The sequence below is a fragment of the Harpia harpyja genome, chromosome 2, assembly GCF_026419915.1.
Source record: "Harpia harpyja isolate bHarHar1 chromosome 2, bHarHar1 primary haplotype, whole genome shotgun sequence".
NCBI classification, from domain to species: Eukaryota; Metazoa; Chordata; class Aves; order Accipitriformes; family Accipitridae; genus Harpia; species Harpia harpyja.
In genome coordinates this window covers 64,775,699-65,064,056 of record NC_068941.1, presented here as the reverse complement: position 1 = coordinate 65,064,056, position 288,358 = coordinate 64,775,699, and the positions used below count along the sequence as shown (strand labels likewise).

Sequence of the window (288,358 nt, the reverse complement as noted above, 5' to 3'; positions counted from 1 at the left end):
CCAAGGTCACTTCCAGTGGTCTCCTGGCCTACAGCACAGCTTTTTGACCAGGATGTTTCTCAGGCTATTAGCCCAGCTCATTAGCCCAACCGCCATGAGGGTAATGGCAAAACACCGCCAGATGCAGAGCTGGCCCACAGGGGCTGGCTCCAGCTTGGCAGGTCTGTAAGCCGGGTACGCAGCACGCACTGTGCACGGGTCTGCGCACAGCATCACGCTCCATGGTGCAGAGGTAGCCCCTAGCTGTTTGCATCTCCCGCCTTCCTCACCTCCTCTACAACTTGGGGTTATGTTAGCCTGACAATTCTTTACTCACTGACCAGAAAGCCTTTGGGAGAGTTTAGTGAAGGTTTTGTAAGAAGACATTCCCTGGCTCTCGAAGTCAGCTAACACTAAAAGCTTGCAGGAGAAAAAAAATTTAAATCTCCCAAAGAGCCGTTGCAGAGCTTTGCGGTTTGCTAGCTCACAGACTGTAAATGGTATTTGGCCTTTACATTATGACATAGCTCTCTGCTTAAAATAAGCATATCCAAAGCAGCTTTTATTAATTTTTGCTGGCATCCGATGCTTCAGCCTCGAGTACGCGGCTGCGCAGAGGGCGGCTGGGGCCAGGTGGCGCAGCTGAGTCCCCGCTCCCCGGCATGGGGACCGGTCTGCTCTCAGCCCACTGCTGAAATGAGTTTGACAGTCTCATCTTTAGCTCACTGCAGCGCATACGAGGGGAAGCACAACAGGGCAAACCCAGCCAGCTGCTGAAGTGGGATTTTAGGAGGATACTTTGCATGAGAAAGGCAAGCAGGACTCCAGCATGGTCTTTCCCCAGGGAAGGCAAGGATGCAGCCCGCATCAGGCAGGGAGGCAACCCTAAATCCACATTATTTAGGGTGAGAACAGCACACCTACTTGTGCAGCAGCTGAACCTCATGTAAGTGCTTCCATGAGGCTTAACACCACAAACAAACAAACACACACAGGATTTAGTAAAATGCTTTGTTAGCGCTGCTTTGGACCCCCCAGCTGTGACACATGCAGTTAGATGATGCAATGTTAGTGCCAGTTCTTTCCAGGAGGTTTGGTTTTTTTTACAGTTTCCAGGCACATCGATATATGTTAAACATTACAGCTGGGAAACACCTGACCCAGCTGCTTGCAGATACTGCTTAAGTTAAATCTCTCCTCCTGCACAGGGAACACTCTCCTAACTGGATTATGGGAGCAGAACATCTTTCATATCACTTTTGGAAACACCATACTCAAACCAAAATGATTCCAGGAAAGTCAGCAAGTTTCACAGGTAAATGTGATGCTATGCCTGCAAATATACCTTAGAGCAGAGTTCCTCCATAGAGCATCACCCAAAACAGTGGGGATTAAATGTCACTGCTAGGCAAAACTACCTGATGTAACAGAGGAACTTTCTGCCAAATCCCTCCAGCGCTGTTTGTGACATGGGGAGATTTAATTTTACAAATATGAAAATGACATCATTCATACACTCACAGGCTCAGACTTTGTTGTGGTTGTTGTAAGCAACTGTCCCGGAGGAAAAGGAATTATTTGGCACATGTTCTTCCTCTTCTCCTTTTTCTTATCCTGACCAGAAAACAGTGAGCTCTATCAGGTTTTTATCCAGCTTGCAGGTAAAGGGTTACAGATTCTAGGAAGTATTAAATGCAAACTTTAAAGGATTTTATTTTCATCTACAGTCACATGACGCCTTAATACCCAATGACACCAACTACAGTGTCTCATTAAGAGGTCATGCAAACTCCCAAGCTAAACAAGGCATTCTTACATATTTAACATTCAAATGCAGAAGCCAAGCTAAGCCATGGAAGATTGTAATCAGAAAAAAGCTACACTTCCTGATCCGCACAAAAGCTACAGGTAGGAAAAGTTCTTCTTCCTTTAAACTTCAATGCTGCGCTTTCAAGAGAAACTGTTTACAGGGCATATTTTGCACTCTCTTTCTTTTTTAGCTGTCAGAATAGTCTAATAGTTTTATCCTGAAAATATCTGATCTCACTTGTTCCACCTGTTGTTGAGTCAGTATTGTTTTTATACTCAGAAACACAGTTAGCTCAGCAGAAATCCAAACAAAACAGTTTTTTAAGCCAAATCTATTTAAAAAGTAATAGTTTTAAAGATTTCTTAGTTATTGAAATGGTTGTGTTAGAGTATGTGGGGCGAAGGGGGAGTTAATATGTCTTCAACGTCTGAAACGAAAGGATTTAGAACTCTTCTGACTTTACTTATACCATGAATTGCACATTGTTTCAGTCACTTCAATCCAAGTGTATTTTAATGGATGTGGCTTCCTCACTGAACTTACATGATTTCTGATTTCCCCTCCCAGAATTTGGTGCATTTAAACAAAAAATCTTACAAAAGCAAATGAAAGGCAGATGGGAAGTATTACAGAGCTCCATAAAAGGAGGAAAAATTTACAAAATAGGGAGTAAGAAAAAAGTCAGTCATAACCCAGTTAATCAAGAATTTAAATTACATTAAAGCATATCCATTTTCACATGGAGTGATAAAGTTTCACTAACAATTGCTGGCAATATTGCAGGAGTTCACTTTTTTTACTTATGCTGAAGGATTTTTCCACAGTACAGCATTAGCATTTTCATCACAAAGATCTTTTTCTCATCACAATTTTTCTTTAAACTGTAATTGTTTTCAGACAGTGTTCTAAATACTCAGCATTTTAATCCCGTTATAGGAATTTAGTTAGAGACTACATTCTACAGAGCTACAGAACCTATATTTACTAAAAGATCTCTCGTACACTGTAAGATTTCCACCCCTGAGGATTCCCACTGCACAAAAGCAGCAAGCAGTGTTTATTGTTTTACTCCTACAGTGGTTGGGTGGTGATTACAAGCAATGTTTTTTTTCCTCAGTTTATTCTATAAAACCTATCTCTTTTTCTTCTTCCCACGTAATGCTAGGGCATACTAAAAAGGCGGGGAGAATAATAATACTTACAGCACCTTGCTTCAGATAAGCTCTCAACTTTCTTTGGGAAAAAAAAAAGAAGTGTTTTATCATTACCAGTACTTAAAATAAATTTGAGAAAATTTGAACCCCAACAAGTTTACCAGTAGTACTTAAAAAAAATTAATACTGTCATTCACTTTCAAGGTGCCCATCTCAAAACATAGTAGGTCTAATGTTGAGAAGGGCCAAGACCCTAGTATGGCCTAGTATGTTCAGCCTGAGACATCAAAACATTTTATATCAAACTAATTGTACACCTAACCTCCCAGCAGGGGAGCTCACAACTGCACTGGTGGGAATATAGCAAGAAGCCACTACACTTTAAAAGAACTGTTCCAAATTTGCTATAACTGACCTCTGAACTTAAATTATTTACAAAAATCTATTTAGAAACTCTTGTAGATAAGGAGTTTATTTGCTAAGCTAAATTTAAATCTTAAGGGAGTGAGGGGAATGCACCAGCTCCCAAATAAACAGCCATCCTATTACACAGGCTTTCACTGAGGAGGAACATGGCACCTGACACGCTAGGAACAGCCTGCCATGGCCAGTCTCTTTTAAGAAATGTTTGTACAAATTGGGCGTGTCGTGGTAAACCAGCACTTAGTAGTTCAGTAGTTAAATATGTTGAATGTTAATTACGCAAAGTATCTTTGTGGGGTGGAAGGTAGGACAAACACTAAAGTTACTCTGTGACCAGAAAGACAGACTGGCCATTGAATAAGAGAGAGCAGTAACTCCTTTCCTAGAGAAAGGAATACAAATTAGGCATTTGCCATCTAGCTCTCTAGCAGTTCAGGTGTTCTTTATAATCACAATTTTACACTCATTACAGGAATTTGCACTGCTTTAGTTATTACTCTTTTTCCTAATGAAATAATCCAACCTATTCTCTTGCTTTGTCACATCAACATGAAGTCAAATGCAGTGTTGTTTCATGGAGGGGGCACACAAATCAAATAATTGCTTCTCATAAACAAGAAAAGAGAGGGGTTCTTGGAAACTGAGATTATTGGAAACCCAAGAGAGATTTTTTCACTTGGATTTTGAGGGAAGTCAAGCAAACGTAAAAATCAAAACACTACCAGAAGTTTGGAATAGTTTTCTCTTTACCCCAAACCCAGAGCTAGGACAAGCATTGGTCAAAAGCCAATCCAGATCTTCCAAAAGGCTTTCAAATCTCAGGAAACTTGTACCAGATTTAACACTAATACTGAAAATCATCAACCTGATGATTTTTGCACAGTTCTAGGTAGATAGGAAGACAGAACAAAGCGAAAGGAACTGCGGCTTCCTTGGAAAGCCTGGTTGAAAGCGGTCACTGTGCAGGGTAAACATTTGTGAGTACTGAGGCCCTTCTCTAACCACACAGTTGGTTGTATGTGATCTCAAACAAACTTACTTAAGGTAAGTATTTGCTCTCAGGCTTTACTGAATGAAAGCCAAGGAAAGCCTTTCTTCATGTCTTTCAGGAAGGGATGTTCTTTTGCTATGTTTGCACAGTATCTAGTTAAACACTGCCTCAGCATTGTCTACATCTTCCACTGGTACCATTTCACAGAAGACTTGGGGTGGGGGGGACTCAACACACGCAACCCCCTGAAACATGATGAAATGTAGCCAGATAATAAACATTTGTTTGGAACTTATAACTCCTCCTTCAGACCCTGTTTATCTGAGGATTATATATCGTCACCTGTCAGCAGAGTATGCCCATGATTTCCACACAACAAAGTTGTCATGGGAAGGGCACGGCTAATGCAGAGCAGGAGGCCAAATCCCCACTGCTCCTTAACCAGGAGCACTTCAGTTAGCATCTGATCATGCTAGAGAAGTAAACTTCATGCCCAAGCAATGATACATAGAAATTGTTGATTTTTGCTGAGCTACAGAAGAGTTGTGGCAAGCAGGATGTATTGCGAAGGAGAATAGGTATAAAACATGATGTAGTTTTTCTTACTGAAAGTCTGATATCAAAATGGACAAAATAAATGAGTTTTGGTAGAAAGGTCAAAAGGGATTATTGGAAAGGGGGGGAAAAGGCAGCAATTTTCCTGTGAGCTCTCCTCTGAGTCACTTTCACTTAGACATATGGAGGAACTTTAACATTTTATTAAGAGCCGAGTACATTGTTTGGAAACTAAACATTTAATCACTTACAGCAGGAAGCAGGGAAAAAAGGGCCAAGTTCTCTTTTTTGTGTGACATTTTTCTGTCTGCGGTTTTTATACAAGTTTATTTAACTTCCATTTTTTCACTTTAACCACAGATGTTTGCTGCAAAGCTACAGATTTTTCTGGTTAGAAAAATACTTCTGGTTGAATATTCTATTATTAGGTCACATAAGTTACTTTTCCATTTGGGATAGCAAGGAGTAAGCCATCTCCTTGGGGCTTACTTTTTTTTGGTGTTACCACCAGCGCCTGGCTCAACTTTGCATCATTTCTCAACTATTTAATATGGTTGTATATCTCTGTTAAAGAGCAGTTAATTGTCCGATTTTATGTAAACAAGGTCCAATGCCTTGCTATAGCAGGCAATCTGCTTTCCTGAAAGAGCTGAGTTACAAGGACAAGAGTATCCCATGTCAAGAAGAACACACACCCATCGACTGAAAACCCTTTCAACCTGAAGTCTACCCTGGGAACTTTTCACACTGGCTCCAGTGGGAATAGTATAAAATCCTCACACTGTCAACAGAGACCGGGGGAAAAAGAAACAGACCAATGTAAGCTGTGCCACTGCTACCCAGCACACTGCTGCTAGCAGAAAATGACAGCATGGCAGCAGTAGAGGTTTGCCTGTGCTGGACGCAAGCTCTCCAGACTATATCAAAACAGACTATTTCACTTCTGCCTCATCTCCTGTACTCAGGACAGGTGCATCTGGATGTTAAGGTACTTTGCCCAGGCAGGCTGGCATTAATGTCCTCGTACGATACACCCTGATGCAGAGTCTCTGAAAGCAGCTTTCAGGCAGGAGAGGCAGGGAGTGTCCCAAATGAGCCACATGGAGCCACACTGCCACAGTCCTGAGGACCTGTCAGGCTGTGGCTCTGTTCCTCCTCTGACTGCCTGTATTTATTGCAATGACTGTATTTATTGACCGGGGTGTACTTATTACACTTACTTCCCCCTTCATCTCACAGCCACTTTGCAACTGTTTTATCAGCAGTAGATTTGGGAGTGCCCAGCTTTATCTACCTTATTAAGCACCTGAGCTCTGTACAACAGTCTAGGATGCAGAAAGCACCACCTGTGCCCTGACACAGCCGCCCAAGGACTTCCTCCTCTTCCTTGTGGGCCGTGCTGGGCGCTCCCTCCCGCAGTGCAGCAGTGCAGCGGTGCAGCGGTGCAGCAGTGCAGCAGTGCAGCGGGGGTCCTCCCCGACGCCTGCCATGCCAGGGCACCTCCCAGCTCCAGGACTGCGGCCTGCAGCCAGCCCCTGGGCTCCCTTGCCTGCTGCTCCACTTGCCCAGCTAGCAAATCCACACTGCTCCATGTTAGGGGCAGTTTCTTTCCCCCCAGAAAAGTGTTATCAGCTCTTACTCCTCTGATGGTACGCAAGCTTGATAGTGATCGCATTTGCATGATTTTAACGCTACAAATTTCCACGGAGCTATTCTGCTCGTCTACTTCTGATCTACTCATAGTAAAAGCAGCGTAAGTCTTAGGTAAATTCAGGCTTTTGAAGTAAGCTGCCAGTCTTGTTCACTTACAGCTCAGTGGAAAACAAGCTGCTACTGTTGGCTGTCAGGAACCTGAATAAAGCTTTGTTAAGGGCCCCTCTATCTCTATTTTTGGTTTGGGTGTGGCATGGAAAAAATAATATTTACCATCTCAGTAGCTGTGCCCTTTGTGTATTTGTTTTCATATTCTCTTTCCCCATGTGAATTTAGCAGATGTTGCACGGCTTGATATCGGCCCTGCATTTGTTGTCGGAGTACGTGTATGTCTCCACTGAACATTAGTAACGAATAGGCAATGTTTGTGCAGCAAAGACACAGATTCAACTGCCAGGCACCGTTTCAGAGGCAAACGTGAATAAAGACCAAAAGCACCGTAAGATTTCATTTGCAATGTAAATGAAACAAAAGCTACAGTCATCAGCCCCGAACTGAAGGCCTCCAGGGGCCTGAGAAGCTACAGCCATGTACAGTGTCCAATTTCTGTCTTTAACATCTCTTTTTAAATTAAAATCACTTGGGAATATTTTCCATTGCTTTGGATGAATGCACACAGGTTGCTAAAAGCCTAGTCCATATTTACCAATATACATTAAAAACTAAGGTTCAGTACAATTATCCAAGTGCAATTATCCAAATAATTACCTTCTATAAAAACATTTCCATTCACTCTATGTTTATATAGAGTACAAACATACAGATTTGCTAATGCACAGATGATCAAAAAACCCCAAAGACAGTTTAAGAAAACAGAGCAAAGCCAAGGACAAAGAGCTAGAGGCTAGGGGAACACCCGCTTGCTGCTTTCACAGCCAATACCAGCACCCAGTATTCATCAAACTACAGCCTTAGCTTTGTTTCATTTCTCTGCCATCCTTCCATGATAAAGCTTTACAGCAGTACCACCAAAATCAATGCAGCTGGATTTGCCTCCTGGAGACAGTGAGAGAGCACCTATTTAGCTCAGAGCACATATTGTTACCCACATTTTGCATGTGGGGGAAGGCCAGGTTCGAGAAGCAAGGAGCTATATCAGCCCCATGGCTCTGTGCAGGAGGCAGAATTTGAATCTAAGTCTCCCAAACGCTCTAAGAGCTAAATCTGCCTCTAGAGCCCAACACCCTTTAAAAATCCAGCCCAGTGTCAGTAACTTTCTTGCCATGGGGCAATATGTCAGACTGGCCAATAAATAAAGTTCTAACACACAGGCAGCAGGTATTTGCTTTATGATAGAGCTGAGACACACCATGGCATGAGCTCTTCAGAACAAGGAGTTCTGCTGGAAATGTCAGCCTTTTGTTAGCATACAGCATCATGAGCAACTCCACTGCCAAAACACAGTCCAGCAAGTCAGACTTAATAGTGCAATTTTCATTGATAATTTTGGTGAATACAGACCATTCTTTTGCACAGGATTAAAAGAAAGAGAAAGAAGAAGGGGGGAGGGGGAAGGATTACTAAACTGGGTTGATGCCAGACAACACTAAGACTTTTAAGGCAATGAATACTTTTCTATAGCTTTCAAGTATTGTTCTACTGAGAGACTGAAAATGTTGCAAATACAATCAAGATAAGCAATTCAATAATACAACAGAAATGCAGCTGTATTTCACTGCTATCTCACCATTACCATATCTTAGCCACATTTGGACCTTTTTAATGCAGTGGTCAGTACTTTGGATCTGCCTTGTTCTGAGAAATAATTATTGTAATTATAACATAAAAACTCTTTGCTCTTGTTCACGAAGTTATTGTGTCTTATCGTTCCCTTAGCCACCCATCATCATTCAATGTCTGTGAAGTAAATTGTTTTAAAATAACCAAATGGAAAAGTTCACCCGCACTCTAAACAGCTCTAGATTAAATTATCTCTATACTTTACACATTAATCTAAGTGCTGTATTTAAAAGAAAGGAAAAACCCTTTGAATCAAAATGAACTCATGTAAGAGAAAAAGTCACATCACATAAAAGGGTCTTTATGAAGGTATTGTATCAGAGTCTTTTCTTGAAGATTTTTGAGTGTGACTTTTAGTGTGTTCTATATTTTTCTGTTCTAAAAGGTTTGTTATCCATTTTCACAGTACTTTGTAACTATGGCCCAGATAATCCTCTGCTTTTCTGCTCTCTGCTGACTATTCTTTATGTGAAATGTTCAGGAACAATCAGGTAAAAAATGCATCCTGCTATGTTTCCCACACTTGTTATGTAGAAGCAGTACTGTGTAGGGGGAGCATCCTGAGCAATGAAACTGGAGGAAGAGACACCTCCCCCACCCCCCAAAAAAAAGGGTGAAGGAAAAAGAAATGCATCAGGTGTATTAATATCTTCAGGGTATGTCTGATCTGAGAGCTGATACAGATATAACCTGATAAAGAAATTGGTTTATATGGCTTATACTGTTTTAGAAGGATTCCTATTTTTAGTGCATGTATTTGAACCTTCTCAAACATCCCCATAGCTGACCGGGTCTAAGCAGTTCTACTTACAGGCTACAAGATCATCTCAGAAATAACTGCCTGAGCCAGGCACACCATAGCCTTACCATTCACTGAAATACCAGGTTCTAAACATTTGGTGCCCCTAATGCTAGGCATTCATCTGAACTGTGGACCACCAATATCTGACATAACTAACTATATTACCATTTTGCTCACAAAATAAACCAACTCTGCTCCTATAACATGTCAAATTCTTCTGCTGAGGAAACGATGTTCTTCAGGTATCAACTGTGTAAGGAAAGTTTGAGTTTGAGGTTTGTTTGTTTGTTTAAGATGAGCAGTCAGATTTTTCTTTCAAACTCACTGACTCATCTGCACCAAGTATATTGTTCTCCAGGTTTTACATTTACTTCTCCCACTCCATTCTTCTGTATATGTCTTAGCCCAAACACTGTGCCCTATGCACAGCCTGATTCTCAGACCTGCTAGCAGCCATGAATTTGGGCAGGAGACCAAGTTGTTAATTCATGGTGTTCTCTTTCAGTCTTGCCAGGAAAATATATGTTTTGGCTGAACAATTAATTTATAGCATGTGCTTTGTGGGTCATACCTACTCCTCTGTGTAGGATTCACTTTAGGCTAGCAGTTACAAACCAAGGTTTTAACTCTTGCAAACTCAAGCTATTTATAAACAGGTTTCAGTATCTTTTCCTTCTGTTTACATTCCAATTTGAAGATCCAGTTATAACTTGAAATCTTCCCGAAAGATTTTCCAGTCTGCCAGCCACACAAAATACATTTTTTTTTCCTGTATCTACCTAAATTTCCTTTGAAACAATGAAACCAACATTGACTCTTTTCCCTGTGGGTTCTGTTTGTTCTTCAAGGAGCTAGTTTCATGTTTCTCCCCAAACCTGTTGAGTTGCCTTAACCTGTTAAGCTGCCACACATGTTAAATTGCCTTTGTCACACGATTTTGAAGTCTGTAAACCATTGATTCTTCTAATCTTATGAAATTATTTTCCATTCTCTGTATCACTCCAACTTGATGCAAAAAGACAAATCTGCAAAAAATTGTTTCAAAAGGCCTGTATTTGAGATGAGCCCCAGAAGCACAGCTTATTGCAAATCTGTGGTTTGCACTGCTGTAACAGCTGCATTAAATGAGTATTTGTTAGGATAAAGTAAACCTGACTGAATATCTCTGAAGTACATTTAGGACAGATAATCCAGCAGTGGTATGCTCTCTGTGCTACAGGGCTTGTATTGTTCAGTATCATGCCATGAAAGAGCCTAGATTTGTATGTTCTACTCTTGACATGAAATAAAGTTAATCATAGACTGAGATTTCTTTGTTCAGGAAAACAGATTTTTTTTTTCTGGCCTGTTCAATTCTACTTTACCTCACATTCCTACAGCCTGCAGTATTATTCTGTCCACAGAGCTCACTGTGCAGTGCAGTGCTCCTGCAGTTGAACAGTTCACCTAGATACTGGCACAAATTCTCTAACCCAAGGACTGAGTCCATCAAGAGCCACCTGTTTTCTAGTTTGGCCTTCTGTTTCCCAATCTGTGCAAGTCTCTATTGTTACTCGGCAGGGTTTGTACTTTATTCAGGTTGTTTTGGTTTTCCTCATCTCCATGGCATCATTGGTAAGGAGCATAATATCCAAAGATACCATAAAAAAGCCTTTTGTGCTCCAGGAGATATACAGGGTTTCTTGAATAAGGCTCTGGAAACGTTGCAAAAGAAACTACATGAGTAAATATACTACCGCCCAGTAAAAGCCATGCTCCCTCTCCCAAGCAAATGGAAAGTTAACTCCATCAAGCCCTGCAGATTCCAGAGTCCTTCATCCTCAAAACTTCCTCATCACACAGCTCTCGCAGCATATCTGATAGAAGGAAAATTAAGCTTAATATGGCAAAGACCCCATTCATTTATGCCAAGAAAATCCCACATAATTTAGAATTAATCAATAGCACAGAAACCCCCTCCCACCTAACACATGGAGCCCAGTCTCAAAAAATCTGCAGTCTCTCTCTCTCTAGGGTGGTATTTGAAAAAAGCCTGTTTGTAGAACTAGCTTCACCCTCCTCCCATGCCACCTTCCCACACAAAGAGATCTTTTGCTACTTTCCTCCCATGGAAAAAATAACACACCTATGTAGAAAATGAAGGATAGAGCATCATAAAGCCTGGAAGCGCCTCATTTGAGAAAATCTTCCCCTCACTGAGCCAATACACTTTTCTCCCACTAAGAAACACTTATTTCTAGCGCAGCAAAAAGCAACACAAACAAGACTTAGCACTTGTGTCAGTGAGCCCTTTTGAAAGGCCTGGTAAGAAAAGTATGTCTGAAACAGAGCCTGGGCTTCACCTTTCTTCTTTCTCCACCGTTTTTTTTGCTTTCCAGGAGGCCTGAAGATCTCTTTATGGAAGCAAAGATTGCAACTGATTGCCACAAAGCTTTCCATGAATGGCCTTTTTGAAGCATCCAGGTGAGATGCCTGGAAGACTCTGCAGTGTTTGTTATTCACAGCGTGCAATTCCCCAGCTCCCATTATACTTCAGGGCTTTTGCCCTCTCCTTTCCTGCAGGATTTCCTCATATAAAGAGGCTGTAGGTGCTTTGCCTCTGAGTTACCTTCAGTTTTTTGCAGTATTTCCTTGTTTGTGTTACAGCAGCACCTACAGGCACCAGAAGTGATAAAGGCCCCATTGCCTAATAAGACATATACTATTTAAACCTTTATAGATTACCTAGACAGTTCCAGACTGGATCCAGACTTCTGGCACCTGCTTACTTCAGGGAGAATAAGGAAGCATAATCCAATCCCATCTTGCTTATTAGTAAAGAATACACTATCCCTGAGAAATAAACACTCTGGGTTTTAATCCCTTTGGATTTAGGAGGCACTTAACCACAGGTACCTGAAATCCCAAGTGATGGGTGACATCATGATGAGGTTATTACACAACGTGAGGTGGCCACTGCCTCATGTGGCTTTGACAGCAGTGGGTTCTGGTGTCTGCCCTGTGCATGAGGTGGGCTCAGAGCTCACCCAGAGCAGCAGGGACTCATCAAGGAAACACCAGGTTTGTGAACCTTAAGTTGCTTTAGACAATGTGGCTGTCAGGCTGCCTTGCTCAGACAGAAGGGTACCTGCCACAAGCATGCTATTGTCAAGCCCAGTAACAGGACTTTAGACAGCTACACAGATTTTGTGGGGCAAAATCTTATACATAATATGCACTAATATCCCACACAGCTAGATAGGGCTTTTGGGAATTGTTCTGTGGTGATGTGGCACTTGACTGCTGCCAGAGCTGGGCTGGAGCTGTGTCCCACAGACCACTCCTGCAGCCCACCCACCACTGGGGCAACAGAGAGCACAGGCAGGCAGCGCCAGCAGGAAAGCCACAAACAGACTGCTGGGTGTTAGTCAGGCCTCTTAATCAAAGCTGTCCTCCCCAATCATTGCTCCACCCAAACCACACAGCTAACTGCCCTAATGTTTGCCACCTGTTTCCTCCTTCTTAGGCTGTACCTATGGAGACATCCTTTCCCTAAGCCCAAATCCCCAAGTTTCCACACTTCTTTCATGTCTGTAAAAATTTCTGAAAAAGTAATAAATGAGAAAAAAAAAACAAAAAACGGGATCTTTCAAAATAGCTTGAGCCAGCAAGCTTTGTTTCTTTTATACAACATTATGTGCAATGTATTCCTTTCCAGAGGCAACAACGGTGAAGAGTTTCCACTCCCCTCCCTCCAGGCCCCCCTGCACAGGCTGCAGCAGTGCTGGTGTTTTAAGACAATGTCACAACAGCACAGGCATTGCAAATTAAACAGCAGGCTTGTTTTGTGAAGTCCCTTGTTGGTTTCTGACTATTAAATACCACCTTTATAAGGAGACTCCTTTGTTAGAGGAAGAAAGGAGGAAATCAGCAGAGAGCTGCCTCTCGGTCCTCTCACCTCTGGGGAAAACTTCTCCCCCCTATTTCTGGGGGCCACCAGATGCTGAGCTCAGAGCTAGTGCCCAAGGGGACACCTTCAAGACACCCTCAGCTCCAGCTGCCTTAGGACAATGCATGGTTTCAGCCTGTGTCTGTCTCTGGTTCACAGGCTTTCACCTTATGGGCTCAAATTAAGCTCTAGACACAGCAAACTGTTGGGTTTTTTTTCAGGACTTCTCTTCAAATTCACTTTTTTCCTTTTCAATACATACAGCACAAGCAATAGGTGAGAAAAGGGCCATCTCTTGGCAGCAGTTCAGCATCACAGAAATTTAGTTGTGACAGGAAACTACACCACAAGTCACTCATATGTCACTTTTGCTGGAAGAAAGTTTTGCTACAGAGAAAATAAAAATACAAGTTTGATACATTTAAAGGATTTCAAGAGGTAATATGCCAGACAGCACAGTGTGAAAAAGCCTTCTTTTCTGTAAAGGACAAAAATATCTTATTCCTTCAGACTGCTTCCTCACCTTATCACAATGAGCCATGTAGACTGAAACTTGATCGGATAGCAGAAGGGTTAGGAAAGCACCAACTCCATTTTTATGCAGATTTGCCAGTCCATCCTAGCTGAAATTAATTCTGGTGTCTTTTTGACATGAACAAGGTGGGATTTGATAGAATCTAGCAGCTATCTGGGTCTCCATCAGCAGCTCAACCACTTTCCTGTCGCTGCACCATCTCATCTTACGAGGACTGTGATCCAAACTGGTAAAGAAGCTCGGTTCTTTGGATATCAAACTGGCAGCCTGACAAGGAGCACAAAAACTAAGCCTTGATGTTTTTTTGAGGGGTACAAGAACCTCAAAGCTCTCTCAAATAGGGAAAGACCACCACAAAGATCATCTTATAAAGTTAAGGGGGAAATGGTCTTTTCACAGATAATTTTAAAAAGAAACCACAAAAAAAAGAGTGTGTTTTCTCATCTGGAACAAAGCTACATTTTTTGTGGCTTCTGTAAACCAGACTTACTATTCCCCACTCATCCTTATTACCACATGCCATTTGAAAAAAATATATACAATAAATGTGAATGTCTCTAGATGTCAAAATGTTGGGAAGTGTGTATGGTGAATCACCACAACAAAAGGCCTGGAACACTGCAGTGCAAGGGACAGCACAGACCCTTACGGGCTCCGGTGTCCCTAGGCCATACAGATATCTCTGCCACTAGGACCTGAGAAACAACTTAAATAGTTGAGGGGGAAAAAAGTCCTTATTATTGGGGATAATACTGACTTTTAGTTCCCATAGATTACTTAGGTCCTCAGTTAAAGGTGACTGGTAAGAGAAAAGCAGTGCATCAATATTGGCTCTGGGATGCATAACAGAGGTCAAGATTTTCATTTTAACCGATTTTAACATTAAAAAACTAGGTTTTGTCAAAGCTGGGGAGCCATCCATTGTGAGAATCAAATCACATGACTGAAGGACTGATATCAGACATATCTGAATTACACTGCAGAAAAAGGAAGTCTTTGCTACAGATTTAACCATGCTCAGCAACTCCAAAATTTAAGTAAAGCTCATTCAAGATGTGATACATTGCATTTGTTAGTGTAAAATCAAAAGGAATACTGATTAACAATAACCTTTGTGTTGTCTGCTTAAAACCCCAGGAATACATACAAATCACACCAGTTAGTTAAGTTAAACCTACAAAAGAAAAGTAAATAGCTCAATTTGAGACCTTCTTTACAGATGTGATCAAAGACTGCAAACAGTGAGGATATTCCCACCATTTAAAACTATCCCTTTGGTTTCAATCCTGCATATGCAAACTGCAAGTAAATACCAACACTGGCAGATCCCAAGGAAGCCATTCTCACACCACGGCACTGCAGGGGTCCCTCGGCACAGGAGATGTGAGAATCCAGCCTGTATTAAATGCTGCAGTGGCACTGCTTCAGCTGCAAAACCATTGTTCAGAGCGGCTCACAGAAAGGCCAATGTGTACTACACGCACAGCTCTAAAAAAAGTATGGTGTTGCACTGGCATAGTTATACTGAAGCAATTTTGTACATAAGAATGATGCGCTGATTTAAAATTGGTCTATTTTGTTTAGTTTACTCTTGCTTCACAACAGTGCCATTTCTGTGGGCAAACAAGGCTTCAGTCTTAAGTAGATGCTTGGACTGCCAGTCTCATAGGATTAGCAACTTTAAATTAAGGAATAGGTTGCAAGAAAAAGTAATTTCATGCTTCAAAAAGAACTTTCATTTATTTCAAAGGCTTGGAACCTAGAACCATCACTCCATAATCTTATCCAAATGTTGATGTCGTCAATGCATTTTAAAGCAGCTTTTAATTAAGTTAAATAAAGAAAACAGATGCTGCTGAAGAAATGCCCAGTAAGAATTTCTATTTCTAGATAAAACTGCTTTAAATGCATAACCAATTCTGCTAACTGTGGGATGTGATGCACACGACTGAGTTTATAGGTGTTTAGTGAGAGTTTTGTGCCATTTAATATGTCACTGTGAGCAGTCAGCACAAAGATAATGATAAATATAGAAGAGTGAGCCTATAAACTCCACTTCTTCTAATTAAAAATGTATATAAATTGCATAAGTCATATCCAGTAGCATTTGCTCTGGGCTGCAACAGCGTTTACTTTCCTTCTAAAAAGTTTCATCTGCCCCAATCGAAAAAGTCCTTTTTCAGTTTTCTTAGCTCAGATGAGCGTACACACAAGGCAACCATTCAGGAAACATTTTCTATATCTAAACTCTGTCAATTAATGGTGCTGTAAACCAAGTCCCATCCAGGCCATAACATGATCTTAAGAAAGTTAAATTGTATCAGGGTGGAAATCTGTAGCAGAAAGGAAGAAATAAAAATTAGGTCAGTCTAATTGAATTGCAGTAGCTTGTCTGAAAAACACCTTTGCTACCCACTTTGAAAGGATGTTAGAGACCACATTAGGGAAATGTTTTCATTTTCAAAATCTTCATTACTGCCTGCTTTGCCAAGATGACTTTCAAAATCTTCACCTTTGCTACTGCCTGCTTTGCTCAGAGGACTCACTGCTGATACATCCTCCTGAGCTTTTATTTGGCTGGAGGATGAAAATATTGCTAGCATTAAAGCTAGAACTTTCAAATGGACCAGGAGAAGCTATCTTCAGCAGGATTTTATGTGCCTTTTAGGCCCTTACGTACACATTAAGGTTTAGCAAAAATGCTTAGTTTTCTCACCCAGAGGATGTACCCTAACTGCAGTCTGGTCTTGGTCTGTTTTATGCAGCATGCTGCCTGCACACAAAGCAGAAGGAGAAAAGGGTAGAGCTGTTGACAACTTTGGCAATGGGGCTTTCTGGCTTTTGGGGACAGCTTTATACCTCTCTCGCACAAGTTGAGCAACTTCAGGAAAAGCAGTAAGCCTTGAGTAAGCCTCATACTAACACCTCACCTCACTGACACCAGCTCCAGCCTTGGCTCTCCAGCACTAGGTGCTCCGGGAGAGATGCAGATGCCAGGAAGCTGTCAGCTAAACTCCCCTGGACTGCAATCCCCATCCCCTAGATGTGACAGGGGTGTTCACACTGTGGGTGCAACTTGCAGAAAAAAATATGTCTGATTTTGAGCATATATTGATTACATTGGTTACTGATGTAAGATGAGCTACATAAATGTATGCCAACTATAAAATAAGGGTCCATCCATTTGTTCCACTCAGTATCCTATTTCCTAAGCAAGAGGAAACCTGGCTCCACCCTCTCAACAAAAACGCATTTTCAAAAGGAGGATGTACCCTACCAAAAGCAGGAGAAAGAAGCAGCAGCCACTGTGACTCACTTATCTTTCTAACTAGAGGAATGTACACTATTAAAAACTAACTTGGATAGCATAGGGCTTTCCACACACTAACCACAGCAAGCAGGAATATATATATATATGCACATAACAAAAGTGATGGGGAAAACCTGCTCCCAAGCCTGTGTTTGCTAGCACTGAATATTCAAAATGTCACCTGAAGCACCTCTATTCCACATTGGTTCATTCTTTAATTGTGTCAGTGTAATATTCACACAAGTACGAACTATAATGAACAAGTCCCACTCTGAAGTTGGGGCCTTAAAGGCTGCATATGTTATCCAAATATATAAGTGAATGCTAAGCACATTGGGATTCTTTCAACCACAAATCTACGTAATGACAATTATTTCAAATGTTGCAATAGGAGAGTCATGTTCAACTAATTATAGCTCAGAACATTTTGCTACTAGGTCTACTCGAAAAGAAATACTATTCCTCAGTTTCCCAATTTTCATAGCTTTCAGCAAAATACATTTCTTACCTGTATTAGCACAATCTTTATTAATAAGCCATTTAGATAAGTTAGTTTTTGAGTGACTCTCTAATCTTCTGACAGGATTATAGACATAATGTGTTTCCTCAAGAGATTTTTCTAGTTACAGAACCAGTCTGCAATCTTCTCACTGTCTAAATTGTAGCCCATGATTTAATGTCATCCACTTCCACATCCTCAAAGACATGAATGGAGGGAAATCCCATTTCTACAGGTAGCTCCATGGCTCTTTGCTGACAGAAGAGCTTATAAGCTTATGACGGTACATCACACTCTTCAGAAACCTTCATAAGTTTTGTAGCTAAATTAGGTGTTGCTTTGTCACCAGCGCCTGAATGAAAATAGTTAGAGACTGGGAGATGACTAGGTGTCTGGGAGTACCGCTTACAGAGCCAGGTCCTAAACAAGGTAGCTGCAACCCAGACAAAAGCTGGCAAGACTGGCTCATCACATGGATACATTTGCATCAGGAAGTGCATGCCACATCAGACAGTTCTCATGAAAAAGGTAGTGGAAAAAGAAGAAAGACATCCACAGTACACACATGTCCCCTTCCCCTCCACTAGTAAATAAGTGATTTTTTTGTAAGAATAAAGACAACACAAACTCCCCGGTAAGTGCAAGCAAGGCAAAGATCCACGGCAGGTCTTCAGAGAGGGTCTGCAGGGAGCAGAGCATCAGGGAAACAGTGTGAGGTCAGGCTTACAGCACATCCTTGGCTCCGCCCAGCTGTAAGTCACCTCTTACTGTTAGGTGACACCACAGCATTACAACCAGGCACTGAGCCTCAGCGTTTTCCAGTACAGCACAAAAAGTCTGAAAACAAGCCTTTCCCCCAACGCATCCCCACAAAGCTCCGGACCCAATGCAGAGATAGGTTAAACAGGTTAAACAGCTAAAAGCTGGCATGACTTGCAGATAAGGCCCTGCCTTTAATTTGTCAGATGCTTCAGCAATCAAGCAATAAAACAACACTGAGTCTAACACTCAAGTACAAATGATTCACAGTCCAGCTTTTACCAAGCTTAAGGACCACACCAGTTTCTTTGCATTGGAGGAAGGCCCACTGCCATGGAGAAGACATGGTAGAACACGCAGCAATGAAGGCTAAACCGCAATAAATTTCAGTTCGCATTAATATGCGCTGTGAACCCTGGTAAAAAGGAGTAGAAGAAATGCAGCCTCTTCCACCTTCCCTACACTGAAAATCGCCTTATCCAGTAATGAGATAAGGCCAACAGCTGGGGATGATGATTTGCTTTTTCAGCTATCCCTACGTAAGACCCCAGAGCATGCAACACAGCCTTTACACAAAGTCCTGATGATGAAATCAGGCTGATGAAGATTTTTTACATGATAAAATGCTGCCAGGTGTAGCTTTAATAATAATTTAAGAAATTATTAAAGTCTTTTGATTAAAGCTGTTATATATAGATGAGAAAGCTAAAATATTTATTCTACAGTTAAATGAAAAAATGTTCTCTTATAACAAACACAAAGACCTAGCGCACCAGCCACCCGGTGTCTGGCATTCTTTGTGAACACTTCCCAGAATTACTGATGTCAGTGTCTGGCCAGTACAGCTATAAGTGTGTTAAATATTTAAACTTAGAAAAGAAGCAGCATTTTTTGACTGAAATTTCTTATGGATGTTCTTGTTTTGGCATGACTTTAAAAACCAAGGATCATGGATCTTGTCAGGATATGAGCATGGGTGGGGAAAGGAAGAGAGGTCTGAGGATTTTGCCTGATTAAAATGTGCAGTGGCCTGCACTCTTGACACTCACTCTGAATCTTAAGTTCCAGATAAATATTCATAAATGTACTCACCACAGGTCTGGTAATGTTGTTCAGAAATTCAGAGGCCTGATTCTCCTTGAATCCCCAGGTAGGTCCTGCCCCAGAACTCTAAGCAACAAACAAAAAAACCTAACAAAAAAAAGCTAGAATTGATACTGTTATTACATCATCACAGGGTTCAAGCAATCGTAGGAGAGTGGATGCCATTCTGCACCTAAAGTTTTCAGAATGCTCTCACACCTGTAGGCAACACAGGGAATATAAAGCAACATTCAACCATTTTTTCAGTATTTTCAAGCTTATTCCTGAGTATTTGAATAAAGCACCACTGTTTTCCAACTTACTTAGAGATTAACTCCACATCTCAGATATCCACACTAACCAAAAAGACCCATCCATATAGAATGAGCTCAAATAATGCTCTGAATAACTCTTTCTTCTAAAAAAAGCTGCATTTCTCAGTATACATTTTTCAAAGTCCTCTAGCTGTCTAGAGCAAAATCCTACACTGCATCGTAGACTAAAGGGAAAACGTAACCATCTTTTTATATAATATAAAGACCAGGGAACATTCAATCAGATCAAAAAAGGGACTAGTTCAGAATGGAGCAAACAAAATAATTCCTCCAGCATAACCAGTCTGGGCAATTGCTATCTATAAATTTGTTACCAAGGGAAAGAGTATAATGAGGTTTCCAAAGAAAACAACAAACACTATCCAGCATCACAAAAGTGAACATGATAGTATCAAATATAAGTTTTGTAAAAGTACAAAGTTTTAGGAGAATGTAAGTCTTCAAACTCAGAGACTTAAGCCATGTTTGATGTGATGTAAAAGTTGCATAATACCAGCTCGCCGAGGGGTGTTTGCACAACTTCTTCTGAGGTATCTGATGCTGACTACAGCACTGAACTGGGGTCTGATCCAGCCTGACAGTTTCTGTCTCTCTTTATACATAATAAGGTAGAATTAAAAATACAAGAAAAATCAAACAATGCAGAGCTATTCCTGATGATCTATTGCAGGGACAGTTTTAAAAGAATAAGTTTTTTCCCTTTTTTTTTTTTTTTTTTTAAAACAGAGTGGCAGGATAAATCTACTTGATTTTTTTTTCGTATTATAATTAAATTCCCGATCATGGAGAACAGACAAAAAACCCCACTCTTTTTGTTTTTCCCTAGAGTTTTCTGTAGCGGCCATTATTAATGCCTTTGTTGAGCAGAACTCGGGTGGAACCAAGAAAACAGGAGCTAACCTGCTGTTCCTTTGTGGCTCTGATCTGGGTGTCCAAAGAACAACGATTTGTTGCAGTCATTGGCTTGGCACCTGCCTGAGGCATTCAACTGTATCTAGCACAGTGATGCTGGAAAGCTTTAATGAGTAAATACACAATAACATTTGTATATTTACAGCATCTGCGAAAGGTGTGGGTAGGGCGATTCCTCTACTGTGTGTTTCCAGAGCAAGTCAAACCCATTAATTAAATTCATGCTCTTGTCCTGCTTCAAAAGGAAAAACAGAGCTGATTCATGGGCACTGACAGCTGCAGGAACCAGGAGCTGGTTTTGCTCACTCCCTCCCCTTACCTAATTTTTAAGCATCTGGGTAGGTCAATTTCTCAGATTTTGATCATATGAAAGGCTGCATGACCTCAGTTTCTACAAAGAAAGAAAAGGAAGCTGCTTCATGCAGAGTACAGTCCGTAAGACTATCGTGGTTTCTTAGTACTGGCTGAATAGTATCTACAGGAATTGGGTACCTGAACGTCTCTGTGCCCAAGCAACTTGCAGGATGAAACTGTAAAAGGTCCCACTCATAAGACATTTCTTATCTAGTTATTATTTTACTTGTCCTGACAACAAAAACTTTAAAATGAGAAAGCAGTACCTGAGGAACAGTGCAATCTACTGCAACAAAAAAATTCTCTTTTTAAAAACAGTGAGGGAAATTGCCACAAATACTTTCTTCTAGAGGGAATATAAATGTCTCTGTATTGCCACAGCACATAGCGATATATGCAAATAGCAATATAGAGCAATCTTCCAGTATGTTCTTTTCTTCTAGGTTCTTTAAACAGGAGACAGATTGCTAGCATTTTGGGCTGAAATCTGGAGGTAAGCAATCAGAACACATTTAACACCCAAGCTAAGAACAGGAAACTTACAGAAGTGGAAAATTTTGGTTGCTGAACTTTCACCCTAGGCTTCGGGGAGATTTTTCTAATAAAGAACCATACAAACATGGACACAGTATATTGGCACTGCATCACCTGCCCAGCAGAGCTGTATGCTGCTGCTGCAGACACTGCCAATAAAGATCAAAGCTTTCCATGCATTAATGAGCTAAACCTGGGTGTTACATGTTTCATACCATGCTGTAGACCTATATTGACCTCTACGGAGTGGAAGCTTGGGCCAGATGAACTCTGGAGCCCCCTTTCAATTGATTATTTTATGATTCTGTACACTTCATAAAACATAAGAGGAATTTATTTTGCTGTGATTCATAGTCCAGGCAGCAGAAAGCCTGCTGGGAACAAGGATACTACTACCTAAAACAGCTCATGATCACTAGTTACCAGGAAAAAATAGAAAGTAGCCAGCATGGTCTAACAAGTGGTGGAACAAACAGAACATAAAAATATCTCTTTCTGCCAGTGAGCCAAAGGGGCCTCACTAAAAGATGACTATGGTTAAGAACCTGTATCTAGACATAAATGGGCACATGATAATGGACTGCAAGACCAACTAAATGGACAGCGCTATCCTAAGCTGCCTTAGCTAACAGAAGGGTGGTAATTCTCCAGAAATCTCTTGTACATATTTGAATATACCACTTCTTACAGTCCAACACACCAGCAGTCTATGACATTTTCAGTTTATGGCAAAATGAGCACACCTCAACTCACACAGGTGGCAACTGGAAGTTCAGCCCATGCACCTAGGACCTGGCAAGACCACAGAGCTCTTCCAGACAATTACTGCCTATTTTCAGCTGTGGATCAAGATATCTCCTTTTGTCAGCTTGTTTTTACCACTCAGGAAACAACCTGTGCCTTTTCAGTTACTGAGCGGGCTCTCCACAAAGGGGGGAGATTAGTCAGATCTCGAAGAATTGTTCAACCGTGTTCATTCAAATGTTAACTGGTCCATGGTGTCTCAGTTAACTGCTTATGTTCTTCATGTTGTTATTGCCAAGTTTGATATTTACAAGGAGCGTAATGACAGAATTCAAGAACTAGCATGCTGATAAATACACAAAAAGTCTTGAAAAACTTTCTGAATTCATGAAAGATTGCTAGAATAACTAACCTCAACATGATTATATTTCCTAGGTACTTTTCGTGAAGAAAACTGACTATTCATTTCTCTTCCTCCTCAATTCCCCCAATAAACCAAGACAGCTATAGTTACCTACATTTTTACTTCTTCTCATCCCTATAAAGCCTAGGAGAGAAGTGTGCAATTTTACAGTTGAAAGATTATTACTTCACTCCAAGCATTCACAGAAACAATTTAGGATTTTCAAATTCAGCTTTGATTTTACAAAAATTGTCCCTTTCATGACCTTGCAACAGAATCTTAAAGGCTTTGATTCCACTCCTAGCAAGGTCAACCACAGTTTTACCATCAACAAGCAGTGGGTCTACATTTTATACAGTATCCCTCATACAAAACATATCTCACCTTGCCTTGCACAAAGAGCACATTAATACAACCATATGTAAACAATTACAGTGAAACACATGGGCAGAAACACAAAGAATGTATGGAAATCAGAGATTTATTCCACTGAAATTTGAATTGAGATGAAGAGTTGAACTGATCAAAAAGACCCCAAAAAAGCTGTTGGGCAACAGAGTTTGCAGCAGAGAAAATATTTGAACAATACCACAAAAGCACACATGTGGCAAGGCCAAGGGTATTAGAGAAGGGAAGGAAACTGTGAGAGGAATGCAAACCTCAGGGCATAAATTAAAACCACTGCTGATAGCTGAACATTTTCTGAAACTGTCGGGAACAGCATGGAGTTCTAATACTTTTGACCAACGAAGGAAAACAAGTAATATCTACAACCTGCTGATCTTCAGATCAGCTTGGAGGACCAAGTTATGAATTCTGGAAAGAAAGAGTTAAACCTGGTATTGTTTGAGTAAAACAATACATGTATGTTAGTATGTTAGTTCTCTTTGATCCTTAGGGTGAGGGAAGCTCCTTTCTTATGAAAAGTGCTGGTCCATGTCACACATCATACAACAGAGAAACTGTGTATGGTGCCTGAAAAGTTCAGGGTGGGAGATCCTAATAGAGTAGGACAATAGGTGGATTGGAACGACAACTGTCAAGCCTGCATAGAGAAAGCAGCACCCCAGGCACTCTTCTAGCAGAGGACAAATATAACGTTAAAAACCCAAAAACCTAGAAAGGGATTCAACAGCAGCACTAAAAGGTAAATACAGAAATAACTGCTCAGTGTCCAAAAGGTTAATTTTGTCCAGCACAAAACACAACCAGGGTCTGAAGTGAACCCGTGGTCTATGCCAAAGCAGGCTTAGGGTATTGCGCCTAGACTTTGACTATATGACTTTGAGATAGCATGTTTTTCAGCAACTAAATGAAATGGAAAATGCAAATAGGAGCTTCTGAGAGCCTAATGATTTTGTTTAAATTCCAGGTTATTTTGGAATGTGAAAACTACTTGCTGCTTGGATCCATGACAACCATGTAGATACTACTCACTCGCTTTAACTATCTACACCATCATGGTAAGCCATATTCCAAAGATCAGGTCTCAAGTCACTTGTAGTTGTGTCGTGTAATAAGTTGGAATGACTGGGTGTTTAAGTCTTCATGTTTCTTTCTCAAAAAGAATAATATAAAAAGTACTAAACAACATAAGCAAGCAGGATGTGGCAACATTCCTTGATTACAAACACTGTTTTACACACCAGACAAGTATTAAGTTTCCCAGAATATCTCAAAAGGGATGTTACTAAGCAAAGATGATGGTAAAAAGAGTATGTAATTAAGGTGTCTGAGTGTACTTTGCAGGACTAACAGCCATGTTCCAAACTATCACCAAGCAGAAGAGGAAAAAGCTCCAAATACAATGAAAAGGGGATATTTTTAACTCAAGTTTAAGTACAAATATAGAATGGTTTATGCCTGATCCTGACACAGAAAAAATGAATTATTGGTTCAATTGAAAGCCAGCTTCTATACATATTCTTCCATTAAATAGCCAGCATTTGTGACTGGGTTTTCGGCACTAATTTTAACATTATAGGCAAACAGTTTCACTAATTCATTGCTTTTTCTTAAAGCAAAAACACACTCTACTTTTGGGTCAAAAGCCAGTCACATGCATCAGACAGAAGTTCACAGTGAAATCAGTTATCACTTAACATGATATAATGGGTAAGTTTACAATCTGCCAACAGCTGTGACTCCCATCAGATCTCCTTTTTGGCATTTTCATTTTAAATTGCCAGGGAGTTATAGAAACATATTTCCTGGAAGATTTAAAATAAACAAACAAAACCCAATTATAAATTAAAAGAAAACCCTATAGCTAACCTACTACTTCAAAACTTGTAAAACAGACAAATGCAATTCACAGAAGATAAGGATGCACTGTAAGGTTTAGTTAAGCAGGCTACATCTTTTGCATTTGTTAAATAAAATCTGCATCCTTTCAACATGGGGCAAGAGGCCACGGATTTTATTTTTCATTTGACTTTCATTGCATGCATAAATGTTTAGGCCATGACTTGCACAAAACAAGTAAGGACATCAAGACAGAATTATACTGTAAGTAAGATTAATTAGAGATTGGAACAAAAATTAATCGGAAGAATCTACTTGGTAATTAATAATGACAGCTATATCAAATAAGAATAGAATTAAGGTAAAAAGAGACACAGGACGACCCCAGTAAAAGGTTGCATAAAAACAGGAACACACAATGACTCATTCTTCATAAGCTTTATTATTTACTCCACCTAAAGTACTGACAGCACCTTTAACAGATGCACAGAAACACTCCCAACCCTTTGCAACAGTATAATAAGATTAAATAGGGCTATAAATCTCCAAAGTGCTGTACAAACATTAAGCTCTGAGAAGGATATGAAATGGTAGCATACAAGACAAGTTAAGTGACTTGCTGTAGGGCAACAGAGCAACGCAATGCATCAAGGGTTCCCAGGTTCTCCTTAGCAATGAGTCACATCAGATATCTGGGCTGCCTCAGTTTGCATTTAGTTTTCAGTCATATTTCAGGCTTTTAATAGAAAAATCTTCTAAATATCACCTATGGGTCAAACATTATGCATTGTTGTCTTCTTGACTTTGCAGGCCAACAGCAATCATGAAAATACCGATAGAGCCAAGGGTACTTTCAAACCTGAAAGCTAGCAGTAAAATTTTATGAGAACTTTTCAGAGTTCTGAAAAATATAATTGCAAGGAATATGTATGCAAAAAGAGCATAGCAAAACCAGCAGCAACAGCAATAACCGTGAAATTGCCTTGTACTGTCCCTCCCCAGCCCCATTACCTATGGATGCTTAATTGAGGAATGAACTGCCTTGGCTTAGATCCTAGGAGAGTTCTGCTGAAAGGGATCTCAAGGCCAGTAAAAACCTCACTCTCTTAGAAGAAAAGCCTTGCAGGTTTCAAGAATGGTGCAAGCACAACTCTATCTGGATTTGTGGCTTGTAATGTAAGCTGCACTAAGATTTTTCAAGTTATTGTCACTCAAGCTGAGAGATGCCAAGAATGAAAGAACGCACATGGCCCAAATTCTAAAATCCACAGCAAAATACATTGCCTGTTTCACAGAAATGAGCTCAACTTGGTGATTAATATTCATTACAGGTTTGTGTGCACACACAGATCCACATGGGCATATGCCCACATTCCACTCACTACAAGAAATACAGGAAATATTAATATTTTTAAAGGAAAAAAGGAATCTGCATTGTTTCATTCTAATTCTATCATCTTATTAATTTCTCTCTCTCTAAATTCTTAATAGAAAACATTTTGCTGAATTTTCCATTTAGCCTGGAGCACACATATCTGAAAGAACAACAGCTTTACCAATACCTAGAATGTTACTGGAATGCCAGAGGCATTTCTTAAGTTTCAAAAGTTTGTGAAAATCTGAAGGAGAAAGTTCTGACAAGCATACAGTAAAGGTAAAGTTTTAGCTGATACTATAAATATCCTGGCTCCTAGCAAAGAAAAAAGAAATCCCATAATAGTGCATATTTGAAAGTTTTCTAATTTTATTGTTGTTGTTTAAAGCATAAACACTTCACATGAGTCCTAATCCACTGTAACAGGCAAGCTCATGCTCACTTTAAGCAGGTTAGCATTCCAGTTCAGCTCAAGGGGATGAGCATACTAAAGTGATTTGTTTGATCATTGTCTAAATTAAAAATTCACAATAGCACGAAGAGGAGGTTGTTATGTTTCCACATTGTTTGCAGTAGACAGCCTACACCTCAGAGTATCCTTCTTACTTGTGTAGGCACATGAAGAAATCACTTGCAAAGTGTTGTTTTACTGTTGCAGGATCCAGACATTTAAATCAAACCTTTCAAGCAGTCGATGGAGTACAATCTGAAAGGTAGGATTATTTTTTTTATTCTCGTTATGTAAATTTAAAACTTACTGGCCATCCATTATTGTAACTTCAGCACTCCACAACAGAGAACATCACTGGATTATTTTTCTCTCTGCAGTACTCCACCATATTTTCTAATGATGATGCTCTGACACTACAAGCACTGGTAACAGAACAGGTTCTGAATGGTAACAGAACAGGTTCTGAACTGTGTTTCCTTCCAACCCCTAATATTTCTGATGTAACAAATAAAAGCTTGCCAGTTTCCACTCCAAAGTTTAGAAAAAGATACTGTAAAGAATAAATACAGGAATACTAAGTTGACTCATTCTAAGTCAGTTAACACAGGTGAAAAATGTCAGGAGAAAATGTGGAAATGCAGGAAAATGGTATGGGAAGAACAAGCTAAGGCAAGGGGGGAAAGAAAGAGGAGAATCTGAGGAAGGAGAACAAACTGGAAAACATAAGGATTGATTTGGCTGGAGAGGGAGAGCACGCTGTCTTCTAACAGTTCCCTTAAAAAAAGCTACAGGTTATTCCATCAAATGGTCAAATGCAATATCCTGACAATTTTAAGAAAGCTCCTTGATCCATTTGTTGTTTGTTTTTTTACAGAAGAGAATCACTGACTCATACTAACTGCTTACGGCTTTATCCAATTTTCTTTGTATTAAGAGAGGCTGATGTTCTGAGCAGTACACCACCACCACCACCACAATACCTGCCACTAGCAATATTTCCGATGATACAAACAAATCAGAAGCATCTGAAATATTCAGGGCAAGAGGATTTTTGGGGACACAAAGCTACAACTGAATACCACAGCTGAGATCACATATCCTACCTGGCTTCAATCCTGCCTAAAGGCATATACCCAAGAAACTCCAATACCTATTTGAAGCAATCCCCACAGACATCCAAGCCTACTTTCAGAATATTTCTCCCTTAAGTAAAAATGTATGGCATACACTTAAAGGATAAAGGCCTGCTGAACTCCAGCAGTGTCTCTTCATGCCCATTTCCAAAAACTCAATGTGGGGGGTTGAGGGGGGTGGGGGGAGAAACAAAGAAGCACTGAGCCTATCCACAAAACTGATGTGCAAACAAAAAAGAAGTTTTTAATAAGCTAGAATGCCAAAATTACATGAGTTAATTTGTACCATTTAGTGCACTTACACTTAACTGTTGTTTTCATAAGTTTTATTATTTTCTCATTTTAACTTACAAGAATTTTACAACATCTAAAACATATGAGGTCTCCACCTTATCTCCTTTCCCATCTTCCTCTACTCACAAAGTGCCTCTCAGATCACCTAAAGATTCAAAGTCTTTCAACAGCATTTTTTAAAGGTTCTGCTATCTATAGCCCCCAAGAAGGCCATAAATTATTTCTGGGTTTTCACTGCTGCACAGAACTCACAGGCAAATACAAGAGGCAACAGCTTCCAGCAGATGAAGGATCAACGAAGAGCTTGATTTCACAGCAGTGTACAGTATGCTGCTATGCTGCAAGCTAGTGGCAGCTATGTGATAGTGTACATGGCATAATCACATAACATAGCTGGGAACCAGTCTGGCTTGCCAAGTTTTTCTCACAGACTAAATCCTGTGGCAGTAAACTGCAGCCTTCATGCTCACTGTCTGATATTTTCCATTTTCCTAATGTCCCAAGTAGAATTTCTCATTGATTTCAGCATCCATAAAACTGATACAATAAAAATGAAATTATTCCAGGAGGCTACAAAAATAGCCTTTATATATATTCATATTATATAAATATATAAAAGTATATATTCAGTTGAGAAACAAGCCACATCTAGAAAATACTTCCATATTTAAGCAGGCTTATAGTCTTCAGCTGATTCTGCAAATGGAAGTCTAAGGAAAACTGACTTCTGAGACAGAAGACAGAAAACAAGTAGCTCCACAGCCAGTTGTGCTGACATACAAAATTCAAGTTAAAGGATTTGTTTGCTTTCCTGTCAGTACTGCAAAGAAAATCGAACTGTGCAGTTTCTGGCTCGTTCAGCCCCAGAGTAATAAATATTCTGAAAGCCAGATTCTGTCCTTATTTGCATTCTCTCGGTCGCCTCTGGTAAGGGTGCAGGAAACTAAGGCCACATCATGGCCAGGAGAGAATTTTTGCTTTGTATTTACATTGCCATGTGGATCCTACATTGCTACAGGAACTTAGGGACCACCATACCACTTCAAACCAGTGACCTGAGTGACAGCAATACACCATTTGTCAGCTCAGTACCTGAGTTTAGTGCTACTTCATGTTTAAGTCACACATAGGTATTGAGATCCCCCAGCTATGCCTCATTAGGCACTCTAATGCATCAGTTTGCTCAGTAGCATCTCACACACGGTACCTTTGGACATAGCCAAAGGTAAATCTGTCAAGGGCTGGATGCAACTGCAGACCCTGTCATATTGTTGTTTTCTTCAAATGTACCTTGCTGACCTCAGCATCTGCCCTTCCTCAAATTCAGCTAAAATTTCATTCTGATCTTTCACCACGGACAGCAACATCTTTCAACTATTGCTATCTTCACAGACAGCTTTGACCTCTCAGCAACTGTTGAATTTTCTCAGTCCTCAAAATTTACCAAAGCCTTTAATATATTGATGGATCAAGCAGCATGCTTCTGTCCCCCCTCTCCTCTTTGAGACCTAAATTTATTGACTCCTGTAAAGTTAAGTCACCCTTCATTACCTCATCTTTCATCCAAAGGTTGAAATCTCACTTCTTCAGCTAGCCCTCTAGACAGAACTAGAAGCATCCATAAGAAAGCTATCACAAGACCTTTAGTTGTTTTCATTTCCTTAATATTTTAAAGATAGGTCTGAGAGACCTACTGGGGGAAACAAAAAAATCACCAGATTTTGAACTGTATGTAGTTTTTATGCCAGGAGAAATGGTTCAGCCATTAGGAAAAAAAGAAAGCATAAAGAACAACAACATACATATAAAAACCTCAGTGTTTCCAGTGAAATAGGCAACTAGTCAGAAATCAGTCAATGGAGGGACGCATCCAGATTTTTTTTAAGTAAACTGAGACGTTTCCAGAGTTTTCAGTGTATGATTGTTTCTCAAGTAGGCACACAGAATATGGATGCACCCAGTGCAAAAGGCTCATGGTCTTCAGGACGCTCAGACCAGGCCACTGAACAGGACTGAAATTACAGAATATCACTAAAGCAGGATAGAGCAGTTCAAACTCAGGTTTGATTCTCCAGCTAACATGACAAGTGGAAATACCTAGGACAGGCATTGGGTAACACCTCAAAGTACAGATATTTCTAGCAAGAAGCAGGAAGCAGCCTCTTGTGAAAGTACAGAATAGGAACTATATGAAAAGACAGGGAACAGATGAGTATTTTGGAGTATTTAAATATTTCAGAAATTATTAGGAGCAAATAATAGCTTTTAACAGCTACACTAAAAAGATGTGAACATGGAACAGAATTTCCGAATTATAGCTTTTATTTTTACTGCAACTTCTTTAGAAGCTACCTCATATTCTAAAATAAACATTAAAAAATAGAACTTGGACATTTATGGCATACATCAATCACCATGCACTTTTCTTTCAGCAACCTCATACAATCAACTCAAACAAGTTCTCTGTGTGATGTCTTCCTACTATTCCCTTGAGAAGTCCCTGAGGCATAAGAGAAATGACCCTTTGAAATCCATAACCAAAACTTCAGTAGTTATGTTTCCAAAGCTGGGGAGCAAATGAGACAATTGTACCAACAGGAAGAGAAAACTGCTTGGACTACCACGGACCTATTCCCTGTTTTAAGACCTTTTTATTTATCTATACATATATGTGTATGACACCTAAGAAGAGGTACATTTATAAATACCTAAGGAGAGGTACATGTATATAGAAATACAACCTTACAACCTAACCCACCACATCATTTCTTTATCACAAAGATTATGGCATAAAAATGACAAGCCGCTTCCTCTAGCTGAATCTGACTTGTCCTGCAAGACTGGACAAATGAGGCAAATGAGTCATGTTTTTCTCTTGAAAAGATTTACTGCATCATGCATATGACACACGTTAAGTCTCCACTGTCCTCAGGGAGGATAGTCACAAATCAGCTGCCAATGCTCAGTTTCTACCCATACCAGTGCTATGCCAGTGGGACCCTGATTCTCTGTGGTATAATGCCTAGCTAGCAGAAAAAGAAGTTATCCATATGGACAACCTGTCCTCAGACCCTATTCAAGCTTCCATTTCACTAAGCCCAAGCCAATCTATTGTATATCCCACAGATGTGTAACATCCAGTCAGGGTAGAGCCTTCTGAGTCAGGAAAATAGGGCATCTTAAAGTATTTCTTATACCAACTCCTACTTTTAGCGTCCTGGTGACACTTCAGTGAATTTTAAGTGCCCAAGCCCAAAACTGAAATCCACAGCACTCTCTGGAAGTCCACAGACACTGCATTTCCACCCAGGTGTCTAGCTGACTAAAGCTCTTTTGATGGACATACCAGAGCTCTCACCATCTTGCCAGGTCTCAGCAAAATACCTCCTGCCAAGTTCATCTGGGAATTGTAAAATAAGCAGACTATTTGTATTAGGAATCAGGAAAGGCTGTCCAGCCAAAGATATAATAGAACAGAGGGTCCAAGTTAAGAGCAAGGATTTATAATCAATATCCACATGCGTCTATGCCTGGAGGGACAGGGCACTTCAGCTGGACACCCACCCAATTCTGCTGAGATGAACCCCTTCCCTAAGGTGTGACTACACCAGATTTCCTCTGGCCTGAAACCACATGGTGTTGCTGAGTCTCCAAAGCCTGGCAGGTGCATTAAGGCCACATCTCACACAGACTAAGAACACAATGTTCAATCTAAAACACAGCAGCCAAAGCAACTCCCAGTCAAAACCACAGAGGAGGCAGTGATCATTTTACATAGTATTGAAAGGGTTAGAGAATGCCCTCATAAATTAGGAGCCCTGGTTCAGTTTGACCCTCAGCCTCAAAGCTATGCCTCACAGCTATCAGTCACGTCCTTGATGGCTTGCTGTGAAGAAGGCTGCTGAAGCCTGCCACTGGGAAGGGAGCTGTTCCAGGCAAAGTGTAAGCAAAGGATCCTGTGAGTTGTAGCCCGGTGGCAGCACTACCTCAGGCCCTGATTCTAGAGCTACTTCTATGTTAAGTGTTTTAAAAAGACATTGGATACAACCAAGGTTTTTCAGACCAAGGGTTGGAACCCAAGAATCCGTTCTCCAAAGTGCAAGTTGCACAAGATTGAAAAGACACACTTTAACCTCCCAAGAGAGATGAGATTTCAGATACAGGCCCTCTTTGTTACATAAAAATTGGCTATAACTATTTTGAGGCTCCAGCTGTTTTCCCAAACACAGATCCCCAGTTGGGCCTAGCCTAACACAACTACTGAATCAAATACAGTTTCTCTGCTGATTGCTTCTTTCACACATACATGACCATCTGCTTATCATATCAATTTTTTGCCTTGTCACACTTTTAGACCATGCATCCCTTGGGAAGGAGCGCATTTCTATGTTTGCCTCTGCACAATATGGCCCTAAACATGATTCAGGGTTTTAGGCCTCACTAGAGTACAAGCTATTGTATTTTATGGGATTAACAATTTTAGAAGACAGGAAATATAAACTTCAGTAACTTAAAAGCCAGACAGTGATGTAAGTCTGGGAAGACCAGATGTAGGGAATAAGCTTGGCTGAAGAGGAAATGAGTGTTTTTATGCTACAAGCTGTATTTGTTTTTCCTTTGAGCAAACTGGCTAATGATTGTGAGAGTTTTACCCTTTGCTCCACTCTTCCTTTTAATCATAAAAAATAAAACAAACATTTTGTATGGTAAATAATGGGGGTAGGGAAATGTTCTGTGACCTAGTGCTGTGAGTGATGAGGAACTAGTCAGAGAGACTGCATTTCCTTTTAAGTATCTTATAAATATTTAAAATCAATTGCAAAGAGCATAACTGGGAAAAAGGACACATTCAGATCACCTCCAAGTTGTAGCCCATGTGCCCTCTAGGGTACTCTACTGCAGTAATAAAGGCCTCACAAAAAGGTCCACCTTCCCTGTGAGCTGGCCTTACATTTTCAGAGGTGTTTACAAAAAAGCCCACAGCTACCAGAGAGATTAGTCAATGAATGAAATAGTACAAGAATTACTTTAAAATAAAAAACATTGGCAGAGTGGAATAGGAATCTATGATGAGAATAAAACATGGGACTTCATATACTGACTAATACTGTCAGGAAGCCACTAGGGCTAAATGGAAGATCTGGCTGACCTTACTGGTTTAGAAAGAAGGACATTTTGAGGAGGAGCTAGCAGGACTTAACATAGCTATGCACATCATTACTTTTTTTTTTTGGAAGCTCAGCTTAAGCAATAACCAACAGTTACAACTCAAGACAAAACACCTTTTGTAAAACTGATAGCATCTACTTTTCATTACCTTCCCCTTTCGCCAGCACACCTGCAAACAACAAGTGCAGGTGTGCTCAAGCTGCATTGGCAACACTCAAGCTTCCCTGCCTTGAGACCTGCCCACCACTGCATCTTAGTTTGGTGCAAAACAGCTGCATGAAAAAGCAAGAAGGTGAAGGGGCAAGGCAGGAGCAGAAATACCATCAGGATCTCATAAAAACATAGCTAGATGCCTGGGGAGAGAGCAGCTGTAAACAAGTGGAGCAGTTTCTCATGTTGCATTTGCATCAATTCAGATGCTCCCCATTCCAGCTCAATTATTTACACTGGCATGTAACAACTGGCAGGTATTGCCATTGCCAACTATACTGGTATAGTTTCTTGGTAGTACAACTACACATATGTAAGATAGTTAGCACATATTTTTCTAATATCAGCAGAATCAGGCTAAATCTGACCTTTTCTCAGCTCTTTGAGTGAGAATATGAATGTAAGCAGATATTTCCATTACTCTGAGCATCCTGACTGCCAAAGTCGCTTCTCATCAGATTGTTGCTGGACATCATGCTGGCAGGATGCTTTTCCCCAGTGTTGAGAAATGGCACAGCACGCACCCACAATTAGAGGACATAATTGACTCCTGTGCAGCAGACACACCTCTCAGCTAGGAGACTGCACTCTCCCTTGAATGCTGTTATGAATAATCCAAAGATATAATTTGCAGTTTGTACTATTTCATGTACATAGTAATTAGTGTTGACTGCTAATGTTGTGATCCTGGGACAAAGAGCACAGTAAGTGCAAATTTTTGTCCATTGTTCTTATTGCAAATTTCCTGGATAAACACTTAATACATGCATACATTTTCAGATGACACCATGCAGATAGAGGTTAAAATCATGAAAACATTAATCCCACCGGTTATTTGGCGAGTAGGCCATAGTCTGGTGATTAGCTGATGCTGTATTGATGGTTCATCAGGCAAGCATAGTGTTTGTTATTTGGGTGTTTGATATTAAATAATTTTGCTCTGTAATCTCCTGAAAAGTGTGGGATTCAGCTAATTAGAAACAATACTGTTTAAGTGTCACTTGGTTTGCTTTTCCCCTTGCTATGACTGCTCGCATACCTTTGTCATTTAAGGATTCTGTTATTCTGCCATGTACTATATTGATGAAGCAAAAACATGTTGTGATATCAGAGCTACTTCCTCCGTAACAGAAGAACTACTCTATATCAGACTACAAAGCATCAAAATTTATGAAGCCATAACTCACCGAGTCCCATAAATTCCCAGATAACAAGCAACACATGCTTCCAAGGTATAACAAACTCCAGGTTTTGATACCTGCCCTGGTTAAAGCCACATTTCTCCCTTGAAAAAAATTACGAGTCTAAATCAGTTTCATGGCTTCATTGGGAAGAATCATAAATTATACCCCTAAGTCCCTACACACAAAATCAACCCCAAACTTCATGCCTTGAATAGCACACAGAATACATCAAATTCTTCCCTCATTGAAACAAACAGCCATTGTCTGTACACAGTGCCAGTGTGTAATATCACCCAGAAGTTTGACACTTCAGTCACGAAAACACAAGAAGAATCAGGCCACTGCCTTGAACAATGTACAATCCATGGGCTCAGTTCAGCCTGGCCAGGGAGAAAAAAAAGAGAATCATCTTCAGAAAAATACATAAATATTCTTCTCAACAACTGAAGATAGTGTAAGGATTATTTGCATTCATGCAATGATGACATTTATCTGTGAAAAACAGGGGATCCGATTTGAAAAGGAACAAGCAGAGGGTGGCAATGGGAGTCAAACATCCAAAGCTGACTGCCGTAAGTCACCACTGTAGTTAGGCTGTGGCTGAAGAAGTTTTATATGAGTTCTTGATGGGTTCCTCTGTGTCAACTTATCTTCACAGTTAGCTGTACTAGAGATGCACACAAACCGTTCAGTGGGCAAATAAGGCCTCAGTGGAGAAGAAAAATGGCTGGTAGACCTGCGCAGCTCCCCAGCTTTGTTTGTAAAGTAAATGAAAAGATGAAAAGGCTCTTTCTGGCAGACACTCTGACATTCCTTATTCCCAAATATAGAACCTGCCTCCCTCAAAACAGGAGGGTAAACCAAGCTGCACCAGGAAATGCACTTGCACAGTTCCCTTTTCTTGCAGAGCAATGCAGGCAGCAGGGACTGCAGGGTGACTCAAAGTCAATCCGCAGGTCATACTCCATCAGCAGGATGGCACAGCCAGGTATCTCACTAGGGCTGGACTGCAAGATGGCTGAAGCACAGAAATGACACTTCAGTGCTGCACTTTAAGAAAGTCTGAACAAAGAGACTGAAGTCAATTCAGCCACAGAAATACAGACAGACCAAAAGATCCCATGAGGTGGGACCTGCTTCCTATAAGGGAGCAGATTATGGTATTTCCTCAGGTTAGTTCATTTATTTTAGATGATATATGACAATTCAGTTGTTCCCTGAAGCACTTTAAAAATAAATTTCCAGACTAAGATTCAGTCAGGAAAAATGAAAGTAGACAGACTTCAGTCCAGCTTTAAGTGGATTCAATGCAGAATTAGGCACAGCCTTGTTATCAAATTGTTGCCTCCGTAACAAATACACTAAGACAAGAGTTGCCAAAGACTCTAGAGACTTGATGAAAAAGATCAGGCATTCTATGCCACTTTAATTTTCACAACTTTTTGGTTCTCACCTATATGCTAAATGTGACTGTTGCAGCCAAATTGGGCTGTAACTTTCAGGTACAGGAGTAGAACTGATCTGGAGTTATGTAGGAAAGTAATTTGTTTTCAGAAGACATTTTTCTGTCAGCTCCAAGGGTTTTGTCGGTGGTGTTAGTCTCCACAGAGCATTATAGAATCATAGAATAGTTTGGGTTGGAAGGGACCTTTAAAGGACATCTAGTCCAAACCCCCTGCAATGAGCAGGGACATCTTCCACTAGATCAGGTTGCCCAGACAATTCTGGGCCCAGGATGGTGTTTGGTTTTTTCCTCTCTCTCTCTCTTTGGAGGCCCTTTGGCCTCAGAATAGTGACTAACGTCAAGAAAAAAAAACACAGGATTTTAAGCATTTGCTTAAAATACAGACAAGTGAGACAGTTCTTACAGATGATATTCATCCAATAGTAGTGATTAGCCTGCACAGTGCTTGGCTAACAAAGTTATGTCCCTGCTGTTTCTTCCTTTACAACCTTTTCCCTGTTATCCTCTCTCTCCCTCTACCACAGGCTGGTAATTTTTTCTACTGTATGTTTACTAGTTTTCTAAATTTCTAAATATAGTTCTTCTCAGCTCTACCATCTGTCCCACAATCTTTCTGTGCCTCTTTTATATAATCTGTCATCCAGAGCAATTGTTCTTCTGCCTCTACCCCTCAGTAAAACATTGCACTTCCCTCCTCCACCCTAGACACACCTGACCCTTTCTCAGACCTTGGCACATGCTGAGGACAGCCTCTGAAATGTTCTGAGGTGTGAATGCCTACTCAGCACAGAAGGCAAACTGCACCTCCCATTTAGAGAAGCTTGCCAAGTGCTAGAGCTCTCTAAGGTTATTCCCACCCCAAATTCTTTATATTCCCTCTGTACGTATTTCTCTGCAAACGCTTTCTCTTCCCACATTTGCTTCTGTGCATATGTCTCCTAGCTGGTTCGCACTTGGCTTCTATATGAGACCTCACCAGCAAAAAAACCCACCAAGTAAATCATGTTTGTGTTAGCAGTGAGACAGCCAGGCTTAATTTTGGTGAGTGAGGGTTTCTGTCCATTGCAGAGACTAGTAGCTCAGGCCGGTAGCCTGAGAATGCAAAGGTTTCACTGAGGAGTGCAAAGCACAGCAGACTGATGGGGAAGAGACTGGTAGGGTCTAGTCTGAAAGGTGCCTCTACTGGAAAAAGTCATCAGAAAGAAGTGCTCCAGGTCTCTGGGCGATGCATCATTCAGGCTCAGCAGCCCAGATAATACATACGCAGAAAGACACTCCTTACTTTGTAATCTAGAGGGGGGAAAGGATGGAGGAGAGAGAAAAGCCAAAAACTAGCAAAACTTCATAAAGCACCAGGGTGTAGGGGAAGAAAAACCCAAACAAACAAAAAGACCAACTGGCTTAAAAAGAATGACCCAATCAAAAGTCACAAGCCAAAGTTTATCAATTTGAGACCTACTAGAAAAGCTATTTTAATATGCTCTCCCCTCAGCTTTCTGTCTCTGCTCCTGGAGGGTTTTTTAAAAATAAATATATATTAAAAAAAAATCATCAAGACAGAAGAAAAAACACACCATGAACAAAAATAAGATCGTCCGCCTTCTGTTTCTATGTAAACTTCCAAGAATATTGAGAAAGGTTGTCAAACCATTTTTATTTCTCCAAAATATTTCTCCTTCCCTTTTCATGACATTATCTTTCGTTTGCCTTTTGTTTATTCATAACACAGCTACAGTTTGAATAGACAATAGAAGCTATGTTATTACATAATTTAAAATCAGATATGTTGTTTCTCTCAAATCTGATAAACCAAAGCAGACTTCTCTTAAAGCACATGGCGGCTTGAAATGCAAGGTTACATTTTTGGAGTCAGACACTACTCTTGTTATCCTCAGCAAGGTCTCACAATTTAAGAAAAGTCCCATTTCATTCTCTTAGCAGCTGCCACCACAAAAGTATTCAACAGCCTCCCCTTTTTCAGCATTTGTTTTACTGAGGGGATTGGCGTTCTGCTCTCCTCAAGTTAAGTCTAATTACTATCTCCTTAAAAAAAAAAAAAAAATCTGTACTTAACATTTTAGTAGAGCTTTAATGCCAGGTGATGTGTTAGTGTTCAGGATTAAGTGACTGCATAATAACCAGTGACAGAAATTTACAGGTCTTCAGGAATTTCATGATTGAGAAAGAATGATGTCTAGGATTAATGGCAGTTTGATCTAAATTCTGAGAATCTAAAAGTTAAGGCCAAGCATTTTACTGCCACTTCAGACAGGCAGCCTTTTTTTTTTTTTTTGGTGTGTGGGGGGAACTAGCCCCCAAAGCATTATGCAAGCGACCATTCATCATGTCATGTTCATCTAAAATTATCTAATCAATTTAGCAGCACAGACTATCTAACAGAATAAAAGTCTTATAAAAAGGCAAAAAAATGTTGAACATAAAAGGATGCAATGTTTCTAAACTCAGTATCAGATAACGTATCAGTATCCATTGCTTGAGCTCTCTAACCACTTCTTGTTGCAAGTCTGTATGTAGCATGTGCTTGATTCAAATGGCTCCAGAGAGGAGCTTATTAATACTGCTTATCTGTTAATGGAACTATGAAAATCACAATACACGAGGTCTTTAGAGCAAAGTACCTAAACCAAGATAAGTAGGATTAAAGCATGCCTTTTCATGTTATAAAAGCAATTTGTTCCCCAGAATTATTTTCCAACTTGACTTGAAAGGTTATTATAAATATGGAAGAAAAGGGCAAGAGAAAAAAAAAAAACAGCGTTCATACAGTGACATTGTAAAACCATATTCCTATTTCAGGGATGTGAAATAATTTATAAGATAATACAACAAAGTATTTTCCATATGTAATAGTTTATTCATGCCAAAGAACTAATCAGTAGAAAAGCTTAACACAGTAGCTGTAGAGATAATTCAAACAGTAACTAAACAACACAAACAGGAAAGTGCTTCCTACGAAAACAACAGCAATTTCCATTTATAATCGCCTTCTATGATGATCACAAGCTTCTTTACAACAGAATAAAGGACAGCAATTAGCACTTCCCAACAGTTAAAACCTACGAGCAAGATTGTGTGCTTTAAAAATCACAAAAAGTTATAAATAAAAGCACTGAGTAGGAAATTTGTCAGATAAAAGTTTAAACAGAAGCAGCCTGACCTGAAGTGCCCACACCCAGCTACAAGCAGTATCTGTTCTCAGAACTGGTCTACATAAAAACCGGGACTGGTTTCACCAAACTGATAAACTTTAAAGTGAAGCCAAAGGCTGTGTGGGCATTTCAGTGGGCTCACGTGGCAACTGACAGCAATTGAAGTTATCATGATTTAGCAGAGCTGAAATAATATTTGCATACTCTTAGCCCATGGCAAGCATGAGGGATGGTAAGAGTCTGTACAGAAAGAGGCTTAACATAAGCCAAGTTACATTGCCTTTCCCATGAACAGAGATCACATGGTGACTTATCTATCACATGGTAACCTGCCAACCACTGAGACTTGAAGGTTGAGTCTATCAACAGCTGGACAACTTTATGCAGTTTTTAATCTTTCAGGTTATAAGCAGGTTTAAGCTAAAACTAAAGATGTCAGTCAAACCAAAACAAGTGCCCACATAGGGCATAGCTCAACTGAATTAGCTTCAAATCAATCTTAATCTAAAGAAGAGCTATAGCTAACTCATCTTTTAAGATGATCAAAGCAAATTGTATTAAGAATGCGTCTTTGGCTGGAAAAGATGGCTACACCAGCCAGCTCAGATAAATCCCATATCTAGTCAAACCTCTCCAACCACCTTTGTACTGCAGAGCAACTGCACATAAGGAGGGTCAGTACACATAACCACCTCACCAGTTATCGCACCCTCTTCAGATGAAAAACCCCATATCAGAATTCCTGCTGTGACGTTGTTGAGGGGTGGGGGATGACAACACACAGCACAAGATCAGCAGAGATGTGGAAGAGAGAGTGCATTTAAAGAAGAGAGAGAAGCAGCACCAAGACAGAGGCAGGAAAGCAGCTGGCTTACAAGCCATCCCAACAGGCATTGAGCTACAGCAAGCTGGCTACTCCCGAAAGAAGTTCCTCTTCTGGAATAGTTCACATGCAGACAAAGACAAAAAGCATAGGAAGGAGCAGCTATACCCTAGGTAAAACCAGCTGCTGAATGACTGTAGGACCTTAGAGACTCCAGGAATGAGGGGCTAGTCATCAGGCATTTTGTTCAGTGCTAACACCAGAGGAAGTCAGATTTTAGAGGAAAAAAAGTGAGACAATAAGCCCATACAACAGAGAGTTTTGATTGTAATTTCTGCTAGCATAATCACTGGTGTGCAGTTCAGGCCATGCCTGGTAAGAATAAATCAATACTACCTTCCTTTGGTGTTTTGTGAATAAATCACTCTAGAAAATACCCTGACCTTGCATCATCAATTTCTTTTTATGGGAACTGAGCTGCTGTCCTTAGGCAATGGCAAAAGTGTGTGAGGTTGTAGAACATCTCAAGAGAAAAAGCAGGAGCGTGAATAACAATGGACAAAACTTTATCAACTTGTCCTGACTTGATTAACTTGAAATAAGATAGCCCCAATCTATAAAGAATAATGTTTTTTCTAAGATTTTGGGATGTTCAAATCTGTATCTTCACTTTAGATTCAGAACATAAAAGTTCAAGGGTCGAAATTAGCAAATGATTTCTTCCCATAATAAAAGACTTTGGCATATGAACCATGTAACAGATAGCTCTTAGCATCTCACTGGGTCAGGCAGTGACACACATACACAAAAAGCTTGCAATATACAGAGACATAGCAAACCGCAAACACTCTGCTAGTTCTAGTTCAAGTCTGAAGAATTTACCATAGTAAAATGCAGGTGCAACACACTGCATATAGTAAAGTGCCAATCCCAGCAATATGTCTGTGTCTAACTAAGAGATGGTTCCACAAAAATGTCACCTCAGTGCTCTGTAGCTGTCACAGAGCCAAGTGAGTGAGGACAGGAGTTATTAGGAAAGAGTAAATCTGTGGTTCCCCACACCTTGAGAACTCTGCATTTGTGGATCCCACACCTCACCAAAGAAGGATGTTGAAATGCAAAAGACCCAGAGAACCACCATAAGGACAATCTATAGGCATGAAACACTGTCAGTATGGTTAACATGAAAAAGATGAGGATTCTTCAGACTGCATATCAAAACTGAAGGGGCAGTACAGGACCTGTACTATAGTGACAATAGGACATGATGCTCACCATCTGTTCTAATACAAGAACTAGAAGGCATCAAATACTGCTAAGGTTCAAGTCAAACAAAAGCAGGCGCTTCTTTACACAGGCAAGGCTGGATTGTGAAACTCCCAAGTAAAGGATGCTGTAGGTGCTAGCACTTTATTGGAGTTCAGAAAACAAGGGGATAAATTCATGGAGGAGTCCATCGATAGCTACCACATTAAAACAAAAAACCAAAACCACCACCAGACACTGCTCTGACTTAGGAGTCTCCAAGTCATAAAAATGCTTAGGAAAATATTCTGGGAGAACACCACTACCTAAGAACTGTTAAATTCTTCCCCAGATTTTTCCCCAACTAAAGGCCACTGTCAATGCAAGATAGCAGCCTAAGACGACCTTGAACTGTACTGTATCCTTTCTTGTGCAGGCATCTTTCTTTTTAGCTAACAAAACCCTTCTAAACATGAGCATAATTTTCAATGCAATTGCCCATCCATTAATTTCATAATGCTTCACTCACTTCCCCTCTCCCGTGCCTTCCCTCTCTCTCTTTTCAGATTAAAGAAAATCCAGATGGGGTGCAGGTGCTGCAAAATGATACAAAGGTACAACAGAACAAGAGTTGCTTAGAGTGAATAAAAGGAATGCATTAAAACATGTGTCTGTGCTCCCCTACACCTGTTGCTTAAATTAAGCCTATTTACAAGGTTGGAGTTTTCCCGAAGTTTACAGTATCTTTAAAGTCATACCAGAGCACAGGCATACTGATTTCCTGTGAATGTCCTTTTGATTTACTGTAATTGAGCTCCAATTCTGTAATTCCTATCCCACAGAAAAATTGTGTGGCATTGAAAACTCATCTTTAGCAAAGCTTTTTCTCATTTAGGTATCACGCATGACCTTCCCTCAATTCAGTAGAATGAGGAGCACAGATTTTGTCAGATCCTCCCTCTCTCCTAAGCAATGAAAATGAACTACAGATCCTTGCTTCCATCACAGCTTTTAAATGTAGTTAGTTGTGGGAACAATTCCCACATTAAAAGTCACCCTGGAGAGGAAGACTAGCTAGTTTTAGGAAGACAACACTTCAGCCCCACTTGACGGTTACTCCTTCCCTTGGCCGCATCTCTAGAACAGGTAAGGAAGTGGGAAAGAAAACAGGTGCTATGAGAGAAAGAGTGGAGATAAAGAAAAGAGAGAGGCTCTGGAACAAGTAAATCAAGGAAAATATGGAGTGAGAAGAAAAAAATTAAGTAAGAAAGGAAAAAGGAGGGGACAAATATAAAAAAGGGACAAAAATTTAAAAATGACAAAAAGACTTGAAAGAAAGAACACCAGGGAAAAAAAGGGAGATACTTTGTCAACTACATGAGGGCATATTAATTAACAATATATGTGATGACTACTCATTGGCTAATCAACACCCCAGAAAAAATAAAGCTGGAAACATGCAACAACCAGCACAAGGTTCTCTGACATCCTCCTTATGCTCCTGGTGAGTCTCACTACAAGGACTAGTTACGATCAGTCTGGGACACAGCAGCCTACAGTACAGCACAGCATTTCCATTCAGTTTAGTTCTTTCTCAGGACCCCAGGTAAAGTTTAGTGACACCAGTTCCTCAAGATCTCCAGCTTAAAAATGAAACTTAATCCTTTTTTCTGATTATATTAACAGCATAATTAACATTTCCTCTACAAAATTTCCTTACTCCAGCTATATTTTTGATCCAGAAGAAGTACAATCACCTGGATGCATTCATGAAGTAAACAGCTATGAACACAATGAGCAAGGCAGCAATAAATACAAATTCAAAGAGAATAGTGAAATTCAAGAACATAAAAATGAACTCCAGAAGGATGAGCTAAACAGAACAGAAAATAAAAATCAGGTAAATAGCGCAAAAGAAACTCTCTGGAACCACGGAGGCAGTGATTTTCAAGAGGATGGCCTTGTGAAGCATGTTGCAAAGCTTGATGTTGCAGCCAATGGTGGCAACTCCTGTACTGGAGTGCACTCCACGCTCAATCCCAACACAAACCCAGTGAAAGAAGACAGTGAACAGGGAACCTCCAGCCAGTCAGACGCTTCTTCAGCCAGCAACAGAGACTTTCACACCAATTCAAATAGGTCTGGCCAAGAACTTGACCAGAGGAAGGCAGCCTGCAATGAGCCGAACAGTATTCAAGATGAGAACTCCCGATCTGCAGAAGACAGCATCTTTCTCAAAGAAAGTGCAATACTGGAGAAACAAAACAATGCCATACAGCTGCCAGATATTGATTATCCCCAAAATGGCAATCAAACCAGGAACTATGTTGAAAAAGATAGCTTTTCAGTCAATTGTGCACATTCAGATCAAAACACTGGGCCTTCGGCCATACAGGACCAGGACCCTTGCGTAACCCCACCTTCACCTATGAAGGAGAGCAGTATTGAACCATTTAAAACTGACTCTGCATGTTTGAGTGAGGACATTACTGGTTGTATCACTGCTGTGGCTGTTACCAAAGTAGCACAGGCACCCACACACCCCAACCATAAAGACATCAATGGAGAAATTGAGGAGGAAGATGCAGAAGTTGCAGCAGCTCTGGCTGCACTGGAAGCTGCAACTGCAGGGGAAGACCTGGAAGATGACGACGAGTACTGATGAAGGTTTCTTTCTAATACACTGGGTAAGATCCAGATTTTGTTTCTGGATCTATATAAACACATGTACAGCACATGTGGACAGCTGTTATGAACAGCATATATAAAAGGAGTTGGGACTAAACCTCTGTCCCTTCAGCTGTTTTATACAGCCTTTTAATTTCTACTGCCTGAGCTACAGAAGTGCTCCCCTGGCTAACGGTAATACTAACACTCTTCTGTATGGGGCCAGCTAGGAGGACAAAGCATCATTTCTTCCACACAGGATATTCTGCTGTATACCCACCTCACCTGGACTCATGCAAATGTTTCCTTTGGTTTTAACCCTCAAGAGGGTCTGCACACACTGCATGTTCCAGGTTCAGAAAACTTCCATTATTTAAAACAGAACTACAGAAGCCATGGAGTTAGAAACCACAGATTTTTATCATGTTAGCACAAAAAAAAAAAAAACCCTGACCCAAAGTTCTATGATCTAATGAAGTATGAAATAGGGAAGGCAGCTTGGCTTGCACTTCACTGTGGTTATGGTTCCACTCTGGATTAAGCCTAAATCTGTGCATGTGCAGCTGGTGATAACCTCATCTCTTCCCTTATACCTCCCCTGGACTTTGTTTGATACCCCAAGTGACCTGCTTCAGTTCATTAGAACAGCAGAAGCCTAGCCAAATCCAAGAAAGTGGGTAACTTTGTTGGTTTAATGAGCTGAAGTAGCTCACATAAGAATTGCACACCATCGGAGGTGCTGGAGAGGGATCAAAACTCAGTCCTACCAGTTTGTATAGATTAAAACTGTTGTAAAACTGCAGCCTGAGACCTCTCAGCTCTGCTAAATTTTCAGGCACACATCACTTGCCTTAACAATACAGGTTGTGTCTCATAAACATCCCCAGCAAGATGTTTTGTTTATATACAAACAGGCAGAGCCAATGTGGACCTCGCCCCTGGCTCTGGTGCAGTCCTTAAACTTAGAGCAGGAAAGGGATCGAGCTTCAAAGTTAAACAGAAGACTTGAAAATATCAGCTGCATTCCTGGAGCGTTTACCCTTCCTCTGATCTTCAGACTAGCATGTTAACCTTTCTTGGGAAAAAAAAAAAGGAGGTAGAGACCAACTTTGTGCTGCCAGTTCATCAAAAGTTGGATCTTAATGGCTGAAACAAAAAGTGCTTGACATTTTATACTGAAGTTTTGTGGTTTCACAGTTTCTGTTATAAACTCTTAATAAATTTTTTTTTTAATCATATAAAAAAATAATCTGGTGGCTTTTTGTTCTTTATGCATTTTCTGATGATATAAGTTACATAAAAACTACTATATGATATATCTGTCATCAGATACGTGAAAAGCACCAACTATGTATTTGCCAACACCATATGCTGAATCCTAGTCTAACCCCTAATATATGTAAGGACCACAATATTAGGACGTGGGTTTTCAGTAATGTGTAGATATTTAAATGCAGATTCCCTCTTTTCCTCCAAATACTGCAAGACCAAATCAAGATTTCAATTTCTCAAAACATTACTGATACCCCTAGGATCAATTTAAAAAACCTAAAGTCTCAGCTTCACAAGAACTATATTCAGCTACAGATGAAAGTCACTACATTGTATCTTAAAAAAAAAACTTTATATGTTTTTAAAGTATTGTAGTACTGTTGATTTCTCTACCACTTTCCTACTTTACTAGGCCCTTCTAAGCATTTTCATAAGTGCATACAAGTTTTATGTGCACACGTGTGTATCAAAGATTACTGAATACTAAATGACAGTGAAAGACTACTTGCACATTGCATATTACTAGTTATTGTTACAACAGGACATAGCATGTATCTGCTTTTATATCATGAGGGCATCACCGGGCCTGACCATCCCTACCCCCCTCCCAGTCCTCCTCCTGCCTGCCCAGGGCCCAGGACCCCACGTCAGCTCCCCAGGGGCATCAGACCCTGCCCCAGCTTCCCACAGCCCTGCCCAGCCTGGCCATGCACCCCACCAAGCTGGGCCTAACTGCAAGCTGACAGCCTGGCCCAGCCTCAGCCTGGCCCCACCAGAGATGCCTGCTGCCGGGGTTGCCCTGGTAGCCCCAGCCTGCCACGCTCCCTGGCTGGGGCAGTGGGACAGGCCCTGGCTGTGAGGTCCAGCCCCGCTGTCCCCAGGAGAGCCTCCACTGCTCCCCACATCCTAGCCCCAGGGAGCCAGCAGCCCCTGGGGCACATGACATGAACCATGAAAACTTATTTAAGTAAAAAAAATATGTTAGAGAAAGAAATGCAAACACACGCCCCAGGAAACTTATCCGATTTTTCAATATCCACTTGATTAGATTTTTCTAACCTGAACTTCAAGTACAAATCACGGCAAGTTTTCATCTTGCTCCCCAAGAATTAAAACACACCAGAGAAGAGCGCCTGTTCAAACCCAGCCAGTGCCCTGAACACTCCAAACCAGGCGTCTCTTGTACAGGCAACTGCTCACAGTTGTGGATCACCAGAATTCAATCCTCTGCAAGAGATCAGCTGGGCTGATCACATTTCTTGCAGCCCAAGTTTTCATTGTCTTAAATAGAAGAAAGGCAAAAAACAGTGTAAAGCAAGTATATTCACTGCGTCAGAAATAACCAGTCAATGCTTCTCTTAACCAAAAAAGTCAGGCACATGCATACCTCAAATCTGCAAATACCTATGACGTATTTTTAAATTTTTATTCTTAGGTACAATTTTAACTCTGTTAACATGGTTTAATCCAATTTCACAACAGAACTTTAATAAACAGACTTACTCCCCCACTCCCCACCTCTTCCTCCTTTAGTCAGAGAAAAGCAATATTCCCTTCTACAACTTAATTCAGAGAACAGGATTCTCTCAATGAAGCAGGAAAGACAATAGCTGTCATGATTTTGTTTTTAACCCAATTATTGAAGTACAGATCCCAAGCAGTTATCTCTCAAACACCATGAATAAAACTATGGAGGTTACACCATTCCCTGCTCTGAATCTTGATTGAAATTATTATAGATTAAACAGGACTTAACAGGTTTTTGCTGTACTTCATAATTCAATTACTGTACATTACCAACTGAAAAACATTTTATTCTCTAGTGAAACAGAAAAAAACCCAAGTCTTTAAGGAAATAGAGCATCCTAATATTATGTCACATTGCAGATGCCTTAAGTACTGCACCAACCCCACAATAAAACCATGTCACATGAAGACTGCAGTTTAATTTGTTTGCTCATTGAGCTCCCTTCTATTTACCCTGAGCTAGAGATTAGCTTGATTTTTATGAGGGTGCAGAAGCAGAAAGAAGCAAGGCAATAACCATTCACCTTAACCTCAAGAACAGTCAGATTTTCAGTAACCTGTGATCACACATGCTATCCGCTGCTCTTAACACTTGGAGCTGTACCAAATGATAGCAAGTAACTTACCTAGGCTTAAGCAAAAGGAAAAAAAGGTAAGTGACACAGGCAAAATGACTACAGAGCAAAATGAATATATGAATGAGATTAAAATACTGGTTTTGAGGACAAACTGTAGGGATCTGGCCAAGAATTAATAACCTAGGTTGTTTCCATCTCATGTCTAAAGGTTGGTACCTAAATAAAGCTTTACTTTCCTTTAGTTCTCATTTGAGAACCTTTTCCAGAAACAAGATGGCATCAAATGAACTTAGGGACATTCCTCAGATTAGTTTTTGCAAAGAATCCAGAAAAAAAATAAAGATCCATGCAAATTTCCATATTTCCAATACAAGAGGTGTTATATGAAGGGTCTTTGCTGTGGCCAGAAGTAGTGTAAGTTTCTCCAGAATCCATCTCCAGAACCAAGGAAATCCTACAGATTTTTAACCCTACAAATTTCAGTTTGGTAGATAAAAGTAACACAGGGGTTAATATAACAAGTATATAGCATACTTTCCCAGAACAATGCCGCTGTCTGATTTTAGTTAATTTTTAATCATTAATCTCCTGTTTATGCAGATTTGCATACAAAACTCATCCAGTTAGCATCTGCAAAAAAGAAGTGTACTAAAGATCCAACATTAATCAAAATCAAGACAAATTATCAACAGCCCTACAAAATACTACACATACTCCACCCCGGCTGGGAATTACTTTTCCACTCATGCATGAGTGTTAATTACCAGCCGACACGCACCGCTATTGTTTTGACATACGCCACACAGATCCTGTTCTCCCTCATCGCTTTGATTAAAAATTTGGCTTCGGGAGAAGGTTACGTCGTTCCTTTTAATAACTGCAGCAGCTACCTCCAGGCCGCCAGCGGGTCGCAGGGCAGGAGCGGGGCCGAGCCCCCGGGCCCGGCTGCTGCTGCTGCCGCCTCCGCCCCTACCTCCCCCTTTGCCCTCCTCCTGGGGCACAGGAGAGCTGGCCACTCACTGCCGGGGCGGCAAAATGCTATCGCAGAGAAGCGGTGAGGCACCTCAGATCTCCGATTAAATGGGGGCTTTTTAAATTTGTTTGTTTGTTTTTTATTTTTGTTACACTGACACACTCCAAAAGGTTTTTGAATGATCAACCATAAAAGCTTCAATAGCTCCCTCTGCTGCCAGCAAATATCTTATTTCAGCTGCTCTATGCAAAAACCCACTCGCAGCTGACAGAAAACTTCACATTCCCGTCTCTCTCTACATATACGTGTGTGTGTATGTGTATACACACAGAGGTACGTAGAATCCTTGAAAAATAAGATCTGGGAAACACTGTGGGTATTCTAATTTTACACTCTCCTAAGATTGCTGCTTTTAAAGGATAATTACTTTGTGAATCAAAATACTGAAGGCCAGTAGTTAAATACTCACTATTTTCATATGATAATTTCAAAATACTACCTTATTCAATGCAAAAATCACACCATGTTACCTGGGTATCTAGCTGGATCTATAGTGACACCCATGGAGCAACGGCTATTTTTTTAGGACAGTGAAGAGTTTGTCTCAAACTGCTGCTGCCCCTACTAACACTACTGTGTTTTTCAGTCTTCCATCTTCTCAAGTGCTTCACACTCCTGTTGCTGCCTCCTCTCCGTACCTGCCCCTCTGCTATCAGTGCCAGCTAGCTTTGTTAGTTGTTCTGCTGTTGCTGTTTTGGAACAGCATAACAGCTGTTTTGCTGCATGCTGACAGCTATCAAAAGTTTACTGAAGCAAATGCTCTCTATTCCCCATGACCACCATTTCAAGACCATCAACACAACCACGCAGTACAAGCACAAGTGCCTCCCGCCTACCACCGCTGCACACTTAACAACTCTGCAGCCCAGAAGAAACAAGACTGGGATGACTAACTGAAAACAGGCAAGGAAACAACAGCTAACAAGGGAAGAAGGGGGGGGGGGGGATCAGAAGGTTTACAGATATGAAAGTGAGGGGTTACACTGACAGAAAAACACATTTGCCAATATATCCTCCTTTGTACAAGACAGCGCCGCTGCAGCTAAACTTGATGCCATTGCATCTCTACAGCACTAGGGGCTGCACAGACAATTTAAGAGGCATTTCAGTTAAGATACAAGAGGCCTACTCTGCAAAGAATTTATTTACGCAGACCAAGACAAAGCAAGCCTGACTGCATGTCCAGAAACAGACGGCCAAGCACCACCCACATAACAGGCTCTGGACTAAGGCCCACCCATGTCACAGGTGACTTGGTATCTCCTTACCTAAACTTACTAGCAAAATATAGCCCCAACCCACTCATCCAGCCCAGTCACAGAAAATTCAGAGGTCACTCACTCTAACAGCACAGACAGCTTTCAGACCTTGACAGTATGTCTCTTCACAGGCTTCCGCCATCTTGATGCTTCCAGCGCTACGGGCCTGGCATGTCTCCTACCTTCTTTTCTCTGACAGAGGAACCGACTCCTACTCTCCCAAACTGCTCTGCTTCCTTTTCCTCATGGTGCTCCAGCCTTATATATCCTTTTATTAGTTTTTGCCTCACCAGATGATCTTAACCCGCCAGGAAATGCAGCTCTGAGGCTGACTGGCTGCCTTGCAGTTCTGTGCAGTGATGGTTCAAAAATCAGCCAGCCCTGCCACAGGTAGTGCAGAGGGAAGAAATGGTGCCTCGAAAGCAAGAGGTATAATCAAATTATGGCAAGAGTAAACAGACCAGCAGCACCTTATTGCATGCCCCTTAAAACTAGAGAGGAAAAAAATTTTTAAAAAATAAACAAGGATACAGAAAACATGAGAGAAATGGAAATTACATCCAGCATCTGCCAGTACTTCGGCCTAACTGCACACTTCCCTCAATCAAAATTCTGAAATACAGGACTTCACAAAACACTGAGAAAAAAATTAAATCTAAATCCACCTTTATCTGGCCAAGTCTTACACATTGTTCATTAATATTAGATAGCCAAGGCTTAACCACTCTGTTTTCTTGTTTATTCATTAGCAGTAGTATTACGCACTTAGCAGGAAAAAGGAAAGAACAGGCCTGACGTGCACAGAACCCCAAGTTTAACAGATACAAATTGATTCGCACTTCAAACTACATCTGGGGCACAGGTGGGAAACTTAATTCCTTAGAAGAGACAGTCTCATGTTCCAACCCAGTAGGCACTTTCAGCATTACCAAACCAGAACAGACTATATGTCCTCCTCTCATCAAGAGATAAATAATCTCATAAAGAGGCACTTCTTAACCCACATCACTTCGTGTTAGTATGCAATAAGTACAAGCTCAATTAATTTGTAGGAAAAAAAAACCCCAAAACCCAAACGTATCTGACATGCTTTTCTCCTGTATTTTCCCATCATGCTTTCAGTGCCCATCTCACCGCTTCTGTGTCTTTCAGTTTGGCTCTGCTACACAGCACCACAAGCAGCCACATCTCTGCAGCAGGCTCAAGAGAGACCCTGCTTCGAGCTGTACACACACACACTTCAGGAATACTGGAGCCTGGGTTCATTTCTACACAAAGTGCATAGATGCAACATCTATCCACAGACTTGAAGTACACAGAATAACACTTGTGCTTTAGCTTTTTTTTTTTTTTTTTAACTAGACCAGCTGGCTGAAATAACGCTCTTTCCACAAGTGACACACAAAACACTTATGAGTACAGGGATCATATAAGGTGCCAATTTTGTCAAGATTTCTGTACCTGTGATAAATAGGGAGACAGTTCAGAAAGAAAATGGCAATGAGCTACCAAGTACACTATGGCATGCTTTTCAACTCAGGTTGTTTATAGAGATTCAGAAATAAGAAAGATAAATGCTTTAATCCTTACCATGTTTCAAAAATAGATTGCACATGTGCTCTCTGCTCTTTACAAGTAAAATCAGGTTTTATTAGAGGTAGAAGTAGCTCCCTCATCCATTTTGCTACAGCAGCATGAAATAGGATCCTGAATTTTGGCATAGTGCTCTACTAAAAAAATAAAGTGTCTGTATTGGGGAAAAATAACAGAAGTAAAAGAAAAAAATCTTCACATTTCTCTTGAAGACTTCTCTACATCAGTCCAGTTATAATAGAATTTCTCAAACTTTAATACAGCAATCCTCTTGTATTTCAATATATGCACATATTATCTAATAAAAACTGTATTACACAAAATTACAATCTTCTATCCTTATCTTTTCTGGCATCAAAGTTTGTTGATATGGTTATATTTGCATTCAGTTTTAACTTCAATATAACCTGAAATTGTTACTGAAAGCATTAGAAACTCAAGGAAAAGGGAGCAGGGGGAAAACATGCTAAGGGAACAAGTAGTAGTATAATATATTACTCTCAGGTTTTGTTATGTAGAAGACAAAAGGAACACAAAAAAAAAAATCCCTGAAAATGAGAATCACAAAGCATGTTCAATTTCCAGAAGCCTCACCACAATCAGCAATGTCTTGATTTTCTTTGAAAATTAAGGCCTAGATTTTTTTTTTATTACGAATATAAACCACAGCTGTATATAAACGAAATTCAAATACAGACCTCAGAACAGACCTTGTGTGATACAGCTAGGAACACTGAAATAAGGAACAAAAAAAATTCAAACAGGACAGTACACTGATAATTACAACACAGCTAGCCACAACAACTTGCTTTGAGCCTCCTCCACACTATTAATACAGCAAAATCCATTTTTAATGCCATTTACAGATCATAGTAATCTGTGAGAACGTATTGCAACAAATTAAGCATTGTAGTATCACAGAGGAACACAAGCTGAGAGGAAGCAACTGCATAGAGCTTCCTGTCATTTGTTATTTTTTGTTCCATACCTCATGAAAGAAATTGAGAATAAAGATAATGTTTATTTTTTAAAAGCTCAATGCCAAATATAATAAAAAGTTAAAAGTCTTGATACTTTAAAGGTAAAAGGTCTTTAATCTAACCAGATACCAGCTTGGATTAAAGCATAGATTTTCTTCTTTCCCATATAAAAATATGGAACTAGGAGTAGTATTTGCAATTGTCCTTTCTCAAGAAAATAAAACTGCTCTGAAGTACATCACACAAGAACCTAACCTTCTCACTACCTCCATAAAAACTTAAGATGCAAAGAGATTGCATTATACATTAAGACTGTGTAAAGGTTAAATTTCACGTAATGGACACAGGCTTAAGAAAGTCACAAACAAGCTTAAGAATCAATATTTTTTATTTACTGCTTGGTAGTACAAAAGTTTTATATAAACTATTTTGTTAAAAATACATCTGATATGCAAATTTAAGAAAGGCAAACTAACATGGCAATATCCATACCCCTACAAAACAGCAGAGTGTAGTGTTAAATGCAATGAAACAGGCAGTTTCTAAATCCTCTTATTGAAGTAGCAATGCACAAATTAAATTCTTGCACATATCAGGTCTTATAATACCTTACGTAAGTATTTTATACAGGTAAACAATGTTTTACATATCCAACACATTTTCATTTCTTTTATTCTACATATTTCCAATGGAATCAAAATAGAAACTATTTTTAAATTAAGTAAAAAAATACATATTTCTGTTTAAAACTGTTTTCCATACTTTTGGCAAATTTACTTGCAGTACTATGTATCAAAACACCGTAATATCAAAATATGCCCCCACCACCCACCTTTTTTTTTTTTTTTTTAAGCTTTCAGGATAGTCTATAACTGTGTATCTCCTTTCTGAAAATTACTTGAAACTGCTTGGTTTTGCCCAATACTCCCTTTTTCCAGTAACGTTTTATACCCATAGCTCTCGGTCTCTTGGAAACTGAAAGCTAACTACTATAAGCAATACTAAATAAATTCTTCTAGAAACATTAGCTCTTCATACAAATAATCAAAGCTTGAAGAAGAAAAAATTCAAGAATATTAAGTGTATGCCTGTAAGGTCAGCTTGGTGTTTATGTTATACTTAAATATTGAAGAGATTAAAGAGGTTTAAGTTAATGGGAACAGGCATGCTAAACACTGAAGTTCCAGTCCTGGCCAAACAGTTATTTTGGGTTCTCAAGGATGGTCAATTATCTCTAAAAATATCCATTTTAAAAGGAACAATAAACCATTTATTCTCTTCAGAGCTGGGGGGGGGGGGGGGGGGGGGAGAGGCAGTTTTGTTTTTTGTTTTTTTTTTTTTTTGGAAAATACAGCATCAATGAAAAGTATGTATTGATAGGTCCAGTCAGTATCTCGTGGATACAAGTAGAAAGACGACCAGCAGCAGCACATATTTTCAGCAAGAGTGAAATAAACTTGGGATGTTTCCTTACAAGATGTGGGAGTATCTAATACATAAGCAAGAAGATTAATTTTTATCTTTGTACATATTGATTGTTAACACTGCATAAACTGATGAAGAAACCTGATTCTCAGATCTGAAGGAGAAACACAGTTTATAGCACTTGGACTAAAAGGATTGAAAGTATTCATTTAAAACAAATCAATTCCCAAACAAACACTGATTTTCATTGAGTTCATAAGGCAGAGTAAGTTACTTTACAGTTCTCAGAATATAGTGCAATCTCTACTATAATGCATTACATTAGAGCTTATATTCTTAGGCACTCAGAACAAATGTTATTTTTCAGTTTCTATTACACAGCAAAGTTTGCTGAAGTATTGCAAAGATTTCCCTCCCTGAAACAAGTAACAGGACAAAACAGAGATCATAAGTAGACACAAAGAATTAACATCACAAAACCATCATTGGTATTTTCAGCAATAAGTCATAGTTAACATATGAAGGGAGTGACACTGGCTTAAGATTTTGGTGCCAATGAAAACAGCTACCCTCAGTCCAATAAAGCCACTCTGAAGTACTTTAGTATATACTCCATAAATTTTTAATGCCAAATATTCCATATCCTTATCTAATGGTTGAAATATGTTGCCTTAGCTTAATAAGGAACACCTGTGGGTAAAACAAAAGAGAAATGCAAAACTATTAGGCATTCTTCAAATACAAGTGAGTAGTTACAAGAAAACGGGAGGACAAGTGGCCTTGAGGAAAGTAACCTTCCCACGAGCTCACCCAACTGCATCAAAAAAGGTGCTCTTCAGCCTATGTTAAGTAGTAAAGGGGAGGTAGAAGGGAGAAAGACAACAATTTAACATCTGCATATAGCTGAGCCACTCCGTACTGTGCAATACCCTTCACAGAGTCTGAGGGCTTATGTACTAAAAGCACACATGCAGATTTTGGCTAATATTAATTATTTCCTTGTATGTTTTGCTTGGCTACTAGCAGTAGGATTAAAAGAATATTTTCATCTTCCAAAGGGTGGCTTTTATCTTCAGCAAACACTTGTCAATTCTGGAGGGGAAGAACAGAGGAGAAAAATCCAGATGGACCAAAGGGATGAACACAGTTTATCCACAGGGTAATCATATTACTCGTAATATTAAGCTCATGAAAAATGCTTGTCTAAGTACAAAAAAAATTAAGATTATTTGATAAGGCTTTTACCTTTCCTGTCCAAAAACTTATATGTATTTTTTTCTTTCCAAGATGAAGCCCAACATTTGGTATGAGGTCCACACAGCTCAACAGTATTTCTGTCTAAATCTTACTGATTTTACTGGTGAAGAACCATTAAGTGTTTAACCTTGCATAGATGCCATCACAGAACTTGTAAAATGCTACAGTGCCATAAATATATTTCCTTAAATAGTATGCATCTCTTGGGAGTTTTCAGTTTTCTCCAAAGTGCTAGCAGACAAGCTTCTTCTAAAAGTTCCACCTGCAAGAAGAGGAAAACAATTCTAAAAATAAGCCTAAATAGCAAAAATAGTTTTAGGATGAACACACCAATTAAAAAGTTAGCAGATGCTCTGAAATGGAAAAAAAATGCCACAATCGCATGAAGTGGTTGCTGTGCATTGCAAGTTTAGCATGTGAAATCCTAAAGGAGAAGAACTAAAAATTCAGCTGGTACTCATGAAAGGATGGACAAACACATGGACAAACTGACAAATCACATCATAGTGCAAAACACACACAACTTTGAAAAGGATACTAGGAATGGCAAATGTTACGTAGCTTCAGTGCACCAGTACCTAAGTTTTCTTTACCCAGTAGCTTACAATGGATGTGCAAGAGCTCAGCTGAAAACTTTAACTATCAGCTGTTTATCTACTACTTTTTTTATATGCCACTAAACATATTTTAAATAAACCTAACTGATGAAATGGAGTCTGCTGAGAACATGGATGTTTGAGACGTGGAGAAGACATGCTACAACTTCAAATGATGCAGCCAGCAAGACACTAGTATAAGCCGAAACACTGTAGAGGTCACTTCAAGAAAATACTAAGAACATGTCAGTTTAGGGGAAAAAAACACCTGAACTCAAGAGTAGCAGTGAACACAAGCAACCAGCAATATTACGTCATTCAGGTACTGCCCACCTCAGGAATTCCATCTCATACAGAAACTCTCAGTAACTGGTTAATGTCAGGCCACAAGGCACAAATCTACTGCCTCCAAATGCCAGAACAAACCTTTTCTGGCAGTAGTTAAACACACATAGGTGTCTGCCTTCTTCCTCTGCATCTGAAGATCTGAGCCAAATTCTCCAAAACTATATGCTTTTTATCATAAATTTATTGGCTGGAGGCACACAAGTCTTAATGCTGCTTACCTGTTCAGTTTCAGTAGATTAAGCTATAACAATTTATTAGAAGTCTGAAATAAGTAACTGAAGTAAAGGTCTAACTACTACCTGTTTATATGTGAACAGCTTTTCATAGCAGTGGACAAAAACTGATCTAGAACCATGCTAGGGAACAGTATCAGTCTTTCAAGCAAGAGCTGTTTATTTTTTGTAGTGCATATCAAACAGGCCTGGCTAGTTTCCCAGATGATTTACAAAATAGTTCTGTTGGACTGGAGAGACCTTTACAAGAGATTCCACAGAGCCATTTCTCTGCTATTAGAGCAGTCGTTTTCAGAAAGGGCAATACTTTAATCCTAAGGGAGGTCCTACAATAAAAAGCTGCCATAGATGGACATTTAATTTTTTTTTTATAGCTATACAATCATATCTCTCTAGAGAAGAGCTTATTTTTAGATTAAAGTAGTAATGGTTTAAATTTAAAGAACAACTTTTAGGTAATTACAAGGAATAGCTTTCTTATTTAGAGAGGAAAGAACAAATTAGAAAGAAAACTGGACTACAAAACATTTTGAGAGTATTTCAAAAGATCACTTTTTTTTTTTTAAAAAGTGCACTGGAATTAACTTTATTTTTATATATGCCCTTTTCTCTATTTCTAATGTTTAAACAGAAGATAACTAGCCTGCCTTTAAGTCAAAAATCATATTACGAACAGTCTGATCATGCTACCATTAGAGCTATAGAAAAGAAAAAAAAAAATAGCCACAGGAGTAACAAAACAATTAGCTGGGCATGAAAATGCTAATGCAGCCAGTGAAGGAAGAGGTTATCTCCTATTACATTTAGCTAATACTGATTTTTAAGAAGAGAAGAAAGGAAAATGAAAACACACCAACAAAAAAACCCCTGAGCACCAGGATAATTCTGAATCAGAAAATAAGAGTGAAGTTTGTCTTTCACTGAAATCTGTAGATTCTTCACAGATTACAGAGCAGCAATGAGACAGCAGCCACTAGAAAGCTATGATTTGCCACAGAACAAAAAGCAAACCAAAAAAACCCAACCATCCTTACAGTCTACCACCAACCTCCAAGGCAAGGCCAGCTGTATTTACACTGGCTTTGACAAGCATTTGTCCAAATGTCTTACAAATGTCCAGCAATGAAGATATGACAGCTTATTCCAACTTCTTAATTTTTGAAACCTGAACACCACCTCCTTGCAAATTAGCCTACTATTTACCTTCTTACGCACTCAGCAAAAAGAACAATTACCTTCATTACCCTTCACAGCTTTTTAAACATTTGGAAGCATCCCACATCTCCAAGTCTTTCTTCCTCTATGGCAAGGTTTCCAAAAAAATTGGGTATAATATAATGATGAGGCACAGAGTCCAGACAAACACACTCTGCTTAGTTCAACAGTCACCTGTGCTGCCAATAAAAGTTGGGAGGAAGTATCCCATTGTATACCAGCTCTCTACCTTGTTTTTCTTTCTAAATTGATACCATTACAGAATGTTTTCTTAATGAATAAACAACAAAGAAAAGGCCACATCTTGCACCTTGGCCTTTCAGAATTTAACCTCAAGAAACTTGAGGAATTTGGGGTCTTGTTACATTTTCAAACATGCCCAATTACCACTTGTGCATTTCCCTCATATTTGCAGTTACTAAGAGTTTGAAACTGGACTGAGCTGACACAACATGACTTCATCTCTCAGCATACAGACAGTTTGGCACTGTGCCCTTTGTTCACTTACTTCAAATCCAGTGCCTTTATTTTGTCACCCCAGGACTCCTTTCTTCCTCAAGGGTCAAGGTCTGTATTTTGAATCACATTTGTGTAAAATCACCTTTCCCCTTCAGATTATCAACTGGTCTGTCATCAGTTAGAAGCAAACCATATTAAATTACAGGGTTTTTTCCCCTGACATTCTTAACTGCTAAAAAAAACCAAAATAGTCAAGGGTGCATTTCAAAACCACACCAGACACATTTTTGACATGCTTAATGGGGCACCTCAAGCAATTCACTGAGTTTAATGACTCACAAGAAAACCCTATCCTCCTGGCTTAGTAACCTACCCTAGATCCCTGTAATACAAGCATTTTCATGTGTCTCCATTCTTATTAGCCAAAGCTTCACTGATCCATCAGAAAACTATCTAGTAAGCAGTCACTTATACAAGCACACAGTACAGGACAGCAAGCATAAGGAAGAAGCACTGTAGTTATTCCAGTGATGCAGCTGTCAGCAGCATTTGTTTCTTTTGGGTAATAAGCACATTGCCACCAAATCTGAACCATCATTTATTGCCAAAAGTTAATATGCAGATGTTTTATTTCCTGGACCAGTGATGCCACCTCCACAGAGTAATTTTTATTTCAACATCTACTCTAATTACAAAGTCTAAATAAACAATTAGGTAAGAATTCGGTAGATTATTTAGCCTTTACCAATTTATCATTAACTGAGTGGTCAAATATAATTTTTGCAGACTTCTGTAGAAACTTTTGAAATTGAAAGCTGAGTTTTCACACAGAACTGATACATTTTCAACTTAATTTCTCTTTACTGATTACCTTCACTTATTCCACAACATACCACTTTCAATACGAGTTCCCAATGTTTGATACCTGCAGCTTACTCTGAGCTTCTCCTCTCTTGCATCTCCTGTTTCACAGGCGTGGCAGGTGCTTTGCTCCCTTCCTGTTTCACAGGCGTGGCAGGCGTATCACCATTGACACTCTCCACGCCAGTAACAGACATTAAGCTTTTCCGTTCTTTGGAATTTGACTTGTGCTCCACTTTTGTGACTCTAAACCTGAGGTAAACAAAAGGAAGATTCAGTTGTATTTCCCCAGAGATTAGTTAGATTGTTCTCAGTAGCCAGTGTATGAACAGGAAAATGTTTTCAGGTCCCAAGACCTAGACATCAGAGCAGACACCCACAGGGACCCAGCTTCCCTTCAGAGCAATCTTCCTTCCTATTACCTACATGTACTTTTAATACTCACTACTGCTGAATCACACTTTCTCAGGGAACTGTGTTTTAAAGCAGAATCCACAAATTGCATACTACTTCTTAGAACAGTAATTTTCTGATACAACTACAACATAAGCTAGGAATTAAAAATAATGAAACAGAATGAAGTGGTTTCTATAGCTCACACTTACGTGAGAAATATCAAATTCAGAAACAGAGGAATTTATTAGTGTGCAATCCTTGTTTCTTTTAGACAGTATCAATACAGCAATAGCTTTATACCCACAGGAAATCCCCATGTATTAACATAGTTCAAAAAAAACCCCCCAAAACAAAAACACACCCCAAAAAATTCACTTTTACTTCTTCCAGAAATAACTTCAGCCCAATAGTAACAAGGTTACAAAAAAACAATCACTCATGCTATAAACAGAGTAGAATCAATGGATATCTGATCCAACATAGGCCACTGTAGCATCCCTAAGAAAAGTATACAATAGAACGACCCAAGTCTTACCTTCCCACAGAAAGGACTGTGACTTCTCCAAGACGACTTCTTCTGTGCTCTTTAGATTTGTGAGCTGGCTTTATAAGGTGCCATCGTTTGTGGCTACAACGAGTACAAACATCCTTTTCTACTACTCCTCCAACAGTATGGAAGTGATGGCCTTTGCAGCTGTGTTTAAACGGAATAGCACCAGGTGACAAAGGAGACCCTGGACTCGTCGGACTCCCAGGAGAGGTAGGAGATAAAGGGCTGTAGGAAAAAGTATAAAGGAAATTTAATGTTTACTATAAAATCCTGTTTCTTAAAAAGGAAAAAAAGGAGAACCTTCAGTTATGTCTAGCTAATAGCTAGTTTTTTCAGGGACCGTTTATTTGAGAGGATGTCTGGTTTAAGGTTCCCTCCAATATCATATTTTTGCAGTTAAAATAATTTCCATAAATTAATTCAAGTGCAATCATGTGGTTAAGGTAACTAACACAAAGAGCAAGGAAATGGAAAAAAAAAAAGGGCTAAAATAGAAGAGAACAGGTTACATGAACTTATACTGAAGAAGATATCTAATTAGCTGATGAAATTTACACTTGGAGAACTACAGGAAGTATTTCAGAATTGCTACAGTATCTCTAAAAACTCACAGAAGAGCATAGTCCCACAATATTGCAAAGAGGCAAAACTAAAATGTCTACCATGAAGAGAAGAGGAATCAACAGATCATTCAGCTTAAACTTCAGAAAAACATTTTTTTAAAGTACCTAGAAAGAAAGAAAAAGCAGTACAACCATGAAAAGGCATCTATTGAGAATATCTAATCAAATCAATCTAATTTGCTTCTAAAACAGAAAAGCAGATAGCATAGATAGAAAACAGAAGATGTACTTTTTTGGACTTCAGTGTAAATTTTGACAGTGTCTTGCAACACATTCTCCTAAAGCAAGCTAGAGCTCAGTGCATTAAAAGCAAAATTATTGTTGCATAAGGTAGCACGCCTTGCTTAAAAAAAAAAAAAAAAAAAAAGACAAAGACATACCAGAAAGTTATGTATCAGCAGCTTACTATGAAACTGGAAAGACATACTAAATGTTGTTATTCTGGTCCTGATGATATTCACTATTTTAAATAGTTCCTTGGGTAATGGAATAGAAGAATAGCTAAAGTACCCATAAACTTTGGGTCAGTCATAGTAACTGTAGAAGACAAGATGAGAAATTAGGATGATCAGAAGAGAGCATGTGTGTGAAAGACACATTCACACATACATAAGTCTCATGAAAAATACTGGATGTATTGCAGTAAGGACAACATAAATTTCAGTGCTTTACAAACCCAGATTAAAAAGCAACTAGCCAGATGATCATTCTTCAGAAAAAGAAGGTGAAGATCACAAGCTGAACATGAATCATTATGATGTTGTTGCTTAAAAAGGACAAATTTCACAGTGGAAATAACAGGAGTATAACCTGTGAACCTAAAGTTACATCACTTAGCATTAATCACACCTCAGCTGATCATTCCATCCAGTTTTAGAAGTTTTATTTCAAGAAAAATACTAACAAACTGAAGAGACTCCAAAGGATAACAGAAAGAACAAGTTAAAGGAATAAAACATGCCGTAAAAGACTGGAGTTACTTGGATGCTTATTTTCAAAACAAAAATATTGACAGGAGACATTTAATGGTCTTCAAATAAAGAATGCTATTAAGGGAAATCTGTTCAACATCTGAAGCAAAGAGGAACTAATGGCTTTACGTGACAGAAGTGCAAGATTTTACTTAGCCATTACTATTCCTATCATTAGGAAGCATTTCATAGTGCACCAAACTTACAAAGAAATTTGCACTTGAGTTACTAAAGCTTTAGGAGTATCTGTCAGAAAGGATGTAAGAGCAAACAATCATTTTTCCCTTACTTTTTGTATTTTAATTCACCACTGAAACAATAGTCTAAAACTCCCAAAATAACATCACACATGCCTACGCAAAAACATTGAGTTAAAATTCAAAAAAATATTTCTGCTGCACCACAGAAGTTTAAAAATAAGTCCTATACTTGAGAACTCCTTTTGCAAGTTCCATTTTTTTCTTCAAAAACCAAGACTCTCACTGTTAAAACAGGTGATAAACAGCTGCATACTCAACTCTGTTTTGCTAAAACTATACTCCCACTTCTTTTATTAGTGACACAGTACTACTTGAACTTTCATCTTCTCTGCCTTGAATATGAACACAGGATCACATATGAAGAGTATTTAGAGTAGTACAGATATAGTTTAAAGGTACATATGTACAGATACAAGTACTTTCACACAAATAATACATCTGCAACTCAAGGGCTGAACTACTTTCCCTACATAATTCTCTAAATAGGTGTAGAGTGAAAAAAATAAGGGGTCAGTCAGCTGATGTGTATTACCACAATTAGAAAGAAAAAAGTAAACCAGAAGGAGACATAGAAAGAGATGTCTGGTTTAAGTTAGCATCCATCCAAATGAAGCAAGTGCTGCTTCTGTTCTTTCAAGTCAGAGTAGCTTTGGACTAAGCCAACTTGTAAGTAACTTCACCCTAAAGTAAACAAGTATTTGCGGCCTCCGTAAATCTTTAGCCCAAAAAGCAATAAATCCGCATCACATGCCTAGAACACATAACCAGAAAATCCAGTTACTAACCAGGGCATACATTAAAATTTAGTGACGCAGAGACACCACAAAGAAAACAAAGTATTATCCTCTTAGCTGGTAACTCAAGGAAGTGATGTAGTCTTAAAAGTGCTCAGGAGATAAAATCCTTTGAAAGGGTACATTTTTAGTTGCCTCAGGAAACATGCATTAAAAAGATATGTAATTACCTTTCAGGTTCAAAGACACTGCTATCTGCTACCATGGCCTTTAACACATCAGCATTTGCTGCAATGAGAATAAATAAAACTCTTCAAAAGTGTACAGCTCTAACTTTAGAAAAACAAACAGCAAAATCAAAGGTCCGCAAAGAAATTTCATCTAAAAGGAAGATGATTGCATTATGTATATGTCCAAAAAGACATGAGAGAAAATTATGCAAAAAAAGTTAATATAATTCTACGGGATTTTCTTAACATGAGCTAGTAAAGTTACAGTTCATATTGCACCCAAAGCTCTGCCTCAATACAAGCCATATAAAAAGATCTCTGAAAATTTTAAAACATCCATTTCACCACGGTGTCATCACCTCACATGTATAAAGCAACTTCAGATTAAAACCAACAGTTTAAGTGAGTGCTACAAAATGCAAATTAGTTATCAGCCAAGAACTACTGATTGCTCACATATTCTAAAAAACACATGGGGTACCTAATCCCACCCTTGAGGAAAAATACACAAGTTTAAAGCCCTAACAGTTAAGGAAAAACCAAACCAACCAACCAAACCACCCCCCCCCCCAACACCAAAACAAAAAAACCCACAAACCAACCCAAAAATACAACTTTTCCAGAGGACTAGTCTTGATTCAGAAGTAACTCAAAGCCAGTTCAATGCTTAGGAGAACTTTGATTTATACAAATGTAAAATTAAAAGGGTAAAGGTTCTTGTACTATAAAAACAAGCAGTCTCCCAAATGTTTCTTCTACTGGGCAAATACATTCTGAACTAACCAAGCATTCCATGGGCTGCTTAACTGTGATTTTTGTTTTTTCAGTCATATCTTCTTTATCCTTTACTCTGCACACACAGCGCATGAAGATACCATGTCCAAAATTCAACATTAGTGCTAGTCTACCCTATAGTCTCAGTTATGCACAAACCTTTCATCAGGCAACAGCTGCAGGAATCATTTCAAGACAAAAAGTTTAATCTGGTCAAAACATAAAAGTTTCACATGCTTTAAACATCACCATTAAGAAAGCAACCTTGAGCTTTTACTTCACAAACAAAACAAAAAGGATGAACTAAAAAAAAAAAAAAAAAAATCGACCAACCAAATCGTTAAAACATCAAGAAACGCACGCACCAAACTTACCATACAAAATAATTTTCAGGTAAGCAAAAAACTTCCCTATTTTGTTTGAAGTTATTGCCTTCTGAAAGCAATCTCAAAGAGTTAAGCATGTACAAAATGGTTATTAAATGAAAACTCATGAATGTACCATACTTCAGAATATCTGAAAAAACATACTTATTATAGAACACCAACAAAAAGGCTCATAACTTCATTATTACAATACTATACCTTCATTTTTCATAATGTAGTTAACAATTTGTCCCACAGTGTCGCTATTCTCATGCATAGTTTCATTCATTTCTGTGCAAGGAAATAAATATGTTGTCAATATCTTGACCTTCCCAATCAAGAATTGAGTTATTTTAAAATAATGTAAAAACAAAGAAAACCAAAACAAAACAAAAACAAACACACACCAGAAGAAGTTACATAAAAATAAGACAAGATCTGTTGTCACTTTGGAGGGAAAGCTTAGGTTAAGACTTTTTAGTCCTTATTCAGGAAAACACACAAACACACGTTTATGAAATCTACATATCAGCTCTAACATTCATCTAAAACTTGAATAAACTCAGTATTTTCACAAGCATACATGAAAATTCCTTCTCTAGCTAGTAAGACGACAAACAACAGAGCATTATTTCTAATCCTAACAATAGGGAGGGGAAAAAAAAATCAAACCAAAAAAAAAATCATTAAACTGTCTCAAGTCACTATTTTAAAATAGGTATTATCAGCTTCTAGTATAAGAGGGATTCAATTTAAGCTTTTCACCACATCTACAAGGACATAACATTTGATTTTTTTTAATTTAAAAAAGAATTCTCATATGGCTCCAGGAGCAAGGGGTTTAAGAAAGAAACCTCATGACTATACTTAATACTTTTGGAATTGATTACACCCATTAACAATACCGGAAGCTTCCCCAGAATAACCTCAGAAGGCAGAGAAAGATCAGGAAGAGAAATAGAACAATGAAGAGCAGACCTCTGCCCTTCCCTAATAATTGTTATGACTAGCTTTATAAAAAAAATAACAAGATTGAGGCAAATTTATAGGTAAGACCCTAAATTTGTCTCTAAGTAGTAAATTAGGGGCCTCCCCATCTCTGTACCCACACTTCATCCTAATAACTGTGACTTTGCAATGCAACTTAGACACAGCTACTTCCCCAAACTAAGACCTAAAAGTTGCCCCCTTTCATTACCACTCACCTTGCTGTTACCACTCAGGCAAACTAACAGATCAGATAATCCCACTTACTGTGTGCATGCCCCAGGCAGTAACTGCTTAAGAACATACTGACACATCATCACTGCGCCACATGGCTCTACCCTTACCACACAGCCACTGTAATTTCTCCTTACTATGAACCTACTGACAGTAATTAACTGGGAGAAAGGAAGAGGCCCAAAGTATTTACAAATGACTTGCCACTTGTATTTACTTAGCCAAACGCTATACTGGGTTACTACAGCCCTTCCCAAGTGGTAACACTCTTTCCTTGGTTTTGGGGTGGTTTTTTTCGAGTAGATGGGAATAAGGAACCATAAAAACAAGAGCGCAAACAAACAAACATTAGAACAAAAACAAAGGTATCCAAGAAAAAATTATAAGCAGCACACATTACATAAAACAGAACGTAGACAGTCAGTCCAAGGGTTCAGTTTTATAGCAAGAATGACAGCACAACAGGAACAAATTAAGACTGCTAAACATAAACCTAAGATTTTAGGCTTAAGCAACAGCTTTTTGTCACTCCTCAGATAGAACTAAGTATAACAACACTTCGTTGCTAACAGCATGTGGAATGCAGAAAAGCAATCTGGTGACTCGGGCTGCAGTCTATAGTTGCAAAAAAAATAGGCTGGACACTTTGATCCTTCTGTAAGCTCTTAACTGATGTTAGAGGACTTGCATGGGAAATTGGCACACTCCTAGTTTTCACTGGCAAAGATGAAAACCCAACAGACATATAGTGGTAATAAAAATATTTTTCTTAATATTGTTTTCATGTCAAATATAGACAGAAATGACAGAAGTCACACAATAAGTTATTCCATAATAGTTGCAATGTACAGAAATAGGAAGCCATTTATTAGACTTGTTGATTACCTATTTTTTCATCAAGTTTTTCTTCTTCTACTTGTTCGGCCTCTGTTGTGCAACGATATCCTTTTTTCTTAAGGACATGACAGATGAGGATCCCCAAGAGACCCATGATGAAGAAAACAGGAACCAATGCAAAGGCAATATACTCTAGGTGTTCAGCCTTGCCATCATTGCCATCAGTTTTAGTTGTCAAAGTAGTTGTCTGTAAGCCATAGCTTGACAAAACCTGGACAAACTCTCGATTATCTATGTAAACGAATAAACACAGTTATTACTATACACTGTAAATCACTTCAAAGCATTCAGAAAATTACAAGCATGACCAAATCCCCATAGTGTCAAATGGGATGTACCTTCTGTGATAACTTGAGTGGGAAACACACACTCTACTGCCTGAGAACTCACACCCGTAACAGTAGATATTCCCTCTTCATAAAACAGTTACAAAACATCTAACATACAAAAAACCCACATGATATTTCTTCAATATAACAGTGAAGAACAAACAATATTCTAGCCTGATAGGCTTGTAATCTCAACAAGAGGGTTTGCATATTTTACAGAATACCACCACCATTGCTCCTTGTTTCCATCAGTGAGGAAAATGCCATACCATTCCTCCAGTCCTAAGTTCATGCAAAATTGCTAAAAAAACCATGGATCCTTCTGTAATCTGAGAGTAAGTACAGGATTTGGTATTGGCCCTTCCAAAGAAAAAGTTACCAGGTGTGAGAGAAAAAGCCTTGATTTTTTTCTTTACAGCAGCATTTCACAGCACAAAAGAACGAACATTTACCCTCTACTCATCAGCATACGGTGGGCTCATTCTTCGCTTGTTTAAGATTTGGAAACCATTTTGTATTTAAACTTGAAACAAGATGGGAAAGAGGCTTTTCTTTTTGTTTGGAAAGAATTTAAGTTACAGCACAGGCACACACTAACTCTATACCCACAACTAAGCATTTTTGTTTCAATTAAGCTCTGAATTTAACAGATATATATTCCATGTTACAGATTAGGCTTTTGAACTACCAAAATTACAGAATATTTGCATTAGAAGTGACCTCTTAAATTCCTTAGTCCGAACACTGCTAAAGGCAGCTCTGATTAGATCAGCTTGCTCAGATGAGCTCCATTTGAAGGATGGACATTCCACAACATTTCTGGGCAACCTGTTCCAGTATTTGCCCACTTTTATGGCCCATATACACAGATAAATTAAAATCTCAGTACCTTCACATATATCAAATATAAAAGTACAAAAGTTCAACTGTTCAGCTAAATCCAAAAATACACATTTGCATACTCAAAATTCCTCCTGAACCTCTAGGTTTATACACATTCCCCACCCCATATAATAAAGATTTAAATATTACTCTTCCAACATGCAAGAATATTCCTGCATTTCTACCCTCTATTCTTGTCCTCCACTTCAGCTGAAAACAATTTTTTGGAGTAGGAAAGAATGACAACAAAGACAACCAATAAAAAAAAAAAACGAACACTGTTTCAAGATATTTGCCATCCACTTGTTAAAATGGACAAGGCAATTCACAATCGTTTCATTAATCAAACTGGTTGAAGGAGTGAAGACTCATCAGGAAACCACTTACGTGACACTTTCACAACAGTAATGTCTAGAACAATCAAATCTCTCCCTTTAAAAAAAATAAAATAATGGAAGCCTCCAGAAAATTGCCAAAAGACCCTTATTCCACAAACACCTCTACTGCATTGGCTGTGTAACTAAATTGTATTTGAAAAATACCAGTAAGGTGACAGCTAAGAAGATTTTTAAAACAGCAGATAGGTATTTACCTTAGTTTTCTTTAAATCAAAACACTAAACCTTTTATTTTTAAAGTACTTTCAAATTTTTCAGGACAGTCTTGAATGGTCAGTTCAGTAGTAAGTAATACGCAGCTTGCTCAAAGTGAAAAAACACTGGAACTTCTTTGAAACAATTGACAAAACCCCAACCAGCAAAAAGAAAAAAAGATGTGTTAAGCATTTCTCTTAAACTAATTTTCTAGACAATAGTAGAAATGCAGAAAAATGGAAAGAAATGCAAACAAACAACTGACTAGATCATGAGGCTAAATGTTAAAACAAAATCTCAGGATGTTTGCTTTAGACAAAGCCAGATGGTCTAGCTTGCTCCCAAAACCAAAAGAGAAAGTTATTCACTTTTAAGAGAGGCCAGCAATTCTACAGATAATTGTATACAGAACTTACTACATAAGTAACATTTAGAAGCTTTAACTTATGCCCAAGTAGGACAATTGAACAATACATACAAAGTAACACTTTAAGGCTGCAATTGTTTTACAGTACAAGGAAACAAAAGTCAGGAAAGGGTAATGGACACAATCATATAACTGAGAAAGTTGATCTTACATACAATTTATTTGCTTTCTAAGATTTTATAATTCATATTTTAATATACCAAAATAAAAGTTATAATTTTTTTTTTATATTTGCTAACTCACCAGGTAGCAAAGCTAAAAAGTCCCCCACTTAATCCCACAAAGTAGCTTAATTTACTTCCCAGAGAGGAGAAAAGCCATCACACCAGAGAAGTATTATTTTGATGACTGAAACATCTCAGAATCTAAGAAATCCAACTTCGACAGTATACATCACAAACAAATAACATCTCTTAGTATTTTCTCCGTAACCATGGAGGTAATTCCCACTTCAAACCTAGAGAGCAAGTGGGCCTTATGACATGGCTGAAGGCCCACGCTTCAGACTCTCCAAGTTGTGGTTCATTACAATTTCTCCAGAGGCAAAGCAGCTTAAGCTGTCCCTTCCCCTCCAGTCCTCTGCTACCCCCCTGGTTGTGCTCCTGAAAGCAGTTTTAAACTGGATTACAGAGATGACCAGGGTTTAAGAAAAAATGCCTCAAAAAGTCTTCAGTTTTTAAGCAGTCATTTTACTGAATCAGTATAACCTGTGGTTTGGCAAACTGCTCTATCCAGACAATCAAGAGACTGAGTAAGCTGAAGTGGGGGAATAAGCAACCATGAGCAAGGATAGACAAATACATCTAGAACAAGCTTTCCTAAAGTAATTGTAGTAACATGGAGCCATAGTCTCAAGAGTATGCTCCAAAAATAAGGGCAGGACGATTAATTATGCATTAAAAAACACCAAAAAAAAAAAAGTATCATGTCCTACGTAATTATTCTTAAATCATCAACCTGGAACCCCATTAGCTTGACACAGACACTGAAAACATACATACAATTTAAAATACAAAGCTGATTCACAAAGCTGCATACAAACAACAGAAGAAAACAAAGGAACTGGGAAAAGGATCCCAAATACTATTAAATGTTCACAGCAAACAAGAAAAAAATTTATATAAACCTGAGCCAACCTCAAGTTCACAAGCAACTCCAGCAACAGAGCTACACTGCATTTTCAGAAGGACAGATCATTGCTGAGCAATCACTAAATACTATCCCCACCCTCCAAAAAAAGCAAACCATCAGAAACTACTCAGGTTGATATTCCCAGCCTACCTAATATATCACACCTGTAAATGCTTACATGGTAAGAACCATGGTTTGTGTTTCTTCGTTTTCTGTTTCTTTTTCTACCTACATAATCTGTTTTATGATTTAGTTTAGTACTTCTGCTGGTAGACTGCCATATGACACACCAATAAGTAACCCTCATCAGCTACAATCTGACAATTAGACACATTCCCAAAGGATAGATGCAACCTATACAAGATAAAAAAAAAAAAAAGGAAAATGCCAGAACTGTGCCTATACTGACACTTTTTTTCCTGACAGAAGGATGTTGAAAAACCTCATAATTTATCAACTAAATACTCTGTAGCACAGATTAGTCCACTAATTGGATTGAGATTTAAAGAGCTTTTGAACTAGGCAGGAAAATATACTTAGAAGTATTTTTTTCCATTTTAAAATGCATTAACAAACATAGATACTCCAATATACCAGCCTATATAGATAAGCCTACGTGATTTTTCTTCACTTGTCCTTAGATACCTAAAAATCTAATTCTCCCATTAAAATTCAACAAGATACACACAACTTTGCAAGGTATTTGTCTTATTACTAGTAAAACATTATGTCAATAATTTTTCTATATAAATACTTAACTTAGACAAAGTCCACAAACTGCTTGATGCCATTCATTTTATGTTCAGAGATGCAAAAATTCACCAAAAGCAACCCAAAAATATTCCAGAAGAAATTAATTAGCTGGATCAAATACTTGGTGTTGTGTAACATTATAAGCAGAGCAAAGCACTCAGCTTTCATTAAACACCCTACACGTATCAGGAAATCTGCCCTCAAAAGCCTCAGCAATGACAACATCATGCAAACACAAGGCTTGCTTAGCTAATAAGCAATAAATTTTATGTCCCAAGTCATAGCTACATCATTCATTGTACGTTCCCTATTCCTCTTCCCCAGAGGCATATTATGCTTATTAACAGACTGTTGATAAGTCTACCATATTCTCATTATGTATGATGTTGCTTCACAATGGTTTTTAATGACAAGTTCAGACCATGGCAATCTTCCTTCACTCAAGTCAATTCATATAGAAATTCACTTGCTTCAGTGTTTTGCTGTCCTCGCATTTTTAGATACCTGTCATTGTATAGCAGTTTACATATCAAAATTACTTGAAGATGCAATCTAAATAAAAAGATTTAGGAGCAATATTCAGCATGTTTAAAGTTATGTTTAAGCTGTAGATCCCATATTGCGTTCATACCACTAATTCAGATCCCATGTACTCATTTGCTTAAAAATGAGTATGTTAGGTATTGAATATTGCCTGCCCTTACTTAATCCTTACCTAAAAAGTAAGATATAAGGACAGTCAACCTCAGACAAGTCTTTTACACTGGTTCTAATCATTACTACTCTGACACAAAGATACCTTTCCTCTATCTCAGCAATGATGGCTCAAGAAAATTTTACAGCACCTTTAGGGAACAGAATACAGAATGAAAAAAATTAGCACACTAATGAAAAAAATATTTCATCCTTCATTAAACTGCAATTTTTACACAGCCTTGACATATCTATTAACATTCTAGTTAAACACTGTATTCCCTCCATATTGGTAAAATAATGTTTGACCACAGAAATATTCCAAGACTACAATGTCTTGAAGGCTGTGATAAGAATGAAGCGGGAACAGACCATGTAAGCAAAGGTATTGCTCTGTAACAAACTTTCTTTCCCCTTAAGGTTTTATAAACTCACAGAAAAGATAGGAGCACCTTAGAGCAGTCATCCCACTTCATCCCACTGTCAAAAAACAGGATTAACTGTACCTAGACAACTATCTGCCAAGCATGGCTAAAGATCTTGCAAAGGTAGCAGCTTGCCCTCCACACTTTCTTTCTTTCTCACTGCAAATGGAGGGTCAGAACAATGCCTTTAGCATCTACTACCACAATATCAGATTCTGCTTGCACTGAGTCACAGAATTACTTTCCTTGGTTTTAGCTGCATGTACTTGAAACAATTTCATACTTGGCATGATCACTAGGACCTCCCCAACATGAGCCCCAGTTAACTCAAAGCTTTGCTTTTAGTATTGATCTAAACAGACAATTCTCAAACTTTTCATAAAGCCTATGAGAAATCTCTAGAAATATTTAATATTGCTTAAAGAACTCAGATTCTTGAAAAATAAATCCTTTTTGTAACAAAGATCAAACCTGTTTAGTTGTTATATAAGTAATATAAAACTCATCATTAAACTAATCCATTATATTTATTTTTCTAAATCTCCTATACTAAACTTAAGCATAATCTACATCTAGCTGATTACTTCAAGCACATTCAAGTAGTTTTTGTATTGTTTAATTTACAGAAAGTAGCCCATAAACAATGATGTAATCTTCTCTCTGCCCTACTGATAAAGAATCCTATTTGGTTACTCTGGATTTTGCCCATTACGCTCATGCCATTTATTTCTTATGGCATGCCTTTTAAAGAACGTTGTTTACATTTTATAAATTTGATTGTTCCAGCAATCTACCTGCTAAAAATAAGTACATACATATTCACTAGCTTCTTCTCCATAAAGTTCAAGGAGTTACATGATCATATTTCCTGCTTTCAGGAACGAAAATGAAATGTAGCTATCAACCTCACAATATACAGAAACAAACTATTGTTGGCCTTAATGTTAATTAAAATTTAAAGAAATTAAACATGACAAATGTACAACCTATTTAAGTACAAGACAAATTAAATATTCAGATATGGCATATGATTTGCTCAAACATCTCAGCTAAACACAGCTGGAAAACAAGTCTCAGTAGCAACATGAGCTTATGCATCAGTTCACCCATCTGTGGAAAAAGAGCAATCACTTGAGGTTCAAAATAATTTAGACAAAATATGGTTTGCTTGGGTGCTTTGTTGGTTCTTTGAGGGGAATGGGGGGGTTGGTTTGGTTGGTTGTTGTTTTTTTTTTTTTTTCCCCTCTTTTTCTTTCTTTCATACCTGGATCACTTCTAGTTCAATTCACCACGTGGACCTACACGCTCTTTAAAGGGCATAATCAAAGGACTGCTTAAGCTGGCAATGCCACAAGGAGGAATGGTCAGGCAGCTGTGACCTCAGTGCACCCTGCAAGGAAAAGGCACCTGATGATCATACCTAGTGCTTCACCCTCTCCTGGCTCTAGAGGAAGTATGCTTTGAACGGCATTAAACTATAATGATACTTGCTACCTCCAGGCCTGACATCTCAGGTGGATGGATGTACACTTTGATTTAAAGCATTCATTTTAAGTATCATCTAAATTAAAACTTTTTTGATTTTCAATTACACACTTTTACATTCAGGCATAAAAATAAAAAAACCTTGTTTATTAGCTCAATTTCCAAAATACATGCTAAATACCTCACTAGCAAGAATTTAAGAAAACTGACTTTATTTTTAAAAACTTACTCAGGTAATGGAGTTTTAGTGAAATTAATTGCCAAAAACGGCCGGGTTATGTCCCTTGGCATTTCAGAAGTGACAGATATTTTCTCAAAAGAAAGAAGCTCTAAATCAGCTATTTACTTTCATTCCATACACTCAACTTATTTAGGTATAAAATAAAGCATTCTACTAGAGCTGCAGTAGAGGTTTCTGTTATCAAAGTCTAACTTCACTTTTTAGATTCTTAATTCAAGTGCTTAGCAGTGAATTTGTTTAAAACTCTGATGGTAATTATGTACTGATTTAATACAGGGTTTTATTTTAATGATAGTAAATTTAGTCAGAGCAGTTTTCTGCAACTTTAAATTAAATATACTTTTAAAGAGTTATCTGATTTAAATAGTATTTATCTATTCTAGACACCACAGTCAAATTGCCTTTGCCTAACTAAGCAGATGAAGTAACAAGAAATTTCAGTAACAGGTCAAAATATATCACTGTCCAAAACAGACACACACAAAGATATTTAGGAAATGTTTGGGCTTCTCTGCCTTATTAGTAAGATGGTAGCCACAAAAGAGACCAGGCAAACTAGAAAAGGCAGCAAAGAACAGGTTAAAAAAAAAAAAAAGTTTATTTTCTAGAGGAAAAAAACTCTTAAGTGAAGAAAACCTATTGCCTACCTTTTGCTTCATCTATTGTTCAAGGAAATTGTACTTTGGGGAATATTCATAAACTGAGTAACAAAGGAAAAACACCTATCATCAAAGAGGAACACTCAACAAGTTTGTGAATTCCACTTAACTTCTAGCTTCCTTGTAGTAATCAGAACCTACAACCAGAAGTGAAATAAGCAGGAAGTCTGATGAGAAAAAGGAAGCCACATGATGAAAGAACATACTGACAACTAGTAACAGTACTGCCAATTGCCTTAGAAGTTAAGCAAGGTTGTTTAAGGTTTGCTGTCAAGAACAGACCTCAAAACCTTCATCAGATTTGTCAAAAGCAGTATCTCAAAAAAGTGAGCAGAAGGATCAACCATGTTTCTTTAAAGCTGGTTCTAACTGCACCTGATTGCAAACTCTAATAGTAAGATGCATGCAGCAAGTCTCAGGCATGACCTTCCTGAATAACAGCATCCTTACTACCCAACATTGTATTCAAAACCATAAAACTGCAAGTCTTTCATAGTACCTCAAGCTGGAGCCTGCTAGGAGTCCTTAAATTAGAGATCAAGTCTTTGGCTCACTGAAGTCACCACAAAAATTGTGATTGTGTGCAAATTTTGCAGTAGGTCTGGAAAGAGCTTTCTACTCAGAGGTAAGTCTCTGCCCTGTTGAGTTCTTTCCTAATCCCTATCCATTTCTGAATTACATGTCCCATCAACACTTTCAGTAAGTTGTCTGCAAAAGTTTTAGGCAGGCTTCCCTGAAAGCCAAGGAGGGGGGTGGGAATTCAGAGAGGAGATACCTCCTATGTAAAGATAGGTCCTATTAACAGCAAACAAACTATAGCTAAAAGCATTACTGTATAATGCATGTAACCCTCAACAATTTTAAACCATTGCAATTTCTACACTCCCAGATAGAGCTTGTTAGGAACCAAAAAGGAAGATCAAACCTAATAAATCATCTTGTCAGATACCCAGTCAGTCCAAACAATCACACCATGAAGGCATCTGACATTATTAAGAATTCAATGAGAAAAACAATGAAGAACATCTAGAGCAGTTTTGTCCTGTTGAGAAAGGGAAAAATTGCAATATGAAGGGCAGTAACAGAGACTCAGTCCATTCCTTGTGTGTGACACAATATGCGGTTCATAATGCTGCAGAAACATATACAGAGAAAATTTTTCCTCAAATTTCAGTTTTCAAATAAAATACGCACTGCGTGCAGCTACCATATGCATTTAATAATGCACACTTCACCAGTTTGGCTGTTTTAAAAAAAATAAATCCTTCCTGGACACACCAGATATTTAGAAGTATTCCATATCAAAGGTAAATTTACAAGGGTAAGCAGCATCTAGCGAGCTGCCTTAAATCAATGCTACCAAACACATCATATCAATGCATTTATACAAACTAACATCCACAGTAGTTTACATAAGTCAAAAATCAATTTTAACCAAAACCAGTATATCTCCTGTGTGAAGATACAGCAGATAAACTGACAGAAAGTATTTGGCAAACTCAGAGGAAGGAGAAAATTCTTTCATAGCTTTCACATTTCCTGCCAGACTTGCCAACTTTTAGCTTTCATAAGTACAATCCTACTCATCTAGATATACTAAATTACTGGTATTGTTATTAAATCCCACCAATGCACCTGGCATACTAACAGTCCTCCAGCATAACTATCTTAAAGCTCAAAAAAGCAATCCCAAGTATAACCATTTGTAAAAAGTCCCTATAAGCTTATGTATACACATCCTTTGGTTTACTAAAACATCTGTTTACATTCTCTTGAAGATGCCAGTAGTAGGTAAATTGTGTAATAATCTCGACATGTAGAAACATGTAGTAATATGCGAAAGTAACAATCATCAAAGAGCAAATTAATTTTTTATCTGTTAAGATATTTTACACTAAAGCAACTGAGAAAAGAGGAGAGGAAAAAAAAAAAAGATGGTCACGATTGAGAAGAAAAATCCACAATTCCTCTCCTCCTCCTACCTCTGCACACAAAACCTGAAAAAAATAAGAATTAGAGCCTTGGAGAGCACTCGCTACCAGCCAACACAAATTTGAAATTCAAGACGCTTAAACTTTTTCAGTGAAATCAATTATCTGGGGGAAAAAAAAGGACTGATAATGCTAGTATCTTTAGCACTATTTTACTGCCCCCAGTTGTACCTAGCAGTACTTCTTTCTTTCCACTCTCCTGAAGGCAAGGATGGACTGGATGACAAGCTTTCCATTCCTGCTGCTTTCAGAAAACAAATAGTAGGTAGTAGATATCTCAATCCTTTCTGACCAAGCTGGCCTGCACCAAGTAATAATTACAGATGTACAAAAGTAAGTATAGAAAGACTAGAAACATTTATTGCTTAATTTTATGCTAATAAGTATGCCTATGTTAACCATTTCCACTAAGTTTAAAGTTTACTCTCAAACAAGCTGGTACACTCTTATCAATGTCATACCAGCCCAAGGTAATAAAGCTGATCAAGTTGAAAAATCACACCCCATAAAAATAAGCATCAGCTTAAAACGTTTGAGAAGCATAGACAACACACAAAAAACCACTTCAGACTAGAAAAGCAACAAAATCAGTTTCACTTTGAGATTATTAGTACCATAACATTTGGGGTTAGATGTAAACAAAGAAAATGTCATTTAAAACTAACTTCCTCTGGCGCTTGTATGTGTGCGAGTGTTCTTCGGATATCTCAAGGGTTACAGTCAACTGAATTTCCAAAACCGAAACGCTAAGCTAAGTTTAATCTCACAACAGACGGTGAAGTAGAAGCAATTCTTTGATGCGTTTCTATCTTGCGAGCCATCCGATTCCTGCTTGAAGTGAAAGCAACTACGGAGGAGTTACCAGACTCGAGTTTGTACAGTTCGTTAGGGTGGTTTTTTTTTTCTTTCCTTCTTTTTTCCCGCAACTCATGGCCATACCTGACTAAGTTAACAGTCCGGGGCGGGGACTGTCGCGACATTCAGAACCGTTTTACCGCTGAAGGCGCTCGCACGGGGAACGCAGACCGCAGCGGTTCTCCCAGCCCGCCTGAGCGGGACCCCGCAGCCCCCGCTCCCGCCCCGAGCGCCCCCTCAGCGCCGCCACCGACGGCGGCCGCGCTCCGCCGACAGGCGGGAGAAACTTCAGCCGCTGCCAGCGCGGACCCTCGACCTCCTCCCGCTCGCTCCACCCGGGATGCCCAGGCGCCAGGGCGGAGCGGGGACAGGCCCCTGTCCCGCAGCTCTCCAACGGGCCGCGGCGCAGGCACTCCAACGCTTCGGCCCCGCGGCGGTGGGGGGCGGGGGAGCCTCCCGGGGGAGAAGCAGCGGGGTCAGCCAAGGCACCCGAGCGGCGGGGGAGGCCGGCGGGGCCGGCAGCTCGCACTCCCCGCCGAGGTCACAGCCGGCGGTGGGAGCCCGCCGGGAGGCTCAGGGGCCGCCGGCGGGGAGCGGGGCGGGGGTCCCGGCTTGAAGCTTCCCCTCCGACAGAGCTCCCACCCGCGGCGAAGGACCGAGGCCACAGCGACCCACCGAGAGCGGAGCGGTTGCCCAGCCAGGCAGCCGTCGGGCCCAGCGAGGGAGAAGTCGGCGGGATCCCGCCCGTCGCTGGCGGAGCCATACCCGACGCCTCGCCCGCGCTGACTCCGCTTTGGCAGCCGCGCTGCCGCCGCCAGCCGGCCCGGCCCGCCCCACCGGCGGCGAGGCGCGCCCTGCCCGCACTGCGGCTGCGCGGAGCCCCCCGGCCCGGGGCGGTGCTGCGCCGGAGCGTCCCGCCCTCCGTGAGGCGGCCGGCGTTCCCGGGCCTGCTGCGGGGAAGAAGCGGGGCTGTGCCCGCGAAACAGCTGCGCGCAGCGTGCCCGGGCCTGGCTTTGACGAAGGGGGAAGGCGTTTCTTACGCAGTCCTGTGAGGATTTTCCGGAGGTTGTCCCCCACCCCCAGAAGCAGTTTAATACTGCAGGTCCTAGACATGATTTTCTGAGCCCGGCCGGCCCTCGGCCCCCCGCAGCCTGGGATGCGCGATGCTGGGGTGCAGCGGGGAGACAAGATGGAGACGGGGCATCGTGTCCCAAAGGGCCCTGGGCAGGCTGAGCTGACTCCTCGCCCTGCTTGCTTAGCGTTTGTCGTGTGCTGCGACGACTCCCGAGTGCCTGGGGAGCTGTGCCACCTTCTTGGGGTTGCCCAGAGCCCCTCATCCAGGCAGGTTTAGGTGCATCTCCCCTGAGACCAATGGGTTTCAGCTGTGGCCAGAGAAGGCTCGTCTGCCTCTGCCACCCCGGTGACCATGCTCACCATGCTGGGAGCATCTTCACTGCCAGGGCGTAGCGTGGTGTTACGCACAAGGGCTGAGGAGATACGGCAGGGCAGTTGCTCTGCGCCGAGGGCTCCTTGATGCCCACGGGGAGTCTGTTATCAGAGCTGCATGGAAGCTACTTGGTGTAAGGGCAGGGCAGTATGCTTCCCCCGAGGGGCTGCAGGGCCTTGTGGAAGTTGCCGCCGCCATCACTGCAGCATTCGCACCGGGACTCGTGAGTGTTCAGAAACTAAATATGACCCTGCATTAGCTGTCCCTTAGGGCGCAGGGACATTGCTCACGCTCGCCCTATTACCTCTTCCCATCCACAAGGCTTCAAATTCATGCTTTATTCCTTAATTCTTCACAGCTAAACTCCAGCTTAGATTTACACTCTGGTAAACTGACTCCCGTGCTTAGACCTTGGCCCACTTTGTATTTCAGCATCTGCAACTGAACTTTTATACTGACATGGCATGAAACTAAGTAATATTCTTTTATAAAGGCAGAGGCAGTTATAGCTTCCCTGTAGTTCCAAATATATTACTCTAAATTATTCTAATCTAAATAATTTATTTACTTGCTTTTGTTCATTTTAAATACCTAAGCAAAAAACACCATTCATTTAAGAAACAATATTGCAATAATTATAAGGGCAGATACATTCTTGAATTATTTTTTTATCTAGTACCAACGATGTGTGCAGAAATATCCTTATAAGCCACTGACTAGAGCTATCCGCAGCTAGATTCAGTACACCAGACTGCTACCTTCTTTTTTGGGACAACCACCCCATCTGACATCCCCCCAGCCCCTGCCATCTTCTCTTCTGGTAAAGAAAATATGCAGAAAATTATGTCCTCAAAAATAGTATGTCAGTACCATTTGTGCACTTAAAAAAGATAAAGCACTCTGGAAATAACCAGTTTTAACCCTTTTCCTCTGTGCTTGACTGTCAACTCTATTCATGGTACAAACTGTAGCCACTATTTTTTATAAAATTATTTTTTTCAGAGATACATGTATGAAAAGATCAGGATGATTTAGTATCTGAAATAAACATGTTGACAAGCAAAAAGTAAAAAAAGCTGTCTTCTGTCCTTTTGAGCGCAAGGGAAAAAGGCCTTTCCAGAGAATAAGCATTTTCTGAGTCTAGTGACAGAGCTCTATTGATTGTTTAGATACTTGTTTACATTTCCATTTTTAGCATCTATTAGTACCATGATTTTACAATCCCTTCCACAATTCAAAGTTGAGTCCTGATAGAAGCAAATTCTGAAACACTTTAGCTGAGTTCGACTGCTATTTGCTCATCAGCAGCATCCAAATAGAAAAGGCAGTACAGCAGCCCTGAGAATAGACGATGTAAGCCGTGAGAAACAGTTACGGCAGATAATAAAAATAAAATGCTAAAGCCCAATTAAAAAAACCCTAAACCTACAGAATAGAATACATAAGCAGAATAAGTAGGGATTGCTGATTTTTTTTTTTTTGCAAGTTTAACTTGTGTATCAAATCAAATGCTCAGCCTGAAGGAGTTCAGGAATTTAATAAATACAGTGTTTATAATTGGAAATGCCTTTTCTCAATCAAGTAGATAACCAAGAACATGAAATCTCAGATTTCTTCTTATTTGAAGAATTGGTGGGAGACTTACATATTTATTAACAAAGAAAATGACCAAGGAATGAGCAGAACTGTCCTTTTCACAGAAGAGGAAGTTAAGCAGTAGGAGACAGGGTTCTTTGCACATATAAAACCAAGTCTTTCTTCCTCTTGGGTTTCCTACAGAAAGTACTGCTGCTCACCTGAGTTGCCTCTGCTCTGTCTCTTAAATTTTGATTTACTCTTTTTTTGAGGGTGTGGTTCTGTGTCAACTGCACTCAGTGTTGTAAAGGAGACAGACTCAGGGAGAGGGGGAATTCTCCTTTTCTCTTCAGTTAAGTGTAGCAACTGTCGTTCCCAGCTCACACGTAACTGCAAAATCCAGCAGGATTTCTGAACCAAATCTGACTCCATGAAACAAGCTCTCCAGAGGTAGGCTTTATCTCAGAGTCTCCGTCTGACTTCAGAAAGATTATAGCTTTTTTTTTAAAAAAAAACGATTAGAGAACTAATCTGGATTTACAACACAGCCCACAAGCAGTGAATCGGCACAATTTCTGAGGCAATAACTTCCTGCCCTTCTTCACCCACTGGAACAAACACCCCTGGGCACAAGGGAACTCTTAAATCAGCTTTGCCACTAGAAGATCTGTGAAACCACCTCACAGCTTTTACGGAGAATAATAAACCTCACTCAAAACACCATAAAGTTTCCTTAACAAACTCAAACCTAAGTTTTAATAAGGTTTAATTGACCCAATCTATGTCAGTTGTTTCCTCAAGATTTCTAAAACATATCTTCAGTTTGTTCCCATTACTAGAAAATGCAATGAGTTAGGAAACATGTAAGCAGTTTTTTGAATGCAAACCAGTCAAGGAATTTTCTTCTTTAAATAGTCTTTGGCTTTACCCACTACTAATTCTTGGCACTTCATCTCAAAACCAAATTTATTTATCTTATTTTGTACTTAGTTTGTGCATGCATTTTGAAGAGTTTAGGTTTTGCCTCTTTTCATATGTATTATTATGTATTTCTGCATTTCCCTTGGAAGTCCTCACTACTGTTACTGGAAATCTAGAAAATATATGTGCCTTTTCTTGACCTTTATAACTAAGAGGCAAGTAGGTTTTGCTTGGTATTTCTCTGTTCTTTTATTTTGAATCACACATTAACTTACGTGTTATTCAGAGGATGTCCTATTACTTACTTTACTTAATTATTCCTTTGTTGTTTCATTGTTGACTTTATTGGAAGACTTTTTCTGGATTTCATTTTTATTGGTAAGAATGCCTGAACAGGCCAGACAACTAGCCATCCTCATTTGTAAAAGTTACAGGAAGAAAAAATATTGGCAGCAGTTAAGTAGAAGACAGAGAACCCATTGCTTTCACATCTTAAGCAGCATGGTCTTCAAAACAAAGAAAGTGACACTGAAAATGTCACATCATCAAGCCCTTTTATATGACTTAACGAGACACTTTATACTGAACTTGGAAATCATTGAGAAGGATGCTAATTCCACAATTAATTTTATATATATATATAATTATCTATAAAAAAAACCTCTGTTACGTGTATGCACAAATACCTCAGTGTAAAGTTGACCAACGCTAGTGCTAGTAAAGCTTGAACACATGAAATTCCCTTTGAAATTCAAATGGTACATATTCCCACATCATTTAAATGCTCAGTTTTATTACTGGAATCACAGTTAAGACATGGGCTACTTTGTTTTCTGAGGGTTCTTTCTAAAAACATTCTTTGTATGTATTATCTATACATTCAAGGCAAGAATACTTCCAAAACATTTTAAAGCTGCATCCAAATACCGGCAGTATTTAAAACACTCATATACATCAAAGCAGTACTGCTTTGGTAGCTGCAACTCACCTGACAGTGGTTTACTTAACAGATCAGAATGAGCAAAATAATAATGTAGAAGTGTTAAAAAGAGATTAACTTCAGGAGCTGGGATGATGAGGAAGAAGCAAAATAATTTGATGAGTAAGATACTAGGTATTTATAAAACTCAAGTTTAATTATTGGTTTTCTGACAGACTTTTTTTTTATCTATTCATAAGTTCAATTCCTCATTCATAAAACAGCTATTACAAATCTCTGTAGGACTGACACCACTTCTTAGTATGTGTGTCTACAATCTGAAGACTAGGAAATCTTGTGTATTTGTTTATGGGAAATTATATATTAAAAAATAAAATAAAATACATGGACCCAGACAGTATAACCTACCTTGGTGTACTGGTTTTGGCTGTGTGGTGCTTAGCTGCCTACTGGAGTTAAACCATGACACTCGGAAATGATACATCTAACTCAAAGCAGCTATATTCATCAAACCTTTAGTCAAGAAAAAGTTGTAAGGAACACTCCCAGCAAACTATTTAAAAGCTAAACTCCTAATCACCACTTTCCACTTTGCCCAGTATGCAGCTGTTTCTGGTGATGAAAGTAAATGTATTTCTGAAAGGTGTTGCCTTACATGGAAAAAATAAATCTCTAAAGCCTAACAGAGCTGTAAAGAAAACACAGTTCTGCTCTAAAATTCTGAACTTTATACCTGAAAATTTGCCCATTTTTACAAGATTTCAGCCTGTCAGGTTGAGAAAATATCAGTAAAGAAACTAAGTTATAAGGGTAGTATTTTTCTAGAAGTAATCTCTCTTTCCTGCTCCCTCTCTTTCTCTCCCTGTCTCTTTCATAATACCGTCCCTCTAATGCAATAATCAGTTAGGTCACAGGGCTTTCTTTGTAACCAGGAATTCAGTTTCAGTTTTATTTGTACTTGCCTAAGGTCAGGGTTGTGGCTGCCACCCTTCAAGGAAATTGTTTAACCACTAGATTTTTGGTTTGGTCAGGACTGTCTCCCCTTTGTTTGTGATGGGTCGCACTGACGAGGATAAAATCTGTTTGGACCAGAGAGAATAAAAAAACCCCTGGACTTGATTCTGGAGCCAAGTAGTTATGCTACTTGCCTGAGGAGAAAAGAGTAAGATTATAGATGCTGTCCCAAGGACAGAGCCAATACTTTACAATCATCTGCATGTGGATTGAAAAAAAACCCACTGAAAACAAGAATTGGAGCCTAGCATATCCCTCCAGGATGCCAGCCCTTAACATTATAGCAATCGCAGTAGGGAATAAAGAGGGAAGTGGTGCAATTAGCTTTAATTCTTAAAACTGTTGTGGTTGCCATTACATTTCCTGAGACGCCAGATCCTGTTGATGCTCGGTAGGAGTTCCCTGAGAATGCCTGGTAGATAGAGATAGAGCTCTCCTCAGGGGACTGAAGGAGAGGAATGTTGATGTTCTGGATTCTGATCGGGTTTAGGCATGATTTGATATTAGCTAGGTCCTAGGCATCAAAACAGATGTGCCTTCAATGCCTGGGAAACTTTAAAGGCTTAAAGCTACAGTTCTTAGGAAGCCTAGTTGCCTCTTAAGTTAATCAACAGGTTTGGGCTTCGGTGGAATATAAGGAGTTGCATGTTATTAGATCAGCTTCTTGGAACACAGGGAAAAGAGAGGATCTTGAGCAAGTACCAAATCAGCTTCTGAGCTTGACAAGAAGACTACAGGAAAAGAACAAAGTCCATCCTACACTGGAAGGAGTTCTGAAAGAAGACTAGTGGTTTTGAATGTTGTGGAGAACCATATTATGAATATACAATGTATAGGGTGGCTTGCTTGGTGTGTGGTAGAGGCAGAAACTGAAGTAGCACAAAGCAGACCAGGTCCCTACAAATGGCAGCTTTTTCCTGGGTTTTATGTTGGCACAGTTGTTAAGGAATTTATCACACAATAGTTAGTAAGTAAAAATCAGCATGTAAATACTATATTAAGGTTTTAGATTGTAATGCTTGTTTTAAGTAAATTAAAAGTGAAGCAAAGGTCTACAGTAACGAAACCAAAATCCACTGGTTCCCGTTCCCCGTTCATACATTATTATGAATTAATGTGGTGGAGTCTGAATTTGTCACAGCTGGGCAAGTACTCACTGGGGAATTCAACAATACTGGTGGGTGGAAGACTAAGAAATCCCAGTAGTATTGTGTGAAGTCACTAAGCATGAAATAATTGTCTTCATTAATGGCCTTATTACAAATAGTGCATTCACAACTCTGTATGCCTAAAGCTATATATGTACATACGAAAGGAAATTTAGAAGTAGAAATATTCTATTAATATTTTCATTCATCTCTAATCATTTTGGCAGCATCCATAAATGGATTTTGCATTTCGGCAACCAGGGAAGCAGGAAGGATGCATGGAGACACGTGCGTGGAAACCTGGAACCGCTTCTTGGCTGGCTGTGTAAAGGGGGGCAGAAAGTATTTCTGAGTGGAGTCCCTCCCCATCTTCTGCCTAGGGCAGACTTGCAGTGTGTGTTGCATTGCAGATGTTTCCCAATTCCCAGAGCTAGTGAGAAGATCAGTACAAATTAAAAAGCCTGGATATTCTAATTAACCAAATTATATTCATTTGTTTTATCCAGCCAGTTTGAAGATACTTGTTATCCTCATCATCTCTATCACTGTTCCTATTAAGAAAACAGATTAACTGAAAGCTGGATTTCTTTCAAGTTAAATAATTTTTAATGTTCAAAACTTCAGATAAGATTTGAAGTAAGTCTCCCTAGCTTCTAAGATTTGATCATCAATAACAAACTGCCTGTCCTGTAATACGATAGTACTGAATTTATTTGAAAAGGAGAGTAACAAAATATTTTATAAAGTATAAATATTAATCAATTGTCCATATAATAGATAATTCAGGAGTGACTTTGCCCAAATGCAACAAAGAGATTTGCTCTTCAGTAGAAATGGACTGCTTGGCTCTCCCCATTTTCTGGCTTTTTATAGACCAATCATTCTAAAGCAGTCCTCTGTCTCCAGGGTCGTATGAGAGATAGCAGTTAAATCCCTATAAGAAGTGATTAGTAATGGCAAATATGCTACCATGGACTCTTCAAAAAGTAGCTTTGTAATGCATTTGCTCCCTTCTGATTTCATGAAAGTTTTTTTCTTTTTGTAAAATGCATAAAGAGCTAATGTGAAACCTATTGCATTTTGATTTTTTTTTTCCATACTGGCCTGACATAAGACTAGAAAAGGTAGCCAAATAGTGGTAATTTGTACAGATTATGCCACATGCACCTTTATTGTGGGATACACACAAAAAAATTTAACCTGCAGAAGATTGTATTCATAACAAAAACCAGGCAACGAGAATACAATGGCAGTAAACTAATAAGGAGATACAGCATAAATATATCTGTTTGGCATTCACATCTCGAGATTTATGGTCCTGGCCTGTCAGCAACATTTACACTTAGCTATATGCTGCCTAGTCACTTTTGAGGATTTCTCAATCCTCATCTCAGAAGTTGCTTTCTCAGTCCTTAGTCACTCATAAGTAATATTTTCCAGAAAATTTAGAATCTAATTCTAGGAATTATGAACTTAATTTCCTGGAAGAAAAAAAGATGTAGACCTCCAAGAGACCTCTAGGAAAGGACTTAAGTTCTTCAATTATTAGCTTAGAGGCTCACTTCCTCATAAAAAGCCCTACTTTAATTTAAGCATGCTGGCTGTGCGGGTGGAATAGAACATTCCTTCAAAATAATACTGAAACTGGAACTATTAAGGAAAAATGTAAGTCACACTACTGTGGTAACAGTTCCTCATACATTTTCCTAGGATAAAAATCTGGAAAGTGATCTGTTAACCTGATCTGGTTAGACTTCTCATGCTGGTTGACCGAACTGTTAGCTATCATATTTAATCTCCTTAAGTATGAATATATCGTGAGGGTAAAAGCCCAGAGCCAAGAAAGTAATAAATTACAATTTAAAGTCTTAGTATGTAGAGGACAGCCTTTCTTTCCTCCAAGATTTTAGAAGCACACTCTGCTTTATACAAATATGACTTACCAAGGTTGCATGCAAGAAGTTCAGTTTAAAGCTCAGTCAAGAACAAATCTGTTGAGATAAACTTCAACTCCTGTTAGACCTGTTTATTTCCACTGCCTTTTATACAAAGCTCTTCAGATAAGAAGCCACATACAGACTGAAAAGCTGTAGGGAGAGGGAACAGATCTGATTTGAATTCCAGTCCATTGTATTCACAACAGTATTTCTATTTACATGTATAATCCCTGGTAGGTCACCAAGCATTTAGAGCCAGACAACACTTAAAAGCAGTTGTACACAAATAAAGTTAGAAAAATATAAAAGCTGGAATACAGTAAGATATACAGTGGATGTGGTAGTATGGATGCTTATTAAATGTAACATGCTAAGTATTATTTTGGTTCTTTTCTGGCAGAAAATGTTTTGGATTACCTAAAATAATATGAGTATTGGGAATTTCTGCAGCTCCTTATCTTGCCTTCTCTAAGCCCAGCTGTGCAGTCATCTTCAGACCAAGGTAGCATCTTGCCATAACTCTTTTTCTCTGGAAGACGCAGAATAGTTTATTGACAAGGATTGAAATGAGAAGGGCTAGTGAAGTCCTAGCTGATTTCTGATACACAAAGTTTTCATTGTACTGACAAGACCTTGTTGGATCAACTACCTGGGAATGTGGATCTGAAGCAGAGTTGATTCAGCAGTTGATTAAGTTTGGAAGACTGAGAGGGAATCAGGGGATGGATGGGGGTGGGAGAGGCAGGTGGCGTAGAGTCTAGGGAAAACTCAGTGGAAGGAGCAGCGTCCTAGAGCTGGTCAGGAAATAATGTCCCCTGACTGTGAGGACTTAGGAGGTTTTGGCAGTTTTTTCTTTTTCATATCAGGACAAAGCTGAGATCTGAAGAATGATTAAGTCAGAATAGTTTTTGGTTTAACAGCTCATGAACAATAAGTGTTTGTGACGGCTTTAAAAAGGTACAATATGTAATTCTGAGAAGTCCAATCTTTCCCCCCCCCAAATGTATTATCTATAGACTAATCTTCTATTTTGTATTTGCTTTAAATTAATGAGAATTTTCACTGGGGACAGAAAAAAGTGTAATCAGCAAATAGCTAGTGCCAAAGGGCAGCGGGAGTGTTGTGAGAGTCACTCTGGGGAAAAAGGAGAAGGCTCAGCAAGCAAAATGGACTCTGGTGCTATGTTCTTTGAAGAGGATCTTGTGGCATTAGGAAAGATCCTGGTGTCACAAACCTGGGCCTGCCCCGGTTAAATTAAGCCCATTGTAGAGCTCACCTATCTTTAGTGTCATACTTTCAAAAATGGTAGTGGTTAACTTCGATACAAGTTCCACTTAAACAATAATTTTGTTACCAGAAGGCAGCGTGCTTTTTTTAAAAAGAAACAAATAGGTTGTGTTCTCAAACGGTAGATAAAGAAGCTGCTCATCTTCTATGTTTTGTGTGGAGCACGTGGTCTTGTTAATTGTCCTGGTTACTCTGCTGTATCACCTACCCTTGCCACAGGATTTGAGATAATTATCTTTTACAGGATTTTAGTAGGTGTGTGATAATTAAATTAATATGAAAAACATCTGGTAGTTTAATTGATTTTTTGGTTAAGACATGCCCATCCATATCAAGTCTTAGCAAGTTAGTTTCTTTTGGCTAGGGTGATGCGGGGGGAGGGCAGGGGTGAATAGTAAATTCATTAAAATACATGATTCCAGATATTCCCAAACTGTTTATTAAATGCAGCCAAACTTGTTGAAGTATGATGACAGAGAAAACATACTGCAAAAGGTGGGATCAGGTTCACACGTTCACAGAGGGAGGACACACTTTTTAATCAACAAGCCCAGCGTGTTAGCCTTCCTTATGGATGTGGACAAGTTGTTTGATTTCCTTCTGGATCTAAAATTACTTAAATCCATAGGTCCTGCTTTGTTAATCAGAGCCTTAATCAAAGGGTTGTGGAAGCTGAGGTTGGCTGCTCTTTTTCTCAGTTGTGGATGTTGTTCTGCTTCATACAGCTAGCCAGATCTTCAGAGCAGCAGAAACTAGAGAGCAGTATCTTGTGTCCTAATCACAAGGATATAGAGTAATTTTCTTTCTTTCCTGCTACCTCAATGATTATTTGAAGATTTTTTTATGCTTAAAACCGTGTCAAGGTCTCAAACCATTGCATAGTTTGATGATTTAACACACTGCCAGAATATGTAGTTCCAGTGTTCTGAGAGAATATAGCAAATGCTGAACTACTGGGAAAAAAGAAAAGAAACTCCTCCATAGCTTATCTTTCTTTTTTCCTTACTAATAGTTTCAAAGAAATATTTAACTTTAAGTCAAACGTTTCTGATTAAGTGGTTTTGCTTTTTATTTTCAGGAAACCCCCAGCTTTGGTACAAAGCAAATCAGTTTCTTCCTGCCAGAGTATTTTCTAATGGAAATGGGGGCGGGAGTGAAAACGTACAAGCAAAATTGCTTTATAACCAGCCTAGACTTGCAAAGCATTATCTCAGAATAGTGCAAATAATATTAATACATTAAGATGAGGACAGACTTATAAAGTATATTTTTTGTATGAATCACTATGTACACCAAACACTACTCTGTAACAGTTATATCCTTAATTGTCATTATTGCAGGAACACTATTTAACCTAGCCTTCCTCAGGAAATTCATTGCCTAGAGTTATATCAGTGCCTAGATAGATACAATATATTATATCTCTCTATAATATCTGTATGATATGTGGTATATATATCTCTATCATATGTATAATGTATAATATATTATAGAGAAATATTATCACCTAGAATTGTGTTAGGTAAAAATCCTAGATTCTTAAATCACTTCACAGGGAACATATAAGTAGTATATGGTACTAGAGATTTTTTTCTAAGGATTCATTTGACCTTTATTCAGCCTCCTAAAGTAAACACCCAAATTATTCCATAGCATCCCTCAAGAGTGTTAAGTCAACAAAAGGCCTTGTGTGTCCAAATACTTGCTTCTGGTGATAGCACACTACAAATAGAAGCCATAATCAGGATTTCCACCTGATGTTTATAAAATGTAATCCTGTCTCAGCTACTGAGGTCCTATGGTAAAGGTAAGAAGGTCCTGCTGAATATTTTCACATTCCTTCAGTTCAAAATATTTTGACTGAAAAAAAGCAAAGGCATTTTTTTCCAATGTTGTTTGTCCATATACCACAGTAACATCAGAGTGCAAGCCAAATCAAAACAGTGCTGCTGTCTAAGGTCAGATCCTTCACTTAATCCTTCACTGCAAGGAACTCTGACAAGAGAATTTTTTTCCCCCCTTTAAAATATGAAATACCCTTTTTTGAAAGAAAAATCAAACTCCAATTTGTGTTAGGTAAAACTTTACCCAGTGGGGGAAGTTCTGTCAAGAGAAAATACCATCAGGCAGTAACACTCTGTAAACTTAGTGTTAGTACTTTTTGCTGCTTCCCTCTCAGCCCCTCCTCCTGCCTTTTTGCCTGACTGGTTTTTATGGGTTGCAGGAGGGCTTGGATGCAGGAAGACGACTAGCCCCTTGGGCAGCTCAGAGTAACTGGAGTATCAGTTAGAGTCTAAGAGATGCTAGTGAAGCTGGCGTTTGCCATAAATTCACATCTGTTGTTAAAAGCAACACAGCTTTTTACTCCACCTTTCCTGCAATTTGGAGTTGAAAAGCAGCTGAAATCTAGCAGAAGAGTAAGCAATAGTTTGAATTATATTTTGCTGTTAGGAGGCAAATTATACAGATAAATTTTGCTGTTTCTTGTGGGGCCACTGATAGTATCAGAGCTGGGAAAAAAAGAGAATTGTGATCAGAGTAACAGGAAGGGGAGCAAGAGCTGATTAATGGGCACACTGTCAGTGGTCATCATTGCTAAAGCTGACGTGGAAACACAACATTACAGTGTTTGAGGGAACCCATAAGAATGGATGAGAACAAAACTTGGGAGCGATCAAGCGGAATCAGGGGATTTCCAAAGCAGGACATTGTGCTTCAGCAAAGGAGGGAGATGCTGCCTGCATGTTTTCAGCTGAGCATTGCAGAGCAAGGAGCTCTGCAACTTAAAATAGGAACACAGATCTATTTTAGCAGCCGAAAAGGTTACCAGCTGCAATATAGCCACGCCAAGAGCTTGTGGTTTAATCAGCTGAGGAAACGTTGGCATGTGATCCTTGCCTGTTACACAGATAGCTGCCTACAAGCCTTTTCAAGTAGGGGATAGTAGTGTTTTCAGGTTAATGCGGGGTGGTGAATATGGTGGGGAGAGGGATTACTTTTGCTCCTTTGTGCATTCTTGCGTTTTTCCCCCCCTATTGTACAGATCAGTAAAGCTTATACTGCTGATTGTTTCTGTGTTCAAAGGGCTGTAATACTTCCAGTGGGTGATTAACAGAAAACCCATCTATAGTATATAATTCTGTGTAGAAATGCCCTATTGACACCTGGGATTTTGTCTCATTCAGTCCTTCTCTCTTTCTTCCAACCCTTTTTGCTATTTTCTGACTTTTGTAGGTATATATTAGTCTGTCTGGTCAAATGGCTATACGTGTAAATATTCCAAATAATGGTGGAAAGTAGTTTTTTTGTTTGCAGGTTTGTGCTATGGTCAATGCATCTTCCTTTCTTTAACAATTAACACTTCATGTGCTTAACAGTGTTGTGGACATTGTATTTGGTGCCTCAGTGCTGGCTGACCTACCAGGAACCTCTAAGCCATCATAGCAACCCCGAAGGATCCTAAATAGCTCATAAGTCTCACAGCAAATGTGAAACGGAAATCATGGCTCATTGTTTCTCTGGGGAGCTTCTGTCAGCTAAAAATAAGTCACTTCATTAGAATTTAGCTGGTAAACTTTAGTTTCCTGGAAGTGCAGGCAACATAAGGCAAAATTTAATCTCAACTCACTTCACAGTCAGGGAGCAAAGAAGGTATTTTACATTTGAAAGCCTCTCTTTTATCCACTGCCACCCTGCAAACTTAGTTAATTTTCATTGTAATTCTCACAGCACTTCAAATACACGTGCTTTGCTATCTTCAATATTGGCATCAGGGTCACATCAGAATAAGCTTCTAAACCAAAAGAATCAGAGGTGCCAGATTAAATTAGCTTGTCTAGAGCTCCAATTAAAATTTTACTGTAATGAGTAGGCAACAACATGAAGATATTTCGGGTATCTTCAGAAGTGCGTTGGCTGTCAGCTAACATAAGATTGAATTTTGTCTTCAATATAAATTGTTGCCTTACCTAGAAGAGGGACCAATCAAGAAAAATCTCCACCTTTATGTCAGAAAAATGTGATCCAAAAATGTTACACTGGTCCTTTTTTTCGGTACACAAAAGTATTAATGGGAGATGTGGGACAACTGATATTCTTCACATTATTCCATTATTTTTTATATAAGATGTTTGTTGCTTTTGAGAATGCAGAGAACCAAGTTTTTTCAGTGGCACAGAAAGTACATGTGAGTAACTGCATTGGTTTTAAATTGTTTTAATTGTCAGTGGTTGCTAGCCTATTCTCTACAGCTATAAGATTAAAAAAAAATGCTATTTTTTCATGAAATGGATAGTAATTTAAGGAACTCTCTGAAGTCACTGCATGATAGAGTAGCACTTCCATAACCAAGTGCACAGAATTAGGTGAACATATTTTCTGAAATATTGGGGGGGGGGGGCTTTACCTTTTAAAAAAAAGTTTTGGTAGCTTGTGCCATTTTTTCCCTAAAGATTAGTTCCCACAGAAAAATGCTGCTTGTCCTGTTTATATTTCTTCAGTGATGTTACTGATATTAAGACTGGTTATGGAAGTCTTTTATAATAGCTATGATGATACAAGTTTTATTAAAAAAGAAATATGATAACCTGCAATATTGTACTAAAATTTAAAATTGCTCACAAGTCCTGGAAGTCAAAACTCTAATTACAACCTGGAGTACTGTAGATTAAACTTGTACATAGTGATGACTCTTTATAATCTATCTATCTACATTATTACAAAATGTTAGCTGTGCTGCAAACTTACTATGCTGCTTTATGCTCCCTGTCTGTCCTGTCCTACAGCACCTTATGAAAAAGCACTACAACTTTGTACTCAACAGGGGGTTACATGATTATTTTTTACCTCTTCAATACTGTGTTGTCCTGTCTATAACCTGATGGTGTGTTATCTTTATTGTTGGTAACAAGGTAGTGTCTTCATATTACCACTGTACCAAAATGTCTGTCTTGGGAAAGGGGAGAGGCAGGGTGCAGTCTGCTTTTTAAAATAAAATAACATAAAAAATGGAAAGCAGTGAGGAAGTAGTAATACTAGTAGTTACAAGATGTTTTTGCTAAAACTGTGTCCTGAAGAATGCGCAGGTGTAAACTTCTGCTTCTGGCTGAGTAGAACAGAGAAAGGTCTCAGTGAGAAGCATCCCGAGACACAAGAAACAGAAATATGTACATCAGATCTGCTAATATTTAGACTCCTGGATGAAAACGAGCAATATGAGGGAGAGCTTTACCTCAGACTCAGGATCTGCTTTGAAGTGCTATATTTTACGCAGTAACTATTTTTTAAATGTATTGACTTTAAGAGATAACAGGCAGCAAAATAAATCAGAGGATGCAGATCTCTAAGGAAGGAAGAAGTGGTTGGCAAGAAAAGTGATGGGTTAGTCATGCTGTAGTTAGAGCAGCTGTTGCTATCCAGCATGTAATTGTGTTACTTTTTTGAGGGGGGAAACTTTGCTTCTGTATGGATAAACAAGGTTTTCCCTTAAATACATTTCTATCTACAAGATGATTGACAGCTGAGGCCCATAGGTGTTTAGCCAGACCAAACAGACTATGGGACACAGCTACTCCAGCTGACTATCTGCACAGCCTCAAACAATCTGCACCCTTGCACACATGGTTGGAAGTGATGCCTACATATTCAATAGCCCTTGCTGAAATTCTGTTCCAATAGCCCTGTGAACCATGCAGATTTCTAGCATCCTTAGCAGGGAATCCCACAAATTTACATCTTGTATGAAGAACCTTCATTGTCTACTTTTATTTAATGCGTCCTAGCTCTTGCACTGGAAAAGAGCATGGCAGAGGAGGACTGGGATTCTGTGCACAAGATCTCGGGGTGGGAGGTGGCAGCAGCAGGAGCAGGGACAGGAGGATGCTTCTCCCTCACTCACAAGGTCTCTTCCTCTCCAGCTTGCCCAGCAGTGAAGCCCATCTAAATTTTTTTAATAAAAAGCCTCCTTCCTCATGACTTCTTCTGGCACTTTCTCAGCCCATCAGAGCACTAAATCAGCTCATGGGATGGGTGGAAGCTTTCAGCTCTGCACCTGGTGGCCATGTGTCCTGCTGGCTTCCCGGGCAGCTTGCAGAGGGGGTCCGACACCAGGCAGAGGTGGGAGACGGAGGTGGGGGGACCCACGAGCACCCCTGGGCTTGGGAACATCCCCTTACCCAGACAGAGAGCACTCATCTTCTGGAAGCACAGAAAGAAAAGTATTTTATTTCCTTGCAGTTTTTATTTCCCACTTTTGCCACAAATATTTATCAAATTTCCTGTTAAGATACCAAAGCTGGCTCTTTTTTGAATACTTAAATCAGAAAAAGCCATGACTCATAAAACTGCAATATTTAACGAGAAAGCTGAGAAAATACTTCAAAGTCATACACATCCCTTATTTAAAAGGTTGCAAACCTAGTTTTAAAAGATACTGGAATACCCAAACTTTTTACTGTTAGATTGCTGTGTATAAAAATTCTAGTACTGTTTAAATTTGCTACAACATATGCTAACAGTAGTAGAATTTCCTCACACAATATAGGGAGGTGGAGAAAATAAGAGGATATGTGTTTAAAAAGAAAACACCCCAAATTTATGTGCCACGCATTTTGGGATGCGCTAAGAAAACTGCAGCTACTACATGATTCAAAATTTGTAGCAGGGGGAACTGAGTGACTTATGTCTCTGTGTGTATTTATCGACTTTGTTTTTAGAGCATGAACTGAATGCTGTGTTTAATCATTTCAACTAAGAATTTAGTGTATTCAGTAAGTCTTCTTGCTGACAGTTTATGTATGTAGTGTGTGACTGAGCTCACATACTGCTGCTTCATGAAAAGAAAGATGTGAATGATTGTGTCTGCGTGGTGAGCTTGCCCACACTGACGATAAGTTGATATGTACTGGCTATATATGGGATTTATTCTTCCAGCTTACTTCATACGTACTAATCTTTCAATCTATAAGACAGGTTATTGCTTTAAAGCAAGTCTTTAAACAAAAAAGCATTATCTCATCTTATTGACACTGAATTGCTTGAGAATTCTTTAATGATGTTTTTGTCAGGAAGACTTTGTTCCAGCAAATATTTACATCTATAGAGGAAATTGTACGGTTTCCCCTACGATAATATTGTATTACAACACACCAGCGGTATGTACATTAAAGTAATGGTAGAGTGCTGTAATAAAGAACAGCTTTCAGAACATAGTGTTAAAACTTTATCATTCAATATAGTCCTTTTATCAGCTGGCACCTAGAGAAACTTTGTTCTCTCTCTTTGTCATTGGTGCACAATACCTATAGTTCATTCACCAAAGAGGGTTTGAATGGCAGTTGTACCCTGCCTACATGTCACCAGATTTGGGCTCTTCCATGTCGACAGAGTGAACATGCTGTAGAGGCACCACACCATCCTGGCCTCTTTGCTGACTACAGAAGTGCTGATAAATGCCTCCTCAGGTAGAACTGTCTTTGGGTTATCTGGGGCTTGTTTGTGGACAAATGGAAGCTTTAAATTTGTGCCCGTAATTGTAAACTCTATATTACTTAACTTGTTTTTATGTTACTTAATACTGCAATTCTGTCTCTTCCTTACTAACAGCCTGCTCACTTTAACAAAACTTCTCCCTTTTTTCAGAGTGATACAGCTCCTAAATGGAAAGTTAATGCTGCTTCAGACCCAGACAGATATTCTAAGGATAAATCTGATTTTAACACAACTAGGAATGGAAAAATAGTCCTTCAGAATTGATAACATTGCTCCCTTTGCAGAGCTTGTAGCAAAGGGTTTCTGCAGTGCTGGTGTTGTACCACATCATATTTTCTAAGAAGTTTCAAACAAACTTCAAGCTTCCCAAGAATTTCGCTCAGGCTTCTTCTTTTCCTATTACCCATCTCTATCTGCAAGTATGTTTTTTGTGTGCAGAGTGGTTTCCTTCCTCAAGAGTAAATCTTTCGTAAAGTTCTTTTTTTTTGGCTAGTCTTTTTTTTTAAGGTTTGGTTACCGTATCATCCAAAGCACTACACTATGAACTATCAGTTCCTAACATAGATCTAATTATATGGTGGTCATACATCCCTGGACGAGGCAGAAATGTCTCTTACTGGTATCAGATAATTGTGGTGGAGGGGGCAAATATTATGAATTGCTTATAGCATATTTGCAAAGAGTTACTGTTTATGATGTTGTGAAGCTGTTGTTGTTATATAAGAAAGAAACTATAGTTTAAATCAAACATGTTCAAACCTTTTCAGTGCATTCCCATTCTAGGGCATGGGGTAGAATTGCAAGACATTCTAATACTACTTCTTTTGATCATGTATCATTGCAATCTTGCCATGAAAAACAAGCATCCTATGACTAGTCTATCGCCTACAAAATACGAACAAGCAGGAAGTAGCTTTGAGTCCAAGTATTTGGCGAGTAAACCAAGAATAAAAATGAACATAATTATTCTAATCAGAAAGCCAATCTCCAAACAATTTATAAAGCAGTGAAGGCATCGAGCCAAATACCTAGTGAGATATTTGCATTTACCAAGCAAGCACATGACACCAGAAAACTCTGTTAATACAGGAATGGTTACAGAAGCAAATTGTTCTCAGAGGTGGTGACATTGATTCCTTTCAACAATTTGCTCACAGAAGATAGAAAGCAAAACAACCCCCCTAGGCCCATAGTGAAGTTTCAGAGTCTTTACTAAATGTCTTACTATGATAATTTACTTAAGTTTTCTATATATAAACAATAGGACTTCAGAAAGTAAAATTTAGTTGAATATAACTTCAAGTTTTATGCAAAATGAGATATGGGAAAGATGCTAGTTTTCCAAATGCATGGAGGTCCTGTTATATTCTCAGTATTTCTTTTCATTCCTTGATAATAGAACATCACGGAAACAGGAATATGGTAGCAGTGTGAGGAACAGTGCAGATATTTTTTAGTCACTGACATTTGTTTTCCATTGCACAATTCTAAAGACAAGCAGAGGAAACTCCTGCCCCCAAATTACAGGAAGACTAGCACTGAATTATCAAACAATTGCTATCTGGCAGAAACGTGGGGATTTTTTTACAAGGCAGGACACTACGAATGCAGGTCTAGCTCAACTATGCTAGTAGTAGATTACCTCTGTAATTATTTCTGCTACGACCGAGAGAGGGCAACCTTTTCCTATTAAATCATGACATGAATACTGAATTAATAAAAGCTTTTGAAGAACCTAGTTAATTTTTTTAACTATTCTGTTACTTTTTAACTAAAACTTTTTGAAGTTTAAAAATGCAGCTGTTTAAAAAGCAGACTGTAGTTAAATCTTCAAGTTGTTTGAGGCCATTTTAAGACCTGCTATACAAATTTCTCAGTATAGCCTTTCATTTAGTGCATATATGGTTTCAGTAGGATATGCTTTATCTCTTCTACCAAGGGTAAATAATCTGCATTAGTGAGAGTCTACCTCTTTTAAATCAGTTCTTTAATTGCAGATTTTTTTATTTATTTAGGAAAAGCAAGGTAGGGCATTTAGTGTTGCCGCCTTCTTAGAGCAGCTTTCTAGCACAAATGTGAAGCTACCAACTTTGCAATATTTTAGCTACTATTTCCTCCTTCAGTGGGACATCAGATAAATCTTTTGCAAGTGAGCTCAGTTTTGCTGGCTGTAAAACAAATATTTCAACTTTGGTGGTGTAAACTGTGGAGTGTAGCTGTATATTATAAAAGCATACTGTGCCAGTTTTTTTAAAGCAACCGCCTTTCCCCTTTGATATTGCCATCGTGCCTCTCAGTCATGCATTTACAAGCCTGAGCATTCAATGGGAACTGCTGCAGGTTCAGCACTTTTGGGAAACAGCTTACTTAGAAGTCTAAAGTTGGATTTAGAAGCTTAACATTTTTGGGAAACTTGTCTATAATCCTCGTAACTTATTGTTGTTAAGGCAAATATCTATCCAGTATATTTATGCTGGGACCACTTTAGATTTTTTTACTTCCACTCGGGGTAACTAATACTGGTTAAGGAAACCTTTCCGTAACTTTGGGCGAGAGAACTGTCAGAATCACTGTCAACCCCACTTCTGTAACAGACAGCACTGTGTTCTCCAAATCAAGTTGTAGGCTTAGTAAGTCTACCTAGGTATCCAGAAATTTATCTAATGAGGAAAGAAAGTTAAATTACAGTTGCAAGATAACTGAAGAACATATATAAAAATAGTGTACCCCACTCACTTCTTTCATAAAGGAATTGGGCCAAAATAATGTGTGCATATTACTCTTTAATTCTGTGAAACCAAATCATTAAATACTTCTTTTTTGTCACAGCATAATTTGAGTCATTTGCATAAGGGGTGAGTTCAAGATCATGTATTTATTAGTCAGACTAATTTTATTTTTCTCTTAAACTTGCATTTTTGGTCTTTAAAAGTAGAGCAACATCTCAGAGAAGGGCAGCAATCCAAAATACACTTGGAAAGAACTGGCATTAGCTCTAACTTTGTCCTATCTCTTGAACAAACGTAAGTTAATTCGTCCTTGAACCTGGAAACTGGGTGCTGTCTAGAACAAGACGGAAAAAGCACGTTTTAGTAGTTCAGCTGCCACAGGATCCGAGGTCTGCCTGCCTGCCTGCCAGAGGTCAGGAGTTTATGCCAAACAGTGGAAATTAGAAAAGACTTTCAGTTGTGAACAAGAGGCTTACAATAAACAATGGAGAAAAAATTTCCAAGAGGAAATGTAAAATAACCTGACACATCCTTGGGTTAGCTGGTAGACGACAGAAGTAGAGAACAATTACTAAAATTCAAGCCAGAAATACAATATCCACTACATCCTTCCTTCTCTTCCCCTACTTCCCCCTCCCCTCTCATCAGGTTACAAGAAGAGTGCTTTATTTAAGACAACATCCTTTTCTGCAGGTTATATGTGCTTTTTGAAATGTGCAATGTGCACCACAGTTTGCCAGTCAATCTGTGCTACAGAATCAAAGCTTTCTTCTCTCGTGCCTCCCACTGGTATTTCAAGCTAGTGATGAAAGTGGAAACTAATAAAATACCCTGAAATTTTCAGACTGCACAAAGTAGTGGAACTAAGATATGTATGCACTTCAAGCTCTGAGAACCTACAGCTAACTTGTTGGCAGTAAAATCCTATAATCCTTAATCCTTTGCCATATTTCTGTAGGTACCACAAATATCAATTGCTATGTCCCAGTTGGCAGTAAATAGAGAAAGGTTATGCACTAAAAGCACACAAAAAAATGGGGGAACTGAGTAGAAGAGTTTAAATGTAGTATCTGCATATATAACAGGAAAATATCACTGACTGTGATATTCACTTTCTGTTAGCATTTCACAATTTTTCTGTACAGCTGTATCACAGTAATGCAGAAGTCAGCAATGAAAAATTCAGGTTCCTTGCCAGAACATACAACATCTCACCTATCACAGAATGGTTGAGGTTGGAGGAGACCTCTGGAGGTCATTTGGTCCAACCCCCCTGCTCAAGCAGGGCCACCGAAAGCCGGTTGCCCAGGACCATGTCCAGACAGGTTTTGCATATGTCCAAGGATGGAGACTCCACAACCTCCCTGACCAACTTGTAGCAGTGCTCAGTCACCCTCACAGCAAAAAGGTATTTCCTAATGTTCGCCTGGATCCTCCTGTGTTTCGGTTTGTGCCTCTTTCCTCTGGTTCTGTCACTGGGCACCACTGAAAAGAGCCTGGCTCCGTCCTCTTTGCATCCTCCCTTCAGGTATTTATACACATTGATAAAATCCCCCTGTACAACCTGTAGTTGTAGATAACTGGATTTTTAAAAAATCCTTATTAACAGTTAACTGGCAATCTCTCATGTTGTTTCAGCATGTGTGAAATAGTATGCTATACCAAAAGTTTCCCTAGGAAATGTCTTTTTAGGATGCCTATGAAATTTCTAAGATAACATAGTTAAGGCCAAGTAGTCTATGACTTAAACAGCTTCAGAGCCTCGTTAGCTCTTTGGCGGATCTCATTACCTTACACCAGCTTCCTTAATAAATGCGCCTTTTATTGTGTCACACAGCAAACTCATCTATTACCTGAAGAACACAAGTAATATTTAATTACTTGGGCTAACAATTGGTGCTAAACTTCTGTCATGCATTGAAAATGCAAGACATCACCGGCACTTCTAACTTGCTGTTGCTATCTGTATTTCAGGTGTTAACTGAAGCACTGAATCTGACAAATTGGTATGTGGGCACTGACAAAAAGGAAGAAAATACATCTACATCGAACCATTAACTGCTTGTCTCATCTCTTATGTTTGCAGTGCCCTTATTTCTATGGCGGGCTGGCTGCATGTGACAGCAAGTGCAAAGCCTTGCTCACACCTTGTTAAGCACCCATGGTGTGGTTTAACCCCAGCCAGCAACTAAGCACCACGCAGCCACTCACTCACTCCCCTCCCCACCCAGTGGGATGGGGGAGAAAATTGGGAAAAGAAGTAAAACTCGTGGGTTGAGATAAGAACGGTTTAATAGAACAGAAAAGAAGAAACTAATAATGATAATGATAACACTAATAAAATGACAGCAGTAATAATAAAAGGATTGGAATGTACAAATGATGCGCAGTGCAGTTGCTCACCACTCGCCGACCGATGCCCAGTTAGTTCCCGAGCAGCGATCCGCCCCCAGGCCAACTCCCTCCAGTTTATATACTGGGCATGACATCACATGGTACGGAATATTCCTTTGGCCAGTTTGGGTCAGCTGCCCTGGCTGTGTCCTGTGCCAACTTCTTGTGCCCCTCCAGCCTTCTCGCTGGTTGGGCTTGAGAAGCTGAAAAATCCTTGACTTTAGACTAAACACTACTTAGCAACAACTGAAAACATCAGTGTGTTATCAACATTCTTCTGCATACTGAACTCAAAACATAGCACTGTACCAGCTACTAGGAAGAGAATTAACTATCCCAGCTGAAACCAGGACAACGCACCAGAAGAAGACAAAGTAACTATCTGCCAGTATCCAATACTTGTTTCTCTTTTCTTCCTTTTATTTTTTTCCCTATATTTTCTTCCTTGGATTTCCTTCCAGTGATGACACTCTTCAGTGTGAAAGCTGGGACAAAGGACTACGTTACAAAGTGCAACAAATAGCCTGCCTTGCAGCTTACAGCCAAATGACAACCAAAAAAATGTGTAACAGATATATTAGATAAACCTCTTTCATCAGCCAGAAAAGTAGCATCAAATATATAATTTATCAAAATGCCATGTTTGTTGACAATTACAGAAATCACATACTGTTTTGACTTGGGAATGATCTTCTTTGTCAACTTAGACTGAGTTGAAATTTAAACTTCTTTAAATTTCTTTCAGGATTTCTCTTCTGTTATAGCTATATTGCTCTTAGAGAGCAATCTGTAGTAGTAACATCTGCTGCACCAGCAGAAGACCTGTGGGCTTAGAAGTTCTCCAAAAGGTTGCAAACTGATTCCTAGTCTTCTAACTGACAAATAAGACTGTCTCTACAGTCTACTTTGCTAAAAGAGAAAACACTATACCCAACACAGTAGTCACTCGTGAAATACAATTTGAACAGCATGACATGGTCCAAAGATACCCTGTGTTGTGGCTGACTTGCAGCCATGAGTGATTTTTGGAGCTTTACAGTCATTTTGTTGTTGGGTTTTTTTTTTATCTCAGAGAGCAGGTGTGTTCATGGACTGCCATGCTTTGAGAAGAAATGATATGTTATTTAACCACCACACACAGAGACTGGTTCTCTCAAAGTTGGACCAAGCCCATAAACCCCCCCCCCCAACATAAAATCCAAAACTTGCCAGAAACATTGATGAGCACTATTGTGATCATTTTACTCATTTTTCTTCCTATCTACAAGTTAAATAAAGCAGTTTACTGCTGTGGAGTTACGGCTAAAGAAATAACACAGTTAACAAGGAAATGCCATTTAGTTCATACGTGGTGTGAAAAGCCTGTGTGGCTGCAACCATACTGAGCATGAGTTACAACATTCATTATCCATCTGAAGCTTTTCGGTTCAGTAAGTGTAGGTGAAGAGGGATGTTTTAAATACCCCACAAAGTACCCCACTCTGAAATTTTAGCTTTAATTTGAATTTAGTAATGGTTCCACATGTTTTGAAGAAGATTCAAGTAAAATTAGCTACAGTATTTGAAATTCCCAGAAAAAAAGTATAAAGTCAGCAAATTTATTTGTTTTATTGTTAGGGGGTTTAATTTTATTTTTTCTTTTGGTAACTTCAGTTGGTTTTGCTAACAACTGGAGAAAAGAAAGGAAAATGACTCCATCCTTTATGACTCAGATCTATCTGGTTTTTGATCTGTGGTCAAACAAATATAACTTTTCTCCAATCCAGTATCTAGGGCTTCTCGTGAAATACTGTTGGTTTTCTAATTCTTTCTTGGAAATTCACTTTCTGAAAGTGCCACTAGGAAGGATCTAATTGTTAGATTATCTGATACTTTGAAATCATTTACACTGTATTGTTTGCATGAAAATGACATTAAGCACAGGAGCAACTGCAGGCAGCAGTTGCCTGTTCTTCCTTTTTCAGCCTCTTTTAGTCCCATTAGCTCATGAAGTTTTAGGGACTGTGGCACTTTGCAAGTTGCGTGGTTCTGGCCACTCTGTTCAGAGCAGTCCCAGAAGGTATTAGGCGAGGACTTTCAAACAGGTTTTCAGTGACATGGCTGAGCCTACGCTGTGATGGATCCTGATGACCGCTTTCCGCCATCTTGAAGAAAATCTGTTTGATTTGTAGTCAACCTGAGGCACTCAGGAGAAAGAGGAGATGGTCCATGGACCTGTGTCTGTCTGCCACCACTCCTTCAGTTGAGTCAGTGGTGTTAACTTTGTCAGGGTGCTTTGCAAAGTCAACATCTTAGTGGCTATGTCGTTCTTCACTTGCGCAAATGCTGGTTTTTTTCTGTTGTTATTTCTCTCCTGCCTTTGAGAAGCATGGCAGAATTTCAGTAACATTTCCACACGGGCAGCGCCTTCCTTGTTTGCCTCACCCTTCAAACAAAGGACAAAAGGGATGCTCAGACTGTTCCCATTGAAACGCTGTTGGAAAGTGCCTGGATAGCTATATCCCTCACGGGAGTTCAGATTCAGGACTTGGCAACGCTGGCAAGTTACTCTGCTGGCTCCAGGGTGTCTGCTCCTCCTCCCGTACATCACCTTCACAGTGACCTCGCATCGCTCAGCAGCCTCAGTACACCTGCGATACATACGCTGCATATACATACCATACCCAGGGATTTTCCCCCTACCTTGGCCTGTACTGCAGAGTCGAGCCGGGAAATCCCAATCACTCTTTATAGCGCTCTCTGCAGTTATGTGGCACCCGGTCTAGCTCAGCTTCAGACAGAGGCTGACAAAACGGAGGGAAAAGCTCCTGAACAGCGAGCGCCTTGTCCCCGAAGCTTCAGGGCAATCAGACCGAGCTGATGCCAGATATCTTGTTACGCAAGAAAGAGAGTTCAGTGTTCTCTGGACTATACTTCTGCCCAAAAAGTTGGAAGAAATCAAACTGGCCAAAGGGGCTTACACTGGCATCTTCAGGGGATTCCAGCCAAAACCCAAGCTAAGTTATAGGAACTGTTTAGACAGAGCAACAGCTTGGCAACTCAGGCTTCTCTCAAAGACACTATGCTATAAGCTATAATTATTCAATCAATGCACTATTAACTGTTCTTTAATTCTGGCAGGAGGAACACAATCAATTTTCCTGAGTGAAATTCAGTTACCTCTTTTTTTTTTTTTGTTGTTGTTTTTCAAATTGGTTTTTGCAGCTGAGGGCAGATCTGTGTCCAGCCAGAGAGATGCAGAGGCCAGGGGAGCTTCTGCTGAAGGATCAATACCAAAGCGCTAGAGGAGAGAAGGCAGATGATTCCAAAAGCAGCCAAACAACATATTTTTTGTCTGGTTTTCTTACTCTTTGCTTCCCCTGATCTCTCACCTCACCGTTTTTCCAGAAGGGTATCTCAACAGTTACTTTTACTGATCAGTAGTGGAGAAGGATATTCATTAACATCTTTGTAAGTCATGTGTAGCATTTCTCTTGTTCACATGCATTCTGGTAACATGCTAATGAACTTTGAAAGGTTTCCAAATATCTGTACAAGTCATTATTTCTATGAAAATTTACCCAGTTAGTACTCATTATTCATGCCATACATGCCATTAATATGTGGTTTAGTGTATAAATGATAGCACGTAGAAATAATACGTTTCAGCTGATAACAGTGAGCAGCTCCAACTTGAAAGGGTGTAATTTATAGAAAATTTATTCACAAATAAACAAAAAGCATTCGTCAACATGAATAACATATTCACAATACTGAACAAGCTCTTTTGAGGAATGGGATTTTCAGCCCCCCATAGTGGGAATGGAGCTAGCCAACTTCTCACAGCACTGAATAGGATTCATCCGAGTAATCTCTCTGAAGGGGCTGCGATGTGAGGCCAGGCTGCTGCGTGCTCGCTCAGAATTAGCAGAAATAGAGCACTGTGACTGTGACTTCCATAAAGAACTTCCTGTGGTTGACGGGTTGGCACAAAAAAGAGAATAGAAGTCCTATTAAGTTCTGAAGTTTGAGACTAAACGCTAAAAAATACCAGTTATAGGTCAATTTATTGAAATACCTCCCCCTTGCATGCCGCTTGGCTTATGCAGAATTCCAGCTTGTTCTGGAGTGTACAGGACACAGCAACAGAGGAGGAAAGCTGGAAACTGAGTCTCTCCGGGCTGTTTCCAGCTTGGCCTCCAGGTGAATGTAATTTGTTCATTTTTTTTTATGGGAAGGATTGGCTACACTGTTGTTAGGATGTCAAAAACCAGACAGGGCTAAAATCTTTTCTCGGGTCCTTTGTTTTGTCCTTTCCATACTATCACACGGTGGACAGTAAAGAGTAAATAAAGATAGCACCACATAGGCACCTAATGCTTAAAGTTTAAGTAGGTGACTCCATGTCTGTATTTTGCTTATAATCTTTATCCCAAATTAGGGTTCTTCCGAGATCATCCCTCATTTATACTGACTTCAAAAAGAAATCTAAGTAGCCTTAGTCCAATGCCCATGAAAAGTTGCACTGTTTTTCAAACAGCCTCAGTTTTCTCCTGTCCGTCACGCTGAGAAGGAGGCGGCAGCTCGGCAAGCGCAGACAAGCTGTGCCATTTATCGCATTTCTGCCGTCAGTACCTGGAAGCGCGCTCCTCCCCCGCTCCGCGCTGCCCGGGGCTGTCGGGGCGCGGCACCCCGCCGCCTCCTGTGTCCTCCCGTTTGCCCCGGGGGGGGGGGGGAGGGAGGCGGGGACCACGACACGACACGACACGACACGACACCCGCCGGGACGCCCGGCACCCTCAGGGCGCCGGCGGGCGCTGCCCAAGCCCCCGGGCCGGCCCCGTCCCTGACCCTGGCCCCGACCAGGCCGGCGGGCGGGGCGGAGGTGGGGCGGCCCGGCCCGGCCCGGCCCCGGCGGGCGGAGCGGAGCGGAGCGGGCGAGCTCCGGAAGAGGTAAGGAGCGGGGCGGTGGCGGCAGCAGCATGGCAGCGCGGACCTCCGCCGGGGACGGCGCGGTCCGCCGCGCGGCCGAGCAGTGGTTGCTCTGGGACAAGGTGAGGGGCGGCGGCGGCGGCGGCCAGCGGGGGCCCTGCGGGGGCCTCCCTGCCCCGCGGGGAGGGCGGGTGCCGGGGCGGAAGGGGCCTTCCCGTCACGCAGGGACTGACTTGGTGGGGGAGGCGGTGGGGGCGCCGGCTGGTTAATGAAATAATTCCCCAGTCTTCAATATTGTCGGGTTTCGTGGGTTTTCTCCCTTTTTGTGCTGTTGCTTAGGAGCACCTCAGTATGCGTTATTTCCCTTCCTGTTAAGGTGCGTAAACATCTTAAGGCTTATCCCTGTGTCTTCAGTTTTGGTCCCGGTTTGGTAGAATCTTATGTGCGTTCCTACATTCCACATGCCTGAAGAAATGCCTTGCCGTAGTGGTGTCGCTTATGTTGCTGCTTGCTGCTGCAGTTCCCACCGAGATGCAGGCCCATGTTCCGTATATGTGGATTGCATTTGTTTTTGTCCCTATACATGAAATTTGTTCGTTTGGCTGTATTGGAACACACTGGCCATTGTGGCCACTTTAATGACTGCCCTGGGCTCAGCATCATACAATGCTCTCTGCGTTTTGTGCAAGCTACGTATTTGTTTGGTAAGGGGTCTTCTGCTCTACCAAATCCCTTTGGTAAGGGATTATCAATGAAAACATAGAATAATTCTTCTTCTAGTATTCTTTCCAGGTTCTAAAGGGCATCATCAGAAGTACCTCAAATTTGTTGTGATTCTTCATTAAAGATCATTTGACTGGTTAACTGATCAGTTAGCCAGCTCTGTTTTTTTTAATGATAATGCAGTACCAAACCAGCCCTTCTTTCAGAAATGCTAGTGTATCACATCAAATGACAATAAGCTTTTGTGTCTTTTTTTTTTTTTATTATTCCAGTTTAATTGATTTTGAGAAAACAGTCTGGTTTTAAAGGGCCTCTTACTTCCATAACTTCCTTGACTAATGTTAGTTATATTCCTATCTTCTGTGTAATAATTTAATTTTTAACTGGTTATTCCAATTATGTTGTGAAACCCTCTGCAAATCTAATGCAGCATCCCTTACAGGATCTTTACTTTTGAAAGGTTAGCTCTTTGTTAACAATTGCATCTTTGACTCAGTAATAATTGACTGGTGTGCAATACCCATTGCTGATTGCTCAAAAACGATGAGGTATTTTCATTTCTCAGGGAGCTCTTACGTGTTTGTATTGAGTAACAGAAGAATCCGATGTAACCCTTGTCCATTTACTCTGATATTAAAAAAAAAAAAAAGTTCCTTTTTGATGTGTAGAGATAGGTTAATATTTAATGATGATAAGCTGCACGTTTCTTACAAATAACGGTTTGCAAGAGCAAGCCCTTATGGCTGAAGACGGTCCCGCTGACTTAACAGGAAGTTTCTACCTAGATGACAGTTACTGAGCTTGTTACCAGGCTGTTTTTGTCACTGTATTCATTACAGTAGTATCATATTTTTCATTCTTTCTATTATCGATCATAAAATTATAGATAGAAGGTAGCTTCTGTTTTTGTTAAAAATAAAACCTGCTTAGTCAGTAGCTGTCCTTCTACTCTAAAACCTTGTGGGGACTCCTGCACTGATGAGACCTCTTTGGGGCCTTCCTGCTGTGTAGATTGAAGTAACTCAAGTGTTACCAGGTGATATTTAAGCAAATTGCACTACTGGATATTAACTCTGTATTAAATCATCTGCCACTGTATTCACAGAAATCAGTATTCTCATACTCACATCCAGTTTTATTTGAGAGTAGAAGAAGTGTTGCCTGAGAGAACCAAGCAGCAGCGCTTCGTCCTTCAGATACAATTGGATCCTTCTTCAGTAGAGATGCTGTGAAGATTTGGTTTTGCCCTTTTCTTCTGCTTCAAAAAAGTTTAGTTTTTTTCCTTAGCTGTATACAGTGGCATCATAACATTCCTAAAATTGAAACAAAATGAGAACAGTTGTCTGCACAGTAAAAAAAAGAAGGGCAGATTCTTAGGAGAATATAGCCATAAACAATTACAACAGTAATTCTGGAAAAATTCTTCTGCTATATTGAACACACTTGGGCCTGGCTTTTACCATTACTTGGGTGGGAGCAGCGGGGGGGACAGGGGGGAACAACCTAAACAACTAAATTCATGCAATAAAGTTTTCTCTACCAAATGATGTGGACTGAAACTCCGAGACTCAGGCAGCCACCTGGATAAGTACGATCATTTAACCAGACGTGAAAAACTGGAGGATCCCTGTAGTTTCACGGTAGATACCAAACCCAGGAAATTCCTCTAACAACAATAACAAACAAAAATCTCCTTGGTTGTGAGAGCTACAGGATGTTCCTAGTGTCCAGCTGCCCATTTGTACTGGCATTACAGCTTCTAGTCTATACAAATGTGTGCAGCATCTACCTAAAGCGATGCCCATTTCAGTGGTAAGAGACAACTCCCGTGCACAACACTCATGCAGGAGCGGAAAAAAAGGTGACTAGGCAGTGTACAAAGCCTCATGCAAAAGTGTCATTCAGGCTTTACCTTCGGGACAGAGGCCTGATATTTCAGCAAAAGGTTCAGGTCAACTTTTAAACAGCCTAAACTCAGAATATGTATGCTGACCTATATTATTCTGTAATCACATAGAATTATATTTATTACAGAATATAATTACTCTATAATAATACAGAGTTACGTTGAGCCTCCTACAAGGAAGTGTCAGTTACAACATTCTTGGTCTGGTAAATTGGTAATTCTTAAACTGGAAGTCAGTAATTTTAGGGTACCTAATTGCTTATTGCACCCAGGAAACCTGATTTTTTTTTTTCTTTCTTATTTAGCTTATTCTGCATTATATAGTTTGCTCATTAGCACCAAAGGCTCTTTTGCTTTTTGAGTATTTATTTAAACTATAGCATTTGTCCTGCAGCAGCAGGTGCACAGGTCAATGATTAGGGCATCCAGACCCTAGTCTCAGCATGGTGTGCAGAATGCTTACACCTTTGTATGCAAGCTCACTCACATGCATGTTCTGCAGCATTTTCCAGAGCTGCTGAAAATAGATTTTTTTTTTTTTTTTGCCTAGGATGCTGTAAGCATACCTAGGTCATGCAAGAAATAGTAAAGTCTGTGACTTTTATGAGGTCATTTGGTTGACTAGAAATCAAAGCTTGTGTCCATTTGGAAATTATAATCTTTGTACTCCAGTGTAAAGTGTGTGTAATCGTGCGGTGAGTAACCTGTGGAGTATGCCGCCTTTCCACATAACCCTGTTGCCTAGTGGCTGGAGTGTGCCATCTGTCCTGTTGGCTCATCAGTTTTCAAGAAATCAAATACTAAACTTAACAAATCCCATGTTACTAAGATTGAGATGTTGGGGCATATAGGACTTTACTAATTCCTAAGTTTGGAAACAAAGCGAGTTGATAACAATAAAGAGTTGATACAAGCAATATACCAAGAAAAGCAGTGAGACTTAGAAACTCCTCACTGCTCGCAGGCAGTCTGATGTGGCCTTTCCATCGCCACTCTGCACAGTCATTTTATTTAAGAATTCAGCTGTAGTTGCTAAGCTTTCATCCTGAGGGTTGTGCTTATTTTTACAGGCATTACCTGCAAATATATTGCAAATTGTCATCTTTATCTTCTGACCAGTCTGCTTAGTATTGCTGCTGCCTCTGGTGTTAGCCAGTCTTGGGACAAGGTTATGATTTTTTTTTTTTTTCTTAAACTACTTATAGCGCTATGGAAGTAACAAATATTTCTTAATCATCAGCTTAACTTATTTATATGTTTAGAGTAGTTCTTGTGTTGTGATGACAAAGATTCTCTGAACTGTAAAGGTGGTTATTTTGTTTCTTTTTGTTTTTAAAACCAGAAAATATTAAAATAGACATCTTGGAAATCTTCTCATTCCCCAAAATGTGATACATACACTGCTGTCAAGGCAGCATGTTCACTTAAGGAGGTAAATCTAAACTAAGTAATACTTCAGATTGTACTGACTTACAGTTAGGAAGATGTAGCAGGAGTTCTGGTGTTTGTGGTGTGTGATGTTTTGATGCTGAAATAACCCAGTACAGCAAGTGGGAAAGGAAGTCAGTCTTGTTAAGAAGCTTAAGGGTATTAAAAACAAACAAACCAACAAACAAAACCTTTTCTAGAATATCTGAATTTTGTATTTACAGAATCCCAAAACTTCTGCAGTAGTGAAGCAACTGGTTGCTGATGGAAATGCTGGAGAACTGCAGAAATACTTTGGCTCGCGGATGGAGTTTGGCACAGCAGGGCTCAGAGCTGCCATGGGAGCAGGGATTTCCCACATGAATGACTTGACTATTATCCAGACAACCCAGGTACTGTGTTCAGCACTTTATCTCACTTAACTGGTTGAATATATGAACAGAAGAGCCTCATTTATGACAAGCAAACGGGTATTCTATGGAAGTATAAGTTTTTTACTATTCCTCCAGTTTTCAGAAGTAATTTAAATTATAATTATTAGCTGAGGGCTGATCTCTGAAAACAGAGAGAACTATTAAGCCATTAAAATAAGTTATTTTCCATATTTGATTTGCAATTGAATTTATACACAGCTACAGTTAAGCTCAAGTGGATCAGTTAGTCCTGATGTAACAATTACAAAAAACCTGAAAGGTAGCCAGCATTTGGTTAAGCTTTGTGTATGTTGGACATAAATTTACATAAATGCAGTGAAGCTATATATACGTATATAGGTCCTAAAGTAGATCTCCTTGGGGAGGGCTTAAAAAAACCCCAAACCTTAAATTACTACAGCCTGGAGTGGTGGTGTATCGTGTCCTAAACAGGTGTCATTATTAAGGGTGACATTCAGTTAAACAGAGATTTCAGTTAAAAAACTGAAATATTGGCCAGTTGTTCTCTTCCTCATCTGAGACCTGACACAGCTAAATAATTTCTCAAAATCTGCAATTCAGACTAATTGTGTTAACTGTTTCTTTCTGGAGTTGGTTCTGATTTTTGGAAAAGTACTTAAATGCTGTCCAGCATCACTATATTGATTTGAAGGTTTCTGATATTCCTTGGTGTTGGTCCTAGACAAACTGAACCCCAATCCAGTTCAGTGAGATGTTATGTGCACTCACCTTTCTACGATGTCAACATCTTAGCAATCACCTTAATGCAATTATAAATTAAATATCAAGATTGGGTGAATGAGGTGGATTTGTTGTTGTCTTCAGGGATTTTGCAGATACCTTGAGAAGAATTTCAGTGACCTGAAAAAGAGAGGAGTTGTGATTGGTTTTGATGCTCGTGCCCATCTTTCCAGCGGAGGTAGTAGCAAAAGGTACTTTTTAGGTTTTAAGTATTTTTTAGACATCTTGTGTGATCCATTATGGTTTTATATCTGCTTCAACAGTATTTTCTCTTTCTGTAGGGTGAATTAAGATGAGGGATTTATAGTAATTTTATATTCTGTTAATGCCAGAGCAGTTCTTAGAGTTGTGCTTTGTCTGTTGGGAATAGTGAGGGAACACATTTAAATTGGGTCTGTATAATAATTTGGGGTTTATTTATGTGGGTTTTTGTTTGTTTTTGTTTTTTTTTTAACTGGAGGGGTGTTGGGGGGAAAGCTGTGAATTCTAGGAAACTAATTGGTGAGAAAATGAATGTTTCTTAGGCGTGTTTTCTTCCTTTTTAGGTTTGCAAGACTTGCTGCTAATACCTTCATCAGTCAAGGAGTTCCCGTTTATCTATTCTCTGATATAACACCAACTCCTTTTGTGGTAGGTTTCTTTATTACATCTTTTTATGTACACACAAATTTTGTCAGATATCTTGCATTACTTACATTAAGGAAAAATAGACAAACCACTTTTAACTTTTTAAGCTCTACCTGCAGTTAGTCTTATGCTTATTTAGCTATATTTAGTTTAGAACATCCACAGCAAGAGAAGGAAGAAGCTTAGTGGAATATCAGTGACAGTGGGATGTGTTTCTATTCATTCCTGCTTTCGGGCAGATTTCTTGTAGAAGACATCTTACTGTTTCTAAATTGCTGTGGAGTCTGAAGTCTGAAACATACACACCCATTTAGTTTTCTGATTTTTGGTTGATTGGTTGGTTGGTTGGTTGGTTTTTAAAAATTTTTTTTCTTTCTGGGGTATTGAATCCAAAGTAGCATTCTTAAACAGGTTGTTGGAGTGCAGCGATGTTATACCGGGAGAGTTGTTGAATGGCTCCGCATTTTCACCATCGGATCACTAGGTGTCAGCCCTCTAGAGCAATAACGAAAACCCCTACCTTTGCACTAAAAGCAATAGTTTCTCCCCATACCACTTGCTCCAGTGAGTGCTGCAAACAGAACATAGTGGGATGAAGACTTTGTATGTAGCATTCTTGTACTGATACAATTTTTGGTAGATTTAGGGTCAAATTCTTCATAGTGCAGCTTAAGCAGTGTTGCAAGAACTGCTGTTGATTGCATTCACTTTTAAGTAAAGAGCCAGGAGTAAACTCAAACTGGACCTGTGGTCACAAACAGTGCTTTATTTTTAATTCACTCCATCTGTTTTGGACTAAGTTATAAGAGCTCTCTCCAAAACAATTCTCTTCTGAACCACGATGGAATAGTTGCTCCACAGGCTGCTCTCAAAAGATAGTAAGGATGAGACTGCACCAGTTGTGCAGACTTCTGTCATTGCCCCAACAGACTTTGCACCCTTAAAGACCTCAGGTATCTCAAGTCATTCTACAGTAGGCAACGCACACATTCAGTTTCCTTCTATAAAAACACTACTCTAGAGACCCACAGAGCATCTGAAACAGGAAGAATATATAAATGGGAAAACGCACAAGAAAGCGCCAGGGCTAAAGTGCCATGTGGGATCTAGTGGAGCAAGTACTACTTAGCCTCTGCTTTAGAGAGTCAGTCTGTTGGAATCACATCCTGGCTTTCTTTTCATTCAGCAGCATGGAAGTATTGCATATGCATGAGAATAAATAATATATAATATTTTGCACATTCCACTTCAGATAACTTTCTGTTGTTACAGCCATACACAGTAACTCACCTGAAGCTTTGTGCTGGAATTATGGTTACGGCTTCCCATAATCCAAAACAAGATAATGGTTACAAGGTATTCCTATACGATCTATTTTCTGGCTTTTTTCAGACATTTTTTTCCATGTAGAGGCACTAATACTATTGCATACAGTTCTTACTGTGGTATAGACCAAATTAATTGATAGTTTGATCTCTTCGAGATGTATGGATTTAAAGCTAGTAGCATGTTATATTTAAAATCTTAGCTCTAAAAAGCAGGAAGATAAGTAATATCATTGCATACTTTGGAACACTTTAAAATATTAACTGACCTCTTTTCAAAAGCATTAATCATTTCTCCAATTCATGATTTAAAAAGATCTCTTCAGTTTTACAAATCCAGAGAATTAAAAATATGTGAAACCTAATGAGTTGCTTGTACAAAATGTTTTGAATAAATTCTGTTAATTTCTTTTAGTTTGTTTTTCTTTTGCTAAGTGACAGTTATCGGTGTGACTTTTTTCTATGACAGAAATCTGCTTTCCACTGAAAAAAAAAAATGGCTGAGCTGCCAGTCTGCCAATCATCGCATAGCTGGACTAGTCATATACAGACTGTTTCCAAAATACACAAATGAAAGTTGGGAGATCTTTTTTGTAGTCTTAATAGAAAAGGCGTTAGCAGGGGTGATTTCTTGCTGTTTCTCCCTCCAGAACTTCATGTCTGTTTAAAATTGTGGGTTTTAATATTTCATGTATTGATCTTGATAGCTTGTTTGGATGTTTTATCAATTACTTTTTTTAATCAACTTTGTTTTTTCTTAATGTTTTGTTACTTAGGCTACATAAGTACATGGCCCAGATGCTGTTCGTTATTTTTCCTTAAACTTGTGGTCTGTAAACCACCAGTAGAAGGTAGTGTGCAAACAACTGTCAAAAAGTAAGACATAATAAGTACACCTCTTCCTGGACGTGTAAACAGTCAACAAAAAGAAGACTACAAGTAAAGAACATCTTGAAGCTTAGTTGAATTTGTGCTTGCTGTTGTGGCAACACTGCTGCTGTAGGCAGCTGCAGAGTTTTTGTGCCTTTCTCCTTTTTTTTTTTGTGGTAAACGTGTTTCACTTTTGCACGCTTTTTTTGTCTTAAGAATTCTTCTATATATAATCATTATACCTAAAAATCTGGCAAAAAGTATATGAAATAGCATGGGCAAGTTATCTATCCCAAGATTGGCAGACAGGCTGATACTTGAATCTTCTCAATAAATGAGCTGGGTCTTTTTTTTGTGTTTCATTATGGATTTTGATATCTTCTGATAAAAAATAAACAGCTTTTTTTATAGAACAAAAATGGGATGTGAGAGGAAACACTTGAGAATATGAACGGGAATACTTAAGCGTAATTTACTGTAATACTTTACCGAATGTAGTGCAGCTTAGCCAACAAAAAAATAACAAAGCCATCCTACAATATTAATGACCAAATACTGACTTACCCTTATTTATTATTTAGGTTTACTGGGAAAATGGTGCTCAGATCATTTCTCCTCATGACAAAGGAATTTCTCAGGCTATTGAGGAGAACCAAGAGCCATGGCCTCAGGCTTGGGATGACAAACTGATTGACAGCAGCCTGCTACTTCATGATCCATATGCCACGGTCAATAAGGATTATTTCAAAGACATACAGAAACAGTGCTTTCACAGGTAACCGGTGTTAACCGTGTTAAGAATACAGGAATTTCCATCTAGTATGTCAGCAGGGCAGTTTAAATTGATGGAAGTCAGAGTGGCTGTGATCCTGCCATGATCCAGTTCTGTCTGTGCCCCCTTGTCATCTTTTGTGGTAGCACTGGCAGCTGTGTGGTGATGTAGTAAGCCAGTTCATAAAGCTGGTCTGGCAGAAGTCTAACCCAGCAAAGTGAGCAACTAGTTTCTGAGTATATCATCTCCCTGTATTCGCATGACCACGCATCAACCAAATGCCACAGCTGGGGGTGAGCTGACACTGATGGTCCAACAGCCTTAAAATGGGCTTCTAAGAGAGAAGTTGAACCAGGCTGTTAAGCCAGTTCTGGAAGAAGGAGGTCTTCCTCTGCCATTCTAGCCTTGTATGTGCTCCTGGTCGCCTCGGGTGCCTTGCACGAACCTATTCCTGTCACTTGCCCAGTAAAAGATTTACTCAACAAAATCAAGTGGATGTTTCTCTTTGTGATTAACAAGTAGAATCGGTTTGTGGACTAGATGACCTGTTAGATCTGCTTATTTACATAAAAAATTTAACCACTAGTAACCATGTTCTTACTCTTGCTAAAAACTAAGTCAGAATTACTAGGAAGTTGGGGCTATGTGAGAAATTATGCTGCTTTTTCAGAATAGGAGTTAAATGTCTCCCTAGGAGTTTGCATGCCTTTAGGTATGTTCTATACTTTCAATAATGTACCTCATAAAAATGAGTGTGCTCAAATGAAGCATGCTGCTGTCGGTTCACTGTGTTCACAGTCTTTGGAGGTGGTTTAAATGCCGGAGTTGGGGATGAAGAGTCTTACTAGTCAGTTGTATTTGCTTTCCACTCACCTCCTTTGGGGTGCATAGAGTGTACTATCTTTCTTATTCCAGTGATTTGCACATACCAGGACATTAGATGTCAAGAGTGACTCATTGCTGAAAAATGAGGCTAAGCCAATTTTCAAGCCATTACCTTTAAAGTCTGACCTCCTTTAATTTATAATCTGAACAGTGATATAGAATACTGAGTCATATCTGTTTCCAAATGTAGTCAATTTTGTGCAGAATATTCTTCCATATCCAAGTTTACTGTTAATCTGTTTTATTTCAGGAATATAAACAAGGAAACAAACCTGAAATTTGTTCATACTTCTGTGCATGGCGTAGGACATAAATTTGTGCAGTTGGCCTTCAAGGCATTTGACCTTAGCCCTCCTTTTGCCGTTCCGGAGCAGAAGGATCCTGATCCAGAATTTCCCACAGTGAAGTATCCAAATCCTGAAGAAGGCAAAGGTGTTCTGGTAAATAGATTTTTATTTTTTTTCTTTAAAGTTGCAATGTCTTTCAAACAGTGTTTCCTTTCTGCCAGTAGTCATGACTATAAATATTGGTTGAAGGTCTATTTTGTTTCTGTTTTCATAGCATTACATTTAGCGAAGAGTTAGCTGGTATCCTTTCATTGAAATTTATAACTCTTTTTGAATCAGTCAGGTAATAATTAGCTATAACTTTAAACTACTTTGTTCTGTGCTCTGACAGAATGGGCAGCATGTGCACATAGAACAAAGTGATACAGTTCCTTCTAAAAAGTAAAATAAAATAATAATTTAAAAATCTTCACAGTTGGCTTTGGAAAGTTTCTACAATTTACATCTGAAATACAAGGACTAAACTGTTCTGATATGACACCGGGAGGGGGCTGGGGAAGTCCTGACAGGTGGTTAGAATTTCTGCTACAAGTATTTCTGCTGCACTTTGTTATTGAAGGATCCTGTTGAATCTAAGTAGCATTTGACTCGGGCTGCAGAAGTGGAATGATGTAGGTGAAGTTAAATATCCTGACTGTGCTCTCTACTGCTGCCAGGCTTGAAGTTTATTTTTTGTAGAGACACATCATGATTTTGGGTGTTTGAGATTTAAATAAATTGGTAAAATTATTTAAAACCTATAAAGAAAGTGAAAATATTATTCAGGAGTATTAACACTCATCTGGTCTTGCTTACCACTTTTCCAGACATTGTCTTTTGCTTTGGCTGAAAAAGATGGGGCAAAAATAATTTTAGCAAATGATCCTGATGCTGATCGACTTGCAGTGGCAGAGAAACAAGAGAGGTATGGTAATAAAGAAATGCAAACCATTTACATTTTTTTACTTAAAGGCTAGGCTCATTTGGGGGATTCTTGCTACCTGTGTTGCAGAGGAAGATAGAATAGTCACAGTAGTCATTTTTGGACTGAAAACACACAGAAATGTGAGAGGATTATATGAAGCAGAACACAGTGGGGGCAGTAAATGAAGTAATAATTAATATTAGACACTGTATAGAAGCCTGAATAAATACTTGACACTTGCTGTACTTGAGGCATGCACAGCAGCATGTGAATTGTTATGATTGTGCTATACGTTTTTAAAGGTAGGTTTTCAGTTAGAAAATTTTCACAGAAGACTGATAAACATTCTTCCTTACTATGTTTGTTAAATAGTAACTTGAATATTCAGGAGAACCTTTATAGTTCCCTGATAATCTCAGGAATAGGGAACATCCCTGTTCTTTAGTATGAGTTCCTTCTTTCTCAAATACTGTTAGACCAGACATGTTACTAATCATTAGATGATTTGGGCCTCTCTTGCTCAGTTCCCCACTTCTATGCATAATATTATGTACCTGCATTTCACCTTAAGCTTTGTGAGTGTCTGGTACTTCTCAGGATATTAATTTGTACTCTCTCCTTTAAGGACCAGCTATACATGCATTATTTATCTATGTATATCCTGTCAAAGAACGGGATCACAAAAGGTAAACTTGCTCAAAGAGGGGCTTCTCATAAATTTTTCATATGTATGGAATATGTAACCTGTAGTTCTGACCCAATATTGCCATCCCCTTATTTCATGTCCCCTGGTATCCTGTACTTCTACAATTGTTTGCATTTCTGTATCGTGGCTATATTTGATGAAAGAAAATAAGCTGAAGTACTGCACTTGGTATCATATCTCCAAATAGTGGTGTTTCTCTTTTATCTACCCTGATAAAGCAGAAACTAATCTGAGCAGTTAGAAACCATAAATCTTTAATAATAGTAAACTTCAAGGTTTTCAGCTCAGAGAGGAGCAGAACAAAAATCTGCTGCTGGGCCAGGAGCAGAAATAGTGTAAATGAATTCCCTGTGCATGAGAGCCAGAAGAGGGATATAAAATCATGGCAACAGTCTTTGGTACCCAAGGGATGAGATGGCGGCACCTGCCAGATGTCCTCAGTGATTGTGGATGACGCAAATATTTGAACCTGTATCAGTTACGCAAATTCCAAAACCCCAGTAAAAGGAGACAGTGCAAATATCCATTTTGCTCACCAGATAATCTCTTTGGGTCTTGTAGCAGCTTCAAAGGCAGCAGTGTTTTCTTTGGGGTTTTGGGGCTTTTTTTAACACATTAGCCTCACAACAGGAACTAAGGACGGTTCTCTGCATTTAGAAGAAGAATGGGCTAATTGGCACTCTCTGGGGTATCTTGGGCAGTGTTAGCTGGAATATCCTTATTTTAATGTTTTTGGCCTGTGCCAGCCTCAGTTGGCAATTCAGCATTGAGGAAAAACCGTTAAAAGCTTCAGTTTGTGCTAGTTATGATGCATTAAAATAAGAATGCAAAATCACTCATGTTTTTTTTCTAAAAACTTATAGCTATCAGAGACTTGAAGAGGGGGTGTTAACTTACTGTATTTACCACCACTGAGAGCATGGTGCTCTCATTCTCCTACCTCTTTGCTAATTGTTTAGCCAGTCTTAGTTGTCTCCTAACTTTCAGTCCTGTGTCCTCCTCTCAGACTTCTGCTGTAGCTGTTCATACACTAATTGGATATTAATATAGGCTTCTACAGTATCTGTACTTCTTCTTTGACAGAAACTCCTGCTAGAGCACACTCTCTCAGCGCTCTTACACTAAGTTGTCGCTGTGCATTGCTTTGTGCCTGTTGGCATCAATAAATGCAGGAGACTGAGTCTGCTTCTCTTTCACAACAGGTACTGTTTCTGTAGGTCTTGATTTTTTGTCAGTTTGGCAGTGTCTTTGTCCCTTTTTGTGACTTGGAATTTTGGGGCAATTTTGACATCTTTCCCTTTTTCTTTCAATTTTTCTTGTTCTAGCAACATGTCAATGTTAATCTTTTTTACCTGTTTGAGATTTTTTCCAATCTTCCTTAATGACCAATTGGTGTATTTGTGGTTAAATAAAAGGTATTTGTCACTGAGTCAACTAAAAATACTGATCACTTGAGAATTGTATTTTCGTGTCCCTGTGCTTGTCTTAATCATTGAGTTTGTAATTTGTCTGCTGAATATTTTTGTTTTACTTAAAATATGTTGGAAATATCCCTGTTTCATCTTTGGATAAACTCAAAAGCTGGTACGTATGACGGAGGAGGAAGGTAACCGCTTCAGAATTCTTTGGGGGAGGAATTTTGTTTGTTTGTTCTTAATGAACACTTGATATCTTGTTACTGTTACTTGGAACTCAGATGCAGTGTATGGAAGAAATAGTAGATTCCCCCCCCCCCCCATTATCCTTTAAATTCATTTTTTTTCTTTTTCTTTTCCCCCCCCCCCCCCAGTGGTGAATGGAAAGTGTTTTCTGGAAATGAGCTGGGAGCTCTTTTAGGCTGGTGGATCTTCACTTGCTGGAAAAATCACAATAGGGATACTTGTGCCATTAAAGATGTCTACATGTTATCCAGTACTGTTTCTTCCAAAATCCTGAGAGCAATTGCACTAAAGGAAGGTTTTCACTTTGAGGTAAGCTGTAACTTGTTATTCCATGTTCTTTTATTTGCTTACCTACACAGTGTCATATCTTTGTAACACATTGCTTTCATTTTTAATGCCTTTTTTCTCCTCACTGCTGTAGGAAACACTGACAGGTTTCAAGTGGATGGGCAACCGTGCCAAACAGCTCATGGACCAGGGAAAAGCTGTTCTTTTTGCATTTGAGGAGGCTATAGGTAAGAAACAGAATATTATGTTCTAATATCCTGTAAAATAGTAAAAGTAGGACTATTGAAAAAAATGGCAATGAAAAGGTGCCCTCAACACAATGGATGTATTTCCAGTGAGTAATTGATATCATCCATGTGGATGATTGATATTACTAGTTTTAATCCTTTGTATCTCTGCTTAGCACAGAGTATGATGATGCGAGCTAGGTGTATATATCTTCAGTAGCATGGCTTATGTAGTCTTGGACTGCAAATTCTGTGTGAGCTATTTAAAAAAAAAAAGAAAACAAAACCAAACACATTTTTCAGACTTCAAGTTGAGTATGTTTAGCTGGCAGTTTTACGCTAAGTTTAAATGTGAATAAAATAAAAACTCCCCCAAATTATACTTTTAAACTGGAAAGCCATGAATAAAAGCTATGAATTTGTGAGAAGGAAATTGTAAAGCTATAATGCTATTTCTTGAGTATCTCATACATGAAAACCAGAGAAAATGTGACTAATTTAACGAATAATTATCAGTGTTACCATATGCTGCCATGTAAGGGTAATAGCATTTGAGACAAAGTGCTGTACTTGCATTGTTCCTGCAGTGTGGCGTTTCTCTTTCATGAGAGCTCCAAAAGTACTCAGGAACATCTGGCACTGATACAATACAAATTTGTCTCTATCTTGAAATTCCATTAAATACCTTGCTTATCTAAATTAACAATGATTAGAAGATAAAGTTTTTCCACTTTTGGTTTAACTCTAAAATGTCTGTACTATGGTAACATGCATTTCTCCTTTAAAAGTTGTTGGTTTGATTAACTTCCCCCTCCCCCCCATTTTATCTTATTTCCTCATAAAAATCTATCAAATATATACAACTTTCTTTGTTTAGGGTATATGTGCTGTCCTGCTGTTCTGGACAAAGATGGTGTCAGTGCTGCTGTTATAACTGCGGAGATGGCTAGCTATTTGGCAACCAGGAATTTGTCTTTGTCTCAGCAGCTGAAAGCTGTCTATGATGAGTGAGTTCGATTATAGTGGTTTGATTTTCAGATTTTCTCCATTCCACATACTGGGGTTAATAGGGAGTCGATAGCAACCTATAGCATATGAAGAAATAAAAATTGGGTTATTGTCATCTTCTAGAAAGCACTCCTGCGTCATGGGCATGAATATATTTATGACTTCATTTTGTGTTGTTTTGAGGTATTTTAAAAAGAATAATATTACCTTACTAATTCCCTATTAGTTAATCAGATTTTTAAGGTTGTTTTTTTTTGCTTGTCTGAAAAGTTTCTCCCTTTTGGAAAGTTCTGCTCTTCAGTCCTTTTATAGAAGATTGGCCTGGTTTTTGGCCAGCAGTATTGCTGTGCTGTAGAGATCATAGTGCCTCTTGCTGCTTAAATGTGCTAGACATACAAAAATGTTGATAGCAGAGTGGGTCTAAGTAGCTCTGGCATATTTAGGCTACTCATAGAAGCCAGCTTGCTTCTGTCCCACTTGCAGGGCTACTCGTGATTAAATTAATTCTAGTTGGCTCTAAAGTTATGCTTTTTATTATATTATTCCATCTTTTTTTGATGGATAGTATATGTTGGTTGTTCTTGTGGTTCCTGAATACTGAGGTTTGAGCTGATTATGCAGAAGTGCTGTGACCGTTTGGCCGTAACTATTGGCTATATACAGCTGGGTATCCCTCTGAGAGCTTTTAATATGAGGCACTACTTTTCTTTTGTTCTTATTTAATGTGTTCAAAGACCTACAGAAATCAATAGCAAAGATGGCTATTGGATTTCAGGGGGCAGGGAGTGTTTTTTGTGGGGGTTTTGGGTTGTTTGTTTTAAAGGAGGGAGCAGCACAGGCTGGCAGATACTCTCCACCTCTTCATGTCTCTAGACAACAAAGGAGTGGTGGAACCTGCAAAGAGGCTCATGGAAAACTCCAGCCTTGGTGCTGCTTGTTTTCCAGTCCTCAGATCTCTCATTTGCATGCAGCACTATCCATGGGTGTTTCATCCACAGTTTAAGAAGGAATCAAGTGGCAAAGACTTGCTAACACACTGCATAAATAAATAGTGGAATTTATCAGCTATTGTATGTGGCAGAAGTAAACAGTAATCTAAATGCATGGAAGAGGAATTCATGCCTAGAGCTGCAAATACAGCATCTGATGTGAGAATTCCCTTAATTACTAGTAGCTGGAAGTGTATATTCAAAGAATTATCCTTCTCTGACTTGTGCTTTTTTTTTTTTTTTTAATACTCATTCAGTAAACACCTGCTTTAGGTTGCTGTCAGAAACAGAATATTTAACTGAGTGGAACTTAAATGTGCTACAGTGCTACTGTGTACATAGCCACTCAAGAGGACTCTGAAAGAGCTTATTTAGCATAAAAGCAGTCTGTAGATGCACCTCAAAGTAAGATGTCACTGCACATAGTCACTGTTTGTGGAAAAGCTACAGATACAGGGAAGGATACAAATCTGCCTTATTACATTGGTCCTTGATAACTAGAACTGGAGGTGGGGTGTTCTTATTTTGTTTTGGGGGGTCGTTCTGTGCGTGTGTGGCTTTTGTTTGCAGTTTGTTTGCAGAGCTGCAGTTTTCTATTCCTTACTACTTCATTCTTCATCAGATTTGACTTGTGAGTTGCTGTTGAAGCAGAAGAAACTCTACTCTGTATTTTCGAGGTATAGAAGGGGGATCTGTTCTCAAAGAAGTAAATGCAGAACAGGAGAAGGACACAGTCCTAGCAGGCTCATCACTTCTTTCAAATATAGGATAGGTTTTGTAAATTCTCTCGCAGGATTCTCAAGACTGATTTAACAACTATTGACCTTCAAGGTGTCCATTTTGGTATAAACATGACCCTATTTAAGGACCTTTCAGGTTTCTAGCCTGACCATCCTAGTACTAACGAAAGATTCTGCCCTTCAGATTTTCCCTGGCATCAGGAATACTCATCAAGTGTTGATCTTTAGTAAGAGCTCACTTAAACAACCAGTCCAGGCTTGTATGCTTTTCAACAACATGCTGTTTTGAAAAGTCAGTGTTAGCAGGTCATTTGTCTTTGATGCAGATTCTGCATCATCTTACCTGGCAGCAAACAGATAAGCTAAAGAGACGATGTTCAGAAGAGTTTGGTTTAGTAGAAACACTTAAAGGAGAGCAGCTTCTGAAGTGTGATTAAAAAAAACCAGTCTGGAATTTGTTTTACTCAGAAAAGGTCAGCTGGAATCCAGTCAAGGAAGCTATTTAGATGTAGTCTGTTCCCTTCCTGTGGTGGTTAGATCTCTTCAAGGCAATAACATCTTTTTTTCTCCTGGTTTAGCCGTAAACATTCTCATTTTTAATCACTAAAAGGAAAAGGTGTCTGCACAGAAGTTTCTTTAAAGTATGTAAAACAGGACAATTAAGCTGTTGAGGCCTTTTTAAAATTGTAAGGGGGTGAACTGGTGCTACAGTTAGGTGACCATGAGTATAGATTCTTGCTTTAGAGAAGGTTTTATAATGTGTATGGTGCACACCTCTAAGAACATCATTGCTTCTTCAATTCATTAATATTGTGTCTTCACAGATATGGCTTCCATATTACCAAAGCTTCATATTTCATCTGCCATGATCCTAAAGTTATTCAACAACTTTTTGACAACCTTAGAAATTTTGATGGAAAAAATACATACCCAAAATCTTGCGGTAGATTTAAAGTTTCTGGAATAAGGGATCTAACCACTGGGTATGACAGCAGCCAGCCAGATCAAAAGGCTGTAAGTATATTTTTAAAACTATGTATAAATCATGTAAGTATGTATATACACATATATAAAAAATTCTATGGAGAAACACTCTAAACATTATGTTACATCCTGAGTCTTAAAATAAGTTAAATTGGGGATGATTGTTTTGCCTTGGTGGGAGGAAATGAAGGTTGGGGGAGGGTTGGGGTTTTTTGTTTGGTTTTGTGTTGTTTTTTCTCTCCAAGATGACAGTCTGTAAAGGGAGGTAGGAGGATCTTGCTGTCTTGCTACAGCAATCTTGCATTATTTTCTTGTAAGTGTAAGTTAAACTGTCTGCTGAGATGTGGCTTTGGGTTCTTTAGTTTTCCACAGTCTGTGTTTCTTTTCCTCCTGGGAAATGCCATCACAGAGCAATTTCTGTTTGCAGTAAAAACTTTGACTAGACTTGAAATGAGTTACCTAGTAGCAATGTAGTGCTACCAGATTCTAGGTTGAGGGTAAAGCTGTCATTTGCCTGTTGTGGTCTTAAGACCACAATGATGAAGAAAACAGAGCAAAGCTTAATTTTAGCTGATCCTTTAGTTATGTTATGTGACATCAAGTCATGGGTTTTGCCTTGAATTCATTATATATAGTCACTTTCCAAGCTTCTAAAAAATTATTCTTACTATTTCTAGATACTTCCCACTAGTAAAAGTAGCCAAATGATAACGTTCACTTTTGCTAATGGAGGAGTGGCCACAATGAGAACCAGTGGGACGGAACCAAAGATCAAATACTATTCTGAACTTTGTGCACCTCCTGGAAACAGGTATTGTCACTTACAGCAGCAAGTGTAATAGGGGCTGTGTGGCTTTTTGGTATTGTTTTGGCAGGGAAGGGGCTCTCCATGATCAAATAATATTACTGCAGTCATTATTTTAGCAAATGTATTTGCATAAAGCTTCGATTCTGCAAAATTTATTGACGCATTCTTGTCACTGAAATTCCTTTGAACTTGGTTTCACATTCAGTAAAAACAGTATCAAGAAAAACATTCTGCCTTAAATGAAAGTAGATATATTCACTCTCTTTTTTACATACATAGTTGCTTTAAACTTATATAACTATATATAAAGTGTTCTAATATAATTTAAACACTTTTATGTTTAGTAATTATACCCTTGACTGATTAGCCTTGGAAATCATATAGTCTTAAAGATAAGCAATTATTAACTTATATAATGAAAATAATGCTTTCTTACAGATGAAAATTAATCTGAAAATACTATTACAAGTATAAAAGTTACATTTCTAATCACATATATTTAGTAATAGAAGATCTTCTGAACTCAAACTGGCTGTTTTATTTTAGATTATATTGTGGGTTTATGTTTCTCCATAGTCTTAAGTACCTTTGTGCACATCAGTTGGAAGTGAACATCAGTGTATTACCATAAGAAATCAAGTGTATATACCTTTAGCATTAATATAAAATGTTTGTCTAAAACAATGCAACAGACTTAAAGATTCCTCAGACTGAAAACGTGCTTTTTAGCTTCTCCACTGTGACACTGTTTTCTGTATTTGTGTGGATTTTCTCAGTGATGTTGAGCAGCTGAAGAAGGAACTAGATGAATTGGTCAACGCTCTTGAAAAACACTTCTTTCAACCAGAAAAAAATAATCTTCAACGAAAGACTGAGTAAAATTGCAAAATTACTACCTTAATTGGTTTTTGCAGCATTAGAAGTGCATTATTTAAGAAGTGAGGATTTTTAGGACCAAACATCTGAGAACTCAGACTAAACAGCCTTCTGCTTTTATTAAGAGTCACTCTGGGTACTCTTGGATCTAGTATCTTATTTTGGAAGTACCTTTACCCTTAAAGGACCAAAAAACCCCAATCAGTTGAACTAAAAGCTTTATGAACGAAAAGTTGACTGCAAATGTATTTCAATCAAAACTTGTTTTAATTAAATATTACAAATAATATCCTGGCCTGTTTTGTGGGGACTTTTGCTTCTTTTGCGTATGCGTAATCTGGTAATACTATGCAACTTCATCGAGGTTTAGATTTGCAAAGCAAGTTCTTCTGTTAACAAGAAGTAGTAAAAGCCTGTGGTGAGACTTTGACAAACTTGGGGCAAATGCTTCAGAAATAGTGATCGTTCTTGGGGATTTCAGCCCCAATAAACAAGAAAGTCACAGTGAATTTGCTGAAGAGCTATTTGCTGTGGGATATACATCATATTCCAGGTTAGAGATACTAAGTGTACTACACTGCCTTTTGATACCATGAACATACTAACATAATATATCTACATACAGCACCTTTCTGTTGCCTCATTGAACTAAGCATAATTAGTTCAATGTGTACCCAATCTCAGAGTCTGTCATACTGTATGCTACCATGACTTGGCGCGTAACTCTGCATGTCTAATTTAGAGCAGAAGTTTCCATTTTATTGCATGCTGTTGTCTGCACTTGCAGAGCCTGAGAGGGTTATTTGGAAGTTACCAGATGACTTTAATACAAGGTTTTTTCTGCATTTTCAGTACTTGTTTTGGTTATCAGTGCAGCTCTAACAACCCCAGTACTTCTTGGGTAAAGGAACTTCTTTGCCAGAATTAATTCTGGTATCCCATGGAGAATGACTAGTTGCCAGACCAAGTATAGATCAAATTTAGCAAACTATTCATAAAGGAACAAACTTGCCATTCCATCCCCAGTAAATACTAGCTTACCTTGTTAGCTAAGATGGTAAGCAAAGAACACTGGATGCCTGCTTTTACCTTACAGACTTTAGAGTTGTCATTGGAGGACACAAGGAAAGGAGTAGTCCCTGTATTCTGTGGCTGTCATGTCAGTTTTTCTTGGCTGTGCAGAATCAAAGGCAGCATCTGAATAATTCATATTGAGGTCCAGCTGTGTGGCACAGAAAATTAACGTTAAAATAAAGAAGAGTACTGATGAAACAGAATATGCTGTGAATCAAATCCTAGTCCTTTAGAGTAGAAAGCTAAAAAGACAGGTTATTAGTTTGTGCAGAAAATGCTTGTTCACACCTTCCACTTTTCTGTTTCCATTTCTCTTATACTAAACCAAAGATAAGACAGGTCTTTATTGATACATGTTTATTTGTTGCCTTTATTTGGAGCAGTCCCTACTCCTAAATAGGACCCTAGGGGCTACTGAATGTAGTAATAACTGTAAAGGGAATCTCAATATTGACTTCAGTGCAATCAGCTTTGTCACATTGCATGAAATTTCTGCACGTATCAACTCCCACTGTCCTTTCCTTCTGAAAATAAAAGCTAAGGACAAATTAAAGGCTTAAAATATATAGTATTTTAGACTTTTTTCATGCATGTTAAGTGTGCTAAAACAGTGCATTTGGCATGTTGTAAATCTGAACTGATTCTCAAAAAGAAAGTAGAACTTCTTAAGACACTGAGACAGATTGATCACCAGTCCCTTTCCACGTGACCTTGTGGCAGAAAAGTCTATTAATCTGCCATTAATTCTGCTATTAATTCTGATTAAAGAAACTTTTTGTTCATGAAATCTGAAGGCAACATTACCAGTCTTTTAAAATTTTGGGGTTTGTCATCTTATTTTTGTCCCTGGAAGTATTTTGAGAGTTCGAAGTCCAACTCATGCCTTATCATCTAGAACTGAGATGGGGAGGGATTTTAAGACCACCTATAAGAGGGAGGCATGAAAACAAGGATCTATTATTAAGGAATTAAAATGACAACTTTAGCTTTTGATATAGTTCAAATCTGAAGTACTTCTCAATAGTAGATGTTCCCTTGCTTCATTTCCTCTGCTCCCTCAGTACCTGAGGAAGTCCTCAGCTGCCCGAGACCTGGAATAATAGGTGTGTGGTACAAGTCTGTGAGACTGGAGTATGAAATGGTGCCAACACATCACAGAAAAAAGCATGCATCTGGGTCTCTGAGGTTTCTGTGATAAGTTTCAGTGTGGCAACAGCTGAGAAGAGAAAATAAGCAGGAACCTTACCCACTGCTCCCTAACCGTGCTATTGCAAAGGTTCCTCTTTTCTTCTTTCCCTGCCCCTCAGCACAGGAGGTCGTGCTTTCCTTCATTTATGAAGAGGCAGCAGGGAGATGTGAAAAGAAGAAGGTAAGGGGGAAGATTAAATTGAGATAGCTTGTGGAGATTGTGTACTCCTGTACTCAAGTAGAAGAACAAAGCTGAAAGGAAATAGCTCCCATGTGCTATTGCTCTGTCTTTTATACATTGATTAAAAGAAAAGAGCAGGAGGATGAGAAGCAGAATGGAAGATTGGGGCACCTGATTCTCATAATTTGACCTTAATTTGTTCCCTCTGACATTCTGGGTAAGAGCCTTTCTATGTGGAACATCCTCCCTTGAAGGAGCGCTGTCTTTTTGGGTCTGCAGGATAACAGTTGATGTAGGGTGTCATGTTCAGCTGCACCATCAGTTGTGGCAGAATAAGTAGAAAGATGAAGTTTGCAGGGGAAATGGAATCTGGTTTGGTAACTGTAAATTATGACTTACATTCACAGTCATAGCTACATACTTCTTATAACTGCAAAACTTTAAAGCTTTATTATCCTCCCAGGAGTCAGGTTCTCTATACAACTTGAGGATTGCACCAGTTGTGCAGCTGGGTACTGGGAAAGAACCTCTTGGAAAGCTCAAGAAATTTCTCTGCATCATGATGGGAGGGATGCATGCATTCATGTTCAGCTAGGATTTGTTTCACCCAGCATGCAGGTGTGATTGGTTCTTCCAAGGAGTAGCACTTTTTATCTGGTGGCATTGGGCCTTTTGGCTTCTGGGTAATCATCTACTGCAACCTGGTACCAGTCCGTCACTACCGGCCTGGCACATACACTACTGAATATCCATGCCTGTCTCTAGCCCAATGTCAGACTGGGGGAAGGAGGGGGAGACACAGGTGCATGGTCCCCAGAACAGAGTAAGGGGCCTTATTTTAAGGTACTGGCTCTGTGAGAAGTGGAAGGGTGAATGCTGGGTCTATACCTGAATTTCCCTCTTGGTAGAGTTGAACATGTGGCTTGTGACTTAACCACAGGCCACCCTTGCAAAACAATGGTTTCCTGCCCAGCATTGCAGCCTGTGCTTCAAAGCAAGTGGCTTTTCACAAGCTCCCAACCCAGACTGCTTGCTGCCTGGTTAGATGATGTTGGTCAGTGCTTCCAAGACTGACTTGTTTGCGGTGTCCAGCCTCTGCGTGATCACTGTGGACTGGGGGTCAAGATTAAGACAGGCCACCCAACAGCAGCACCTTTGCTAGAAGATATAGCAGTAGGGTGCATACCATGCTGGGGTGTGCATCATCTTCCAGCATGCCAAAGACAAAAGCTTCTTGAAAGAAAAATGCTGAAGTGAGAGCTGTAGTACACATGATAAATGTAAAACACTCCCTCAGGAGCCTAAGCAGGCAGAAAACAAGTGGTGCTACAAACCTGTGGCACATGGGGTGGACTGTGCAGCCTCCACCTGTGGCCCTGGTTGTATTTGACCTTAAACCGCAGTGTGGATGGATGCAGTGCAGCTGGCTGGGCCACCTGTGTGACTCAGCTGGTGAGATCCCCAGGTGTGTGGGGCCCCAAGCTGGAGAGCACAGACAGAGGAACAGTTTGGCAGGAGGCAGGCTGGGCTAGTGCCTTCAGTTTGGGTGCTGATGAGCTATACCCAGGGCAGGGGGAGCTTTGTGGATCTATACAAGCCTGCAGCCCTGGGCTTCATCAGGGGAGGTGATTCTCCCCCTCCACTCTGCTCTTCTGAGACCCCACTTGGAGTACTGCATCCAACTCTAAGGTCCCCAGCACAAGACAGACATGGACCTGTTAGAGCAGGTCCAGAGGAGGGCCATGAAAATGATCAGAGGGCTGGAACACCTCTTCTATGAGGAAAGGCTGAGCGAGTTGGGGTTGTTTAGCCTGGAGAAGAGAGGGCTCTGGGGATGCCTCATTGCAGCCTTTCAATATGTAAAGGGGGCTTATAAGAAAGACAGAAAGACACTTTTTACCAGGGCCTGGAGCGATAGGACAAGGGGTAACAGTTTTAAACTGAAAGAAGGTAGATTTAGATTGGATATAAGGAAGAAATTTTTTGTCATGAGGGTGGTGAGACACTGGAACAATTTGCCCAGAGAAGTTGTGTTCAAGTTCAGGTTGGATGGGCCTTTGAGCAACCTGATCTAGTGAAAGATGTCCCTGCTCATTGCAGGGGTGTTGCACTAGATAATCTTTAAAAGGTCCCTTCCAACCCAAACCATCCCATGATTCTTTTCATTTGTAGCATGGGAGGGCTCGCACTTCTTTTGTTACAGAATATGGTAAAGATTGCTTTACTGAATTCATGGGGAAGGTCTGAAGACAGTAGGATTACAGGTCCTGGATTTTTTTTTTTTGTTTTCTGTATTTATTTGAACATCTCCACAGGCTAGAGGCATGTTTATTTTACATCTGCCTCTACGTGCCAAGCCTGGATCTGGATTTTGCTAGTATTTCCTCTCTCTAGGAAAGCCATCTGTGTTCAGCCTTGGCCAGAGTCTGTCAAGGTGCTTCACTCCTGAGGGATGCTAAGGAGAACTGGATGGCCTGGTCTCTCCCCCAGGTTCCTGTGACAGGCTGGGTTTCTGCTGAGCTGTTGCCATTTTTTGTGGATCATCTACATGCATCAATTACTACTTCTGTCCTGCCTGGAGATCTCCTAGGAGCAGGCAGTCCCTGGTAGTGCTGGGGTGGATGGGTGGCCACCTGGCTGGTTCTGCTAACATGCCGATAGTAGGGTCATGATGATGTTGCTGCCCCTATTGTCACTGTCTTCACCATTCTCCTTGTTCAGGCCTTTAGAGGGAACCTCCTCATCCCTCTCTCATCTTCCACCTAACTGATACCCTAAACTGGTTACCAGGTACTGGTACAGCAAGACTGTGATTTATTGTCATCAGGCTGAGAACCCCTTTTTTGGGGCTATACAGAAGGTATTAGGGAGCAGATGAATATGGTATAAGGCAAGACAGAAGGGCCTTTATAGCCATCCCACAAAGGCCTCTGAGAGACTGCATGCTGTACACCGAGTGGATGCACTTGGAGAACTCTGCAGGTGGCTTAGAAGTCTGGCAGTGGGGCCAGCAATGAGCTGACGTATACTGAGACATCCTTAAGCTTTAGAGCATCCTCAGAAACAGTACAGATATGGTCAAGATGATGACCCAATCTGTATAATTCTGTCTTCCCAGGGACAAGGAATTTACTTGCTCCATTCCCTGCTCTGTTCCAAAAAGAAGTTCACAACTTAGGGTGGGGGGAACAAAAAAAACCAAACCCACAGTGGTTTATCAAGCTGATTGAACAATTACGACAAACTACAGAATTACAAGATGAAACTTGTAGCTGCTAGAGTCTTTACTAACCTTGTCTTGCATCAGAGAAAGAGGATCTAGAACTGAAATAAAGAACCGAAACAAAGGCAGTAAGAGTATACTGAAGAGAGAAGTTAGTATTGCAAGTTGGAATGGGTGTTAAACTACAGCTGCTCCATAGCTGGTTTAGTTCCTCCATCAAAGTGTTGTGTAAGATAATGAAGCCAATTTAGAGATGATTAGTCCCATGACAGACATTAAAGAAACAGACAAATGTAATTTGTGAATAACCAGCCTTGACCTGGGAGCAGAGGCACTAATATTTTATCCAGAAACGGGAATTGCCATGACTAGAATAAAGAATGCTTGCAGCCCAGACTGAACTCAAGTGTAAGGGAGTCCCTGGCTAGTCCTAGAGAAAGACACATCCTTAAGTTACCAAAACCATGTAAAATGAGCCTGTCTTTTATAACAGATCAATACACATAATTCCAATGAAAGTTGTAAACATTTGATCCTATAGGCAATCATGCCTATGGGACAAGAGATGAAATGCCTCTATAGCAAGAAGAAATTAAGATAGTACTAAAAACTCTGCCAAAAATACCCAAAATGTAGACTTCACTTGAAGGTTATTAGTTTGTTTACTAGTCATAACTTAAATCCACCCCTGAATTTTATTTTTTTCAGTAAACTTTATGAAACAGTTTGGCTGGAAGGAAGTAAATACATTTCATCTTCCTTATAGGCTGTGACCTTAGTCCACAGCATATTATGAAAAAACAAGTATTGTACTTGAGTTGCAGAAGGATTTATTTGAAACTTTTGCTATACAACAACAAATCATACAAGGATAACTGGAATTCACTGTAAAAGAATATTTAATATATAAGCAATTATTTTAATATTGTACAAGTATGTGCTTAAATCTGTAACTAATTCACCTACAAAGTTTCTGTAAATGAAGTTTCCTGCTCGCTATTGCTTTTCAGAGTGCCAGTGGTTGTGGGTTTTATTTTGACACACCAACAATAAGCAAACCTTATATCCTTGTTAACAGTCACTGTGAACAGCAACATTAAAATGATATTAAATTAACATTTGTTAAGCACCAGCATAAGTCTTTACAAGATTGGGGACTTTTAGGATTCTGTGGCTGAAGGCACCGGGATGCCATACATAAATCTAAAAATCTAAAAATTAATTGTAAATAAAAATAATCACCAACAAAACTGTTCTCTGCCAATAAGTACAAAAGTAATCAAAGGTAATTAAACTAAGCTGAATTGCTTTCCTTCACAGTATTTCTTTGCACTATATAAGCACACAAATTTCATCAAGGGTGGTATTTCTGCTCAACTTCCAAGTGGAAGCCAACATTTCTCTTTTGTATAGCAATTGCCAGGTAACGGAAATGAGGTCATGCACCATCAGAACACTGTGCATAATGGGATGAGCCTATTAAACTGTCCAATCATATCCTAACATCCACCTAAATAAAATGTAATATAAATGATGGCATAGCAACAGCAGCTTCCAAACAAAAGGAAGAGCTTAAAAGTACTCGCACAATCACTGGTAAATCATTTTAAAATGTATTTATGGGAATGAAGGGGAGGGAGGATTAATCATGACATCTGAAATGCGCAAAAACGCAGAGACAGCAGCAGGCAGGATCTGTAACAGTAGCTCAACTCTTTCTTGATTCTTTACTCATGATCAGTGATAACAGAAAGCCTCTTGTCTACGAAGATAATCACTAATGTCACTGGCATGCATTCCTACAGCATATGAAGTAGGCAAACGTGCTATAATAACAGTTATCATTCAAATTTTGTTTATGAAATGTCTGGAACTGTATATAAATAGCATCTGGAGATACAGTGTCATTGGATAAGAATGTAGTACTTCATCCAGAGCTCACTTAAGTCAAAGGACTGCGAAACAGTTAGTATCATGCCCTTAATAAGGTACTAAACAGATTTACATGAAACAAATCACAAATAAAGACTTAGACTGTTTTATATAATAGCAATATAAATTTATCATTATGGGTAATCCGGAGGGAAGAGCACAGAGACTTATAATGCAACTGAAGCATAATGTAGGTGCCCGCATTCAAATTCATAATCCAAAATGTTACTGCTCAACTGCCGCCCAACTATGGAGCAACTTGAACTCTGAAAGCATCGTGAGTGGAAACTTAAACCTTCCCGTTTGCCTCATGGTACTTCAAGGGGTGAATCCACAGTCACAGCAGCCCCAATTTCAGCCCTCACCCATGGCCAGGCACATTCAGCGTAAATTTGTACTGATCTACAATCCTGCCACAACTGGGATCAAGTGAGTAGATGCTCCTCCTCCTTAGCCTACAAGAGAGGCTTCATTGCCTGCACGTTCTCGTAGCATGCCTCATACAAACCTGTATATTCAGGTTCTGTACAAAAGGCAGTGGTGGGGTTTGCTTCGCTTTTTTTTTAAAGTGTGACTGGACAAAGAGATAATGGTTAAACTGGTGTTCTTTTATACATCATGTTTGCAGGATGTGGAAAGCCCAGGCTGTTTTTCCTCCTCAGTCTGAAGAAGTTAATGTGATGGTAGTATGTTTCAGTTAATAGGCTACTGTAAAGAAAAACTAGCCTGTGAAGGAAAAAAGAACAGAGATTTACTGTTTCAGAAAATCAAAAATTATTAGGAAGTCTGGTGCTCGGGACTTTCACCTGAATACAGGGATTCCAGTCCCTGGAACACATGGAAGTGTTTACTTTTTGGGGACTGGAACATATGACCCCTGTTCTGGTTCTCTTCTTGTTTTCACAAATGAACCTTTCTTCTTCCCCCCTATGTAAGTAACAGTTTCATCAGGAAGCAGAGAGAAGGAATGCTGTCCAATGTAGCCTGGAGGCTGATGATTAGGTAAATTTGATGGGAGGCAGGCCGAAAGCTCTCGAGTAGGAAACAAACTGGTCTTCCTGCATCCTGAATAACCGACATAAAAGACAAAGTGACCCTTTTGTTCTTCAAATAAAGCACCTAAATACCTATCTTCAGGAAAGTGTGGATGTTGAATCATAAAAATGGGGGACCACATCTTGCAGACCTGATAGGTGCTAAAACCAGAAGAGAAGGTGACTTTACACACAGTTCCATCTTTTACATTTCTGTATGACCTTATGTAGCTCATGAGCTACGTAACATTAAAATACCTTTCTACTGCAAGGACAGACTATAAAGAACAGTTGCAGCTTTACCGCATGGCTATTCAGAATCACTCTTTTGTCCCATGAGAGTTTTTTCTCTTGTTATCACCAGTCACACCAAAGGGTGTTCATACCTAAATGCTCTGTTTCACCTGATACAGCTTTAAACGCTTTCTTGTGCATTGTTTCTAAACCTTCTCTGCAAACAATTTGATTTCTGCCACAGCAGTGTTTTAAGTCTGTATTACCAGCACTGAAATGGATGGTCACTTATATGTACACTGCTGAACATGGTGGAGTTTGCTCCACATGCTTATAGTGACCTGTGTGTTTCTCCACTCTATCTCATTAGTAATATGTTGTTCTTAATATGACATTTTCACCTGTTGTTGAGCTGGTGACAGACATCAGACTAATACCTTCTAAAACCATTGACAGATCTTGTATTTTTATTACTTGGATTTTTTTGATAGTTTTAATAAAAAAGCAAAATATTCTAAAATAAAATTACCACAAAATTTTGCAAATGTTATACTAAAATTTCCTTTCTTTTTGAGGCACTCAGATACTGTATTTTTACCACACCTTACCAATAAGCATTATAGAAACCGGCTGGATTAAACAGATGAGTGACTGTTCCTGAATAGTTTTTCAAGGTGTTTGCCAAATATAAACACTTCAGGTTTCTTTTTGTCTCCTATTAACTGTAAGGAAATATTTTATGTCTACTTGAATGAAAAAAGGGGACTTTTTTCAAAATTAGAGCAAATGGAACTATTAAACCAATATAAGTGTAGTTCTTATCCAGCGCATTTCACTTTTCTTATAAAATATTGTACCAGAACATGAGTAATTTAACAAAAAACTCTGCTAGGCAAAGAGTTAAAACATATGAGCCAGAGATAACAGGAAAAATAATAGAAGGCCCCATGAATGAGTTCAAGCAGAGTCTGATTTCTTTCCCAGCCATCAGTGAGGAGAAGGAAGAAAGGATTTGTATTTTTGATGCTCTAGTATTGACTTCTGTTGTTGTTCAAGGATTTTCCAAGCAGCAAGAAATAGTCTTGTAGGATTCTTATCTGTTTCATTATCACCTTCTGAAAGGCAACAGTGAAGCAGTAAAAAATGTCTTCCTAAGATCATTGGTTGGTAATTTGGGAATGCCTGAGTATCGGCTGAAGTGCTGGAGCTGTCTGCGTGGGGATTGCAGTTCACCATCTTCTAGAACATGATTACCAGAGGCATGCGATGCTCAGACAGCAGGCTTAAAACGAGCAAAAGGACACACTTGTCTCAGATACTGAGGTTGGCGGGTGATAACTGGAGTAAGAGCATTGTCTTTAGCTGTGACAGTTTAAAATGTAAGACAGGCACGGTTTGCAAAGAGGTGGCAGTCCTATTCCCAAGGAATGTAAAATACATCACCAAAAAACAAGAGGCACTCCTACCTATTCCCATGTCTGAAGGAGAAGCAGCAAACCATGAACTCAATACAGATTGGGAACAAGTGCTTGGAGGGAACTGCTGCTTTCATACTTCGATTCACCTATCAACGATCCTATTAAAGTACACCTAGCAAGCAAAAGCCATGTAGACATAACCACCATACACTTTGCAAGTAGGGGATGTGCTTACCTACCAAAATATGACTTGTTTTTCATAATCTGGGGCAACATTGTGCTTGCATCTGACAGCTTACTTGACTGTTTCCCTCACAGCATAGCACACATGCAGCAGCAGAGCAAATTTCCTTGAGAAAGCTCTGATTCTACAAATCTGCACAGGCTTAAAAGTAAGTAAATCAGTGGTCTTACTGCCAGGACAACTTGAAATTAATTGAGTGCAAAAGTGGTTCGCAGAACGGGAATGTAGGCTGTCTTCACCATCTGGAAAGAGCACTTGCAGAGGAGTGTAATTAAGTCTCCGGATCCATTCATTCCTTAACCTCTCTGGCAACTGAAAGACCGACTAGTGCCAACCCTTACAGTGATTTTATATATATGTGGATGTGTGGCTTCTCGTGCATGGAAGAAGTGGGAAGAAGGCTGAAGGTGATTTGCAGAAGGCGGCCCGCAGACGGCCGCCCCACGGCCAGAGCTGGGCCCAGACCCGAGGGGGGACTTGACCGCTTCAGATTCCAGCTGCCGGGCTAGTTCCAGTCTTGTGAGCAAACTTCCCTTTGAAAGTGGTTCCCGCCTTACCTTCTGCGCCCCCAAGTACAGCGAACCTCGCGGTCCACCCGGGCTCACTACGGCAAGGCGTCAACGACATGCCTTCTGCGGGAAAGGAGAGCTTGTGACAGACACGCGGGGCAGCGCCGCCGAAACGCTCCTCGAGTGGGACTACCCGGGCTGGCGGAAGCGGCCTCAGCTGCCCGCTGTCGCGACACGAGCGCCCGCCTGTCGCCGGCTGCCCGCCGCCGGCCGCCTCTGGCGGGCGCCTGTCCCTCTCCGCCCCCCGCCGGACCGGGGACCCGCCGCCTGTTGCTATTTTTGCCCGCGCTGGCTGAGGCGGGACGAGGGAGGCTGCCAGTGGCAGCCGCCGGGTGTACGGCCCGGCCTCCCGCCCAGACCGCCGGCAGGTAGGGGCGGGGCGGACAGCAACAAGAGGCGGCGAACAGCCCGCTCGCCTGGCCCGGCCCGGCCCAGCCGGGGCGCCCGCCGATGCCCTGAGGCGCTGGTGTGGCCTCCCCTCCCCCGGCCCGGCGTCCGTTAGCGGCTCTTTGCCCCTCTCCCCTCAGCGGGAGGTGGGCAGGCGGCGCCCGGCAGCCCGTGGCCGCTGCCCGCCGAAGGCACTTCCTTGCAGCGAGCACATCCTGCGGCGGAGAGGCGGCGGTAAGCGGTGGCGGGCGGCGGCCGGTCAGCTCCAGCTCCAGGCCTGGCCGGGGGCGGCCGCGGGCCGCTGTGGGGGCCGCCGTGCCCCCGCTGCGGGCCGGCCCCGGGGAGCGGCGCTGGCTGGGTCGAGCGGCGTTTTTGGAGGGAGGGGGGAAGGAGGAAGAGCGGTTTTTAGCCCGGAGGAAGTGAAAGAGTTGAGGCGAGAAATTAGGCACCCCGCCGCGGGGGGCGGCTGCGGGCTGGCGGGGCTGCTCCGTGCGCTGTACCCAGACTCGGAGGTGGCAGAAGCCTCCGACCGGCCAAGAAGCGGCTGTGAGGCGGGTGGCGGCTCCGGCCCGGGGCCCCGCTCCCTGCCCGCGGCGCGGGTAGGGCGGGCTGCCGCCCTCCCGTCTCTCTCGGCGCGGTCGCGCCGTCGGTCGTAACGGAGCCCCTGGTGAAGTGGCGGCACTTGCTGAGGCGACAGTATTTCTGCGGGGCGGCGGGAGGGGACGGGATGGGGCGGCCGGTCGGGAGCGGGACGGGGGCGGCGGGGCGCCGGTGCTTCTCAGCTCGCAGGGTCCTGGGAGAGCTGGCCTCTCGTCGGAATAACCAGAAGACCTGCTTGAATTTAATCTGCGACTGACCTGATGTGCCACGGTCTGCTTTTAGTTCTTTTTCTCACTCTCGCCTGCACCTTCCTCACCCATCAATGCAAAATCTCTCGGTGTAACTCCTCCCAGAACCTGCTGCTTCTTAGAGCAACACAGCGACTCATCCCATGGGGGTAAAACTAATCTTTCCTACAGCAGCACAGTTGAGTTTAGCCTTAAAATCCCCCCCACACGGGCGCAGTGTTTTTATGGCCCTTTAAATTCGTGTACTAAATTAACAAGGGAACGAGCTCTTGAAACCACGTTCATGAGAGGTATGAAACAAATGTGGTTATTTATAGTGCAGTTTGAAAAGATTGAGACCTTTGTATGCTGTGTTGTATTTGGGAGAGAGGCTAATGTGGCAGATCTGCGGTAGGAACCTTTAGTAGTGCAGATGGAGGGATTTGTGCCTGCTGTTAAGCCCAGAGATTGAATGGAACATCGTGGGTCAAAATTAGTAAAAATATACATCTCCTGAATTGCAAATACCTCTGAGCTGAGGAATATGATTATACTTTTAACACTTGTAACTGCCGAAATAGAAATTCGTCACAGCTCGTTTTATAGAAATGCTGAAAGTCATAGGTAATATGCAAAAGTAGAAATGCTTGCAGGTGAGAAAAATGACAGGCTGGAAGGAATGTGAAACACATTCAATGATACATGGATGACTTAGCACTTTTTTCACTTTATAATTTGGTTAACTGAAAAGTTGGGTGCAAGTGTTTTGGCTGTGGATATGCAATTGAATAAAAAGGAATGGCATTCAGAATGTAATTTACCTAGCAAGCTTTCTTTTACAAAGATTTATTTTTTTTTTTAGTGCATTGCAGTGGTAGAACAGCCCAATTTTTTGTTCAGGTCCGAATGAGGCTGACTCAGAAGAGCTCAGTCGTCAGCATATTAATTTCTGTGGACTCTACTAAGGAAATAGCAACAGGTGTCAAGGGCAGGAACAGTGAGCTACTTTCTTCATCTGATAGTTGATTATAAACTTGTATGTTTATAATCAAGAACATATTACCATTTCACTGAAATTTTTTTTTATTAATAGTCTGTTTAAATTTTTTAACCTATTTGAGGAGTGATGCAAATGCTGGCTCTATCGGTAAATATTTTAGGTGTGATTATTACCACAAAACCAATTTTTTGCTCCAAGTACATGGTGGAACATTATTCAGGGCCACATCTGAAGCTGCTGACAGCATTGAAAAGAATCTTTTAAAAGTCAGCATTGAATGCACGTATATGAAAAAAGAACGGAAATTAAAAATAATTTCTGAGGCAAATTGACTTTTGGACTTCCATGTGCTGTTGCCCACAGCAAGCCATAGCTCCAGAAGGAAACAGCAGATAATAAGTAACTATGAGATAAAAAGAACATCCTTGCAACAGAAGGGCGCGTTGTGATTCCAAGTGCCAGTTTGAGTTAAATTAAAACTATTTGAAAACTGAGAGCCACCTGTGGTATGATAGCTAAACAATCTTATTTAACTGTAGAAGACAGCCCAAAAATGTTGTTTGAAGCCTCAAAAAAAAAAAAAAAAAAGATAAAGTTTGCAGCTAGCAGCCGCATAGAATGATCTAATGGATGCTGCGTTGTGATGCCAGAGAAGAGGGTCGTTTCATGCATATTGATGGAAACGTAAAAGGACCTCTTCTCAGCAGTGACCATATCATGACATACCTAATACATATTCTCATTTGTGTTTTTCTATATATCCTGCTAGGTGGATAGAGAAATCTGTCAGCATGAGTGAAGACAATGTAAAATCTCATTCAGGGATCAGACAGAGAGGGAGAGGAGTGGTATTTAGTTCTGGCTTGCGTTCCAAAGCTCTGGCTGCAGGCCAGGGCTCCTCATAATCCTTAAGTAGTATGATACTTCTGCTAAAATAATCAGCAGTGAAGTGCAGTCGGTACCAGTGCCTCTGGTTCCATTTGTTGGCATGGTTCAGCACTAATGCTGTGCAGGGAAGAGCTGAACAAATTTGTGCTCTTTAAGACCAGCTGTTTTTCACAAGACCTTGCTATATGGTTAGAAGTTTTGCTTAGCTTCTTGGAGGGGAGAAAGAAAACCAACTTACAGAAAAAAACCTGCTGACATGTCAGCAGCCTGATGTGGAGTAACTGCACAGTTGTCTCTCAGATGAACTGAGAAGGTTGAAGAAGCTGGGGTCTTTCTGTTCAACAACTCACAGGTCAAACTCCTCATTTAATCATTGATGTGTGGAAGCTCTGACTGCTTCCTTGCTTGACGTGTCTTCTAAACTTGTCAGTTCTGCTGTGGGTCCCAGCACTCCAACTGCTACCAAACCAGGGGAAGAGCTGGAGGAGAGTGAAGGATTGCTTAGGTCAATAATTACCTATGTTCTGAACAAGAGTCTGAAACTTTTGGCCACATGTCTGTATTGAATTTAGTCCAGTCCAGAAGAAACAACAGAAGAAGGATAACTCTTCACCACTGTTTCTGCTTTTTTTTATTTGTGTGTGTTCATTTGGTTTAGAACAATCTTTTCCCTTCTTTGTCTTTTTCTGTATTAGTTTGAGTCCATCCCAAATCTGCCTGGTTTTCCTCCAGCTGTCAAAACCTGATTTCCGTGCCCCACCCTCCCAGGTTAATAACACAGTCTGTTCTCTGTACCCCACAGGATTCTCCTTCCTAATCTCAAAGCTGACCTGGCCCCATCTAACTGAATGGCACCCAGAGCCTGTACCTCGTCCTCATGATAAAGTCTTTGCTCTCTTAAGAGAAGGTGAGTTTTGAGGAATGCTGTCCTGCATGATGCGCAGCTGCTTAGGCATGTACCTTCATGCAGGGAGAACCTGGGGTCCAGAATGGCAGAAGTACTAATTTTTGTAGGTGTCCCCTTCATGCTGTCCTGCCATCACCCTGACTTCTCTCTGAAGGCATCCCTTGTACTTTCTGGTGACATAAAAAGGTGAGAATTCAACTTAATTTGGGTAAACAAGAGCCCGATATATGTATTTTTTTAAACACAGTATCAGATTTTGCTAGAACAGGACTATCAGCGTAGTGTTGCTTCCCGCCTGTGGGAAGTGGCTGGGTTGATCACAGTGAAAGAGAAGTTGAGGACAAAGAGCACGCGTATGTTCCCACGTGTATCTTTCACATTAGTGAGTCAGTCTGGTGTCTACTAGTATAGAATGTGAGGTTAGATTTATTAGTGTGGTTTGTGTAAATACCGTATGTGCTACAGTTTGCCTGGCTGTTTTTATGCTGATGGAGCAAACACAGCTAAATCAAAGCAGGTTAAACAGTGGCAACATGAAGATACAGTTTGGAGAAGATTAACATTTCTCAGACAGCAGCAAAGCTGTTAGCTGAGGAGTACCGCTCAAGCTCTTCTCAGCTTTGAGTGCAAGGGCAACATAGATCCGTCAGAAGATGCTGATGGAGGGGAGAAAGAGGAGCTGTCCCAATTATGTCCGTGAGCACTGGGAGAAGAATCGGAGACACTCAGCCTGTGTGTGAAGCAAAGCCTGGCAGTCTTCTCTCAGCCCAGAGTAACGGAGCTGAATGGCACTTAGAGCTGTCATGGGAAGATCAAAGTTTAGGTGGAAGGAAACAAGTGGGCAGCTTTATTTTTATGCCTTTTCTATTCTCTCTTGAGTTAAAGGTAAAATAAGCATTTGCTTTGAAGAAACTGTTAATTAGTCAGACTCTTGGGAGGAAGAGGAAGCTTGTTTGAGCCTACTGTACTAACATGGATGGTAAATGGATACAGTGCCTGCAGAGCCAAGTTGTAGAGGGGATGAACTGATTGGTGGCAACCAGAGATGGGTGCAGGTGCCAAAATTCCGAGTGGTGGAGTCAGGGCAGACATGTACAGGCTCAGAGCACAGACACTCTGGCCATAACGTGTGCTTAATTTTATGGCTGGGAATAGGGAGATGAACAGAACTGTTTTATGTCTAATTTAAGCATGTACATAAATACTTTATGGTCTTGAAGTAAAACCTAGTCCTTGGTGTAAACTTAAAGGACATTAACGCTGGCAGCATGAAATTGGTATAATTTCTGGTGGGATTTGCATGCAAATTAAGATAAGGATGACAGGACGAGGAAACAAAGAATGGCTGGACAAGGGAGACGAAACGTGCAGAACGATAACGTGCAGAACGATGCGGGTTAGATAAGGAGACCTTCTGATGCTGCTAAATTTGTGCTCTGAGAAACTGCACTTTTAGCCTCTCTCAATGTTAGGAAAAACCCCTAGCGTTCTGACTTCTAGTTAACTGTTTTGATTTAGTATTAACTGTTATTCTTTAGAAATAACAGATGCAGACATTGGCGTATTTATGCTGTTGACTTTGCAAGGTGTTTATTTTGTTAAAAACAGATGAATGCCAAGAAGCTTTGCATTTATATTAAATACATTCCAGCAGTACAGTGTTTGCTGAAGTGTGACAGAGTATCAACCTGTTTTTTTTATATACTGTTCAGTCCTTAGAGTTAGCATGCAAAATAATGTATTATATTGTGATATTTATTCCTGTTTGAAGCTGCAGTGCCTTGTAGGTTTGGGGTAAAAGAGCATGGTAGATAGTGGTAATCCAAATGAAACTTCTCTTCCTTGAAAATTCGATTTAAATGAGGGTGACTTTGTTGTATTTTTACATGCATTTTATTTAATTGCATTTTTTTAAAAAGAGTTCTGAGAAAACACAATTGAGAAATATGGTTACAAAAAGTGTGTGGCTAATAGGCCATCATCGGTGCAGTAGCTCAGTTCTGTTTTCAACTAAGAATGGAGTTTTCTTAGGCTTTCTTATCCTGAGATGATTATGTATGCCACTAAATGACAAGAACGCTAAAAACTAAAACCTCAATTTTTATGTGTTTCAGACTACACACCATTGTAGTTACGAATGAATCCAATCTTCCCTGCAGTTGCTGAACTATTTTTCATTGTTACAGTTAAGGAGGGAAAAAAAAACTTGTAATAGTTTGTCAAAGAGACTGTTTTTACTCCTGACAGATGCAAAACTATGATAATTGTGTTTAGCAGTCAGTGTTGATAAGGTGTAAAAATGCTTCCTGAAGCTGCTATCCCATACAATGCAGTGCATTTATATTCATCTTAAAGATGGTTGTTTTCATGCTTGTTTGTGAAACAAACAAAAAAAGGTTGAAAAAGAGTTGTAGTATAATTGAAATGAGGCATACAAATTCTGTGTGTCATGGCCCTTTTTCCCACACCTCCCACGCACAGACACATACACACACACACACAGAGGTTTATAAAAAGGCTTTTAAAAAAATTGCCTCTAATGATTATTTCTTCAAACAGTGTCTTTAAAACCTGCACTGTTGGATTCTCTTGTTAAGTTTGGCATCCTTGGAACTGGTAATGTTGCCACAGAGTTCATTTGTCAAAAGATGCAGAAGTTCCAAAAAGTAAATGTACCCAAATATGTGGTTTCTGCAGTTCTCTTGTTTTTACAGTTTGCCAGTTATTGCAGAAACATTTTTCCCCACATGGACATTTGCAAATTGGTTGCATTTTAAACGTGTGTTTAGTTTAAAATTAATTTCCATCTTGAAATTTCTTTTTAAGTTTTTTTTTTTTTTTAAATCCTAAAATTTCCTTTCATTTTCAACAAGGTGAAGCTCTGTTAGAAACTCAGTTTGAAAATATTTTTACAAGGACAAATAAAGGACAAAGTTTAATGAAAACTCATGAGAAAAATACTATTTTTAAGCATGTTTGTAGATGAACAAAGGCAAGAAATACTGTTGCCACAGTAAACAGATGCCATTTATTAAATACTTGTTCAAATATAATTAAAAATGTTTTGTAAGGAGTTCTTGGGACTGCTCATGTTGTTTTTAATAGGTCTTTTCATGGGAAACTCTCCGAAGGCTGAGGGTAAACTAGTGTCATGGTATTTAAACATAGGCAATTATAGGCCTGTCAGCTTCTCATCAGTCTCGCACAAAATAATGTAACAGCTGAAACCAGGTTCAATTAATGAGAATTAAAACATGGTAGTATAACAGATGCCTATCTATGTGTTTCATAGGCTATTTTGCAAAACCAAATTGATAGCTAAATGCAGTTACTGGATTTTGTTACTAAAACTACTGATATGTAGCAACAGTAGTGGTAGTAGATGCTGGGTATAACAGGGTTGTATGTAACTTGGTTCCATTTGATATTTTAAGAAATGATAATGATACAATATCAATGTGGCAAACATCAAGTATTCCTGGCTGGCTGACAGGCCTTGAAAAGCAATCATGAATTGTGAATCATCATCTGTTTTTTAGTGGGATGCTGTGAGGATTGTTGCTCATCTCTGTGATCTGACAGGTTTATCAGCGATCAGTCAGTTGACTGCTGCTAGGTTTCTCAGATGACAATGATTTCTGGGGTGTTACTTAATGCAAAAGTCTAGTTGGTAACAGCCCATGATCACTTGGCAAACTATACCCAAGGAAACAGTTCCATGTTAGTAGCCAAATTCAAAATCATCCACCTATGAACAAGAAAGGTGACCTTTTTTTTTTCTCCCCCCCCCCCCCCCCCCCAATGTGAAGGTGTCTCAGCAAGAACTGACTTCAGCTGTCTTGAAGGTCAGAATAGCTCAGATGAGTTCTTTCTGTGATAATAGGATTGAAATAGGCCAGTGTGATCCACATGTGCCTGCCCATGAAACAGAACAGGCTAGAAAGAATGTGCATTTTTGAGTTTAGTTACTCATTAGATGGTTTACCAAGGGTTGTAAAGCAACTTTTAAATCAGGACTGACTTTTTTCCAAGCAATGTATTTAGTACTATTACGTTTATTGGACCTGAAACAGTAAGGCCCAATGTAGGAGAAACATGCTAGATAGGTCATGGTAGATGATCAGTATGTCTCTTCTGATGTTAAGCTATTAAATATTTGTGTTACTGACAGTTCATTTTTAATAGGGTTCCAGCACCTACATAACTATTTCTTTTCCTTTCAGAACTCTTATGTTCCTTAATCAAAGGAACTGTCCAGATACCATCATTCCATGGAACTGAAATATTGGTGAATTAGTCCAGGTTCCCTAAAGGACTGTAAAATGGAGCCAATAACATTCAAAGTTAAAAAGTATCAAACACCTAGTGATTTCTCAGCAAGTTTCAGTCTCCAGCTCATTGGTTCTCTGCCAGTGCATTCCCTAACCACCATGTCAATGCTGCCATGGATTGTGGCAGAGATCCGGATGCTCAGTACAAAGTCTTCCAAAGAAGAACCTAGCGTCAGCCAGATCCGACTTTATGTTTCACCAGCAAGTTTGCGATGTGAGCCAGACACAGGGAAAATCCAGCAGTGGGATCCTTTGATTTGTTCAAGTTTGTTTGAATACAAGCCACAGCATGTCCACAAACTGATTCACAACAGCCATGATCCAAGCTATTTTGCTTGTCTGATAAAGGATGGAGCAGCAAATCAGCGAAGTATCTGCTATGTATTTAAAGCTGATGATCAGACAAAAGTAAGTAAAAAGAAAAAAAAGCAAAGTAAGCAACCCCGGAGTTGCTTTTGTGCTGTTTGAAACCTTTCACTACAGTGTAAGACCTTAAGGTTGTATTTACAATTAGAGACTGGATCTTGCTAAAACTTGCCAACAAGCATCACTTTACTTGATATAAATGGTTCGGTTAAATTTGAACTGCTCAGTATGTGAAGTGAAAGGTGTGTAAATCTCCTACAGGATCAGAGCCTGGATTTCATCAGCTTAAAAAACACTTTAGTTTGGGATATGGGCTGAAATCTTGGCCCTCAAGTCAGTGAGAGTTTTTCTGTTGATGTCACTAGGGCTAGGATTTCACCCTTGAGTCACTGTGAACTTTATCTAATCCTACAGTTGGACCTCTCAAATTTCTGTTTTCCTGAGTTGAGACCTATGTGACTGGGAAATAGAGATACCTCCTTTCTCAGAAGGAGGACGGGGTAGGGTGGAGCCTCCTTATGTAGCATACTTCCCCACAGGACACTGCGGAAACCTCTTCCTAGCTCTGTAATCCACGGAGCCTGGCAGGTGATACTGGAGAATGAGAGAGAGGCCACAGCACAGTGCTGTGACTCTGACATGCAGGCTTGCTGCTGCATGGTGTGAGGCAGGAGTTGTGTGTGCGTGTCTCGCGCTGTAGGTGAGATTTGGCTCAGTCTGCATTTCCTAGGAGCAAATTCTGTCCTTGGTGAAAACACGGAAGCATTAAAAATAGTCGATCTCTTCTTTTTGTTTGAGAGTAATGTGAGACAATAGCTCTTGTGAAGGAGTAAGGTGAGTAGGATTTGGCACAAAGCTGTTGTGATCTACTGGGGACAAAACAGTGACATATCCTTCACCTCTTCAGTGTAGACTCTAGTTATAATGTTGGAAAACAGCATCTTGCTACATGCTGCTCACTTGAGTCATAGGAGATGTCCTGCTGAAGCACCTTGGAGGTATTATGTGAATATACACTGCACGTGGGATTTATGTCAACCTGCCCAATAGCAAACCATTGTACAGTTCTAAATCCGTGGTCTCAAGCTTAGAGCTCAAAACATATGGAAACAGCTTTAGTTAAATCCCCCAAGATAAAAAGGCAGTTGCGGTAAATTAGAAGGCAAATATGTTGTAAATCATAAGCATTCAAGTGAGAAATCCTGTCAAGTTAAAATTTATGTATGTAAGGGAGCAGAAATAAGGAATAGCTGTTTCAGAACCTGGTACTGAATAGAAGTTGGTAAATGCATTTTGCAGTTTGCTTATGCACTTATTTTTGCTTGTGATTTTACAGGATTATGGTGAGTACACAGCACTGATCAGCTCCAGTACGTTTTCTTTTGCAACAAAAGATTGAAGTACTTTTTCCACATGTTTGATCAAATTCCTAGATGTGTTTGAAATGAAAGAGAGCAAAATAAGTCTCTAGTTAAATTTGCAGCTGTGTCTACATTTTTTTGGAAACAAGACCCAGAATTTTTGGATGCCTATTTTAACTACTTAGCCCCAGATTCACACAGCTATCTGTCCTTTCAAAAACTACTCTCCACCTGGTCTCTTAACTTGCTTTGATTGCAAGGGTGGTTTCTCTCGACTTTTTTTGCAGGCTAGGTTCCTAATTAGGAGGTAGACATCTAATCAGCATTTGTTTTAACAAAAGGATAACAGAAATGCCAAGTGTTCTTATCTTCTAAAGTGAGGCCCTGCCTGTTTTACTTAAATTCAGTATAATTTCTGATTAATCAACCTTTTAAGTAAGTCCCTTATGCTTTATAGGGTGCTGTTACTCTGCCGCGAATATTGTCATATAATGCCTTTTAGCTACTTGGTGTTTGTAGAGGAGTGAACTGATGTTACCTGTTTTGCAGATACCCAACTTGAAAGCGTAGGAGTGTACTGTATACCTTTGTTACAAATTGAGGGAGCTGAGTGAGTTGAGATAAAGAATTTAGCACTATGTTGCTACAGCTTATGTTCAACTTCAGAAGAAACAAATTTTAGAAATTGGACCTTTGCAGCCTGTGTGACTCAGCAGACTCTTGTGCTGGTACTCTTGCTCCTGAGGACTCTTTTTTCTATTGGCTTCAGCTATGTAAAAGAGACACAGTAGTCCAGATAGGTTGAGTCACAGAGTTTACGTGTTCATAACAAGTCTTTACCCAGCAATCTTGGACATCCAAACTTTTGTGATAATTGTACTTCATCTATTTTTATTTGAAAAAACCCCGACTGATTACTAATTACAATAATATTGTAAACTGCAAGAGCCACAGTTCTTTGTATCTGCATAGATAAATCAGTAGTAGGGCTATATTGACAGAGAGTTCTTGGATTAGGTCAGGTCTGACAGGATTTGAAGTAGAAAGTACTTTGTGGCTTTGCAAATAAGTTCTGAGTATATCCCCACCTTAGGATAAGGAGAATAAAAGAGGGCAGAAGCATGTCTGTGGGAGAAGTACACTAGGAAAATTAGTATGTTAAGACAAAAGCAGGTGAGTAAAAGACTAAACAGTGAAGGCCTTTGAAGAGGAGGACAAGAAACTTGAACTTCATGCAGACAGAGGAATAGCACTGGAGGTGGTAGAAAGTACAGAAAACCAGGAATGGTCAGGCTTTTAGCATCAGCATTGCAGATAGACTGCAGTCCATTAACTGTAGTTGTACTCCTTTATATATAAAAATTGAATGAGAACATATACTTGATTAGTGAGGGATTACCTTATTGTTTAATACGAAAGCATTTTGTTAATGGGAGGTGATTTTTTGCTGGCTATAATTATTTCCATTGTATCATCATGGCAGTATACAGCTCACTTTCCCTGCTGGTATAGCAGTAAGTAGGGAAGGATGAGAGAAGCCTTCCTGGCAAACTGCTCCTTGGCACATTATTTGAAAGCAAACACATGTATATAGAGATCATTCCACTCCACTTAGTACTAAGAGGACAGGTTTACACTGCCTAGGGAGAGCTTCTGTTACGGATTAGAGTTCCCTTTCTAAGCAGATGTGTCAGATATGGGATCTGGAGCCTTCCTTCCTTCTTGTATAACCTCAGTAAGTTTCCACTAGTTACAAATAGTGGAGCTTCTTATCCCTTCACCCTCATCTTGTGGGCATTCTGATGGGACCTCATGATTGAGTAATTTCTGCCTGAGTGTGGGGCTGAAGCATTAATGCATATTCTTTGTCGGTGCTCAGGAATGGAGCTGGATTCAATTATATTGCCTGCAGGGAGCTTATGAAGACTACTGATAGGTCATAGATGGGGATTATGCATACTGTGTTGAGTAATGGTGATGGAAGCTGAAGAAAAATTAACTTTCCAGTAAATCTGTGCTTGCAGGATAGCACCTTCATCATTAGAACGCAACCTTGTTGAACAGCGTGGCCAGAGTACTTGTGTACGGTAGGCGTGTGATGGCTTAAATGAAAACATACATGCTACCAGCCTACCTATCTTCCCATCGGCCTGTGGTCTCACATTTGCTTATATTCTACAGAAATGTGATGCTATTGACGTTGTTGTTGAAACACATAAAAATTATTGGCATTTTTGTCCTACACTTGAGATGTGCTAGTTCAAAAGTGTTTGGAACTGTACATGAGGTGTGCTGTTGCCTTCATGAGCTCATTCTCCACAAACACAGCACTGCGCTCCTTCTGTAGGACACCTTGCTTTAGCATGTTGTTTACTTGGAGAAATGAAAGAGATAGATAATGAGAAGCTAATGGCATACTGTCACAGGATATCCCTCTCCAGCAGATACAAAGTAGCCAAAACATTGCAGAGGAAGACCAATTTCTGTTCTTATATTCAGTTTGGAAAAGTAATTCCACATGCCATTATGTTGATCTTTCTTTGGTGTATCAAATGATTTGTTTTACTTAGATATGTTTAATCTTATCTGATGGATGTTTTGGCTGGCAAATAAAATACTGGTCACTAGTTTATCTGATATTGCCCTGGGCTTTTTTAGATTTAAGGCAAGTTAAGGTTGTACTGTGCTTTATTATACTTTTATTTTTATTGTAAAAAAAGAATAAGTTCTAAACTTAATGGTTTCACAGAAGTCTGAGTCAAAGAGGGCATTCAGTACCTCAGCCTTTTCCATGTCCTGTGCTCCATTCAGCAGCAGGCCCAATTTTCCCTAGTCTTTCTTTTGCCCTTCTTGTTGCCTTTGACACCCCTTGCCAGATTCAACTCCAGGTGGGCTTTGCCTTTCCTAACAATGTCTCTGCATGCTTGGACAGTGTCTATATATTCCTCTCAGGTTACCTGTCCCTGCTTCCACTCTCTGTATTCTCCCTTTTTATGTTTGAGTTTTGCCAGGAGCTTCTTGTTCATCCATGCAGGCATTTTTTCTTGGTCATTTGGGTGGACTGCTCTTGGGCTTGAAGGAGGTGGTCTTTGAATAACAACCAGGTTTCTTGGACCCTCTTTCCTCCAGGGCCTTTATTCCATGGTACTTTTTCAAGCAGATCCCTGAAGAGGCCAAAACCTGTTTTTCTGAAGTCCAGGGTTGTGATCTTACTTTTTGCCCTGCTTCTCAGGATCCTGAACTCTACCATCTCATGGTCACAGCAGCTAAGGCTGCCTTTGACCTTCTGTCGTGGTTTCAGCCCAGCCGGTAACAAAGGACCACGCAGCTGCTCGCTCACTCCTCCCCACCCCCCTCCAGTGGGCTGGGGAGGAGAATCACAAAGGGGAAAAGAAAAAAAAAAAAATCAGAACCTCGTGGGTTGAGAAGGACAATTTACTGGGACAGCACAAAAAGAGAAGTTACAACAACAACAAGGGTACTAATAAAAGAATATACAAAATGAGTGATGCACAGTGCAACTGCTCACCACCTGGAACCTGACCCTTGGCCACTTGCCCCACCAAAAGCCCCCCCAGCCCGCTCCCCATTTATATACTGAGCATGATGTCACATGGTATGGAATAGCTCCTTGGCTAGTTCAGGTCAGCTGTCCTGGCTGTGCCCCCTCCCAGGTTCCTGTGAAAATTAACTCTATCCCAGCTGAACCCAGGACACATTCATATCCCCAACAAGCTCTTTCATGTTGGCAAGTATGAGGTCCAGCAGAGCAACTCTCCTCATCACCTCCTCTGTCACTTGGATCAGCAAGTTGTCATCAATGGTCTCTGGGAACTTGCTGGATTGATTATGCCCTGCTGTGTTGTTCCTCTAGCAGATACTTGGGTGGTTGAAGTTCCCCATCAGGACCAGGATCTGCGAATGTAAGGCTACTTCTAGCTGTCTGTGTGCCTCATCCACCTGTTCTTTGAGGTCACAGGGTAAAATAAATTCCTGTATGCAGAGTAAAAGTCAGCAGACAGCAGTGTCACCTTTTTTTAGTAAAGCAGATGCTCACAATGTTTGAAAGTTTCTTCTTTTTTCTTTCTGTGATATGAACTGGAGGTTTAGAGGATTTGAGGGAGAGCCTAGAAACTTGAGCCTGATGTCTTGTAAGGAGAAATATTTCTGTGACATTATCGATGACCGATGCAGAACTAGAGTATGAAGAAATGTAAACAGTTCAGTTCAGATTTTGAAAGGGTTAAGTTTAGTTCTTCCCCCCCTCCCCCAAGAGTCTGGACACAAGTTGTCATAATAGCCTGTAATATATGCTTGTGTTTACCAGAACTGTTAATCCTATAATGGCAGAACACTGGATAGAACTGTTCTTTTCTGTTTTATAGAGAAATATTGCTCATGATTTAAGCAGGATCGCAGCTGCACAAGACACGCACAAGTCTGTTTCTTCTGAATCTTCATTCTGTAGTGTCATAAATCAGGGACAGCTTTTGGCCCAGGAACTGGGCTTTTGGCAGCTGCAGGAATGTTGCAGGGAGGGTTGCAGTGCCCATATGGTTGCAGGGGACTGGGACATGTGCTCAAGACCTGAGCCTGCTCATTGACTTTGCTTGTACCAAATCTGCCCCATAGCAGCCACAGATAAGCCCCATCTCCTTAACACTGAGGCACTTTTTAAAATGTAGCGCTTGCCCTGTTGTTGAGCTGTTTGGTTACAACAGTGGTCTCTACTTTTGTCCCAGGTCTTAATTTTTTTCATTCACCAATTGCTTTAACAGTTACTATGTTTTTAAACAACCTTCACCTACTTTTATGAGTTACAATAGCTTATGCACTTAAGTAGATCATGCTGTATTACCTGGAATGCAGTGTACTCTGTTACGTGTTGTTTGTGATCTGATTATGCGCTGGAGAAGCTGGTTTCAAATAATCAACACTTAGCGCCCTGTGAGGCTGCACAGAGCTGATGTTGTGAGTGAACTTCACATTATTCATCTATAAAAGGAATGGCAGAGGCCCAGTGAACTCCAGAGCAGTTGTTGTGAGGCTTAGCTTCGTGACTGAGGATTCTTACACAACTTGTTTTTACATTAGACTGTAAGATATGGCGTCACTAAGTATCTCATTTTTAATAGCACCATTTCCCTTTCTTAAAAGAATTCAGGCAAGATAATTTTAAAGATAGAGGTGATCTTTTTCTACTGTATTTTACTGCTTGATGAGTCTAGGGAGATTAAAACATGGTTCTTCTTTTGTAAAAAGCATAAAACACTGAAACAAAATGAGGTAAGTGGACTTCTTTCAGTGCAACTGAGCTTAATTTGGCTATTTTCTGCCTCCTGTCATATGCACCTTTGGGATTTTTTGATGGAATCTATGTAATTGCAAACTGCTAGCACTGCTTTTTGGTTTAGGAAGTCTCTCCTGTCCCCCACATGCTAACTGGAGAAATTAATGTAAAAAACAGAAGGAAAAGAATCCAACAGAACAAGTGAAAAATCAAATGCATATTTGTGCACATACATAGTCCGATATATAAAGCAGGTCAAAGTTTACCTGTGTAAATCTTAATAGAGTATCCTATGTAACGCAAGCAGCTAGCTGTGCTTTGGACACTCTCATAGTTAATCAGGCTTTATGCTCATCCTGAGTCTAGAGCATAACTGTGACTACACCAGCTCTATCCTGGGGTCTGTTCAAAGGATTCATGCGTGTGAACTCTTCTTTCAGGGACATTTAGTGGCCAGCGACCCTGTCCCTAGGCATATTATACCAAGCCTTTATGGGGCTCTTGTCAGACCATAGAGTGACTTTTGACATCCTGGCTCAGCTAAGTGCTCCTGTGTTCACCCTCATTTTAGAAGAAATATTGTGTGATTTCCCACAACCTCATGTGTGATTGCCACATGGAGGAAGTAATTTGTGCAATACCAGTGCTGTTTCCTGACTTAAAGTCAGAGATAATGTCTTACCAAGGAAGATGAAATTAATCACATGGTTTGTAAAAAGAGATGCCTATTCCCACTCTTGCAGCAGCAGCAACATAAAAAATTATATTTTCTTGTGATTTCTTCAGTGTCCTAAATCATACAGAAATTTCTGCTACAGAATGACTAATAACTCTTACTGTGACTTCAACAGTATAGTATTCTGTATCAGATGACATTGTGAGAGTATTTTTCAACTTAAATAATATTGAAAGTAGCTGGGTATTACTTGTGCTGTCATGTGCACTTCATTTTAGAGCCAGAGTTCATGCCAAGATTATTTATTGTTCCTTTACTTTTTCTGTTGGGGATTGTAGCCGAAATATAAAACAGTGGAACTGAGGCTAAAACATAATTAACACATTTGTGATGGTTTGTCATCTGACTACTAGCCATTCCTTTTGTCTTACAATGTCTGATGCTTGTGGCCTATGAAGTCCAATACAAGTAATTGGAGCCATAATATCCAAGCGTCCTCCAGAGTTACAGTAGAGTTTCCTTCAGAAACTTTCTCTTGCTCTTAACATCTTAACCTAATCTGAGTCCAGCCTTTGGTGGCCTTGCACTCCCTTGGTTGCTGACTCGCACATTCCCGCCTTTTCTCCTACTCTTGTATTACGCTGTGGTATCACTCAGTGAGGCAGTTCAGAGCAATTTAAATATTCCAGAAGGAAAAGTGATACAGTTTCAATTAAATTAGCATCCTAACCTGATCACAGAACAGTTTCTTGAGCACCTTTGTGAGAGTCAGGGAGAAGCAAGGCAGAAAGCCTATCTAGAGCAGAAGGAAGGCTGGACCTCAGATCCCTGATTCAATCAGTCTTAAACTGCCATGCGGTTTTAGTTCAAGTGTAATATCTGATGATACAGTGAGAAGATCTAATAGCTGTCCTCTGTCAAAATAGGTAGTTCTGTTATTCTTTTCTCTTCTGATCCATCCCTTGACGTACATTCTAAGTGTTTTCCCATGTGCTGGCATTGATGTTTGTCCAGCTCCGTGTTGAGCTACTTTAGGGGATAAGGTAAAAAAATAGAATTGCATTCTGCTCCAAACCAACTCAGTGCACCTTGCTAGATCACCTTAGGTGTTTTGTCAAATTCCAAGCTGACATAAATTTGGAAACTAAAGTGAGAACATAAATTAATTTGGGACAAATTTTTCCTAGTACTGTCACAAGCAGTTGGTGGAAGTAGAGTGCAGCACCAGAGATACTCCAAAGGGATTGGGCTGTGCAGCAGGAAACCTGATGTTGTTTCTTTTTATGATGACATAGATCCTAAAAGTAGGGCTACAAGGATGGAGGTGCACAGGGAGACTTGCAGGCTTTCTTGGCCTCTGTACACAGAGCCACCTAGGCAAAGTGTCACAGCCTTTAAGTTTGTCCTGCTAGCATTGTGTGAGAAGAAATCACTGTGTACCTGCCCAGTGAGTCCAAAAATGGAGTAGCCTTACTCTAAGAAGACCTAAACAGCATGGGAACAATCTGTGTGCTGGTAAATGTCTTCTTACAGTCTTGTGTCTGCTGCTGTTATAGTGGTGGGAATGGAAGGCTTTTAGTACATTTCCATGATTTACACCTAATTGTCTTAAAATTACTAGTGAACCTGCCTGCCGGGTTGAATGTGTTGTGAAATAGTGTTATGTGACAATTTCTTAATTTTTGTGGCTTCAACCTCACTCTGGTACTAACTTTCTGGTACTCATCCTGTGCTTTATTTACTTCATTTTCTCAGATGGAATAATTTCTTCCTGATTGCTGAGCAATACCCTCACTGAGAAATAAGTTAACCCTCTGTGACCAACTCCCTAAACTTTGCCAGAGTTTGGTGATGCTGTAGTCTTCAAATCTGACTGAAAAGCCTGAAGATAACTTAGTGTTACGAATGTGAAAATTTGAGAATTTGTTGAATCCACACAGTTCTCAAAGTACAATATAGGCTTTCAGTTGAGAGGCTATGTTTATCCACATGTTACCCCAGCACTAAACATGTTAAATTCCCCAGCTTCACAAGCGGTAGCAATAACGAAATAGGTAACAGCAAAGGTATTCAGCTCACCTTACTGTAGTGTAGTAAAGTCTGCCTTCTGCAGAGGCGTTGGATGCAATACACACAAAGTAAGTGAATGGGTCTCCTTGTCGCTTTGCGGCCTAGTTAGACCTACAGCTTCAAACCAACTCACAGCCAGCAGAAAATTCTGGGCAAATAAAAAGTATGAGTTGCACCTGTGGAAAAGTTCTGAGTGAAAAAGAAAATGAATCTAGAAATCCAGGTTGCATATACAGAATTAAGAGTTCACATAATACTGTTTGATTTATAGCAACATTGAATATTAAGCTGAATGTACGATACTACAAAGAGGAACAGTTAATGATAAAGGAACTCCAATGTATTTTCTGAAGTTACCCACCGGTGTGTCTTGCTGAAGTTAATTTAAGACTAGAGGATGTTTGGAAGAATGCTGCCTTATTGATCTCCAAATACAAGTCAGAAAGTCTAATCTAGATTCAGTAGATGGTTTTTATTTTTCATTTAATTAATTAATGATCTTAAGAAATATAAAGTATGCACAGTTGCGATGTGTTTTAATTAATTTTGTACATGGTGTAGTGATAGTTGTATGCAATTTAAAGCCAGAAAGTATATTTTAGAGGGGAAAAAAAACCTGCTTTGAAAAAGAACCGTTTTTATAAACAAAATTAGTCTTACCTAATACTGCGTTAGTTTTCGTGGCACACTGTACAACAACTTATTGAAGACAGTGTAATTTAGTTAGTGAAAAAGAACTTTCAAAGCATGTAGAATCTGTTTTTAAACATGTGGGCAGATAGCTTTTGTCAAATATATGAATAAACAAAGGCCATATCTGTCATGTAGGTTAGTAAAGTCTCTCCAGACAGACTCAAGAGTGGTTCTGGCATGAATCAGATTGTAGGACTGGGTCAGTCTACAGGATCACTACAATCGGTGATCTTTCCTCAAGACTAGTAAAAACAAAACCTTTCTATTTTCTCTGCTTCACAAGTTTCTCTGAAAAGCTTGGGCTTTAGTTCACTTGGAGCTACTTAAACATGGACATTCATGTTCAGGCAATTGTATTTTCTTTTTTTCAGATTCTAAAATGGCCCTAATAGACAAATTCAAGCCATCCACATTAAAATATGAAGATGCCAATTCATAAATTGTGATACTGAGTAAATCGTCTTCCTGAAATAGCTCCTTATTTTTCCATGCAATTGGCTTTTCACTTAGAGTTTTGCCTGCATTGGGCTGACATTTATGCTGTGCCCTCAAGGTCATCAGATGTGGGCTCTTTGGCTGTAGTGGAGCAGAAAACCAAAGCAGAGGAGGCATATATAACCACTGTATTTACTTTAGCAGCACAATCTCCCATCCTGTTATATGTCAAAGTGAATAATGGTAACAAATCACTGTCGTAAAATCAGTGCTTTCCCTTGCCTGGTGTAGACACAGTTGTTCTATATTTCTGTTTTTTTACCCTCTCTGTGGACATCAAGTTATGGGAAGGGCTGTGGGAAATATTTTCCTAAAGAATGATTTGTGTGACTGGACAAATACAGGCTTAAATGGATATGTGTGTCTGCCCTAAAGGTTGATCATAGAGGATCTGATACAAGGATTGAGTGGATAATGCCAGTTTGTACTTGGTTTGTCCTTTGTATGAAACTGCTGGTTGATGTGGACTTCTCCTTTCTTTCCCACCCTCCCCCCACTTTTCCCAGAGTGACAGTAATTGAGATGTATTGCTGGCCATAAAAACAGCTTCTCTGCTGGTGATTCCTCTTGCATTGGGTTAAGTTTGATCCTTCTACATAACTGATTGAATGCTTTTCATTTGCAAGCTTCTTGTTTCAGCCTTTAAAAAAACCCCACAAAACTGGTTTCACACATGCAGAATGTATTTTAAAATTGTATTCTTAGTAATCGTGATGTGCTGTGGTTTGTTGAGTTGCTTTGTTGCTTTTATGGTGTGCTTCTAATCATAACTTAGAGAACTTTCACAGGAAGAGAGAATAAAAGATAAAATTCATAACTCTCTTAATTTGAGATTTCTGGAGGCCACATTCAGCAAAAATAGAGCTTGCAGCTAATACCTGGTGGTGTATTTTACATCTAAACCTGTGGCTGACTGAAGTGGAGGTGTTCCTTTGGGAGCCTAAAAAGCAAATTGTACATAAATCTTACTTCTGAGTCTTTGATGCTGAAAACCTGTATGCACTTTAAATTCAGGCTAGTTCCATTGAAGACGACAGAAATACTTGCAATAATGGCATTGAACGTGCTTGTAAATCAGTTGCTTGGTTAGCACCTAAAATACCTAATATATTATTCTGCTTGTTTTCATCTTCAGATTTTTTCCAAGGACAGTTATGTTGTTTATATAGGAAAAAATGTTTTCCAATTTCTGTAATTAATTCATTTAGAAAGATTTTTAATGAAACAGAAGCAGTTTTAAAACCAGATAAAAAGAAAAATGAGAACTATAATGCATTAACATATTCAGGATGACTAACATAGTTGATTCAACACCACTATTAGGAAAATTGAGTTTCTTTCTTTGATGAAAAAAGCAAATGAAAGTATGACATGTCTAGGAAGCAATAATATACTAAAGTCTTAAGAAGATCAAAGCCCCATTCATCACTTTGGATTCTCTCTGACTACTAAAACCACATTCTAATGTGCATCTGCAAGTACAAATAGCATTGGTCCCCGCAGAGATCTCTAATTGAAACTAAACTCAGAGTCTTTTCTAGAAGTTGTGTTAAGATGTTAGGGCTGCTTTAGTTTGACCTGCAGTCCAGCAGCGATGAGACAATTTCATTTTCCTGGTTTAAGTGCATATTTCAAAATGGCACAATAGCGGGTAATGATCTACTAGAACGAGGCACTCTGATTCCCAAAGCAGGACTGGGATTTAGGAGAGGAAGCAGTTGCTTCTGTGGAGCTCTGTGCAGTATTTCTGCTTCCGCGGAGCACTGTACAGCATTTCTGCCAGTAACATTTTCATACATAGTCACACCCTTAGAAGATTTCTTTAATTGCAGGAAGTGAACTTCATTGTTCTTAAAAGGGATTAGTCCCCAGGGTGTGTAAGTCCTCCCCCCTCCCCCCCCCTTCCCAACAGTTTGCAGATTCACCATGGTTTAAGATGAGGTCTTCAAGTGCCACTTAGTGGCTGTCCAGAGCAAATGTAAGACACTGCGATAGCTGTGATAGTTCTCACCTCTCCTGCTGTTGCTATCCAGCAGCAGGGGAATTCCTCACCTTATCTTAGAGATACTGAAGGCTTAATCTAAGACTGGTTGAAATCAATTAAAAGACCCTGGTGTGCTTTCGATAAGAATTTCAGTACCATCATTCCCATTTTACTTTTTTTTCCAAATTGTCCTTCTGAAGTTCTGTTTGGGTTCTCCTTGTGGTTTGGTGGGGGGGTTTTGGCAATAAATGCCTGTAGAAGTGTTGTAACAAGTTGCTATTTTACCGTGCGGTGAGCTAGCACAAGAACCAACAATAAGTAAAGGTGCTGTCTCTAGAACTGAAATACTAGTGTTCCTGGAGTTTATTCTTAGGTATTAAAATTCACAAAACAAAACATGTGCTTAACTGGGGTTCCTGTTTCGCATCAGTTGATGTTCTGGGATGTCTCAGTTCCCCTCAACAGAACATCTGATAGATGTGAAAACATTAGCTCTCAGTCATGTTCTGAGCTTGATGTAATATGCTTGTATCTGGATAAGGGCCAAAGTTTTTCTTCTAGAAACTTGCGGGACTTCAGAATATTCTTTACATGTATGTTATTAACTCCATAATGAACTATGGACTCCATAATGAACTTTTCCAGGGGACAAACAAACCTCAGAGTGCATGCATTGGTTATGTGAAGGCTTCCTTTTTACTGGGAGGAGGTTTTCAGTGGGCTTCAAGTTTTTCTTTAAAATGAAGTCTTTTGTTTTTTTTCCTCTATTTCAGTTTTTGTGTTTTAATAGACTATCCATATGCAAGCTAGGATTGGAAGAGTCAGAAAAGTTCCCAGGAACCTCCAACAAACAAAACATAGCTTTCTGATTTATAGGTACATTTCTTCTTACAGTATACAAACTGTCAAGGTCTCGGGATAAATCCCTTCACACAAGTTGAGACTGCACTTCTAACAAGGCACATAAAAACTAATGTATGTGACAAATTTTCCTTACCCAGATAACCCTCAGTGACCTGACTCTTACGCACACATGTATGCACAGGCATGTCAGTCTGTTCTGGAAGTCTTGATGCCAGCTTGAGACATCAGCTGAGTTAGACTTCCAGGCAGTCATCTTAACTGGAGTTCAGTCCCAGCTGGGTTGTGAGTGGAATCAAAGCACATGTATGGGGTGACATTATGGATCTACAATGAGAGAATGTAATACTTGATTCTTATTTTTTTAAGCTCTTGCTGTTTGGCTGTATATTACAGCTTTTTGCATGTTAGAAACAAACTGGGAAAATGAATTAAAGCTGGCCTACATTCTACTCATAAGCTATGATTGAAACCAACAGGAGACTTGAGAATTTATTACATCCTGGGGTAAAAGACCCTGCTCAGCTAACTTCTGAGGTTCACTTATTCATTTGGGTCTTTGTGCCTGTGAACACATTCAAATATGTGAGCTCAGACTCACAAGTTGCAGTGGTATCTGAACTTGCCAGATTGTTTGAGTGAAGAGTTCAGCTGTCCAGCCCATCCATCCAGCTGTGTGAAGGTTTCTCCTGGAATGCCACAATTCCCTATTAGTACTGGGAATACCCAGGAGGGAGGAAATGGCAGAATTGGCCCATGATTATTTTATTGTAACTTTATTTGTTTATTTATTTCAGTAATGTACCACATGTCAAATAATATTTTGGGCTTTATTCCTGAAAATATGTACACATTTCCCAAATTTTACTTACTCCAGGAGTCTTACATGAAATGACGCAGCTGTCTAGCATTCTCAGTGATAAGACATAGTTAAAGAAACCTGTAGTGAGGGAATGCATTATGTCTGCTTGGATCCATGGTTGTGGGATAGCTGACTCAGCTTGCGAAGGCTTCCATTGTTCTGGCAGAGGAGCGGAAGTGCAGTCAGCACATGTGGCCGAAATGTGCAGCGGTGTCTTACAGTAATATATCCTGAGCCCTTTGAAGTGATGCAGCTTTATCAAAACCACAAAAGAGCCATAAGGACAAATCCTGTTGCTATATTTTAAAAGTCTCTGTATTGTGTGTTATATTTCACAAATGTTTTCCGACATGTTTTTAGGAATCAAAACGGAATTGGCTTAAATAACTGAATGTGGAATGTTGTTTGTAATGAAACCAGGAGCTGCAAACTTCTGAATGGAAAACTAACTGAATTTGTGGAGAAAGTGGTTTTTTTTCAGATCGGTAGAGACAGCGTTTGAATCTTGGTTTTAAAGATGTTTTATTGCCACTTTGTGGCTTTTGCTGTAATTGAAAGACAGTATGACTTCGCCAAAAATATAAAATCACAAGAGCAGAAGAGTCCACATCATTGCAAAAGATATACTTGATGGGTTAATAAGCCCTGAGAAGAGGGTAGGAAGGGGAGAGATAAGAAACAGTAAGTTAAAAGTGTGTGCAAGGGAACATTGCTGATAAAATTTTCCACTTTCAAGACAGCTGAGAAGGAATATAATCAACAGAATAAGACAACAAAAGAAAAATCACACATAATTTAATAAAAAGGCAGATTTATATGCACCATACAAAATTACCATACATGCAAATTATTATATTAGTAGGTTCTAGTGGTATTCTCAATTCCACATTACGCAGGAAATATCTAGGGAAGGACTGTGCTGCAGCTTGATCAGATCAAGGCTGGTGATGAGAAGCAGCGTGGAGTGAGGGCTGGGCGGGTTGCTGAGTGCACTTCTTAATCAGCTGCGAGGGACTGCTATAGTTCTCAGGAGGCTGCTGCAGTTCTCCCACCAGAGTTTTGTCCAAGATCACTGGAGCAGGGAGGCTTATGATATGAGGGCAACGTTACAGAAATTAAAATTTCTTCAGCCTGATTCTGGAAAAGAACAGGACAATATGGTACTTGTTTCCTCTTTTTGTTATCTACGTTTAAGGTGCATAAGGACATAGTAGCAACTTGGTCTGTGATTTTAGTGGGGGTAGGATTGGATCCTTCTCAGATGAATAGCTTTTACACCCAGATGCTCACCGTATGTAAGTTGCAATATAGCTCCATTGACTGTAGTTAAGTTCTGGACCCTACACCTGCTGAGAGATAAACCCGAACTGGTATTTTTTATTGTTAAGTTCTTTCCAGCAAAACCAAGAATGTTATGGTTTGGGGGTGGAATGGTTAACACTTAAAGTTTTATTCTAACTGTTGATTTTTTTCAGTTTACTGAAATGGATGTTGCTTTAGAGTACCTGAACTATAGTAAAAGTCCAGTAGAATCTGTGTGCTGTGTATGGGGATTGCAACTAAATTCACTTATGAGAAATCAGTGCTGTTAGAATTAGATTTATTAAGTTATTCAGTAAATTGTGGAGAACTGAGAAGACTGGCTTCTTTTCATGGCTCTCCATACTGTGGAACTCAATATACTTTCCTAGTCTCCTACTGTTGCAACTGATGTCCACAAAATATGTTTAGGGCGGTGGGACTATTTTTTTGTTTATAGTTAATTATGTGAACAAAGAGCTCGGCTATAACTCTGTAAAATTATGCATACGAAATTGCTTGTTTTATATTATTCATTACTAGAATGTTCTAATAGGATAAAGCGAATATGGACGTCTTAACTAACATGAAGTCCCATGTAATGGAAATAGGCATTCATAGCATATGTATCTGCCATAGCACATGGGGAATCAATAAATTTTATAATTATGTTTTGATTTTAACCGGTCAAGTGAGAGTTGTCATTTTCTGTTCATAGTCTGGTTTTCCTCAACACTTTCTAGACTTTTTTTACTATGTAACTTATGCATTATTGGAGGTAGAAGTGCTTAGTATTTTTTTTTTTTTTTCTGTTGTGAGGTAGTGCTTCTCCACAAAGGAAATGAGACATATTTTCAAATGAAGTGTCTTTCTTCCCATCTGAGTAACTTGGGTTAACCATATATGTTTCAAGATCAAGGAACGCTTTGCATAACCTTTAATTAATTGCATTTCAGAAATACTTCCTAAACTTTGACAGGTTGTTTTTCTCCTGAGACCTTTCAGTGCTTGCCACGAGGAAGCAGAGGGAGGCTGGAGGAAAAGGGTGCAAAGTCCTTCCATGGCCATATATCTAGTGCCAGGGAACATTAATCCCCATTTAATTCTTACATCCTTCACATCCTATTGTCAGGGGGATTTTTAAAATAAGCAGTCTTGCATCATTAATATTTTATGATTTACCCAGTTGTGTCAGGGTATGTGTGCAGGTGTGTGTCATCCCTGTGGCGACTGCTGCTCTCTCCCCCAGAGCCACCTCAGCAGCCTGGAGAGCTCAGCTAGTTGTCCCTCAGCTTGGTGACACTGAGAAGACCAAAAAGTATTGCCCTTCAGGGAGAAAAACAGGAGGTTTCCAACTGTTTCAGCCACAGTCAAGACCTAGTTGATGATCTCAAGGGCTTGACCTGTGTCTTTGTCACTGCACGCTCAGAACATCCCCATTTGTTTTGAGCTCTGTAATCTGCTTCTGCAGTTTGCCAGTTTGCTCTGCCTGTGCTCCACTCTTCCTGCTCCAGTTTCACAGCTGCCAGAAAACCCTCCGTCGCAAAACAGAACAAACACGTGGAACCTCTGATGTCTCTATGTGGCAATTCCCCACTATGCGCTGCGTTTTCCCCATTGCTCATTTGCCACATTGTCCTTGTGGGTTTTTTGCATCCAACTATTCAGATCAAAGTGATCTCTTCGCAAGTCTGCCTGGACTTATCTGCAGATTCAGGCTGTGGTTTTTTGCTCATTTATAGAGATCTGGTCGGTTGATCACAATTGGATCACTCAGCAGTGCACATTTGATCTTGGTCAAACGCAGACATATGATCGTGCTTGAGCGGAATTAGTCAGAACCCATGGCAAAGTTCCTGACAGCTTTAAGCTTTTATTTGCTCTCTGTGGGAAGACAAAAAATACTCAATCCAGCATAAAGCTTGCCAATCCAAAGTTTACTCATCAGTGTTTTTGGAAGTGTTTGAAGTGGCAGGATGATTTCAGTCCAGATGAGTGTTTTGTATCAGATGGCCTCAATGTTTATAAATGGGCACTAGGACCCTAAAGCTGTATTGTGTTTACGTAATCAGTGTAACAATATAGATTTGGTTACCTCTCTTTCTTTCTATGTATGTTGCTTTCTCCCTGTACCTGGATTTTGTGGGTGCCTTTGGCATGCATCATGTTTGTTGGTCAGATACTGTACATCTAGAAGTGTCCTCTTATCAGCTTCTCCACCCGTAGCACACTTAAGGTGTTGAATGTAAAGCTACTTTTCTCTGGTTCTCTGGTACATGTAGGATCACTTTTCCTTTCAGAGATCCCTCCCTCCCTCAGTCCTTTTGCTGAGATGCAGGATCCCAAATGAGCCTCAGCGCATGGTAACCCTCTTATGCTCTGACACTCTGTTGGAGAGAGGATGGTTACTGCTGGTAGGGAAAAGGACAGATAAACAATCACCAACACTTTTGTTCCTGAGCAAGAAATGCTAATGACGCTTCAATCAAAGCATTTTAGCAGTTATGAATTTTGTGGCTGAAAAGACAATCGTGTATAAGCTAAAACCTACAGGAGAGGTTGGAAAGGCCTCCACTGCTGAGTCCATGCCCAGTGCTCTGCTGAGGAATTGTTCTTTTCTGTCTGCCACATGGTGAGTGAATTGCGTGTTATCTCTGAGCACTGGCCCAATGTCTTGCATTTTTTGTGTACCTGGAAACCACCAAGAAAGTCATCCCATTTTCTTTGGTGAGAACTGGATTTCATCTTTAGTGTGGATGTGCAGCTCAGGGCAGTGGGCTCCTATGCACTTTGCATTAAGGGGACAGCCACTGCCAGTCAGTGGTTAGCTGTCAGGTCTTGCTGTTGTCTCTCATCAGGGGGCTGATGCAGATCTTGTTTGGTAAGGTAGATTAATCTTTTTTTTTATTTTGTATTAAGATGTCGTGGTTTAACCCCAGCCAGCAACTAAGCACCACGCAGCCGCTCACTCACTTCCCCCCCCCACCCAGTGGGATGGGGGAGAAAATCGGGAAAAGAAGTAAAACTCGTGGGTTGAGATAAGAACGGTTTAATAGAACAGAAAAGAAGAAACTAATAATGATAACACTAATAAAAGGATTGGAATGTACAAATGATGCACAGTGCAATTGCTCACCACCCGCCAATCGACACCCAGTTAGTCCCTGAGCGGCAACTCCCCCTGCCCCCACTCCCCCCAGTTTATATACTAGATGTGACATCACATGGTATGGAATACCCCATTGGCCAGTTTGGGTCAGCTGCCCTGGCTGTGTCCTGTGCCAACTTCTTGTGCCCCTCCAGCCTTCTCACTGGTTGGGCTTGAGAAGCTGAAAAATCCTTGACTTTAGTCTAAACACCACTTAGCAACAACTGAAAACATCAGTGTGTTATCAACATTCTTCTCATACTGAACTCAAAACATAGCACTGTACCAGCTACTAGGAAGACAATTAACTCTATCCTAGCTGAAACCAGGACATAAGAAAAAATGAGTTTGCTTATAATTTAGCTAAAAGAAGTAACAAAGCTCACTCTTTTCTTAACCACAGTATCTTTTCAGAAGCCAGCTAGTCAGGCTTGACTGAGTCTTTGGATAGGATGAAATCCAGAGGATTCATTACTCTCTTCCTTCAGTGCATCCAGATGAATCATTTTGCATCTTGCATCATAATGGAGGTGCCATAAAAGTCTGGGGTTTCCTTAAATAGACACCTTTGTTTTGGTATCTTTTAATACAGCTGTATCTAAGAACCAAAACGCTATTACATTTTGAATTCACATGACAAACAGTACTCTCACAGTAGGTAGTTTCTTTCTGTCTTTTTCCTCTGACAAAGTAGTAACCATTTAGCCTACTGCTTGGAATGGGAAGCGATGAGACAAGGCTCAATGAAATCCTAATGAACGGTGAAAACTAAGCAATAAAGGATAAAAATTGTGGGTATTTTTCAACAAAGGCTAAATAATAGGTACTGGTAATTACTAGCAGGCATATTCTTTTCTTGCATTTTTTTCAACTGAACTTCCAAAGACCTTCTTGTGTATGGGGAAAGAAGAGAGAAATGAAACTTTTAACAGTGAGTGTGGGCAGAGGGGATAGATAATTCATGAGAAGAATAGCTGCCAAAACATGTTTAAGTACACTTCAGAGGAAAAAGCTTCAAAAGGGAATGGGGTCTGCTGTAAAACCACCATGAGAGTTAACACTAAAACAACAGGAGGGGCCAGTTCTCAGGTAATACAGTTGTGACTGCACCCTTAATGCAACTTCTTGTGAGACGTCATTCAGCGGTGTTGTACTGTGAAGACTCTCAAAAATATTTACAGCCATTAAACCTAAAGAAAGCTGAAATCAGAGGACAACGAGTCAGAAAATATTCCTCTTTTGAGTTAAAAGGTTGACTGCAGCCTCCTTTCTTCTTAATATTTCTTTATATCTCACATCTCTTTCCTTATCTCCAAATGGTTTCTTTTAATGGAGAGAGCTTTGTTGGAGGAGAAATAATGGGCGTGTTTACGTATGTGTAAATTTATGAAGGACATCTGTAAAACTGAAAGATCATCTTTCTGATGATGTAGGCTTTAAGTTGTGGCTTTGAAGTATTTTAATTGCTACTATTTTAAAAACAGCCACAAATATCTTGCTAATATTTTCCATGATAACATGGAACGGTTCATAGGAATAAGGATTTTGGGTTTTTTTTTAAAAGATCATACATTTAGATAAGACGGTGTCAAGTGCTACTTACTGTTTATGCAATACAGATGTTATTCCCTGGCCCTGATTTTTTCCATTTACCCAAAACGGATATATAGTACTTTTGGAGAGACAGTTATTTCCACAAGCCAAACTTAAAATAGAAAAATACAGAGGTTCTGTTTTTAGAAAGTTGAACATCCTGAAAAATGAATGCAGTTATTGTTCCTACTACATTACTAAATCTATCTTTTTTGGAAGGTAACACAGTGACCTTTTCATTTACACTGAAGAATTTAATGCATTACCAAATGTTTTTATATCTGAACACTTAAGCCTAGCTGCCAGCTGTTTCCCAAATGCCAAAGAGTGCGCACTCCTCCTTCCTTCAAGGCTGGCAGATATCATCTCCATTTAACAGATGAACTAAAGCAGAGAGAGCAGTGATGTAGCATGCCTGAAAGTCACGTTAACAGCAGAAGCTGGAATTCGTTCACTGTTACTCTGTCTCCTAATTCAGTGTCTTCACCACAAGACCACTCTTCCTCCCAGTCCTGTAGGAGGATGTAGAAGGTTTCAGAGTGCACTTAAAATCATACAAACATCACTATAACAATTGCATGCAATAGGTTTAGAAGCTAAGTAGTGTGAAGTGACACACTGGGGATGGCTTTTTGAGCCAGTTGCAGTCAGGGCGAGAAGCCAGATCTCCTGACTGACATCAGTGTTTAATGTGGACTCAGAGGAGATGTATGTATTGTTAGTTTAAAACTGCGGAAGGGTGCCAGTCAGGAAGGGGGAGCTAGAAAAACTTCCAAGCAGGCAGGATCTCCTCAGAGAAAGGAGAAGAATAATTATTTAGAAATAATATTGTTCACACTCAGTGTTAGAGAAATGCAACTCTAATGCTACCACCAAATAGTGGTGTGATGGGTTAACCCTGGCTGGATGCCAGGTGCCCACCAGAGCTGTTCTATCACTCCCCCTCCTTCTCAACTGGACAGGGGAGAGAAAAATATAACAAAGAGCTTGTGGGTCGAGATAAGGATAGGAGAGATCACTCACCAATTACCGTCACGGGCAAAACAGACTCAGTTTGGGGAAAAATTAACTTGATTTATTACAAATCAACCGGAGTAGGGTAATGAGAAATAAAACCAAATCTCAGAACACCTTCCCTCCACCCCTCCCTTCTTCCTGGGCACAACTTCACTCCCGGATTCTCTACCACCCCCCCCCAGCGGCACAGGGGGACGGGGATGGGGTTTACGGTCAGTTCATCACACGTTATTTTCTGCCGCTTCATCCCCCTCAGGGGGAGGACTCATCACACTCTTCCCCTGCTCCAGCGTGGGGTCCCACCCACGGGAGACAGTCCTCCACGAACTTCTCCAACGTGGGTCCTTCCCACGGGCTGCAGTTCTTCACGAACTGCTCCAGCATGGGTCCTTTCCATGGTGTGCAGTCCTTCAGGCACAGACTGCTCCAGCATGAGCCCCCCACGGGGTCACAAGTCCTGCCAGAAAACCTGCTCCGTGGGCTCCTCTCTCCACAGATCCGCAGGTCCTGCCAGGAGCCTGCTCCAGCGCGGGGTTCCCACGGGGTCACAGCCTCCTTCGGGAACCCACCTGCTCCGGCGTGGGGTCCTCCACGGGCTGCAGGTGGATATCTGCTCCACCGTGGACCTCCATGGACTGCAGGGGGACAGCCTGCCTCACCATGGTCTTCACCACGGGCTGCAGGGGAATCTCTGCTCCGGCGCCTGGAGCATCTCCTCCCCCTCCTTCTTCACTGACCTTGGTGTCCGCAGGGTTGTTTCTCTTACATGTTCTCACTCCTCTCTCCGGCTGCCGAATACCTCCGTCCCAACTTTTTTTCCTTCTTAAAAATGTTATCACAGAGGCGTTACCACTATCGCTGATTGGCTCGGCCTTGGCCGGCGGCGGGTCTGTCTTAGAGCCGGCTGGTATGGGCTCTGTCGAACACAGGGGAAGCTTCCAGCAGCTTCTTACAGAAGCCACCCCTGTAACCCCACCCGCTACCAAAACCTTGCCACACAAAACCAATACAAGTGGATATACTGTATAGCTATAAGCAGCACATAATGAGGAACATTCTGCCTTGCTCTTGCCCTCAGTTGCTCTATGAGATAAAAGCAAACCCAGTTCTGTACTTCAAATGGTAATACTTCTAGTGTTCTTGTAAGGTGCCTAGTTTAAAGCCTTGAGAACAGATGTCATTTATTCACGTATATGCTCTATACATCACGAACAGTAGCAGCGGTGAAAATTTCTCCCGCTATCATGCCAGTAAACCTTCAGAGACCACCACTAGAGTTGAGTGTTAGTCATATTTAGTCATTTATTGGGCTTACAGCTAAGAACATCCATGCAACCAAACTGTCCATGGCTACTATTGTAATGACAGAACGAGGTGTTGGCCATCCTTATGAATCACCTCTACTTTAACCTGTTGAACTATTAAAAAATGGATCACTATTCTCCTTTTATGAAATTATGAAATGTATTTGTTATGATTTTAATTCCAGAAACTGTAGCATAGGTTATAAGTTGATGAAAAACCAGGTCCAGGCAGGCTTTGGGCTCTCCAACCACGAGAAGGTTGCCGTAAGTAAGTTGCATGCAGGTTTATTAACTTATATTGGTTAGCATTTTGTGGCTCCCGGGCAAATGTTGCTCAGGAAAAGGATTTCAAATTCCCACATCAAATTTCTTCCCCTGACTAGGTGTGTATCTTTGAGCAAGCTAACGAAACTCATCAAGACTTAATTTTACAAATGGGTAAACTAGCATTTAGCTAGACAGTGCTAACATCGAGTGGCAGCAGATTTCCTCAGTCCCAGCACCACCAGCTCAGCTGGGCCACAGTGCGGCCGAACTAGGCCGTGCACCAGCTCACTTATCCACTGCAGTCAGATACCTCCATTCTCAGACTATGAGTGATGCGTTGGCCATGACAGAGACATCCCACTTCACTGGCACAATCCCTTGCGTGCTACCTTTTCTGGGTAGGTGTTACTGTTCTGTATCAGCATTCTGGTTTGTTGTTTTGTGATTCTCTGTTCCCCAGGAGGAAGTGGATGGAAGTGTCATGCTTAGGTACTGCGGATGCCACAGGTACGACCTGAGAAGAACTGCTTTTGTGTTGCTCCCTCAGCCCACCATGGCCCATTGCAGACACACAGCTAGTGCTACGGCACTCACCGGTGCAGCATTAGGAGGTGATGCAGCGCTCTCGGCGGCTGCCTCGTTTGTTTTGTATGAACGAAACCCAGGGCTGCAGGATCATACGGTCTGGGGCAGGGGCCAAAACTGCCTGTCTTTTGCCTCAGTGAGCTGTGAGATTGGCTCTGCTTCTCCCGAGCTTGTGTGCGTGTGTGTCACTCTTGCTCATGTGGTCGTTTAATAGCTTAGATGAGTGGGACAGTGTCATCTCAACCTGGAGATTATTCCATTGGCCCTGAGCGTGCAACTGCAAGTACATGCAGGACTGTCTCGGTGACAGTGTCTTTGGGCAGTGCAAGAGCTGAATTTGGCACTTCAACATCTAACTTTGAGCAGTTGGATTTTATTGGGAAGAAGTGCAGAACCCCTATGCTTTCCTGTTATAATTTTGCAAATCTATTTCTTCACTTTGTTTCTATGAGGTGATGGAAAATAAAAGGCTTTTTGTTTTGGGCCCAATGGATTACTTCCTGTGAAATCCAAGCCTTTTTTTTCTTTCCCTAGCTCTGTGCCCTTCCTCCAAACTGAGGAAAATGAGTTGTCTTCAGGCAGCCCTACAGCCACACTGAGTAGGGGTGTGCGTTCACAGGCAGTCCAGCCGGAGCAACAACAGGAATGTACGCCTTTCCTGTCCGGGTGGCAGGTAACATCCCTTGACCTGCCACAAATGTGCATACTACTGTCTTGTGCCATACTGTTTTTTTCTCTTCTTCAACAGCTTATTTCTGAAAGTAGAGCGACGAGCGCGTGATGTCAAAGGCCATTAGCTACACATGAATGGCGACCCCGACTGGAAGCGTAACATATCCCAGCGGTTTCAAACAGATGATTTTCTGCTCGATCATTTAAAGTTAAGCATGACGTCGGTGCCGGTATATTCCCAGAAAGTTACCCGGACCGCGTGGGATTTTTTTTTTTCTTTTTAACAGTTGCGAATCCTGCCTTTTGCGCTGAATTACGTAAAAGGGCAACGCGATGAGGTAGCAGGCGGTTGTCTGCGTTTTCGGGCGTGCTGCCGGAGGGCGAGCCCGCTCCCTTCCCGCCTTCCCGGGGACGGGGGGCCGCAGCCCGGCGCGGGGCGCCCCGGCGGAGGCGGAGCGCGGCGGAGGCGGGACGCGGTCCCGGCCCCGGCCCTTCCTTTCCCTGCCCGCCCCGCTGCAGCGGCCGGCGCCGCCGCGGGGAGCCTCCCCGGCGCGGAGAGCTCACGGTCCCGCCGGCTGGTGCCCGGCGCCCGGAGGCGGCGGCGGGGAAGCTTTCGGAGGCCGGGCGGGCTGGCTCCCCTCCCGGCGCATGACGCGGCGGGAGCGGCAGCCGGCAGCCGGGAGGCAGCGGGGAGAGGCGGAGAGGAGCGGCCGGAGCCCGGGATCGCCGCCGGCCGCCGCGCCGGAGCTCGTAGGATGTCACCATTGTTCAGCTGGGTGGCTAAGGTAGGCGCCGCGCCGCGCCCTCCGTTCTCGGGAAATAAAGCCCAGCCTCAGAGTTGGCAGATGCTCGCGTTTAATTTCGAGGCATGGCAGTCGTCTCCGGGAAGGGAGCAGAGCCCTGCTGTATTGTTCAGCCAGGGAAAAGGAGAAGCGCTCAAAGTGAACAGCAAGGGCAAACTCGTGGCTGGGGTTGAGGGGTTAAAAACGAAGCTGCGGTTCTGACCGGCTGTTCTACCTTGCTGCGGAACCGTAGAAGGGGAGAGCTGTAATTAAAACTGCACGGAAGGTGTGGTCTTACTGCCTGCTCAAGTCTCACGCTTCTTGTGTGCTCTGGAGAATGTGTAACAGCACTCCCACTGTTTGTTTTGGACTTTTTTCCTGTTTTTTTGTCATACTCTGAATTTATGAAGAACAATAAGTTAGCTTTTAACGGGACACTTACTTGTTTAAGTATGACAATGCATGTGTCATGCTAGCTTCTACATGTGTGTGTCTAGGGCTTCAGTAGGATTTTCCACTGTAACTGTGAAACTACGTATGGATGCAGAGCAGTAGAGATGGTCAAAGAAATCTAGAATGGATTTTTGAGCTGGTGTTTCAAAAAAGTTGTTTTTTTTTTCCAAAGTAACAGTCATTCTGAATTTAAAATGAGCTGTAAATGGTATTCTGTTGAGATGCACGGTAGAAAGCATAGAAGAGGACAAGTGGGTGAAACAGCTGTTTGACAGGCAAGAATTCGTGGTTCCTTGGAGGAGTTAGCTGGGGGAAAAAAAAGATTTTATCTTGAAGTTTAGCAGGCAGCCTAATCCACTAAGCAGACCACATAAAACCTGGTTCTTCTTTCTGTTTTGCCAGGTGTAAATGGTCAGTTGCTTAACCACTGTTATACATCCCTCTCCCTGAATATGTAACAGGTGAAATACCTACCCTGGGAAGATAGTAAGAGGGAAGTGCTTGATGTGTGACTGTGTTGCCTTCGTTCAGATTCTCAGAGGGATTTGCCCTATTCTGTCTTAAAAGGAGCTGGTTTAATTTTAGCAATGCCCTGAAAAATATCCTTTCCTGTTTCCACTTGGCTTTTTTTCCTCTGTTTAAAGAGCTACCAGGTGGAGTGCTTGTTGGAGTAGTTCCCTTTCCTATCATCACTGTGCCTCTGTCTTGAGGGTGATGTAAGGCCTGATTTGCCATATTGTCCGAAGGAATGATACTGGCTGATTTCCATGCCAACTCTTAGAAACATGCCAGTCAGTCTCATACAGGTGGCTGCTGTCAAAATTGAGTGATGCTGTTGAGTAAATACTTTAGGGATGCCACCAAGGGGTGGCCTGTTTCCCCCCCTCATTGTTCACTTGTCAGCTGGACAAAGCAGCTAGTCAGAGAGAAGTTAGTCTTGGAAGAGGTACAAGGCAGAACCTGTAGTGCACAGAGTTGGCCATGTTTTTAGAGAGAGTAACAGAAGCTCTTGCAGAAACACACTTCTAACTCTGCTTTCAGGAGAGCTTTCTGGGCTTTCAGAACTAATTATTGCGACACTGGTTCCTCGCAAGTGTTTAGTTTTATTCTTTTAATGACCGTTAATCATCAGCGCTAATTTGGGAGGGAAAGCAAAGCAGTGTATTTAGAAATATAAAATGAGGCTTGTTAACAGAGAAAGCTTTCCTGCCTGCCAAAATCTGATCAGTAAAAATGTAGGAACTACTGCTGTAGGCTTTCAACACAAATGTAAGCCTTTCCAGTTTTTATAAGATGGTGGCCCATTCCAGAATGGGGAACGACTGCAGGACGTGGAGCAGAGGAAACTGCCCCCCTCAAAACAAAGCTTTCCCCCTGCATCTATTACTTAAGATTGAGGAAACCCCCTATCCAGTAACATGAGTGCTTAGTGTCACCGTGCAAGTCCCCAGGCCTGCAGATACTTACAAGTGAAGTAATTTACTCCCGTATGCTATAAAATTGGTCCCTAGTGTTTGTGCAAACATTACCTTTTAATATGTCTTCATTACAGATTTTTATGTGCTGTTTTACCCAGCTTGTCTCCTACCTATACACAGGCTCCTTGGGGCTGAGTTTTGCAGTGCTGCCAGGCCAGGTCATGGGGCCCCTTTTGGGCTGGACGATAAAGCCCTGCTTGAGTCTTATGTGGGTTGGTGTTGCCCACATTGACCATATGGATGCTGGCTAAACCACTTGAATGACAACTTGGTGGATAATGGATTCTTAAGTACTGACTTGTTTTAGTCTCCTAAAATTATTTAAATAAAAAAGAATAGTTATACCTGTTTTTCCTGCATGGTTTTACAAAGTCAGACAACTGACTTCAGGGAAACCTTTGACTAAGCACCTTAAAAGATAGTTTGTTTAAAGTGTAAACTAACTTTGCACTGTTGTGGGTAGACAATACAGTCACTTTTGTGGATACACAGAGATATTTTAATCTATATTCAGTTTAGTTCACTGCAATAACTGTTACTAAAAGTAAAGAAATCATTTTGGAGTCAAAAAACATCAAAGCTTTCAGTCTGTAAATAAAAAAAGATAGATAGAAATGCAGATTTTTTACTGATTTATGGTGTACTTGCACACTGATAATTCATTAGTAGGACATAATAGTACAGTGATAATTGTTAAGAATAATATTATTTTTGTTTCCATCATATTTGATACAGCTTTAGTTTAAGTGAAAAAAAATCCCCAACAAGTTTAGTGTTAGTTGTCTACAATTGACTTCATTTTATAATGCAAGTTTCTATTCAGAAGCAGCTTGACAGAAACGAGAATTAAAGAATTGGTTGCTGAAGAAATAGAAAGTAAGAAACCATTCTTAGTGTAATAAATTGCATAGATAGTTTGAGTAAATTTGTCCTCAGATTCTCAGCTAGTTAAGCAATTTGTATGTAGTGAGTCTAGTTACAGAAAAAGAGTGCTGTATATAATATAAAAGCCATGTTTAGCTTCAGCTTATTTTGTCTAAAGGATTATAAACCAACAAGGAACCATTGAAGAAAATAACTAAGGTAAAATGCAAAGCAAGGTTCCATAATTTAAATCAAGGTTTCTTCTATAATGATTTTGCTGGTATGGATCAATCAACCCTGGTCAGCTGTCTCCAACCTGCAGGACAGCAGGTGGGAAGGGGATGTTCCCACTTCCCTCCTGAGGGGAGCTGAGAGCAGCAGGGTTTCTCACTGCAGACCAAGGACCCACCAAGAATGGGCCACCAGCACGGGCAGAAAAGGGTGGGTTTATAATGTAGCTCTCTCCAGCTTGCTTGGCTAATCTTGGACCTTGGACTGAGAAGCCGATCGTTTGGATTTCTTCTGCTCTGAAGATCAGATTTTAGGTTATGTTCACAATAGATGCTCTGAAATTCCCAATAGCAAAGCAAGAAGTAGGTGGTTGGGTTTTTTTCCAAGGACTACTGAGTCAGAATTGCCTGTGAGCTTTCTTCAGTTTGGGAAGCTCTCAAGGCATCAAGAAAGAAAGTTTCTATGCTATTCAGCACAGCAAGGCTTGGTTACTTGGCTTGTGCCATGAGACATTACTGAAGTAGTAATTATAATAATGCTGGAAACACCACTTACTTTTCTTGGAATCCTAATATAGCTTAATATGCTGTGTTAGAATTGGATCTTGCTGATGTTTTGCCGTTATTTCTACTATTTTCTAAATAATAGTGTGCCTAGGAGACCTCTGGGGGACGATGTATGGGAGTAACAATCTACTTCTTAGTTTAGGTCAGAAGTTACAGATGAAATTAATTTGCCTTCTGGAAGAGAATGAGAAGGAATAAGAGACTGAAAATCAGGAAGCCCAAGAAATCCCCCCCCTCCTTTTTTTCCTTTTTAAGAGTGTTTTGAAAGGGTGATCCTAGCTTTTTTGCTGGTCTGTTTTAGGGTATATCACACTCACTTATGAGGAAGTTTTGTTCCAGCTGTGCTGACTGTGCCTCTTTCCTTTGTTCCCCACAGCTTCCAGCAAAGTTGAGCACCTTGGGGTGTCTTTAACCCCTCAGTGAATGACTTGCATTTTAGCCAAACAAACTGAGGTTTGGTCTCTTAAGGAGCCCCCATAACCAGGCATTTTAACACTATCTAAAACCCAATAAACTTAGAAGTTTATTAAGCCTGTCTTACTTTTAAGCCCATTTTACTTCTAAGATGGTAAATTATTTGGGGAGGTGAATAAACGGTTATGGTACAACCCTTGTTTGTGCTAGTGCGTTTACCCCTGAAAACTCTTTTTTGTAAATGAATTTGAATACTTGGATACTATCAAGAATCAGAGAGTTAATAGAGAACTAGTGTTGGGGAAGAACTGGGAATCACTGGGGAGGGAAGGCTCAAATGCCACAGTTTCACTTGTGGAAGAATCTCCTTGAAGCCATTGATGCTGCGGGTAGGGCTGGAGGGACAGACCCTCATTTGTCTCTCAGGCCGGATGCCAGCAATGCAGCAAAGAGAAAGTTCAGTTTTCTGCTGGAGCTGGGTTTTGGTGTCTGAGTTCACACAATGCCCCTGTCAGAGAACACTATGTTGCTGCTCAGTGTGTTTCTCCAGGTCAGTTTATACTGGGGGAAAAATGTTGTTACCAATTGACAGGTTTCAGATAAATGTAGATTATCACAAAATGCCAAGCAGTTGAAATGTGCTGTTTTCTGTATGCCAGTCACTTCCCACCTTCCCCCGCAGGGGTCTGGGCGATGACCGAGGAATATGCGCTCCGCATTTGAAATGAAGTCAGTCCTGTGGTTAAACCCCTCTGTTACTCAGCAGTTACATTCCCTTTGGAGCTCTTCGCTTTTATTCTTCAACCTTCCATTTCTTTTTCTGCACACCAGGCCTGAATTGCACCCGCTCTGCTTAGATGTCCCTGATTTGATGGGAGAGGGCCGGAATAGAGTCTGGCTCGCACGGCTTTCATGTGGGTGGGTAGATGTAGTAGGGCAGTGTCCTCTGCATATGTAAGGGACATTATGGGTGCTTAGTAAGAAGTAGGGCTTTCCATAGTGAAATTCCTGGCCATGTTGATTGCAGCTTACCAAGGTTTTTCTCTTGAATCATTTATGCCTTTCTGAATGAATTTCTTATGAGTATCTACTTTCGGGTTCATGTCGACCTTCAGATTTCACAACAAGCCAAGCCCAACAAGGTAGCTGAGCTTGCTGGTTTGTACAAGTCCCGCCTTCTGCAATTCAAAACAGAACTTTTAGGCTTCAGTCAAAAACTGTTTGCTTTCCTTTGCTGAAAAGCTCTCTGGAAATTGGTGCTATTAGCTGTCTTCATGTGGTTAACATGTTTTGGGCCAAACCAATAGCAAAAATATTAGTAAATCCTGCAGGATCAGGGAAAACTCCAGGTCCCATCAGAGATGGGCAGTACAACTAAGTGTTTGTTTGGGGTTTTGCCATATATATATATATATATCTATCTATCTATGGGGCACCACAGTTTAACTTTATTTGCTTTACATTTGATGATCTAAAGTACTATTTCACATCATAGCCTGCTTTTTTGGAAGGCCACTATAATGAAACAGTCTTTTATGTGCACTAGAGGTGTTTCTGAGAACACAAAAGCAGCAGTTTGGCTCTGGGTTCCCCAAGTGGAAATACCTTTAAGGGAAAAGTCGAGCAAAGCACCTCTTTCTTCAGAGATCAGCTCAGAGCTGCAAGATAATTCCAGTTTGTAATTTCCCATCATCCTGAATATAGAAGCTGCAGCATTTCTGAGAAACCTCTGGTTTAAGAGGATGTTGGAACATTTTTACTGAGCCAGCTAGTAAATACTTAAGATTTTAAAGTAAAATGGTTTAAAAGACTTAAGGTTGAAGGAGCTGAGGTTTTGTATGGCTGGCTAGTGACTTAGCAAGTAAATCTTCAATAGAAACACTGTTAATTGAATTACAGCTTGGCTATAATTTTTTTTTTTTTTTTAAATTAGAAGCCTTTACAGCTCAACTGTTCAAGCTGAAATACTCATGGATGGCAGTGACTGAGGAAAAAAAATCTCAGCGTAGGTTTTGTTAGTATTTTATGTATCAGTAAAGATATACAAAATATGTTGAGACATGCCCAAATAGGAGCTTGCTTAGTAATTTGCATGGGGAAGTGAGGTGGTAGAGCTGGGAAGAGCAGCTGGAACTCAGAGAGCAGAAGCTGAGGCAAGGAATGTCATTAACCACTGTATTGGTTTTATTACTGAGTTATTTGTACTGACTTGTATCTGAATTGTTTTCAGTTATTCTTACTTTTTAACCAAGTTACAATAACAAATCCTGAGATCAACTAATGCATAAATATAAAATTTTAATAGGAGAGATTTAAAGTAAAGTCTTTCTGAAAAACACGGTTTGCTTACTGAGAAGCAAGAGAGAGGTTCAGGCACTTTTACTCTGTGGAGATGGACTAGAGTGTAGCAACTGGATTTCTGCTACCTCTTTTCTTTTGTGTCTGCAAGTTCCTGAAAGGCCAGGCCAGTATTCCTGGATCAGCTGGCCAGGTGTGTGAAAGCTGCAGTTATTAGCCTGGATGAAATCACCTGTAGGTTGCATCTATGTTAGCAAGTAGCATACAGTAACAGATTGTTTAAGGGAAACAGCTGGTGTTGAGGACAGCTTGTGTACCTGGTTCAGGGAAGTGGGTTTTACTTTGGACTAGCCCCAGTTTGGTGCTGTGAACTGAATGCCTGTTTGCAGTGAAATGCATCACAAAATGAAGGTTTAGTTCTATTTAAATGGATGTCAGTTCAGGCACTTCGAGACAGCTCCACAATGCAGTCCATCACACAAGAAGTGGATTGGGATAATCTACTCTCAAACATGTTCCTGGTCCAAATTAAAATAGTGAAGTAGTCGCACCTATATAATACTTGAGAATCCAGTTAGAGAAGCTGGGCAAACAGCATACGCACAGCTATCCAGTAGCTGTCCCTGATGCAAGGAATGGGGGCCCCTCAGAGGATTTTTTTTTTTTTTTTTGGGGGGGGATGTTAACTTTTTGGCTACTGCTTTGTGAGAATTTCAGGCCTGAAGAGGTTGTCCAGAGTTTCTGTGAGCTAGAGTACTGTCTGTCACTAACTGAAGCACTGTGAAGAGACAGTAGAAACATGTATTGCCTTCCATTTTCAGGGCAGTGTGCATGTAAGCACACATGTTGATGGTCACATTTAAAAAACAAAACAAAAATTCATCTTGGCTGAAACAGCTGGAAGCTTCTTTCCCACCTCACAAGTTGCTGTCTTTGGACATATGGATGCTTCTCTTTGTGCCTTTACAGCATTGTCACTGTAATCAAAACCATATGTTTTTTCCAGGGGGAACCTTTGATATGCAGTAACCAGACAGGATTTTCAGGTACAGATAATCTGTAAAATTGCAGGTTTGGGGAGAAGAGACTACTTGCACATAGTTACGAAGGCACACTCCCAGCTACTGAAAATGGCAAAGCTGAGCTAAACTAAACAGCCCCTTTCTTTTTCAATCAAACATTTTGGGGGTTTTGTGTGTTTATTTCAAAGAGCTCTGTAACCAAATACCTTACTTTTATTAGATTTTAACAGTTGCCTCTCTACGTGTACTGGACCATTGGTCTGCTGCTATAGTACCAATGAGGTGAGCTCACTGAAGCTGTTGTCATGGAAATTTGGATGGTTAACACTAAATGTTTCATGCTGTTTTTGTTTCTTTGGACCTTTTTATAGCTTCCAGTCTCCTCAAATGCAAACCATGGAAAAGGAGATTTGTAGAAGTGCTTTGGAGTTTTAGACGATTATGTACAAGAGGCCTGTCTTTAAAACTCTCATGGTAGTTACCCAGAACCTGAACCAAAAATACGTGTGGAATTTCAGATTTTGGGTAAGTCCAGCTGGAATATAACCTGTAGGATTTAGTGTTCTGTGGAAGTGATTGACACTTCCATTTGACATACAGTCATCAGAGGCTGACTTTTGTAGACTTAAGAAAAATGTTCTTTTATATGCAAACACAGTTCGTGGAGCTGATGCTATGTTTTGCTTATGAAGTGCAGAATCATATACAGATTTATTTACTGTAGGTTGTTATAATTCAGACAGCATTTTTTCTCTGGCATTTCTAAAGATTCAGTAATGCTTTCACATATGTTTAAAAAAACAACACAAAAAGGCCCAGTCTACTTGTATATTAGGTGTGGCTGAAATACCAGCAGTCCCTAGTGCTGACATAATTTGGGGGGGAAGAAGTTGGCATTAAAAGGAGTCTTTCCTTGTAATCTTTTTTTCCTTCAGCTAGTCTGTTAGTGTCTCCCATAGAGCATCATCCTTGTATACCCCTCCAGCTTCTTGTGGAGATCCTGTAATTCTGTGACATCTGTGTTTTAGAAATGTTGAATACTCACCACTCCCTTTTGGGTTTCCTCGGCAAGTAAGGGTTTAAATATGGAATACTTCGGAAATATTGTGAAGGTCAGAATTCAGTCACTTGGAAAGGGGTGTGACAGTGTGAACTGTCCAGCTTAGCTGCAATTTAGTGTTTGGTAGTTGTCAGTCTGATTTACTATTATCTAAAGAAACCCAGCCTTAACTTGTGGGGGAGAGTGGAAGAACAAAAAGCAATAACGGAAAATTTACTGTTGGAAGAGACTGGGTAGGCTTAAAATAGCAATTTCATAACCCTGAAAAGAGAACAGATTCTGAATTTTTGTGTGTGTATTGTTATAATTTGCAGCTGAATAAAGTACGATGTGGATCAAATTTGATATTTATTAAGTGGTAATACAAATAAATGGTAGGAGCTCCAGAAATGCTCATGATCATGGGCCGATGTGTTATTGAAAATCTTCGTATACACTCTTACTGGAATCTTTTTTTAATTGATTACAGTTCTCCATATATTGTGCTATCATGCAGACGCTTCATTTGGAAAGGCTCTGAGGCTACATCTGTTTGGTGATTTCTAATTTTTTGTTTCCTGTTGGTACAGCTAGCTTGCTCTGACTGTAGTGATGGAAGAGCATCATTACTATTTTAGCAAATATCTCAAGATTCTTGAGAATAGCTTCCATTTTCAAGCAGTCTGGCACTGTCTTTTCCATGCTGTGATTTTTTTTTTTTTTCTTTCCTGCATTGCTTTCTTACACAGGAATAAGAAGAAATTTGAGACTGAGACTCAAATTAATGAAGTTCCCTGAATTTCTTGTCTTGTTGTTCATCAGTTGCATCATTAGTATTTCCAAACTCCTGTCAGGCATCATGTAGGACTTGGATACTGGTTGCTGTTATTATGGCATTTATTTAAATAAACCAGATGATGCATGTGAATGATCTGACTGCAGCTTTACAGAATTGTTGATAAGACTGTAGTATGGCTAATGGGGAAGGAACAGAAGGATGAATTTCAGCTGTTAGTCTTTAGTTACTAGGGTTTTCCTAGATGAGCACTGCTTCTGAGATCAGTTAAGCAGCACCTGCATAGGCCAGGTAATAGTGCTGAACTGAGATGACCAAAATAAAGTTGTTGGCACAGGCTGCAGATCTAGAGATCTGCCATTGAAGGTCTGTAGTGAATTTGGTACAAGACATAAACATGAGAATTTTTGTCAGCAGGGAGAACCATCATGGTATTTTCATAATCTGGAGGCACAGCTAAAACTTCTCTTCTGGCTTCTTGTTCTTAGGTATTTCTAGCGCGGCACCTTGGCTTGGCTCTGAGATGGCTTTCAGGAGTGATCCCATAGCTCCATTTGTCTTGATGGTGCCTTTTACCTATGTTTTGACAACTCTTCTCCATTTAGGACTGAATGTGCAGCTTTATCTAAAAAGGATAGTGACATCTTGGGTTTTGTGTTGGGACATGCAAATTCACTATTGACTGTGAACACAAGGAGCATGCTTGGTTGCCCTGTAAGAGTTAAAGTAATGAGAGAACAGCCAATGAAGATGCCAACATTTAATTGAAGAAATGAGAACTGGTTAAGATGACCAAAAGCACAGACAAGTGAAGTAGTGCTGTATAGGATGGTATTGCAGGACTTCCAGACATAGGATAGTTAGTCTATAACCCTGCTCTGCAGCTGATGCTTTCCTACAGTCCATGACGGGATTTGCAGTGAAACGCTGTCTTGCAGGCAGTCCATAAGTGAACAGCATGTTTTCCACACTGATCGTTGTCCTCTGAATACATTGTTAAATAACTTTTTCAGATATCTACTATCCCATCTGTTTTTCCTTTCTCTCTCCACTTTTCTAGCACGCTTATGTACTTAGTGCAGACATACTGGGTCTCTTACAGTGACTTTCAGAGGCAGCTGATGTAAAGATTTATGGAACAACCACTCTAGAAAAACATCTTTTTCCAAGCTCTTTCTTTTTTCTTGCAAGATCTGAGAGGAAGAATAGAGTACAGAATACAGAGAAGTCGAACTTTTCACCTACTGTAAAATTTTAAGAGAGCTTTATCTCTTAACAGCAGGGAAGCAGGGTCTCATTCGTCTATCATCAGCCAGAATTGGAAGGACTGACTTTAGGACAATGATTCTTGACTCTTTGGAGGAAAAATTGGCAATTCCCCAGTGTGATCTGGCTATATCTTAATGGAGGGGATCTTGAGTAAACAGCTTGCTCTTCCCTTTTCTGCCCAACAACATTGCAGTGATAGCTTCCAGTAAATGCAGAATATCCTAAGGAAAGCAATAAGTTTTGCGCTGTCCTTGATAACAGTTTAGCAACTGTTTCCAAGAGAGTTAAAACATGACCTATTCTATTGTAGCTAAATTTCTTCACAAAAAGCTGAATAGTTTTAATTCAAATCACATGATAAATGTTTTAGTGTAAATAATCCATAGTGAATCACAGGAGGTCAGTAAGCTTTCTGCGAGTCATTCGTTTCAAAGTACAGTCTAATTCTATAGGCTGTTAACAATTTCCCTATATGCTTCTTACGTAATAAGGGTCTTGCTAGAAGTTGAAGGCTCTTCAGGTGTATTGTTCTTCCTCCCCTTCCATTATATTGAATGCACTGTACATTAGGAATGCCTGGTAACAATCAGTAGCATTAAACTTTAACTTTATAAAACTTTAAATTAACCTATGTCAGTACCATAAAATGTGTCAATATTCCTAGGATGACTCTTCATGTAGGAATCAAAAGCTGGCAAACACCTTATGTTCAAAGGAAGTTAATTTTCAGAAATAAATACATTGTTATTTTGGGTGGTTTACAATGTATTTTAGAAAAAAAGTATGAATACAAACTAATAGCAACTACAGATGTGGATTTCATGGAAGTATGTAGTTAATTGACAAGTTTGAATAATCCCATTAGACCTTCTGATGAGAAGCCATCACTAGAAGGCATGCCTTAGGAAAAAAAACACCATAACTCAAAAAGCCCCTAGACATGAGAAACCATTTGTTTTACACCCAAAAAGGACTAAAACTGGTGAACTAAATAACTGCTTTTCTTAAGCGGAAGTCAGGGTAGTTTTCATGGGATGTTTAACCATTACTTTCCCATCCTGTTCTTCTGTGAGTTGACCTGAGGCAGCTGAAATCTACTACTACATGACAAAGCAGCAAATATGTGCTCATCCACAAGCAAATCAGTTTACCAGCATTTTATAGCAGTTAGGCAGAATGCTGGAAAAAGGTGATCAGCTTCTGCAGTCCAGTTTGCTTGGGGCCTTTATAAGTTTAATGTCTGAGTAAGATTCTTCCCATGAAAAACGTCATCTGTCCCCCTGCCCCCGCCAGCAGTTCTAGGGAGAAGGACCATGGGGCTGTCCCTTTCCCCAGGAAGTTTTACTGTGTTGTGAGAGTAAGAGAGATAGTGTTTTATTCTACTGCAGGTAGAGCTAACTCCATACATCATGTCAATCAAAAACATTCATAGGATTATTCCCCCCACCCTGTGAAAACCTCAAAAAAAATATTTTTTTTTTGTGGGGAAGGGGATCAGCTGTCTAGGAAGGTTATATCAGAAATAATTTCAGTTGTAACAAGGACACACATTGCAAATGGAGTTTTCTTCCCTTCTTGTTTGGAGTTGTTCTGTCCTTTTTAGCGATATCCAATTTCAGGCTTTATATCATTTTAAAAGAAGTTATATTCACTTCTGTCTGTTTTGCTAGCCCCTATTTTGCAGTTGTACCAAGTTTGATAACTGTCACAGAAGCCTGAGAGCAAAGGAGACTGGGAGAGAGCCTGTCTCCCATTGTACAAATGGAAGTTAATCTGATAAATAACTTTTTTCCCCAAAATGTTCTTAGTAACTTATTTTCTGTTTTAAATCCTGTTACTGCCTTTCAGTTAAAAAAAAAAAACAAAAACCACAAACGACACCCCCCCCCAAAAAAAACCCCAAGAAAAAAAACCCCTTGTCCTGAAAGCTTTCAAATGCCATTGCTGTCTTTTTCCATTTATAACTATCTAAGAATAGGCTTCCTTCTGTTTCCTACCCCATAGCCTCCAACTCAGCCCCAGGCCCGTTTCAACCCTGTGAAGGGAGCTGCTTGCAATTCTACTACCTCCCCCCCCCCCCCCCCAAAAAAAATAGGATTTAATCTCTGTTGATAATGAATGAGCACAGATGTTTCTAGCTATTACTTTACAACGGGTATTCCCTCCTTGTTCAATAGTCACCTTGTAAAATGTGAGCCAGGAATCCTGCAGGTATGACCAGCAACTACTGTTATGTCTTCAAGTGCTGTTTTCATTTGTGAAATTTTGTGAAACGAAAACTTTGAAACAAAAGATGAAGATAACACTATGAAGATGTTAATGCGCTATTTGAAATATCTGTCGACTTGCTTTATTTCACATTTGTTGCTTGAAAGTTTATGGTACTGAATGGAGGAGCTCATGAAGCAGTACAAGATGAAAATAAATGGTTTGTGTCATAAGGACAGAAGGGGGCTGGCAAAAAATGAATTAGTGAACTGTCCTGGTTTCGGCTGGGATAGAGTTAATTGTCTTCCTAGTACTTGGTATAGTGTTATGTTTTGGGTTCAGTATGAGAAGAATGTTGATAACACACTGATGTTTTCAGTTGTTGCTCAGTAGTGTTTAGACTAAATCAAGGATTTTTCAGCTTCCCATGCCCAGCCAGCAAGAAGACTGGAGGGGCACAAGAAGTTGGGAGGGGACACAGCCAGGGCAGCTGACCCTAACTGGCCAAAGGAATATTCCATACCATGTGACATCATGCCTGGTATATAAACTGTAGGGAGTTGGCCTGGGGGGTGGATTGCTGCTCAGGATCTAACTGGGTGTCGATTGGCGGGTGGTGAGCAATTGCACTGTGCATCATTTGTATATTCCAATCCTTTTATTATTACTGCTGTCATTTTATTAGTGTTATCATTATTAGTTTCTTCTTTTCTGTTCTATTAAACTGTTCTTATCTCAACCCACGAGTTTTACTTCTTTTCCTGATTTTCTCCCCCATCCCACTGAGTGGGGGGGGAAGTGAATGAGCAGCTGCGTCATGCTTAGTTGCTGGCTGGGGTTAAACCATGACAGTAGGAATACCCTTTTCAGAGCCAGTCAGGTGCTGTTGCGTTCGGAGGTCCACTAAAAGCCCGCAGGGGCCTTCCGTCAGCTGCGGTTTGTTTTTGGACCATGCATTTGCTGCTTACTTTTGGACCCCTCCCCATGCAATCTGAGGCATGGTGGTTTATTTATGGAGAGTAGCCAGGTTTTGTTGTATTTTGGGCTTCAAGTAAGGTATGTCTTGAGAGCATATGAAAGAAAACCTTGAAGTGTATCAGCAACACGATGCATCTCTCTGAGGGAGGAAGCACCACCACAACATACAGCAGTCCAACTTCACTAGAACACCAAGTACAATTATATTCTATTTCTGAACTTGTTTACAATAATCTATAAACAGATTTTGCAAATACTGTTTTTTCAGGAAGGAAAGAAAACCTTTTTGTGCCTCTTAAAATTGCATGGAGTGCTCTCCAACTCACATGACTTTGCAAAAAGTGTAACCTCTTCCATCTGGCTGAGGAGTAATGAGGAAGGTTCTCAAGCTGAGATTTGTCTGTAATATTGAAAGGAGTGTGATACTGTGAAAGTGGCATACAGTACTTGTGGCATCAATCTGCATTACATAGCAATCTTCTGGAGGCAGCACTTGACCTATGTGAGAAGTCTAGTCACCTTTATGGCTTTTTATGATAATGTGTAAACTGTAAGAGTATGTGTTGGCTACGTGGAGCTCCACTCTCTGTGCTTACTGTGTCAGAGTCATCTCGGAGGATGCTAGTGTCACTCGTCCACCATGCTCCAAGTCAAAAAGAACTGGATTTAAACAGATGACTCTCTTCTGCCCCAGACAGAATATCCTTTGAATTTTAGTGCACTCTTGTTCATCAGCTTCTTACATATGTCCCTGCAAAATTAGAGTCTTAGCCCCATCACCGTCACTTATCCCATTCTCTGTATAATGCCCATTCAAACCTAACTAAGCAAACTGTGCCCACAAGTAGACATGCATATGATTGTTCTTCCTTTCATAGGTCTGTGGTGATACTATTCAGCCATTGAGCTTTCCCTTATCAAGGTTGAAACTACATCTCTGTCTTACCTTTGCAGGTCTGGTTTCACAGTCCTTCCTGAGCAGCACACCTGTGGTGTGGTTAGCCCTGCTGGCTGCTAGCCTGGCTACCCCTCCCAGCCGTCTGGTTGTGCTCTGACTTGTTCTTCTTTCTGAAAAGATACCAACAAGTTCCCCAGTTAAATGAGACACATAGTGCCTTTTAGGTCCTATAGAGAGAAATGAGCTAGACCGACATGCGTGGATGGTGAAGCTGCTGAGAGTGGCACAGTTCAGTTGTTTTATGAGCAGTGAAGATACAGCAGAAAAGTTTTGGATCATGTGTTGAGGCATGAAGTCATGGAGCAAAGGTGAACTGTCTCTCTCTGCACCCACCGATCTTAAGTACTTAGGGAGCTGTTGGTAAGAATCTCACTTTGGCTTTACCTGTGGTGCATTCATTAGGCACAGAAAAACTGATGGGACGTTGCAAAAGATGGTCGTCATACAGGGACTGGAGGAGCTATAAAATTTCTGCTTCTCTTTCTGAATTAAATCTTGGTTTGAAAGTGGCTTTGTGAGAGGAATAGAAGTCGAAAAGTAGCAAAGGAAGAAAGCTAATAATTGAAGTACTCCATAGAGCTGTTGATTAGAGTCAGGAGGTGAAAATCTGGAAAATGAGAATTGAAGTTAAGGACTGGGAAAAGTGAGGTGTAGGAGGCTGTAGAGCAGTCTCCAAGCAAGATGGTAGAAGAAAAAACCCTGTGAAGATACTTGAGATAAGATCTGAATATAAAAGGTCTTTCACTGAAATGGAAATTAACTTGAAAAGTTTGTTACTCTTTTCTACCTTGAATTTCTACTAATGCTGAGGAATAAGGAAATTCTGTCACTTTTAAAACTTCTTTTTTTACTTCAGTGAGAGACTAAAGCCTGTGGTTTTGTGCTAGAAGTTTTTAGTTCATTCTTTAGTTAAACTAGGGGGCGGGACCTCTCACAAAAGAAATCTCAGCTGATGGTGTCTTACCCTTCTTTTTCTGGCAGCTGTAGGCTTCCTGTGGGGAAGAGGAGGTTGTGGGGTCCCCGTCATTGGGTTTTCTTGGAACTCAGCTGGATGAGGCCCCCAGCATCTCATCTAAGTTTGAAGTTGGATCTAACTGGAAAGTTTGCCTTGCTTTATGTGGTGGTCTGCACTGTCAGAGGTCACATCCAAATTAAATTATTCTATGATTCTGAAAGGAGAAATTGTGCAGTATCTTGATTTAAAAAACCAAAAAAACCCAAACCCAAAACCCAGTGAAATCTATAAATTAAAATACTTTAGATCTAAAAATGCCGAACTTTAAATCCATTGAGTGGAGAAAACTGTTCAAAAAAGTCAGTTGACCACTAGCATGGGTTTAAGGAATGATAAGGTCAGGAAGCATTGATCTGTTTTATTACTGCACAGCTGTTTTTTGCTAGAAGTGTGCTGAAAACAGACCAACTGCTTTTTAGTACACATCAAACTACCGAAATCAAAGATTTTATGCAGTCTTTTAAAATGCAGATAATTACTTTGCTGTATCATCTGTTTATATATGTTGTTTATGTCTCAAAAAAGTATTCCATGATTATAAATACTTTATGGGTGACAAAAATATTGCTATCTGCCCTGATACAACTAGATGGCTTCTCCCAAGATACATAGCTGTGGACCCTATTTTTCCTGTAGCAGCACTCTTGTAAAATAGAGAAGGAAAGGTATTAACAGCAAACAGTATGTTAGACTTCTTGACGTATTTTATTGAGCCTGCTATGGTCAGAAAAAAAGGCAAGTAAAAGCACTTAAAAATACTTCATATGTCCTCTCATACTTGAGTAGGTAGGCAAAACTCACTTAAGCATAACATCTACTTTTTTCAAGAGCTCTGTGAAAGATTTGTAAGGCTCTATTCCAGCCAGGGTGGTGTGAGACCTTCTGAGGTTCAACTCAAGATCTGACCCTGATGGTTTTCAGTGTCAAAGAATTTATGGAGTCTGTTGTATAAGACCAGTTCCTGACAACACAGGTCAGTCTTGTATTAAACAAAACCACCTACTCCCTTGAAATAGTTAAGCCTGTGCTTGAGCCCTTCACTGACCTGAAGCCTTATGAAGGGACTGGTAGGTATAAACTGGTACGTTTATACTGTATGTATAAACACTGAATAGCACCTAAAATCATAATCATCCCACTTCTTTTTTTGCTTTTGTTTTCCTAGTCCTGGCCAGTTGATGTGTTAACAGTTCTTCTTCTGTGGCATGCTTTGCTGTCCTACCTACTGTGTATTAAAGAAACAGGGAATCTTTTTTTTAGTCTGGTCTTGTTTACCAAAAGGCAGCTGTTGCATTCAGCTGTTACTGGGCTTTTTTCATTACAATAGTTTCTTACTCTCAAATCCACTGACAGGCTAAAAACATTGACATCTTACTGCATGCTTGTATGTAAACTTACAGGGTGACTTCTGGTAGCATGGGGAAAAAATGCAACTGCAGTTTCTCTTTTGGTGAAGGGAAAGAGCTGTTCCTTGTTCTTCAGGTGCAGCAAACCTGTGCGTGCTTAAATTACTGCCTTCTTTCACGATTCGGTGCATGGCATAGAAGTTGTAGCAGTTTGTCTAGTAACAGACTAACATGCATTAGGAAGTTCTAGGTGTTGGTTTGTGTTTTGCTTGATTACCCAAAAGTCAAGTCACAAGAATACTCAGTGTTTCAATTCCCTGCTTTGGCTCTGCAAAATAAACATTCTCATCATAGCAGAAATAACATGGTATACTTAAAAAAAAAAAAATAATCACAACAGACCAGTATTAGTTTTAATGCTTATAGATACATCTTTTTCTGTATCTAATTCAGACACTCTAAATGCAAAAATGTTTCCTAATACGTTTCAGTTGTGTCTTCTGTTCACCAGTCCTGTTTGGCCCAGAGTGAGTGATGAGAAGGTAATGTTCTGGGTTTAGTAAAGTTTCATCGTTGCTTACACTGTTGTTCTATACTTAGTTTTGTGGGTTTAGGGAAATAATTTTAGGTCATCAGCAGGTTTTTTCTGATTACAGAAATAATCTTTATCCACTAATTACATGTTTATACTGAGAAGTCAGAAAACACTTAAGAATAGAAGTATGCTAGAAAACAGAATTTGTGCGGCAGGAAGAAATCATACATGTGTGCAACAGTCCTCCCCCACTGTCTTAGCAAGTTCAGATTAGTAGACACAATTACCTAAAGGTCTGCATAGGAGATGTTGGTATCTAAGTCACCAGGCTGAGGTAGGATGGGACTTCTGGAGATCATCTAGTTCAGCCCCCTGCTGAAAGCAGGGTCACCTAGAGCAGGTTGCTCAGGGCTGTGTCCAGTCGGAGTTCGCATATCTACAAGGCTGGAGTCTCTGCAACCTCTCTGGGCAACCTGTGCCAGCATGTGGCCACCCTTACAATACAAAAGATTTTTTTCTTATGTTCAGAAAGAACCCCACAACCTTTAAGAAACTTCAAGCAACATTAACTTAATTCAGGAGCAACTTGATCCTTGCTGCTTTTTGATACAAATTGTAGAGCCATAAAACCTGATTCAGTTTACATCTTAATTAATTGCTGGAGGTTTGCAAGAGATGTGGTTACTGTTCACCCAGTGGCATGCTGCTTAATCTGGAAAAATTCCAGCTGTGGTTAATAAACATTTGCCAACATAAAGCCTGCATTGTTAATTATTTCAAATTATTAAAATAATAATATATCTCTATACTTATTTACACTACACAGGTTTTTGTTTGTTTGGGTTTTTTTTTTTTGAACTAATGTTTACTTGATGTTTATGTACTCGGCATCCAAGTCTGTTTGCTGAGGGAGCCAGGGTCAGAGGACATACAGGAGTGTGTGAATTCTTCGTTTCTAGATACTTGCATAAAAGGCCTGGAAGGGTACAGGTAGATGAAAAGAGCCCAAATCTTGATCAGGCCAAGAACAGTTCCAGGGAAATATGTATTGTGGTTTTTTTTTTTCTCATTCATCACGGCATCTTGTCTTTACTAATGAAAAGAGATTAATATTTAACATACATAAGGGTCACGGGAAAGCGAGGTGGTGATTTGGTCCTTCTGCTACAGTAATACTGCATCAATTGCCTAATCAGAAGTAATAAAATGATATTAACAGGCTGTGAATTATTTTAGGTTTATAAGCAGAAACAGAGTTGTCAGTGTTTTTCAGTAAGTGTAGCATGGAAGCCAGCTGTTACTTATAAATGACATAATTCAAGCCTTAACATGTGTGAAAATAAATAATAAATACTCCCCTTGGTTTTCATCAACAGGCCTGCTAGGTCTCCTCAAACATGAAGTTTATTAACTACTGCAAACTCATTCTGTGTGATGTAATGTCTTTCTCTAACTACTGTCTGTATGTAAAGTCCAGCTACTGCTAAATAGCAATTTTGTCAATGTCCAAGGTGTTTGATAACAAAAACCATTTAAGAAATCAAATTCAATAACTGCATTTCTGTGATGGATCCCTAATGCCTTGTCTGCGCTTTAGCTCATCTATAACCCTTGCAGCACCTGCACTGCTGGAAATGTGTGGTGCTGGGGGAGCTTAACCCCAGCTGAGACAGTGGCACTCTTTGCCTGGGTGAGAGCTGATGTTCCTGGCTTTAACAAAGTGAGTGTTTTCCAGAAAATACCTTTGCTGTCACCTCTGCAGCCTCAGCAAAAGCAGAGGTGGGATCGCAGGTCTCTGCATGTATTCTGAGCAACTCAGAAGTAAAATTGCCTATGGCTGGTGAGTTCAGACGCTATCACAAGAGTAAAATGTGTTTATTAGAAAATGCTAGAGCAGTTGCAGCTTGAAGTATGGGTAGAATAAAGTTTTATGTTTCACTGTCATCCTGATATGTTACGTGACTAAAAATTGGTTCTTTGAAGGAGTATTAGGTAAATAAAACTGAGGTGAACCTTGAGCTCACTGTGGAGCAAATGCATATCGTTTGAAGTAATAAAGATTAATTATACTGTTATGTTCTTCTTGTATATGATTGAGAAGTTAGGCACAAAGCTGCCCAAGCCCAAGGCTTTCTGACTGGTTCGTGACATAGCTGAGAACAGACTTCGGAAGTCATGACCCTGCTTTTCTTACCTCTCCCCAGTTGTCTTTGCTGAGTGATTAGCTGATGACTCATGCCTTGCGCTCGAGGGTGAAGTAATGCTTCCTGAGTAGTCTTGTTTATTTTGTAATATGTTACTTATTGTCTTAAATCCACTAGCTGTATGTGTGTGTATGTATATCTATATATCTATCCGCCCATCCATCCATATCTATATATCTGTGTTTCATTGTCTGTAAAAAGAATCCTACTGAGGTCTTTATGAGCACCCAGAATATAACCATTCAGTTTTCACTGTTCAACCCTTTTTTTTTTTCCTTTAAGTCCTTTGCTGTTTCCTGCGTTGGTTTATGTACATTATTGTGTTATGCTTAAGTGTTAGATAACCATAGAAATGTCTGAAAAAGACAGAGGTCATGTCTCCGAAGCATTCTTTAGGTTTAGGGATGCCTTTTCTCATACAGCAGATGGTTCTGGGCTGCTGTTTTAGTCTGCTGCTCCCAGACTTCTTTCTGTACTATCCGCAACCAAATACTTGTAACTAAGCAAGCTCCAACTGGTGCATGACAGAGGAAATTTGTTTTGTCAGGGATCTGGCACACTTAGCATGGATTTTTCTCAAAAGTAATTTGGGGAAATTAAAAAGTCAGCAGAATTATCTGTTGCAGTCATAGATGGTGGCCCTGCATTTGTCATTATGGCAGCAGCACAGGCTGCAGGACAACCTTAATCTCCTAGGCCAGTCAAAGCAGTGGGATGTAACCAAGCATGAGCCTCGCAGCAGCTTAGCAGATAGCATATGCATGTTACATATTTACCTTATAACCATATCAGAAGCTGTTACCGTTTACTGTTACTTAAAACATATCAGATGGCAGTTTGAATTTTGTTTATAATTACAACATCTGTGGGCTGTAGCAGACTGCTGTCTCATACGGATGGCCTGCAAGTGATACTGTATGTGGAAGTAATATTGTTTGAGAGTGTCATCTAGGATGGTAGAACAAAAATGAACATTTAAAATAATGAATATGTTTCTTTAAAAAACACAGCTATTTACAGTTTAAAAAAGCCCCAAACTGCCATAACAATGTAATATGCTATTATGATGGTGAAAGCGAATTTGCAAGAGACTCATTAATCTACATGACATGAATGCTTGAGTAAGAGAAGGGAGTGAAAAATAACAGAGATTAAATAACTTTCCCCATTAATTAGTCTGTGGCTTCTTTTATGCTTTCTGAAGTATTTTTATCTTTCATTTTGAGTTTGAATTTGTCACGTTATATTGGTTCCTTCAGGTGCAAAAGTTTTACTGAAAACACAGAACATTACAAAAGACAAAGCTCTTTTGACAAAGTGTTGTTGATGGTGAACTCCTTGCAGGGAGACAAATGAGCAATTCATCTAGTCAGTGTTTAACTTCTATAAGGTGTCTGTTGGACAAATACAAGATCACTTCAACTGGTCTTGTAGAAAACAAAACCAAATTAGCCATTCCAGAAAAATAACAGCAGGGAGCACCTTTTAGGGTTGCAACTTGTTTGTCATAAATTACCAGATACTAATGTGTATTTTTTTTTTTCCCCTCCTGTAGGTGCCTGAGATTATAAGCTCTATTCGACAAGCTGGAAAAATCGCTCGTCAAGAAGAGTTTCAGAATAATCTCTCAGATGTTGAAGACCCTTTTGCCAAAAAGTTTGAGGTGCTGTTCTGTGGACGGGTGACAGTAGCACATAAAAATGCACCTCCAGCACTCATAGATGAATGCATTGAGAAATTTAATCGTGCAAGTTGTACAAAAAAATCAGATTTCAACTCATCATCCCAACAACATGAAACTGCCAATAATTTCGGAGGCTTCTCTTTCAGCAACAAATTTCGGTCTGTGTTCCAGCCCTTGGTCAGTGAAGAGGAGGAGAAAAGGCCGATTAGGAAATCCTTTTCTCAGCCTGGGCTTCGTTCCTTTGCTTTTAAGAAGGATTTGCAAGAGGGAAGCCATAGAAGTAACAGCTTTGTCAGGTCTTTTGAAGAAGATGCAATTTCACTGAACCTAAAAAGTCAACTTATCTATGGACACAGTGTTGTGCAGCCAACAGACATTGCAGAAAACCGGACGATGTTGTTTACGGTAAAGCAAGATTTGCAGCTCTTGGTGGCGTTTTCACATCTTAGAGTTTGAAATGGCAAACACCAAGGCAGATGTTCTGACAGATGGCAGTTACTTCTTTAATAACTTAATTGCAATTACCAGAGCTTAACTTAAACTTGCCTATTTCTCTGGAAAGCATTACCAGTCAGTCTAAATTGTCTTATGGAGTCAAAATAAGTTTATATTAAATAGTTTAAAACAGCACTACCTGAAACATTGGGCTTCTAAAGACAGCTTTTAGAAAGCAACAGCAAGTTAGTAGGCAGTTACACAATTGCAAAATGGTACGTACAATTACACTAACTAGTAACAGCAGAAATAAATTTCCAGGTGAATGAGTTACCTGTAACTAGAGCAGGAGGACCAAACCATCACTGGGGGCTAGTAGACTTTATGTCCTATGGTAAGCAGTGTAATTCATGAAAGTGTTCCTGCTGCCAACATGTTTGTGTAATGATGGAGTAGTATAGTAACTTCCTAGGCTACTCCACACTGGCCTCCACTCCTGTCCTGCTTTTGTGTGGCTAGCAATGCCTTTGCCTTGATAGGTGAGCAGCAAAAGTGTTTTTCAAGACCTGAGAAACAAGTAAAGAATGTGTTATTTGCTCCTCTTATAATCCTCATGATAGGTAAGTTATATAACATATTATATATATCTTATATCTTATGAACATAAGGCAAACCTGGAGCTGATACTGCAATGGCTGGCTATCATAAGGTCATCTTGGATCTGTCAGCTGCTGTTGGGGCTGGGAGTTTTTAAGGGCAGTAACAGAGTGGAGTAGGTGCAGTTACAGCAGTTTTTTTGGAGGGGGGAAAGAGAAGTGCTGCTTTAAGAAGGATTGTCAAACTGTTCTGTCTGTAAAAAGTAACACACAGAAAGAGGTGTAGTTTTAAAACTGATTTAAAACTTCTGTTTAGCCGTGGCAGGCTGGCATCAGAGAGAGAAGTGGAAGAAGGTGGAGAGAAATTCTGTCCCCCAGTAAAAACAATTCCACATTTATCTTCTTCCCCTGAGCACGTATTTCACACAGAAAATATAGACGCCCTTTGTAATAATGCCTGATTTTTAAACAAATCCTGACTCCATTATTAATTCATGGCACATATTTTAGAGATAGGGAGATTACAGATGGACTGCTTAGGTCCAGATCCTCTTACTCCAGTGAGTGCATTTTTAATTTATATTAAATAGATGCAACAGTTCTCAAAGACAAATGCAGCTTCAGCCTGAATATAATGTCAGTCGCCTGCTGACAGGCTCATTTCCAAATTGCGGGGCTCTGCTGATCTGGCTTTCTCTCTTGGGTTGCTTTTTGCCTGGGAAAATATTGTTTAGTATGCACAGTTGTATTCTTTTGCCATTCAGCCAGTCTAAATTCAGCTGAATATAAGGAAGTGGAGTAACTGTGGTTTGTGCCTCTGGTATCCACAAACTAGCAGCTCATGGCAGAGCTGAGTTTGTGGGTTAGCCATTCCCTGTGTTTAGCAGGTTCTGAAGAAGGATGTGTATGCAGCATGCACAGGTCTTCACCTTTGCTCATCAATTTCTGTGTGGCTACACATGAAATGCTTGAAAGTAACTTTATATCCAGAGGAAAAAATTTGTTTGTATTTTCTCAGTTAAAGTTCTTACTTGGATTTTCCCCAGGACTGCAGCAGAGGTTGGTTCATGTATGAGGTGTGAAAAATATTCAGATGGGTTATCTGCTGACTCTCCTCACCTGGTTCAGACAGTCCTGATTTTGGTATCTCTTCCTGAAGAATTGCTTTCCTAGCCAATTTCTTGGGATTTTGTTTTTTTTATTTTTAGGCTTTTCTCCTGGCCGTATTTTGGGTGGATGGGGAGAGATGCATGTATTGGGGTTTTTTTTCTCCCCTTGTTCAGCTGGCTTCAAATGATCCCTGCTGCCCTGGGACCAAGTGTGAAAGGAGTATGTGGGACTGAGCTAAGGAGCCTCTCGCTGCAGGGAGGGGAAGGCAGCAGCAAGCAGGAGGAGGCTACTGAGTAGGTGTTGGAAGGAATAACCCCATGAACACGTGTGAGGTCAGCCCTGGGGACGATACAAGGAAACCAGCAGGGTGTTGGGGAAAATCATTGTGACTGGTTGAAGGGAAAGAAGAGGTAGAAGGTGAATGCACAGGACCATTTTTAGACACACAGAAGTGGCACATCTCACTTGATCCATTCCCATTCAGGATTCTCCCCTTCCCCCTTCCTTAAGAAATTATAGGTATATTGGTGCTGCTGATGTTTTTGTGTGTGTCTTTTGGGATTTGGTAGTGGTTGAACCTTCAGCAGGTTTGTCTAAGTCATGCTCATGAATGGATCCAGATTCCACCCATCTTCCCTAAAATCTGATATGAGACTTGTCCTTAGCAGACTTCCTGATGTGCTAGAAACTATGAGAAATTTGAATTTTATCTGTTAAAATGTTACAAAGACGTGGCCAGAGGCTGAAAAATTGAAAACAATAGTTTCACCTTAAAAATGCCCTTTGCCCATCAAAAGTTAGCTTCAGCTTTTGGGTCACTGCTGTACAAATGGCCTAAAAATTAAATTAAGTTAGAAAATATTCTCCAGCAAGCTCATTTGTATAGTTTGAGTTAGAGCCTTTAAATTAAATGCTATGTGTGTCTTAAATAAACCCCTAAAAAATAATTAGGTGGAATACAGGTAGAGGTACACGCTTGGGTTTGAATTATAGGACAATTTCATTAAGTGGCTTTTGGGAATGTGTTCTGCCAAGACTCCAGAAAATAAGAAAAGGGAGTGTGAGTGTATTTTCTCAATGCAAAGTAAGTTACTTGTGGTATAATATTACTCTCATCTAATTAAACACTATTCTCAGTCTCTTGTCTCAAATGTGAAACTAAATCTCAATTTGGTAATGTGCAGAGCTCCGAGTGCCAAATCAATGTTGTTTCAGTATTCTCTGTTTCTCTGATAATAGTACACTAATTGGTCTAAATATATAGGTAGGAAAAAAATTTGAGATTTATGTCCAGGAAACATTTTTATAGCAAGACAAAAGGAAGTGTAATGTTACTTGTTATCATCTTGATATTTATTTTGCTCTTTTTAGATTGGCCAGTCTGAAGTTTACCTTATCAGTCCTGACACAAAAAAAGTAGCAATTGAAAAAAGCTTTAAAGAAATATCCTTTTGTTCTCAGGTAAGATTGCAGTGTATTCTTTCTCTCTTTTTTTGTTTAAATATTCTCCACTTGCGAATGCTCCTGTTCTCCTCTCTCCTAGCATTTCGAATAGATTCTCACCCCAGCGGTTTCAGTAATTGGTATTGACAAGTTGCTAGTTAATCAGTAATTTTGTAAAACCATCATTCTTTTCTCATACTTTGCATTGTAATTTCTGAGATAAAGACTCACTTCTGTGTGTGGTGGATGAATAATACGAGCTAGAAGGAACACCCTGGTCAGCTCTGGTTTGAGATTTCAGCGTGCATGATTCACAGTTGTGCAAATCTGGGATTCTCTAAGCCATATTTTTCAAGAAGTGATAATGAAAGGAGAAAAACGACATGTAAGAGTTATCTGAAAAATACTTCAAAAATACATTTTTTTCAAGAGTATAAGCTGCATGTGTGTAAAAGGAAACAACCCTCTGCCACACAGAGGTAATGTGTGTGATGCACTGAGGGCAAGCATGTTTTACAGCCTCCTCATTCACATTAATCCCTGTTCCTTATGTCACAGAGTTTGCTTCCCTGTCCTTCTGCCTCTCATTTTCATGGCTCTGACTTTGATTTTGCATGGATTAGGTGAGGGTGCAATTTATCTAATGACTTATTTCAAGTGGTGATGTTCTGAAAGAGATGCAACTTCCACATGTGAAGATGCAGTAGTGGCATTGCATAGGTTACACAGGCATGTGATTCGCGCTCAGCTACTGCAGCGGCTCAGTGGTGTGAGGGCAGAATAGTCACCGTCACATCAAGGACACGGGGCAGCTCGGGCGATTACAGCACTCCTGTATGGTCAGCTGCACTAACTGTTGGCGGGTCCTGTCTACAGGAATGGAGGACTCTCCTTTGAGAGTTGCTCAAACATCAACCTGCAGACTGAAATGACTGTTCATAAAGACATTTCATAGACCAGTAGCTTTTGTTAAGTAACCAGTGTCAGGATGCAGGGATTTGTCTTTCACTAGCCATTTTCTGTCCTGCAGGGCTTTATTTGTATTTGGTTTGTCTGTGTACCAGATTTGATTCAGTTTAAGTGAACGGGGAAATTGAATTTAATTCATTAAATTAGGATAGAGTCCTCAGATCACATAATTCCTTTAAAACCTGTTACAAATCATTTTGGTTTAAACCTCTGAGAAAATAACCTGAACTGTAATTATATAAATAAACTTAAATTTATTGAGGAATGGATGTTCCCACTAGTTTAACTGAAAGTTCACCTTGAATTAAACCAATGCAATGCTTGTTTGTACTGTGCGGCTTGGGTGGGAATAAGACCTGGTATACCAGGATGTGAATTTTGCCACTCTTTCTTGCACTAAGCCAAGTGCAAAATAGTTCCTTACTTGTGTAGTGCAGGTCTACTCAGTGCATCACAGGTTCTGGCCTTGATGATATTCGGTCAAAACTGGAGTTTTTTGCAGTAGGTTTATTTACCCATTTTTAAATATAGGGAATATGATTTGCTGTTATTTGCTTCTAGCTTTTTTAGATTGGTTTGGTGTTTGTGTTTTTTTTTCATAAGTGACTTTGTTTTTTAATTTGATGAGGATAGCTTTCATCACTAGACATACAGGTACCTATTCTGAAAATTTCAGAGTAAACGTAAGTGGTTTGCATGCTGTCAGATCAAGAGCTTTGAAGAGAACTCCTTGATCACAGAAAAATCTTTATCCCTATGTTCCCTTAGGACGTCTCCTTAGGCAGGAACTAGTTAGGTAGACTTTTTGACTTGCCCTGAAGGTCAGCAGATGGTTGTGCTCCTTGGAGCAGTAGGAGTGAGATTCTAATTGAATTCTCCCCTCCTGTCTGAAGAATGTGCTACAGGGCAGATGTTATGTCAGTTGGGCAAATATTGGTATTGGGGTATAGAGTGCTTTTCCCCCAAGTATGCACATTTCAGAAGACGGAACAATCTCATGGACTCATCTTGATCATACAAGAACTTGAATAATCTTTTCTTGAAGGCACTGGATTTAAATTATAAGAGAGATCAGAATCAGTACTTAATTTCCAGAATGTCCAATCCGTCAGTGAGATATCATAATGGCAGAAAGAAGTATGTGGTTCTGGATGGTATCTGAATTAGCTAATCTGAAATAGCTAAGAGTGTTTGCCAGCTCCTGGTGCCTTGCAGTTTTGTGGGCAGGGCCAAGATCCCAGGTGGGCTCCTTCCACCGTAGCAGTTAGGTTTTCAGGAGAAAGGTTAGAGAGGGGGCTCAGCACGTTCTGTACACATCTCTGATGTGGATGATGGAGGGAGAGAGTCAGCAGGTTGCATCAGCCTGTTCTTGCTTTAATCACATAGCTGCCTCCTGAAATGCTTAGCCTGGACATCCAATGGAGCTAGAGTTGGAGAAGCTGCAGGCTTTACATCATTTGAATGTCCTTCTGATCTTTTTGTTCTCATGGCGTATTAGTGCCTGATGTTTGTGTAATAAAGCCTTTGTTATCTATGTGTAATTGTCACACTCCAACAAACCAGGTATTTCGATACACGTAAAATTATTTTTCTTCATTCAGCTGGCATGCTCTGAAGGTTTATTGTTAGTATTTCAAATGATAACACAACATAGACTCACAGAATCATAGAATCATTTAGGTTGGAAAAGACCTTCAAGATCATTAAGTCCAACCATCATCCATGCCCACTAAACCATGTCCTGAAGTACCCTGTCCACTCGCTTTTTGAATACCTCCAGGGATGGTGACTCAACCACTTCCCTGGGCAGCCCATTCCGGTGTCTGACAACCCTCTCAGTAAAAAAAATTTTTCCTAATATCTAACCTAAATCTCCCTTGCCTCAACTTGAGGCCATTTCCTCTCATCCTATCTCCAGCCACCTGACAGAAGAGACCAGCACCCACCTCACTACAACCCCCCTTCAGGTAGTTGTAAAGAGCGATAAGGTCTCCCCTCAGCCTCCTCTTCTCCAGACTAAACAGCCCCAGTTCCCTCAGCCGCTCCTCATAAGACTTGTGCTCCAGGCCCCTCACCAGCTCCGTTGCCCTTCTCTGAACACGCTCCAGCAACTCAATGTCTTCCTTGTAGTGAGGGGCCCAAAACTGAACACAGTACTCGAGGTGCGGCCTCACCAGTGCCGAGTACAGGGGAACAATCACCTCCCTGCTCCTGCTGGCCACACTATTTCTGATGCAGGCCAGGATGCCGTTGGCGTTCTTGGCCACCTGGGCACACTGCTGACTCGTATTCATCCGGCTGTCAACCAGCATCCCCAGGTCTTTCTCTGCTGGGCAGCTTTCCAGCCACTCTTCCCCAAGCCTGTAGCGTTGCATGGGGTTGTTGTGACCCAAGTGCAGGACCTGGCACTTGGCCTTGTTGAACTTCATACAATTGGCCTCAGCCCATCGATCCAGCCTGTCCAGATCTCTCTGCAGAGCCTTCCTACCCTAGAGCAGATCAACACTCCTGCCCAACTTGGTGTCATCTGCAAACTTGCTGAGGGTGCACTCAATCCCCTCATCCAAATCATTGATAAAGATATTAAACAGAACAGGGCCCAACACCGACCCCTGAGGAACACCACTTGTGACCTGCTGCCAAGTGGATTTTACCCCATTCACCACAACCCTCTGGGCTCGTCCATCCAGCCAGTTTTTCACCCAGCGAAGAGTACACTTGTCCAAGCCATGAGACGCCAGCTTCTCGAGGAGTATGCCATGAGAGACGGTGTCAAAGGCCTTGCTGAAGTCAAGGAAGATAACATCCACAGCCTTTCCCTCATCCACTAGGCGGGTCACCTGGTCATAGAAGGAGATCAGGTTGGTCAAGCAGGACCTGCCTTTTGTAAACCCATGCTGACTGGGCCTGATCCCCTTCTTATCGCGGACTTGCCATGTGAGTGCTCTCAAGACAAACCGTTCAATAATCTTCACCAGTACCGAGGTCAGGCTGACAGGCCTGTAGTTCCCCGAATCCTCCCTCTGACCCTTCTTATAAATGGGAGTCAAGTTGGCAAGCCTCCAGTCCTCTGGGACCTCCCCTGCTGACCAGGATCGCTGACAGATGATAGAGAGTCGCTTGGCAAGGACCTCTGCCAGTTCCCTAAGTACTCTTGGATGGATCCCATCAGGTCCCATAGATTTGTGAGTGTCCAGATGGCGTAGCAGGTCACTAACTATTTCCTCCTGGATTAAGGGGGGTGTGTTCTGCTTTTCATCCTTACCTTCCAGCTCAAGGGGTGGAGTACCCTGAGGATAACTGGACTCCCTATTAAAGACTGAGGCAAAGAAGGCATTAAGTACCTCGGCCTTTTCCTCATCACTGGTTGCTACGTTCCCTTCTGTATCCATTAAAGGACAGATATTCTCCTTGGGATTCTTTTTACTGTTAACATATTTGTAAAAACATTTTTTGTTGTCCCTTACAATAGTGGCCAGATTTAGTTCTAGCTGAGCTTTTGCCTTTCTAATTTTCTCTCTGTATGATCTAACAAGATCCCTGTACTCCTCCCAAGTTGCCTGCCCTTTCCTCCGGAGATGATAAACTCTCCTTTTTTTCTTGACTCCTGGCAAAAGCTCCCCCTTCAGCCAGGCCAGTCATTTTCCTCAGCGGTTCAACTTTCGGCACATGGGAATAGCCTGGTCCTGAGCCATTAAGATTTCCTTCTTAAAGAATGTCCATCCCTCCTGGACCCCTTTGCCCTTCAGGACCGTCTCCCAAGGGACTCTCTCAACCAGTGCCTTGAAGAGGCCAAAGTTTGCCCTCTGGAAGTCCATAGTGGTGGTTTTGCTGACCACCTTCCTTGCCTCACCAAGAATTGAGAATTCTATCATTTCATGGTCGCTAAGCCCAAGACAGCCTCTGACTATCACACCTCCCACCAGTCCTTCCCTGTTTGTAAGCAGTAGGTCTAGCAAGGCTCCTCCCCTGGTTGGCTCACCTACCAGCTGCGTCAGGAAGTTATCTTCCACACACTCCAGGAACCTCCTAGATTGTTTACTCACTGCTGTGTTGTATTTCCAGCAAATGTCTGGAAGGTTAAAGTCCCCCACGAGGACAAGGGCACACAATTCTGAGACTACTGCCAGCCGCTTGTAGAATGATTCATCCGTCTCTTCAACCTGGTCAGGTGGTCTATAACAGACTCCCAGCACAATATCTGTCTTATTGGCTTTCCCTCTCATCCTCACCCATAAGCACTCCACCTTGTCATCAGAATCGTGTAGCTCTGTACAGTCAAAACATTCCCTAACGTAGATAGCCACCACACCACCTCTTCTACCTTGCCTATCCCTTCTGAAGAGCTTGTAGCCATCCATTGCAGCACTCCAGTCATGGGAGTCATCCCACCATGTTTCCGTGATGGCGACTAAGTCATATCTATCCTGCTGCACGATGGCTTCCAGCTCCTCCTATTTATTGCCCATGCTGCGTGCATTGGCACAGATGCATTTGAGCTGGGTTATCGAATCCACCCCAAACATCGGCATGCTGCCCCCAGGCTCATCTCTGGTGCACCTAGTTTTATCCCTTACCCCCTTCAAACCTAGTTTAAAGCCCTCTCTCTGAGCCCTGCCGTCTCATGGGCGAGGGTTCTTTTACCCCTTTGAGATAGCTGGAAACCATCTGTTGCTAGCAAGCCCAATGCCGTGTAAACCTCCCCATGATCAAAAAACCCAAAATTCCACCTATGGCACCAGCCTCTGAGCCACGTATTAACCAGGTGTGTTTTCCTGTTCCTTTCAGTGTATTTCCCTGCCACTGAAGGGATTGAGGAAAACACTACCTGTGCTCCCGATCCTTCAACTAATCGTCCCAGTGCCCTGAAGTCCCTTTTGATTGCCTTTGGATTTCTCTCTGCAGTCTCATCACTGCCAACCTGCACAACCAGCAATAGGTAATAATCAGAGGTCCGAACCAGACCAGGGAGTTTCCTGGTAATGTCTTTTACCCAGGCCCCAGGGGGGCAGCAGACTTCCCTGTGGGATGGGTCAGGTCTGCATATTGGGCCCTCTGTCCCCCTCAGAAGGGAGTCGCCTATGACAATTACCCTCCTTTTTCTTTTTTCAGAGGATGTGAGAATGCGTGGGGCTGCCCGACTGGGCCTAGGCACCTCCCTAGATAGGACTTCATCTACACCCTGATCTTCACTGGCCTGGTCCTCAAGTTCCAGAGCCCCATACCTGTTGCGTAGGGGCAACTGGGAAAGTGAGGGAGACTGGGAGGGAATTCGCCTGCCTCCCCGAGCAGGGACCTGTATCCATTCCCCTCCATCTCTTAGGTCCCCTCCTGCCTGGTGGCAGGAGGGCAGGGGAACCTCCGCTTCTTGTGAAGCCTCCATCTGCTGCCTCTGCCTCAGGGATGGTAGGGTGCGGGCCCACCAATCTATCTCCCTCTCACACTCCCTGATACTCCTCAACCTTTCCACTTCCTCCTTCAGCTCTACCACCAGGCTGAGCAGATCATCCACCTGGTCACACCTCACACAAGAGGTGTCCCTGCTGCCCTCCATCATCAGTGATAGACTCAGGCACTCCCTGCAGCCAGAGACCTGGACAGCTGCATGTTTACATGGGACCTCTGCCTGCGTTAGCCACATTTTTCCTAACAATGGCTTTCAGCCGAGTGGCAACCATACCTGGGTCTCCCTCCGGGCCCACGCCCACCCCTTGAGTAGCCTTCTCGAGCTTGGAAGAGGAAGAGGGGCGCTGCGCCCTGCCTGCGCGAAGTGCCGCGCCGCGCCCTAGTCGCCGGCGCTCCTCTGGGCCGTTCAAATCTCCCGCGGTTGCCCCTGGCAACGGCCACGCCGCGTCAGCCTCTCTCGCGAGAGCCGCCGGCTCTGGCCGGGTCCCTCCGCCCTTCCCCGCCGCTCCTGGGCCTCGGGAACCTCCCAGTCCGCCTCCGTCTAGCGCTTAGCCGCTGGCTTACCGTTGCCTCTGCTGGCCTCGCCGCTGACTGAATTGTTTGGATTGCTAACCGAGGTAGTCCAGGATATCTGTTGCTATAATATGTTCTTTTTCTTGGACACCTGGACATTCTGTTTTATAGAAGTATTCACTTTTTATGCTTTTTAAATGGTTTTTTTTCTAATGTTTTCTTCATGATAAAAAGGAAAAGAGAATATTCAGTGATTCTTGCTGTGTTAACAAGAAAGAGCAAAAAAACCCAACAAAAAAGTCCTGCTTGGCATCTTCAGACTGTTTAAATTTCACTGAAATTTCTGATTTACTGTGATTCACGATTATGATTTTTGATACAACAGTTTGTTGCTTCTCTTTACCTGACTTTAATATTGTTGTGCTATGACAGCTAGAAGGTAGTAAAATGGTGCTGAGTGTAATTGAATTTCTATAAACAGGCTCTACTACCATGCATGTAATTCATCATCATAAGTTTTGTTTGGTTTTGTTTTGTTTGTTTGTTTGGTTTGGGTTTTTTTTTAACCAAGAATGGTGCACTGAGGAGATGTGCACTGGGATCACCTAACTCTATTCATCCGAAAGTCTTCTAATAAAAGAAAAAAATTCCCAGCAATTAAAAAACCTTCTTAGCATTTTGCCAGGATGTACTGTTTATCTATTGTTGCAAGTAGATTGTGCCTGAATTTGCATGCCTTTTAGGAGAAATAAATGCTTCCATGAGTGATCTTTAAGTAATATATTTAACCATTTTCATTTTTTAACTAGCCAAGCGTTTCTTTAGATGAAAAAAAAAAATGTTTATCCATTTTTCACTATTGCTTTGATTTGCTCTTACAAATGTAAAGCAATTGTTGACCAATTAAGGAAAAGAAAAGAAAAACAGAATGAGCTTTTTTCCCCTGCTATTTCCAATTTGGGTAAAATACATCTTGAATAGTATTTATTCATCCCTGTAAGTGTACTCCAATGGATCTGTTATATTTCAGTCATTAAAAAAACCCCAACAAAACAAAACAACAAACAACCTCTGACTTAAGTGAAATTTGAAAGATTCATGAAGTAATAGGTTCTGTAACAGAATAGATTTTTAATGGCCAGATGACTTTAATGTAGCTTTAACAGAGATATGCAACCTATCTGTTGGGCCTCTCATGCTTTTGTCACTGGAAAAAGCAGAGGTACAAAACATTGAAAGTAAATATGACTGGTTCATTACTGTTGTTTTTGTGCTAGGGAATTAGACATGTGGATCACTTTGGGTTCATCTGCAGAGAGTCTTCAGAAAACGGAGGCTTCCACTTTGTTTGCTACGTGTTTCAGTGTACAGATGAAGCACTGGTAAGTGAAAGAAAAGAAAAGCCTAATAGAATATTAGGCCCTGAAAGTCTTCTGTTGCTCCATGCTCTATAGTTTGCTGAATGTCTTCAAATCCTGCTCCACTCAGAAATATGATTTAAAAATGTAACTAACATAGTAGTCTGCAAAGGAACTTTTAATTTCTTTTGAAGGCAGAAGTTAAAATCCCCTTTAAAATCCAATAAAACTTCCTTTCATTGCACAGACTAAGTTAGACTGTATGCCTCTTTTTTGGAAGAGGGTTTTTTCATAGTGTACCTGTTCAGAAAATCAGGACTACACTACTGTGCTCTAGGTCAGGCCAGTACGCCACAACTTCAGTAAGCTTTTTTATCACAGACAAGAAAAGGTTTCTAGATAGAGGCAGTATCTTTTATTAGACCACAGTAATAAAATTGGGTGGCCTGGAAGAGCTATGACTTCACGATGGGTTTTGTCTTGCTTGTGTGTTTGTGTGCACAAATGGCATGAGAACAGCTTTTCTCTTTAATCATAAACGCATTCCCAAACAAGCAGTATCATTCTAAAAGACTGTTGTGTTTGTGTTTAAGGAAAACAGAAACTCAGTGAAGGAGTGAAATTCTGTTCTTTTTCACTCTATTCTTTTCAGGTTGATGAAATCATGATGACATTGAAACAGGCTTTCACCGTAGCTGCTGTGCAACAAACTTCCAAGGCACAGCCCCAGCTCTGTGAAGGATGTCCTATGCAAAGCTTGCATAAACTATGTGAAAAGATAGAAGGTGAGGTTTGAAGAACCTTCTGGTCAAATATTTTTGTTAACAATTTTACTGGGGGACAATCTTACATGTGGAACTCTAAGGGAATGAATGCTTAAGAAGAGCTTGGGACTTGGGATGAAGGGTTGAAGGCCAGTCTTTTTAGAGGACTGCAATGTCAAGTTAAGCTTCTTTCTTGTATTTTAGTTGAATTTTTGAAAACTAATTAAGAGTCTAAACATAACTGAATTGCAGCTAGCTTGGCTCTATTAGCCATATAAACAGAGAGGATTGTAGATAAGGAACTTCTCAAGAATATATGCTGCAATAGCTATGACCTGCTGCCATGTTGAATCCACTTAGATACTGGCATTACACTACTACTAAACGTGAACTGAACAGTATGCTTTTAATATGCATGTTTGTGGTGTTGATCTATGCTCCTTCATGAAAATGTAGCAGTTAGAATTGTAGCTGTTGCCCAGAAAACAAGTTCAAGACAAAAAAAAACCCCCTCTTCGCATTTCAGCAAATTTCACAGTTAGCATTTGTTCATTTAAGCGATGTCTGGGGTGAATAAAGGGCAACAGCAGCTTGTCAGATCACATGACAGTAGCTTGTGGGACTAAAACCTATCTAGTATTAATTTGATGAAACTGGAGAACTTCCAAAACTACTTTTCACTCTATTTTGGTCTTCAGCTAGCTATGATTTTTGAGAAATTTCTTAAAGGCAAATGATTCCTAATGCCTTTAATCATGCCATCTGGTTAATCGTATCATCTGCTTCTGAAGGAGAAATGCCATGATCAGAAACTGAAGTACAAAATACTGTTGAGGGTTTGTTGTTTTTCCACAGAAAATAGAGGAAAGGAATTTAATCCAGGATGAGAGCAGAAAAAAATAATCTGAGATGGTAGTCTGCTTTAGACTGTGAGTAAATGTTTTCAGCAAGAGGCAAAGCAAGAACTTCACTAACATACAATAAATTTACTTATTTTCAGAAAAGACCAAGGCATACAAATTGGAGAAAATCAGTGGAAATTATATTTATACCAGAGGCAAAATCCAAGCAGTACTGCATAAAACACGAACAAAGCAGTTTGCTAAAATGCAGTAGATCGTGGGTTTATTTTATCTTGTGTGATAATGGAATCTTCAGCTAAGAGTGTATATAATCGTGGCCTGTGCTCAGTAAATCTCCTTGTTGCAGAGTTCGTGTCCCTCATTTTAAAGACAGGAGTTCAGCAGTAGCTTTAAATTAACCTAGAGTTCTTTCCAATGCCCTGTTATGAAATCAATGCAATGGATCAGCTCAAATAACTGATGAGCTTTGGCTTAAATTGTGTGCATATTTTTGTGATCGATTAATTCTGACAAATTTGACCCTGTGATTTGTTCTTTTTTGTTCCTCTTGGTAGGGTTACACCCTTCTAAGACTAAACTAGAACTACAAAAGCATCTAACAACACTAAATAACCAGGAGCAGGCCTCTGTTTTTGAAGAGGTTAAGGTAAGCTCTTTGTTTCCTTCAAGATTTTAAAGCAATTGATGTTTTTTGCTAACATCAGTGTGAAGCACCAAAGTTATTTTCATTTTTTGGTGAATTATTATCTTTATTTAATAGACTGTTTATCACCTTGTTCTTTAATTTCAATATCATCATTTTTCTAGAGCTGTTAAAAACTTGTCTTATGATGAAAATGGCTTATTTGACTCATTTTTCTTCCCTTAATACTAGTTGTTTTCCATGAAAATGTTGACTTCTCACTGACTAAAACTGCACACATTTTTCTGTGGGTGAAGGCAGTAACTTGTACTGCGAGAATATTCAACTGTTACTTTGACCAAAACAAATTACTGTAACATTCCCAGATCAGAAAAGTTCCTGCCTAAAATTTATCCTAGATCTTAATACTTGTTAAACTAACTAAAAATGTTTAACTTTTTATCTTCTGAATGAAATCCATTTGAGCACAGAGGAAAGCATAGCTGGATTTAAGGCAGATGATGAACATTGAAGGAAACGTCATTGGGCTTGGCACACTGTTGAAGATTAGGAAATTTCAGACTTTTATAAAAATAATACTTCCTTCCTCTCTTGAGTCATTTCAGTCTCTTGGTGTGTTTCCATGTGGCAGTTTATCATCCAGTACCAATTTTGGAAGTTACTCTGTGGGAGCGATTCCATGAGCTAAGTAATTGCTTAGTATACAGTAGCTAGCTGGCACTGTTGCCTTTTAGTATTCTGCACTCATTTTAATGGTCTAAAGCTTCTAGTAGTCACAGGAAACTGATAATTGCTTCTGGTGAGAGTCTGCAAACGATTAACTTTATAAAACCAAGGGTAAAGTACATCTCTCCTGCCTATCTTTTTCAGCTGATTTTTTTGAGTTGAACTGCCTGAAATTTTAGTTGTTGCATTCTTACAGCTCCATAAGTTGTAACTGTGATTTGCATTTTTAGATAACTGTCTTTCTAAGGATATTTTTATTAATCTGATGTGCTACCCTGGCGTTAGCTAATTCGTACTGTATCCTCTGCATTACATCAATAGGCTTAAAACAGCATATGCTTTTCAAAAGTTAGGTTTCTGGGATTAAATTCTGTAATAGTTTTAAAAACATTTTCTCGTACAATAATTCAGATCTAAATAGAATGCAGCAGAGAGAAATATGTTCACCTTGTGCACTAATTTTTAAGATACCTATGTCATTTCTGAAAAATGAAAGGCCCAATGAGAAGGATTTCTAGGCGAAAGGTTGTGCCTCATAACTGCAAGACAATACTTCACGTGTGCTACAAACTCAGAATGACAGTGTTTTGGTTTTCTTTACATCAAAAGCAAATTGGCAAAAATATTTTTTAAAGTCTTTATTTGCTTGTGGCAATTTGATACTTCTACAGTTGTCCTTTATCTTTGATGTAAATTCTGTCGTGTATGAAGTGAGGTCAAGTGTTTCTCTGGCTGTGTTGCTGCTTTGCTTGGGACACTGGTGTCCTCTGGTGGACTGGAGTAGTAGCATTAACCAAATTGAACTTGTTCTTACACTAAGGATGTATTGACAATGACAAAGTGAAAAGAGTAAATGTTTGCTAACTGTAATACAAATGTATAATTACTGTGCTTGTGGTGTTTTCAATTAAAGAAATTAAGACCAAGAAATGATCAAAAAGAGAATGAGTTGGTTATCTCTGTTTTGAGAAACATGTATGAAGAAAAACAGAAGGACCATGTTCATGTTGGGGAAGCAAAACAGGTAAGTAATCATTCAGTTTTAGTTCATGTAAGGAGGAGCCAGGAAAAAAGTCTTCCATTCCATTTTTGTATCTTTCCAAAGGCAAATTTCCATCACTGGCATTTTGGAAATTCAAACTGTAGGCAGTGGTGAACACTGGTTTTGCTTGTGATTCATAGGCTATTGTCATGTGCCAAAACAGGCATATCTCAGATTTTGAGGTACCCGGTACAGTCTGATTTCAGGCTTTGGCGACAGAGATGCAAACAAGGTAGACCACTAATTTGGTTGTTTCTTTCTTCTCACTGCAATGAAAATGCAATGTATGTGAGAGAATATATAATGAATTTGTAATTGCTCTCAGGCCATCTGTGGCATTTGCTATCCCGCTGTGTCTGTGAGTCAGTGTCCTGACAACACATTGGATTTGATCCTTGATAAAGACTATTACATTTACTCGACAGCTGGAACTTATTTCTTATGTGCAAACCACCATTTGAAGTGGCCTCAAGGAGTAGCTGAGGAGGATTGCTGCAGAAACATCAGCAGAGACTGTCGTCCATTTCCAAAGAGCTGAGCTACCTTTCATTCTTTATCAGGTCGCATCAGTGCTGTTTAACTGGCTGTTTATACAGCACAGTTAAGGTTTTTCAAAAGGGATTAATGATTTTGGTTGCCTTGGTTTGTGACTAACTTAAGACACCTCGAGGAGGTCTGTATTCAAAAAAGGAAGGATCAGCACCCATTCTCTGGAAACTTTCAGTTCCAATTATTTGACCCTTTTAAAAATCCTGGCTGTCCCACCCATCATGATGACTGCTGTTGGCTGTTTGTGATATAGCAAATTAATATATGGACAGTAATTAGACCCCTGAAGAAACTGGGGAAGTAGCAGCAAGTTTTCATTTACTATTTGTTCACTTTGTTAATCTTTTCTCCATTTATGGCTTACTGGCTAATTATTGACCTCCCTGAGAAAGCAGGAAGAAAACTGCATATTTCATGCTCTGATTTCTTGTCTTGGGCATCTCACCAGAAATATGTTTTTAAGATAAAAGCACTGTAGTTATGACATGACAGGAAGAAACATTGCCTGAGGTCGTCTATCATCATACCTGAAATATTTTTATTTGGTTTAATGCCAGCTGATTATCAAATAGTTATCAGTCACAAATGGCTTGGAAATAGGGATATACAAAGCAAGATAGTATCTTAGTATGCCTTCAGTGTGATTTGAAAATTCGTAGGGCCTGCTGCAGTCTGTTTGCTCAGTTCCTGGAACAAAAATTGGTTAATCTGATGCTTGTAAAGATGCCAATGCTCTAAGAACAGAGTTGACTTGCCTTCAGTCCATCATTTGTCTTAGCATAACATTTTATATTTACTCTGATAATTTATCTCCAGAGCTGTGTAATAGCAGATACCTTTGAACATTTACTCTGGCAGGGTTATTTGTCTCAGCAATCATTAACCCATGACACCCTGATGTCCCTCTTCCCTTCTTTTCTACATAGGTATTCACTGTCACACTTTTCATCACTTTTTTTTTTTAATATATAAATCGGGAGGTAAAAAATGAAATGTGATACTAGTACATGGATCTTATTTAACAAAAATGACCTTCAAAATAAGTGTCTTTTCATAAGAACACAATAGCAGGCAGCATCTGATTTGCCCTTTGAGGATAAAATGAGCGAAGGTAAAAAGAAAATACAGAAGCCTGTAACTTTGTCATACTGGAAATAGGATGCTTTAAAATTTTATCTAGACAGGAGTATTTGGTGGTGATGATGACATGCTGTTCAGCTGCCCATGTACTAATAGTTACATAGATCAAGCATTCAGATCTCTGAAATTAGGGCCAGGTAGAGAGGGCTATGGTGCCTGGCAGTCTCAAGATGAAGTCCCAAAAATAACACTGAAAACTGTGCTCTGGTTTCTACTGCAGGTGTTAGGTTTGGATGGTAATATTTGCATCATAGTGTCATTTTTGTATTTGCTACACTAGTCTTTACAAGCACTAGAAATGGACTGAAATATTTATTTAAAAACCAAAACTCTCAATAGACCGTTAACTTTAAGGTGGAAGTGTTTCTACTGGTAAAATACTTAGAAGAGTTAGATTGTTATACATCTTCCTGGCCCTTAGAAAGCCCCATTTTAATATAATGGAGATACTTGAGAGTTCTTGTTAATTATGAGCTTCATCAATTTTGATTAATTTCTTGGCTGAAGAAAAGTAAATCCATCAGAAATCTCTAATCTGTTAAACATTTAGAATTTGTACAGTTGTACTTTGGCATTAAAGAAAATTTGTCAACACAGCCATAAATCCCTATCAAAATGGCAATTCTTCTGAAGCATGCTACTACAGTCAACACATTTCGTTTAAGAGATTTCCTGGTCTTATGTTAGCATAGTTTGTTAAACTTCAATATAAGTATCGGTAGAGAAAAAGGCATGAAAAGCCAAGAACACCAGGAGAAAGTATTGATTCAAGTTACAGAAGTCTTCAGACTGTTCACTGAGATTCTGCTCCATGCTGTTGAGTATTTCACATTAATGTTTTTAAACACTTGCAGACTTCACAATCCTCAGCTGAGAATGCTGTAAATGAGGTGCCCAGCAGTGCTCCGAGATTCAGATTAGATATGTTAAAGAACAAAGCAAAAAGATCTCTGACAGAATCATTTGAAAGTATTTTATCACGTGTAAGTATCTTCATGTTTATTGCCTCTGAACATAATTTCATTGTTTTATTTATTTGAATGATAGAAAAGTCATATTTGTTATCCTTCCAGGTTGTAGCCAAGTGGTTATTTAAGGCACAGTGACAAAAATATTTGAGTGTACATGTTAGAAGAAGACAAAACAAAGCAGGGCTTTGGTAGAGAGAATACCAAGTCCTGGAAGAAGTGAACTAATTGCTAGATAAGAAATAGTGTATATAGGCATTTCAAAAAATTAATATGAAGTTGAGCATGAGAACTTATGAAAACTGACAATTGTTTTATTTCTCTTTCAGATTTAGAAAATTAAAAAGTAATTGTAATTGTTCACTTCTCTTTATGTAGAAGGAAGTGATTAGGGAACTGACTAAGCATTCCTAATGGGATAGTATTTATAAGTGACACAGAACTGATGAATAATGGGGCATCTGAACTTTTAAATGCTAGAGATTATTTGAAGGCGAGAAGTGTAAAGAACTTCAGAAGGCACTAACAATATGAAGTCATTTATGCAATATCACATCAGGTAAAATGCTTTGTAAACAGTGTCTGGCAATACCTATTAGTGGAAAAAACTTGAACTCCTATGTGATAGTGATCCCCAAGAAAATGTGTTGGGAAAATGTTTATCATGAACAGATGGCTGAAAGTATCTGCTGAAAGTATAAAGCAGTGGTTAAGAAAACAGATATCAAGTTTAAGCACTCCTTAAACTTACGGAGTGTCTTCTCATTCAAATATTCTTGTTTGTACCTCATAGAAAAAGTCTGAGGAAAATAATAGGAGACTTGGGAAGGCTTGTGCTTGACAAAGGATTAAAAAAATCAGACCTTCTCCCTTTTTAAAAAAGAGAGTTGTGACAGAATGCCAAACAACAAATATTAAGAAACAAAAATTCGGCATTCTCATTTCTTATCAGCAAGCAGTTAAATTGAAGCAAGATCTAGTACAGCTTATTGGCTCATAGACATGCAACTTGTAGTGACAAAACGAGGCTTTTAAAGCTTATTTCAGACATTGTATCTAACCTGTTCCCATGAAACAAATTATGGCAAAAGCGTGTTCTCCCTGTTATAACTATGCATATAGATAAGATTTTTAGTTGAATGTCTCCCCTCGTTACTTCCCAGCCAGCATTTCTAGAGTTCACCCCCAATAAAATCCTGCTGTGGGTGTGTCCAGGATGTGAAACATAGTGTTAGTGTTGTTACACTAACTATAGTAGTTACTGTTCTAATTTTTGCTAGTTTGTCCTGACTGGCATGAGCTGTCTTCACATGAGCAGAGCTGTATATTGGTTGCATTTTCACTGTCATGGCTGTTTTGATGGAAATTCTTGATTTTGATCAGATCTGAGGCAAAACATTTTGTCTGAGCTTCAAGGAGAGAATAGTCACTACTGTGAATGATGATAACATTTTGTACCTGGAGTAACAGTTCAAAGAGAACATAAGCCTTAACTTCAGAACATAAAAAAAGATACCATTTGAGGTTAGGAAGATAAAAGTTCCATTGTTGTGTTAGGACGTGAGAACCATCCGTAGGTTTCTTGATATTTCTCTTGGTTACGTAAAAACATTAGTCAAATAAATTATACAAAAATATTGTTAAACAGATTGTACAAAAATATTTATGCTTTCTGATTTGTGGGCATTGAAATGATAATACCAGAAATTATGTTTTGCTGTTTATTAAATTTATATCATTTTAAGTCCTTTGTAATAGACGGCCTTTTAGTTTCTTTGTATCCTGGTAAGAAGTACCTAGTGTGAAAATTTCCTGTTTGGAATACAGAAGGTACTTTAATAGTAGTTGTAGTACATGCGTGTAATATGTGATTATGTACATATCATGGAAAGCACATCATTGCCCATGAGAATTCCTTAATTCCACAGGCTCCTTTAAAATGTCAGTGACCGTCCTGAATGAAGCCTCTGTTTCTCACGGGGGCAAAGGCTATTCTTAGGCATTTCAGGAAATTAACTGTCATGCTGTCTTTGAAAATTACAGATTCTGACTATGCTAGACGGATCTCTTTTTGCTGTGCCCCATATATCATAATCTTAACTGCTGGTGTGCTTTATCTCTACAGGGCAGTAAAGCCAGAGGTCCACTGGACAGTTCTGGTGCTGTGGATTTGGACAGCTCCATGTCCAGTACCTTAAGCAGCACAAGTAAAGTAAGTAAAGCCTGGGGTGAATGTACCTATTTAGAAACTTCAGATAATATTCCCTGAAACAACTAGTCAGATGTGAAATGCACTTACCAACTGCTCATAACTGTTCTGTTCTAACATCTTGCATTTTGTTTTGATTATTTTGGGGGAGTAGACAAGCTAACTGATTAACTTTTCACTGGGTGAAAAGAAGTAAAGCCCAGAACAGCCAAACAGTATGATAAAAACAGTATCACAGAGTAGGGAGAGTAGGTATGTCCTTTTCTTCTGACCTGTAGGAGTCCTGTTGCTGCTTGCTGGTCCATAGGGTGTGTCTTTATTCCTGTGCCCAGTCCCTCTGAGGGTGATGGAGCTGCATTCATTGCAGGCAGCGTCTTGGATCAGCAACTGCCTTTCATTCCCGAACCCCCCCCCCTCCTTCCCAGCTTAAAGCAATATTTAAGTTTTTCAGAATTTGCAAGTTGGTTACCCAAACAATTTTCATATATGTAACATGTTAGAATGTGTGTGAGTCCTCTGAGGGACAACTTGAACGAAGTAATTTCCCAGTTCACCCTGATAACAGAGATTCAGGCTAAGAAATAGCAGTCACATGTCAATACAATGGTGACGTGTAAGATGCTATTATCTGTAGAGTTTCACTTGAGATTTCTATACTTTTTGACAAGATGGGACTCATAGTAAATCTGTGGTTCTGTTCTCCAGAAGTTTAAAGTTGTTTTCAGGCCTTTCATTCTGTTCCCCGTGCTATAAAAAAGAGCAGTGCGATTGGGTCTCCATTTGAATTTGAAATGCCTTGTACTGTATATAAGCACATATTTTGTATGTACATATCTTATTGTGTGAGTCTATGTGAAATAAAATATTATATGACATCATCTGAATGTTGCAACAATGTGCAGCAAAACAAATGCAATAATTACCATGCTGCTGATACTAATCTGGTTGGTTTTAGCCCTGAAAGTACATACTGTGAATGCAGGATTGCATTCATAAGAAACATAAAACTAAAACAAGAAGTGGAGTAATTTCCCCCTTTGTATGGTTAGAAAGCTTTTAGTCTGAATAAAACAATATAAAGAAACAGCCTAGAAGCAGCCAGTTGTCTTCTCTGGAGGCAACCTAGCACTCTGCAGACTTGGATACAGCTATTGATTCTGCTCTAGTGCCTATTTGCCTATGGACTCCTGACTTCAGGTAATCAAGAGTCTGCTCTTTCTGCTTCTGTTTTTGAAAGAATGGCCAACTCTGCAGGAAACACATGAGGTGGGGAATGGAGAAAAATGCATGGTTTTGGACTGAAATGGGCATCTAGTCATAGGATTAAAGTCCTTTGAGTGAATCTAAGGATAGTCAAGAGGAATATTATATTGTTAGATGGGGTGCTAAATATACAGTGCTCTGAAATGCAACCCTTTTCATTGCTCTCACTGTTACCCAAACCTGACCCATCTGTTCTGTTCTGACCCCATTTCTTCTGAGTTGTATTCAACATACTGTAAAATATACAATTACTCTCAAAAGTACTTTTTCTCTGTAAAATGGAGACTAATTTGTTGACCTAAATGATTAATAACAAAGACATAAAATATCAAAGATTCTTTCTTTGAGCTATCATGATAAAAATGTGCAGATTTGAAGCAGGTCTCTGTGGGATGTGAAAAATGACATGGGACTGCAACCTCAAAGATTGATTCTAAACCTACGTATTGATAACCTTATTTTTTGCACTGCTAGGAACCGCCATTGTGTGAAAAGGAGAAAGACAGACTTCCTGCTCTTCCTACAGAAAACACTGTCAAGACCAGTGGATCAGTGTGTGATCTCTCCAGCAGTGCAGATAATTCTCCTGTTGAGCAGTCTGTTACATTACCTCAGCAAAGCTTTCGGAGGCGAGCAAACACACTGAGTCATTTGCCAACAGAAAGCCAGGAATCACTGGTACCTGTTGAAACATCGCCATCCGTTCCTCAGAGGAAACTTATGAGGTACCACTCAGTGAGCACAGAGACTCCTCACAAAAGAAAGTAAGACTTATTAAAAGCAGGCTGTGATTTCGTTTGTTGAGGGCATATTTGGGGATGATAATTGCATACCAGGTATGTCCTCTTAATGGATAAGAAATGTATTGCAGCAGTGTGTCACTCTTTGGAGGTTTGTAGGTATTCTGTTTAAAAACACTGTTATCCCTGTGTGCTCCACAGGGGAGAGAAAAACATGAGATGTGTAGTTCCACAATATGTCACAAAACTAAGTGTAAGCACAACATAGGATTGCTCCCAAGGGGTTCGATTATATTTTTGCAAGCAATATTCATTAATTTTCGTTGTTTTGATCTGCAAGCAGTATAAATAAATGCTACTTCTTGTTGTCTGTTTATAGAGAAAAATCCAGTAGCATCTGTGATGCTGAAAACCTTACTAGTTGGTGAATTCATGTGTGACTTTAAAATAACACACAAAACTGACATAAATTGCCTAATTGTTGATAGAGGTGAGGCTCCTGTCTAGCTTTTCAATGAGCCTGTGTAGATTTTACTCGCAAAAACAGGCTACTGCTTGCCTTCATGCTAATATTCTTCAAGCTATCCTCCTTCAAATGCCTGCTTCTACATCTCTAAAGTCTCCTCTTAACTTTATGGCAGTTGTCTTCCTTCCCTCTATCTGGCTTTTTCCAATTACTATGGAAACATTTCTGTCTGTAGGCTTCTGTTTTACTGCCAAAACTGCTCGTTTACGCAAGTTAGACAGTAGGAAATCTGTATGTGTTCCAGCTCATTTTTCCCTGCAGGAGGCAGGGCAGTAAAAAAAATTGCCTGAAATAGGTGATGACAGTGAAAAAAAGAGAATTATGGTATTTGAAAGGAAACATAACCTGCGTTGCCTTTTTGTCCCTTCTTTGAACCTTTTTAATTCTAAAATACTAGAATGCTTTTGTAGTACAGTTTAGGACTTGTGTTGTTGGTCCGTTGTCTTCATGAGAGTTGCCCTGATCCTTGTAGCTGCTTGTTCAATCAGTTCTTATCTTACTATAGGAATGCAGCTAGAAATTAAGTATATTTTTCACTTCCTTTGTTATTTCTATTTGGGTTTGATCATATAATTTTTAGTAAGACCTGAGTGCCTGCTCCCTCACATAACTCAAAGCAAAAAGTAATCACTGTTGCTTCCCTTTCATAGCAAATGTACAGAACCAGGGGAAATGGAAAATTTAGAAGAAAAGTATACTTAAAAGTTCTTAAAAATCACTGGAATGGTAGACTTCTAACAAGTCTTGTACATTTTATGAGTGTTTTTGAACAGCTTACCTCAATTGTTTCCAAAGTATAAATAAATTCGGTTCTTCATGTAGCATTTCACTTCTCATCCATTAGAACTCTTGATCATATGCCTGACTTTGTCATAGAAACCACGGGGAAGCTCATATGAGGGAGAAGAAAGGGGTGTGTCAGTGACAGGTTTTGGGGAGTTTAAATTTAGTCATATGCTGAAGTGCCTTGCTGAAGCCTGTAAGACTGTATTTGGGACTTTGCTGATAGGGTTAAAATGTTCAGCCTCTTACAGTTACTGCATTAACTGTGAAAAACATAGGAAATGGTTGATTTGTATATGCCAGGTTCCTTTCAAAGATTAGAGAAGGGATTTCACTTCCCCCCACCCTTTCCTCTCTTACTGTGTTTTGTTCTTTGTTCTACCTCAACTCCATCGCTCTGGTTGGAATCCCACTATATGATTTGAATGCATCTGTCGGCGAATCTAAAAGTTCTTCTGGTCAACTTGCGCGTTCTCCTACTCTAGCTCGTCTTAATCCCTCGGCTTCTTCGCCCAACTTTTTTAAATATCTAAGGCATAATTCAAGTGGAGAACAAAGTGGGCATTTTGCGCAAAAGAGGTGAGCTAGTGCCTGTACGTAGTTTGGGGTAGGGTTTTTTTAGCATGTTATAAATATGAAGCTCTATAGTGTAAATAATTTAAATAATTTAATATAGACCGATGGTGGTAGATTTTTATGGGAGAGGAACTCTTTAACTGCTCTGCTACTGAGTGTAGAGCTGCTACTTACATAATTTTTTGTTTTAATAAATGAAATTCTTTCAGACACATGGACACATGACTTTCTTTAGAGCCAGTTGCTCCAAAGCAACTTGTTGTTATGCAGCAGACAGCAGCACTGCTTAAATTGTGTGAGGGATAAGTTGCCAAGAACCTGTGATCCAGCTCACTCTGTCCCTCCTCAGTCATTCAGTTCTGTTCTGCTTTGTTCATGGTAACACAGAAACATGTTAATATTCTTTTGTGCCTGACATTAAAGGCAAATTGACTAAGTTAACTAAATGGGGCAAGAAATAGCAGGACTGTGGAGAGCCGATACAAAAACCCCACAAACAACGAAAAACCACAAACAAACAAAAAAACCAACACCCCCACTCCCCCCAAAACCAAGAACAAACAAACAAAAAACCCCAACCCACAAGCTTGTGTATTTGTCTTGGTTACTTTGAGCAATATCGAGTTATACTTCTCTGTGCCTCCTTTCTTAGAACAAAAATACATATAGAGAACATTGAGAAAAGGACATTAACCCATTGTTTCTCTGAGAACCTGAAACAAGTAGCTCCCTAAAATTCTTAACCGTGAAACCCCTTCTTAACCCCTTGAGCTAAAACTGCTTGTTTTAGCTCAAAAGGCTAATGAGACCAAATGTCCTTGGAAGCGCTGTCAACAGTCACTGGCCATTGGCAAGCAATTTTTACTGCTGTTGCTGTTTATTGTTTGGTTTTGTTCTCTTGGGTGAAGGTTTCCTGTTTCACCAAGGTGCTGATTCTTCTGATCCTGAGAAAATACTCAACTGAGAACCTTGTTTCACCAGTTCCTTCAGCTGTATTTGCTGAGTACTAACTAGCATCTCTCTTAATTTAGCTTCACCTTAGAAGTATGGTATAGCTCAGAGGAGGAAATGTGAGGCTACAATGTCCTCTTTACTCTTCATTTTAATAAGATTTACTTTAATCCTGAAGGCTAAATTCTCAAAAGTAGATTTTTCCAAGTAGATTCTGCACGTACAGTAGCAACTTCTCCTTCAATGATCATTTAAGGGTATACCTTATTGAACCTTTAAGCAGTAAGACTGAAAACTGAAATTGATAGGAATATCAAATGGGTTAATGAGTTTAAATCAATAAAGTCAAACTGCCCAATTTGATTGTATTCTGTAAGTGAAATTACAGTGTAATTGTGATGGATTTACAATGCAATTGTAAGCAAAACCTGTTTGCAGGGCACACCACGCTACAGCCTTATCTTCTTTGTGCTCAGTACCAGCTACTAAATAGCTTCACTTCATACTAGTGATTATCCCAGAGTATCCCCCCCATCCCATTCACATCTTCAGGAGACAGTGCTAAATGCCATCCAGATATATCATTATGGTTTATCAGAAGCAGTTATTTCTTAAACTTAGCTTCTCATGATTAAATTCTCCTACTCACATGTTTTTGTGTACTCTTCTGAGAAAAAGGTCTTCCAGTATCATCAGCTGAGTAATTTTCTGTGTTTTCATTTCATGCAGAAACTTTTCGTTATCTGAGTTGTTCTTACTTCCTTCTATTAACCTTCTTCTGAGTATGTTGGGGGCCTGTTATTTTAAAAGAAGGAGCAGAATTACGTTGGCCACAAGACTGTTGATGAAATTTGATTAGTACTCCTGTCTGTTGCATAAATAGAGCCACAATCCTAAATGATCAGTCAGAAGGCTCAGCTTTTAACTTAAAAGTTCCAAGTTTGTCTGAATAAAACCCTGTTAATGCTTTACAAAATGTTTTTTCCCAAAGTCTAATTTTTCATTTGCTAGCACAATGATTATCAGTGTCAGCTTTTCCTAACCTTTTCCCCCAAACTTAGTCAATCATTGAAACTGATATTTAAGTAAATGTGCAATGATAAAGTTGGCATCAGTTCCTACTAGATTAAAGGAATTTACTTGAAACATGCACTAAAAATCTTGGGATATAGATATAAAGAATAATAACTTTACTTGGAAGTACATTTATTTATATTGGAACATTTTAGTTTGCCCAAACAAATGTGTATTTCAAAGTAGCACTTTGTTAGCAGTTTTAGTTTTGACTTTGGTTTCCTTGATATTCAGGCCTTCAGGATTTAGCTGCTTTTTGTTTGAAACTTAGCAGTATGTGTTATTTTTAATTCTGTGGATTTATACTTCTTTGTTCTAAACTATACTTTTCCCAACTGCACTCTCAGCATCTCCTACCGTACTGCCTTAAGGAGAAGGCTTCATTCTTCCTCTTCTGTGCCAAATTTCTTAAAATTTCTGGCTCCTGTAGATGAAAATAACACCTCTGACTTTAGGAGCACAACAAGGTAGGGTTCTCTCTTAAAGCCTGGAGGTAAAACTGTATTTTCAAAGGTTGCTTTGTCTGAAATATTTTAAATGCTTCTCACACTTGCAAAACCTGATTTGTTCAACAGTTCACTTGCATGTATTCTGCATGTGATTGCTGTCAAAAGGATGGAGCTATCCCAGACTCTTCTCCCATTAAGACTGCAGAACTTAACCATTTTGATGTTGTAATGGTCATGCAACTTCCACCTATGTACTTCTGTGATTATTCCTGCCAAGGGACTGTATTAGCCGTTTTCAGTTAAGAGAATATACATGGTTCACCCTAAGCAATGTCAGTGTTCTCACATTGGAAGGAGAGGATGGCCTGTAAAATGCTCCTCCCAGTTGCTGCCAGAGCTATTTGAAGTTCATTTATCCCTTTCAGGTTCAACAGAAACTCATGCAACCATTTAGCCAATGGCTGGAATAAAGCAATGAATAGTTTAAAGATGTAATGAGTGAAAGTTATTAGTGGGATTTTTAACAGGAAAGCAGCATTGCTGTTCACTATTTCATTTAATATTCTGAATAAAACCTCTCTCTGTAGTTTGTGGATTGCATCAAAGGAGTAACATCCAAGGTTCCTGGACACTGTTCCTGAGTTTGTTGCTTATTTCAGATGGTGACTTGTGGACACAAAGGTTGAAAATTTTGCTCCAGGTCTGTGTTGTGAGGGAATAGATTACATACCCAGTTCACAGAAGGTTGGAAGTTTAGTTGGTGTTTATAAAGCTCCTTGATGTGTGCTGATAAAAAGCATCAGCAGTTCTTTGTGTCTCCTATGAATAATCGCTAGATCTTGTGGATGGCATTTAAATAGCAGTGGTAAAGATACATTATGGTGTATGTGTCTTTAATGCGTTGTGTTTACTACACTGCTGCAAAGCAAGCTGAAAATTAATTAAAACTGAAGAAAGCAGAATGCACAGAGCTGCCATCCCGTTTTGATGACCCTGAGTGATGTTTGCAGCTTTGTATAAGCCTGCTGCCACAAAGCAAGCTTCACCTACCTAACACTTAAGAGCTTGACCCAGCATATGCACAGCACACTGCACCCCTTAGTTGATGGTTTGTGTTGTATTCACTGAAGACTTTGTCACTGTTAGTAGCAGATTCAGGTAACCTACTCACAAGCCACTCTGTGTTCTGCAATTTTAGCGACTACGAATCCAAACACAGCCAGCAGGCCATTGGTGCGGATAGCCCTGTAAGGACTCGACGGCATTCATGGAGGCAACAGATATTCCTGCGAGTGGCAACCCCTCAGAAAACATGTGATTCTCCCAGCCGATATGATGGTAAAGTCTGTGTTAATTTGTTCCCATGAACATTGTTGGTGGATGTAGTCTGTGAAGTGTGGATCATTTTGTCCACCGAGTGGACATACTTGCCCAGTGCTCTGTTTGTCCTGCCTTTGCAGTTTCCCACCTACTTTTTGGTCATGCCAAGCTCATCAGCTGTTGAGTTTTTATTTTTCAGCTTCTTGCCTAACATAGTTCCGATTGTGTCAAATTAACTAACCAGAGAAGAAATTATTTTTATGTGTACTATTTTAATGAGTTCTGGGGAAAAAATGTATCACCAAGTATTGCTCTGAAGAAAAGGTGATGCTTCTGTTTCGTCTTTCCATGCTGGAGTATAGAACTATGGGCTAGAAAAATCCAGGCCTAGCAGAAGAAATTAAATTTCTTTTATGAGCTCAGGTGAGTTCTGTAGTGTGTACTTCATACCAGACTGAATTGGACCTCATGTATGCTGCTCCAGTCTGTGACATTTGCCACTTGAGCCATAGTTATCCACTGTTCTCGTATTTATTTCCTGAAATTCTGCAGAGCTAAAGAACCACAGACTAGAAAAAAAATCACTGTACATGAGCATGTGGGTGCATCATTTTATGCATCTCACTTTATCTGAGTCAGATAGTACAGCACATGCTAAGGCCAAGAATGCCTCAGAGAAGCTTGTGACTGCAGATAATGGTCTCTTGCTCACTAAAGTTTGAATTTCACAGCATGAGCTCTGCAAGCTCTACCTTCTAACTGATCTCTAAGGCCATTGTATAAGAAATAAGAAAAAGTATAAGGGAACAGGAGGGAACAGTACATTACAGTAAATGTAGTAAAAAGTAACCATCTTAATGTCACCGAGACATTTTTCTTGCATCTTAAAGAGAGACCTTGATTAACTGGACACAGCACATAACAAAAGTGTTTCTGTTGTTAATGCATTGCTTGCAAGGTAATTTGACTGACAATGGGGTAAGCTGTATATGGGCATAGATGCCTCTCAAATTTAGTGTACTTCAAAACAAAGTGATCTCAAGAGCATGTTGTATAAACATACATGTGAAATGCTGTCCTATACTTCAACGCATATGAAGGAGCTGTTCAACCTCAGCTGTTCTGTGAAGCTACTGTTTTTGCAGGTTTGATGTATCTTTTTGTGACTGGAAATAGTCTTATTTGTTTTTGAAAGCCACAGAACCTTCCCATATTAAATAGGAAAAAAACACCTAAATTGCCTATCCAAGCATTTCCTCTGAGGTGTAATAGCTGCAAGATAAAATCTCAACAACCTACAACTGGATAAGCAGAATAGTTGGAGAAACAAGTGTGGCCAAAATGGAAAACAGGAAGTGCTATTAATAGGAGGACCAATTTAAAATATCTGGCCTTTTTCTTCACTTTTGTTTTCTTTGTCTGTTTTTGTTCCAATGTACATATTCAATTTATGAACAGAGGGAGAAAACTCAGAGTTAAGGGGGTTTTTTTATTCATAACAAGTATTGGGTTTTTCTGTTTGGATTTTCATGCATCTCCTGGAACATTTCTGGCAGCAAAGGATAGTCATTCATGATCCAGTCTCTGTAGCCTTTAAGAGGGCTGCTGTACAGATGATATTACATTGGACTCACCACAACAGTTAACTTAGTAACCTCTGTAGTGCCAAAGTAAATGTAACTAGCTATCATTCATCATCTTGTTCCTCTTTCTTTCATATTCTCTCAAGGAGAAGCAGCACATGCAGTGGAGTTTATTGATTTTAAAAGTTACCTGTACTTCCTTTTTTTTTTTTTTAAAAAAAAAAAAAGCCTTCCTCGCTCTTTTTAGACTGATTTCCTTTGGAAAAAGAATTTATGTGAGTAGCTGATATATCACCAAAAGATCAGTTTCAGCCAGATTAGACAGAGGACAAAGAAGGTTTTAAAGATAACATGTTTTGCCACGTTCTGCAAAAGTAAGCATGAAGAGAGGGAAACAAGGGAACATTCATGAGTTTCCCTTTATAGACTGCCACTCCACTGAGCAATTTCTCCATTCAAGTGCAATATCCCACACACCATTCCAGGGTACTCTGCAGGAAAGCAGTAAGGAAAAAGGCTAGGGATTTTTTTACAAGTTAGTAAGTCAGAAAACCAAGAGACCCAGAGCTCTGTGAGTCAGAGATGATGAAGTTTTTCAAGCTTAGCATAGGCTGCTTTACTAAACTTTGTATTAAATGTGAAATCCATCAGTATGCCTGAACTACGTGTTGCTTTGACCACGTGTGGGCAGGCACTGTCAACAAAATGAAACTGCTTTGTGGCTGTAACTTCTTTGGGTTGTAATCAGTAAATATGCATGTGTAAGATGTCACAAGAAATAGGGACAACTTTAAGTGTTATACACACAGAAAGATCCGGATTCTGACATTTGTGATTCCATTTGTATAGGCAAGTGGTGAGCTGAATCTCAAGATGCATCATGTTCGTTGCCACTCTCTGTTGATTAACACAGCAGGATATGAAGGTGTATGTACTAAAAGTTAAAAAAAAAAAAAAAGAAAAGAAAACCCAGATAACTGGTACATAGCTTTTGCAGAAATTTTGAGCTTAATCTTATGAGGCTCTGAACTTGAGAGATGCCTAGTGTTCTGAGTTACCACGTGAAGCTGACAGCACTTTGAGTCCCCCTGTCTTGTACTTCTGGATCCTTTACTTCTTTAGGAGGTGCTCATAAGTAGTTTGAGCTAAAACTTCATTTCCTGTAGCTCAGCTGGAGAGACATGATTGCTGGCTGTGCTTTGTTGGTTGCATCATGTATTACCAGGCAGAGCACACTGTTTTGCAGACACCATTATTTAAAAGGAGGGTTTTCTTATAAGTGAAGGAGGGTGTTCATTTCTTACTAGTTCAGGAGTAAAATGAAAAACAGTCCCAAATCAGTAGAGTTAAAAAAAATATATTGCAGATAGATACACTAGAAAGCCAATTTTTTCTTGCCAGTTGAGATTCCTGCCTTGCCTGATGACTGGACTCAATTCAGCCACGCTCAGGCAAGGAGAGTGCTCTGAGACAACAGAAAGCCTCGGGTACAGGAAACCATTACTTTCAGTTGTTACAGGAGCAATGTCTCATGTGCAGGCCCTCCTCCAGCCACCTCCTGCTTGTGGGTGCTGCCGCTTTCCCCTTTCCCCACTATTTTCCCCTGCTTCTGTACATAACTTTACCATGAAGCACATTGGAGAAGCATTACGCAATTTGCTGCCTGACAGGACAGCCTGGTGATCTCTGGTGAGCCTGAAGATGAGGCTGATCTCCAGTTTGGAGATCTAGAAAGGATTTTCTGCATAGGTGAAATGATCTGTAGGTATTTTTATTGCTTTCCAGATGGTAGCTGGAGGTTTGCAGGGTTGAAGTATGTTAGTTCTACAGTAGCAAGCTACAGTTCAAATGTCCAACCTCATCTCCTGCTATTCGCTACTTCCCGGGGAATGGTTGTGCTGCTGCAGGTGCTGTGGAGCACTGGGGGGCAGCGTTTCTCTCAACACCACCTTGAGATACACTCAGTGACTTGTCCTCCGATATTTTTCTTTTTTATTTATTTGTGGGGGTGGAATGAGTGTTGTATCCTGCAAAGTGGAGAGATGGAAAAAGAGAAGCACAGGTCACTTACAAAATGGATCACACTTTGATCTGTTACAATACTATATTTCTTTTGAACGAAGGTTTTCATTGATCTCTTTTTCTAAAGCTTTTTTGGCCTGTTTTCTTTATATGAGTACACAAAATTCACTCTGGCTTTCCCACTCACTGTCTTAAACACTCTAAGTAGTAACAGTGTTTCTTCAGTTTGTTGATTTTTACCTTTATACCTGCCCACGCTACTTGCAGCCAGATCTTCATACTTCTAGTAGAGTCTCTCTAACAAGAGCCATATTCTGTGGCTATGCAAATGATTTAGGACTTCTAGTTCTCTGTCTTGGCTGGTAAAAAGGTGAAGGGAACAACTTGGTGATCATTTTAAACTAGCTGAAGTATGGGCTCACTCAAAAAAGGTGATTAGTTTTCAATTGGATCAGTTTTCTAGTCCCGCTCACAGTATTAGACAAGCACTATAGCAGGCACAGGGAGGCAGACAGGGACATGTGTCTGGAAGCTGAGGGTGGGTGCTCTTACTCTGTTGAGGAGCAGGACACACTTAGATCAGTGCAGAGTGATCATGAAACTTCACCTTGCACTGCAGTGCAGCAGGATATTTGCATACTTTTATTCAGCATCTACAAATCTCTGTGCAGTGGACTTTTCACTACAATTTTCACATATTGACTGTTCAGAATTGGTCATAGTGGGAGAACTGTTTTGCCGATTGTCAGAAACTCCCAAGAGAGTAAACTCAAGTGCTAGATTTAGAGGCAGTGTGAATGGTTTTCTGAAGTAAATGGTGGGAAAGTGATAGTGCTTGTGATGAGCTTTCTTGCTGTGGGAAGTGTGTTGGCAGTAGACAGCAAGATTTTTATAACAGCTGTGTCAGTTTTAGGTTGGAGAATGGGTGATTTGCTTTAGGTGGGCAGTGGTGTGGAGTTACATGTTGAACAGTGAAAGAAATGGCAATTTGGAGGAATGAGGTGCTTGGTATTGCTTAGCAGTACTCAGAAAATAGATTCAGATGAAAAAAAGGAACTTTAGCCAGAACAACTATGTAGTATTTTACAACCTGACTTGCAGAAAAAAATTCTTCTAGAAAGTACAAGTATCTCTGTTCAGGAAAAAAAAAATTGACTCATTCATTAAAATGAATTGGGTTTTAGTCTCTGGCAGACAGAGGTAGCAAACTGTTAAATTCAAAGTGCTGAAGAAAAGTTTGGATTTGAAGAACTGTTATTCTTAAAACCAGTTGTAGTTAGCACCTAACTATCTGCTTATGCGCTTTGTGGTGAGGGTTATATCTCTTCCATTATTTAAGCTAAAATATTTTTTAAATCATTTTGTAGTAGTATTGCAAATATTGTAAACTGTTGCTTTAGCATTCTGTACTTAGAATGTTTGCGGTGTAAATTATTTGTAATGCATCCTCCAATACTGTTTTAATGGTTCTTTTTTAGCAGCAAAATTATTATTAATTAACTAATGACTAGCTTTGTAAATGCTGTAATAAAGCCAGTTGGTTAGAATTGATTACTAAGTTTGTCTCAGAGCGAATATATACTCATAATCTTGATTTGCAGCATAGGAGCTTGGCTATAAGCAGTTAAGTATCACACATAATGTGTGACGGCTTCTGTGCCCATTGAAATACCAGGGCATTCATTTCTAGGGGCTTGATAATATTAGTAAATGGGCTGAATTTGGAGGTAGTGATTACTTTTTAAGAAGCTCTTGGCTTTAAAAGAAAAATCTAACTCTAAAGCATCTCTCAGAGCTGATTTTAATCAACCATATTGAAATACACAATTTTTCAAGAATTCCTTATTCAGCCACTGTATGTCAGACTAGAAGAACTTGTTGCTTCTTGTGGTTTCATATCTGAAGCTTTCTGGTAACAGAAGACTCCTGGTAATGGTACCATACTTGGTTATGAAATCAAATACTCCAGACATCTGTGTAAAAAAAAAAAAAAAAAAAAAAAAGGAATATTATATCCTTGGTTATAGAAGTTTGCAGTTCCTCTTTAATTTTGTATCATGTTGTACTACCTGAATGGAAAATCTGAAGAGGACTAACTAAGGATGTTGTGAAAGTCCTTTCTTTTGGGCAATTTAATCTTACGTGACTGTAAAGATTCTCTTGTTTGTTTGCTAAGCTGAATTTTGGAGTGTTTAAAATGCAACAAAGAAAAACAGTGTAATTCAGAAATTAAAATGCTTAATGGAATTCTTCCTTCCACATTCTCCCCATATCTTGTCTGACTTCTTAACCCTGGAGAGCAGATGTGACTGGTAAACACTGCAGAGAGCCATGTGTAACCAACTCCATAGTGAGGATGACAGTAATGCATTCTAATTGAGTCTCCTCCCTATTAGCTTCCTATAAAAATAAAACAAGCCCTTCTTTTCTACGTGAAGTGTTGCAGCTTCTAGTCAAAGATGAATCTTGTTATCTTGTTTTTGGTATTTGAGGTTGGTTAGACTAAGTGCTTCTGAAAGAATGTTTTTAAAATTTAGGCTTTTAGGTGGGTTTGTCACTTCTGTTGTTTTTTACTTTGTGTGTGTGGTTTCTCTTAGTGGGTTTCCTTTTTTTCTTCTTGTTTTTGGAAAGCCTTGTTTAATACTGAGGTTGATTGAAGGAGAAACTATTGATCAATTAAGATTTTTTCTAGTCAATTACAAATGAAATTTCAAAAAAAAATACGGTTTAAGGCAACATTTTAATAACTCACTGTTGGAATACTTTAATGTCCTCCCATAGGTCCCAGCAAACGCACTATTTCATTGTAGCTTCTTCTGGAGCTAATGAAATTTCCTGTTCGAACTACCAGTCAAATACTGTCTGTTTTAGTTACGACTGCAGTCATTCACCAGCTTTTCATTTACAAACTTCCTTTAGTGTGGTCCATGGTAGTAATATACCATGATACTTTCTTCGTAATCTTTTGTACTTTGTTTTGTGTTTCATCTTTGCACATGAGAGTTTTGTATAATGCATTTTTTGATCCTTTTGGAGTGTAGGGATGCTCTGCTGTTTAGGATTGAAGTGCTGCCACGTGAAGCCAAAGAGCTGAGTATAAATGAATGAATCTGCTGTACAAATTCCATCTTGGTCCGTTGTTCCTATTGGCCTCATCCTTTCTTGGGTAGTGTAAGTGTGTGGTGGGTTGACCCTGGCTGGATGCCAGGTGCCCACCAAAGCCGCTCTATCACTCCTCCCTCCTCAGGTGGACAGGGGAGAGAAAATATAACAAAGGGCTCGTGGGTCGAGATAAGAACAGGGAGAGATCACTCAACCAATTACCATCACGGGCAAAACAGACTCGACTTGGGGAAAATTAACTTAATTATTGCCAAATCAACCAGAGTAGGGTAATGAGAAATAAAACCAAATCTCAAAACACCTTCTCTCCACCCCTCCCTTCTTCCCGGACACAGCTTCACTCCCGGATTCTCTACCTACTCCTCCAGCAGCGCAGGGGGACGGGGAATGGGGGTTGTGATCAGTCCATCACATGTTGTCTCTGCTGCTTTATCCTCTTCAGGGGCAGGACTCCTCACACTCTTCCCCTGCTCCAGTGTGGGGTCCCTCCCACAGGAGACAGTCCTCCACAAACTGCTCCAGCGTGGGTCCCTTCCACGGGCTGCAGTCCTTCAGGCACAGACTGCTCCAGCGTGGGTCCCCGACGGGGTCACAAGTCCTTCCAGAAAACCTGCTCCGTGGGCTCCTCTGTCCACAGTTCCGCAGGTCCTGCCAGGAGCCTGCTCCAGCGCGGGGTTCCCACGGGGTCACAGCCTCCTTCAGGCATCCACTTGCTCCAGCGTGGGGTCCTCCACGGGCTGCAGGTGGATATCTGCTCCACCGTGGAGCTCCGTGGGCTGCAGGGGACAGCCTGCCTCACCATGGTCTTCCCCACAGGCTGCAGGGGAATCTCTGCTCTGGCGCCTGGAGCACCTCCTCCCCTCCTTCTTCACTGACCTTGGTGTCTGCAGGGTTGTTTCTCTCACAGACTCTCACTCCTCTCTCCAGCTGCAGTTTCTGTGCCCACTGCAACTTTTTTTCCCTTCTTAAATCTGTTATCCCAGAGGCACTACCACTGTCACTGATGGGCTTGGCCTTGGCCAGCGATGGGTCCATCTTGGAGCCGGCTGGCATTGGCTCTGTCGGACATAGGGGAAGCTTCTAGCAGCTTCTCACAGAAGCCAGCCCTGTAACCGCCTCCGCTACCAAAACCTTGCCACACAAACCCAATACAAAGTGGTGGGAGCATCAGAGCAGTGCTTTTGAGGTACGTATGGATGCATTAGTACATTTATGCAACATTTCCATCTGCTTCATGGGCAGTTTCATCTGCAGTTCATTACCTTGCAGAAGTTCTTACAAGCACAGGAAAGCTGGTGGCTTTCCCAGTGAAGTACACTGTTTCTGGAGGAATACTTAGTTTGGACCCACAGATTTGTAGGAGTGCATTGCGCAGAAGAGTAATTCTGAAGGGTAGTCCAAGTATGAACTTTAAATGGAAAATAACCTGTGTATTGATAAAATATAATAATAGTTATTGAGTCAACTTGTCCAATCCTGAACCTTAAAGAGTAGAAGTGTGGTAGGCTTGTAGAAGTACCACGTATGGAGGTAGAATTTTATATGGAAGCTGCAGGGAATGGAGCAACATATTTGAAAGGAGTACAGGTCAAATGTGGAATAGGAGTCAACAAGAGCTGACAAGGTTGGCAGATGAGGTTGGCAGATGAACAGGGAAGCAGTCTTTCAGTGTGTGCTGAAGTGTTCAGGTCCTGCTTAAGTGCACTTACTATTCTCATAAAAGTTTTGAAGGCTTCACATTACTTGGATTTTAACACATGGCAGTTTGATTCAGTGGAATGTGAGCTCCCGGTTACGTTCAGTTGAATTGCTCTACTATTTATCTTTGCTTTCTCTGCTGTCCTCCGGGTCATTTGTGCGTAATAATGAAATACTCAGTTTGTTGTTACAGTATTTCTACTGTTGTCTGTTCTGGATCTGGAAGCCGGATGGCATGTCTGTTGATCACCTTGTTGTATATTCATGGACATGGGTTAGTGTTGACTTACCAAATGTCTGGTTTTTTACTTTGCTTTGAGAGATTACCTGCACATCCCACCTCCCTGCCCTCCTTTACCAGCCAAACAGCTGATGCAACTCTGCAAACTTTAGACAGGCCGCCTGAGCAGTTAAACAGGTTCATTTTGGTTTCTATACATCCTGCCACATGCCAGCATGGGGGTGGGAGGGAAGGCCGGTTGTGAATGTGTTGTGCTTTATCAGAGTAGACTTCAGACTTTCTGTTAAATGTCCACAAGTGATAAGAAGAAAGAAAGAAAGAAAAGATAGAAAAGGAGCACCAATTTGGAATGCAAAATCAAGCCTAGGACTCTTCCACAGAGGAATTAAGAGGTAGGGTTGATAATCATAATTGTTCAGCCTGTAGAATTTTATAACCTTTCTGTTTTCTTTTATAGCCTTAAGCATTGTGAGTTAAATTTCTTTTAGTGAATCCTGATCTTACCAGATTAGTAATAGACAAGAAATTTTCAGCCTAAATAGAAGCAGGACCATGGTCTTGAGTAATTAATGCTTTGCAGTTGTTCGGGTGTTGCCACAGTTTGATCACTGGAGGATGATAAGGGAGTAACATTTCCAATAAATTAGAAGGTGATCCTTTGTTAAGTTGGTACTTGAAGACCAATCCACAAAATTTGCACTGAGAAAGTAGAATGTGTATGGTAAAGACAGGAAGATTCTAGGCATTGGATATGTTCATTCTTGCTTTAGGAATGCAATGCGTTTAATCCATTTCCTTGCGTGTGTTTTGCCAGCCTGTTTTGGGGGGCAAGTAGGTAACCATAAACCGTCCCTGTAGATAGTCTGGTATTTTCTAACACATACGTGCATATATAAATATGTAAAACCAGAATACATACCTGACTCTAAAAGAGATTCATAAACCACTGAGAGGATGTGTAGGCTGAGAAGAGATTTGTTTCCCCCAAGATGTGTGTGCATTCTATATTGGATGCTATAAGAATGTAATAAGAAGTGAATAGACTGCAGATAGCATACAGTAGATGTGGGTGTTCCTCTCTGTATCACTTTTAGTTTTTGCATTGATGTTTGGTGACTGTTTACATTAATTTCTCTTTCTTACGGTGGTGGTGTTTTGTGCATGTAATGCAGCCTTAGAGGAAATGAACAACTTTCCTTGAAGATGGTCTTTTTATTTTTTTTTAAGTTTATTATTTTATTCAAGCAAATTAAGCTAGTTCTACCAGCATTATCCTTAAGAGCATTTCCCTTATAAAGTTGTCTTAATATGCACTAAGAAAAATTGGGATGAAAGCTACTATATGTAGTCACTCTACATAAAAAATGTACAGAACACTGTTGACAGTATAGTATGTGCATCAGAAACAACAATCAAATCAAAATAATCTTTCTTTCATTGTCAACAAAGTTGAGAATTATCAAGTGTGTGTTTCTTCTCCACCTGGTGACATTTACCTAACCTCTTTTATAATGGCAGATCTTAGCCCACAGAAGTCTTTCCATGTACCTGTAAAGAAAAAGATTAAATGAATGTTTCCCAGTTTCTTTTAAGGGATATAATATTTCTTCATTGTATTGATGTTTTTCATAACCAGCTGTATTTCTGAATGCATCTGTCAGGGTTTCCTACTTCTCTTTGTAACAAATTGTGATTGCCATTAAAGTGTTGCATTTTTGTCCTTTGCCTAATTCTCATTCCCATGAAGTTTGTTGTTCTCTGAAATGCTGTAGATACCTGAAGTGTGGCTATCCGCACTTATATCCAGAGTGCAAATTTGTAAAGGTTTAATTTGTTCTGCTAGCTGAAAATGTTGCATTTATTTTTATATGTATATTTTAGCCCTTGAATTTAACTGTGATAACAAGCAAATAAATGTTGTATAAGGAAACAGGTGGTATTTGGATGCACCCTATTTGTCTCTGACTCCTTGAGAGGAAAAGATTGACAGTGGCAAAACTTAGAAAACCAGAAGCCAACAGCTGTGAACGTTTCCATTCTTACTTAGTCATCTGAGCTCAGTTGTGTGAGTGCCTTTGAACAAACAAGAAAAGAATAGCTGTATATGAACCATGTGAGTCAATATATGGTAGCATTCTGAGCAGAATTTGAAGGGGTGAAAACCTGCATATTTTGTTAGTTTTTAGAGATGAAATGTGTGTGTTTAATTCAAAATCCTTATCACTATGCTAGGCAATGATAAAGAAATGGACCACTGAGCTGCCTTCAGAATAATTGTTTCAGGAATGCCCCTTCTCCAGGAGCTATTTGAAATAGCATGCACAGATGTACTTCTCCTTGGCTGGAGAGTCCTGGGAATGGTTTTTGTTGCACTGATTTTAAAGCATTTTTTTGCATGTATGACTGGTCAGCTTGTCCTCGGGGAGACATTTCACAGCCATTCTGTTTGGCAGAAGGAGAAGTGCTGTTGCAATGGCTTTTCGTTTGGGATTCGGTAGGAAGAGATGGGTGGTTTTGACCATTCATTTTAAAGGTGGTGAATTGAGTAATTTGTCTTCTAGGTACAGGTTATATCAAAGACTACTGAGTCTTCAAAGCAGCTGTATAAAACAACAAAATTAAGTGATACTATAGCAGGGGTTAAGAAAACAAAGTGTAGGAACTTAGGCTTCTTATGTTGAGAACTTGATTAAAAACAATGCTGTTTACCCTTTCTCCAAAAAGAAAAGATTTTTCAATTTGCCTGAGACTTTTTGTAATTTTCCCTTATTTTTTTTAGTGTTTTCAGTCTTCTTAGAATTACCTTGCATGCTTGACAAAAAGATACATTTTGTGTTAGACTAGCTGAAGCTAAAAGAAAAAGTGCAGAAGGTTATGGTATGGTTAAAAATTAGAAGTGAGAGCAAACACGTCTTAGGTGCCTGTCTCCTTTCTGCATGTTTACTTTAAGAACTGGTAATAATCCCATTGTATGGCCTTAGGGGGTGTTGTGTTTGTGCAGCTAAGGGTGTGTGTTTTCTTTGTTAAACACAGTTTAGAGATTATTCTTTAAATTATGTGGGTGCTATATTTGATTTGATCTGCTATTTGAATAATGGCAGGTTTCAGCTGTAGGTTGTATTTTTTGCAATTTCTCAAACTTGCCTTTGCCTTTTAGTTCTGTCCTTGTAAAGCTGTAATTGGCAAGCCATGGTCTTGGTGTATGGTACAATGTTTTTATCAGGTTATAGAAAAAAAAAGTTCCAGGCTTTGGCCCACATGATTCTTACTCAGAAGCAGGTTGTAAATCTGCTTGAAACTGTCATCTGGGAAGCCTTGCTTGGTATTACCTCCTATATATGTGTGTATATGTGTGCGTGTGTAGATATGTATGTATATATTTGCAAGCTTTCAAAATGTGTCCCTTCACTCACCTATTAATGAAATGTTAAGTAGTTCACAACACCTTCTCTCTTTTAAAGATTACCCCGAATTGGGAGAACTTCCACCCAGATCCCCACTGGAACCAGTGTGTGAAGATGGCCCTTTTGGGCCACTGAAAGAAGAAAGGAAACGAACACCCCGTGAGCTTCGCGAGTTGTGGAAGAAAGCCATTATTCAGCAGATACTGCTCCTCAGAATGGAGAAAGAAAACCAGAAGTTACAAGGTTGGTGAAGTTCTTGATTACACCCTACTGCAATACAAGTTCACTCTTTGGCTTGCTCTGTGGCCTTGGCAGTGGTTTGGACCAAGCCTTAATGAAACATTTTAGGAACATATAGGTAAATCAGTTTAGCAGCATCTCCCTCAGCTCTCATTAGTGTAGGTGACAATTTAGACTTATTTTTTTATCACTTCACCTTATTATTTGTTGGCTTGATCTTAATTGGTACTCTTTTAGTTTTACCATGGCTGGGGTTTTTTAGTCTGCTGTCTAGAAGCTCTGACAAGGAATTCAGCGCAATCGCTATCATGAACTGAATTCTTTTCTACATCCGCATCCATAGGTCATTGTCTATGTATTGGTCATTGCAACATCCTGTTTAGCCAGTCTTGAAGTTGAATTGAAGTTCTTAAGGTGCTGGTTGTGGACTTGAAACTATGGGTGCCTGCAGTAGCACACACACTGTGCAAGCAAGGTTTGTATAGAGTAATAATGACTTAGATCAGTCAGAAGGGTGATGAGAAGGAGCTTGAGAAACTGGAATTTGCAGTTGTTCTTAACCAAAATTTTTTTGTGGATGAATGCATAGCTGCAACAAATCCGTTGTGGTGGCAATTTTTACATATAAAATGCAGCTGATTAAGAATACACATTTTATTGTGGCAGCTGCATACAGAATCACAAGTGATTGCCCTTGAGAGCTGTTCCTTTGAAGAGATGAATGATGAGGACAGAAATGTTTATCTGGATGATTTTAGACGTTCAGGAAGGGAGCAGGCACCTGGATCCTCAAGAGGTGAGGTACCTGGCATGAAAATAGCAATTCTTCTTTTCCTTTGTGTAAACTTGAGGAAGGATTGTCTTCCAGGAAGAAGAACTGTGTAGAGAAAGGGCCCAGCCATGTGGAAAGGTCAGTATACCAAACATGAAATCCTTCTTTAAACTTGGGCTAAGACTCACGACTGGAAGGAGAAGACACCTCTCTGAGATGTTGTATAAGGCCTCCCAGAACACTTAGTCCACCTGTAGGCTATTTGCTCCTAGTAGTACAGCTCTCCTATTTCAACCCTGATATCTGAAGAACACCTGATACCTGAATTTCATAAGAACCCTACAGGTGACAGCCGTGTTCCCAGTGAATGTACTTGCTAATCCAGTAAAATAAAATACAGCAGTGGATACCAGGTATACAATTCCCTTGGCTAAGGGGCCAAGACCTGGGGAAAGAGGTACTGAGAGCAATGATTTATACAATCCCTTCAACTTAGAGCAGTGCTGTCATAAATAAGCTCCTATCAAGTCATTCTGTAGCTTGGAATTTTTATGGAACCTAGCATTTAGAAATTAATTTTCTCTGTTTTGTATATTTATATTCCTGATTTTATTTTTTAAATCCTCTTGTATTCAAGTTATCAGAATCTACAGCCTGCAGTCAAGTTTTTGGCAACTGCAGGACATTAATATCCATAAAAATTTTAACAAGTTTAATCAGATGCTCCAATTTTGTCTGCCCAAAAGAAACAATTGCAAAGCCATCACAAATTCACTAAGATGAGCATGTCTAAAGCTAGTTATTGAATGAATGAGACGGGTGTTGGCATGATTGAAGACCCAGGCTGTGCTGTATGCACTGTGGAGTAAGGAAGTTGTCCTAGGTAGCTGCTGCATTAAGAGCTCAGATGGTGAGACAGTACTTGAAAAAACAGATGACTATGCTGCAGTGAGCACAGCTTTGTAATGTAATGCCACATGTTCTGATGCTTTTGTCTCTGGGAAGTAAAACCAAATATTTTACATGCAGGAATAATTCTCAGAGTACTACTGTGTAATACTGAACAAAATATTAAATGTACAGTATGTTGCATCTTTACTGATAATGCTTAAGTGTGATATTGGGAATTCGGTAGTGTCAGTATCTAAACTTGTTGATAAAGACATTTTCTCTCCTCAGTCCTTACATGTCATTCCCACTGTCACATTTTTGCACATGGCATAAGAAAATTGAATAAAGCAGAAAAGTCTGAAAAGACTGGAAAGTTGCCAAGCACCAGAAAACACTTGTTTGCAAAAGACAGAACATTGAAAGATTTCTCTGAGTTTGTTTTCATATAAGCTGAAACTTAAATGCCATTTATAAGTTATCTCCATACAATGCTACCTGTGTTTTAAGGGTTTTTTTTAATACTCTAATATATAAATATGTTGTATTTGACCTGAAGAAAATGTGAAGAAGTTGACAAAGAATTTAGATAGACAATCACTTTCAGTGTGGACACACAAGTCAGTGCTTGTATTTACATGGGTCTATGGTTAAACACTGAATATAATCTACAGGGAAAAATCAAAAGCAACAAGAAACCAGGAATAAAAAAAACCCTAAGGAGTAAAATTAAGCTACAGGTGTCTGTATCAGGATGCGTAAAGCATGTGTCAGTACATGTGCAGCCAAAATAATGTTTTAAAATGAAATACACTACTTTGAAGTGAAAAGTCAAAAACTAAATTAGAAAATGTCAAAAATAAATACTATGAGGTCCAGATCTTGCAAACACTTAGGTAACATCATAACTCACATGAATAACCTCACTGAATGAAATCATTAACATGTGAAAGCAACTACAGGATAAGGAAGAAAGGTGGACCCTTCCCAAATATAAACAGTTCTTTTCTTTTTCCATTTTTAAAATCTAGAATCTTGTTTTAGCCAGTGGGAGTACAGGACAAGCTAACCCTTTGCGACTTTTAGAATTTGATAATCTAATAAACCTTAATTGCAGATACAGATCTCAGAACAAGATGAGCTTAGTGTGTTGGCTATTTTAGTGCCATTGTGGGCCATGTAAATTTCAAGTGATTTTTAACTATTTAGTAAATTTATATAAACAAGTTGAACATACAAACAATGGAGAGTTAAACTAACAAAAGATAACATCCTTTTAACATAGATTGTCTCAAGACTGTAATGCATAGGAGTGTGATTTTGTGAGTTCATACTGTGAAATCATTAAAACTAGCAGTAGACTTATGATGTATGGCAGAATGTCCTCAAAATGAGAGTATCTTGTTAGCATTACAGTAACGCATCATCACAACAATGAAGTACTGTGAATAGCAACTTAATTAAAAACCATGGTTACTTCATGATACACTATTTCATAAACATGGTTCCAAATCATGTTATTTGTAAATTGCTCAATGGGTGTTATTGAGAAGTATTTTTTAAGTTTTGTTTAATACTATAGAACCTTTTCAGTCCTTTATGTCTTTTGAACCTGTGCTCTGCTCATTTTTTCAAGTAGAGAGCTGCTGACCATATCCCAGGGCTCTTGTCATGGAACTAGGTGTGTTGAGTACTCAGCCACATTACAGCCCAAATATCCATGTTGTTAAATTCTCCATAGACTTACCACAGTTTGTCACTCTTTAGTGCTCTCTTTGTAGCTTCATCTCAGTTTCCTTATAGCATTTTCTTTCAGCATTTCATGGCTTTTAGGAATAGATGTCTGACATTTTTCTATCTCATCTGTATTATACCTTTTTTCTCCATCTGAGCTGAAAGACTTCTTCTGTTTTTTCAGTCTTGCGAACTGCACAAATTCATCCACTGTCCCAAAAGGTGCTTTATTATTTAGTTTACATGAATGCCATTAATAAACCCTTTTTTCCAGGTACATTCTAGTACTAAAATGCCCCTGCAGAAACAAAACTTAAAAGCTTTGCCAGGAGTCCCTTGAAATTCTCACTCCACTTCTAAACTTCGGAATTAACACTCGGCTACGGAATTTATTTTCATTTTTGCCATGGTTCTTTGATGCTTTCCCAGCTATTGATTAATTTTTTTTTAATCCGTTATAGATAACACATGAAGATACGGTGCAATATTCTTATAAATTGTAATCTGAGAAAATCACCAATACTAGAATGCACCTCTGCTCCAGGAGCTCTGATGATCTAAAATGTCTTACTTAAGACTGAGTTATGCATTGCATTGACCCTTGTTCTGATTTCTTCAGTGGAGTCTTTGAGAGCCTCATGTATATATAGTGTTTGTAGTCCTATTTGTGTTCAAGGTTCTGAAGTTTTCTATACTTGAACTTCCCTTTTTATGTAGTATATAAAAATGGACATGTGAATGTTCACCTTTAATTTTTTTACTTTGTCATTATTACTATTATTATGGAGCTGTATGCATAAGAAATAGATTACTGCATTGGGTTTGTGTTCTTATTTGGTGTAGGTCTGCTGCACTAATTGTTTTTAAGAGCTTGGAAATTGAAAAATCCTGTTAGGAAAATGTTGTGTTTATTTCATTAGTCATCATCTTTCTTGTTTCTTTAGATTTAAGAGTTGATTAGCTGTAAGGAACTTAATTTAACAGGCCAAACACAGTTAATATTACATATAATATCTTAAAAAACCCCACAAAAACAACAACCAAACAAAACCAAAACACCCCACAATCACAAAAATTTAGATATGTAATATTTCAAAATTAATAGGGTTTAATTTTAGGTGGATTGCATGATGAAGTTCTAAGTTCTATTAATCTGTTTTACAAAGAGTAAACAGTATTAACTGGTGCGTTCATGATACCACTTTCTAGCTTCAGAAAACAATTTGCAGAACAGACGTCTGAAACTTGACTATGAAGAAATCACACCATGCTTGAAAGATGTAACTTTGATTTGGGAAAAAATGTTGAGTACACCTGGAAGGTCAAAGATTAAATTTGATGTGGAAAAAATACACTCTGCTGTTGGGCAAGGTAAGCACAGTTTGTTATTTTGAGTTGTTGAAATGCATGTAAATTGTATTAGAAAAGGAATAGGGTGACTTCTTAAGCACTCTTTATAACCAGATTCTCACTAGAGCTGTTCCTCAGGTTGCTGACTAAACAAGTAACAATGTTCAGTATCTTCATGGTTATGTGTACGGAAGTAACAGTCCCTTTCAGCGGTAGCTGCAATTGTATTACTGGAGTTACAGTACTTGGTATTCATTTTTTAATAACATTTGTCCCTACAGGAGAGCTGTACAGTACTTCAATGCATTACAATTGTTGCAATCTGATTTTATAAATTAAAAGTTATAATTAAAGAAAAAAGCCTGGATAATGCCAAAGAAATGACTGTGTAAATAACTGAAGAAACTGTCTGCACTATTATCTGGAAATTCTCTGTTCCAGCCTGGGTAGTATGTGTGTATACAAACAGTATCCATGGATATCTCTGTAGAACTGCCTTTTTTTTTTTTTTTTTTTTTTTGAGTTCAACAATACATTGTACCTGCAAACACCACTTACAGTCTTCCTCACAACTGCAGGGCTGAGCAACCAGCCCCTCTCTCCACTGCATCAGAAGTAATATAACCTAAGGTTGTTTTATAAATATTCTAAGAAATTGGGTTATTACTCAGTGTTATTTGTGCCATGGTTGGACCCAAAGGCCTTACACGGAGTGCTCTGTGTAGCTGACGGTGAAGATGGCTACTCCAAGGATGTTTTTATAGTTCTATTGCACCTGCCTATATGCAATTATTCAAGCAAGTTAAACCAAATTGTCCATTTAAGATGACTAGCTAAGTCTAGATTTCTAACAATATCAAATGTCCCAAGCACAGATCTCTGCAGAGTAAGGAAAGCTCATTATCACGGGTTTCCTTCCATTCATGTAGGTAAAGGGCTCTGTCCAGTCAGTATTTGAGCATGAGAAAAACTTGGTTTGCTTGATAGTCCAGTGATGCTGGCCTCTGTTGGAGTTCAAAATAAAACTTAAAAAACTTGGAGTGATGCAAAATAAGTAAATAAATAAATAAAGCCCTGCTTAGTGGATTGCTAATAAAAAGCACATGCAAATAGCCAGTAGAAGGGGAAATTAACCCTAGCTCTTGATGCTATTATTATGCTCTGCTCTCTAGACCTAAGCTGTGTCAGAGTTCTTAGAGTGATGTCAAATTTCATGCATATGCAGAAATGAAAAATGCATTTAAATTGAGTTTAGCAAGTTCTAGTTTAGACCAAAACCATTAAAAATAACTTGAGTTAGCAAGGCAAACAGGTAAGAAATGCAGGTTTCAATAAGCATGGGGCTTAAATTAGGATAACAAACATATAGTGTTGACCTATAATGTACACTGTAGTACATGTTTAAATATAGTGCATCTTTCATTTAGGAAGTAGTAAACTGAATACTTTATTTTACATGTACGATGCAGCATACAGAGATAAATTTAATATCTGACTACTTCCTTAAAGGGAATTTTAATTAATTTGTAATTTTGCAGCTGTAAATGTGCACTATTAAGCCAGTGCTACCCTATGTGACACATTCAACCTTACTGAAGCTAATGGGATTTTAGATGTGTATCTGCAAAGGAGAACCTGGCTCATTCAGTGTCTGAAACAGCACTTTCTCTCACTATTTCATGTTGGAGACTTTTTGATAATTGGGTTTAAGTTCCCTAAAGTAATTTACAGAAATGTTCTCTAAATACCCTTGGGATGTGGATTCAAATATTATACATTTCTACTAGCATTTCATTTTCAAGCAATTGTCTCTGGATTATGATAGTGTAATAAAAATGAGTATTGCAGAGATAAATTCATATCCTTTTGTGCTTAGATGAGAGAAGGGAGTGAAATTGCTTTAATATGTTTTGTTATCTTTCCATGTAAGTTGTATGCTTGAGTCAATTTTGATTTCTCCGATTGTTGTTGTCATCCATATGTTACATACGTACCAAAAGAAAAAAGCAGTCCAAAAAACTTTAAGCCGTAAGTTACTTCAAACTGTAATATCTGGTTCCAATACATCATGGATTAGATGGAATACTTTCGCAAAGAATAGTGTATTGATTTCTTGTGTAGATGATTTAATAGTGCCAGTCTTGTGCTGAATAAAGTATGCGTGTAACAATAACCTGTTACTCTGAGAGCTTTGCGTATAGATACAAATGAAGGCTACCATTACCTATGTGAAATAGTTAAGTAGTATCGTCCTTTTTTATAGAGAAAGAAATTCAAGCTTTAGAACATTTTTACGTGTACCAGTCATTCAGCAAACCAACAGCAAAACTAGAAATACAGAACTTGCTTTCTGATTATCTGCCTTCTGTTGTAGTCTCTAGGTCACATCTCATTTGTACTTGTTTATACTTTTGGTATGTGTGTATCCTACCTTCCTAAAACTTAATCCTAACAACAGTGTCAGTGCTATATTAATGAAAAATGTTAATTAGTTCTATTGCAGTGCTTTATTGTGTACTTTACATGGAAAAATGGGAGATAAGCATATGTCATGGTTTAAGAAAATTAACTCTATCCCAGCTGAAACCAGGACAGCATATAACTTTTCAGAGGCAAGTATTGCAATTTTTGCTGCCTCTTCTGGTACTTCTGAGACTGGATGTAAGCAGTAACCTTAGACTTAGACAGCTCACCCTGTTTCTAACTTAAATCTCTCCTGTTAAGATGCTGATGTCTTTCATTGGTTGAGGAAGTATAAGCACTGTAGCTTGATCTGCTTCTATGGTCTACTGGAGACAGCAGATACGGATCTAGCAGATAGGGATCTGCTTGCATATCTAGCAGATACAGATCTTCAGTTCCTCAATCCTGTTAACTCAGCTATAGCTGAACCCTCAGTATGAGTACAAATTACTGTTTTAATGACTTTCTTCTCTCAGGAGTACCACGTCACCACCGTGGGGAGATCTGGAAGTTTCTAGCAGAGCAATACCACCTTAAACACCAGTTTCCGAGTAAACAACCACCAAAGGACACACCTTATAAAGAACTCCTAAAACAACTAACTTCTCAACAACATGCAATACTTATTGACCTAGGTAAGTACAGTAGTGGTCTGAAATTAAAATAAGGGTTTTATGATCTCTGGAAGAGAATTAAATAAAAGAGGGTAACACACAAAAAGCCTCTCACCATTTAATAATAGGTTGTTGGTAAGAACTGCTTTTAATCTGGTGTAAGTGAGAACTATTACTTGACACCATTAGGAAAATGCAAAATCTGCATTTCAAGCACAGAGATCCTTTGAAACTTGTGGTAATAAGAGGTTACTAGATGTAACTGTAACGCATCTGTATTTCAGATACTGACAGTGAACTCCACAGGCACATGGAATACAAATTGTCAAGAAAGGAGGTCAATATTTAAGTGCAGACTGTTGAATCACGTGCTATTCATTCCTGATGTCCAGTGTTCGCTGTCTCTGTTAAACACTTCTACTTGAAATAATGCATAAGTTTTGCTCTTTGCTTTTTTTTCTTTTTTTAATGGATAGCTGCTAGCAGTTGGTATTTTTACTTGTATTAAAACAATTATGAAAAAAGGTCTTTTTAATAATACTTTTTAAAAAGGCTCTTTTTAAGGCAGGTTATTCACGCTGCCTAATTTTAAGCAGTAGCTGCCTCCTGATTTAGGGACCATGAATTGGTCTGTGGAGGCGCGTATACTATAGTCCATTGAGTTTAGTAGAGAGAGGTTAGGAACCAAGGCTCTTAGATTTGAAGTGACTGGTAGGTGGGCTTCAGGCAGGCTTTTGCTCTTATTGAGTCGAGTTTTCCATTTTCCCTCACTTTTATTGTTCAAAGCTGAACAAGTTTTTTCTAATATTAGAAGGAAACATGAGAAAGGGAAATCTAAATGGAATTAAGTGATTGTTTTAGGGTAGGAGCAGAAGAGATTGCTTCAGATAATTGTAAAATAGCAGTCTTTGTATACCTCAAAAAAATTATGCCATTCTTAACCCTTCCTTTTACTTTTCCTGGGCCTCTTCCTTTATCACTTTTAGTTCCCTTGTGTGAGATTCTTTTGTTGATTGATTCTTGCCACTGCTAGACTAAGACCATAATGAAACCCAGGAACATTTAGAAAGACCAAAAGTCAGTATGTTCTGTAAGATGTGGATCAGTATTAAGCATTGTTACTGTCTCTGGTTGCTACTGCTGCTCCCAGATGGTTTTGTTAAGGTCTGTATCAGTATGAGCAACCTCTCCATCTCAGAAGCTCTCACAAGTCAGCCATTTGTTTCGTAGACCTCACAGAGGTACGTTTTGGCATCTTCTCCATCTTCCCTCATGAAGGCTGTTCCGTTTTCTCTCCAGTCCTGCCCCCAAGCAGCACATGGCTGCTCCTTATCTGGGTTAAGTATTCTGTGGAATCTGTTGCAGTCATTAAAGCATTCTAATGTGACACCAATTATTCAAATATATGTGATTGTTGAGTCAGATGTTCACATGTCTAACCTTTACCCTGGCAAAAGTATATGTGTTTGAATGTAAGCCATCTGATGCAAGTTTATAACACATCACTGGTATGTGGCTGAATTGGAAGTTTCTACAGATAATCTACAGATGATCCTCATGAATATACAGTTGTGGATAATTTTTTAAGATATTGTTTTTCTCCTCCCTTGTATATTTTAATTCAGTTTATTTTCTGAGAAACCAGGACCTGATGTTTTACCAAGAGGATCCCAGCTCTTGTGTGTAGGATAATTCCACAATTAACGCAGTGTTGATTATGCTCTTTCCTAATAAAGGAAAAAATTAATAATGTCTTCCAAAGCATAACAGAACTTAAAACAGGCTTGTGTTGTGGGGTGTGTGATTTGGGTCTGAGGATTTGTGTGGGGCAATTTAAGAGGTCCATAATCACTAAGTTTGATTAAATGAATTTGCCATGAAAAACTCCCATCAGGGGAAGTTATGCACTGCAAGTAACCAAATGTCATGTGATAGAATGATAAAAATTTATGGGAAAATCTGTACTTGGTTTGATCTGAATTATTAATACCTATTGTATTATTTTCACTTATGTCTTTTCTGTAAAGAAGTAGTACAGAGTTGTCCCATCATACTTCTGCTCTTTATATAACAACTCAAACAGTATTTGAGTATTTTTCATTACAAATGAAAGGCTATACCCCTTTTCTTCCACATGGAAGAATTGCCTGATCACCTATACCCAGAGCTGTCCAGGGGCACCTATTGCTTAATAACTCAATGTGCAGACTATCTTCAGCAGGTACTGAACTGTGAGGAGACTTGTCAAGTTTAGATGGTGACCTAAGCTTTATATGGTAAATGAGAATATTTTCTCCTTTTTTGCAACACTTGGTAGAGTGAGTCAAAATATCAAGGCAGTGCACAGAAAACAAGAATCTGGTGGAACAGGCATGTTTCTGCAGAAACTGGTGTCAGCTGAGGTGGGGAGGGTGATGGTCAATGCCACCTTCACTTTCCCCTACTTGACAGGCCTGTTAGGTTTCAACTTGGCACTGGGAAAGTAACACTCCAAGCAGCCTTAAAGCCAGCTGGGAATAGGCAGTTGCAATGTAGGTAAATTGTTTCCCTCCAGACTTTGTCACACCAATTCTAGGAATTCCCCTAGATCGCACAGCGCCAGAACCCATCTTTTGTTTTTGAGAAAGACATTTATATGCAGCCAGAGATCATTTGCTAGCAAGTACCTATCGATCAAGTCAGCATACCTGGTGTTGATACCCCTGGCAATGAACGTTGGGATTCTGTCGCACTGAAGTGCCTCAGTAAGGGGTGAATAGTTTTGTGCTGAGTTAGTGAATTGAACACCTTCAGCGGACATGAGAGGGGTGGGACAACTCCTGGACGGTAGGGAGCACAGTCAGTCTGAGTTTGGTTGACTCACACAGCAGACTGGGGCTTGCTGGCTCAGCAAGCTGTTCATATTTTCTGCCTGGTTCTGCACATGAATACTTTCTCATCTTAGCTGTGTGCTCTGCTTGTAGAAACAAATGACTGCATGTGTTGGCAAATTGGTAACTTCATGGTGGTTTTCATGCAAAGTGTTGTTTTTGCTGGGGAACTATTTGCTAGCCCATTAGCTGAGGGAAGGATTGGGCCCTATTATTTCAGTAACATGACACTAGGAAGCTGAAGACTTCCTAGTTTCCTAGTGATTCACATTGAAATAGAGTAGTGCTGCACAGTAACAGAGAGCATAACCGGATTGGCAGCTAGAAGGAATTTGCATGTTCTGACTTGCGTACCTTCAGGCTATCAGAAGAGTTTTCTCTTAAATCTTTAAGAATCCTTCTGAAAGCATGCACTTCTCCCTTGCGAAAAACCTATGTTCTTGCAACATGCGGTTATAATATTTAAAAAAACTTACCAAAATTAAGGTAGAGAGGTCTTGCTAACACAGTATGAGTCAATGCTGTAATAGTATTGCTCACACTTAGTTGAATAGATGCATCTGCAGCTGTAAATAGCGCTTCCGGAGAATGAGGACAGCAGCGTGCATCTGGATGCAGAGGTAAGCTACAGCAGCCGCTTTCCTGGCCCAGTTTACATGTCTCAGTGCCATTTCATTACATGGACAAGAACAAAGCCACAATTCCCTGAAGGCTTTTTTATGTGTTTCCTTTTGTGGCACCACCTGCACAACCACTGCAGTCACTGGGGATTTCAGGTCCTGAACACCAAAGTCATGTTCAGTAAATGATATCTTCTCTCACTAAGGTAGGGTAAATGGACTTCCAGATGCTCTCAGTGTAGGAAACCACTGTACTCATCACTGAGTATTTGCTGAGTACAGTAGAAAATTATGTTTTGTTTTATTACATTTCAAAAATAAAGTAGTAAGTACTTACTTTCTCATTCTGGCACTCTTGAGGTATCACAGTTCATTTAGAGTCTCTTTTCAGCAGGGCCAGGAGTTGTTTGCTCCTAAGTAAAAGATAAAATTCTTAGTTAAGTCATCACCAGGGCACTCGGAAACAAATCAGCTTGTGAGTTTAGCAGTTCTGCTCCTCCTCCATTTACTGTTTTTCAGAACTTCCTTGCATTTTTATTCTTGCTCAGCTTGTAACTTTTCTTCGTGACTTATATGAAAGGAGCCTTGCTGCGTGAGCGAGGCAGTACAGGTCTGTCTTTAGACCATGCTGTAATAATCTGTCATTCAGACAGAGGATTCCTTTGCAAAGGAACACAAGCTCCTTCTCATTTGGAAGTTAGAAATATTTTGTCTGTAACGTTCAACTGTGTGACAGCCTGGCCAAGGGGGAACGTGCTCAGGAACTGAATGCCAGCATCCCATGTGACAAGGTAGAGCAGCTACCACATGGCAGGAGGACTCTGCCCGGGCTTTGTCTTCTTGAAACAGGAGCTCTGATATTATCTGGCAGCACAGCAGCGTTCCAGGAGCTAAAGGGTGGGGTGGTATTTAACAAGTGGGTGGCCGAAAAACAAGCTCCACTTAATACTAGAACAAAAGAAGCATTCCAATTTCTTCTCCATTGAGGTATTTCACAGGGGAAATCTGATAGGGGGAGGGTTTTTTTCCTAGAAATGAAAATATTTACTTTTGGAAAAGTTTTTGAAAAAAAAATCTGTAGAAGTGAAACCTTTAATGTGTCTGTTCATGGAATCACAGAGTGGTTGAGGTTGGAAGGGAGCTCTTGAGACCATCTAGTCCAACCCCTCTGCTCAAAGCAGGGTAATCTAAAGCAGGTTGCCCGGGACCATGTTTGCTCAGGTTTTGAATATGTCCATAGATGGAGACTCCACAACCTCTCTGGGCAGCCTGTGCTGGTGTCTGACCACCCTTACAATAAGAAAAGATTTATTTTCTTATGTTAGGTGGAATTTCCGGTATTTCAATTTGTGCCCATTGCCCCTTGTCCTGCCAGTGGCACCGCTGAGAAGACCCTGGCTCCCTCTTCTTCATTCCCTCCCACTGGGTATTTGTGCACATTGATGAGATCCCCCTGAGCATTTTCTTCTCCAGGCTGAAGAGTCCCAGATCTCTCAGTCTTTCTTCATAGGAGAGATGCTCCAGTCCCTTCATGATCTTAGTGGCCCTTTGCTGGACTCTCTCCAGTATGTCCATATCTCTCTTGTACTGGGGAGCCCAGAACTGGACACAGCGCTCCAGGTGTGGCCTCACCAGTGCTGAGTAGAGGGGAAGGATCATGTCCTTCGAACAGCTGGCAATGGCCCTCCTAATGGAGCCCACAATACCATTAGCCTTCTTTGCTGCAAGGGCACATTGCTGGCTCATGTTCAACTTGGCAAGGACCAGGTCCTTTTCTGCAAAGCTGCTTTCCAGCTGGGTGGCCCCCAGCATATACTGGTGCGTGGGCTTGTTCCTCTCCTCCCTAGCTGCAGGATTTTTGCGCTACCCTTTGTTGAATTTCATGAAGTTCCTGACAGCCCATTTCTCCAGCCTGTCAAGGTCCCTGTGAATGGCAGGATGATCCTCTGGTGTATCTGCCACTCCTCCCAGTTTTGTATCATCTGCAGACTTGCTGAGGGTGCACTCATTAATGACCCTCCCTAATCAGGGATCAGCTAGAACAAAGGCTATGGCACCCTGTCATCAAGGGCAGCTGACGAGGGTTGGTTAGAAGCTGCCAGAGCTACCTTTACCACAGCCTCAGCCTTACCTGCCAGCAGCAGTACTTCCAGGTTCCCAGGAGTCCCCTGGCGATCCTGGACAAAGTATCCAGATGCTCAAGAGCTCGAAGAAGCAAAGCCCAGAAACTGCTGCACAAAGTGCTGTGTCTGTTGGCTGCCTCCATTAGCTGCACTCTCATATAATATGTATATAGCATGTATCATAGCACATACATAGCTACAGAATTCTTGATATTGTAAGGGCTGCAGAAAAAAAGACAAATTGAGTTTTTACTCACTGAGTAAATATTGTGGGTCAAACTGATTGTGTAAGTTACCTAGGTGGATTGGTTTGGTTTAAGGACGTGGGTTCCAGCTCTGTATGAAAGTTTACAGATAAGCCAGTCTGGGGTGGAAGTCACCATCTTGTTCTAGAACTGAAGGACTGGAAATGGCTCAGTTGTGCTCCTACAGCTCTACAATTAGTATAGTTCACCTTAGGGTGGGGTTTAAAGAGATGTGGGAATAGATCCAAAACCCATTGCTACCAAGAGAAAGGTTTGCTCCAACAACCTACTCCCACTCTCCAAGCACTTGTGACTTGTGCTGGTGCTCATGGGATGCCTCCTGGAGCTGACACAGCTGAGCAACAGGGGAAAATAACTAACCCCATGTAAAAGCGGATTTTTCTGCCAGGTTAGTGAACTGGATCAGCTCATGGAAGAGTCTGAGCTTCATGCTGCAGGAAAGCAGGAAGGACCCATAAGACTGGGAAGGACCAAGGCAAGGAGGGAGGTGACAAAAGACACATTTACTGGAAAAAAAGACAAGAAGAAAAAAGAAAGGAAAGGGGCCCCAACCCACAGAGCTCAGATGTTCTAAGTCTGTGCCTGGATCCTAATAGTTGTCTAAAAGCTAACACTTTTTAATCAAGAAAAGAGGACTGGGTGACTCGTCGAGCCACTGAATCAAGTCTCCCACAAACTGATCAAGGGCCAGTCTTAAGAACCAGTTACTCAGCTGTTCCAAACAACAGACTGTCCCCATTCCCCTGACAATTTCTAAATTAATTTTGCAACTACTGTAACAAAACAGTAGTAGAGTATAGGAGTTGATTGTTTTGTATTGTTAACTTTCATATGGTCTTCCTGTGGGTTGACTCAATCTACCTTTCAAAAGAATCTACCTTTTTGAAAGACTGTTTAATTTGATAACATGGCAAGGTTGGGGGGTTTTTTGTTTATTTTTTAGTTTAAGTCACTAACTTCACCTGTTTTCACAGGGCGCACATTTCCAACACATCCGTACTTCTCAGCACAGCTGGGAGCTGGGCAGCTGTCACTCTACAATATTTTGAAGGCCTATTCGCTTCTGGACCAGGAAGTAGGATATTGCCAGGGCCTTAGTTTTGTAGCAGGAGTTTTACTACTTCATATGAGTGAAGAAGATGCTTTTAAAATGCTGAAGTTTCTCATGTTTGACATGGGCCTGAGAAAACAATATCGTCCTGACATGACAATTTTACAGGTATGATTTCATTTTTTCTAATAAAAGGATGCTAATGTTAAATCATAATGCAATATAGATAGCGTTGTCAAAATCTGGACTTGAACTTAAAATCAGTTCTCAAAAATGGGGAAGGATAATCTGGGAAAAGAATACATCATCTTAAATGCACTATTTTCAAATAAAAAGACTACTGGGGAAACTATGAAAACCATAAATAGGAAGAATTTTGTTACATGTTGTATGAGGTTCAAATGACCCTGCAAATGACCCTGTCATAGGTTCACAGGTCTGGGTCTTTTAGGTGGCTTCTGAGTATTGCTTTTCTTCACAACATTCCGTCCAAACATCAATTGACAAGTATCTTCTAGTAAGAGCATGAAGCGTGGACTTTGTTACTATGAGTGTTAAATCATGTTTATCTTTAGTCTCTTTGTTCTTATTCCATGCAGATCCAGATGTATCAACTGTCTCGACTTCTTCACGACTACCATCGAGATCTCTATAACCACCTAGAGGAACATGAGATTGGCCCCAGCCTCTATGCTGCTCCCTGGTTTCTCACCATGTTTGCCTCCCAGTTTCCACTTGGATTTGTAGCCAGAGTGTTTGGTAATTCTTCATAAAACTTCTATCTGTTCTTTTTGAAGTCTTATATTTGGAATCCTCTTGTTAGGAACAGCATTATTATCCAACCTGTTTCAGACACCCAAGAGAAATATTTTACTTACTATTGATGAACAGAAGAACAACAACAGAGGTCATCTTATGGAGCATGTAGTATTTACAGTAAAATGTAAAAAAAGAGAGAGGAGGAAAGCATATGACAGTCCCAAACTGTCCTGTCTTTTCATCCTCATTGTTACGTTTTCCCACTCTGTAACCACTTGTAGAGAAGATGTAAAATTTGATGCCATGAAGGCATGTTGTTATGACAATGGCAATTCAACACTTACAGTTAGTTTCAAGCTGAAAAGAGATGTCACAAAGGCATCATCTGAGAAATACATCCATTTACTCTGTTATCACTGTCTTCAACAGTGTCAGTGGGTTTTTTGAGGGTTGTATTTTTAAAAAACAGTATTTTGAGGGTTGTATTTTTAAAACACACACAGAGATGGCCCTTGCAGTTTAATTATGGATTTACTCTGCAGAAACATAGGGCCTTTAAACTAGTGTTTCTTATCCTTACAATTTTAGCCTGATTGATAATCTCACTTTCTGAAAATGTTTGGAAGCATATGAGGTTTAGGCTCTAAAGTCACTTCTGTTACCTATTTTTAGAATCTACAGAAGTAAAGTTCTCTTTTTTTAATTAAACTCCAATTAAGAATTTACCTTAATGCTATCTTATGGATGTATATTTCATAGATTGTTTGGTATTTGAGAATATGCTTTATTTCCTTTTCAGTTGTTTGTTTTTCAATTTCATTATGTGGTACTTGTTCATCCATGATAAGCAGGCTGGACTGGAGCTTTTCCCCCCGATTCCTCTCTTCTAATGAGAAGCTATTTTCATTTTCCTCAGTCAGTCTCACTTAAGAGATGTAATGAAGCAATTCTTTATTAGGGTGTTAATGTTCACACTTTCCTGACTTAAAAAATTATAGTCACATCTACCACAATAACAAATAACGAATATGGATTCCAAGAAGAACCAACAGGAATCCTGTCCTGTTTCTGTATAAGGACATGCCAAAAGTAGTGCTAGAAGAAATCACAGTGAAAAGGATGGTGTATAGCTAAGTAGAACTACATGTCCTGTGATTAGCATCTTAACTCCAGGGAAAAAATTTTTTTCCTGGAACAGTCCAAAGTAGGCTAATATACATCAACAAGCATCTAGCTGAGAGTAATAATCTGTAGGAATTAAATGAAGTGCTGTATGTGAGTGTCATGTACTGAGTTTGTAATCAGTTCATCTTTCCATTATTCTTAATCGTTCATAGTATTGTAAATGATAAGAATAGTCTTTGAATTGGACAATTGACTGCAGTAAGGGTATAAAAGTGCCTTGTGTATCCAGTATATTTGGATTTCTGCCTTAATACACAAATTAGTATTTTTCTGTCATTGGAGGATTGTAGGGCTTTAGAAAGCAAAGATTTTACATTAGAATCGAAGGCATAGATACGTGATCTTCACAGGACTGATTTTAGGTCAAGAACAGAAAGCATGTGTGACTGAAACTGTCACGTCTTTAAAATCTCTGATGTTTTTTAGAGAGAAAGTCCAACATGACCAACACTTGCAGTTTTTAATGTTTCAAAGTATTTAGTAATTTCCTTTAGTGGAAGCTATGTAAGTTGAGAACATTGGTCATTCTTTTACATTAGAAAGTAAAATCTCATCTTCACCCATGCTGAAGACTCTGAAACACAACTATAAATGCAAAAAAGGCTAGAGCTGTCACTTTGCTAGCAGCTGTCATTGGCAGCATGGCAAGTAAGGATCCGATCAGTTCCGACCCATGTGTTCACGCACTTTCGCAGAACATACATACATTTTCATTGCCCACTTATTAGAACACTTGGGATGAAAGAATGTTGCCTTTTAATGTTGAATTAACTCATGTATAGGTTACTACGACTGTAAGATTGCACTGCCATTTTCTAACATGGTATCTCTGAACCATTGATGATTGAAGCCCCACTGCTACTTAATAATATAATTGTAACAGACCACTTCCTTTAGATTTCCGTAGAGCATACTTTTTGCAAGCATCTTACAAGCAATATGTAAAAGTGGGCTAGAAAGAGGTTAACCCAAAAACTGTTTTGAGTCAAACAGCAAAACTCCTTTTAACTTTTTAATTATCTGTCCAAACTTTCAACACGCCTCTTGTGCAGGATCTAACGAAAATACAGCATTAACAAAGATGTTCTTTTTAATACTCCTATTTACTTAGTAAGGGAGAAGACTTGGTAGAATAGTGTTTATTTTGTTTCAAGATTGTAGATAAAACTTGATTTTTTTTTTAATCCTGTAGGCTGCCAGTCATGCTGACATTAATTTGGGTACCTTCACTGTACTGTCGTTGGCTGGCAGCCCACTTAACGGGAAGCGTGAGGAGTGGATAACAAACAGGTCTTTGTTAAGTATTTGCTATTTTAAATGAGAGGGGGATTTCAGCCATATATTACCAGCTCAGCTCATACAGACATTCATTAACAACTTATAGGTCACCTTGAGTTAATCTACGTGTCTTTATGGGGCAGGTGCTGAATCATAAATATGCATTATTTTCAGCTCTGTTTTTTTCACTTTTTCCTAGCTGTTCTTCAGCATTCCCATAGTTTTCAGTTTCAATAGTGAATTGAGGCAGATGCCTGCACTGTTACCGCTTTTCAATCATTCCTACCTTTGGACTTCACATTGAATCAGACTTGAAAAAATTTACACCACTTTTAGGACAAATGGTGGCAAAGTGCAAGATTTATGGTTAGTTATTACTTGTGCTTTTCTTTCTCAGAGAGAGAAGTGAAATGAGTTATGGCTTCAACATTAGAGGCAAAAGAGTGCAAGGGGGAATTTCATTCTGATACAAATTTGGAAAGAGAGGTTGCTTTTACTAAGAAAGGCAGTTAGCCAGTGTTTTCATATGTTCTTTACTACATCAGAGATACCTGTGGTTTTGCTAGTAGTTGTTTCCCTTACCATGTGGTGGTTTTTTCTCTCTCTCTCTTTATTCTTCTTTTTTTTTTTATCATTAAGACATACTATTTATTTGGTGTCACTGTGCTACTTAAGTGATTGTGACTTCATTCACAGCTTCAAATACAAAGAAGGGAAAGAACAAGAGAGAAGCCCTTTAAAAATAAAAATATATTTAGGAAATGTGGAATGAAACCACAGTATCTTATCTTCCTTTTCCTCCATCAGTATTGTTTCATATGTTAGATGCTTTTGCCTGTAGCGAGTCCCTCAATAAAACCAGGAGCAGATTCCGAGTTATAGTAGCAGGAAAGTCAAATGCAGGGCAATGCTGTTTATACTGTGGACAGATGGGTTTGTGAAGATGGGTTTCTTGTCTGATGCTTTCATTGCAGTCGTCTTTTTTTTGTTCTATAAAGACATAGGCATTTTGTAAAGGAAAAGAAAAGAAAGGAAGTTGCATTGAAAGGTCACTATATACTGTGGTTTCAGTGTGCTTGAATGTATGCCAGGTGCTGTCATTGTAGGGCCACCTGCAATATTAATGCTTAAGCTGTATTACTAAGATTTCAGGGTACTTATTAATGTAGTTATTAGAATATTAACATAAGTGGTTGAGACACAAACTAAAAATAAGCACATGCACATGAAACTCGAGGCTGCTGGAAAGTGCACATTTAGCCTCATGTGCTCAGTGTTGTATTAACTGAGATTTTGTAGCTTTCTCCACCAGGTGGGAAAAGAACAGAACTTCAGATCTTTGGCTGTGTCTTCAGGTGTAGTTTTTGCCTGTCGTATTAGGATTTTTAAATGGCATTGGGATTAGAATTCTATTCAAATTCAGATTCCCATTAACATCTCAAAAGAAAAAAGCCCACAAAACTATTACATGCACAAAAAGTGGCAACACTGACAAACTTGACTACCTGGTTTATTGTGTACTTAGCTTAAATTTGAACTGGATTTTTTGGATGAAAACTCACTAAACAAATTAATAATTGATTGTGTTAGTCAAGTGTGCTATTCACAGTAATAATCCTGATCCTGTAAAACTTCTAAAGCCACAGCCACAGTAACAAAAGCATGTGTCTGGCACAGTATATCTAGCCTCCAGATCACTCCTATGAGAAGTTGTTGTCCTTGGACATTTTACTGTTTTAATATTCTTGTCATAAGATGTGCTGGCTTGATGTACTCTGTTTTTTCTTTGTTTTCACAGATATGCTCTTTCTTCAAGGATCAGAGGCTATATTTAAAGTGGCTTTAAGCCTTTTGGGAAGCCACAAGCCCTTGATTCTGCAGCATGAGAACCTAGAAACTATTGTTGATTTTATTAAAAGTACTCTTCCCAACTTGGGTTTGGTACAGATGGAAAAGACCATTAGTCAGGTATGAAATAATCTGAACATATGAGTAGTATGCAAAGGAATGCTCTTTTTAACAAGTTCTTGACAGAAAAACCACAACAGTGTATTGTGTTACTTCAAGCTGAGAGTTCTATTACTGTAGTTCTGAAGATGTTGAAAACTTTTGGAAGCATATGACTTGCATAATACTTCTGTATTCATACATCTACATGTTGGTTATGGTCCCTTTATGAAGCCTTTAATGAAAATGAGTTTACTTTTTTATTTTTAAGTGTGCAACACTGTTACTGGCAGCAATGTTGCAGCCCATATGCAGTGCATTCCACAAAAGAAGCAGCAAGGTGGGCTAAAACCCTTTTGAGTTTTCCTGTCTCCAGAGAATCTTGCTCTCCAAGTCTCATTTCAGAAGCAAAAATTGACTTACAAGAGCCTCACAAATAATGACCTTACTTAATGAAATTAGAAGCCTCGCTACGTTGACTTTGTCTATACTGGCTTTTATGGTGCTGGTTCAGTATGTTACAATAGTGCCTTTGTATTTCTGCCAGGAGTACATGGGGCAGTGCAGTCTCTTGCAGTGAGCAGTGACTCTAGACAGCAAAAACTGGGAATCCTCAATATACTTTTTTTAAATGGCAGACAAGGAAAATGATGCAATATTGTTAAGCTAGCAGAAGGCTCCAGATGATAACTATGGAATTTGAAAAAAATCACAGATTATTGCAGTTAAGGCTTGCCTGTTTAGAAACCCTAACTGTTACACTTGACATCTAATTTGCATCAGGCAAGTAGAAGACGTGTTTTAGCCTGTTTTTCTGAAGGCCTTTTGTGGTTCAAAACATGGGGGGTGCACTGTGCAGAACTGCGAATGCCTGCCAGTCACCAAGGGCTGCAGGAGATCTGCAAAGCCTGTGGCTTGATAAAGAAAGCAGGCAGCACCACAGTACACTGCAGAATGCTTGCAAGGGGCTCCCTTCTGATCCCTGGCAGCAAAGCTTCCGGGGGACGTGCACTCAAATTAAGATCAGAAAAATTGCTTCTTGTGCTTACTGTCAAAGGAAGGAGGGGAGAACTAGAAAGCCTGTGTGAGGGGAAGGAAAGCAAGTGATTTCTAGGGGGCAAAGGGGTTCGTATGTTATCTGTCAGGCTGAAAGGCTGGAGTGCACAACTCTGCAGAGACTTGCAGTGCTTGGGCAACCTGCAGAAAACCACTGGCTTTGAGCAGAAGGAGGGAGAGAAACTCTGTTTAGGCAGCTCTGACTGCTCTAAATTTAAAGTGGGCAGGTAGAAGTGAGTTGAAGGGAGATCCCTTCCCCTGCTTTGATCAGGGCTGCCTTTGAAGAGAGGCAGCTGTTTGACCAGCCCTGGAGTGCATACACAGCTCCTGGGCTAATCTCCATCCTCACACCTTCTGCAGAGTGGCCTTTGGTTTACATGCCCTAACGTGCCTTCAGTTAGCTGGTTTTCAAGTCAAGCTTTTGATTTGCTTCATGTTTCCCCCCTTCAGATTTGATACTCTGGGTATGACAGCAGGGATTTCCCTCCCTTCCCAAGAGCACAGAGGCTAGAAGTGGCAGAGGTCATGAGAGGAACTAGCATTCCGCCCTGCTGAATTGCACCATTTGTTTTATTGAAATTTCAACAGCATGTGTTCTCTAGAGATGCTTAGATCTACAGAAAATGAAAGTTCCATATGTGTAACCAAACTTAAATTAAAATTGTATTTCAGCCTTTTGTACTTAGATGCTCAGTGTGTGTGTTTCTACTGCTCTACAACTGTGAGAGAATTTTTTATAGCATAAGTAATAGGTGTCAGAACCATTTCATAAACTGATGTTTTCTTTAACTATAACCAACAGTTAAGGTCTTGTAGACAAAGCAGATAAATAAAATAAGAAATAACTCTTGTTATTTCAACAGGTATTTAAGATAGTATTTGGTATTTGACTCATTTTCAAAAGGAATAAAGTACAAGAGGTTTAAAAATAAAGAATAACCCTTGAACTTATATTCTTGGGCTATTTTCCAGATGCATTTTTAAATCAACTTTTGTTTCTACTATGTTCTGTGATTGACACGCTTGTCCTTTTAATTTACCACCTTCTTCACTGCTTTCAGAGGAGATAACTAGCTCAGGGACATTAGAGTCATATTTCCTGAATAATTTGAAGGCAGATGTTTGCCAAAACCTAGGAAAAGGAAAATACAATCCCAGTTTTTTCCTTGCGGTCACTCTGTGCACCTCCATTTATTTATCTGCTTTTAAAATAAAGGGTTTTCTTAATATTCATGTATAAGACCAAGCACTCATTTTGGTGATTCATAGTTAATAATAGAAATCTGCTTTGACATTACATAATGTTTCCATTAAGGGTATTAGTGTAAGGATAGATTATTTCATCTTCTTTCAGTCACTAGGAGTACCATAGAATCATAAATAAACCTAGCAATGTTTATTGTTTTTCATTTAAAGTTTTCATTCTACTTAGCCTTACACTTGCACATGTGGCTCATGGGCATGGACCACACTTTTCTAAAGTGACATCTAATTCCAAGTATGTCTAGGAGGGTTTATGCCAAACTGAGATGCATTACATTTGAAATCTAAAAAGGGTAATACCCTACGAAGTCTACACTTCTTGAAAACTTCAGTGTGATTTTGCTGAAGTCATACAGCAAATCAGTAGCAAAGTTTTTAAGTAGATCCAATGCCAATGTATTGCACTCTACTGCCTCAATCTTGCCATTTCCAGAGTAGGAGGTGTGAATGCCAAAACTTAAGTCCTTTTTTGGTATGCAGTGATTAGATATCTAAGTCTAGATTCATCGATTTTAAAGCATTGAATGAGCTATGTTTTAGATCTGCACAGCACTTAATAATATTTTTATATACAACAGGTGTTTGAAATGGATATTGCCAAGCAGTTGCAAGCTTATGAAGTTGAATACCATGTGCTTCAGGATGAGCTTATAGATTCATCTTTAAATGACAATCAGAGACTGGATAAATTAGAAAAGGCAAACAGCAGCTTGCGCAAACAAAACTTTGATCTCCTGGAAGAACTGCAGGTACAATTTGTATTTCATGTTTAATTAACATTCTAATTTATCTACCTTTTCAGAAAAGACTATCTTACACCAAGGCACAGGAAAGATTGGCATGTCGTCTAGTGACTTTGAAGTGTAGCCATTTGGAATTTTTAGTTTAGCCTTTAAACTTTAAATGCAGAAGAAATTCTGAGAGAGAGTAGATAGAGCATATGCTTACAATTAGTGAAAAGTTGATTCATCACACTGTCTCTTCTCTTGTAATTAAAATCATATCTGTAGAAGATGACTAAAAACATACAAAGTGCTTTCTCAACTTCATTTTTACGTTTTCAGTCACTGCTTTATTACAGCAGGGATACTAGTCTATCACAAATGGGAAAGCTAATGCCAGTGTCACAGTTTAGAGTTACATCAGATATGGGATACGTTGCCTATAAAGACATACTCTTTCTTACAAAAAATCTTTTTTTTAAACTGTTATCCAGATTGTTTAGACAATATGTGAAATAATAATTTCTAATATATACTTGGTGCCTGTTCAGTCTGCAGCTTTTTCAGAGGCAGTACACCTGGTCTCTACAGGGGTTGTTCTTTGCTTAACTGTTCAAGAATTCAGCTTTCTGGCTGCTTTATAACACAACATGACTTATATAACTTTTGACTGTGCATTTAGTTTGATGGAAAAAGGGACTTCAAGGGTAAGAAGAGGACATTTCAAGCCTCTTGATTATTGGTTAAAGACATAGACTTTGTAAGATAATAGGTGAGGAGTTCAGGTTTCTCAGACATTGGTCCTATATCATGACTAAAGCTAGACAACTGTGCAGACTTAGATTGCCTCTCCTAATAAAAATTTGCTTGAGCTGTAAATCCTGATCCTGTGAGACCTGAACCTGTTTCGGGTTCTAAAATGAGCCTTAGAGAAGTCAGAAGAGATACTCCTCTGCAAGATATTTTCATAAAGCTCCAGGCACATGGGCAAGGAAATTGTTGAATGTAGCATGGGGGAGAAGGATTTCTGGCATGACATTCAGGATGTGATGTCCTACAGATACCTGCATCAGGGGATCTTCTCCTGCTCCTGTCCCTAAAGACTTTGCAGCCCTAAGCAGTTTTTCTACAAAGCTCATCTCCACCAGAGTGCTGGCAAGTCAGCACCTAACATCACAGTGGGGAACTTAACTGTCTGTAGTTGGAGCAATCCCTTTGTCTTAGAGGTGTGCTTCATCAGCCTTCGTTTCCTGTGGTGAAAGGTGACCCATTGCTGATGGGAGGAAAATCCATCACCAAACAATGTGGGTCATGGTTTGTCAATATTTTGCCCCCACAGGCTGAACTTTTTAACCCACCATAATTACATGAAGGGCAGTGAGCTCATCAGAATGGCAAATACTTCCCTGAAAGCCAAGACCATCGAGTGCTCTTGTCTCCAAATTTTATTCACAGCTCACAACTTCAGAACAGATCTCAGCTTTTGTCAAAGTACCTGTCCTGGTTTCAGCTGGGACAGAGTTGATTTTCTTTCTAGTAGCTGGTATAGTGCTATGTTTTGGGTTCAGTATGAGAAGAATGTTGATAACACACTGATGTTTTCAGTTGTTGCTCAGTAGCGTTTAGACTAAGTCAAGGATTTTTCAGCTTCTCACGCCCAGCCAGCGAGAAGGCTGGAGGGGCACAAGAAGTTGGGAGGGGACACAGCCAGGGCAGCTGACCCAAACTGACCAAAAGAATATTCCATACCATGTGATGTCATGCCCAGTATAGAAACTGGAGGGAGCTGGCCTGGGGGGATCTCTGTTCAGGAACTAACTGGGCATCGGTCAGTGGGTGGTGAGCAGTTGCATTGTGCATCACTTGTTTTGTATATTCCAATTTTTTTATTATTATTATCATTATTATTATTGTTGTTGTTGTTGTTGTTGTTGTCACTTATCATTATCATCATCATCATCATCATTATTGTTTTCTTCCTTTCTGTTCTATTAAACTGTCTTTATCTCAACCCACCACTTTTACTTTTTCCCTGCCCCCCGCCCCAATTCTCTCCCCCATCCCACTGGGTGGGAGGAGTGAGTGAGCAGCCATGTGGTGCTTAGTTGCTGGCTGGGGTTAAACCACAACAGTACCCCAGCTACAGATCTTGTGTGATGAGTTTGAATGATCTAATACTTTGTTTCACCATGAAGTAGAATGCCGATATCTGCAGCCTTTCAAAGGAGAATTTTTCAAGATGTGTTGTCCATTTGCATCCATGTCCATCCTCCCCCTTTGCCTCCAAATCTGGCATTTGTTGGACTCAATGTCAAGATGAAATGGGGATGCAGCTAACAGGCTGGGTTGTCTTTGCTTTGCAAAGCACGTGGAATTCAACAAATATGGCTGGCCAAAAATGTCTCTCAGCTGGCCCATACAGAAGCTTATCTTAACTTGGAGTTCTTTGGGCTGCCCAACCTGCATGGCGACACTCAAGGGAGAAGTGAGCACAGTTCAAGCACTTGCAGGAGGTTACCTTTCTTTCCGAAACTCACCTGGTGAGTGGCAAAGTCCCCCTCAGTTGCTAGACAGGACCGCCGGAGGCCCTTGCTTGGCATCAGCCTGCAAGAACCAGGCTGCGCTTAGAGAGCAGCCCCACAGCAGAAAGGGCCACCGGCGAGCTGCCACCTGGCACCAGCAGCCTGAGCGCAGCACAGCTGGGACCCTCTGCCCTCCCAGGCTCTCTGCCCTGCATGGCAGGTTTCCCCCCAGCACCGCCAGCGAGGATGTGTCGGCATTCCTGGTGGCTCCCCAACCCTCTCAGCTCCCCGAGTGGCACCGTGGGGCCACCCTTCTCTCCATCCCTCCCGCACAACCTCACCCCACTGGCCGACGTATAATTTGCAGACTTAGTAACTTTCTAATTTCATTACTTTGCATTATATTCTGAGCTTAATTGTGAACTAATCAAAACAATCAAGTTGAGAGAAGGAAGTTTCTTGTTGTAGGCAAAACCATAGTTGTAGTCTAAAGTACACAGATCTAATAACATTCATACTTGCATTTACCTTTGCAATTTTTCATCATTGGAAAGTATTTTATGTGTATTAATGTATCTCAAAAAATAGTTTAAAGTTGGTTTCAGTTATTAATGAATTTCCTTTTTGTTTTTTCTTCCCTTCCTTCCTCCCCCTCCTTCTTTCTTCTTTCTTTGAAAGGTGGCTAACGGAAAGATCCAAAACCTTGAAGCAACAGTAGAGCTTTTATTGACCAATGAAGGCAAACTGAAGCAGTCCATTCTCACTCTTGAGCAGGAGCGAGCTTCTTTGCTGAAAGCAGTGGAAGAGATGCGGAAAAAGATTGGTGGTACAGATGGGAAGCCTCTACTTACTAGACAGGAACACATGGATGCTTGCTGATGTTCACAGTTGTAATGGAGCAGACAAGCTGAGCAAGAAACAAAGGGAAGAACTGGGTCTTTTTGTCATGATCCATGGGGATTTGACATTGTCACCTTCATTGTACATGCCTTACTGTAGCAAAGCAAGATACGGGCATGGTGGCTTCCCGTATCAGAGAAGCTGGTTTCTCGTGGAGAAGGCTCTTTCTTCTTAGTATGTAGAAATACTTTGAACAGTAAGATGCCACATAATAATAAGCAGGAGAAACAATAGTGCGTGCAGTCATACACAATACACTGTAAACATGTCACGGATTCTTCCATAAGTGCTTCTAAACCTAAGTGCTTTGTGTTCATCATGTATTGTGTTTGTGTGTAGATCACCACCATGTTAAATAGCACATCCTTTAGAAGGTCCTTTGAAGAAATATGGCAGTGTAAAACCTTTGAATGGATGACTGCCCCATTGCAGCTATGCAGTGGTAACATTTACAGAGAGTTTTGTGATTGGACTGGAGATATTTTTGACAGTGTAATTCCCCTACAGCTTGACTGGGTTCTGTTAATTATGTTGTTTACGCCTCAGAAAACTGCTTCCTGATGCTTGAAGGTGTCAATCCATTGGACTCCAGAGAGATGGACTTCATCATCTGTAACTATGCATAATTGGGGGGGGTTGCCATCTGTTTTTATAAGTACATTGTTTTAGTACATTTTTTGTTTAGCAACCATTAATGTAGTGTATTGTTAGTTGGCATTATCTGATAAACATACTGTATATAGTAACTGCATTACGCTTAACAAAATACACTGACATTGATTTGGTGAAGCCTGTGACTCTTCCAACATCATCCAAGGATTTATATTCAGACTTTTCAAGTTTCATCTTATTTATTTCTGATCTGCTGTGTGATGTAAGACATCCTTTTGCTGGGAACCTAATGCCCGCTGTCATTATTTTTTTTCCCTTTATTTGGTACTCTGTGCCCACACATCCTCTGGGAAATGTTATTCTTTAAGACTTTTTTTGAAGTACTGGAGGTGTTTCAAGAGCTTCATGTTGTGCCAGATATGCTTAAACTGTTTTATAAAGGGTATGGCAGTTTGAATTAGAACACCATTCTTTTTACAATGCATCTTTCAAGTAAGATTACACATGTTAAAAAAAAAAAATTCTCACTTTTCTTAATACAATGAAAGTAGTTTTCAGGCTAGTTAAAGCACCACTGCTACAAGTGCAATAATAGCCATGGATATTCATGGATATTCAACTTGTTTGGGTTTGCTTCAGAATTAGGAATAGTGCCATAGTTTTGTTCAGTCCCCAAGCATAGAGTTAATAGGCATCAGTGTTTTGTTATGGTGGAGATTCACCCAGGAGATGTGATTTTTATTTTATTTTTTTTCTTAAATTGATGGGTTTATTTTTAAAATTTCAAAGCACACAGTTTTTTCTCTGACTGGCAATGTAGAAAAGGTTTTGTTTTGCTTTTTCCTTTTCTTGTGCAAATCCACCTGACACATTGTGGTTGTAGTTTAATAGGAGAGCTGTAACATTCATCTACTGTGCAGAACAAATACCTCTAATGTAGGTCAAAAAGAAAAAGAGAATTTACTCTTCAATTTCTAGAAGCTTTGTTTGACTCTGTCGTGTCTTAAATGTGTCTGGTTCTTGCAAATCCACTCTATATTCACTTAGTATTGAAATTTCAGATAAATCAAGTTATTATTAATACATTTACCCTTAGGCTTGTTTTTTTTATTTGGAAATCCATATTGAAGCTCATGCTTCATGTTTAAAATCTTGTCACAATGGACCTCATACTGTTAGAGCACTGAGTAATGTTGCATTTTTACAGCATAATGCCATAATTCATACACTGACATTTTAACAAGAGCAATAAAAATAATAATAATCTATGCCTACATCTATGTTTGTACATTTTTTGACATTTAAAAACAAAAACATAGTTGGTGGGGTGACAGTTCAGAGCTGTGTAAGATGAGACTCCCTGAAAGTACAGTACCATCTACAGTGGTTATTAATGAAAACTCTTAGTCCTCAGACTCTTCTAAACATGCTAAGGATCCAGTTGTGATCTTGGGACCTGCATCTGCATACATTGACTAAGGTGAAGTACGTTCCACGTGACTCCAGGGATGCATTCCTTTTTGTGATGTTTTGCTTCTCTGCCGGTGTAAGTGGAGGACTACTTCTAGTCCAAAGCCTTTTATTGAGAATTTGTGTAATTCCAGAAGTAAGTGCACTTAGATGAGAACTAAAGTCAGTGTTTTCAGAATGCATAAATGTGGTAAATAGATAACAAGCGACTTTTTGCTTTTGTGACTATATAAATGTAACTGTTTCATTGTACCAGGGAGTCATATTTTCTGTGGATACAAATGAAATTTCTATTTGTACATATGCAAATTAATACAATTTTGTTAAATATGTAAATGCCTGGCACAGTGAGAGATCATGCCACCCACTGGTCCAGGGTCTGAACATGAAAGAAATAGTTGATTTAAGTCTTTTTGCTGCTTACACTGAAGCATATCTATGGTATGTTGCTTCTGTATGTCTTTCCCCATCCGGTGCTGATTTTTGTCACCAGGCCTCTCTGGTTCAAGAGGCCAAAGTGGAAGAGTGTGGAGGAAGGTGATGTCACTTACCCAGTTCCCAACTTTGGCAAAGCTTGGGGCTTTTCCCTTTAAAAGTATGAGAACGAAGTAATAGAGCCCAGAGCTAGTCCCAGATACTTGCATCCTTCTCCAACTACACTCTGTAGGTGAGCATCCTTAAGGATGTGTAAAATTAGATCTCCTGTTGTCTGAGTACCAGCAATTGTCATCAGATACTGTCTTCCATATGAACAGTAATTTCTGATTCAGAGAATGTTCTAAAAAAACCCTGCAAATCCATATACTGGCCCTCAGCAGGAATCCCGAACGAACTAGTCCCGGAAAATCCAAGTTGAAGTAATCAACATTTTCTCCATCTCACTTCTACAGATAAAAATCCCAAGGAGTGATGCTTAATTTCTGAAGAAAAGAAAAAACAGTGAAAAAGGAAGGAAGGAAGAAAGGAGTTCACTTGTATGCGCAACCTAGGCTTCCAAAGGTGCATGACAAAAGCAGCAAAGTGTGCAGTGTGAGTGTGCTAGTGAATGACATCGAAGCAGTAGTCCAGAGACAGGTTAGCCTGAAATGTGGAAAGAACTAATGTTGGCATACACAACAAAGAAGGCAGCAGCTCCTCTAAAACCATAGCAGTGAACAGCACTGGAGGATCTGCTGTGGTGTGCTGCGGTCACCTGGTTCTGGTTTGTTTTTTCCAACTAGTGCAAGTGGTAGTTTGTGGTAGGTACTTGTGACTCCCTGTGCTTCTGGCTGTTTGATGTACTTTTATATTTTGCCCAGTTGTCTGTTTCCAGAGATCATTACTTAATACAGAACCTGAGAATGATGATGCAGTGCCTATCATGTGGGAAAGTCAAAGCACTTTCACAAAGGCACATGTAACAGGTCTTCCCTTGTTTAGAGTGAGAATTGAGTCACAAAGAAGTTCAATGACTTGCACCAAATATTTCAGTTTCTCACTGGTTGCTGCGCTGAAATCCAGATCTTCTAAGTTGTGGTCAAATTGTCTTGCTGCTTGTCTAAAAGATTGTTCCAGAAGGTCTATAACAGGTACTCGGTAGTCATGCAATGCTCTGCAGAAACAATGTAAAATGGGAAGCGCAGTTGCTGAAACCTTGTCCTTTCCTGACAGCTATACCTCCCTCCCAACAGTAACCCTCTCAGTCCTACTAAAACACATTGTCTTCTTACCAGGTACCTCCTCTGCAAGTACCTAGTACCTTCCACCTCTTGCTTGATAGGTTGGAGTAGGTGCACTGCCAGCAATCCTGAGTAGCAAGGATTGTAGTATGGCATCACCAGTCAACCAATATTTTGGGGATTTTTTTCAAACATGGTAATCTTTGATAAGAGTTGCCATTACTGAGAGCAAAGTCATGAAACTGCAACTAGTAGGACTCTGAATGAAGGGCGGTAATCTACACAGCAAAGAGGACAATGTAGCTAGCACTTTTTCTCCTTTGCAATCTTCCTCCACCATTCAGTGGAGCAAGGAGCTGAATCCAGTCTTCTTGACTTCAAGTCCACCACAATAGCTGCTGCAATTCCACCATAATAAAACAGCCTGGTATGTCAACATGGCAGAGCACACTTGCTAGCCAAGTCAGCTGTGATAGTGTCAGTACCCTCTGTGCATTCCCCTGTCTCTGGGGGTTTGGCTGCTTGATTAGATAATGCAACTTAGATAATGCAGACATCTAGCCTTGAGGCACTTCTGGCCTCCAGCGGCTTCTGGCCGCAATGCCTGCTGGCCTTGCAGCTATCCAACAAAAAGCTGGAAGAAGCCAGGTGCTTCCCACCCTGCCGCCATCTCTTGGGAGCTGTGTTTAAGCTGAGGCTCTTGTGCTTTGTCCCTGCGTGAGGTATGTTGCAGCCACACTTGCGTCTGGCCTTGTACCCTTGTTGATCCTGATCTAGGACTTCGCTTCCTGGCTTGACATCAGACCTGTCTCATCACCACGCCCTTGTCTGGTGACCTGGACTGTTGACCTGCCTTGCTCGTCCTTTTGGGGTATTGTGGAACAGCCCCTTGTCAGTAAGTTGCCCCCCTTTCCTGCCTGCATGTCACCCTCAGCTCCTGGCTCACTTTCCCCTTCAGAGCAGCACCTGCCCTTGCTGCTCCCAAACACACAGCCCCATAGCACAGCTCAAGTTACATGTCTACATTGCTTCTGATTCCACTGCTGGGCTGGCCAGAGCTTGTTTAGGTGTCTCTGCATGCCACTGCTCTTCATTTAGCACGCAAGCTAGTTCTTTTAGAACTTGCTTAGGGACCTCCAACACAATGGTCGCACTGTGTAAAAGGGCCCTTACTAGTCTTTCATCTATTTCAAAATACTGTGATCAAGTTCTTTTCCACTTCAAACAGTGCACCATATTTGCATACTATGTTGAGGACACCAAAAAAGTGCCTTAAAATGAAAAGAATACATTTTGACTACAGCTGGATGAATGCCATGATTGCTTGAGGCACTTTAGATCATTGCACAGTATTTATACTGTGTCACACCCTGTGATGTGAAGTAATTTTTCTTTAACAGAGCTTTACTAGAACAGGTATGTGGGAGGGAGAACACTGGCAGCCAAGCTAACCATCAGGATTGCAACCCAGGCATTGCCTTTGAAAGGCACATGTGTGGCTTACACCCACCAAGTTTTACATAACCTAAATTAGGGTGGATCACTGGGTACTCATTTGCTCTTGCAGCTTCCAGACAGTGTTCCTTTCATCTAAACAAACCTGAGGCTGCAAGAATTCAGTGCCTCAAAGTAGGCCTTTTCAGCATAACCCGAAGCAAATCAGTAAGTACTTCATTATATAGAAGACTCTACTTTGTATAGATTTTTTTCTTCTGTCTAATTATATCATATATTTCCATGGTGTTAGAAAAGCTTTGGGGCTATAGATGCTAAAAGATGATGAAAGTCCTCTTACAGAGAGAACAGAGATGATTAAAACAGGGGTTCTGGAGAAGCTTGTACTAGCTCCCTGTCCCCAACTTTTCTCATGCAACATTTCAGAACCCCAAAGATTTTAGGGAATTTTCCTGACATTTCTGAAGTGTTATATTTCACAAGTAGAAATCGCTGCTACAGAAAGAGATGAAATCAGGATTCTGCTTTTGGTTAGTTGTAAAATGACCAACAAAGATGTTCTGACAATGGTCATATTGGTCCTAGGCTCAACTGGATGCCTACTTCTTTCTGTCGCTGTCTAGCACTCTTCCTGTAATACCTTTCCTTTTGTTAACATTTCACACTAGACTGCTTGTCTAGAAAGGAGATATAAATACATTTTCCATTTTCCAGCTAAAAGCAGAATATGATAATTACCTTTTGTATCTGTCTGTTCTTCTGTTACTAATGAGACAGCGAGTTTCCATTTCTCACTAGTTATTTGCAAGTCAGTCTAATCAAGATGGTACTTAGGAAAAAAAGTCTTCTTGCTACAACTTCATTTGCCCTACTTCTCTTGAAAGTGGGGTTTTTTTGACTGTTTAACTAGCATTTAAGAAGTTTCCAAGTTCTGTTTTCGCAGATTTTTTTTCATAAGCTGTTATAGGATGAACAAATACTTACAACACTCTTATATAGAGTCTTTTTCTATGCTTCCAACATCTGATGCTCAGGATGTTTTTGGCTCTGTAGATAATGAAATGTCTTGCAATGTCAAAGATTTGGAATTGCCAGGGCAACGGCTGACTCAAAGAGCATGTTTATTCCATGTATTAGTTAAGATGAGCCGAGTAGCTTGAAGAGTCGGCCACTGATTGGGACTTTGAGCTCATGAAACCATAGATTCTTGATGGGATTAGCGGTACCTGTATGTCTCCCCAGCTCGTTATTTGCAGTTTTCTCTTAGGGCATATCACAAAAAATCTGATCCCAAAACAAACTAAACAAAACCTGAAATGCGGTTGCTGTTTAGTATTTAATTTTAGACCAATTGTGCCTAGTATTTTTTGTTAAGGAATCTCAAATGGTGGTTTCAGTGGTTAGAGACTGAGGTAACGGGCAGATACAGAGGAGCAGTGAACCTTGCAATTGGCAAAGTAGCAATATAATTAACGGTATGTGAGTAGGGACTAATGATAGAGTCTTTGGAGTGCGTTCTATGTAGTAAACTTGTCAAGAAAGTTGTGAATAAACATTTTGCTCATTTTGAGAGAAGGAAAAACTAAAATGCTTTTTAAAAGTTGAGAGAGATGAACTGTCAAGAAGAGAATGTGTAGGGCCAGCCATGATAAAGCCATGACGTTTTCAAGACCTGCAGTATGATGTCTAGCATACCATAAAGAAGTATGAGTGCAAATATCCATTGAACTGAGAGGCAGTACAAATCTGAGCATAGTGAAATAATCTGGATAAGCCTCAGAAAACTTTCAGGGTTTTTTGCAGTTCCTGATGGAGTTCATAGAGGCAGACCTCAGTGCAAGCAAGGTTTCTCTGATGAAGAAAATGTGCTGTTCTTTTCAAACTGTGGAGAAAGTAAACTAAGACCTGATCCCATAACCTAGTCATCTGATCAGGAAAGGTTGCTTCCTGCTAGAAAGGAAAGTAAAGGAAAGCTTTTTAATACAAAAATATCCTCCGACAGCCTCTGTCGTATTTCTGGGATACGCTGTCATCTTCCTGGTGCTGAGAACAAGCTTCAGTTTCAGTAGTACCTAGAAACAGCAATCAAACAACAATTTAAGTAGCAACTTCCAGTCATGGACACTTTTACAACATTTAAGCTTGCTGGAGCTGAAATGAAGACAGTCCATGATGCTGGTCTATTATCGTAAGGCCCCTGCTTGAAACTTTTCTTGGTGATACCTGCCACCTACCTTACCTTTAAGAACAAGAAAAAGGTATTTATTAACAAAATTCAGATTTTATTGTCTGACTGTTAAATCTGTGACCTTAACTTCATTGTTTGGCAGTAAGCTGCTAAACTACATCAACAGAGTAGAAAAGTTGCTTTAATGCACTGACTTTGCAAGAAGACAATAAAAAGGATGGTCAGACACAACATATGCAGGTGTTTTACCCTACCTGTACAGCAATTATATCTGCAGGTGGCTTGGCTCCTGCGGGATTTAATGGGATCATGTGATGGAGTCATATATAACTACTGACTTCAGTGTTACTGTATGCTAGTTTAGATATGCTGGCTAGTGTGAAAGGTGCCATGGCAAGCCATTATCCATACTCTGGTAGCTGCCAAGCTCTGTACGGGGTAGGAAAAATAAGTCTGTGTTAGCCTAAATCAAGCATGCATAAACAGCATGTTCTATCCTCAGAACATCTTTAGGCATCCAAAATTATTAGCATTTATTTAAAAAAGAAAAAAGCAACATTTCAGATTCTCTCCTCATTTGTTCCAAGCATCTCAGTTCTAGAAAGTTACTGTTTTAACTGGGGCAAATGTTCACAAGACATGACTAAATAAGTTCAGATTAAGGCAACAGTTGCTTACAATTGTGGACAAATTAAGAAATATATATTTGGACATTTGAATGGATCAATGCTAATTATTATTTGCTGAGTGTGTCCCAAGTACAGTAAATTCTTGTTTCCCCTCTTTAAAAACTTCATGCTTCAACAAAGGATAAAAACTTCCATTGTCAGCTTTTGCTTAAAAAAGAAGTAGGAAGTTCTATGATTAAAGGAACATAAATGTATGTGAGAGAAGGAGGAAACGAGAGTTTCAGAAGCAAAGAGCTGACGGCAGGGATTTACCCAAACCCTTTGTATGACCTCCAGAGAGATCCCAACAAACAACATGCAACGTCTCGCTGCTGTGGCCTACAAATTTCAGGAATTTTTAGTCACTGCAGCATGATCTTGGAAAAGGTTATAGTATACTTTCCCTTGAAAGTCCCTTCTGTATTCCCCTCCCACCAGCTACTCTATCTTGCAACAAAAAGTTGGGACATGCATGTAACACAGACACAAGGCAAAACATCTGCAAGCTCTGTTGTCTGTCACTTAACCACTATGTCATGATAAGCCAACCAGTCAAGAGGAAAAACTTATATCACTGGGGACTAGAGTACTTGCTTCAGCTTGTGGGGTCCGCAAGAGTCACCTGCTCTGTACTGACTCCAATCCTGGGCATTTTGGTGAAATATGTCTTCTGGAAAACCAGCAGGATATGATCCAGCAGGTATCAAGAGATGATAACTCTTGACAGTTTGATCTAGGGGAGAAGGTCAAACAAGAATGAAAGGCTGAAAACTCTACAGAGCAAACAGACATATTTTTTTGATCAGGCATATCAGTCATTGGACAAAGAGTTCTTAAAAGATTTTATGTTTTCTCCCACATTGCCTTTGTTAGCAAGTATGGTTTCTGCCCAGCAGTGGTTGGTACTGCTAGCCCTCTCAACTGTATCACCTGTACTAAGGAAACCAAGGGCATGGTCAGTCTGAAAGCTTTTATGCATGTGAGGATCTTGCTTTCTCAATCAGCAGCTGAAGGATGTATGTTAGGCCATGTCCCATTCCTGATGCATGGTTTCAAATCTAGTTCCTCCCTTCAGTTCCTGATCCTTGGCTACTTTCTCAAGGCACATCTCCACACTTCTCTAGAGGTAGATTTAAAAAAAGCTGTCTGTGATCTGAGATATGCTGAACCTACCAAATGGAGTAGTTCCTTTCACCCAGAACCCACACCTTATTGCTCTGCTTCCTAGCCAAGTTTATTAGTTTGGGCTCAGGGTGGTCCTGATGGCAGTTACATGATTCCCAGTTGAGAGTTAGCCTGTGCCCAGCAAGTTTGGAGTGCACGAGCTCACTCGTGTCAGCCTACACCATTCCATGGAGACATACTTTGAGTGTTACCCGGTCAACTTCAATGCTTCCTCTTGACTAAGGTACAATGAGTATGCAAGCACTGTGAAGTATTTTTTCCAGCCCTTGACCATTTATGTCGTGGGCTTCTGTACCACCTCCCATTTTTTGCAAGTGTTGGAAGACAGGCACAGAAACTGTATGTGGTGTTCCATTGGTGGTCTTCTGCATGCACCTGCTTGGTCCTTCATTTCCATGTTTGTAGATGATGTTAGATCTTCTTGTCCCAGCACACCCTGAGAACTCATGTTAAATTTGCTGGTGATGACCATAGCTCCTCAGGCCTTTTCAGTCATGGCCATTTTCCATCATGCAGATGTTTATTCTGTAGTTATGGCACAGATTATTCATTTCCAATTGTGTAACTTTTCACTGCATTAAAGTATTTGATTTTCTTAGGACTGCATATCACTGTAACAGTCAAGACCACTCAGAAGCCTTCCTAAGCTCCTATCTTCTAAAAGATCATCTGTGAGGAAAAATTTCTGTAACTGCGTTTCTCATCCCCCTATGGAAGTTTGCAAGATTCACTGAATTTTCCAGTCTGGAAGGAGGTACATTGTGACCACCCAGCTTCCCCTGTTTCCAGCCCCTACTGCTACATGGGTGGGCAAGGCACTGGGCTGAGACCAGATCGTTAATTGAACTTTTTAAAGGTAGGAGCAACTTTTAAACATAAGCAACTCAAGAGTTGCCAACTGCGTTAATTTACCAAGACCCTGGACGTTCAGCATATACTAAGGTTCTCACTAGCTACCAAACTGGCCTAATTTGGAGGCAAAAAAGCAGTTAGGAGTTGCACTGGAGGTCAGATGGAATTGTGAAAAGATGTGCTGTATATTCCACAAAAAAAGGTCAAGGTCATTCCCTTGCCTTAATTCATTTGGCCATTTGTCCTAGCTATTTTCTGACTAATGAAAGAGAGAGCTTTTTCCTGCTCTCTCCAACCATCTTTTGCAAAAAGATTGTAAAGCTTCAGGCAATTAGCCTGACTATGTAGCCATCGCTGTTACTGGAGGAGGTTTAAAAACTAAACAGCTGTCATACCCAGACCCGTCACAACAATCGGGCTGATTATAATATAGGCTTACACTGGGCAGATGGTAACTCTCTACTTAATTACAAGTTTTAAGGACTTTCTGTCTCTCAGATCTAGCATGTTCTGTCTGCATAAGGGAAGAAACACCAGCATTGTGAAGTATTACCCTGCTGCTTATCAGGAAGGGAAGATTTGATTTTAAAAAGAAAACCCACAAAACTTTTGGCAGAGATTTAAACTACTTTGTTGTTGTTGTTGTTTCATTTTACTTTTCTTTTAGTGCCTGATGCTAAAGTACCCAAATTTATCCCCAGGGGGAATTTAATCATTGATTCCAACAGGAACAGGATGGTACCCTTATTATTCCTACCTCAGATAACAAACTGCCGCTGGGGTGTGGGGGGGTTCCTTTGTTGTTTTTTTATGTGTTTATTACCCTTGGAGTTTAAGACCTAAGCCTATAATCTCCAAAGCAAAGCAGTGATTGTGACCCTAAGCTAAGGAGGTGCTGTAATGCTGTTGTTCAGTATTATGCAAGCTGCCGAGTGCTATACTGTGCAGAATGCTTCCGTCTCCTCCATACGTCAGCTTCCACGAGATGTAGTTTTTCTAAATGATACTAGGTGTTGTACGGAAAAAACAGGAGAGCAGAGGAGCTGAACCAAGTTCTTGGTATGGCTTTTCACACATGTGCATGTTGCTCTAGGGAGACACCTTCTACAGGTGAAAATGTGGCCCTAATCATGGGTGGATTTAAAAGCATTCATTGACCTTGATTTTTCTATCAAACTTTCTACTTTGGCACTCGAATGCTGTATAAAGTTAGTGTCCCCAGAGGATGGTGTGTTTTCCTAACAGTTAACTTTTGCCTAAATCAGAGGTTTTTAGGCCACAGGGAATTGATGAGCTAGCCAAGCGTACAGAAGTACAGAACTGCAAACTGTTTTCAGCTACAATGCTGAAGTAAATGTGGCAATTGGGAAAAAAAGCATGGAAGGACAAGGGATCTCATAGATGAGACCAGACAGCTTTAAGAGGGTTGCTATGCATCCTGCATGCTCCTAGTGCTGTACTTCACTGTGGAGGCCCCACTGAAATGCTGGCTGTTGTGCCAAAGGCTGTGCAGGGGAAGCAACTGGTGGGACATGTTAGAGAAACCCAATAAACAAACCAAGCGTCAGAGAGAAACCGTAGAAAGGGCAGGGTGGAGGCACAGGAAGCGAAAGCCCTGTAACCAGCAGTCCTGTCCTGCCACCGCTAGCCAACTAATTGTCGGCATCTGTCCTGCACACATGAAAGTGCTGCATAGTGGTCGGTGCCAGAACCATCAAACCTCCTGCACGCAAGGGGATGAACATGTGAAAGACAGCTGGTGGGGCCTAATGAAGTTTCCAGAAGAAGCTGTGTGGCTGAGTCTGCTTCAAGATTTCCATTTACAGCCACCTGAAAGATGAAAGTTTGGGTTTGATTTGTATTGATTAAATTCAGGCTCTAATTTTTACATAATTTGTATAGAGAGTAATTGCATTTTGTTATCTCTTTTCCAGATATAGATTTAGTTGCTTTGCCAGAGTGAATATCAAACAATGTTTCCTTCTGAAAATCTTACATAGAGATTCTTGTATTGATTTACTGCATTTAGCGCAGTTTTAATATTACTGATCTACAGTATGTCTCAAAGACTCTTTCACTCTTTGATTAAAACAGTCAGCTAACTTCAGGCGTTGTTCTTCAAAACAAATATTTAATTTGACTTCCTAATTCTGCATTTGTGCAACAGAGTCACAAAGTGTGTGTTTCTGCATTAAGGAATTCACATTAGTGGTGAATCAAATTCTCCACTAGATGGTAATGTTGTTTCAGATGATTTGTGTTGAAAGGAGCTTCTCTGCCAACAACTCCGAAAGGAAGTGGAAGCCGTGAGATTTGTCCACGAAATGATCTTTGGATGATTTAGGGCAGAAAAAAGTTTCCATTTATTAGAAAATCATTTTTGGCTTGAAAAGGTTTTGATGAAAACTTTGTATGTACTGTAATTACTAGGATCACGGAAGTCTTAGTTCATGAGCAACCTTGAAAATGTCTCGAAACAATGAATTAATTGACAGAGAATGCAGAAGACAAGCAAAACGATCTCTGCATTATGCTCTTATCTGGTACCCATCATTGTTGCTGAGTGACTCAAAATCCTTCAGTTGTTTCTAGCTGCACTTTTGCTGGGAAGTAGAAGAATACTCTTCTCCTCCTTTTATGGAAATGGAGACAGAAGCAAAAGACCATTTCTGCAATGGTACTAGAAAGCCTCACTAGCTCCATCAGTGCAATCCTTGGGGTAAAATAGCAGCTGTGCTCCTCTTCACCTGCCTCCTGGGGCTTGGTACAGCCAGGCTGGCATATTCAGATAAAGTATGAACCACGATGCACATGCAGTGGAGGCTCTGGGCAGGCCCTGCAGCCAGTCACACCCATACTCACAGGTCTCTACTGGCTCTCTGCACTGCTGGTGTGCAGTGATGGTGGTGCTGGCCGATGATACAGGACAGCATGCCATGTAGCACTGCTATGTAGCTTCTAGTAATATTGGTCCACTGCTGGAAAAATCAGATCAGGGAACAAGTACGTTACTATTCATAGTGAATGTGGGCTGTAGTTGGGACCAAAGGGTGACCTTTGTCGCAGAAACATAATTTACTTTATTTGCATTCAGCAAAACACGACCACTATGAAATGAAAAAGTGCCAACGTGCCCCACAAGGAGAAATACTGTTCCTGTATGTGCTACAAGCAAACAGCTGCAGGCTTGCTCTTAGGCAATATCTCAGGCCAGTGCAGCTCTGGAAAATGTTTTAATAAGTCTTTAAATAGCACGTAGCATTAAAGCTAAATATGGTTTCCGCTTTAGACCTTGACCTAAGGTTTCCAGCTTCTGTACTAGGATTTATCATGAAATTCAGTGGACTCTTTTACATTAAATTTTACCTTAGTGTGCTGACAGATCTAAACTGCAGTACTACAAATAGTAACCTAAAATTAGCTCAGTTTGTTTCTTAGAGGCAATCCACCAATGTTACAGATTAAAAGCAGAATTATGCTATTTGCAAATAATAACATGCTCTCCACTAGCACTGGCTGAGAACATCACTTAACTTACATCAAGTAAGAGAGTCCATGTCAACACTGGATCCTCTGATCACATGAGACTCCATTACATATACTTTAAAGTTCATCTGTGCTAGTTTTATTTTTAGTAATAAAGCAAAGTTTAAAAAAAGTCTTTTCACCTTTTACTTGGAACAAGAGAGTAAGAAAGATACCACCAGGAATAATTCAGTAGAGGCTTGATTTAAAGTAGCAATTCCCGATTTTGATAGTTCTGCAACGTGACTCCGTTAATTGCTGTTAAAGGATTATTCAGGCCTTGACTACAGAGATGGTTATGGCTGTAGATACAGCTATCGAAATGCACAATTTGGACTGAGTAGAGGAAAATCTAATGCTTCTGCTTCAAGTTTGGGTTAGTATTCCCTATTCTGTAATCCTCGCACACTTCAGCCTGATGGAAACGTGTGTAACTGTCATTTTTGCTTTAAATCAGAGAAATAGAGGATTATCCCACTCTCAAGAGACATGAGATGAATCTCGCACTCAGGGAAGGCTTTACAGGCCCTTCTAAGGGCACTTGCCTGCTGCCAATTGTTTTTGTTTAGGTTGAAATGTATGAGATGTTTGTGTCATATTACACTCTTATTATTCTCATAATCTTTCAATATTATGAAATCTAATTTAATACTGAGTGTTGTAATTTGGCAATCCACAAAAATCTTATCTAGAAAAAATTTCACAATTTCCACTTATCATCCCAAAATAAATCCTGGCGTTTTTACAGCTCTCTGTTAGAAAAGAGCTAGTTAGAAAGCATTATTCCATTTCTCTGCTCTTCTGTAGAGCTTTTCATCTACAGATTTTCAAGTGCTTTAGAGAGGACATCACATTTTCTTTCTCTTTATAAGCACAGTGGTGGAAACATAATGAGTTTAAATGTTCCTGTTTGGGCTCATCCTGCTCTGCAAAAGCAGAGGCTCAAGGGAGACGGACATTGGAGAGCCCTTAGCCCCACTCAGCCACTCTAAACCCTAAACAGCCCTGCCTTTTGTGGGTATAAACTCCTAGTCAAAATGCAGAGCACAGTGGCACTGAGGCAGGAGAGAGAAGCTGAACTGTAGTAGAAAGCATTCAAAGTTATTACTGGGTTGGGGAGGGGGTGGGGGGTGGTAGGACATATGAATAAACAGCAATCTGCATGCAGCCGAAGTCTTTAAAAAGTGCTTTTCGCTTTTGGCTATATATTAGATGTCTAAACTATGTGCTTTAAACGGAGCACAATTAAACGTGTATCTTAACCTTTAGAAAGCTGGAATATTTAGCTGTTCTTCCAAGAGTGAGCCCTAAAATTAAATGACCCCAGATCTATATCGCTACTAGATCTGCACTGCAGTCATTGCTTATTTTTAGTGAAAGGTGTTTAAATTCCTTTGTCCAAATTAATGTATTTCTACCCTGAGGCTAATGCTTTTTCTCGTGCAACAAGAGAAATACACGCAGCACCAGCGACTAGAGAAAGGCCAAGCAGGGCACCGCTGGACAGCAAACACCCCTCGCCTGGCGCAGGGGCAGCTGTGTCCTGCCGGGGATGCGTGAGAAGGCCAGGGCCAGGGCGAGGGGCAGTGGGAGCCCACCTTTGCTGAGCAGTGCCCGACAAAATTCTCTAGCTTCACCTTTTGTGTGAGCAGGGGTGGCAGACCCACAGGAGAGTTAATGCTGTTAATGCCAAAGGGGGGCCTTGGGAAAAGCATCAGCATGTGAGAGCTGCTGGGCACCACTGAGACATGACTTAAATTGATTTAAACAGTCCGGTCTCCTAGATTATTCTCCTGTGTCACTGCCTGTGCGTCCTGGAGGGACACCGCCTTGGAGCACAGCACCAGCATGGGGGTGTCTGCTCGAGCTCCCATCATTGGTGTGTGAGATAGATAGATAGATCCCAAGCCTCCAAGGGTCACTGGAGCAGCACAGCTGGCCAGCTGCAAGCCACACCCCAGTGCAACCCATTTCTACGAAAGATGCTGAAAAACTGCTCCCTCAGTTCCTATCCCCAGTGCATCCTTGCTTCACCTGATTTGAGCCTCTTCAGCAAGGTGACCCCTATGCAGTAGGTAAAAGAGATGAAAGTGAGCTGAATGCCTCACCTGTGAGCAGGACTGAGGGAAGAAAGCTTGTACAGGTAAAAGGTGGGCTAATGAAGCAGGACAGCACTACTGAAATTGGTATAGGCAGTTGGGGCAAACCTGCAGAAGATATGGAAATGGCTAAACCATGTATGTGATGTGCTGCAAGTTGACTTTTTGATGTCATTAGATACCAGTCAGTAAGGCTATGATTAAATACCAATGCTGATTAGGAAAATAAATGTGTAAATTTGATGTCCAGAGCTTTTAAGGAAAAATATGCTGATGATGGAACAGGTACTCTTTCTCTGATCATTTTCAACCTAATATCCAGAACAGGCAGGAAGCATTAGAGCAAAAGCAGGATTTCCTCCTATTAAGTTCAGTTTCACTCTTTCAGTCTAATTACATTGTATTAAGTGATGTTGTCCTTTTTTTAAGTTACAGGCTGAGAAGTTAAATAAAAGAAAGAACAAACAGAAAAACAAAAAAGAGAGAAAGAAAATCAAGAGCACATGCAATCGTATTGCCTTTGGCATGTGAAAAAGTGCAGCCTGAAGTGGCTCGTGGATAGTCCGTGTCTTAGGGCTGTGTACAATTTGTTCCAGTGCCTGAGCTGTCCTTTCTGCACTCCTTCATAGCAGCTGGTGCACAATGAGTTTGGATTCCTTTCCATGCATACTTGTTTGTACCTATTAATGAAAATCAAGCCTAAAATATTGTGTTTCTTCAGCTATATCTTCTTAATTTAGCCATTGCCAACCACCTGATCCCACTGTGGATTTCACCTCACTCTTGTCGTCTGATTTTACTGCACTCTAATTTTCTCTCTTTTTTTTTCTCTGCAGAACTTCCTGTTCATCCAGATAAATCTTATTTGCTGATGTTCTTTCACTAATATTTTAGTTGTAGGCTCTACAAAGTTTTTTGTTATCAAGAATCTGCAAATTAAATAGAATGTCTTTTTTTTTTCCCTCTACTGTGCCCTTTACATTTAGAGCGGTGACCAACACAGCCTTTAAAATTACTCTTCTGGAGGTTTTTTTCTAGAAATGCTGGCTTGTGCAAGGTGCCACAGGAAGAGGGGTGAAGGGAACAGGGGGCTGAAGCAGAAAAAGCTCAGTTCTTATCCTCCTGGGAGAGAGCACCACACAGGACACCCCAAGCCAGCTGTAAAAGGTGCAGTAGCACAGGCTGAAGTTTTGGGAGGTTTGTGCTCTGAATCAGGCCACTGTGACCCAGCGGCAGGTGTGGCTGGTGTTTATGGGAGCAGCGCCTTTTCTATTAAGAGCACCAGCAGAATGCAAATGTGGAAAAATTGGCAGGAAGGGTGTGCTGGGGGCAAAGCCAAGAAATCACATCCGCCCCGGAGCTGCGTGCCGTGGGCCAAGCGTCAGAAATTGTCCCGGAGGGTCAGGCAGCCCCAGCAGCTTTGCATTGCTTCATGAGATAGGCAGTCACTTGGCAACAGCCCTCATCCCACTCACAACGGCGGGCACATTCCCGTGTTCTCTCCGACGGCCAGGGCGAGGGTCGGCGGGGAGAGAAGCAGCCTTTGAGGGGAGGGAGGCTGCAGCTCACCCTGGGCTGCGGCAGGTACTGAAATCGGACTGTAAAGGTCACCATGTAGCTTCCTGAAAATGTCATAGAAACAAGGCTGGCAAAGGGCACACACACAGCAGCAGCAGAAAACCTTGAACCCTTGTGCAAATTTACCAGGGGATACGGAAAAGCAAACACGGAGGAGCCCAGCAAGAGCTGTGGTTGTTAGAGCTACCTCTGAATAGCAGTTTTTAACTAGAGTTGGTCGTGACTTTTGCAACCAATTGCTTCTCGTCAGACACTGCCTACTCTGATCAGGCTCAAGAATTTTTCACGAGGATGTGTAGGAATTGAACAAATGTTTTCCCTTCTCCTTTTTTTCTTTTCCCTTTCTTTTTCTTCATTCTTCTTTTACGAAGGAGAGAGAATGAGGGGTGCTTATAAGGACAAAACAAGGTATTTGGTCATAACAACCCATTAGTCCCTTTCCCACAAGCAGCCAGCAGCAGGGTGATCAGAGCCCTCCTCTGGGATGAGGAAAGAGCCCAAGTCTGGATACACCCCCGGCCAGCTCCAGGCCAAAAGAACAACACTCACTGTTTCCCTCCCGAGTGTTTTCTCTGTTGGGGAGTGATAAGGAATGTTTTTTTCATTGGTTTCTGTGAAAGCTCCTATGCTTGTTATAGAAAATTGTTCATTTTACAGAAATAATTGTTTCTTTTTTTATTAATGTTTCCCCTCACCTTGGGGCAGGTGGAACAAATGGCTGGCTTGCTAGCACAGGGAGAGGGCAATCAGTGCTGAACGCCTCAGACCAGGCTCTTGGCTGGTGGGGCATCTCTTGGTTTTTGCAAAAAGTCCTTCAAAATGTCTTGGGCTCCTTCCAACTCAGGATAGGAAAGGCACTGAAATTTTGTAGTTTTGTGGGATGAGGAAACTGTTTTTCACCAGACACTATTCCTCAGAAAATATGTTAGGAAGCAGCCAAGGAAACTGGGAGAATAGCTAAGTCTTCATGTGTCGAGCTTACTTTTAGCAGAGTCAAGCAATGGTTGGGTTTACTTCACTTCAGGGCTTTTAATGTTATACCTGCCTTACTGTGTGAGTTTATAACAGAGCGAGAGTTCCCTGAAGCATTTTCAGCCAAAAACTGTGATTCCAATAATTGAGCTGAAGGATGTTTCTCTTTGAGACTGAGTTCGGAATCATTGGGACCTTGAGCTTTGAACAGAAGGAGACAGACAGACAGCCTAACTGTCTGTATGCAACTCTGAGGTAAGATAACTGTACATCTTATGGAAACATGTTTTAATGATGGTGTGTTTAAAGAAAGTTTGCATGAACAAATGTTTGTGTCACTGCTACTCTGTTGCAACTAATTTACTGGCAAAACTTCTGGAGGCAGGAACTGTCAGTATGTCATGAATGAAGTCACTGGCAATTAAAGATAAGTGAATATTAGGATAAGTAGGAGCTGTATTGGGACACGACATTGAGGAATTTGCGTTCTTATCCATGTATATTAAGAACTTTCTGAAGTATTTTGATACATCATTACTCCGGAGATACCATCTTTTTCATTGGTGTTTTGGTAGTTCCAGTCTCAGGTGAACCCAGAGGTGGGAAGTTTAGCAAAAACATTCTTTAAGATTTTTTACTTCTCCGCTTTCAATATACAGAATAATTTTCACTTCAGTTTGGCTTGAGTTGACTGTTACTTTTACTCAGATGAGTTTACACTTTTTGAAAGGGTAGGCAGTAAAAGTTTCTTTATCACACCATTAATTAGTTAATAATTCAGTGTGTGCATTATTTATTTTGTATATTGCGATCTTCTCTTTGGCTTAGATATTCCCCATTTGTCTGATGCCTGTCTCTGAAAATGAGTTTCTAAATGTCAATAATTCTAAATCTGTCTAGTTCCAATAGCCTGCATGATAAAAGATTGTGTTTTGGTTAGATGGATAATTTATTCCTGGACTGATAAGCACTAGGAACGGTGCAATCACTCTGCAATGTTCTTGACATGAAAGCTATATGTGTGCTCTATATAGTTTCTTTTGATGGTTTAGTTAGCTCAGCCCAACATTGCTAGCTAACTTTGTGCCAATATGGAATAGAAAATATTTCTCTGGTTTCTCCTCTGAGAGCAATTTCTGCAGGTTGCTAGGAGGGAAGCTTGGTCCCTCCATAAAGGACAATGACTTCTATTTTCCACATCCTTTTCATAAAGCATGTGTGAAGATACAGCTCCTTGTGTCTGTTCCCCTCTTGGGTCTGTTGCTTTCCTCCATATAACTTCAAGTCAACCTTGTGGTCCCTGCTTCTTTGTCACAATAAAATTTATGTAAAGGCGGTGGGGGAAGCCAGTGGCCAAGGTGAAGGGAAAACGAGTGGCTGAGAGAAAGAAATGTTTTGGGTATGTGGAACAAAGTGAGAAACAGGAGTGATCTGCAGTTAGTGAGAGGAGAGAAGGGAGGAGAGCAGAGGGAGGTCACTGCCATGGCAGGGTAAGAAAAAGCTGAAATGTATCTTTGTCCCAATGTTTGCTTTGGACATCAGCAGCCATCAGCAGAGTAGTAGCACAGAGCAAAAAATAAAAGTGCTCTTTTTTTAATGGCATATATTACAGTTGCTGTATATTACAGCCAGATAACTGTTAAGTAGCCATTGTATCATTAATGCACAGTTAAGCGTCACCCTTGCAAGAATGCATGTAAACATTCTATTTAACAAAGCTCCATTTTCCAGTGTAATTCACAGAGACTTATCTATGTAAAGACATACTAGAGCAAGTCTCCTGCTAATATTACTTATCTAGGAGACACTTAGGGCCTCTGAGATGATCCTTAACTCATCTTTGTCTTAGAGTGCTGTTTGATGTCTTTCCAAGCCAGATGTATCTTCTTTAGCACAAACCTTTATGGTCTTCCTTTTTTCTCTGTTCTCTGTGGACTCCACTCCAGGGCTTGCCTGCTAGCTCTGATATCTGATTTTCTCAGACAGTGGCTAATCCATTTCCACTTTCTTTAATAGTAGCTTTGATAATCTCTCTCTTGTACTATACTGTGCTCTCATTTGTTATCCATCCAATTATCCATTAATGTCTAAAACATGGAGGGATAGCAATGTTTAGAAGTATTCTCATCAGTTCCTTTGTGGTCCCCAGTGTCTCTGACCTGTTCAGTAAAATTCCCTTTACATTTGTGTTCAGAATTGAAGTTTATTTCTCCGTTAATCTTAATTTCCACTTTGAAACAGTAAAAGCTACTGGTTCTCCTCCAGTCCCAGTGCTGTTATGTACTTTTATGTCATAGGACCAACTCATAATGTTTCCAGCCTGAATGACTCTACTTTTGCAGTCTGTGTGTTTTGCTACATTATTCAGTATCCTTTTTATCTTCACTGCCTTTATCAGCTTCCTGCTTTGTAAGTTTGCTTGTTTCAGTTTCCTCCCCTTGTCAGTCCTTGCAGTCACATGCCATCATGTCTGGTCAACGATTCAGATATCATCTGTGAAATCTAGGTCTTCCAGAATTTTGACTGATGTTCACCATATCCCTGTCAATGGTATTCCTCAGTCAATAAATGGAAGAAGTAGCAAGAGTGTTCAAAAACCTGCTTATCTCACAGTAGTCTCTGCTTTGAATGACTAAGAAAAAGCTGCTTTCTCAATTGCAGCATAAAAAAATTCTGGGCTATTAACAAACCTTTAGATGGCCCAACTCTCCACAGGGTTCTCAGGGTTTGTAAAATGTATGTGTTGATTTGACTGCCACAGGATGCTCTGTACAATAGATGGCCCTAACACAATCTTACCATCGTATTACTATTTCTGTATTCTGAGTTTGACCTGATAATTTCAAAATTAGGAATCCGTTGTCTCAGATTCTCCAGAATGTTCTTGACAAGAACATGGATGATATAGCAACAAGCTTTCTCCTTCAGGCATTTAATCAAGATATGTCCTTCTACTCATGGGCAACATTTTTTGTTTTGTCCAATTTATGCCAAAAAATTCATTTGTGGCAGCAGTAGAGGTTGGACATCCTGTATTTAACAGCTCAGCCACAATTCAACTGTTCCACAGACTGCATTTTCATTATGCAGGGCTGGAATGGCTTTCCACGATCCAGCATGTTTTTAAAACCCAGATCAGGAGAAAGGCAAGAAAATGAGGAGATTTGCATATTGGTAGACAGAGCTGTTGATTTTTCAAAGTCTTTTCATTCTGGATTTTTTTTAAAGTGTAAATGTTTAACATGATCTATGAGGAACATTTTGGCCCTCAAAGCCTCTCATCCTGCCAAAGCTTCTTGTCATGCAGATATGACTTTCCTTGTCTTCAGCTGAAAGGGACAGAAGATGGGAATGCTCAGCAGCTGGCAGGAGAGAGCTCTTAATTATTAGAGAAACTGAATGTCTCACAGCACTCCTTGCCAGGCAGCCAGTACCAGCTGCTGTAATGACAGCTTCTGGGGCGATGCTCGTTGGCATGGATTGTATACCTTGTTGAAATTTCTTTGTAATATTGTGTAAAAGGATGCCTTCTCATGTTCCAGTGTCATACAATTATGCTAGCTTCCTTCTATCCCATCCATTTGCTAATATACCTCCTCGCTGTCCTTATTTTTGGTCTTTACTCTTGGGGCAATTTCAGGCAAAATTGCTTTGAGTATTTTCCACTGACAAACTGGACATGTAGGCATTTCCAGGGACCATCGGCAGAGTTAATCTATGCCAGTAACTTATGTGACTGCTTTTATTTGTGTGAAGCCTGAACGGTTTAAGTGTATGGTTTTTCTCCATTAAGTGCTCCTCTCAGAACCTGGTTTCACACCTGGTCACGGTCTGAACCCTCATGAGAAAGTCTTGCTGGAGGAGCCACCACATGCTCCTCTCTGAGCCATGTCTCAGCACGGGTAAGAGCAGCCAGCTCTTCTTTGCACAAACACCTGGGCAGGCATTTCTCAGAAACACGGGCCTCCCTTTACAGAGGTGACCACATGGGACCACCGTATGTGAAGATCAGATTTCACATGAGATATTGCTACAGCGTTCAGCTCAAGCTAAGCTTGCTTTGCAGAGAGACTTCCAGCCTGGGATGTCTGCAGCCAGACCACAGCTCTTCCCTCACGGTTGTGTAAGGGGAAGGGAGGACATTCATGCTGGGTGTGGGATCTGGCATAACGTCAAGGGAGGAGGGTGAAGATTCGGGTCAGGTGTGGGAGAAGAGGAGGCAGCCAGAGAGGCTTCTCCAGGGCATAAGAAAGGCGAGGGGAGGAGAGACAGGAGAGCCCGGCCTGCCCAGCGACGAATGCAGGGTGGAGCTGGAGTATATCTTTATCCCAACAACTATTTCCACCCTGAACAGCCCAAGGTAGCTCTAGTGAAGAGATAATACTTGGGGTTTTATCTGTGCACTGTGAGAAGACACATGGAAACTCACTGCTGCATCCAACTATCCTCTCAATATTTTTATTTAAAGGAAGTGGATTGGCCCGCTGCAGAGAAAATGTAAGGGGATGCTACGCAGGAAAAAGGCTCTGCTCGCTGTTTATGTTTCGTTATGAAATATATCAAAATGGATTTCAATTATTGGTAAAAATGGATTTCCCTGATATGAAGTAAAACAGATGAATCTTCACCTTATTTTTCTAAGTGGTCAGGTCCTGAACTTCTCCTGAGGCGTTTCTCCCTCAGGAATCTCCCAGGAAGAGTCTCCTCCCATCGGAGGCAGTGCGGCCAGGCTGTTAGAACCTTGCAGGAGGTCACTTTCCCCCGGTACCAAGCTCTGCGGATCCCCGACTGGTTTGTTCCTCAGCTTCGTGTTTGGTTTGGAGGCTAAACCGAGACCTGCTATATGCAAGGGCTGACGCTGATCTCTGTGTGGTGTCAGCACCTGATGGATGTGTACATGCCGAGGTGTCCTGCTTCGCCACCTGCAATGACAGGTGAATGAGTCTTAAAAGCACTAAGCACCAACCTAAGCCTGCGTCTGCTGACGTCAGCAGGGATTTTCGTGTTGACTTAGAGAGCAGATTTTCTGAAAGTGCCACGTTTGTGTTTACTTTGCTGCCTCGCGTGAAATGGAGCATACACCTGTCAGAGGGCTGACCAGCGGCCTTCCTCCAGCTTACCTGGACCCCGTGCCACAGGGAGCCTGGAGGAATAGTAAGCCTCGCTTACGGATGAGCCAGGTGGGACGCAGGGTGGGGTGGGAAGCCGGGATCGTTTTGACCTGATGAACCAGATCATCTGGATGCGTTTTAGCAGGGCATATCCATGCAGGTTGCTGCTCAATCCCACGGCTAGTGCCTGGAGCTATGCAGTTTATCATTCAGTTTCTGACCTGGGCACAGACACCTTCAGTGAACTAATCCCTCTCAAGCACACCCCTGCCTGATTTATTTGAACGTTGGACTGGGTGAGCTTGGTGAAGGAAGGTAGTGTTACAGTGTCATCGCGCTTTCGTTTGGTGGATCTGGCTTGCTTTTTTCACATGCCTTTTTCTGCCATTGTAATTATATTGTTTGTTTTGGAAGGGGTTGTTTTCTTAATCTTTGTCATTGCCCAGAAAACAGTACAGCTTTTGTTTCTGTTATGATAGTTTCAAAATTTAACATAAAGCATGGGACCAGATTCTCACTTGTTTTATCCAGGAAACCTTTCTACTGAACCTAAAGTCACAGTCCTGGTCTTAAGTGAGTGGCAAAGAAAACAGGATCAAGCTCAGGTTTCCATTTCTACACTTATTTGAAGAGTCAAATCCTATTTCCACAGAAACTAATGGCTAAACTTGCCCATGCTCTTCAAAATGGCCAAGACTGAAAGTATCAGTCAAATATATATCAAATATATAGAGAATTTGATGTTAAAAGTTAGCAGTTAGTCGGCGTTCTTTTGAAGTGTCCCCATAGCTTTGAGAAACTCAAGGCAGCCTGCCCTTTTGTGCCAGCCTGGAGACTGAAGGCCTCAGGAACATCTTCTGTGGCTGTACTTCAGCAGTAATCCCAAGGAGCATGTTTTCCTTTATTCAGACTATTCATTTTCTATCAAAGTATCTACCTTTTTAGAGATTAGCCTCCTTTTGTGCTAGATGCTGTATAAACACAACGCTTGATCTTCTGCCATCGAGCAACATACTGACAGCAACGGCAAGACTGTCTAATATTTCCTTCTGTAAGTAAGTAAAGTGATATGTTTCTTCTTGGGTTAAGTTAATCATGTTTCTTCATTCATACCCTCTGATCTGCGTGGAATGCCTTCTTATTACAGAGCAGAAAAATGGCTGATTTTTTTCATAGGTTTTAAGGTCAGAAGGGACCATGTTGACACCTTGTGCAAAATACAGACCACAGAATTTCTCCCCATGATTTCGGTATGAAGTCCAGTAATCTCAAGAGGAAATACTAAAATGGTTTCAGAGAGACATTCAGGCTTGATATAAAGACTTCAGGTGGTGGACAATCCATCACGACCTTCACTGAGGTCCTCCAGTTGTTAATCAACTTCATAATTAAAATTTTGTACTTTTTTGTACTATTTCCAATAGCAATTTTTCTAGCTTCAGTCTTGCATCACTGGATCTTACTGTTAGATTCAGTAGCTACTACTGTGAAAAAAGTTCTCTCCCCACAGAGATGGGGTTGCCCATATTATCTTTGATAATCTCAACTGACTTAACTCCTCATGTTTATCAGACTTCAAAAGGATGTTTTGGTTCTTTTTTGGGGTCCTTTCCAATCACCTTTAAACAGAAAACTACTGGCTTTTGTTCCTTGGCAAACATAAGTAAGATTATTTGGGGCCTCTGCAGTTATCCTCTTTAGAGAATTTTCATGCCAAAGATCCTCCTTAAGGCAGCTAATTCCTATATGTGGAAGCTTAAATAATAGCTCTGCCTATTTATAGCTATGTTAAGTTTTCCATTTATTTCCATCTTGGTCTTCTGTGTAAGCCTCTGCCATGCCTGCCATTTCTGAGCAATGAGCACACTGGGAATTCATGTGACTGCGCTGAGAAAGGAACGCTAGCACCTCTCCCACTACCTTCCAGGTTTTGTATAGGACAGAAAAAGAGTTGATACCGCTAGGAATACAGAAGAGGAGAAAAGACAAATTAAAAACAAACAAACCAAAAAAACCCAACAAAAAATTCTTCAGCTAAACAGCAACATTTATTTTGAAATTATGATCCTGACTTAACTTTTAGCAAACCTTTATGCAAATTGATTTATATAATAATGACCATTGGGATGCAAGCTATGAGCTGACACGACAACTAGAAAAAAACTCTCGATAACGTGCTTTGTTATAGACAGGGGTCTCAGTTCACCTGGTTCTGTAGAGTTGTCTAATACTACCTGAGAATACTACAACATACCCACCTTGTCCCCAGCTATAGATTTCTCATATATTCGTATCTCATGACAGATTTCCCATGTGTCATATCTGTCAGCTGCGTGTGGGTGTCTCATGTAACCTGGGACCTCTTAAATGGCACTACATGCCCACATGTGGACAAGGAGGCAAGCCATGCTTTTGTTTACTATTGAATTTAAATGATGTACAGGTTACAAATTACTATCTTGTATGGGTTTTTTTCATCCAACAAGTCTGAATTGCTTGCCACTTCCCTACAGAGCCACTATCATAATTTTCTGGAGTATGTATGGTGTACAGTGTGTGATTTTTTGCAAACTGTTATATCATCAGAGAGTTGAATTTTGTAACTAGTTACAGCAGACCTGCCTTTAAGTAAATTACCATTTCTTCTGAAGAAAAGACTGTAAAGAAAATGGAAAATCCATTTCCAGTTTAGCTATGAGGGAGCATAGTATGAAATTAAGTGACAGCACATATGAAAAAAAGCTGTATACAAGGAGTCACTGCAGAACAGGCTGGGTCTCTGAGCAGATATGAATTAGATGTGATTTTCTTCCTCTTAGTGTCTCCAGTCATGGTAAGGTATTGTGTAATAGAGATGATTAATTGATTGTTGAGTGTTAATTTATAAAATCATATGCCTGATAAAAGTTATGTGGCATTGGACAGGGCATGAAATGAGAAGCTCTTCCTGTCCATACATGAGCTGGCATGGAGAGTGGATTCAAAGGGCTTTGGGACTACTGTGTAATCCATGAGCATTTTGTGAGAGAAGAAAAGGGAGAAAAAATGAGAGACTCTTGACCCACTAATTGCATGTCCATTCTTGGCATTTCAACTACACTTACATTTTGTCATATAATCTCTTACAGAGATTGTTATGGCTGTAGCCGAGGACAAACTGACCCTTCAGAAAATGTACCTGATCGCTCAGCTGCTGCCTGTGGTGTTTAGGCATGCCAGTTCAAGCATAGGGAGGTATGCATATTCCTGAGCCCCATGAGGTGCCCAGGAATGGAGAGCTCCAGAGTTCTGAGCTTGGCTCTAACATCAACTGAATTTCTGAAGACCTTGAATTTCAATCAGAAATAGCAATAACAGAGCTCATAAGGACTGCGGAAACAAACAGGGCCAGCTTGCCAAGGGCTTCAAGCCTACCTGTAGAAATTACATCACTGGTTTAGCCAGAGTGCTGAAGAACCTGCCAATGTCTTGATATCTGATTAACTTCAAAGTAAGATGGGAGGAGGTATCTTCAGTTTCTGCTCTATCTGAAACAGCCACCCCTATGCCAAAGGCTTTGAGTTTTTAATTGGCTGCCCTATCAATACCCAGAAGGGTGGGACTGGGAAAGGTTTTCCTCAGATAGATCATCAGCAGATATGGCTGAGCTTGTTCTTGGAGGAGCCCTGCAAGGCAGGCATAAAGAAGGGGCTGATTCCTTTGCAAGTCAAATGTGTGCTATGTCACCACTTCAAATGATAAAGGAAAGGCTTTCAGAAATATGTGTAGAATAAATGGTGGGGATGAAACAAAACAATCTTTACAAATCTGGAGCTAAGCCTGGAAGGGAGGAGGCCCATAGCTCTTACCAACTGAGCTAACAGCGCCTAGATGAATCTTTCTATACCCTGACAGTTCCCCTCCACCAACATCCACCAATTGACCCCTTTCTCTCTTGGTCTCAACCTAGTCAAGCTAACTCATGGTATTGCTAGTTTGAACCTCATCACATACTCTTGCTTCCCTTCAGTTCAGTCCACACTTGTTCAGCCCACATCCATACGATCCAGTGGTACAGTCACAAGTAACATTACTCCCTTACTTGTATTCTGATCCAGTCAAAAGTGAGAAAAAATATTTACAAGATGCCTCACTGTCACCATTCGCTTCAGAAAAAATGTGTCAGGATGATAGGGCTTTGGGGGAAAATATCAGGATACCAACATTATTTTCCACAAAAATCTCAAATTCTTAAAGGCAGTACATGCCTGCACAATGCAACATTAGGATCAGCTGCCTGGTCTACTATCGACACTTTGGTCAGTCATCCCTAGTGTAGGCTACTGGACAACTGAAAATAAACTGGCTAAGGACCAAAGCTGAGAAATAAATGTCTACTGCTAATATCTTACCTACCATGAACTTGTTTATACAGGCAAACTTACCATTATTTACCTGTAGGTCATTTAAGGATACGACAGCAAAGAATTGCATTAAGAAGAAAGACTAGGTTTAATTTGGGGTTATGAAAAATTTCTGCATTACCATAAATCAGTCAGGATTTTGTCTACACACTTACTTGATTTAGGCTGAGATTCATAGCACTGATAACTGACATATTTATTCATTACTGGTTTTCTTACAGGAAGTCTCAAATAGGAAAATTTAAGGAAGTCATTAGAGACAAGAAGTGGATAGGGATGATGTTTTACTTTAAAAAAAAAAGGGAATGAGAAATGAGTCATTTCACTTCCTGGAATATTGCAAATTGTAATCCAGAACATGGTAATTTCAATTATGGGGATATATTATAAGAAAATCTGCCACAAGTCAATAAAAGATCAAATTAATTACTAACTTGAGATCAAATAGTGTCTATGTCACTATACCACTAGAGGGTTTGGAAATGTATAGATCAATTTATAGACTGTATATCAGGGAAGTTTTCATTTTACATTGTAAACAAGATGGGTCACAGCACTTGCCTGAATGACTTCTTTTCCAAATGTCTACATATTTTTTAGGAGATAATTCTATTTAGAAATGAGAGATGGAGAGCTCACAGCATCTAAAGCCCTTCCGTGATTAATTGCCTTTACTGCTGGGAAGTTAATTTCTAGCCTGTATTTGCTCCACTGCAACTCACAGCCTTTGAACGTTATCTTACTTTTGCCATATTGAACTTGCATTTGTTTTTGAAATACAGAGTACTCTCCTTGGGACAACTACAAGGTCACAGTGGCCTAGTGGCAGCTTGATTTGCAGGGTTGCAGGAGGCCTCTGCTCATTTTCAGCTCTGCCATGGGCCACTGGCTGGTTCTCTCGAATAACGCCTCTATGACTTATTTAAGGATATAAATCTCAGTGAAATGCAACCAAGGAGTGTTTAAATAAAACACCACTACCCCTGCTAATTTCTTTCATCTAAGTAGATTGACACATTGAGTGAATTCCTTTAAAATGCGTACTTCTAAGATAAGCACATAAATAGAGTGGTCCTGGATGTACAGGCCCTTGCACTGGCAGTTTTTTTCCCAGCTCACCAAGGGCCCCAGGGAGCAAAGGGTTGGTTTCCCATCCTCTTCCTTGCTTGCCTCCCCTGGTCTCCCCCAAGCTGCTGGGCTTCACGCTTCGCCCAGCCAGGCATGGTCCAGCCTCTGGGGACCCCAGTGCCCTCCGGTGTCAGCAAGGAACTGCTCTGCAGCAGGAGTAGATGTAGCGTCATCGGAGAAATGGCTTCTTAATTGATCGGCAATCTTGCTGGATGAGGTTGAATTAGAAATATATGCCAACAATATCTAGCCCAGGCTCTTATTTCTCCATCTTGCCCAATTAAAATATTATACCAGTAATATCTGATTCAGGCAGTATTCAGACTACAGGAGAGTAGTACACAATGAAGTTGCTTAGAGAAAGTTGGTTAAAAAGGTTGAAATCAATTATGTTAAAATCATGACTATTCAGTAGAACCCATTTTTGCGAGTGCTATTCATGCAGCTAGCTTTGGGATGTTTGAGGGTTTTATTTTATTTCATTTAGAAAATAAAACCCATAAACTTTGGCTTCCTTTACTGTATGGCACCTGTGCTGGTTTTGGCTGGGCTAGAGTTCATTTTCTCCATAGTAGCTAGTATGGGGCTATGTTTTGGATCTGTGCTGAAAACAGTGTTGATAATTCAGGGATGTTTTCATTACTGCTGAGCAGTGCTTACACAGAGCCAAGGCCTTTTCTGCTTCTCACACCTCCCCACCAGCGAGTAGCCTGGGGGGGCACAAGAATTTGGGAGGGGACACAGCCGGGACAGTTGACCCCAACTGACCAGAGGGATATTCCAGACCATGTGAGGTCGTGCTCAGCAATAAAACCAGGGGGGAGGTTGGCTGGGGGGGCCACTGCTTGGGGAAGGGCTGGGCATCGGTTGGTTGATGGTGAGCAATTGTTTTAATTTGCATCACTTGTCTTTCTTGGGTTTTATTTTTCTCTCTTTGTTATTCTCTGCCCTCCCCTTAATTTTTTTTTTTTTTAATTACTAAACTGTTTTTATCTCAACCCATGAGTTTTCTCACTTTTACCCTTCGGATTCTCTCCCCCATCCCACCAGGTGGGAGTGAGCAAGCGGCTGGGTGGTGCTTAGTTGCCATCTGGGTCAGGTTAAACCGCGACAGCACCACACCTTGGATTTTTCGCAGTGAGAAAACGCACTGTTGAAAACAGCCCTAAAGAGCAGAGCCCTTGTTGTCTTTTGAAGGCCACTGAAGTTGGCCCTGCTCTGAGCAGAAGGTTGGACCCGATGCCGTCCAGAGGTCCCTTCTGACCTAAACTTTTAAATAAAAAGGACTGCTCGCTGCAGTGAGATGGATAGCCTTACTACCTGCGAGCAGAAAACTTTAGGGCTTTGGTAACCATGTAGCTCTGTAATGTGGCCGTGCCGTTGCTAGAGACAGGCTGTCAGCTTTTGTATTGAGTTTGCATGGCCTTGGGACTGAGCCTTGTCAGGCTTGCTCTCTTCTTCACCTGCCTGCAGCTTTGTTTTACTTAGTTTGGCTGTAACAGCAATTTTTCCAACTGACCAGGTGTCTGCAGCTAATCTGTTTTATTTCTGTTAATCATTGCATGGTACAATCTCAGTTTTGTATAGGTAGCAGTAATAAGCAGTTATTCTGTGTAGAACAAGATATTTACAACTCTCATACAATGATGGAGAGAAATACAGATCTGGTACAATAGCGGAGGCCCTGAGAAGCAGAGACACAGGATGTGGCATAGAGGAGGGCAGGTATGGGACGATAAGGGCCAGGCAACAGGCCTGGCACTGGAGACCCCATGGCTATAAGCAACTTACCTGTTAAGGTCAGTTAAATAAATGCAGATCTGGAGCTGCACTAAACTGGATCTAGGGATAACAAGGAGAACAAAGAAACAGTATCTCATATATGTAGAGGGCATCGTATATATTAAATTCTGATGTGTAATGTGGCGGTGGAGACCAAGGAAGAAAAAGAAATGTGTACAAGTATGTTAGCAAACAGAAAATTACCCCAGGTGGATCCTAGAAGGAGGAAGAAGAAACCAGTGGCATCAATACAATCTTCCTCCCAAAGAGGGACTTCAGAAGCTGATGACTTCAGGTGTTACCCTCTGCAGCAGCCCAAAGCGGCTGACTTCAGGACCCAAAGGAGCAGTGGCAGCGTGATCATCACCCCGAGAAGAAGGATAGATACTAAGAACTGCACACGTTACAATTTGAATTGTATTATTACTGTCATTGAGACTTTTTCTAAAAGCATCATTATTCTTTCTATTTCTGTAATAATTAGATCTAGACTAGTAATGATTCTAGAATTAGACTGCTAAATTTTCCATTATAGTAACAAATTTTTGGATTTACTTATATATAAGGTTTGCTTCCTCTTTGCCCAGGAACAATATTTTAAGTGTATACAGACTCACCACTTCACCTACTTATTGCTTAAGACCTTCAAAGGAATTCCTGAATCTCTGAAGATTTCCTTACTGCATAGTGTCAGCAAAAGGCTTATGAATCACTTAAAAGCTTCAAAATCTTAAAGAAAAAAAAATTAAATATACCTATTAGATCTTGTGCTTGCTTCTTCTGATTACAGTGAATTCCACCATGAGAGAGAAATCCAGGAAATGAAATTTTTTTTTGTTTTGCTTTCAGTCTTTATTTATTTGGTAAATACTTCTATTCCTGAATAGAAATTGATTAAACACAGCAAAAGCAAGGCATTGCAAAATCCTCTGTCCACATTTAATTCAAACCTCCAGAAGAGCCTTAATTACCCTTATTTGCTGTTGAAGTGGGGGTGGGGGTCAGGACTGCTCTGCGCGAGTGCTGTCAGTGCGTCAAGTGGCCCCTAAGAGCCAGATCAGCTTGTCGGACTTTGGGCTGGGAAACAGGAGCACAGAGAGATGACGCAAAGAAACGCACAGTAAGACAGCGGCAGTGCTTGACAGCAATGCAGAGGACGTGTATGTAATCCAGGCCTCCTGACTTCACGCCTAATGCCCTTTTCACTGGATGACAACACGTCCCTCCCAAGCCAAAGCTAATGCTTTATCTGGGCCTGCTCCATCTCTCTGGGTTGCGTAGGACATCCT

The 288,358-nt window shown here is 40.1% G+C and overlaps 4 protein-coding genes and 1 long non-coding RNA gene across 21 annotated transcripts; 3 read left to right on the top strand and 2 right to left on the bottom strand.

Annotated features, from left to right (window-relative positions):
- Nucleotides 1-1,769: 1,769 nt before the first annotated feature.
- On the top strand, nt 1,770-45,216 carry C2H4orf19 (chromosome 2 C4orf19 homolog). Of its 4 annotated transcripts, XM_052780280.1 has the most exons (6): nt 1,770-1,887; nt 21,326-21,375; nt 23,936-24,026; nt 26,841-26,895; nt 41,893-41,940; nt 43,052-45,216. In XM_052780280.1, the coding sequence occupies exons 5-6, from the start codon at nt 41,909-41,911 to the stop codon at nt 43,986-43,988; spliced, it is 969 nt and encodes a 322-aa protein (XP_052636240.1). In that variant the 5' UTR covers nt 1,770-1,887; nt 21,326-21,375; nt 23,936-24,026; nt 26,841-26,895; nt 41,893-41,908; the 3' UTR covers nt 43,989-45,216. The 4 variants fall into 4 exon arrangements, 3 of the variants coding, with proteins under 3 accessions (XP_052636240.1, XP_052636238.1, XP_052636237.1); XM_052780278.1 differs by lacking the exon at nt 21,326-21,375; XR_008234150.1 differs by lacking the exons at nt 21,326-21,375; nt 41,893-41,940 and having other exon boundaries at nt 43,052-43,155.
- An 8,365-nt stretch (nt 45,217-53,581) lies between these two features.
- On the bottom strand, nt 53,582-76,937 carry RELL1 (RELT like 1). Of its 4 annotated transcripts, none has more exons than XR_008234148.1 (8): nt 76,789-76,937; nt 65,639-65,881; nt 63,752-63,823; nt 62,394-62,451; nt 59,561-59,800; nt 58,662-58,881; nt 54,906-55,179; nt 53,582-54,752 (listed from the first exon to the last, which is right to left on the bottom strand). XR_008234148.1 is itself a non-coding variant. In XM_052780275.1 (7 exons), the coding sequence occupies exons 1-6, from the start codon at nt 76,874-76,876 to the stop codon at nt 58,701-58,703; spliced, it is 882 nt and encodes a 293-aa protein (XP_052636235.1). In that variant the 5' UTR covers nt 76,877-76,937; the 3' UTR covers nt 53,582-55,179; nt 58,662-58,700. The 4 variants fall into 4 exon arrangements, 2 of the variants coding, with proteins under 2 accessions (XP_052636235.1, XP_052636236.1); XR_008234149.1 differs by having other exon boundaries at nt 53,582-54,350; XM_052780275.1 differs by having other exon boundaries at nt 53,582-55,179.
- A 26,959-nt stretch (nt 76,938-103,896) lies between these two features.
- PGM2 (phosphoglucomutase 2) lies at nt 103,897-123,447 on the top strand. Its single transcript, XM_052780274.1, has 14 exons — nt 103,897-104,026; nt 108,186-108,353; nt 109,221-109,327; nt 109,682-109,766; nt 111,036-111,119; nt 112,540-112,733; nt 113,866-114,055; nt 114,769-114,866; nt 117,362-117,542; nt 117,655-117,748; nt 118,626-118,755; nt 121,310-121,499; nt 122,147-122,280; nt 123,054-123,447. Exons 1-14 carry the CDS (start codon nt 103,955-103,957, stop codon nt 123,154-123,156), a joined length of 1,830 nt encoding a protein of 609 aa, XP_052636234.1. The 5' UTR covers nt 103,897-103,954; the 3' UTR covers nt 123,157-123,447.
- A 291-nt stretch (nt 123,448-123,738) lies between these two features.
- LOC128138786 (uncharacterized) lies at nt 123,739-135,568 on the bottom strand. The gene is made up of 3 exons (XR_008234147.1): nt 135,495-135,568; nt 134,239-134,313; nt 123,739-124,375 (listed from the first exon to the last, which is right to left on the bottom strand). It is a non-coding gene; the product is annotated as an uncharacterized LOC128138786 (long non-coding RNA).
- TBC1D1 (TBC1 domain family member 1) lies at nt 134,599-258,269 on the top strand. 11 transcript variants are annotated; one of them, XM_052780264.1, is made up of 22 exons: nt 134,599-134,618; nt 142,483-142,998; nt 189,145-189,678; nt 192,786-192,875; nt 201,023-201,127; nt 201,756-201,888; nt 203,285-203,376; nt 205,013-205,123; nt 207,685-207,813; nt 209,924-210,010; nt 211,745-212,034; nt 213,770-213,898; nt 216,268-216,387; nt 217,568-217,707; nt 229,818-230,003; nt 234,604-234,765; nt 237,684-237,842; nt 244,675-244,919; nt 245,351-245,510; nt 249,772-249,941; nt 252,818-252,988; nt 256,162-258,269. In XM_052780264.1, exons 2-22 carry the CDS (start codon nt 142,582-142,584, stop codon nt 256,360-256,362), a joined length of 3,831 nt encoding a protein of 1,276 aa, XP_052636224.1. In that variant the 5' UTR covers nt 134,599-134,618; nt 142,483-142,581; the 3' UTR covers nt 256,363-258,269. The 11 variants fall into 11 exon arrangements, with proteins under 11 accessions (XP_052636224.1, XP_052636228.1, XP_052636222.1 ...); XM_052780268.1 differs by lacking the exon at nt 134,599-134,618 and adding an exon at nt 134,658-134,871 and having other exon boundaries at nt 211,745-211,995; XM_052780262.1 differs by lacking the exon at nt 134,599-134,618 and adding an exon at nt 134,658-134,871.
- Nucleotides 258,270-288,358: the final 30,089 nt, after the last annotated feature.

Excerpts from the sequence above, each read along its gene's own strand:
- TBC1D1 (XM_052780264.1), top strand. The coding sequence starts at position 142,582 with ATGGAGCCAATAACATTCAAAGTTAAAAAGTATCAAACACCTAGTGAT. Across the intron at positions 212,035-213,769 it reads GAGACTCCTCACAAAAGAAA|TTCTTCTGGTCAACTTGCGC; the intron begins GTAAGACTTATT and ends CGAATCTAAAAG. Across the intron at positions 252,989-256,161 it reads ATCTCCTGGAAGAACTGCAG|GTGGCTAACGGAAAGATCCA; the intron begins GTACAATTTGTA and ends TTTCTTTGAAAG.
- PGM2 (XM_052780274.1), top strand. The coding sequence starts at position 103,955 with ATGGCAGCGCGGACCTCCGCCGGGGACGGCGCGGTCCGCCGCGCGGCC. Across the intron at positions 117,543-117,654 it reads AGGAAGGTTTTCACTTTGAG|GAAACACTGACAGGTTTCAA; the intron begins GTAAGCTGTAAC and ends TCACTGCTGTAG. Across the intron at positions 122,281-123,053 it reads TGTGCACCTCCTGGAAACAG|TGATGTTGAGCAGCTGAAGA; the intron begins GTATTGTCACTT and ends GGATTTTCTCAG.
- C2H4orf19 (XM_052780278.1), top strand. The coding sequence starts at position 41,909 with ATGGGGTGCAGGTGCTGCAAAATGATACAAAG. Across the intron at positions 41,941-43,051 it reads TGCTGCAAAATGATACAAAG|CTATATTTTTGATCCAGAAG; the intron begins GTACAACAGAAC and ends TCCTTACTCCAG.
- RELL1 (XM_052780275.1), bottom strand. The coding sequence starts at position 76,876 with ATGGCTCCGCCAGCGACGGGCGGGATCCCGCCGACTTCTCCCTCGCTG. Across the intron at positions 62,452-63,751 it reads CTACATTATGAAAAATGAAG|CAAATGCTGATGTGTTAAAG; the intron begins GTATAGTATTGT and ends TTCTCATTGCAG. Across the intron at positions 59,801-62,393 it reads AGTGTCTTTGAACCTGAAAG|CCCTTTATCTCCTACCTCTC; the intron begins GTAATTACATAT and ends TTTTTCCTACAG.